Source organism: Homo sapiens, chromosome 6, assembly GCF_000001405.40.
Source record: "Homo sapiens chromosome 6, GRCh38.p14 Primary Assembly".
NCBI lineage: Eukaryota > Metazoa > Chordata > Mammalia > Primates > Hominidae > Homo > Homo sapiens.
The window spans coordinates 52,822,485-53,106,936 of NC_000006.12; the positions used below are offsets into that span (position 1 = coordinate 52,822,485).

General features: G+C 41.6%; 7 protein-coding genes, 1 long non-coding RNA gene, 1 other non-coding gene and 4 pseudogenes across 34 annotated transcripts, besides 24 other annotated features; 5 read left to right on the top strand and 8 right to left on the bottom strand.

Annotated features, from left to right (window-relative positions):
- Nucleotides 8,168-8,337: an enhancer, noted in NCBI's record as "experimental_92146 CRE fragment used in MPRA reporter constructs". NCBI's record gives its function as "activates a minimal promoter by MPRAs in K562 erythroleukemia cells, with activity observed for both the introgressed and non-introgressed 6:52695535 variant alleles {active_cell/tissue: K562}" and the evidence as "EXISTENCE:reporter gene assay evidence [ECO:0000049][PMID:34662402]".
- On the bottom strand, nt 9,208-23,761 carry GSTA5 (glutathione S-transferase alpha 5). 2 transcript variants are annotated; one of them, XM_054328422.1, is made up of 7 exons: nt 23,572-23,761; nt 18,243-18,359; nt 15,074-15,125; nt 13,752-13,884; nt 11,657-11,798; nt 10,375-10,506; nt 9,208-9,486 (listed from the first exon to the last, which is right to left on the bottom strand). In XM_054328422.1, exons 2-7 carry the CDS (start codon nt 18,327-18,329, stop codon nt 9,364-9,366), a joined length of 669 nt encoding a protein of 222 aa, XP_054184397.1. In that variant the 5' UTR covers nt 18,330-18,359; nt 23,572-23,761; the 3' UTR covers nt 9,208-9,363. The 2 variants fall into 2 exon arrangements, with proteins under 2 accessions (XP_054184397.1, NP_714543.1); NM_153699.3 differs by lacking the exon at nt 23,572-23,761 and having other exon boundaries at nt 9,364-9,486; nt 18,243-18,329.
- Nucleotides 12,279-12,448: an enhancer, noted in NCBI's record as "experimental_92147 CRE fragment used in MPRA reporter constructs". NCBI's record gives its function as "activates a minimal promoter by MPRAs in K562 erythroleukemia cells, with activity observed for both the introgressed and non-introgressed 6:52699646 variant alleles {active_cell/tissue: K562}" and the evidence as "EXISTENCE:reporter gene assay evidence [ECO:0000049][PMID:34662402]".
- Nucleotides 21,188-21,357: an enhancer, noted in NCBI's record as "experimental_92148 CRE fragment used in MPRA reporter constructs". NCBI's record gives its function as "activates a minimal promoter by MPRAs in K562 erythroleukemia cells, with activity observed for the introgressed 6:52708555 variant allele {active_cell/tissue: K562}" and the evidence as "EXISTENCE:reporter gene assay evidence [ECO:0000049][PMID:34662402]".
- Nucleotides 23,615-23,784: an enhancer, noted in NCBI's record as "experimental_92149 CRE fragment used in MPRA reporter constructs". NCBI's record gives its function as "activates a minimal promoter by MPRAs in K562 erythroleukemia cells, with activity observed for both the introgressed and non-introgressed 6:52710982 or rs78882075 variant alleles {active_cell/tissue: K562}" and the evidence as "EXISTENCE:reporter gene assay evidence [ECO:0000049][PMID:34662402]".
- Nucleotide 23,700: a transcriptional cis regulatory region, noted in NCBI's record as "Neanderthal adaptively introgressed variant 6:52710982 (GRCh37/hg19 assembly coordinates) or rs78882075 in the experimental_92149 CRE". NCBI's record gives its function as "modulates activity of the experimental_92149 enhancer by MPRAs in K562 erythroleukemia cells {active_cell/tissue: K562}" and the evidence as "EXISTENCE:reporter gene assay evidence [ECO:0000049][PMID:34662402]".
- Nucleotides 23,817-23,986: an enhancer, noted in NCBI's record as "experimental_92150 CRE fragment used in MPRA reporter constructs". NCBI's record gives its function as "activates a minimal promoter by MPRAs in K562 erythroleukemia cells, with activity observed for both the introgressed and non-introgressed 6:52711184 variant alleles {active_cell/tissue: K562}" and the evidence as "EXISTENCE:reporter gene assay evidence [ECO:0000049][PMID:34662402]".
- On the bottom strand, nt 25,268-47,874 carry GSTA11P (glutathione S-transferase alpha 11, pseudogene; annotated as a pseudogene).
- Nucleotides 46,539-46,708: an enhancer, noted in NCBI's record as "experimental_92153 CRE fragment used in MPRA reporter constructs". NCBI's record gives its function as "activates a minimal promoter by MPRAs in K562 erythroleukemia cells, with activity observed for both the introgressed and non-introgressed 6:52733906 variant alleles {active_cell/tissue: K562}" and the evidence as "EXISTENCE:reporter gene assay evidence [ECO:0000049][PMID:34662402]".
- Nucleotides 47,260-47,470: a silencer, noted in NCBI's record as "fragment chr6:52734542-52734752 (GRCh37/hg19 assembly coordinates)". NCBI's record gives its function as "represses an EF-1alpha promoter that drives an FKBP-Casp9 reporter gene in an ReSE screen in phorbol 12-myristate 13-acetate-treated (for megakaryocytic differentiation) K562 erythroleukemia cells {active_cell/tissue: K562(+PMA)}" and the evidence as "EXISTENCE:reporter gene assay evidence [ECO:0000049][PMID:32094911]".
- LOC105375091 (uncharacterized) lies at nt 48,509-83,270 on the top strand. 6 transcript variants are annotated; one of them, XR_001744160.2, is made up of 4 exons: nt 60,181-60,321; nt 71,137-73,383; nt 80,283-80,349; nt 81,997-83,270. It is a non-coding gene; the product is annotated as an uncharacterized LOC105375091 (long non-coding RNA). The 6 variants fall into 6 exon arrangements; XR_926877.2 differs by having other exon boundaries at nt 71,137-71,231; XR_001744164.2 differs by lacking the exon at nt 81,997-83,270 and having other exon boundaries at nt 71,137-71,231; nt 73,330-73,383; nt 80,283-80,888.
- Nucleotides 49,726-49,895: an enhancer, noted in NCBI's record as "experimental_92154 CRE fragment used in MPRA reporter constructs". NCBI's record gives its function as "activates a minimal promoter by MPRAs in K562 erythroleukemia cells, with activity observed for the non-introgressed 6:52737093 variant allele {active_cell/tissue: K562}" and the evidence as "EXISTENCE:reporter gene assay evidence [ECO:0000049][PMID:34662402]".
- On the bottom strand, nt 50,530-68,314 carry GSTA10P (glutathione S-transferase alpha 10, pseudogene; annotated as a pseudogene).
- Nucleotides 74,162-87,214, bottom strand: GSTA3 (glutathione S-transferase alpha 3). 7 transcript variants are annotated; one of them, NM_000847.5, is made up of 7 exons: nt 87,157-87,214; nt 83,264-83,371; nt 81,192-81,243; nt 79,862-79,994; nt 77,450-77,591; nt 75,341-75,472; nt 74,162-74,444 (listed from the first exon to the last, which is right to left on the bottom strand). In NM_000847.5, exons 2-7 carry the CDS (start codon nt 83,348-83,350, stop codon nt 74,322-74,324), a joined length of 669 nt encoding a protein of 222 aa, NP_000838.3. In that variant the 5' UTR covers nt 83,351-83,371; nt 87,157-87,214; the 3' UTR covers nt 74,162-74,321. The 7 variants fall into 7 exon arrangements, 5 of the variants coding, with proteins under 5 accessions (NP_000838.3, NP_001350471.1, XP_006715135.1 ...); XR_926166.3 differs by lacking the exon at nt 74,162-74,444 and adding an exon at nt 75,876-75,993 and having other exon boundaries at nt 75,387-75,472; XR_926167.3 differs by lacking the exon at nt 74,162-74,444 and adding an exon at nt 75,876-75,996 and having other exon boundaries at nt 75,387-75,472.
- Nucleotides 86,718-87,410: an enhancer, noted in NCBI's record as "H3K27ac hESC enhancer chr6:52774000-52774692 (GRCh37/hg19 assembly coordinates)". NCBI's record gives its function as "activates a minimal SCP1, AML or CMV promoter by ChIP-STARR-seq in primed H9 embryonic stem cells {active_cell/tissue: H9 hESC(primed)}" and the evidence as "EXISTENCE:reporter gene assay evidence [ECO:0000049][PMID:30033119]".
- Nucleotides 87,411-88,104: an enhancer, noted in NCBI's record as "H3K27ac hESC enhancer chr6:52774693-52775386 (GRCh37/hg19 assembly coordinates)". NCBI's record gives its function as "activates a minimal SCP1, AML or CMV promoter by ChIP-STARR-seq in primed H9 embryonic stem cells {active_cell/tissue: H9 hESC(primed)}" and the evidence as "EXISTENCE:reporter gene assay evidence [ECO:0000049][PMID:30033119]".
- Nucleotides 100,253-100,912: an enhancer, noted in NCBI's record as "OCT4-NANOG-H3K27ac hESC enhancer chr6:52787535-52788194 (GRCh37/hg19 assembly coordinates)". NCBI's record gives its function as "activates a minimal SCP1, AML or CMV promoter by ChIP-STARR-seq in naive H9 embryonic stem cells {active_cell/tissue: H9 hESC(naive)}" and the evidence as "EXISTENCE:reporter gene assay evidence [ECO:0000049][PMID:30033119]".
- Nucleotides 108,887-109,181: a silencer, noted in NCBI's record as "tiled region #1037; HepG2 Repressive non-DNase unmatched - State 22:ReprW, and K562 Repressive non-DNase unmatched - State 22:ReprW". NCBI's record gives its function as "represses a minimal TATA promoter and a strong SV40 promoter by Sharpr-MPRA in HepG2 and K562 cells {active_cell/tissue: HepG2 | K562}" and the evidence as "EXISTENCE:reporter gene assay evidence [ECO:0000049][PMID:27701403]".
- Nucleotides 117,423-135,038, bottom strand: GSTA9P (glutathione S-transferase alpha 9, pseudogene; annotated as a pseudogene).
- Nucleotides 139,554-139,754: a silencer, noted in NCBI's record as "peak5857 fragment used in MPRA reporter construct". NCBI's record gives its function as "represses an SCP1 promoter by STARR-seq MPRAs in K562 erythroleukemia cells {active_cell/tissue: K562}" and the evidence as "EXISTENCE:reporter gene assay evidence [ECO:0000049][PMID:32103011]".
- Nucleotides 153,719-154,594: an enhancer, noted in NCBI's record as "H3K27ac hESC enhancer chr6:52841001-52841876 (GRCh37/hg19 assembly coordinates)". NCBI's record gives its function as "activates a minimal SCP1, AML or CMV promoter by ChIP-STARR-seq in primed H9 embryonic stem cells {active_cell/tissue: H9 hESC(primed)}" and the evidence as "EXISTENCE:reporter gene assay evidence [ECO:0000049][PMID:30033119]".
- Nucleotides 153,988-154,047: an enhancer, noted in NCBI's record as "active region_24691". NCBI's record gives its function as "activates an Ori minimal core promoter by ATAC-STARR-seq in GM12878 lymphoblastoid cells {active_cell/tissue: GM12878}" and the evidence as "EXISTENCE:reporter gene assay evidence [ECO:0000049][PMID:35858748]".
- Nucleotides 154,158-154,267: an enhancer, noted in NCBI's record as "active region_24692". NCBI's record gives its function as "activates an Ori minimal core promoter by ATAC-STARR-seq in GM12878 lymphoblastoid cells {active_cell/tissue: GM12878}" and the evidence as "EXISTENCE:reporter gene assay evidence [ECO:0000049][PMID:35858748]".
- Nucleotides 154,595-155,468: an enhancer, noted in NCBI's record as "H3K27ac hESC enhancer chr6:52841877-52842750 (GRCh37/hg19 assembly coordinates)". NCBI's record gives its function as "activates a minimal SCP1, AML or CMV promoter by ChIP-STARR-seq in primed H9 embryonic stem cells {active_cell/tissue: H9 hESC(primed)}" and the evidence as "EXISTENCE:reporter gene assay evidence [ECO:0000049][PMID:30033119]".
- On the bottom strand, nt 155,469-172,800 carry GSTA4 (glutathione S-transferase alpha 4). Of its 4 annotated transcripts, none has more exons than NM_001512.4 (7): nt 172,765-172,800; nt 171,673-171,777; nt 164,873-164,924; nt 162,967-163,099; nt 161,980-162,121; nt 160,090-160,221; nt 155,469-156,108 (listed from the first exon to the last, which is right to left on the bottom strand). In NM_001512.4, exons 2-7 carry the CDS (start codon nt 171,757-171,759, stop codon nt 155,986-155,988), a joined length of 669 nt encoding a protein of 222 aa, NP_001503.1. In that variant the 5' UTR covers nt 171,760-171,777; nt 172,765-172,800; the 3' UTR covers nt 155,469-155,985. The 4 variants fall into 4 exon arrangements, with proteins under 4 accessions (NP_001503.1, XP_005249092.1, XP_011512836.1 ...); XM_005249035.5 differs by having other exon boundaries at nt 171,673-171,917; XM_011514534.4 differs by lacking the exon at nt 164,873-164,924.
- Nucleotides 164,193-164,362: an enhancer, noted in NCBI's record as "experimental_92160 CRE fragment used in MPRA reporter constructs". NCBI's record gives its function as "activates a minimal promoter by MPRAs in K562 erythroleukemia cells, with activity observed for the non-introgressed 6:52851560 variant allele {active_cell/tissue: K562}" and the evidence as "EXISTENCE:reporter gene assay evidence [ECO:0000049][PMID:34662402]".
- Nucleotides 172,721-172,952: a silencer, noted in NCBI's record as "fragment chr6:52860003-52860234 (GRCh37/hg19 assembly coordinates)". NCBI's record gives its function as "represses an EF-1alpha promoter that drives an FKBP-Casp9 reporter gene in an ReSE screen in K562 erythroleukemia cells {active_cell/tissue: K562}" and the evidence as "EXISTENCE:reporter gene assay evidence [ECO:0000049][PMID:32094911]".
- Nucleotides 172,904-173,123: an enhancer, noted in NCBI's record as "active region_24693". NCBI's record gives its function as "activates an Ori minimal core promoter by ATAC-STARR-seq in GM12878 lymphoblastoid cells {active_cell/tissue: GM12878}" and the evidence as "EXISTENCE:reporter gene assay evidence [ECO:0000049][PMID:35858748]".
- Nucleotides 173,136-173,467, top strand: RN7SK (RNA component of 7SK nuclear ribonucleoprotein). Its single transcript, NR_001445.2, has one exon. It is a non-coding gene; the product is annotated as an RNA component of 7SK nuclear ribonucleoprotein (small nuclear RNA).
- Nucleotides 173,284-173,373: a silencer, noted in NCBI's record as "silent region_17287". NCBI's record gives its function as "represses an Ori minimal core promoter by ATAC-STARR-seq in GM12878 lymphoblastoid cells {active_cell/tissue: GM12878}" and the evidence as "EXISTENCE:reporter gene assay evidence [ECO:0000049][PMID:35858748]".
- On the bottom strand, nt 178,819-239,340 carry CILK1 (ciliogenesis associated kinase 1). Of its 9 annotated transcripts, NM_001375399.1 has the most exons (16): nt 239,112-239,340; nt 238,452-238,581; nt 223,182-223,305; nt 218,652-218,924; nt 215,455-215,509; nt 210,049-210,170; nt 208,581-208,660; nt 196,743-196,875; nt 195,846-196,017; nt 193,599-193,766; nt 191,178-191,498; nt 189,553-189,743; nt 189,285-189,433; nt 186,955-187,083; nt 183,831-183,953; nt 178,819-182,819 (listed from the first exon to the last, which is right to left on the bottom strand). In NM_001375399.1, exons 4-16 carry the CDS (start codon nt 218,750-218,752, stop codon nt 182,665-182,667), a joined length of 1,899 nt encoding a protein of 632 aa, NP_001362328.1. In that variant the 5' UTR covers nt 218,753-218,924; nt 223,182-223,305; nt 238,452-238,581; nt 239,112-239,340; the 3' UTR covers nt 178,819-182,664. The 9 variants fall into 9 exon arrangements, 8 of the variants coding, with proteins under 8 accessions (NP_001362328.1, NP_001362329.1, NP_057597.2 ...); NR_164684.1 differs by lacking the exons at nt 223,182-223,305; nt 238,452-238,581 and adding an exon at nt 185,005-185,115; NM_001375400.1 differs by lacking the exon at nt 238,452-238,581.
- Nucleotides 218,782-218,901, bottom strand: LOC128092246 (uncharacterized). Its single transcript, NM_001414897.1, has one exon. The coding sequence runs from the start codon at nt 218,899-218,901 to the stop codon at nt 218,782-218,784; it is 120 nt and encodes a 39-aa protein (NP_001401826.1).
- Nucleotides 221,588-222,142: an enhancer, noted in NCBI's record as "H3K27ac hESC enhancer chr6:52908870-52909424 (GRCh37/hg19 assembly coordinates)". NCBI's record gives its function as "activates a minimal SCP1, AML or CMV promoter by ChIP-STARR-seq in primed H9 embryonic stem cells {active_cell/tissue: H9 hESC(primed)}" and the evidence as "EXISTENCE:reporter gene assay evidence [ECO:0000049][PMID:30033119]".
- FBXO9 (F-box protein 9) lies at nt 242,514-278,389 on the top strand. Of its 3 annotated transcripts, none has more exons than NM_033481.3 (13): nt 242,514-242,724; nt 248,573-248,659; nt 250,997-251,155; nt 254,002-254,059; nt 256,315-256,414; nt 258,484-258,614; nt 260,020-260,134; nt 269,945-270,063; nt 270,250-270,340; nt 270,982-271,077; nt 271,401-271,494; nt 273,029-273,180; nt 275,238-278,389. In NM_033481.3, exons 3-13 carry the CDS (start codon nt 251,009-251,011, stop codon nt 275,344-275,346), a joined length of 1,212 nt encoding a protein of 403 aa, NP_258442.2. In that variant the 5' UTR covers nt 242,514-242,724; nt 248,573-248,659; nt 250,997-251,008; the 3' UTR covers nt 275,347-278,389. The 3 variants fall into 3 exon arrangements, with proteins under 3 accessions (NP_258442.2, NP_258441.1, NP_036479.1); NM_033480.3 differs by lacking the exon at nt 242,514-242,724 and adding an exon at nt 242,920-243,308; NM_012347.4 differs by lacking the exon at nt 242,514-242,724 and having other exon boundaries at nt 248,489-248,659.
- Nucleotides 242,843-243,412: a silencer, noted in NCBI's record as "silent region_17288". NCBI's record gives its function as "represses an Ori minimal core promoter by ATAC-STARR-seq in GM12878 lymphoblastoid cells {active_cell/tissue: GM12878}" and the evidence as "EXISTENCE:reporter gene assay evidence [ECO:0000049][PMID:35858748]".
- On the top strand, nt 243,118-243,189 carry LOC128031835 (uncharacterized). The gene has a single exon (NM_001414736.1). It carries the CDS (start codon nt 243,118-243,120, stop codon nt 243,187-243,189), a length of 72 nt encoding a protein of 23 aa, NP_001401665.1.
- RN7SL244P (RNA, 7SL, cytoplasmic 244, pseudogene) lies at nt 268,477-268,773 on the top strand (annotated as a pseudogene).
- Nucleotides 278,390-284,452: the final 6,063 nt, after the last annotated feature.

The following is a 284,452-nucleotide window of genomic DNA, read 5'->3' on the forward strand; positions in this document are numbered from 1 at the left end:
CAGATCTCTAGAACAGAGGCACAATGCCACCAGTCTCTTTGCTAAGGCATAGCAAGAGTGACTTTCACTCCCATTCCCAAAAAGTTTCTCATCTCCATCTGAGACCTCCGCTGGACTTCACTGTCCAAATCACTATCAGCATTTTGATAACAACCATTCAACTAGTTTCTAGGAAGTTCCAAACTTACCCTCATTTTCCTGCCTTCTTCTGAGCCCTCCAAACTGTTCCAGCCTCTGCTCCTTACCCAATTTTAAAGCTGCTTCCACATTTTCAGGTATCTTCATAGGAATGTCCCACTTTTCTGGTACCAGTTTCTTGTAGTAGTCCATTTTCACACTGCTATAAAGACATACCTGAAACTGGGTAATTGATAAAGAAAAGAGGTTTAATCAGCTCACAGTTCTGCAGGCTGTACAGGCGTCTGCTTCTGTGGAGGCCTTAGGAAACTTATATTTATGGTGGAAGGCGAAGGGGAAGCAAGCACGTATTTACATGGCTGGCAGGGGAGAAAGAGAGTGAACAGGAAGGTGCTACACACTCTCAAACAACTATATCTCATGAAAACTCTATGAGAAGACAGCACTAGGGTGATGATGAGAAACCATTAGAAAACACCCCATGGTCCAATCACCTCCCACCAGGCCCCACCTCCAACACTGGGGATGACAATTCAGCATGAGATTTGGGTGGGGACACAGAGCCAAACTATATCAGGTGTCATATTTTTTTCCTGTGAATTATTTTATAGCCTGGACAGGTCTTACATCTGGATCCAAAAGGAGGACATCACTGAAGCTCCTAATCTTTCCTTTACATTTTTCCCCACTATTAAACATTTATTCCAGGACATTGTTGACTTATATTCTAATGGCACCATATATATTAACTGGGTTCCTTTAGGTGCATTTTAAAAACTGGTTATAAGGGCTGGGTATGGTCACTCACACCTGTAATCCCAGCACTTTGGGAGACAGCGGTGGGAGGACTACTTGAGCCAGGAGCTTAAGTGCAGCATGAGCAACATAGCAGACCATGTCTCTACAAAAAAAAAACAAATTACATCAGGTGCAATAGCGTGCACCTGTGGTCCCAGCTACTCAGTAGACTGAGCTGGGAGGATTGATTGAGCCCAGGAGGTGGTGATTGCAGTGAGCCATGATTGTGCCACTGCCCTCCAGCCTGGGCCATGGAGAAAGACCCTGTCTCTAAATCAAAGCAAAACAAAGCTAGTTATATGCTGCAGTAATTATTTAGTTATTCTATCAGCTTCTGAATTTTAATACTTGAGAAGTCATGTAGTCTGCAGATTCCAAACCACAAAATATTTTGCTCCCATAACCCAGAGGACATTCAGAATATCTGGAGTCATTCTTGGTTGTCACATCAAGGCAGAAGGTGGTGGGTAGTGCTTCAACATAGGTAGGTGGAGGCCGGTGATGCCTTGGAACATCCTATCATGAACAGGACAGCCCCTGCACCCAAAGAATTACCCATCCCAAGGAGTGCCAAGGGTAAGATGAGAGACTTTTCCTTAGCCATTTTCAAGGTTTGCTGTGAGTTGGTTGAACCCTAGAGAATGTGACTTGTCATCTAGCTAATTAGTGGGAAAGAATGAATCAGAGTCTAGTTTTCCTGACATTCAGAAACTAATTTATTCCTATTATAAATCAACCTTAATTTTGAATTTTCACAGCTATAAAGTATTACAGTTACTTATATACACATTGTGTCCCTACTAAATTGTGAGGTTCCGAAAGAGCAGAGAGGTCTCACAGTATGTTTAACACAGTGTATTGCACATGGTAGTATTACAATATCACTGATACTTGGATAGATCACACAGCAATGCTAGACATTTTAGCAGTCACAGAGATTTCTATAATTTCATCTTTTGAACTTACTTGAGAAAATCAAATGATATAGAAAAAATTAAATACAAAAATTAAATAATAGATTCAAGATAATGGATCAGCCAATCCTGATTATCAGACTCAATTTTCTACAATTTCACAGAATAAATAAAGATATGGGTGTGGCTCACTGAGTAGACCCAGAAGGACTAAGGAAGGAGGAATTTGGAAAAAGCAAGGTTATCAGGCAAGTGTTCAACTGGGCAAAGGACAAGGATTAACAGATATTTGTTGAATCAGGAAACTGAAAATTCACAATAAGGGCCATTATTGTTTTTGATTTTGTTAGTCACTAATCTAGGTCATCTTGCTTTGTAGAACTAATAGTTCCTCTCCCTCTCCCTCTCCCTCTCTTTGGTCTCCCTCTGTTGCCAATACTGCCGTGATCTCAGCTTGCTGCAACCTCCCTGCCTTGGGGTCCTGTGATTCTCCTGCCTTGGTCTGCCGAGTGCCTGGGATTGCAGGCGCGCACCGCCACGCCTGACTGGTTTTTGTATTTTTGGTGGAGACGGGGTTTTTCCGTGTTGACTGGGCTGGTCTCCAGCTCTTGACCTTGAGTGATCTGCCCACCTCGGCCTCCCAAGGTGCTGGGATTGCAGACAGAGTCTCGCTCACTCAATGCTCAATGTTGCCCAGGCTGGAGTGCAGTGGCGTGATCTCGGCTCGCTACAACCTCCACCTCCCAGCTGCCTGCCTTGGCCTCCAAAAGTGCTAAGATTACAGCCTCTGCCTGGCTGCCACCTCGTCCAGGAAGTGAGGAGTGTCTCTGCCTGGCCACTCATCGTCTGGGATGTGAGGAGCGCCTATGCCTGGCCACCCCGTCTGGGAAGAAGTGAGGAGTGCCTCTGCCCGGCTGCCACCCCGTCTGGGAGATGAGGAGCGCCTCTGCCCGGCCGCCCATCATCTGGGAAGTGAGGAGCGCCTCTGCCCGGCCGCCCATCGTCTGGGAAGTGAGGAGTGCCTCTGCCCGGCTGCCCTGTCTGGGAAGTGAGGAGTGCCTCTACCTGGCCGTCCCATCTGGGAAGTGAGGAGTGCCTCTGCCCGGCCGCCACCCCATCTGGGAAGTGGGGAGCGCCTCTGCCAAGCTGCCCCATCTGGGATGTGAGGAGCACCTCTGCCCAGCCACCCCGTCTGGGAACTGAGGAGCGCCTCTGCCCGGCTGCCCCATCTGAGAAGTGAGAAGTGCCTCTGCCTGGCAGCTGCCCCATCTGGGAAGTGACGAGCATCTCTGCCCAGCCGCCCCATCTGGGAAGTGGGGAGCACCTCTGCCCGGCCATCCCGTCTGGGAAGTGGGGAGCTCCTCTGCCCGGTTGCCCCATCTGGGAAGTGAGGAGTGCCTCTGCCCGGCCACCCCATCTGGGAGGTGAGGAGCGCCTCTGCCCGGCCGCCCATCGTCTGGGATGTGAGGAGTGCCTTTGCCCAGCTGCCTCGTCTGGGAGGTGTACCCAACATCTCCAAAGAGACAGAGACCATCGAGAACAGGCCATGATGACGATGGTGGTTTTGTCAAAAAGAAAAGGGGGAAATGTGGGGAAAAGAAAGAGAGATCAGATTGTTACTGTGTCTGTGTAGAAAGAAGTAGACATAGGAGACTCCATTTTGTTCTGTACTAAGAAAAATTCTTCTGCCTTGGGATGCTGTTAATCTATAACCTTACCCCCAACCCCGTGCTCTCTGAAACATGTTCTGTGTCAACTCAGGGTTAAATGGATTAAGGGCGGTGCAAGATGTGCTTTGTTAAACAGATGCTTGAAGGCAGCATGCTCATTAAGAGTCATCACCACTCCCTAATCTCAAGTACCCAGGGACACAAACACTGCGGAAGGCCACAGGGACCTCTGCCTAGGAAAACCAGAGACCTTTGTTCTCCTGTTTATCTGCTGACCTTCTCTCCACTATTATCCTATGACCCTGTCACATCCCCCTCTCCGAGAAACACCCAAGAATGGTCAATAAATACTAAAAAAAAAAAAAAAAAAAAAAAGAACTAAAAGTTCTAAAGACTTAGATTCACCTGTAAGTTCTAGGAAATTGCTCTCAAAACATTCTGCCTAGCTTTGGAGCATAACAACCTTAAAGAAATATTGAAAAGCCAATGGCATCAACACTTGACAACAAATCAGAAAGCACTTCCTGAAGGAAGCATTAATGTGTGATATCTACCATCAAGTTGTAAATCAGAATTGTGTTTGGCAGGTGTTGGTATCTCTTTGCTCAGCAGGAGATGGAGGTTTGGAGAAGCAACTGCAGACATGGAACTGTCTGCAACCTTGAACAAAGGCCATTGCAATCTTAGAATACTTCTGTTAGGGCATTTGCCCATCAACTGCCTGTTTAAACTTGGCCTGGCATTACCCTTGTTATTAATATTTGTAGTGAAAGATAAGTATTTCAAAACGTTTATTTAATCCTTATTTTTTCCTATAAAAACCTTTGTCTTCCTTAACTTCCCTGAATACATACATAATTTACTATGACAAACATATACCCATTACAACACTTAATTCTCAAATAAATATCTTTTATTTGAAAGGGTCTCTGTTTATTATTTAAGTTGAAACAATGTATCCAAAAGCAGGTGAATGCAGAACTTTTAAACTGTCATCCAAGCACACAGAGAAGGCATTAATATGAGTATAAAACAGATTTTTCTTGTGCCAAGGACATATTTTAAAGTATTTTTCTAGTGACCTAGATGGGAGGTCATGAGGTAATACAGGGAGATTTCTAACATTGGTATTTACTTTGTTAAAGGCTGTCACCCTTGGGGCTCAACAACTTAAGGTCCTAATGTGGTTTATAAACTACATGTTCATTTCAATAACTCCCTCCCATTGAAAGGAATAGAGTCAAGTTAAAAACAGCCACTCCCACATGTTTCAGGGCCACAGGACTGCCTACTAGATCCTAAGAAAAATGGCAAGTCATCATCTTATCACAAGGTAACTGGTTAATATGTTCCTTTTCAAGGTTGGCAATAAAAGTCTAACCAAAAATTTCAACAGATTTTGCTCTCTTTACAGCAAGTCAGTAGAAACTGGCTTTTTGAAGACGCTCATTTTTAATGACTTGGATGTAAGGACTAAGGCAGATGAGAAATCTCTGCTGGGAGCATAGCTGGCAGGGGATGTCTGTGAAGGGCAGGCTGATGGCACTCTGGAAGTCTTCTCTTACTGGGTTGCCACACAAAATACAGGGCACCAAGGTAAATATGAATTCCAGGCAAAGGATCAGTCATTTGTTAGTGTAAGTATGTCCCAAACACTGTAGGAAACATGTTTATACTAATACAGTATTGATTACCTATCTAAAAATTTACATTTATTTGGGTGTCCTGTATCTTATCCACCAAATCTGGCCACCCTGTTTTTATAGTGTTTCCTCTCTGCATTGCTCAAATCACCCTTCCTGGCCTCTGGGCCTTTGCACATGGTATTTGTCCTGACTGGAATATTCTACTTTCAGCTCCTACTGTATTTTCTCTATTGCGTCTTTCCCTACGTTAATTTGACATGAAGTATTCTATATCACATTTCTCCCTAGACCTTGAGCTCCTGAGAGCAGAGCCGCCTTCTTATTTGAGTCCAGTCCTTATTGTCTGGGACAAAACCTGGACATTGTAAGAACTCCTAGAATAAGATAGTTTTAAAATTTACATGGAAAAATTCTAGCAAATACTAAAGTAGAGAAAGTAATATAACAAGCCTGAAGGTACCCATGACCTGGATTCATCAATTGCCAGCAATATTTCTTCATCTATACAAGGTAGTGGATTAAGTTATGTTGGCTCCCAAGCAAGGTATGTTCATGTCCAAATCCTTGAGTCCTTTAAATGCGACCTTATTTGGAAAAAGGTTCTTTGCAGATGAAGTTAAGGAACTTGAGATGAGATAATCCCAATATATCCAGATATGCCCTACGTCCAATGACAAGTATCCCTGTGTGTCCGGAATTGGTGGGTTCATGGTGTCGCTGACTTCAATAATGAAGCCGCAGACCATCGTGGGAGAGTGTTACAGCTCTTAAAGATGGTGTGTCTGGGATTTACTCCTTCAGATGTTCAGATGTGTCCAGAGTTTCTTCCTTCTGGTGGGTTCGTGGTCTCACTGGCTTCAGGAGTGAAGCTGCATACCTCCTCGTTGAGTGTCACAAGACAGCATGTCTGGAGTTGTTTGTTCCTCTCGGTGGGTTCAAGGTCTCACTAGCTTCAGGAATGAAGCTGCAGATCTTCATAGTGAGTGTTACAGCTCATGAAGGCAGTGCAGACCCAAAGAATAATCAGCAACATTTACTGCAAGCAGCTAAAAAAACGAAGCTTTCAAACCATGGAAAGAAACCCCAGCTGGCTTGCAGTTCCCGGCTGGGCAGCCTGCTTTTATTCCCTTCTCTGACCCCACCCACATCCTGCTGATTGGTCCATTTTACAGAGAGCTGATTGGTCCGTTTTGACAGAGTGCTGATTGGTGCGTTTACAAACCTTGAGCTAGAGACAGAATGCTGATTGGTGCATTTACAATCCTTTAGCTAGACATAAAACTTCTCCAAGTCCCCACCAGATTAGCTAAATACAGAGTGCTGATGGGTGCATCCACAAACCTTGAGCTAGACAGTGCTGATTGGTGCATATACAATCCTCCAGCTAGACATAGAAGTTCTCCAAGTCCCCTAGCTAGACATAAAAGTTCTCCAAGTCCCCACACGACTCAGGAGCCCAGCTGGCTTCCCCTAGTGAATCCTGCGCTGGGGCCATGGGCAGAGCTGCCCGCCAGTCCCGCGCCCCATGCCCGCACTCCTCAGCCCTTGGGCAGTCGATGTGACTGGGAGCCACGGAGCAGGGGGCGGTGCCCATCAGGGAGGCTCCGGTGGGTGGGAGCCCGTGGGGGCAGGGGGCCGGGGGAGGGGGGTTCAGAAATGGCGGGCTGCACGTCCCGAGCCCTGCCCTGCAGGGAGGTGGCTGAGGCCCGGCCAGAAATCGAGCGCGGCACGGGCGGGCCGGCACTGTTGGGGGACCTGGCGCACCCTCTGCAGCTGCTGGCCAAGGTGCTGTGCCCCTCACTGCCCAGGGCCAGGCGGCCCACTCTGAGTGTGGGGCCTGCCGAGCCTGCCCCCACCCAGAACTCGGGTTGGCCTGTGAGCGTTATGTGCAGCCCTGGTTTCCACCTGCGCCTCCCCCTCCACACCTCCCCTCAAGCAGAGGGAGCCGGCTCCGGCCTTGGCCAGCCCAGGGAGGGGCTCCTACAGTACAGCGGTAGGCTGAAGAGCTCCTCAAGGGTGGCCAGAGTGGACGCCGAGGCCGAAGAGGCACTGAGAGCAAGCGAGGGCTGCTAGCACGTTGTCACCTCTCACCTGCAACATAGAGAACAGAAGACACAGACACGCAGAGGGTGAGGTGCTGGAAGCCCTAGGCAGAAAGTAGAGTGATGTGGCCACGATCCATGAAAGTCCAGAAATGCCAAGAGCCCCCGGAAGTTATAGGAGGCAGGGAAGGATTGTTCCCTAGAACTTTCAAGGCAATGCGGCCCTACTCTCACCCTGACTTCAGACTTCTGGACTTCAGAATTGTAAGAAAATGCATTTCTGTTGTTTCAAGCCACCCAGTTTGTAGCTTGTAGGAATCTGCGAGAAGAGCCACAAGAAAATGATGCAAACTCCCATGTACTCCCTCCACTACCAGGGGATTCTTTTCAAGCAAATCCCAGATAGCATATCATTTCATCTGTAAATACTAGTATTCTTCTCTAGCAAGGAAGAATTTCCTTTCTAAACACAAGCGCACTATGATTATGTTTATTATGATAATCTTTTATCAAATTAAAATTCTATAATTTCTTAATTTCATCAAAGTTTCAGCATTCTAGTTCATGTGTCCCATAAAAATTTCTTAGCACTTTGTTTATTTTGGTCAGCATCCAAGCAAGGTCCTTACAAAGCATTTGAGGGATATGAGTCCAGTTTTTTAGAAATTAATGAAAGAATAGAGACAGTCAGGTAGAGTGTGTGGAGGTTTGTGAGTTCTCAAAGCCCAGTCTCATATACCCAGGTTCTGGAGGTGCATAGAGCTGTGTATGGGTCTGTGCAGATGTCATTGTCCATTGGTGATGAAGCACTGGGGACCCAGCAGGCCAAGCCCCACACCACCAGCTCACAGTACAGGGGAGCAGACACAGTGGCCCTCAGGTGTTATTAGAGGCTCACTGGGGCCCGGTGGAGGGCAGAGGACAGCCCGGCGTTCCTGGGAAGCAATGAGGTAGTGTTAAGTGTGTCCACGGGGAAGGAGCTTGCCAGGCAGGGCTAGCAAATGCATCTAGGCAGGAAGGCAAGAGGCCCCACCATGCTCAGAGGGTGGATTGGGCTGGAGATCAAGGAGTGAGGACGGGTGTGAGGATACCTTATATATGCAGTCAGGACTCACTGCAGAATTCTGTGATTTTTTTTTCCAATTTGTATTTTAGAAAAGCTACGCTGGGTGTAAGTGGAGAAGAGACTAGAGCAAAGTGAAGCTGCAGGTAGGAAGCCTGTGTCTGTCTGCTCCCTCAACCACCTCTGCCAGTTGTGGGGAAGCTCATTCTAACAGGAGAGCTGAAATTGCAGAAGCCCAGGTGTCCTAGGGGAGATTAACATTATAGGCCCAGTATGTGGGTGGAGCTAGAAAGCACTCCTCATCTAAGCACTCTGGCACAATGACACACCACGGAAAAATGATTTTGCATATAGTAGTTATTTATACGTAATTCACATATACCATCTGTATCTTGGCAGCCCAGGCCTGAGTGGCACTGAGGGAACTGAGGGAATGTTCATGACGGTGGCCCCCACAGAGCCTTAAGGAGCAGAGTGAGGATGAGCCAGGAGCACACGCACTGTAAGGGACAACAGGGTGGCCTGAGAGCAGAGGGTGGGTCTGTTTGCTCTTCAATATTTCCTCACCTCCTAGAAAACTGAGGAATCCACAGCACACAGAATCGTTGTTTTGTAAATGGATAAGGAAGAACGCTTTTATCAGAAATAAAATGACTGTCCAGGAAAAGAAGAAAATGTCTTTATGCCATTACCCAGGATGGTAACTCTTCTCCTGTGCATACCTGAGAATGTCAGAGTGCATTTCTACATTGACATTTTAATAGATTGTATGACAAATGTTACAGGACAATTCTTGGAAAAGTCAAACAAACCACATAATCTATAGTTTCTTCTTTTTTACCAAATTTTTAATTCCAAGAAAGTGGTAGGTTAGGAGGAGATTAGAAATCTGAATTCATATCAGATACTAATGAAAACAAATCAATTTTAGCTAAGTTGACAGATAAGAGTTATTTATTATTTAATTAGCATGTAATTGGAAAGAGTTTATTAGCTTTACAAGAGGCACAATCCACACTTAGGTAAAGCACTTCATTGTTGCAAACTGTAGAATATTGGTCTGGCATGTTCTTGGCCTCCATAGCTGCTTTATTAAAACCTGAAAATCTTCCTTGCTTCTTCTAAAGATTTCTCATCCATGGGAGGCTTTCTCTGGCTGCCAGGCTGCAGAAACTTCTTCACCGTGGGCAGGTTGCTGATTCTGGTTTTCAGGGCCTGTAATCCACAAAGCACAGCCTCAGAGTGAAGCCAAGGCCGGCCACCATCATTAAGATGACCCAGGGAATGTGAGCCCCTCATGCCAAAGACCAAGCGAGTCCCCTCCATGAGTACCAGCATGGAGGCAGAAACAGACACCCAGTGAGAAATGAAGATAAGAGGAATAACATGTAGCTCACTTTATTTTCCCCAAAGATGTCTTGAAGTTTTAATCAGTTCAGTCATCCCTATCTTTCTCCTTACATATTAATCCTGTAGATTTGTGGCTCTTGTATAAGACAAGAAAAATCAATATGCCTGTGAGATATCAACACAGATCAGTCTCTAAGCAGAAGTAAAACTATGGGGAAATGAGTTGGAAAGGAAAATGTTATAGAAAACATTAAACACAAACCATGGGACCACCTTTTCTCAGTGACAGATACAGTGTCAGGGGCAGAGTGCTGGGAGAGCTGTGCAGAGAGGACCACAATGTCTGACAAAAGGAGCCAGAGCCCAGGGAGGAAACCAGATGGAAAGGGCTCTGCTCAGACCAATTCAATGCGGGAAGACAAGGGCACATGTGGGATAAAGGACATCACAGAGAACTCAGGAACAGAAACCACATTGAAATAGAGGGATGGGAAGAGCTGCTGGGCACTGGGTCCTTTCCATGATAAAAGGCAAAATACTCTTCATGGGTTAGCATGCACCACAAATTTCCTTTCCAGAACAAAAGTGTTTTCATTCTTCAAAATTGGAGCCTGGAAGCTCATTTTGGAGACCTTGGGGGCACTGAAGGGCTGGAGAAGGGTGGGGTCAAAACATGGTCAGTCCCGGGGCCCAGATATGAGATCCCAATATAAGAGATGTGGGGCTGTCTCTCTGGGCTGTGAAATGGGTCACCTTCAGCAGAGGGAAGCTGGAGATAAGACTCGAGTCAAGCTCTTCCACGTAGTAGAAAAGTTCCACCAGGTGAATGTCAGCCCAGCTCAGCTTGTTGCCAACAAGGTAGTCTTGTCTGTGGCTCTTTAAGACCTGGAGAATTGGAGGAATCAGATCAGGAACACATGCACACCCAGGCTGGGACCCCTGCTTCTTTCAGAGCCTCTCCACCCTGACTTTTCCCACCTCTGTTGCCTTATTGCATGGGTGCAGAAATCCCAAGCTTTCTCCACATTATCTGAATGAATGAGAGAGTAAGAACTATAACTCTGCTCACTGCTTGGTTGGAGGCCAGGCTACCATTTTCTCTTCTCATCCACATCACTGTGGTGTCTACACAACCCACCCAGCTTGCTTCTTCCACATGCGCCAAGGACTTAGCACCTGCCTCCATGTGTTCTGTCTGCCCCAGGCCCTACAGCGTGGAGCCCTCACATTCAGGATGTGGCTCTACATTCTGCTCCCTCCCTCTCCAATCTCCCTTGGGCAGTGACTCCACCTTCATGACAACACTTTTCCCCTAGAAGGAGACTATTTCAGAGTCCTCATTTGTCCTTGTCTGCCCTCCTCATTCCCTGCTCTATCTCCCTGGGTTCTGAAGTAAACCTGGGTGAACCTGAATTCATCATGTTTCTTACAGCATCGACTCTGGTTCCTAACCGGCACTCTGTTATAATTTGCAAGCTGAAGTGTTTAGGGGTGGACTGCACTGATGTCTGCAACTTACTATAAAATGCATTTTAAAGAATCTTCCTCTGCATCCCACAGTCACTCTCCTTTTAAAAAATACTGATCCCTGAAACACTGCAATATTCTCTGGTTGGGCAATTGGTTTCCTGTCTTCCTACACAGGATGCCAGAATATTTTCTGATGGATCACTTTCATCATGTTCTTCTTCCATCAAAGTCCATGGGGTTCCATAGACTCAACAGCAACCTCCAGTGTGATCCAGAGCCCTCCACAGCCCACGTTCTACTTATGAATATGAAATTTTGTTGAACAGAGAATTTAATGTTGGGGTCTGTAAATTAAAATTTTACTGGAAAATCATAGCTTGGGTATAAGTGGTACAATTGTTCCTCCAAGTCTATTTGCATAAGAGGCCTTGAGAGTCAGAGTGCTGCCTTGGTGTTCATGAAGTCTCACTGAAAGTGAAGGTCAGTGGCCCCAGGAATGCCCAGCCACTATTTTTCTACTGGTGTCTAAACTCAGTTCCCCTAAACATTGAACAGCTTCACTTACTTTTTCAAAGGCAGGGAAGTAGCGATTTTTTATTTTCTCTTTGACCAAGGCAGTCTTGGCATCTCTTTCCTCTGGTTGACATATGAGCAGAAGAAGGATCATTTCAGTCAAATCTACTATACCTTCTGTGTACATATCAATCCTGAAAGACAAAAACAACCAAACCATCAAATGCCTTTTGCCTTAGATTTTATAGGTTTATAAAAACCTAAGAAAATAGAGGGTCAGATGGTGGCAAAGTAATTCACCTCCAGTTAGTGCCTTTTATACGCTAGTCATTATGCTCTGAGTTTTACAGGTATATAGTCATTATGTTCTGATTTTTACAGGTATATTAACATTTATTTCCTAAAACAACCTATCAAGGTAGATAGATCTCAAAATTTTGTTACACACATGACCTAATACAGGAAAAAGAGCATCGGTGGTCACAGTCATGAGAGAAATTGGTGGAATCACTGCCAATACCCACTGATGCTGTGCCAGGATTTATCATCTCAATTGTGGCTTGTTCTGTGCATGAACTTAGTGTGAGTCAAATGGCCAAAGAGCTGCCCTCTAAGTAATCCTAAAAGAATCCCTGGCACAGCCATCTCAGCCATATTTCTTGTCCTCTCTCATCATTTTACAGCTCCCAGGGCTCCTGTGCCCCATATTAGCAGTTCTTCCAATTACACCCATGAAACACATTTCCACAGCCCTCTCCATGTGCTGTTGCCTAACTCTAGCCATGTGTGCCTTTCCTGAGACCCCACCTAAGAATCCCCTTCCCCGGTGAAATTCTCTATACAATTACAACCAGTGCAAACTTTTCTTCTTTTGTGTCAAACTAGAGTTTCACAATACTTTTTAAAACAAGACCTTTATTGACGTATGTTCACGTACTGTAATTGCAACCTGTTAAATTACACTATTGAGTGGTTTTTGGTGGATTCACAGAATTCTGTAAAAATCATCACAGTCTAATTCCAGAATTATTCTTATCACCCTGATAAGGACATCTGTACCATTAGCGGTATTCTTCATTTATCTCCAAGCCCCACTCCTTTACCTCCAGGCAACCACTAATCTACTTGCTACCTCTATGGATTTGAATATCTGGACATTTCATACAAAAAGAATCCTATAATACTTGGCCTTCTGTGTCTTGTGTATTTTATGTAACATGTCTTTATTGTTTAACCATCTTGTAGCATGCATTGGTACTTCATTCCTTTTCATGACCAAATATCTTTCCATTGCATGGCTAAGGCATTTTTTCTCCTCCATTTATTGATTGATGGATATTTGGGTTGTTTCCACTTTTTGAATACTATGAATATTGTTATTTGCATTGTTCATTTCTGTAAAAAATTTAGTGTGGATGTATTTTTGATTGTTTGGGGATATGCCTACTAGAGCAACTGCTGGGTCATTGGTAATACTATGTTAAAGTTTTTGTGGAGCTGCCAACAGTTCCATTCAGGATTTATTTGTAATTATGCAGTCTCATCACAACAGAGAGGAGACCCCTTGGCTTTGTTGGTATTGAATCAATCTGGCTGTTTCAGCCTTCTATCCATGTGTCAAGGTAACCCCAGCATCCTGGGCACCAGCCTCTACTAGCCCTGCTCAAGTGTTCTGGCCCATATAATTGGTTGGTAATTTAGGTTCCTGGTCATGATTCTTGGAATTACTGGGACCTGAGATTCAGCTTGTTTACAGCCTTCCCTCCCCAGGCCTTCATCTACAGACTCTCAGACATTCTATGCCTTGCCCTACGCTGTTGGCTGGAGTCTAGCCTCTGAAGTTCTGAGTACCTGAATCATGATTCCCCATCCTCCTCAGTTCATAGGGTTTATGAGTGTCTGGAAACCTCAGTCAGGTTGCAGGATCCATGGACTGCATCCTCTTTTAGAATCACCCTTGCCTGAACCCTCCCCATGTTCACTGTTCCCTCATCTCCATGGGACTCTGCAATACTGGACCTCAGCGTGCATCCTCAAGACCCAGCCTGCTGCTGGTCATGATGCCCTGCCATGGTCCCACCCACTCAAAGAAGGACTTAAATCACTCTGTGTTCTCTGTGGATGGAAGAACAGAAAATATACCATACAGGGCTCTCTCCTTCATGTCTTTCCCATAAAGGTTGTATTTGCTGGCAATGTAGTTAAGAATGGCTCTGGTCTGCACCAGCTTCATCCCGTCAATCTCAACCATTGGTACTTGCTGGAACAGCAAACTCCCATCTTAGAAAGAAGAAAAAAAAAGGAGTATGAAGTGTCTATGAAACCCACCCTTTTGGGATGAAAAAAATGGTTATGGAAATGACTAAATTTGTGAAATGAAAAAGAAATTATTGCCTGTTAAGTTTTCACTTGAAACAACTTTTTTCCTTGTTTTGTTTTTTGAGACAGAGTCTCACTCTGTCACCCAGGCTGGAGTGCAGTGGGACGATCTCAGCTCACTGTAACCTCTGCCTCCTGGGTTCAAGCAATTCTCCTACCTCAGCCTCCTGAGTAGCTGGGATTACAGGCATGTGCCAACATACCCAGCTAATTTTTGTATTTTTAGTAGAGACGTGATCTCATCATGTTGGCCAAACTGGTCTCGAACTCCTGACCTCAAATGATCCACCCGCCTCAGCCTCTCGAAGAGCTGGGATTACAGGTGTGAGCCACCATACCCGGCCCAAACAACATTTTTTAAAAGTTTCCTGTAGTTCTTCTTTTTCTTAAGCAGCTTCCTTCTACTTTTTATCCTGTTACTTCATTTTTGTTTTTATTTCCCCTCCAGATACATAGCAGGACTCTTGTATTTTTTGTGTTGATTTATCTTCATGGATGTTTTAGGAAGAGGTTGGGACAAGTTACAATAGGACTGGCAACAGGTGCCATTTAAAATGGGAAGTTCTCAGGGTAAGTCTCATGGTGTTTGCGACATCTAAGGCAGGTTCTGAGAGGTTTTTAATATAAGGGTCCCCTTTTCTGCTCTTCAAAGCCTGCAATAGTGCCACAGTGTTACTTTGTCACGCCCCCCCATGAAAGAAAAACCTCAAGGCAATGGCCACGTCGATTTTTCCTCCTTTCATCTAGCGCATGTTCTTGCGTGTGCTTGGATGGGGAGGGCTCTATGGGATCCTGTGCTGATAACCACAGCTCACTGACGGTCCCCCAAGCATGAAAACAGAAAAAGGGCTTTCCCCGGGGGCGGGATATCATTCCTCTAACAAATACTCTGAGAGGTCTGGTCCTTTTAGCTTGGAGAGAGTTGCCAGACCTGATCAAGGAGCCACATCCCTTCCATTTTAACCACTTTCTCCCTCTCCACCGTGACTAAATATCACCCCCCACACACATAGGTATTCCTGGCTGCTCAACGTTCCTCTGTACCTTCTACTAGAAACTCTCATCAGAGTTACTTAGAGATTGATCTTACCATTTCTTAACTTGTCCAAATCTTCTGCAGATTCTAGAAATTTCTCTTCCAACTGGAAGCAGAAACAGTAAATGGGTTCTTCTTAGTTAATTCTATTATAGACTTGTGATGTTGAATGGCCCCTATCTGGTGCATGATTTGGAGAATATAAGATTTCTGAGTTTCGCAGGATATACAGAGGGGGCTGGTAATGGCCATTTGGAAGTTTAGACCTAATTCATTGAGAAAAGTGCATGGGTCACAGCACATAGCTGCTCAATCTTTTAGTTCACTGCCACCCTGTTCTGATGAATGTCTATGATTAGGTCATATTTTGAGAGGGGACATCACTGGAAAGAAGGCACTGAGCAGTTCTCCTAGTTATGGTGTTGTCATATCTTAGTAAAGCCCGTGTCTCCAGGAGAGATCAGACCACAACCTTGTGTGTCCCCAGTGTGGGGTATGCCATGGGCTAATGGCCATCAAATATTCTGCCACCAAGGAGCCTCTGCTATAATTTATATCACCCCACTTTTCAGGAACCCTGCTAAGGGTGAAATAAGTTGCAGCTGTTGCACAGCTTTCACACTTGCAACTATAATTTTCTCTTCTGAAGTACATGGGACCCAATAGGGTAAAATTCTCAATTTAATAAAGGAATTAGAGTCCCACACTAACATTATTTTTCATGAAAACCTCTGGTTTCTGATGTGGTTTTGTGGGTTCAATATCACCATTTTCATGTACTGTCTTCTTGACTTTGGACATGTTACCGAAACTCTCTGTGTCTGAGTATGCTAATCTATGAAATGGGTATACTTACGGCACCTATGGTATAGGCTGATATCAAGATTAAATTACAAGGTCATGCAAAGCACTTAGAAAAGTAGCAGGTGTATAGTAACTGCTCGTTAAATATAAGTTATGTTTAGAATTTTGAAACTATACTTAGTTCTTGATCTACATCCAGTAACTTAAACATTGGAGTAAATTCCACCTCATCCTGAGACAAGTCACTTTGGTGGAAATAGCAGCCAGCAACAAGGCTGTCTCAATCTGACCAGAAGCTATGAGTGGTTGCAGGTATTTAATACAGATATGAAATTCAGTTATTACATAATGATGCAGTTGACTTAAATAGGCAGAATCTATCAAACCAAAAGTCTAAGCAAAAGTTATCAAGGTTTTCTGGATTTCAATGTTGTTATGATCTGGTTCCAATCTTGACTCTGCCTCAAAATAGCTGTGTGATCTAGGAATTATTGCTTAAAATCTTCAAGCCTTAGATTCTTAATCTGCAAAATGGGAATATAATATTTTCTTAAATGGAATTTTGTAATGTTTCAAAATGCATGATACAGGGCCTGACCCACATACATCAAGTAATAAATAGTAGCGGTGTTTCCAGTGGCTAATTATACTTTAATGGAGTTCTTTATGGTGAAAGATCAGGAATTTGGGGGTTTCTGGCTTGCTCCATGGAACAGAATTTGTTGTGGATCTATGATCACACAGGACCAGGATCTAGAGGTCATGGGGGTGTGTGCCAGCAATTAATAAGGCATCCAGTTCAGGACAAACCTAAGGAACGGTGGGTGGTCCAGGAAGGAGGGTAGACAAGGTGGGGTGGGGTTGGCAAGTGGGATGTGAGGACTGGGTTGTGATCATCAGCCTTAGGGCGCTGAGACCCCAGAAGCCTGAGCAAGGTCTGCAGTCAGCCCTGCCCCCGCCTTCAGTCAGGCTGGATGGAGACCTGGGAACCTGGGTTCCTCCCAGCCTTGCCCCTCCCTCCCTCCTGCTGAACTCTTCCTACCCGGGCTCTGAACACATCCCTGAGCTGCAGAGCTGATGTCTGCGTGACAGTGAAACAGGGTATTCATTTGTACAAAGGAAACAACCTAGAATGATAGTGTTTGGATTTCTTATGTGCTTATTTCTTCATAGAACTGAGAAAGGGTGAGGCTAAAGTCCCAAGCCTTCGTGAAGCAACGCACAAAGTACCGTTCCGAGGCTCAGGTCCACACGGCGCTGTGAGGCTGAAGGGGCGCGCTAGAAGTTCCCTTCACAGGACGCCACCTCACCTGAAACCCCCCTTTTCTGCTGCCACCCGAGGGACAAGATCTCCTGAGTTTGTCCATGACTCACTTCCCAGGAAAACCCTCAGGCAGTCGCTGAAGGACTCTGGTCTGGACTGGGAAGTGTTTTTCTCAGTGACACCTCTAGAGGGCAGCACTCAGCGGAGTCCCACAGACACCTCCAGGCATTTCCTACTCAAACACTGGGAGGATGACCTGGTAACACTGGGGAATGCTTGGGTGTTCTAGAAGCCTCCACGCCTCATTTTAACCACGTGTTTACTTGTCTGCATCCTCATAGACATGTAGGCCGCCCCAGGGCAGGGACTGTGTCTGTCTTGTTCACTGTCTATCTCCATGACCTAGTACAGAACCTGGAATTAATAAGTGCTCAACAAATAATTGCTGTGAATGTAGTCAATCTTTAATAGGTAGTTTGTTACAATCCACTCCCTTACACCTCTCATTTATAGTTTGCATTTTACCTCTAACTACAGCCATTTTTAAATATTACGTATTTTCATTTTTTTGTTGTGGAAATTATGAACATGAATAAAAATAAACAGAAAAGCATAAAAATTCTCCTTATATTTCTCACCTAGAATCAATAATTATCAACCAAAACCAATGTGAAGTTATATTTATGCCCACCTACTTCTCCTTTTGTAATAATTCCAAAGAAATCCCAGATCCATATGATTAATCCTTAAATACTTCAATGTGTTTTCCTAAAACACATAAACTGTTCTAAAGATAACCATAGTACATTATCACACATGAAATATTAACAATAATTATTTCATGTCATCAAATATTCAGTCAATATCCAAGTTTCTAATGCCATAAATTATTTTTTACAGTTTGTTTAAATTCTAATCCACTTAAGTTCTACACTTTTTGATTAGTTTCTTAATTGTATTTTAATATGTATGCTCTTAGATAAGAAGAAATTTTAACAATTTTTAGGTCAAATCTATTCATCTTTTTCTTAATTACAGTCCATTTTTATTTAAGGCACAATGCTTCAGTAAGTAATCATTGCATAGTTTCTGTGGGAAAAGTATGTGATAACGCAATTTTAAATCCAACTTAAGATGACCTTACTCAGAACCTACCTCTACTCCAGCTGCAGCCAGGAGCCACCGAATGGACTCCATACTGCCCCGTGCATTGGAGTAGTGGAGCTTGGGCTTCTCTGCCATGATAGCAGTCTCCTGGAGGTTTCTCTAAGCCTGAATGAATGAATGAATAATTGAAACGATAGAATCAAAAATGTACTTTAGGATGTGTGGTTGAAAACCACAAACAATGCTGAAGAAGAACCTGCCTTCTTCATGACTGGGTTGAAGGAGTTCCTGGAATGTTTTCTTGGCTCAAATTGTTACCCAGCAGTGGCCACCCTCAAACCAGTCTCAAGTCTTCATTGTTTACCTGTGACTTTTCTTGGCAGCCTAAGAGGTGAGAGTATGTGGTAATAATACATGTACAGGAGTTAATGGAAGGGGAAGAATTCAAGAACTAATATTTATTGAAAACTTCCTCATGATCCTTCCTCAATGCTAGTCCCTTTCAATATTTTATATCTTTAACCCTCCTTATAGTCTCATTAAATGGTTGTTTTCTCCAATTTTTAGTTAATGAAATCGAACATCAGAGAAATACAATGTTCACAGTCACACTCTGGTTGGTGATGGACATGAATATCTACACCAAGGACTAAAATGAAGTCACGCCTGGAAGACATCTGGGTGAAGGCCCTGGGAACCCATGAACTGGTTGTGAAACCAGAGGATGTCACTGACAGGGAGGACCGGCAGGGAGCTAAGTCACTCTTCAGCTCTCTGGCTGTGAGACTGCATTTGATCAAAACCAGAAATTAGGCTTCAGACTTGTTTTACTGTAGCTAGAAGATCCAAAGTCTTTCAACAGAGAATGCTAATACCTTGCTTCTTTTGGTGTTCTATATTTTAACTCTGTGGGGGGCATTTTGTTTTATAACCTGGCAAAAGAGATGTTGCTGCATTAACTTTGCAGGATATGGAAGGAGCTAGCATTTGTTCAACGTCAGTCATACACTGGCCATTCTTCTAAACTTCTCTCATTTTGTCCTACAAAAATCACCTAAGGTGAAAGGCTGTTGCTATTCTCATTTTACAGTTGAGGATACTGAGGTTTTTAAAGTAACTTACCCAGATTAAGTGGTGGATCTGGGATGCAGACTCACTGCTATTAAAAACTAAAGACTGAGTCTTATTTTCTATGTTAATGTTTCTCAAATATGCATGGTAATCTTTCAGTAGATTGTGAAACCCCAGTACTTTTTAAAATAAAATAGAAAAGAATAAAAATATCAGTGAGCATGACATGTTGAAGGGTAAGTAATGTTTCATGAGTTGTTAGTTTCAGTTATTTGTATATTGTGTGTATGGATGTTTGCATGTGTGCACGCTCACCTGCTTGTTGTAAATGGTTAGAGAGAAATTGACTGGGCTCATCAGTGAAGTTTGATAGCCCTTGCTCTATCCCAGGCTGTTTGGGAGGTGGAACATAGCAGAGTATCAGAGAATGAAAACCAATGGCTGCAAGGACAGATGCAACTAATTGTATCATGAATGTGAATGGAAGGACACAGGACTCATTGAAAGCAGGAGTTCCAGTGCCAGGACTTAGGAACAGTTGCATATTCTCTCCAAACCCCCAGCTCTGTGATTAAACATTAAGATTCTTCTTGCAAAGTTTTGTGGTTGTTGAGTTTAGAAGAAAAATATACTTGCCTTTAACAACTAATGTATTTCTTTTTTTTTTTTTTTTGAGATGGAGTTTTACTGTTTTTTTCCCAGGCTAGAGTGCTATGGTGCAATCTCAGCTCATGCAACTTTAGCCTCCCAGTTTCAAGTGATTCTCCTGCCTCAGCCTCCCAAGTAGCTTGGATTACCAGCACATGCCACCACACCTGGCTAATTTTGTATTTTTTGTAGAGACAGGGCTTCAGCATGTTGGCCAGGCTGGTCTCAAACACCTGACCTCAGGAGATCCACTTGCCTCAGCCTTCCAAAGTGCTGGAATTACAGGCGTGAGCCACTGCACCCGCCGTCAACTAATGTACTTCTACAAAAGTATGTATGACTTAAATTTAGACATCAAAATCTTTTTTTTATACTTTAAATTCTGGGGTACATGTGCAAAACATGCAGGTTTGTTACATAGGTATGCACATGCCATGCTGGTTTGCTGCACCTTTCAACCCGTCATCTATATTAGGTATTTCTCCTAATGCTATCCCTTCCCTAGGCCCCCACCCCACTATAGGTCCCGGTGTGTGATGTTACCCTCCCTGTGACCATGTGTTCTCCTTGGTCAACTCCCACTTATGAGTGAGAACATGTGGTGTTTTGTTTTCTGTTCTTGTGATAGCTTACTGAGAATGATGGTTTCCAGCATCATCCATGTCCCTGCAAAGGACATGAACTCATCCTTTTTTATGGCAGCATAGTATTCCATGGTGTATATGTGGCACATTTTCTTTATCCAGTCTATCATTGATGGGCATTTGGGTTGGTTCCAAGTCTTTGCTATTGTGAACAGGGCCGCAGTAAACATACATGTGCATGTGTCTTTGTGGTAGAATGATTTATAATCCTTTGGGTATATACCCAGTAATGGGATTGCTGGGTCAAATAGTATTTCTAGTTCTAGATCCTTGAGGAATTGCCATACTGTCTTCCACAATGGTTGAACTAATTTACACTCCCACCAACAGTGTAAAAGTGTTGCTATTTCTCCACATCCTCTCCAGCATCTGTTGTTTCTGACTTTTTAATGATCGCCATTCTAACTGGCATGAGATGGTATCTCATTGTGATTTTGATTTGCATTTCTCTAATGACCAGTGATGATGAGCTTTTTTTATATGTTTGTTGGCTGCATAAATAGACATCAAAATCTTTTAAATGTCTACATTTTAAAATGTGGGAGTCAATAGTTTAGCCTTTGGAAAGTAAAGAATTCTTTGAAATCATACTGAATCAACTTACCTGTTCTGTGATTAGATATTTTGATGTTGTACTTTCCTAACTTGGGAAATGCAAATAGCATTATTCAGCAGAAAGAAAGGGAGAGTGAAGTTCACACAAAAGTGTGGGGCGCGGTTGTTTAATTGTTATGGACTAGAGTTCACAGTGTCATGATTCCAATCCCCACACTAAGCTCCCTTAGCCATTGATTGAGAATCATGTTTCAAAAGGAAATGAATTTTTATCTTATATAATATTTTATCACAACACTCCTGCTGATAACTAACATATCGCCTCTCAATATGAGGTTTCCAAGGGTCAGGCTAAGACTGGGGCAGAGGTTACCGTTGAGCTTTGTTCAGTCAACACAAAATGAGAACCTGAGAGCTCAAGGATTTGCCATGGGTCACACACACATGCTCCTCATTCATGGTCAATATCTAGGGAGTGTGTCTACCTTCTGCAACAACCCTGGGAAATGGCTCCTAATAGCCATTCAATGGGTACATTGAGTTTCAGAAAGCTAAAGCACCTATCTCATGCTGCACACTTGGTGAGTGTTGGGTCAGCCTGAACTCCTTCTGATTGCAGGACCAGAGCTTTTCCACTCCACCTCATAATCTGGCTCTCTGCTCCTGTCTGATTATGTTGTTTTATATTTTTCTATTCATAGTATATTAGCCAACTAAATGTTGGAAGGAGAGGGTGAGAGGGGAACATCTAATTCATGAGTTCTTACTCTTAGCAACTTTTCAGGGGCTTGCTTGGAAGGAAAAAGTAATGAAAGTGTGTCTTTCTCTACTTTGACAACCTAAAATCCAGAGTGAGTTGAAGACTAGTATAACTGTATTTACATCAATTAAAAATGGGCTTAATTTGAAAGGAATATAAGCTATGGTAATTCCAGGAGTAAATTAAAAGAATTACATCTCTGAGGTGGTCCCAATGACACTGTTTCTTATCGGAGAGAAGGGAGAATGAGATAAACCATGACTCCTCCCATTACAAGGTTCATAAAAGCTGTAGGTTGTTTAGTCTCTGAGCCTCAATTTTCTCTTCTTAGAGTAGAGGTAGTTATTTCTACTTTTGAGGGTTGTTGAGAAAGTTAAATGAGATAACGTACAAAAAATTCATAGTAGGAACTCAGCAATGGGTGTTTGCTCTTGTCCCAGTGCTTGGAAGATGGGTGAGTCTCTGGACACATTGAGTAGCCCATGGATCTTCTTTCTTTGATCTATCTATCCATTAATTATTTTACCTACCAACAATCTATGTATATGTATCTATTTATAATCCTTATCTGTCTACCCATCCAAGTATGTATTATTTTATCTATCAATCGTTCTATGCATTTGTCTGTAATCTGTCTGTCTCTTCATCATCTATTATCTATCTATCCATATCTCTAGATCTCTATATTTTGTCCATGGAACTCTAGTAGGAATAAATTTTTATATGAATCCAGACATATCAAATCTGTCATATGGTGGCTCTCTGTTTCTCTCTCTCTTTCCTTTTTAGCTTCTGTACAGAGGTTAATGATATTCACTAATCAGTCCACCTGGATTAACAGGAAGTTTCCAGTGAATGTCCAAGCAGTGGGGCACATTGGTAACATAGCCTTGCTTAGCCCCATGAATTCATGTAGTCCCATGGTTCTCAACTGGGGAGATTTTGCTCCTCTGCTCCAGAGGACATTGAGCAAGGTCTAGAGACATTTTGGGTTGTCACATCTGCGGGGAGGGAGAGGGCGCTACAAATCAGATAGGTAAAGGGCAGGGACGCTTAGAAACCTCCTAGAGTGGGCCGGACAGATCTCCATTCAAAGAATTACACAGTTCAAAGGGCATCAACAGTCAGAGCCTCTTTCTTAGCTATCCTGTAGATTGGCCGTGAGTTGGTAGTACTCCAGAGACAGAATATGACTTGTCGTCAAGCTAATTAGTGGCAGAGGCTCAACTAGAATCTAGTCCTCCTGACATTCAAACTAATTTATTCTAATTATAATAAACCTTAGTTTTGAATTTTCACAGCCAATATAGTATTACAGGATCACAACTTACAACAATTATGTTTTGACTACTTATATAGAGAAAGAAATTTTTGCATACATTGCCACTTCTTCCAGCACTGATTATTCTCAGATTGTTTAAAATGCTACCATTTCTTTTTTCTCCTCATGTCATTGTTTCCCATACCATTAAATGCTGAGGCCCTGGTTTTCTAAATTCTTCATTTTTACATTTCTGTAAAGATGTATCCAACAGAAAAGAAATAAACAATTCTTGAACTGTCACCCAAACACACCAAGATGGCACGATATGAGTAAAAACAGACTTTTCCTTGTGCTAAGGACACATATTAGCATATTTTTCTGGGAGGCTAGAGAGGAGCATGTGAGGCAATGTAGAGGGATTTATAAGATCAGTACTTAGTTTGTTAAACTCTGTCACTGTCGTGGCTGGGCAACTGAATTCCAGGTCTTAATGTATTTATAAGCTCTTTGTTCCTTTCAATAGTTCCCTCCCACTGAAAGGAGAAAGGTCAAGTTAGGGAAAACCCACTCCCACACATTTCATGGCCAAGGGGCCACCTACTGGATTCTAAGACATGAGGCAAGTGATCTGCTTATCAGAAGACACTGGTTAATATGTTCCTTTTCAAGGTTGGCAATTAGTTTAAACAATACATTTCACCTAGATTTTGCTCTCTTTTCAAGTCAGCAGAAACTGGCTTTTTAAAGATGCTTTTTTTTGTGAGTTGGATGCAAGGACTAGGGCAACTGAAAAATCTCTATTGTGAGCATAGCTGGGAAGGGATGTCTGTGAAGGGCAAGTTGATGGCACCCTTTTCTTACTGGGTTGCCAAATAAAATATAAGACATCCATGTAAATGTGAATTTCAGGCAAACAATCAATAATTTTTTAGTTATACCTATGTTCCAAACACGGTATGAAACCAGATTATACTGAAATATTATTTACTGTTTATCTGAAATTCACATTTAGGTGGGTGTCCTGTATTTTATCTGACAAATCCGGGAACCCTATCTGCATATGCTTTCCTCTTTGCGTCACTCAAATTGCCCATAATATAACAAATCTGAAAGCATCCATCACCTGGATTCATCAATTGCAAATAATCTTTCTTCATCTATACCATATAGGGGGTTATGTTGGCCCCCTAGAAAGACAGGTCCATATAGAAATCCCTAGATCCTGTGAACGTGATCTTATTTGGAAAAAGGCTCTTTGCAGATGTAATGAAGTAAAAGAATTTGAGATGAGATCATCTTGGTATATCTGGAAAGGCCCTGAATCCAATGACAATTGTCCTCACTGCAGAGAGAAGAGAAGTCACAACACACAGAGGGTGAGGTGCAGGAAGACAGAGGCAGAAATTAGAGTGGTGTGGTCACGATCCATGAAAGTCCAGAAAGGCCAAGAGCCCCCAGAAGCTAGAAGATGCAGGGAAGGATTCCTGGAAATCACTCCTAATCCAAGCACAATGGCACAATGACACACCAGGGAAAAATAATTTTGCATATACTTACTTATATGTAATTCGCATATACCATTTGTATCTTGGCAGCCCAGGCCTGAGTGGCACTGAAGGAACTGAGGGAAGGCTCATGCCTGGGGCCTCACAGAGCCTTAAGGAGGCAGAGTGAGGATGAGCCAGGAGCACACACACTGTAAGGGAAAACAGGGTGGCCTGAGAGCAGAGGATGGGTCTGTTTGCTCTTCAATATTTCCTCACCTCCTAGAAAACTGAGGAATCCACAGCAGAAAGAATGGTTGTCTTGTAAATGGATAAGGAAGAATGCTTTTATCAGAAATAAAATGATGGTCCAAGAAAAGAAGAAAATGTCTTTATGTCATTACCCAGAATGGTAACTCTTCTCCTGTGCATACCTGAAAATGTCAGAAGTATATTTCTACACTGACATTTTAATAGATTGTATGACAAATTGAATGTTGCAGGGCAATTCTTGGAAAAGTCAAACAAACCACATAATCTACATTATTTTTTTACTAAGCTTTTAATTCCAAGAAAGTGGTAGGTTAGGAGGAGATTGGAAATCTGAATTCATATCAGATCCTAAGGAAAAGAAATTAATTTTAACCAAGTCGACAAATAGGAGATTTATTATTTAATTAGTATGTAATTGGAAAGAGTTCATTAGCTTCACAACAGGCACAATCAACACTTAGGTAAAGTACTTTATTGTTGCAAAACTTTAGAATATTGGTCTTGCATGTTCTTGGCCTCCATGGCTGCTTTATTAAAATCTGAAAATCTTCCTTGCTTCTTCTAAAGATTTCTCATCCATGAGAGACTTCCTTGGGCTGCCAGGCTGTAGAAATTTCTTCACCATGGGCAGGTTGCTGATTCTGGTTTTCAGGGCCTGTAATTCACAATGCACAGCCTCAGAGTGAAGCCAAGGCCTGCCACCACCGTTTATACCACCCAGAAAATCTGAGACCCTTCTACACAAAGACCAAGCAAGTCTGTGCCATCAGCACCAGCATGGAGGCAGAAACAGACACTGAGCGAGAAATGAAGATGAGAGGAATAACATGTAGCTCACTTATATTTTCCCCAAAGATGTCTTTCAGATTTTAATCAGTTCAGCCATCCCTTTCTTCTTACATATTAATCCTGTAGATTAGTGACTCTTGTATAAGACAAGAAAAAACAATGTGCCGTGAGATTTCAACACAGATCAGTCTCTAAGCAGAAGTGAAAATATGGGGAAATGAGTTGGAAAGGAAAATGTTATAGAAAATATTAAACACAAATAATGGGACCACTTTTGTCAGTGAGAGATACAGTGTAGGGGGCCAGTGTGCTGGAGAGCTGTGCAGAGAGGAACACAGTGTCAGACAGCAGGAGTCAGAGCCTAGGGAGGAAACCAGATGGAGAGGGCTCTGCTCAGACTGACTCAATGCGGGAAGACAAGGGCACATATGGGATAAAGGACATCCCAGAGAACTCAGGAACAGAAACCACATTGAAATAGAGTGATGGGGAGACATGCTGGGCCCTGGGTCCTTTCCATGATAAAAGGCAAAATACTCTTCATGGGGTAGCATGCACCACAAATTTCCTTTCCATAACAAAAGTGTTTTCATTCCTCAAAATTGGAGCCTGGAAGCTCATTTTGGAGACTTTGGGGCACTGAAGGCCTGGTGAACATTGGGGTCAAAACATACTCAGTCCCAGGTCCCAGATACAAGATCCCAAGATGGGAGATATGGGTCTGCCTCTCTGAGAACTGTGAAATGGGTCACCTTCAGCAGAGGGAAGCTGAAGATAAGGCTAGAGTCAAGCTCTTCCATGTAGTAGAGAAGTTCCACCAAGTGAATGTCAGCCCAGCTCAGCTTGTTGCCAACAAGGTAGTCTTGTCCATTGCTCTTTAAGACGTCGAGAATTGGAGGAATCAAATCAGGATCACATGGGCAGTAAGGCTGGGACCCCTGGTTCTCCATCACATGTGCAGTAAGGCTGGGACCCCTGCTTCTCCCTGAGTCTCTCCAGTCTGACTCTCCCATTTCTGCTGCCTCACTGCATAGGTGCAGAGATCCAGACCTTTCTCCACATTCCCTGTTTCACTGAGGGAGTAAGAAGTGTAGCCCTGCTCACTCCTTGGTTGGAGCTCAAGCTCTCATTTTCTCTTCTCATCCACATCACTGTGGCATCTACACCACCCGCCCAGCTTGCTTCTTCCACATGGGCCAGGGGCTTAGCACCTGCTGCCACATGTTCTGTCTGCCCCAGGCCCTACAGCATGGAGCCTTCACATTTAGGACGTGGCTCTACATTCTTCTCTCTCCGTCTCCAATCTCCCTTGGGCAGCGACTCCACCTTCATGACAACACTCTTCCCCCAGGAGGAGACTATTTCAGAGTCCTCATTTCTCCTTCTCTGCTCTCCTCATTCCCTGCTCTATCTCCCTCGGATCTGAAGTAAACCTGGGTGAACCTGAATTCATCATCTTTCTTACAACATTGACTCTGACTCCTAACCAGCACTATGTTATAATTTGCAAGCTGAAGCGTTTAAGGGTGAACTGCACTGATGTCTGCAACTTATTATAAAATACAAAATCTTCCTCTGCATCCCACAGTCACTCTCCTTTTAATAAATACCCATCCCTGAAACACTACAATATTCTCTGGTTGGGCAATTGGTCTTGTGTCTTCCTACACAGGGTGCCAGAATATTTTCTGATGGGTCACTTTCATCATGTTCATCTTCAATAAAAGTCCATGGGGTTCCGTAGACTCAACAGCAACCTCTAGTGTGGTCCAGAGCCTTCCACAGCCCACGTTCTACTTATGAACATGAAATTTTGTTCAACAGAGAATTTAATGTTGGGGTCTAGTAAGTTAAAATTTTATTGGAAAATTATAACTTGTGTATAAGTGTTACAATTGTTCCTCCAAGTCTATTTGCATAAAATGCCTTGAGAGTCAGAGTGCTGCCTTGGTGTTCATGAAGTCTCACTGAAAGTGAAGGTCAGTGCCCCAGGAATGCCCAGCCACTGTTTTTCTACTGGTCTCTAAACTGAGTGATGCAAAACGCTGAACAGCTTCACTTATTTTTCAAAGGCAGGGAAATAGCGATTTTTTGTTCTCTGTTGGTTCAAGGCAAGCTTGGTGTCTTTATCCTCAGGTTGTCATATGGGCAGAGGAAGGATCATTTCACCCAAATCTGCTATACCTTCTGTGTACATATCAATCCTGAAAGACAAAAACAACCAAACCGTCAAATGTCTTTTGCCTTAGATTTTATAGGTTTATAAAAACCTAAGAGAATAGAGTGTCAGGTGGTGGCAAAGTAATTCACCTCCAGTGGGTGCCTTTTATATTCTAGTCATTATGCTCTGATTTTTACAGGTATATTAACATTTATTTCTTAAAACAACCTATCAAGGTAGATAGATCTCTAAATTTTGTTACACACATGACCAATACAGGTACCAAGAGCATCGGTGGTCACAGTCATGAGAGAAATTGGTGGAATCACTGCCAGTACCCAATGGTGCTGTGCCAGGACTGATCATCTCTATTGTGGTTTGCTCTGTGCATGAACTTAGTGTGAGTCAAATGGCCAAAGACCTACCTCCTACAATTTTAAAAGAGTCGCTGCTATAGCCATCTCAGCCATGTTCCTCATCCTCTCTCATCATTTTAAAGCTCCCAGGGCTGCTTCTATGCCTCATATTAGCAGTTCCTCCAATTACATCCATGAAACACGTTTCCACAGCCCTCTCCATGTGCTGTTACCCAACTCTAGCCATGTGTGACTTTCTTGAGACCCCACCTAAAAGATTGTCTTCCTTGGTGAAATTCTCTACATAGTTACAACCAACGCAAACTTTTCCTCTTTTGTGTCAAACTGGGGTTTCACAATCCTTTACTTTTTATTGTACTTTAAGTCCTAGGGTACATGTGCAGAAAGTGCAGTTTTGTTACATAGGTATACACGTGCCATGGTGGTTTGCTGCACCCATCAACCTGTCATCTACATTAGGTATTTCTCCTAATGCTATCCCTCCCCTAGCCCCCCACCCCCTGACAGGCCCTGGTGTGCGATGTTCCCCTCCCTGTGTCCATGTGTTCTCCTTGTTCAGCTCCCAGTTATGAATGAGAACATGTGGTGTTTGGTTTTCTGTTCTTGCATTAGTTTGCTGAGAATGATGGTTTCCGGCTTCATCCATGTCCCTGCAAAGGACATGAACTCATATTTTATGGCTGCATAGTATTCCATGGTGTATATGTGCCACATTTTCTTTATCCAGTCTATCATTGTTGGACATTTGGGTTGGTTCCAAGTCTTTGCTATTGTGAACAGTGCCACAATAAACATACGTGTGCATGAGTCTTCATAGTAGAATAATTTATAATCCTTTGGGTATATACCCAGTAATGGGATTGCCGGGTCAAATGATATTTCTAGTTCTAGATCCTTGAGGAATCACCACACTGTCTTCCACAATGGTTGAACTAATTTACACTCCCACCAACAGTGTATAAGCATTCCTATTTCTCCACATCCTCTCCAGCATCTATTGTTTCCTGACTTTTTAATGATCACCATTCTAACTGGCTTGAGATGGTATCTCAATGTGGTTTTGATTTGCATTTCTCTAATGGCCAGTGATGATAAGGTTTTTTTCATATGTTTTTTGGCTGTATAAATGTCTTCTTTTGAGAAGTGTCTGTTCATATCCTTCACTCACTTTTTGATGGGTTTTTTTTTCTTGTAAATTTGTTTAAGTTCTTTGTAGATTCTGGATATTAGCCCTTTGTCAGCTGGATAGATTGCAAAAATTTTCTCCCATTCTGTAGGTTGCCTGTTCACTCTGATGACAGTTTCTTCTGCTGTGCAGAAGCTCTTTATTTTAATTAGATCCCATTTGTCAATTTTAACTTCTGTTGCCATTGCTTTTGGTGTTTTAGTCATGAAGTCTTTGTCCATACCTATGTCCTGAATGGTATTGCCAAGGTTTCCTTCTAGGGTTTTTACGGTTTTAGGTCTTACATTTAAGTCTTTAATCCATCTTGAGTTAATTTTTGTAGAAAGTGTAAGGAAGGGATCCAGTTTCAGCTTTCTGCATATGGCTAGCCAGTTTTCCCAACACCATTTATTAAATAGGGAATCGTTTCCCCATTGCTTGTTTTTGTTGGGTTTACCAAAGATCAGATGGTGTAGATGTGTGGTGTTATTTCTGAGGCCTCTGTTCTGTTCCATTGGTCTTTATATCTGTTTTGGTACCAGTAACATGCTGTTTTGGTTACTGTAGACTTGTAGTATATTTTGAAGTCAGGTAGCGTGATGCCTCCAGTTTTGTTCTTTTTGCTTAGGATTGTCTTGGCTATGCAGGCTCTTTATTGGTTCCATATAAAATGTAAAGTAGTTTTCTCCAATTCTGTGAAGAAAGTCAGTGGTAGCTTGATGGGGATAGCATTGAATCTATAAATTACTTTGGGCAGTATGGCCATTTTTATGATATTGATTCTTCCTATCCATGAGCGTGGAATGTTTTTCCATTTGTTTGTGTCCTCTCTTATTTCCTTAAGCAGTGGTTTGTAGTTCTCCTTGAAGAGGTCTTTCACATCCCTTGTAAGTTGTATTCCTATTTATTTTATGCTCTTTGTAGCAATTGTGAATGGTAGCTCACTCATGATTTGGCTCTCTGTTTGTCTGTTACTGGTATATAGGAATGCTTGTGATTTCTGCACATCAGTTTTGTATCCTGAGGCTGCTGAAGCTGCTTATCAGCTTAAGGAGATTTGGGGCTGAAACGATGGGGTTTTCTAAATATACAACCATGTCATCTGCAAACAGACAATTTGACTTCCTCTTTTCCTAATTGAACATTCTTTATTTCTTTCTCTTGCCTTATTGCCCTGGCCAGAACCCCCAATACTATGGGAGTGGTGAGCAAGGGCATCCATGTCTTGTGCTGATTTTCCAAGGGAATGCTTCCAGTTTTGCCCATTCAGTATGATATTGGCTATGAGTATGCCATAAATTGCTTATTATTTTGAGATAGGTCTCATCAATACCTAGTTTATTTAATTAAGAGTTTTTATCACGAAGGGGTGTTGAATTTAGTCAAAGGCCTTTTCTGCATCTATTGAGATAATCACGTGGTTTTTTCATTGGTTCTGTTTATGTGATGGATTACATTTATTGATTTGCATGGGTTGAACCAGCCTTGCATCCCAGGGATGAAAGCCACTTGATTGTGGTGGATAAGCTTTTTGATGTGCTGCTGGATTCGGTTTACTAGTATTTTATTGAGTATTTTTGCATTGATGTTCATCAGGGCTATTGGTTTGAAATTTTCTTTTTTTGTTGTGTCTCTGCCAGACTTTAGTATCAGGATGATATTGGCCTCATAAAATGAGTTAGGGAGTATTCCCTCTTTTTCTATTGATTGGAATAGTTTCAGAAGGAATGGTACCGGCTCCTCTTTGTACCTCTGGTAGAATTTGGCTGTGAATCCATCTGGTCCTGGACTTTTTTTGGTTGGTAGGCTATTAATTATTGCCTCAATTTCAGAACTTGTTCTTAGTCTATTTGGGGATTCGACTTTTTCCTGTTTTGGTTTTGGAAGGGTGTATGTGTCCAGGAATTTATCCATTTCTTCCAGATTTTCTAGTTTATTTGTGTAGAGATGTTTATAGTATTCTCTGATGGTAGATGGTATTTCTGTGGGATTGGTAGTGATATCCCCTTTATCATATTTTATTGCATCTTTTTTATTCTTCTCTCTTTTCTTCTTTATTCGTCTGGCTAGTGGTCTATCCATTTTGTTGATCTTTCCCAAAAAAACCAGCTCCTGGATTCATTGATTTTTTGAAGGGTTTTTCGTGTCTCTATCTCCTTCAGATCTGCTCTGATCTTAGTTATTTCTTGTCTTCAGCTCGCTTTTGAGTTTGTTTCCTCTTGCTTCTCTAGTTCTTTGAATTGTGATATCAAGGTGTCGATTTTAGATCTTTCCTGCTTTCTCTTGTGGGCATTTAGTGCTATAAATTTCCCTCTACACACTGCTTTAAATGTGTTGTAGAGATTCTGGTACATTGTGTCTTTGTTCTTATTGGTTTCAAAGAGCATCTTTATTTCTGCCTTCATTTCATTACTTACCCAGTTGTCATTCAGGAGCAGGTTGTCCAGTTTCCATGTAGTTGTGCAGTTTTTGCGTGAGTTTCTTAATTCTGAGTTCTAATTTGATTGCACTGTGGTCTAACAGACTGTTTCTTATGATTTCTGTTCTTTTGCATTTGCTGAGGAGTGTTTTACTTCCAATTATGTGGTCAATTTTAGAATAAGTGTGATGTGGTGCTGAGAAGAATGTATATTCTGTTGATTTGGGGTGGAGAGTTCTGTAAATGTCTATTAGGTCCACTTGGTACAGAGCTGAGTTCAAGTCCTGGATATCCTTGTTAATTTTCTGTCTTGTTGATCTGTCTAATATTGACAATGGGGTTTTAAAGTCTCCCACTATTATTGTATGGGAGTCTAAGTCTCTTTGTAGGTCTCTAAGAACTTGCTTTATGAATCTGGGTGCTCCTGTGTTGGGTGCATATATATTTAGGATAGTTAGGTCTTATTGCATTGATCCCTTTACCATTATGTAATGGCCTTCTTTGTCTCTTTTGATCTTTGTTGGTTTAAAGTCTGTTTTATCAGAAACTGGGATTGCAACCCCTGCTTTTTTTTGCTTTCCATTTTGCTTGGTAAATATTCCTCCATGCCTTTATTTTGAGCCTATGTGTGTCTTTGCATGTGAGATGGGACTTCTGAATACAGCACAGCAATGGGTCTTGACTCTTTATCCAATTTGCCAGTCTGTGTCTTTTAATTGGGGCATTTAGCCCATTTACATTTAAGGTTAATATTGTTATGTGTGAATTTGATCCTGTCATTATGATGCTAGCTGGTTATTTTGCCCATTAGTTGAGGCAGTTTCTTCATAGCATCGATGGTCTTTGCAATTTGGTATGTTTTTGCAGTGGCTGGTACCAGTCACTTTCAAATACACCAATCAAATGCAGATTTGGTCTTTTCACATAGTCCCATATGTCTTGGAGGCTTTGTTCATTTCTTTTCACTCTTATTTCCCTAATCTTGTCTTCTCACTTTATTTCATTGAGTTGATCTTCAATCTCTGATGTCCTTTAATCTGCTTGATTGATTCGGCTATTGTTAATTGTATATGCTTCATGAAGTTCTCATTCTGTTTTTCAGCTCCATCAGGTCATTTATGTTCTTCTTTAAACTGGTTATTCTAGTTAACAATTCGTCTAACCTTTTTTCAAGGTTCTTAGCTTCCTTGCATTGGGTTAGAACATGCTCCTTTAGCTCAGAGGAGTTTGTTATTACCCACCTTCTGAACCCTACTTCTGTCAATTTGTCAAACTCATTCTCTGTCCGGTTTTGTTTGCTTGCTGGTGAGGAGTTGTGATCCTTTGGAGGAGAGGAGGTGCTCTGGTTTTTGGAATTTTCAGCCTTTTTCACTGTGTTCTTTCCATCTTCGTGGATTTATCTATCTTTCGTCTTTGATGTTGGTGACCTTCTGATAGGGTCTCTGAGTGGACATCCTTTTCGTTGATGCTGATACTACTCCTTTCTGTTTGTTAGTTTTCCTTCTATCAATCAGGCCCCTCTGCTGCAGGTCTGCTGGAGTTTGCTGGAGGTCCACTCCAGAACCTCTTTGCCTGGGTATCACCAGTGGAGGCTGCAGAACAGCAAAGATTGCTGCCTGTTCCTTCCTCTGGAAGCTTCATCCCAGAGGGACCCCCAATGGATGCCAGCCAGAGCTCTCCTGTATAAGGTGTCTGTCGGCCCCTACTGGGAGGTGTCTCCCAGTCAGGATACATGGGGATCATGGACCCACTTGAGGAGGCAGTCTGTCCCTTATCAGAGCTTGAACGCTGTGCTGGGAGAACCACTGCTCTCTTCAGAGCTGTCAGGCTGGGACATTTAAGTCTGCTGAAGCTGTGCCCATAGCCACTCCTTCCCCCAGGTGCTCTGTCTCAGGAAGATGGGGGTTTTATCTATAAGTCCCTGGCTGAGGCTGCTGCCTTTTTTTTCAGAGATGCCCTGCCCAGAGAGGAGGAGTCTAGAAAGGCAGTCTGGCCACAGAGGCCTTGCTGAGCTGCAGTGGGCTCTGCCCAGTTCGAACTTCCTGGTGGCTTTGTTTACACTGTGAGGGGAAAACCGCCTACTCAAGCCTCAGCAATGGCAGATGCCCCTCCCCCCACCAAACCCAAGCATCCCAGGTCGAGCTCAGACTGCTGTGCTGGCAGCAAGAATTTCAAGCCAGTGGATCTTAGCTTGCTGGGCTCCATGGGGGTGGGACCTGCCAAGCCAGACTACTTGGCTCCCTGGCTTCAGGCCCCTTTCCAGGGGAGTGAACAATTCTGTCTCGCTGGCATTCCAGGTGCCACTAGGGTATGAAAAAAAAAAAAACTCCTGTAGCTAGTTCAGTGTCTGCCCAAATGGGTGCCAAGGTTTGTGCTTGAAACACAGGGCCCTGGTGGGGTAGGCACCGGAGGGAATCTCCTGGTCTGCCGGTTGCGAAGACCATGGGAAAAGTGCAGTATCTGGGCCAGTGTGCACCGTTCCTCCCAATACAGTCTGTCATGGCTTCCCTTGGCTAGGGGAGATAATTCCCTGACCCCCTGTGCTTCCCGGGTGAGGTGACACCCCACCCTGCTTCGGCTCACCCTCCAAGGGCTGCACCCACTGTCCAACCAGTCCCAATGAGATGAACTGGGTACCTCTGTTGGAAATGCAGAAATCACCCACATTCTGCGTCAACCTCGCTGAGAGCTGCAGACTGGAGCTGTTCCTATTTGGCCATCTTGCAAGTCTCCCCACAATACTTTTTAAAACAACAGCTTTATTGACATATAGTCACATACTATAATTGTGACTTGTTAAATTATACTATTGAGTGGTTTTTAGTGCATTCAAAGATTTCTGCAAAAATCATGGCAGTCTAATTCCAGAATATTTTTTATCACTCTGATAAGGACATCTGTACCTTTAGTGGTATTCCTCATTTTTCCACAAGCCCCACTCCTTTACCTCCAGGCAACCTCTAATCTACTCTCTGCCTCTATAGATTTGCATGTTCTGGACATTTCATATGGAAAGGATCCTATAATACGTGGCTTTCTGTGTCTTGTTTCTTTTATGTAACATGTCTTTATGGTTTAACCATCTTGTAGCATGCATCAGTACTTCATTCCTTTTCATGACCAAATATCATTCCATTGCATGGCTAAGGTGCATTTTTCTCCTCCATTTATTGACTGATGGATATTTGGGTTGCTTCCACTTTTTGAATACTATGAATATTGTTATTTGCATGGTTCATTTATGTAAAAGATTTAGTGTGGATATATTTTTGATTATTTGGGGATACAGCTATTAGAGGAACTGTGGGGTCATTGGTAATACTATATTAAACTTTTTGAGGAGTTGCCAACAGTTCCATTCAGGATTTATTTGGAATCATGCAGTCTCATCACAACAGCAAGGAGACCCCTTGGCTTTGCTGGTATTGAATAAATCTGGCTGCTTCAGCCTTGTATCCATGTGTCAAGGTAACCCCAGCATCCTTGGTGCCAGCCTCTACAGGCACTGCTCAGGTGTTCCAGTCCATATAATTGGTTGGTAATTTAGGTTTCTGGTCATCATTCTTGGAATTACTGGGACCTGAGATTCAGCTTCTTTGCCACCTTCCGTCCCAAGTCCTTCATCTGCAGACTCTCAAACATTCTATGCCTGTCCTAAGCTATAGGCTGGAATCCAGTGTCTGAAATCCTTAGCACCTGGAATCATGATTCGCCATCATCCTGAGTTCATGGTTCATCAGTGTTTGGAAACCTCTGTCAGGGTGCTGAATCCATGGACTGCATCGTCTTCTAGAATCACCCTCGCCTGAACCCTCCCCATGGTCACTATTCCTTCATCTATGTGGAATTCTGCAATGCTGGACCTCAGCGTACATGCCCAAGGCCCAGCCTGCTGCTGGTCATGATGTTCCTGCCATGGTCCCACCCACTCAAGGAGGGACCTAAATCACTCCGTGTTATCTGTTGATGGAAGAACAGAAAATATACTGTACAGGACTCTCTCCTTTATGTCTTTCCGATAGAGATTGTATTTGCTGGCAACGTAGTTGAGAATGGCTCTGGTCTGAACCAGCTTCATCCCATCAATCTCAACCATTGGCACTTGTTGGAACATAAAACTCCCATCTTTAGAAAGAAGGAAAAAAGGAGAGTGAAATGTCTATGGAACCCACTCTTTCCGTATGAAAAAAATGGTATGGAAATTACTAAATTTGTGAAATGAAAAAGAAATTATGGCCTGGTAAGATTTCACTTGAAACAACTTTTTGTTTTGTTTTGTTTTGTTTTTGAGACAGAGTTGCACTTTGTCACCCAGGCTGGAGTTCAGTGGCGTGATTTCGGCTCACTGTAACCTCTGCCTCCTGGGTTGAAGCAATTCTTGTACCTCAACCTCCTGAGTAGCTGGGATTACAGGTGTGCACCAACATGCCTGGCTAATTTTTATATTTTTAGTAGAGATGGGGTCTCACCATGTTGCCCTAACTGGTCTCATACTCCCGATCTCAAATGATCCACCCACCTCAGCCTCCCAAAGTGCTGGGATTAGGCGTAAGCGACTGCACCTGGCCCAAACAAGATTTTTAAAAAGCTTCCCGTAGTTCTTCTTTTTCTTAAGAAGCTTCCTTTTACTTTTTATCGATTTATTTCATTCATGTTTTTATTTCCCCTCCAGATACATAGTAGGACTCTTGTATTTTTGTGTTGATTTATCTTCATGGATATTTTAGGAAGAGGTTGGGACAAGTTACAATAGGACTGGCAACAAGATGCCATTTAAAATGGGAAGTTCCCAAAGTAAGTCTCATGGTGTTTGTGACATTTAAGGCAATTTCTGAGAGGTTTTTATGTAAGGGTCCCTTTCTCTGCTCTTCAAAGCCTACAATGTTTGTGCAGTGCTGCAGTGTTACCTTGTCATGCCCCCGCATGAAAGAAAAAACTCAAGACTGTGGCCACATCGATTTCTCCTCCTTTAGTCTAATGCATGTTCTTGCGTGTCCTTGGATGGGGAGAGCTGTGTGGGATCCTGAGCTGATGACCACAGCTCATTCACGGAGCCCCAATCATGAAAACAAAGAAAGGGTTTTCTCAGGGCATGGGAGATGATTCCTCTAGCAAATAGTCTGAGAGGTCTGGTCCTTTTAGTCTGGAGAGAGTTGCCAGACTTGATCACGGAGCCACATCCCTTCCATTTTAACCACTTTCTCCCTCTGCACCATGTACAAATACCACGCCCCACACACATAGGCATTGCCGGCTGGTCAAACCTCCCCGTGTACCTTCTACTCGATACTATCATCAGAGGCACTTAGAGATTGATCTTACCTTTTTTTTTTTTTTTTTTGAGACTGAGTCTTGCTCTGTCACCCAGGCTGGAGTGCAGTGGTGCGATCTTGGCTCACTGCAACATCCGCCTCTAGGGCTCAAGCGATTCTACCGCCTCAGCCTACTGAGTAGCTGGGATTACAGGCACACACCATCATGCCTGGCTAATTTTTTTATTTTTAGTAGAGAAGGGTTTTCACCACATTGGTCAGGCTGGTCTCGAACTCCTGACCTCATGATCAGCCCGCCTTGGCTTCCCAAAGTGCTGGGATTACAGGCAGGAGCCACTTCACCTGGCCGATCTTACCATTTCTTAACTTTTCCAAATCTTCTGCAGATTCTAGAAATTTCTCTTCAAAATGCAAGCAGAAACAGTATATGAGTTCTTGTTAGTTTATTCTATTATAGACTTGTGATGTGGAATGGCCCCTATCTGGTGCATGGTTTGGAGAATATAAGATTTCTGAGTTTGGCAGGGTACACAGAGGGGGCTGGTCATGGCCATTTGTAAATTTAGACCTAATTTATTGAGAAAAGTGCGTGGGTCACAGCACATAGCTGCTCAATCTTCTAGTTCACTTCACCTCCAGCCTGATCTCATGAATGTCTATGATTAGGTCATATTTTGAGAGCAGACATCACTGGAGAAAAGGCACTGAGCAGTTCTTCTACTTATGGTGTTGTCATATCTTAGGAAAGCCTGTGTCTCCAGGTGAGATCAGACCACAACCTTGTGTGTCCCCAGTGTGGGGTATGCCATGGGCTAATGGCCATCAAATATTCTGCCACCAAGGAGTCTCTGCTATAATTTATATCACCCCACTTCTCAGAAACTCTGCTAAGGGTGAAATAGGTTGCAGCTGTTGCACAGCTTTCACACTTGCAACTGTAATTTTCTCTTCTGAAGTACATGGGACCAATAGGGTAAAATTCTCAATTTAATAAAGGAATTAGAGCCCCACGCTAACATTATTTTTCATGAAAACCTCTGGTTTCTGATGTGGTTTTGTGGGTTCATTATCACCATTTTCATGTACTGGCTTCTTGACTTTGGACATGTTACCGAAACTCTCTGTGTCTGAGTATGCTAATCTATGAAATGGGTAAACTTATGGAACTTATGGTATAGGTTGATATCAAGATTTAATTACAAGGTCACACAAAGCACTTAGAAAAGTAGCAAGTGATAGTAACTGCTCATTAAATATAAATTTTGGGGGGTGGAGCCAAGATGGCCAAATAGGAACAACTCCAGTCTAGAGCTCCCAGCGTGAGCGACGCAGAAGACAGGTGATTTCTGCATTTCCAACTGAGGTACCGGGTTCATCTCACTGGGGAGTGTCAGATACTGGGTGCAGGACAGTGGGTGCAGCACACCGAGTGTGAGCCAAAGCAGGGCGAGGCATTGCCTCACCTGGGAAGCACAAGGGGTCAGGTAATTCCCTTTCCTAGTCAAAGAAGGGGGTGACAGACGGCACCTGGAAAATCGGGTCACTCCCACCCTAATACTGTGCTTTTCCAACAGTCTTAGCAAACAGCACACCAGGAGATTATAACCCGGGCCTGCCTCAGAGGGTCCTACGCCCACAGAGCCTCTCGCTCATTGCTAGCACAGCAGTCTGAGATCAAACTGCAAGGCGGCAGCGAGGCTTGGGGAGGGGCGCCCACCATTGCCAAGGCTTGAGTAGGTAAACAAACTGGCCTGGAAGCTCAAACTGGGTGGAGCCTACCTCAGTTCAAGGAGGCCTGCCTGCCTCTATAGTCTCCACCTCTGGGGGCAGGTCATAACGGAACAAAAGGCAGCAGAAACCTCTGCAGACTTAAATGTCCCTGTCTGACAGCTTTGAAGAGAGTAGTGGTTCTCCCAGCATGTAGCTTGAGATCTGAGAACAGACAGACTGCCTCCTCAAGTGGGTCCCTTACCCCTGAGTAGCCTAACTGGGAGGCAGCCCACCATAGGGGCAGTCTGACACCTCACACGGCTGGGTACTACTCTGAGACAAAACTTCCAGAGGAACAATCAGACAGCAACATTTGCTGTTCACCAATATCCACTGTTCTGCAGCCTCCGCTGCTGATACTCAGGCAAACAGGGTCTGGAGTAGACCTCTAGCAAACTCCAACAGACCTGCAGCTGAGGGCCCTGACTGTTAGAAGGTAAACTAACAAACAGAAAGGACATCCACACCAAAACCCCATCTGTACGTCACCATCATCAAAGACCAAAGGTAGATAAAACCACAAAGATGGGGAAAAAACAGAGCAGAAAAACTGGAAACTCTAAAAATCAGAGCGCCTCTCCTCCTCCAAAGGGGCGCAGCTCTGCACCAGCAACAAAGCTGGACAGAAAACGACTTTGACGAGTTGAGAGAAGAAGGCTTCAGATGATCAAACTACTCTGAGCTAAAGGAGGAAGTTTGAACCCATGGCAAAGAAGTTAAACACCTTGAAAAAATATTAGACGAATGGCTAACTAGAATAACCATGCACAGAAGTCCTTAAAGGACCTGATGGAGCTGAAAACCACGGCACAAGAACTACATGACAAATGCACAAGCCTCAGTAGTCGATTTGATCAACTGGAAGAAAGGGTATCAGTGATGGAAGATGAAATGAATGAAATGAAGTGAGAAGAAAGTTTAGAGAAAAAAGAATAAAAAGAAATGAACAAAGCCTCCAAGAAATATGGGACTATGTGAAAAGACCAAATCTACATCTGATTGGTGTGCCTGAAAGTGACGGGGAGAATGGAACCAAGTTGGAAAACACTCTGCAGGATATTATCCAGGAGAACTTCCCCAATCTAGCAAGGCAGGCCAACATTCAGATTCAGGAAATACAGAGAACGCCACAAAGATACTCCTTGAGAAGAGCAACTCCAAGACACATAATTGTCAGATTCACCAAAGTTGAAATGAAGGAAAAAATATTAAGGGCAGCCAGAGAGAAAGGTTGGGTTATCCACAAAGGGAAGCCCATCAGACTAACAGCTGATCTCTCTGCAGAAACTCTACAAGCCAGAAGAGAGTGGGGGCCAATATTCAACATTTTTTTTTTTTTTTTTGAGACGGAGTCTCGCTCTGTCACCCAGGCTGGACTGCAGTGGTGGGATCTCGGCTCACTGCAAGCTCCTCCTCCTGGGTTCACGCCATTCTCCTGCCTCAGCCTCCCAAGTAGCTGGGACTACAGGCGCCCGCCACTACGCCCGGCTAATTTTTTGTATTTTTAGTAGAGATGGGGTTTCACCGTTTTAGCCGGGATGGTCTCTATCTCCTGACCTCGTGATCCGCCCCCCAAGGCCTCCCAAAGTGCTGGGATTACAGGCGTGAGCCACCGCGCCCGGCTAATATTCAACATTCTTAAAGAAAAGAACTTTCAACCCAGAATTTCATATCCAGCCACACTAAGCTTCATAAGTGAAGGAGAAATAAAATCCTTCACAGAAAAACATATGCTGAGAGATTTTGTCACCACCAGGCCTGCCCTACAAGAGCTCCTGAAGGAAGCACTAAACATGGAAAGGAACAACCGGTACCAGCCACTGCAAAATCATGCCAAATTATAAAGATCATCGAGGCTAGGAAGAAAATGCATCAACTAATGAGCAAAATAACCAGCTAACATAATGACAGGATCAAATTCACACATAATAATATTAACCTTAAATGTAAATGGGCTAAATGCTCCAATTAAAAGACACAGACTGGCAAACTGGATAGAGTCAAGACCCATCAGTGTGCTGTATTCAGGAAACCCATCTCATCTGCAGAGACACACATAGGCTCAAAATAAAGGAATGGAGGAAGATCTACCAAGCAAATAGAAAACAAAAAAGGCAGGAGTTGCAATCCTAGTCTCTGATAAAACAGATTTTAAACCAACAAAGATCAAAAGAGACAAAGAAGGCCATTACATAGTGGTAAAGGAATCAATTCAACAAGAAGAGCTAACTATCCTAAATATATATGCACCTAATTCAGGAGCACCCAGATTCATAAAGCAAGTCCTTAGAGACCTACAAAGAGACTTAGACTCCCATACAATAATAATGGGAGACTTTAACACCCCACTGTCAACATTAGACAGATCAGTGAGACAGAAAGTTAATGAGGATATCCAGGAATTGAACTCAGCTCTGCACCAAGCAGACCTAATAGACATTTACAGAACTCTCCACCCCAAATCAACAGAATATACATTCTTTTCAGCACCACACCACACTTATTCCAAAATTGACCACATAGTTGGAAGTAAAGCACTCCTCAGCAAATGTAAAAGAACAGAAATTATAACAAACTGTCTCTCAGACCACAGTGCAATCAAACTAGAACTCAGGATTAAGAAACTCACTCAAAACCGCTTAACTACATGGAAACTGAACAACCTGCTCCTGAATGACTACTGGGTACATAATGAAATGAAGGCAGAAATAAAGATGTTCTTTGAAACCAATGAGAACAAAGACACAACATACCAGAATCTCTGGGACACATTCAAAGCAGTGTGTAGAGGGAAATTTATAGCACTAAATGCCCACAAGAGAAAGCAGGAAAGATCTAAAATTGACACCCTATTATCACAATTAAAAGAACTAGAGAAGCAAGAGCAAACACATTCAAAAGCTAGCAGAAGGCAAGAAATAACTAAGATCAGAGCAGAACTGAAGGAAATAGAGACACAAAAATCCCTTCAAAAAATCAATGAATCCAGGAGCTGGTTTTTTGAAAAGATCAACAAAATTGATAGACTGCCACCAAGACTAATAAAGAAGAAAAGAGAGAAGAATCAAATAGATGCAATAAAAAATGATAAAGGGGATATCAACACCAATCCCACAGAAATACAAACTACCATCAGAGAATACTATAAACACCTCTATGTAAATAAACTAGAAAATCTAGAAGAAATGGATATATTCCTTGACACATACACTCTCCCAAGACTAAACCAGGAAGAAGTTGAATATCTGAATAGTCCAATAACAGGCTCTGAAATTGAGGCAATAATTAATAGCTTACCAACCAAAAAAAGTCCAAGACCAGATGAATTTACAGCCGAATTCTACCAGAGGTACAAGGAGGAGCTGGTACCATTCCTTCTGAAACTATTCCAATCAATAGAAAAAGAGGGAATCCTCCCTAACTCATTTTATGAGGCCAGCATCATCCTGATACCAAAGCCTGGCAGAGACACAACCAAAAAAGAGAATTTTAGACCAATATCCTTGATGAACATCAATGCAAAAATCCTCAATAAAATACTGGCAAACCAAATCCAACAGCACATCAAAAAACTTATCCACGATGATCAAGTGGGCTTCATCCCATGCAAGGCTGGTTCAACATATGCAAATCAATAAACGTAATCCAGCATATAAACAGAACCAATGACAAAAACCACATGATTTTCTCAATAGATGCAGAAAAGGCCTTTGACAAAATTCAACAACACTTCATGCTAAAAACTCTCAGTAAATTAGGTATTGATGGGACATATCTCAAAATAATAAGAGCTATCTATGACAAACCCACAGCCAATATCATACAGAATGGGCAAATACTGGAAGCATTCCCTTTGAAAACCTGCACAAGACAGGGATGCCCTCTCTCACCACTCCTATTCAACATAGTGTTGGAAGTTCTGGCCAGGACAATCAAGCAGGAGAAGGAAATAAAGGGCATTCAATTAGGAAAAGAGGAAGTCAAATTGTCCCTGTTTGCAGATGACATGATTGTATATCCAGAAAACCCCGTCGCCTCAGCCCAAAATCTCCTTAAGCTGATAAGGAACTTCAGCAGTCTCAGGATACAAAATCAATGTGCAAAAATCACAAGCATTCTTATACACCAATAACAGACAAACAGAGAGCCAAATCATGAGTGAATTCCCATTCACAATTGCTTCAAAGAGAATAAAAGACCTACGAATCCAACTTACAAGGGATATGAAGGACCTCTTCAAGGAGAACTACAAATCGCTACTCAATGAAATAAAAGAGGATACAAACAAATGGAAGAATATTCCATGCTCATGGTTAGGAAGAATCAATATCGTGAAAATGGCCATACTGCCCAAGGTAATTTATAGATTCAATGCCATCCCCATCAAGCTACCAATGACTTTCTTCACAGAATGGGAAAAAACTACCTTAAAGTTCATATGGAAGCAAAAAAGAGCCCACAATGCCAAGTCAATCCTAAGCCAAAAGAACAAAGCTGGAGGCATCACGCTACCTGACTTCAAACTATACTACAAGGCTACAGTAACCAAAATAGTATGGTACTGGTACCAAAACAGAGATATAGACCAATGGAACAGAACAGAGCCCTCAGAAATAATGCCGCATATCTACAATTATCTGATCTTTGACAAACCTGAAAAAAATAAGCAATGGGGAAAGGATTCCCTATTTAATAAATGGTGCTGGGAAAACTGGCTAGCCATATGTAGAAAGCTGAAACTGGATCCCTTCCTTACACCTTATACAAAAATCAATTCAAGATGGATTAAAGACTTAAACGTTAGACCTAAAACCATAAAAACCCTAGAAGAAAACCTAGGCAATACCATTCAGGACATAGGCATGGGCAAGGACTTCATGTTTAAAACACCAAAAGCAATGGCAACAAAAGCCAAAATTGACAAATGGGATCTAATTAAACTAAAGAGCTTCTGCACAGCAAAAGAAACTACCATCAGAGTGAACAGGCAACCTACAAAATGGGAGAAAATTTTCGCAACCTACTCATCTGACAAAGGGCTAATATCCAGAATCTACAATGAACTCAAACAAATTTACAAGAAAAAAACAAACAACCCCATCAAAAAGTGGGCAAAGGATATGAACAGACACTTCTCAAAAGAAGACATTTATGCAGCCAAAAGACACATGAAAAAATGTTCATCATCACTGGCCATTAGAGAAATGCAAATCAAAACCACAATGAGATACCATCTCACACTGGTTAGAATGGCAATCATTAAAAAGTCAGGAAACAACAGGTGCTGGAGAGGATGTGGAGAAATAGGAAGACTTTTACACTGTTGGTGGGACTGTAAACTAGTTCATCCATTGTGGAAGTCAGTGTGGTGATTCCTCAGGGATCTAGAACTAGAAATACCATTTGACCCAGCCATCCTATTACTGGGTATATACCCAAAGGACTATAAATCATGCTGCTATAAAGACACATGCACACGTATGTTTATTGTGGCACTATTCACAATAGCAAAGACTTGGAACCAACCCAAATGTCCAACAGTGATAGACTGGATTAAGAAAATGTGGCACATATACACCATGGAATACTATGCAGCCATAAAAAATGACGAGTTCATGTCCTTTGTAGTGACATGGGTGAAATTGGAAATCATCATTCTCAGTAAACTATCGCAAGGACAAAAAACCAAACACCATATGTTCTCACTCATAGATGGGAATTGAACAGTGAGAACACATGGACACAGGAAGGGGAACATCACACTCTGGGGACTGTTGTGGGGTGGGGGGAGGGCGGGAAGGATAGCATTAGGAGATATACCTAATGCTAAATGATGAGTTAATGGGTGCAGCACACCAGCATGGCACATGTATACATATGTAACTAACCTGCACATTGTGCACATGTACCCTAAAACTTAAAGTATAATAATAATAAAAAAAAAAGAAAAAAGAAAGAAAATGTGGCACATATACACCATGGAATGCTATGCCACCATAAAAAAATGATGAGTTCATGTCCTTTGTAGGGACATGAATGAAGCTGGAAATCATCATTCTCAGCAAACTATCACAAGGACAAAAAACCAAACACCGCATGTTCTCACTCATAGGTGGGAACTGAACAATGAGAACACATGGACACAGGAAGGAGAACATCACTCACCGGGGACTGTTGTGGGGTGGGGGTAAGGGGGAGGGATAGCATTAGGAGTTATACCCAATGCTAAATGACGAGTTAATGGGTGCAGCACACCAACATGGCACATGTATACATATGTGACAAACCTGCATGTTGTGCACATGTACCCTAAAACTTAAAGTATAATTTTAAAAAATCAAATATATAGAAAAAAATACACACCAGATTTTGAATACTTAGTATGAAAAACAATAATTTTAATATATTGACTACATAGTAAAATAACATTTTAGATATAATGAGTTAAATATATTATTAAAGTTAATTTCATCTGTTTCTTTTTACTTTTTAAAATGTGGCTACTTAGAAACTTTAAAATTACATACAGGGTTGTGGCCCCCAGCATATCTCTGTCAGGTACCCTGGGCTATTAAACTCCAAATTACCTAACTGCCTTTGTTCTAATTCAGTGCTTACCAACGAACCTTCTGATTACTTATCTAAGCTTATAAGTATACCTCAGTAACAAAAAAAGGAGTATCATACGTAAGAGACTTATGTATTCTGGACCCTTTAAGATATCTCCTCTACCAAATGTAAAATAATAAATACCATTCTGGTTTCCCTTAAAAAAAAGATATCCAACCAAATGATTTTTATTAAATATGCATTAAAACTCAAAATAAATAAATAAATAAATAAATATAAATTATCTTTAGAATTTTGAGATATAGCTGGCTATTTCATCATATCATCCTTTAAAAAATTTAAATCAATCTAAAATTGATGAAAATATACTTTGATCTTGATCTACAACCAGTAATTTAAACCTTGGAGTAAATTACACCTTGTCCTGAGACAAGTCACTTTGGTGGAAATGGCAGCCAGCAACAAAGCTGTCTCAGTCTGATCAGAAGCTATGAGTGGTTGCAGGTATTTAATACTGATATGAAATTCAGTTATTACGTAATGATGAAGTTGACTTACATAGGCAGAATCTGTCAAACCAAAAGTCTAAGCAAAAGTTATCAAGATTCTCTGGATTTCACTGTTGATATGATCTGGTTCCAATCTTGACTCTGCCTCATAATAGCTGTGTGATCTGGGAATCATCACTTAACATCTTCAAGCCTTAGTTTCCTCATCTGCAAAATGGGGAAAGAATATTTCCTTAATCAGAATTTTGTAATGTTTCAAAATGCATGATACAGGGCCTGACCCACATACATCAAGTAATAAATGGTAGTTGTGTTTCCAGTGGCTAATTACACTTTAATGGAGTTCTTTATGGTGAAAATTCAGGAATTTAGGGATTTCTAGCTTGCTCCGTGGAACAGAGTTTGTTGTGGATCTATGATCACATAGGACCAGGATCTAGAGGTTACGGGGGGTGTGTGCCAGCAATTAATATAGCATCCAGTTCAGGACAAACCTAAGGAACGATGTGTGGTCCTGGCAGGAGGGTGACCGAGATGGGGTGGGATTGGCAAGTGGGATGTTGCTTGTGAGGCTGAGGACTGGGTTGTGATCATCAGCCTTAGGGCACTGAGACCCCAGAAGCCTGAGCAAGGTCTGCAGTCAGCCCTGCCCCCGCCTTCAGTCAGGCTAGATGGAGACCAGGGAGCCTGTGTTCCTCCCAGCCTTGCCCCTCCCCTCCCTCCTGCTGAACTCTTCCTACCCGGGCTCTGAACACATCCCTGAGCTGCAGAGCTGATGTCTGGGTGACAGGGTATTCATTTGTACAAAGAAAACAACCTGGAATGGCAGTGTTTGGATTTCTTATGTGCTTGTTTCCTCGTAGGATTGAGAAAGGATGAGGCTAAGGTCCCAAGCCCTCGTGAAACAATGCACAAAGTACCGTTCCGAGGTTCAGGTCCACGCGGCGCTGTGAGGCTGAAGGGGCGCGCTAGAAGTTCCCTTCACAGGACGCCACCTCACCTGAAATCCTCCTTTTCTGCTGCCACCCGAGGGACAAGATATGTCCACCTACTTGTAATAATTCCAAGGAAATCCCAGATCCATAAGATTAATCCTTAAATACTTCAATGTGTTTTCCTAAAACATACTATTCTAAAGATAGAACTAGTACATTATCACACATGAAATATTAACAATAATTCTTTCATGTCATCAAATATTCAGTCAATATTCATGTTTCTAATTGTATAAATACCAAAATAATTATTATTATCATTTTATTTTTATTTTTTGAGACAGAGTTTCACTCTTGTTGCCCAGGCTGGAGTGCAATGGCATGATCTCAGCTCACTGCAACCTCCGCCTCCCAGGTTTGAGTGATTCTCCTGCCTCGGCCTCCTGAGTAGCTGGGATCACAGGCATGCACCACCACACCTGGCTAATTTTGTATTTCTAATAGAGACGGCTTTTCCCCATGTTGGTTAGGCTGGTGTCGAACTCCTGATCTCAGGTGATCCGCCCGCCTCGACCCCCCAAAGTGCTGGGATTACAGGCGTGAGCCACTACACCTGGTCAATGCCATAATTATTGTTTACAGTTTGTTTAAATTCTAATCCACTTAAGTTCTACACTTTGTGATTAGTTTTTTAAATATATTTTAATATTGAGGCTCTTAGATGATAAGAAATTTTAACAATTATTAGGTCAAATCTGTTCATCTTTTTCTTAATTATAGTCCATTTTTATTTAAGGCACAATGCTTCAGTTAGTAATCATCTCATAGTTTCTGTGGGAAAAGTATGTGATAACACAATTTTAAATCCAACTTAAGATGACCTAACTCAGAACCTACCTCTACTCCGGCTGCAGCCAGGAGCCACCAGGTGGACTCCATTCTGCCCTGTGCATTGGAGTAGTGGAGCTTGGGCTTCTCTGCCATGGTAGCAGTCTCCTGGAGGTTTCTCTAAGCCTGAATGAATGAATGAAAGAATGAATGAATGAATGAATAATTTAAGCCATAGAATCAAAAATGTACTTTAGGATGTATGGTTGAAAACCACAAACAATGCTGAAGAAGAACCTGCATTCTTCATGACGGTGTTGGAGGAGTTCCCAGAATGTTTTCTTGGCCCAAATTGTTACCCATCAGTGGGCACCCTCAGATTCCAGCAAACCAGTCTCAAGTCTTCATTGGCTAACTGTGACTTTTCTTGGCAGCCTAAGAAGTGAGAGTATGTGGTAATAATACATGTATAGGAGTTAATGGGAAGAGGAAGAATTCAAGAACTAATATTTATTGAAAACTTCCTAATGATCCTTCTTCAGTCTAGTCCCTTTCAATATTTTATATCTTTAACCCTCCTTATAGTCCCATGAAATGGTTTTTTCCTCCATTTTTTAGTTAATGAAATGGAACATCAGAAAAATGCAGGGTTCACAGTCACACCCTGGCTGGTGACAGACATGAATATCTACACCAAGGACTAAAATGAAGTCATGCCTGGAAGCCACCCAGTGAAGGCCCTGGGAACCCATGAACTGGCCATGAAACCAGAGGATGTCACTGACAGGGAGGACCGGCAGGGAGCTAAGTCACTCTTCAAAACAAAAAGCAAAAATCAGGCCTCAGAGTTGTATAACTGTAGTTAGAAGACCAAATTCTTTCAAAGACAGAGAATGCTAATCCCTTGCTTCTTTCGGCATTCTATATTCTAACTCTATGGGGTGCATTTTATTTCATAACCTGGAAAAAAAGATGTTGTTGCATTAACTTTGCAAGATATGGAAGGAGCTAGCATTTGTTCAACGTCAGTTACACAACTGGTTATTTTTCTAAACTTCTCCTCATTTTATCCTACAAAAATCACCTAAGGTGAATGAGGTTGTTATTCTTATTTTTTACAGTTGGGGATACGAGGTTTTTTAAAGTAACTTGCCCAGATTAAGTGGTGGATCTGGGATTCAGACTCACTGCTATTAAAAACTAAAGACTGAGTCTTATTTTCTATGTTAGTGTTTCTCAAATATGCATGGTAAGAGTTCAGCAGATTGTGAAACCTCACTACTTTTTAAAATAAAATAGAAAAGAAGAGAAAATATCAGCAAGCATGACATGTTGAAGGGTAAGTAATGTTTCATGAGTTGTTAGTTTCAGTTATTTGTATATTGTGTGTATGGATGTTTGCATGTGTGCACGCGCACTTGCTCATTGTAAATGGTTAGAGATAAATTGACTGGGCTCATCAGTGAAGTTTGATAGCCCTTGCTCTATCCCAGGCTGTTTGGGAGATGGAACATAGCAGAGTATCAGAGAATGAAAACCAATGGCTGCAGGGACAGATGCAACTAATCGTATCATGAATGTGAATGGAAGGACACAGGACTCATTGAAAGCAGGAGTTCCAGTGCCAGGATTTAGGGACAGTTGCATTTTCTCTCCAAACACTCAGCTCTGTCATTAAACATTAAGATTCTTCTTGGAAAGTTTTGTGGTTGTTGAGTTTGGAACAAAAATGTACTTGTCTTTGCCAACTAATGTATTTCTTAAAAAGTTTGTATGCTTGAATTTAGACGTCAAAATCTTTTAAATGTCTACGTTTTAAAATGTGGGAGTCAAGAGTTTAACCTTTGGAAAGTAAAGAATTTTTAGAAACCATACTGAATCAACTCACCTGTTTTGTAATTAGAAATTTTGACACTGCACTTTTCTGTCTTGGGAAATGGAAATAGCATTATTCAGCAGAAAGAAAGGGAGAGTGAAGTTCACACGAAAGTGTGGGGTGTGGTTGTTTAATTGCTATGGATTAGAGTTCACAGTGTCATAATTCTAATCCCCACACTAAGCTCCCTTAGCCATTGATTGAGGATCATGTTTCAACAGGAAAGAAATGTTTATCTTACATAACGTTTTATCACAACACTACTGCTGGTAACTAACATGTCAGCTTCTCAATATGAGGTTTCCTAAGGTCCAGCTAAGACTGGGACGAAGGTTACCGTTGAGCTTTATTGGGTCAACAGAAAATGAGAACCAGAGAGCTCAAGGATTTGCCATGGGTCGCACATATATGCTCCTCATTCATGATCAATATCTAGGGAGTGTGTCTACCTTCTGCAACAACCGTGGGAAATGGCTTCTAATATCCTAATTATAGATGGGCACACTGAGGTTCAGAGAGCTAAAGTGACTGGCCCACGCTGCACACTTGGTGAGTGTTGGGTCAGCCTGAACTCCTTCTGATTGCAGGTCCAGAGCTGTCCAGAGCTTTTCCCCTCCACCCTGTAACCTGGCTCTCAGCTCCTGTCTGAGAAGTTGTTTTATATTTTCCTATTCAGAGTCCATTAGCCAACTAAATGGTGGAAGGCAAGGGCAAGAGGGGAACATCTAATCCTTGAGTTCTTTCTGTTAGCAACTTTTCAGGGGACTTTCAGAAAGTCTGCCTTTCTCTACTTTGACAAACTAAAAACCAGAGTGAGTTGAGGACTAGTATAACTGTATTTATATCAATTAAAAAAATGGGTTTAACATCACAAAAGCCACAATTAACATTTAGGTAAAGCACTTCATTGTGTAAAACGTTAGAATATTGGTCTTGCAAGTTCTTGGCCTCCATGGCTGCTTTATCAAATCTTCAAAATCTCTCTTGCTTCTTCTAAAAGTTTTGCCTTTTTGGGAGGCTTCCTCTGGCTGCCAGGCTGCAGAAACTTCTTCACCGTGGGCAGTTTGCTGATTCTGGTTTTCAGGACCTGCAATGCACAAAGCACAGCCTCAGAGTGAAGCCAAGGACTGACACCACCATTAATACCACCCAGGGAATCTGAGCCTCTCCTACACAAAGACCAAATGAGGCCCCTCCATCAGCACCAGTATGAAGGCTGGGAAACAGACTCTGAGCGAGAAATAAGAGATAAGAGGAATATGAGAGAAAGAAGAGAAAAAAGATAAGAGAAAGAATATAAGAGGGAGAACAAGAAGCTCACTAGCATTCTCCCAAAGATGTATTTTAGATTTTATTTAGTTCAGTCTCCCTACTCTCTTCTTTATACATCAATCCTGAGGATTCGTGGCTTTTGTGTAAGTCAAGAAAAAATAATGTGCCTGTGAGATATCAACACAGATCAGCCTCTAGGCAGAAATGAAAATATGGGAAAATTGAGTTAGAAATGAAAATAGAAAATGTTAAAGACAAACCATGGGGCCACTCCCACTGAGGTATACAGGGCTGGGGGCAGTGTACTCGGAGAGCTGTGCAGAGAGAAACGCAATCAATGTCTGACAGCAGGAGCCAGAGCCCAGGGAAGGAAACCAGACAGAAAGGGCCCTGCTCAGACAGACTTGGTGTGGGAAGACAAGGGCACATATGGGATAAAGGACATCACAGAGAATTCAGGAACAGAAACCACGTTGAAATAGAAGGATGGGGAGAGATGCTGGGCCCTGGATCCTTTCCATGATAAAAGGCAAATGCTCTTCATGAGGTAGCCACACATTTCACTGACATAACAAGAATCTTTCCCTGATTGTGAGGAATCAGGGCCTGGAAGCTCACTTTGGAGACCTGAGGGCACTGAAGGCCTGGAGAAGGCTGGTGTCAGAACATGGCTAGTCCCAGGACCCAGATCCGAGATCCCAAGATGGGAGATGTGGGGCTGCCTCTCCGGGCTACGAAATGGGTCACCTTCAGCAGAGGGAAGCTGGAGATAAGGCTGGAGTCAAGCTCTTCCACATAGTAGAGAATTTCCACCAGGTGAATGTCAGCCCGGCTCAGCTTGTTGCCAACAAGGTAATCTTGTCCGCGGCTCTTTCACACCTGGATAATTGGGGGAATCGGACCAGGAACACATGTGCAATCAGGCTGGGGCCCCTGCTTCTTCCTGAGTTTCTCCAGCCTGACATTCCCACCTCTGCTGCCTCACTGCATGGGTGCAGAGACCCGGATCTTTCTCCATGTTCCCTGACTCATTGAGAGAGTAAGAAGTGTGGCTCTTCTAATTCCTTGGTTGGAGCCCAGGCTCTCATTTTCTCTTCTCATTCCACCTCACTGCGGTGTCCACACCACCCACTCGGCTTGCATCTTCCACATGGGCCAGGGGCTTAGCACCTGCTACAACATGTTCTGTCTTCCCCAGACCCTACAGCGTGCAGCCCTGATGTTCAGGGCATGATTCTACACTCTGCTATCTCTCTCCAATCTCTCTTGGGAAGTGACTCCACCTTCATGACAGCACTCTTCTCCCAGGAGGAGACTATATCAGAGTCCTCATTTCTCCTTGTATGCACTCCTTATTTCCTGCTCTAGGATCTGAAGTAAACCTGGGTGAACTTGAATTCATCCCCTTTCTTGCAACGTTGGCGCTTACTGATTTCACTGTGTTATAATCTGCATGCCACAGTATCCAGGGTGAGCTGCACTGATGTCTGCAATTTACTTTGAAATGCAAAAAAAAAAAAAAAAAAAAAAAATGTGTTTGACTGAGGGAGACAGGAGTGGAGTGACTGACACGTGTGGTAAAGCCCAGATGAGGAGATGTTAATTTTGCTGTCTAGGTGGTTGGTGTATATATGTTCATAAAATATTTCTTTCAACTATTGTGAATGTATAAAATGTTTCATAACAAAATTTTTAGTGATATGTGGTATTTATTAAAATATTATAGCACATTCACACCATAAATAATAAAATGAGAAAACACACAGCATCACTGATTTAAGGTAATATTTTGGCAAATACCCTTTCAGACTGTGTATACATATGTAAGTGTAAATAATTACTTGGTACATAAAGAAAATGCAACATTGAATGCTATATTGTAGCATACATAGTTCAAATTCATGTATCATGGGACTCTTTGGTAGAACTGGTGAAATTCTTCCTCACAGTCTATTTTTATACCATGCCTTGAGAGTCAAGAGCTCAATTAACATCAAGGAAGCCTTTTTGGACCTGAAGGTCAATGCCCCAAAAATGCACAGGCACTATTTTTCTGTTGCCTTATGTTATGGATTGAATGTTTAAGTTTCCCCAAAATTCATATGTTGGGATCCTGACCCCCATGTGATGCTGTTAGTAGGTGAGGCTTCCAGGAGACGATCAAGTCATGGGGGTGGATATCTCATGAATGACATTAGTCCCCTTATAAAAGGAACCTTAGAGAACTCCCTTGGCATGTTTGCCATGTGAGGACACAGCCAGAGATTGGCTGTCTATGAATCAAGGAACAGGAGCTCCCCAGATATGAAATCTGCTGGCACATTGATCTTGTACTTCCCAGCCTACAGAGCTGTGAGATAGAAACATCTGTTCTTTAAGCTACCCAGTCTATGGTATTTTTGTTATAGCAGCCAAACTACAAAGAAACCCTCTAAACTCTTAGTGTCCTTATAGACTAAACAGCTTCTATCATGACCTTTACAACAGTGAAATATGCCAGCATTTGGTCAATAACTGCCAGCTTTCCTAATTTTTGCCTCCACTTTCAGTTTATGACCAAACACAGAAAGTAAAATATTGATCTCTGAACAATCACATAGAAATTCACACTTCCAGCTAGCCAGCTTACAGCATCTTCATGCCAACAACATGCAATCAGGGCATAACTTTTTCCACCATAAATCTCTCAGACTTTCCCGCCTGCCTCTGAATCTCTGGCAAACGCAAGTGATGGTGCCTGACTTCCTTACTATAGCAAGCTCGAAATAAACACCTTTTGCTTATTCTCATTTGGGTTGTCTTCATTCACTTTCACAGTTTTTCCAGAGGTTGCAACAAGACATGGTCTATGTTGCCCATTGCCGTGGACCCCAGCCGTCAGCCAGGTGCAGTATCCACAAAGGTTCCTTGTGCCTTGTGGCAAGTCCGCACCTGGGCTGAACTCTTTTCTCTTTGCTTTGAGCTCTTTCACTTTTTATTCTCAGTTTGGACCTCGGTTTTGTATTGGTTCCCATCTGCTTAGCATCCTTAATAGAACCAGGCCTTTTTTGCCTGTTTGTTTCTTTTCAGTCTTTTGTGGTACTGCTTTGTGCCATGCTATCGAGAAGTGTTTGTCATTAAAAAAAAAAAAAAAAAAAAAGAGGCAGCATATAGGCATAGGCCCAAAAGCCTGTTTTTCAAGACAGCCTCACAGTACACTGAGTTTGAGGTTATCATGGGATCTCTGTCCATGTTTACAAACTTTGCTGTGGGTCATCCCTGAAACTAAATGAAATCCTTCACTCTTGGTTTTTGTTCTTGTTGTTCTTTAAACTTGGCAGTGATCCAGGCAGATTACAGCTTCCACCTGGGGCACAGCAGTGACTGTGACTTTAGGTTTTCTTTATCCCATTAGGTGGTAATCCATATAGTTGGGTGAAAAAAATCTCTTTCGTAGTTTGGAGGCTCAAATCATGTAGCCACTGAAAAGATAAAGACATGCCTAGGGCAAGATATGGGGAAGGGGCATGGCGCTTCCATGCCTTCCCTGGACGTGCCACCCTCCAAGAAGCTCCATGCATGTGTTCAGGTATACAGAAGCTCCCAGGTACAGTTTCAAAGACAGGAAAATAATGGCTTCTTGTTCCCCCTTTGATCAGGGCAAGCTTTGCATCTTTTTCCTTAGGTGGAGGTAGTGCATAATGAAGAATCTTTTCACTCAAAATTTCCTACCTTCTACATATATCCTTCTACATTCATCCTGAAAGACAAAAAGAACCAAACTGTCAAAATGCCTTCTGCCTTAGATTTTATGGTTTAAACACCTGAGACAGTAGAGCCTCAGATGGTGACAAAGTAATTCAGCTCCAGTGGGTGCCTTTTATATGCCAGTCATGCTCTTAGTTATACATACATATTACATTTATTTCTCAGAACATGCTACAGGGGTAGATATATGTCCAAAATGTTTGTCCTACACGTGACCAAATACAGGTACAGAGAATATCAACATCTGTGACCTGTCTAGAGTCACAGTCATGAGAGGAATTAGTGGAATCACTGCAAGTAACCACTGATGCTAAAAATAGGGTTTGCTATCTCAGCTGTGGTTTGCTTTGTGGATGAGCTTAGCATGATTCATATAGCCAAAGACCTACCATTTAAGTAATCCCAAGGCAGAGTCCCTGGAACAGCCATCTCGAACATTTCTGTCTCCTTTTCTCACCATACTACATATCTCAGGCTCATTTTTATGCTCAATGTTCGAAGTTCTAAAAAAATTAAAAATAACAATAAATAAATAGGAAATAAAGCATATCTCTAAAAGCTATCTCTAAAGATATATACTTTCAAGCAAGCTAGTAATTTTCAACAACAACAAAAAAAGAAGATCTCCCAATTATTTTCTAATCACCTGGGAAAGCAGTAGCACTTTGGCAGCCACTCCCCTTAGCCCCCTCCATCCAGCCCCTTGCAACAACTGATTTACTTTCTAGATTCGAATGGTCTGGATAGTTCATACAAAAGAAATCATGTAACATGTGGCCTTTGGTGTCTGGTTTCTTTTATGGAACATGTTTTCAAGGTTCACCCATGTTGTAGCATGCATCAGTACTTTGACCCTTTTCATAGTCCAAGAATATTCCATTGTCTGCCACAGCACGTCTTGTTCCTCCATTCATCCATGGGTGGACATTTGGGTAGTTTCCACCTTTTGCATATCATGAATAGTTCTCCTATGAACATTTCTGTGCATGGATTAGTGAGGCTGTGTTTTCCTTTATCCTGGTTGTAGACCTGGTAGTGGAATTGTTAGGTCATTGGTAACTCTATATTGGACTTTTCAAGGAACTGCCAACAGGGGAGGAGACCCCTCCTCCCAGCTTTGCTGGTGCAAAATCAGTGTGGCTGCTTAGGTCTGTATCAAATGCTTCACTTTAGGTAATCCTGGTATCTTGGGCACCAGCCTCTGCTAACCTGAGTCAAGTTGACCAGTTCATATAATTAGTTGCTAACGTAGGTTCCTGGTCATCATTCTTGGAGTTATTGGAACCTGAGATTCAGCTTCTTTAGAGCCTTCTCTCCCCAGGCCTTCATCTACCGACTCTCAAACATTCTATGACTTGTCCTAAGCTGTTGTTGGCGCCCAGTCTCTGAAGGCCTGAGCACCTGGAATCATGATTTGCCATCCTCCTGAGTTCATGGTTCATCAGTGTTTGGAAACCTCTGTCAGGGTGCTCGATCCATGGACTGCATCCTTTTCTAGAATCACCCTCACCTGAACCCACCCCATGTTCACTGTTTCCTCATCTCCATGGGACTCTGCAATACTGCAACTCAGCATACACACCCAAGGTCCAGCCTGATGCTGACGATAATGCCCCTGCCACGGTCCCGCCCACTCAAGGAAGGACCTAAATCACTCTGTATTCTCTGTTAATGGAAGAACAGAAAATATACCATACAGGACTCTCTCCTTTATGTCTTTCTCATAGAGACTGTATTTGCTGGCAATGTAGTTGAGAACGGCTCTGGTCTGCACCAGCTTCATCCCATCAATCTCAACTATTGGCACTTGCTGGAACATCAAACTCCCATCTTTAGAAAGAAGGAAAAAAAGGAGAGTCAGATGTCTATGAATCCCAGTCTTTCAGCATGAAAAAATGTTTGCTGAAATGACTAAATTTATAAAATAGAAAAGAAATTATTGCCTGGTATAACCTCTCAAAGGAAATAGAAATTTGTTTTTAGCTTCCTTAGTCCTTCTTTTTCCTATCAAGCTTCCTCTTACCTTGTAGCCTCTTATTTCATTTATGTTTTTGTTCCTCATCCAGATACATAATAGGTCCCTTGTATTTTTTGTGTTGATATATCTTCATGGATATTTTAGGAAGAAGTTGGGAGAGGCTGCTGCAGGCCCACTAGCCACATGCCAATTAACATGGGAATATCTCAAAGTAAATCTCATGGTGTGAAGACATTAAAGACAGTTCTGAGAAAAGTTTCTATGTAGGTCCTTTGTATAGTCTTCAATACCCCCACTGGACAGTGTGTGCAGGGTGGGTGCTGTGTTCCTCACTCTACTGCTGCTACCCTGGCTCATGTCCCTCCTCACCCTCTGACCTGGACTTCCAACCAATTCAACACTATCTCATTATCTAAGCCTACAGTTGCAAGAATATCACCTTGTCAAATTCATAAGAGAAATGAATTCAAGATGGACCTATTTCAACTCCTTCCCTCTGATGAATGTCCGCGCGTGTCCTTGGATGGGGAGGGCTGTATGGGATCCCGAACCAACCACAGCTTATTCACAGTGTTGAAAGAATGAAAGCAAGGAAAGGCCATTCTCAGGGTGCTGGGGATGGCTCCTCTAGCAAATACTCTAAGAGGTCTGGCCCTTTTAGCCTGGAGAGAGTTGACAGAACTGCTCAAGGAGCCCCACCCTTTCTACTTTAACCACTTTTTTCCCTCTCCACCACCCCAACTACCACCCTTCGCACACATAGACACGGCCTGGTATTAAAACCTGCAAGTGTACCTTCTACTAGATACCTTCCTCAGAGACACGTAGAGACTCGATCTTACCATTTCTTAACTTTTCCAAATCTTCTGCAGATTCTAGAAATTTCTCTTCAAACCGAAAGCAGAATCAGTGAATGGGCTCCTGATAGGTCATTCCATAGCATTATAGACTTTTAACCTTGAATGGCTACTGTCTGATACATAATTTGGAGAATATAAGATTTCTGAGTTTGGCAGTGCACACAGAGGGGTCTGGTCATGGCCACTTGGAAATTTAGACTAGATTCATCAAGAGAAAAGCATGGATCACAGCACATAGCACTCAATCTTTTAGTTCACTTCATCCACACCCTGATCTCTCCCATGTCCATGATTAGGTCATGATTTGGGAGGGGATGTCACTGGCGTTAAGGTATCAAGCAGTTCTTCTAGTTATGTTGTTGTCGTATCATAGGAAAGCATGTGTCTCCAGGTGAGATCAGACCGCAGGCTTTGTGTCCCTAGTGTGGGGTATGCAATGGGCTAATGACCAAAAAAGATTCTTCCACCGAGGAACCTCTGCTGTAATTTATATCACCCCACTTGTTAGGAGCCCTACTGTGCATGAGATAGGTCCTGCTATTGCACAGCTTTAACTCTTGCAACGATAATTTCCCCTCCTGGAGTAAATGGAACATGACAGAGTAGAATTCTCAATTTGAGGAAGGAATTAGGGTCCCCAGACTAATGTTATTTTTAATAAAAATCTGTGGTTTATGATATGGCTGTGTGGGTTTAATATCACTATTTTCAAGTCCTGGCTTCTTGATTTTGGACACATTGTTGAATCTCTCTGTGTCTCAGTATCCTAACCTGTGAAATGGATATACTTATGAAGCTTTTTTTAAAGATTGGTATGAAAGGCCGGGCGCAGTGGCTCACGCCTGTAATCCCAGCACTTTGGTAGGCCGAGGCAGGCGGATCCTCTAAGGTCGGGAGTTCAAGACCAGCCTGTCCAACATGGAGAAACCCCATCTCTACTAAAAATACAAAAATTAGCCAGGTGTGGTGGCGCATGCCTGTAATCCCAGCTACTCAGGAAGCTGAGACAGGAGAATGGCTTGAACCTGGGAGGTGGAGGTTGCGGTGAGCCAAGATTGCACCACTACACTCCAGCCTGGGAGACAGGGTGAGACTCTGCCTCAACAAAAAAAAAAAAAAAAAAAAAAAAAAAAAAAGATTGGTATGAAAATTAAATTTCAAAGTCATGCAAAGCACTTGGAAAAGTAGCAGGTATATAATAAATGCTCGTTAAATATATGTTTTGGGACTCTGAGAGATGGCTGCTATTTCATAGCATCCTTTTCAAAAAATTTAAATCAATCTAAAATCACTGAATGTATAGTCTCTTGTTGACCTATATCCAGTAATTTAAACTTTGAAATAAATTACACCTTGTCCTGAGAGTAGTTGGAATGGCAGCCAGCAAGGTTGTCTAAATCTGATCAGAAACTCTGAGTAGATGCAGGTATTTAATATAAATATGAAAATCAGTTATTACATAATGATGCAGTTGACTTAATAGGCAGAATCTATAAAAATAAAAGTTAAAGCAGACTCTTACAAAGATTTTCAGGATTTCACTGTTAATATGATCTGGTTCCAATCTTGGCTCTGCCTCATAATAGCTGTGTGATCTGGGAATCATCACTTAACGTCTTTAAGCATTAGTTCCCTCATCTGCAAAATGGGCATAGAACATTTTCTTAACAGAATGTTTTAATGTTTTCAAAATGCATCATACAGGGCCTGACCCACATAAATCAAGTAATAAACAGTAGCGGTGTTTGCAGTGGCTAAGTATACTTTAATAGAGTTCTTTATAGTCAAATGTCAGGAATTTGGGGGTTTCTAGCTTGCTCCATGGAACAGAGTTTGTTGTGGATCTATGATCACACAGGACCAGGATCTAGAGATCATGGTTGGGGGGTGGGGGAGGCGGGGGCAGGAAGGGTGTGCCAGAAATTAATACTGTGTCCGGTTCAGGACAAACCTAAGGAACGGTGTGTGGTCCTGGCAGGAGGGTGACCGAGGTGGTGGGACTGGCAAGTGGGATGTGCTTGTGAGGCTGAGGACTTGGTTGTGATCATCAGCCTTAGGGCACTGAGACCCCAGAAGCCTGAGCAAGGTCTGCAGTCAGCCCTGCCCCCGCCTTCAGTCAGGCTGGATGGAGGCCAGGGAGCCTGGGTTCCTCCCAGCCTTGCCCCTCCCTCCCTCCTGCTGAACTCTTCCTACCCGGGCTCTGAACACATCCCTGAGCTGCAGAGCTGACGTCTGGGTGACAGTGAAACGGGGTATTCATTTGTACCAAAACAAACAAACAAACAAACAAAACCTGGAATGACGGTGTGTGGATTTCTTGTGTGCTTATTCGTAGGATTGAGAAAGGGTGAGGCTAAGGTCCCGAGCCTTCGTGAAGCAATGGAGAAAGTGCCGTCCCAAGGCTCAGTTCCACACGGCGCTGTGAGGCTGAAGGGGCTCACTGGAAGTTCCCCTCACAGGACGCCACCTCACCTGAAACCCTCTTTTTCTGCTACCATCCAAGGGACAAGATCTCCTGAGTTGTCGAAGACTCACTCCGGAAGAAAACCCTCTCAGGCAGTTACTGAGGGACTGTGGTCTGGACTAGAACGTGTTTTTCTCAGTGACACCTCTAGAGGGCAGCACTCAACGGAGTCCCACAGACACCTCCCTGCATTTCCTCCTCAGACACTGGGTGGATGATATGGTAACACTGGGGAATGCTTGGGTGTTCTCCTGGAAGCTCCTTATTTTAATCACCTGTTTACTTGTCTCCATTCTTATAGATATGTAGGCTACCCGAGGGCAGAGACTGAGTCTGTCTTGTTCACTGTCTACCTCCAGAACCTCACACAGAATCTGGCACTTAGTAGGTGCACAACAAAATAATCATTGAATTAGTATACTGAGTCTTTAACAGGTGAGTACGCAGTTCCACTTTACATTCACTTTCTAATATTATGCCTTTTTATCCTCTTATTGTATAAATTTCTAACATGTATAAAAATAACACAAAAGTATAATGACCTTTCTTGTATTCCTCATATAGAATCAATAATTACCAATATTAGGGAAAAGAGTGAAACGCTGTAAAATATTTGAAGAGATTTATTCTGAGCCAAATGTGAGTGACCAATGGCCTGTGATACAGCCCTCAGGAGATTCTGGGAACGTGTGCTTAAGGTGGTTGGGATATAGTTTAATTTTAGGGAGACATGAGACATCAATCAAATATATAGAGATGTACATTTGTTCAGTCCAGAAAGGCAGGACAACTGGAAGTGTGGACTTCCAGATTTTGTGTAGATTATAAAATTTTCCAATTGGCAGTTGATTGAAAGAGTTATGATCTAAAGACCTGGGTGCAGGGAAAAGAAAGAGAGATCAGACTGTTACTGTGTCTATGTAGAAAGGGAAGACATAAGAGACTCCATTTTGAAAAAGACCTGTACTTTAAACAATTGCTTGCTGAGATGTTGTTAATTTGTAGCTTTGCCCCAGACACTTTGACCCAACCTGGAGCTCACAAAAACATGTGTTGTATGAAATCAAGGTTTAAGGGATCCAGGGCTGTGCAGGATGTGCCTTGTTAACAAAATGTTTACAAGCAGTATAGTTGGTAAAAGTCATCGCCATTCTCTAGTCTCAATAAACCAGAGGCACAATGTACTGTGGAAAGCCGCAGGGACCTCTGCCCTTGAAAGCGGGGTATTGTCCAAGGTTTCTCCCCACGTGATAGTCTGAAATATGGCCTCGTGGGATGAGAAAGACCTGACCGTCCCCCAGCCCGACACCCGTAAAGGGTCTGTGCTGAGGTGGATCAGTAAAAGAGGAAAGCCTCTTGCAGTTGAGATAGAGGAAGGCCACTGTCTCCTGCCTGCCCCTGGGAACTGAATGTCTCCGTATAAAACCCGATTGTACATTTGTTCAATTCTGAGATAGGAGAAAAACCGCCCTATGGTGGGAGGCAAGACATGTTTGCAGTAATGCTGCTTTGTTATTCTTTACTCCACTGAGATGTTTGGGTGGAGAGAAACATAAATCTGGCTTACGTGCACGTCCAGTCATAGTACCTTCCCTTGAACTTAATTATGACATAGATTCTTTTGCTCACATGTTTTTTGCTGACCTTCTCCTTATTATCACCCTGCTCTCCTGCTACATTCCTTTTTTGCTGAAATAATGAAAATAATAATCAATAAAAACTGAGGGAACTCAGAGGCCGGTGCCGGTGCAGGTCCTTGGTGTGCTGAGTGCCGGTCCCCTGGGCCCACTGTCGTTTCTCTATACTTTGTCTCTGTGTCTTATTTCTTTTCTCAGTCTCTCGTCCCACCCGACTAGAAATACCCACAGGTGTGGAGGAGCAGGCCACCCCTTCACCTGGGATCAATAGAAAGGAATATCTGGGTTAGGGTAATAAGGGGGTGTGGAGACCAAAGTTTTATCATGCAGATGAAGCATCCAGGTAGCAGGCTTCAGAGAAAATAAATTGTATTAGGTTGGTACAAAAGTAATTGTGGTTTTTGCCATTGAAAGTAATGTTTCTTATCAGACTTAGAGTCTGTTCTATCAGTAATTCCAAAAGAGAGGAGGGCATGTCCAACTTCCCACTTCCCATCATGGCCTAAATTGGTTTTTCAGGTTAGCTTAGTAATGCCCTTGCTGAGAAGAGGGTCCATTCAGATGGTCGGGGCTGGGTAAGAGGCTTAGAATTTTATATTTGGTTTATACCAGCTAAAGCCAATGTGTTTTCATCTACATGCCCACCCACTTTCTTCTTGTAATAATGTGAGGAAATCCCAGATATCATATATTTTATTCTTAGATACCTCAATGTGTTTCCCTAAAACAGAAGAACGATTTTAAATATAGCCATAGTACATTATCACACATGAAACATTAACAATAATTTTTTCATGACATCAAATATTCAATCAATATGTATGCTTCTAACTGTTATACAAATGCCATAAATTATTTTTTAGAGTTTGTTTAAATCCAAGTTCAGTTAAAGTCCACACATTCTGATTAGTTTGTTTCTTAAATGTACCTTAATGTTTATGCCCTTAGATGAGAAGATATTTTAACAATTTATTAGATCAAATTCATCATCTCTTTCTTAATAACTGCCAATTTTCTTTAAGGTACAACACTTGACAAGTCATTTAGTAAGAAACATCTCATAGTTTCTGAGGGAAAAGTATCTGGTAAGGTCAATTTTAGATCCAACTTAAGATGACCTCTCAGGACCTACCCGTACTCCAGATGCAGCTAGGAGCGACTGGATGGACTCCATTCTGCCCTGTCCATTGTGGTAGTAGAGCTTGGGTTTCCCACCATGATAGCAGACTCCTGGAGTTTTCTCTAAGCATGAATGAAAGAATGAATGAATGAACAAATAATTGAAGCCATAGAATCAAAAATGTTCATTAGGATGTATTGTTGAAAACCACCAACAATACTGAAGAAGAATCTGCCTTCTTCATGACTGGGTTGGAGGAGTTCCTGGAATGTTTTCTTGGCCCAAATTGTTATCCATCGGTGGCCACCCTCAGATTCTAGCAAACCAGTCTCACGTGCCCATTGGTTAAATGTAACCATTCTCGCCATGTTAAGAAGTGAGAGTTTGTGGTAATAATGCACATATGGAAGGTAGTGGGAAGAGGAAGAATTCAAGAACCAATATTTATTAAAAACATCCTGGTGACACTTCCCCAATGCTAGTCCCTTTTAATATGTTATATCTTTAATCCTCCAAAGTCCCATGAAATGACTATTATTATTATTATTTTATTTTTATTTATTTTTTTGAGATGGAGTCTCGCCCTGTCACCCAGGCTGTGGTAGCACAATCTCAGCTCACAGCAAGCTCTGCCTCCTGGGTTCAAGCCATTCTCCTGCCTCACCCTCCCAAGTAGCTGGGACTATAGGCACCCGCCACCACGCCCAGCTAATTTTTTGTATTTTTAGTAGAGATGGGGTTTCACCATGTTAGCCAGGATGGTCTCGATCTCATGACCTACTGATCCGCCCGCCTCGGCCTCCCAAAGTGCTGGGATTACAGGCATGAGCCACTGTGCTCGGCCGAAATGCCTATTATTATCTCCATTTTTTGGTTAATGAAATGGAACATCAGAGAAGTGAAATGCAATGTCCACAATCACACTCTAGGTGGTGATGAACATGAAAATCCACACCCAAGACTAAAATGAAGGCAGGCCTGGAACCCACCTAGGTGAAGGCCCTGGGAATCCAGTAAGTGACCAAGAAACCAGAGTATGTCATGACAGGGAGGACCAGGAAGGAGCAGAGCCACTCTTCAGCTCTTTGGCTATTAGGCTACTGATACGGTTTGGCTCTTTGTCCCCACCTAAATCTCATCTCGAATTGTAATCCCCATAATCCCCACATGTTGAGGGATGGACCTGGTGGGAGATGATTGGATCATGGAGGTGGTTTCCCCCATGCTGTTCTCCTGACAGTGAGTTCTCACGAGATCTGATGGTTTTATAAAGGACAGTTCCCCCTTCTCTCTCTTTCCCTCTGCTGCTGCCTTGTGAAGAAAATGCCTGCTTCCCCTTCACCTTCCACCATGACTATAAGTTTCCTGAAACCTCCCCAGCCATATGGAACTGTGAGTCAGTTAAAATTCTTTCCTTTATAAATTACTCAGGCTCAGGGAAGTTCTTTATAGCAGTGTGAAAATGAACTAATACAACTACGTTTGATCAAAGGGAGAAATAGGGCCTCAGACTTGTTTAACTAGCTACGAGATCCAAATTCTTTAAACAGATAGAGAATCATAATTTCTTGATTCTCTTGGAATTCTATTTTCTACCTCTGTAGGGTGCATTTTGTTTTATAACCTGGAAAAATAGATGCTGCATTAATTTTGCAGGGAACCGAAAGTGCTATCATTTGTTCAATGTCAGTCACACACTGATCATTCCTCCAAATTTATCTTCATTTTATTCTACAAAAATCACCTAAGTGAGTGCTGTTGTTAATCTCATTTTACAGTTGAGAATACTGAGATTTTTTGAGTAACTTGCCCATAGTAAGTGGTGGATCTGGGATTCAAACCCACTGCTATTCAAAACAAAGACTGGCTGGCGCAGTGGCTCACACCTGTAATCCCAACACTTTGGGAGGCCAAGGCGGGTGGATCACCTGAAGTCAGGAGTTCAAGACCAGCCTAGCCACATTGGTGAAACCTCATCTCTACTAAAAATACCAAAAAATTATCCAGGCTTGGTGGTGCATGCCTGTAATCCCAGCTACTAGGGAGGCTGAGGCAGAAGAACTGCTTGAACCCAGGAGGTAGTGGTTGCAGTGAGCCAAGATCGCACTGCTGTAGTCCAGCCTGGGCAACAGAGCGAGACTCTGTCTCAAAAACAAAAACAAAAACAAAAAACAAAGACTGGGCCTTATGTTTTATGTTAATGTTTCTCAAATACGCATGGTAATCTTTCAGCAGACTGTGAAACCCAATACTTTAAAAATAAGATATAAAAGAATAAAAAATACCAGAGAGCATGACATGCTGGAGAATAAGTAATGTTTCATGAGTTTTTAGTTTCAGTTATATGTGTGTTATGTGTATGGATGTTTGCATGGGTACACGCTCATTTGGCCATTGCAAATTGTTAGAGATAAATTGATTGGGGCTCATCAAGGAAATATGATAGCCTTTGCTCTATCCCAGCCTGCTTGGGAGGTGGAACGTAGCAGAGTATCAGAGAATGAAAACCAAGTCTACAAGGACAAACCATAAATAATTGTATCCTGAGTTTGAATGGAAACACACAAGACTCATTGAAAGCAGGCATTCCAGTGCCAGGATCTAGGAACAGTGGCATTTTCTCTCCAAACCCCCAGCTCTGTTATAAAATATTAAGATTCTTCCTGCAAAATTTTGTAGTCGTCGAGGTTGGTATATTGGTACAAAAATATACTTGTCTTTACCAACAGATGTATTTCTAGAAAAGTATGTGACTTGAATTTAGAAATCAAAATCTCTTAAATATCTACATTTTAAAATGTGGAACTCAATAGTCTAACTTTTAGAAAGTAAAGAATTCTTTGAACATACCTAATCAACTCATCTGTCTTGTAATTAGAGACTTTGCGCATTGCACTTTCCTCTCATTGGAAATGGAAATAGCATGATTCAGAAGGAAAGGGAGAGTGAACCTCACAGACAGTGGGTGTGCTTGTTTAATTGTTATCAACTAGAGTTCACAGAGTGATTCAAATCACACATTTGCACCCTTAGCCATTACTGAAGATCATGTTTCAAAGGGAAATGAATTGTTATCTTACATAGCATTTTATCATAATGCTCTCTCTTGTAAGTAACATATCACCTTCACAATATGAGGTTTCCAAAGGCCAGACCAAGACTGGGACAAAGTTTACCACAGAGCTTTGCTGGGTTAAGAGAATTTGAGAACCAGAGAGCTCAAAGATTTGCCATGAGTCACACATACATGCTCGTCATTCATGGTCAATATCTAGGGAGTGTGTCTACCTTCTGCAACAACACTGGGAAATGGCTCCTAATAGCCTAATTAAAGATGGGCACACAGAGGTTCAGAGAGCTAAAGCGACTGGCCCATGCTGCACACTTGGTGAATGTTGGGTCAGCCTGAACTCCTTCTGATTGCAGGTCCAGAGATTTTCCACTCCACCCTATAAGATGCCTCTGCTTCTGTCTGAGAAATCGTTTCATATTTTCCCATTCAGACTCCATTAGCCAGCTAAAGGTTTAAAGATGAGGGCAAGAGGCGAACATCTGAATCTTGAGTTCCTTTCTGTTAGCAGCTTTTCAGGAGCTTGATTAGAAGAAAAAATTAATAAAAGTTTGCCTTTCTCTTATTTGATAACCTAAAAACCTGAGTGAGTTGAGGACTAGTATATTTACCTCAATTAGAAAATGAGCTTGTATTGAAAGGAATATAACCTATGATAATCCCAGTAGTAAATTAAAAGAGTTAGGTCTCTGAGTGGTCCTAATTACACTGTTTCTTATCAGAGAGAAGGGAGACTGAGATAAATCACAACTCCTTCCATTATGAGGTTCATAAACTCAGGCTCTCTAAATTCTGAGCTCAATTTTCTCTTTTCAAAATAGGGATTGTTGGCCAGGTGTGGTGGCTCATGCCTGTAATCCCAGCACTTTGGGAGGCCGAGATGGGCAGATCATTTGAGATCAGGAGTTCGAGACCAGCCCAGCCAACATGGCGAAACCAAGTCTCTACTAAAAATTAAAAAATCAGCCAGATGTGGTGGTGGGCGCCTGTAGTCCCAGCTACTAGGGAGGCTGAGGCAGGTGAATTTCTTGAACCCAGGAGATGGAGGTTACAGTGAGCTGAGATCACACCACTGCACTCCAACCTGGATGACACAGAGAGATTCTGTCTAAAATAAACAAACCAAAAATAGGGATTTCCATACCTACTTTTGAGGGCTGTTGAGAAAGTTAAATGAAATAATTGATCTGGTTAGGCTCTGTGTCCCCACCCAAATCTCATCTCAAATTATAATCTCTATAATCCCCTCATGTTGAGGAAGAGACCTGGTGGAGGTGGTTGGATCATGGGGGCAGTTTCCCCCAAGCTGATCTCACGATAGTGAGTGAGTTCTCATGAGATCTGGTGGTTTTATAAGCGGTAGTTTCTCCTGCTCTCTCCTTTTCCTGCTGCGTTGTGAAGAAGGTACTTCCTTCTCCTTCACTTTCTACCATGATTGTTAAGTTTCCTTAGGCCTCCCCAGCCATGCAGAAAAGTGGTGCAGAATTAAACCACTTTTCTTTATAAATTACCCAGTCTCGGGTATTTTTTTATAGCAGTGTGAAAACAGACTAATAAAATAATGTACATAAAATTCATAATAGGAACTGAGTAATGAGAGTGTCCTCCGACCCCCACTTCTTGGGATGTGGATGAGTCTCTCTGAACACATTGGGTAGTACATGGGTCTCCTGTCTCTCTCTCTCTCTCTCTCTCTCTCTCTTAACCCATCAAGCTCTGGTAAAAATAAGATTTTATATATATCCAGATTTTTTTTTTCAGAGAAGTCATACAGTGGGTCTTTTCTATAAAGCTCCTGTGCAGAGGTTAATGATATTCACTAATCCAGTCAACCTGGGTGATATGGTTTGGCTGTATCTCCATCCAAATTTCATCTTGAATTGTAGCTCTTATAATTCCCACGTGTCACAGGAGGGACCCAGGGAGAGGTAATTGAATCATGAGGGTGGGTCTTTCCATGCTGTTCTTCTGATAGTGAGTAAGCCTCACGAGATCTGTAGGTTTTATAAAGGGGAGTTCCCCTGTACACACTCTCTTGCCTGCCACCATGTAAGAGGTCCCTTTGCTCTTCTGTCATCTTCTGCCATGATTGTGAGGCCTCCCCAGCCACGTGAAACTATGAGTCCATTAAACCTTTTTTACATTATAAGTTACTCAGTCTCAGGTATGTCTTTATTAGCAGCATGAGAACAGACTAATACACTGGATTAACAGGAAGTTTTCAGTGAAGGTTCAGGGAGGCCTGATCCATCGTTAACACAGTCTTGCTTAACTCCTAGACTGCAGCAGATCCCTGGTTCCCAGGTTGTTTTATAACCTCGAAAAAGAGATGATTTCTATCCCAGAAAAAGGCTCCCATACACTGCATCTTGTGGGCCTTTCTCCTGAGACCAGACCCAGCTACCACTCACCCCCTGCTCAGGGCAGTCTGAGCCTTTCCTATTGCCAGGCCCCCTTTGCATGAACTCCAGCCATGCATGTGGGAGCCCCACTGCCTCTCTCCAGCCATTCATAGCTCTTGGGCAGGGTCTCACTCTTAACACTTGATGAAAACAGTCACTTCTCTACACCATCCTGTTACTTACCTGAAAATGCAGACATTTTGCTGATCCTTCCTCAATTCCTTGTTTCTGGAGTGTTCGCCTCTTAAAAACAGTTTCGGTGTCTCAAGCAATGATGATGGCTTGTAGCAAAAAATATTTGGTATGTTTTGGTCCTCGCTCTAAAGGGTTTAAATCTAGTCAGAAAAATAGCCTTGTGGGGCCGGGTGTGGTGGCTCATGCCTCTAATCCCAGCACTTTCAGAGGCCGAGACAGGTGATCACTTGAGCCCAGGAGTTCGAGACCAGCCTGGGCAACATGGTGAAACCTCATCTCTACCAAAAATGCCAAAAAAAAAAAATTACCTGGCATGGTGGCATGTGCCTGTAGTCCCAGCTACTAGGGAGGGTGAAGTGGGAGAATCACTTGAATCCAGGAGGTGGAGATTAAAGTGAGCCTAGATCATGCCACTGTACCGCACCCTGGGTGACAGAGCAAGACTCTGTCACCAAAAAAAAAAAAAAAAGAAAGAAAGAAAGAAAAGAAAAGAAAAAAAAGAGAAAAGAAAAAAGAAAAACAGGCTTGTGGACAACTAACAGAGCAGAATGTGCTCAGCAGTGACTTCACTTTAATGGGTTCTTGGAAATTCCAACCCAAGAATCATAATTCTCTTAGCCAAGCAAATCAGAGCAAGGGGAGAAGGCTGCCAGACTCAGAAAAAGCTGAGGACCCTGTCTCTTCTGCCCAGGTGGGCTCCTTTTTTCCACAGTAGCATCTCAATCTGCAGGTTCAGTGGATTTTGTACTCCCAAATGTGTGCTTTCCTACCCTTCAAAGTAGGATCGCTCATCTGTATTTAAACATTGCTCTCTGTAATCTCTTGCAACTCTCATTTCAGTATCTTCTCACATGGCTGCTATATTTCTTTCCTGTGAATTCTTTTATAGCTTGCATAGCTCTCAGATCTGGATCCAAAAAGAGGATCTCACTGAAACTCCTGGTCTTCCTTTTATAACATCTCCCGCCCCTCAATATTAAACATTTATTCCAGGCCATCGTCGACTCTTATACTCTAATGACATCATACATTCTAGTCAGATGCTTCTTAAAAACTAGTTGTATGCTCGAATGACTGTGTAGTTCTCCTATCAGGACTTTTGACTTTTAACACTTTGAGAAGTCATGTAGTCAAGTGATTCTCAACCAGGAGAGATTTTACTCCCCTAACCCATTCAGCAATGTCTGCAGACATTTTTGGTTTTCACAGCTTAGGGGTACGTAGTGCTACAAGATCAGGTAGGTAGAGGCCAGTGATGCCTTGAAATGCCCTCTCATGAACAAGGCAGCCCCTGCACACAAATAATTCCCCAACCCAAGGGGTGCTAAGGGTGAGACACTTTTTCTTAGCTATTTTCTAGGTTTGTCATGAGTTGGTTGAATCCCAGAGAGAGAATGTGACTTGTCATCCAGCTAATTAGTAGCAAAGACTAAATTAGATTCTAGTTTTCCTGACATTCAGAGACTAATTTATTCTAATAGGAATAGTGCTGCTATACGTTTTAGTGGTCACAGAGATTTCTCCAATTTCTACTTTTGAGCTTGCTTGATGTGAAAATTAAATAATATAGAAAAAAATTACATAGAAAAATTAAATAATAGAATCACAACAATGGGTCAACCAATCCTGATTATCAGACTCAATTTTCTGCAGTTTAAGCAGAATTAATAAAGAAATGAGACTGTTCCACTAAGTGAAAAAGAAGGAGTAAGGAAGGAGGAATTTGGAAAGAGCAGGGTTTTCAGACAAATGTTCAATTGGGCAAAGGACAAGGATTAACAAATAATCATTGAATCAGGAATGTAAAAATTTACAAGAAGGGCATTCTTGTTCTTAATTTTTTTATCATAAATCTAGGTCATCTTGCTTTATAAAACTAAAAGTTCTACAGACTTAGATTAACCTGCAAGTTCTACACAGTGGCTCACAAAAGATTTTGCCTGCCCTTTGGAGCATAACAACCTTAAAGTAATATTGAAAAGTCAGTGGCATCAACACTTGGCAACAAATCACAAAGCACTTCCTGAAGGAAGCACGAATGTGTGTGATATCTACCATCAAGCTGTAAATTAGAATTGTGTTTGCTAGGTATTGGTGGCTCTTTCCTCAGCAGGAGATGGAGGTTTGGAGAAACAACTGCAGACATGGAACTGTGCAGATATACGTCCCTTTCATTGGTCATCAGGAATCCCAAGTCTGTGATCTTGCCAAATTTTCATTCACAACAATTGTATATTGACTACTTGTCTAGAGAAAACAACTTTGGCACAAACACCTATGTTTCCTCTGGCACTGCTCGTATTCTCAGATTATCTAAAATGGCACCATCACTTTTTTTTTTTACCTTAGATCATTAACTTTTTTCCTATTATTATATATCATGCCCTAGTTTTATAAATTCTTCCTTTTTACATTTCTGTAATGATTGTGAATGTTATCAGAAAAAAAATGAAGTTACTAATGTTGAGAAAACCTTGACAAACGGAGCTGGAAAACCATGAAGAGAAGGTTTTCATTCTTTTATGTCAGATAAGAAAAAAAGTTACAAAAAACATAAACTTGCACAAAGGTTATCACAACATTATACAAAAAACTTCTGCAAGGACATCTGACCAGCAACTGCCAGTTCATACTTGGCCTGACGTCACCCTTGTTATTGATGTTTGTAGTGAGTTATAAGTATTTTAAAAATTTATTTAATGCTTTTCATTTTTTTCTTAAAAAACCTTTGTCTTCCTTTATCTCCCTAAGCACATACGTGGTTTAATATGGTACACGCATACCCATTACAAAACTTTATTCCCAAATAAATATCTTTTATTTTAGAGTCTCTTTCTGTTTATTGAGTTGACACGATGTATCCAAAAGCAGCTGAATGCACAACTCAAACTGTCATCCAAGCACACAAAGAAGGCATTGATGTGAGTATTAAACAGATTTGTTTTTATTGTGTTAAGGATACATTTAAAAGTATTTTTCTAGTGACCTAGATGAGAGGGTATGAGGCAGTATGAGAAGATTTACAAGATCACTGCTTAGTTTGTTAAAGACTGTCATGCTCGTGGTTCAACAACTTAATTTAAGGTCCTAATGCGTTTATAAGCTACATGGTCCTTTCCATAGCTCCTTCCCATTGAAAGAGGTACAGTCAATTTAGCAAAAAGCCACCCCCACATGTTTCAGGGCCACAAGACTGCCTACTAGATTCTAAGAAAAATGGCAAGTCATCCTCTTATCACAGGGTAACTGGTTAATATGTTCCTTTTCAAGGTTGGCATTAAAAGTTTAACAAAATATTTCAGCAGATTTTGCTCTCTTTACAAGTCAGTAGAAACTGGCTTTTTGAAGACACTCACTTTTCATGACTTGGATGTAAGGACTAAAGCAGATGAGAAATCTCTGCTGGGAGCATAGCTGGGAGGGGATGTCTGTGAAGGGCAGGCTGATGGCACTATGGAAAGCTTCTATTACTGGGTTGCCACATAAAATGCAGGGAACCCAGGAAAATGTGCAGTTCAGGCAAAGAATCAATATCTTTTTAGTATAAGTATGTCCCAAGCACTGTAGGTAACATGATTATACAAAAAAAGTATTGATTGTTCATCTGAATTTCATATTTACTTGGGTGTCTTGTATTTTATCTGCCAAATCTAGCCACCGTATTTGCATACTTTTTCCTCTCTGCGTCACTCAGGTTGCCCTTCTTGACCTCTGGGCCTTTGCACATGGTAATTGTCCTGACTGGAATGCACTACTTTCACCTACCATGGTATTTTCTCTACTATGTCTTCTTTCCCTACACTGTTTTGACATGATGTATTCAATATCAGCTTCCCCACTAGACCCTGAGTTCCTGAGGGGAAAGCCTTCTTCTTGTTTGATTCCAGTCCTCATTGTCTGGCACAAAACCTGGTCATTGTAGGAGCTCCTAAAATAAGATAGTTTTTAAATTTACATGGAAGAATTCTAGCAAATACAAAAGTAGACAGAATAATATAACTAAGTTGAAAGTACCCATGACCTGGATTCACCGATTGACAAAAGCCTTTCTTCATCTACACCATGCAGTGGGTTATGTTGGCCCCCACAGAAGATAGGTCCATATCCAAACCCCTGGATCCTGTAAATGTGACCTTATTTGGAAAAAAGCTCTTTGCAGATGAAGTTAAGGAACTTGAGATGAGACCATCCTGGTATATTTAAATAGGCCCTAAATCCAGTGAGAAGTGTACCCACAACAGAGAAGACACAGACACAAAGAGGGTGAGGTGCTGGAAGCCCCATGCAGAAAGTAGAGTGATGTGGCCAAGATCCAAGGAAGTCCAGAAATGCCAAGAGCCCCCAGAAGCTGTAGGATGCAGGAAAGGATTGTTCTCTAGAGCTTCCAGGGGAATGTGGACCTCACAACTTGACTTCTGGCCTTCAGAATTTCTATTGTTTCAAGCCACCATGTTTGTAGGAATCTGTGACAGAAGCCACAAGAAAACAGTACAAACTTCTACTCCCCCCACTACCAAGGGATTTTTTTGAAACAAATTCCAGACAGCATATCATTTCTTCTGTACATACTACTGTTTATCTCTAGAAAGGAAGAACTACCTGTTGAAACATAATCACACTATTCTCTTATCATATTAAAATTCTATAATTCCTTAGTTTCATCAAAGCTTCAGCATTCTAGTTCATGTAAGTGTCCCATACCCGTAATCACAGCACAGGGGAGCAGACACAGTGGCCCTCAGGTGTTCTTAGAGGCTCACTGGGGCTCTGAGGAGGGCACAGAGGACAGCCCAATGCTCCGGAGAAGCAATAGGGTAGATTTAATTGTGATCACTGGGAAGGAGCTTGCCAGGCAGGGCTAGCAAATGCACCCAGGCAGGAAGGCAAGAGGCTCCACCATGCTCAGAGGGTTGATTGGGCTGGAGATCAAGGAGTGAGGACGGGTGTGAGGATACCTTCTATATGCAGTCAGGACTCACTGCAGAATTCTGTGATTTTTTTTTCCAATTTGTATTTTAGAAAAGCTATGCTGGTTGTAAGTGGAGAAGAGACTAGAGCAAAGTGAAGCTGCAGGTAGGAAGCCTGTGTCTGTCTGCTCCCTCAACCACCTCTGCCAACTGTGGGGAAGCTCATTCTAACAGGAGAGCTCAAATTGCAGAAGCCCAGGTGTCCGAGGGGAGATTAACACTATAGGCCCAGTATGTGGGTGGAGCTAGAAAGCACTCCTCATCTAAGAACTCTGGCACAATGACACACCACGGAAAAATGATTTTGCATATAGTAGTTACTTATATGTAATTCAAATATACCATCTGTATCTTGGCAGCCCAGGCCTGAGTGGCACTGAGGGAACTGAGGGAATGTTCATGACGGTGGCCCCCACAGAGCCTTAAGGAGCAGAGTGAGGATGAGCCAGGAGCACATGCACTGTAAGGGACAACAGGGTGGCCTGAGAGCAGAGGGTGGGTCTGTTTGCTCTTCAATATTTCCTCACCTCCTAGAAAACTGAGGAATCCACAGCAGACAGAATCATTGTTTTGAAAATACAGGAGAAAGAACGCTTTTATCTGAAACAAAATGACTGTCCAGGAAAAGAAGAAAATGTCTTTATGCCATTACCCAGAATGGTAACTCTTCTCCTGTGCATACCTGAAAATGTCAGGAGCGCATTTCTACATTGACATTTTAATAGATTGTATGACAAATGTTACAGGATAATTCTTGGTAAAAGTCAAACCATATAACCTACATTTCCCATTTTTACTAAATTTTTAATTTCAAGAAAGAGGTTAGGAGGAGATTAGAAATCTGAATTCATATCAGATCCTAATGAAAAGGCTTAAATTTTAACTAAGTTAGCAAATAGGAGTTTTTATTATTTAATTAGCATATAATTGGAAAGGGTTCATTAGCTTTACAACAGGCACAATCAACACTTAAGTAAAGCACTTCATTGTTGCAAAACTTTAGAATATTGGTCTTGCATGTTCTTAGCCTCCATGGCTGCTTTATTAAAACCTGAAAATCTTTCTGGCTTCTTCTAAAGCTTTTGCATCTGCGGGAGGCTTCCTTGGGCTGCCAGGCTGTAGAAACTTCTTCACCGTGGGCAGGTTGCTGATTCTGGTTTTCAGGGCCTGTAATTCACAAAGCACAGCCTCAGAGTGAAGCCAAGGTCTGCCACCACCATTAATACCACCCAGGGAATTTGACCCCTCCTGCCAGAGACCAAGTGAGTCCCCTCCATCAGCACCAGCATGGAGGCAGAAACAGACACCCAGTGATAAATGAAGATAAGAGGAAGAACATGTAGCTCACTTTATTTTCCGCAAAGATGTCTTAAAGTTTTAATCAATTCAGTCATCCCTATCTTTCTCCTTACATATCAATCCTGTAGATTAGTGACTCTTGTATAAGACAAGAAAAAATAATGTGCCTGTGAGATATCAACACAGGTCAGTCTCTAAGCAGAAGTGAAAATATGGAGAAATGAGTTGGAAAGGAAAATGTTATAGAAAATATTAAAGTCAAACCATGGGACCACGTTTTCTCAGTGAGAGATACAGGGTTGGGGGCAGTGTGTTGGGTGTGCTGTGCACAGAGGAACACAACTATCTGACAGCTCCTGCTGCCCACCCTGGCCAGAGCCTAAGGAAGGAACCAGATGGAAAGGGCCCTGCTCAGACCAATTCAGTGTGGGAACACAAGGACAGTCTTGGGATAAAGGGAATCACAGAACTCAGGAACAGACCACAGAGGAATGGGGGAGGAAGGAAGATGCTGGGCCCTGGGTCCTTTCCGTGATAAAAGGCAAAATACTTTTCATGGGGTAGCATGACCACAAATTTCCTTTCCAGAACAAGAGTCTTTTCATGCCTCAAAATTGGGGTCTGGAAGCTCATTTTGGAGACCTGGGGGTACTGAAGGCCTGAAAAAGGCTGGGGTCAGAACATGGCCAGTCCAAGGGCCCAGATACTAGATCCCAAGATGGGACATGTGGGGCTGTCTCTCTGAGGGCTGTGAAATGGGTCACCTTCAGCAGAGGGAAGTTGGAGATAAGGCTGGAGTCAAGCTCTTCCACATAGTAGAGAAGTTCCACCAGGCTAATGTCAGCCCGGCTCAGCTTGTTGCCAACAAGGTAGTCTTGTCCATGGCTCTGTAACACCTGGAGAATTTGAGGAATCAGATCAGGAATACATGCGCACCCAGGATGGGACCCCTGCTTCTCCCTGAGTCTTTCCAGCCTGACATTCCCACCTGTGTTGCCTAACTGGATGGTGTGAAGGTCCAGGCCTTTGTTTATGTTCCCTGATTGAGTGAGGGAGCAAGAATGTGGCTCTGCTCACTCCTCAGTTGGAGCTCAGGCTCCCATTTTCTCTTCTCATTCCACATCACTGTGGCATCCACACCATCCACCTGCTTGCATTTTCCACATGGGCCAGGGGTTTAGCACCTGCTACTGCATGTTCTGTCTGCCCCAGGCCCTACAGCGTGTAGCCTTGACATTCAGGATGTGGCTCTACAATCTGCTCTCTCCCTCTCCAATCTCCCTTGGGCAGTGACTCCACCTTCATGACAGCACTCTTCCTCCAGGAGTAGACTATTTCAGAGTCTTCATTTCTCCATATGTTCCATAGACTCAACAGCAACCTCTAGTGTGATTCAGAGCCTTCCACAGCCCACGTTCTACTTAAAAACATAAAATTTTGTTGAATAGAGAATTCTATATTGGGGTCTAGTAAATTGAAATTTTGCTGGAAAATTATAACTTGGGTATAAGTGGTATCATTGTTCCTCCAAGTCTATCTTCATAAAATGCCTTGTCTGCTTTCCTCATTTCCTGTTCTATCTCCCTGGGATCTGAAGTAAACCTGGGTTGTTATATATAAAGTTTCAGTGACGCAAAAAGAATAGTACTTGAATATAAAATTTTCTTTTTAATTCTCAGCAAGGCAAGGTACTTCTATATAGAAGGGTGCGCTCTCACAGATGGAACAACGGTGAGCGCACACTTGGACAAAGGAGGGGAAGGGTTTCTTATCCCTGACGCACGTGGCCCCTGCTGCTGTGTCTTTCCCCCTGCTGCTGTGTCGTTCCCCTATTGGCTAGGGTTAGACTGCACTGGCTAAACTAATTCTGATTGGCTAATTTAAAGAGAATGACGGGGTGAGTGCTTTGGCAGGAGTCAGGGCAGAGCAGGTAGCCGGCAATCGGAATGAGTTAGGAGGAGAAGGTAATCGGAATGAGTTTGGGTAGAGCAGGTAATCAGAATGAGTCAGGGTAGAGCAGGTAATCGGAATGAGTTAGGGTAGAGCAGGTAATCGGAATGGGTCAGGGTGGAGCAGGTGATCGGAATGAGTTAGGGTGGAGCAGGTGATCGGAATGAGTCAGGGTGGAGTAGGTAATCGAAAAAGATTGCTTTACGAGGTAGTTAAGTTTAAAAGTAGAAGGCAAAAAATTGAATATACTGACATGTTAATTCTTTGAAAAGAAATTTAGAACTCCTATCTAACAGGGTGAACTTGAATTCATCATCTTTCTTGCAATATCGGCTCTGACTCCTAACCTGCGCTGTTATAATCTGCAAGCTGAAGTGTCTAGGAGTGAACTGCACTGACGTCTGCAACTTACTTTAAAATGAGTTTTAAAAAATCTTCCTCTCCACCCCACTGTCACTATCCTTTTAAGAAATATCCATCTCTGAAACACTACAATATTCTCTGGTTGGGAAATTGGTCTCCTGTCTTCCTACACATGGTGCCAGAATAGTTTCTAATGGATCGCTTTCATCATGTTCATCTTCAGACAAAGCCTGTGTTCCACAGACTCAACAGCAACCTCTAGTGTGGTTCAGAGCCTTCCACAGCCCATGTTCTACTTATGAACATAAAATTGTTGAATAGAGAATTCTATACTGGGGTCTAGTAAATTGAAATTTTGCTGGAAAATTATAACTTGGGGATAAGTGGTATCACTGTTCCTCTAAGTCAATTTTCATAAAATGCCTTGAGAGTCAGAGAGCTGAATTGGTGTTCAGGAAGTCTCACTGAAAGTGAAGGTCAGTGCCCCAGGAATGCCCAGCCACTATTTTTCTACTGGCCTCTAAACTCAGTGCCCCAAAATGCTGAACAGCTTCACCTACTTTTTCGAAGGCAGGGAAATAGCGACTTTTTGTTTTCTCTTTGATCAAGGCAATCTTGGCATCTTTTTCCTCAGGTCGACATAAGGGCAGAAGAAGGATCATTTCATTCAAATCTGCCATACCTTCTGTATACATATCAATTCTGAAAGACAAAAACAGCCAAAGCATCAAATGCCTCTTGCCTTAGATTTTGTAGGTTTATAAAAACCTAAGAGAATAGAGGGTCAGATGGTGGTAAGGTAATTCATCTCCATTGGGTGCCTTTTATATTCTAGTCATTATGCTCTGATTTTTGCATGTATGTTGACGTTTCCTTCTTTCTTTCTTTTTCTTTTTTTTTTTTTTTTGAGATGGAGTTTCCCTCATTCTCCCAAGCCAGAGTGAGGTTATACAATCTTGGCTCACTGCCACCTTCGCCTCCAGGGTTCAAGTGATTCTCCTGCCTCAGCCTCCAGAGTAGCTGGGATTACAGACGCCTGCCAATATGCCCAGATAATTTTTGTATTTTTAGTAGAGATAGGATTTCTCCATGTTGGCCAGGCTGGTCTCAAACCCCTGACCTCACGTGATCCACCCGCCTTGGCCTCCCAAAGTGCTAGGATATAGGGGTGAGCCACCATGCCTGGCTGCCTTTTATTTCTTAAAACAACTTATCGAGGTAGATATATCTCTAAAATCTTTGTTATGCACATGACCAAATACAGGTACAAAGAGCATCGGTGACCTGTCTACAGTCACAGTCATGAGAGAAATTGGTGGAATCACTGCCAGTACCCACCGATGCTGTGCCAGGATTTATCATCTCCATTGTGGTTTGTTCTGTGCATAAACTTCGTGTGAGTCAAATGGCCAAAGACTTTTCTCCTAAGTAATCCCAAGAGAGTCCCTGGCACAGCCATCTCAGTCATGTTCCTTGTCCTGTCTCATCATTTACATCTCCCAGGCCCACTTCTATGCCCAATATTAGCAGTTTTTCCAATTACTCCCATGAAACATAATTCTACAGCCCTATCCATGTGCTATTGCCCAACTCTAGCCATGTGTGCCTTACTTGAGACCCCACCTAAAAGATCCCCTTCCTTGGTGAAATTCTATACACAGTTACAACCAGGACATATTTTAGGAAACCTTTTTTTCTTTTGTGTTTAATTAGGTTTTCCACAGTACTTTTTAAAACAACAGTTTCATTGATGTATAGTCACACATTATCGTTGTCACCCATTAAATTATAGTATTCAGTCACTTTTAGTACATTTACAGAATTCTGCAAATATCATCACACTCTAATTCTAGAATATTTTTATCACCCTGATAAGGACATCTGTACCCATTGAGTATTCATTTTCCCCAAACCCCAAACCTTTTAGCTTCAGGCAACCACTAGTCTACTTGCTGCCTCTATGGGTTTGAATATTCTAGACATTTCATACACACAATCCTACAATATGTGGACTTCTGTGCCTAATTTCTTTTACATAACATGTCTTTAAGGTTCAACTTTCTTGTAGCATGCATCAGTACTTCATTTCTTTTCATGAGTAAATATTGTTCCATTGCATGGCTAAGGCACACTTTGTTCCTCCATTTATTGGTTGATGGATATTTGGGTTATTTCTACGTTTTGAATACCATGAAAATTGCCGTTATTTGCACTGTACGTTTATGTACAAGATTTGGTGTGGAAGTATTTTGATTCTTTTGGTATATACCTAGTAGAGGAATTGCTGGGTCATTGGTAACTCTACACTAAACTTTTTGAAGAACTGCCAACAGTTTCACATAGGATGTTATTTAGAATCAGGCAGCCCTATTGCAACAGTGAGGAGACCCCATGGCTTTGCTGGTATTCGATAAATCTAGCTGCTTCAGCCTTGAATCCATGTTTCCAGGCAACCCCAGAGTTCTGGGTGCCAGCCTCTACTAGCCCTGCTCAAGTTGACCAGTCCATATAATTGGCTGGTAACTTGGGTTCCTGGGCATCATTCTTGGAATTACTGGGACCTGAGATTCAGCTTCTTTGCAGTCTTCCCTCCCCAGGCCTTCATCTACAGACTCTCAAACATTCTATGCCTGTCCTAAGCTGTTGGCTGGAGTCCAGCCTCTGAAGGCTTGAGCACCTGGAATCATTATTCCCCATCCTCCTGAGTTCATGGTTCATCAGTGTTTGGAAACCTCTGTCAGGGTGCTGGATCCATGGAATGCATCCTCTTCTAGAATCACACTCACCTGAACCCTCCTCACGTTCACTGTTTCCTCATCCCCATGGGACTCTGCAATACTGGACCTCAGTATACACGCCCAAGGCCCAGCCTGCTCCTGGTCATGATGCCCTGTCATGGTCTCACCCACTCAAGGAAGGACCTAAATCACTCTGTGTTCTCTGTGGATGGAAGAACACAAAATATACCGTACAGGGCTCTCTCCTTTATGTCTTTCCCGTAGAGGTTGTATTTGCTGGCAATGTAGTTGAGAATGGCTCTGGTCTGTACCAACTTCATCCCATCAATCTCAACCATTGGTACTTGCTGGAACATCAAACTCCCATCTTTAGAAAGAAGGAAAAAAAAGGAACATGAAATTTCTATGAATCCCACTATTTCAGGAAGAAAAATGATGGTTGAAATGACTGAGGTTATAAAATGAAAAAGAAATTATTGCCTGCTAACCTCAAAAACGAAATAGTATTTTGATTTTAGCTGCCTGTAGTTCTTTTTCTGACCTGATTCCTTTGACCTTTTAGCCTGTTATTTCATTTATGTTTTTATTCCCCATCCAGGTACATAGTAGGTCCCTTGTATTTTACTTGCGTTGATTTATCGTCATGATATTTTAGGAAAAAGCTGAGACAGGTTACAACGGGAGTGCCAGAGAGATGTCACTTAAAATGAGAACTTCTCAGGGTAAGTCTCATGGTGTTCATGGCCTTTAAAGTAGGTTCTGAGACACAATTTTATGCAGAGGTCCCTTTCTGTGTTCTTCCAAGCCTACAGTATTACTACAATATGACCTTATCACATGACCCATGAAAGAAAACAACTCAAGGTAATGGCCACATCTATTTCTATTCTTTTCGTCTTATTCATGTTCTTGTGTGTCCTTGGATGGGGAAGGCTGTGTGGGATCCTGAGCTGATGACCTCAGCTCATTCACGGTGCCCCAAGCATGAAAACAAGGAAAGGGCATTCTCAGGGCACTGGGGATGGTTCCTCTAGCAGATACTCTGAGAGGTCTGGCCTTTTAGCCTGGAGATAGTTGCCAGACCTGTTCAGGGAGCCACATCCCTTCCACTTTAACCACCTTCTCCCTCTCCACCACCACAGCTACCACCCCACACACACATAGGCATCGCCTGGTGTTAAAATCTTCAACTGTGGCCGGGCACGGTGGCTCACACCTGTAATCCCAGCACTTTGGGAGGCCGAGGCGGGCGGATCACGAGGTCAGGAGATCGAGACCATCCTGGCTAACACGATGAAACCCCGTCTCTACTAAAAATACAAAAAAAAAAAAAAAACTAGCCTGGTGTGGTGTCTGGCGCCTGTAGTCCCAGCTACTCGGGAGGCTGAGGCAGGAGAATGGCATGAACCTGGGAGGCGGAGCTTGCAGTAAGCCGAGATCATGCCACTGCACTCCAGCCTGGGCAACACAGCGAGACTCCGTCAAAAAAAAAAAAAAATCAATCTTCAGCGGTACCTTCTCTACTAGATACCCTCATCAGAGGCACTTAGAGACTTGATCTTACCATTTCTTAACTTTCCCAAATCTTCTGCAGATCCTATAAATTTCTCTTCAAACTGGAAGCAGAAACAGTAAATGGGTTCTTGTTAGTTCGTTCCATAGCATTACAGACTTGTGACCTTGAATGGCCTCCATCTGGTACATAATTTGGAGAACATAAGATTTCTGAGTTTGGCAGGGGACACAGAAGAAGCTGGTCATGGCCGCTTGGAAATTTAGATTTTATCCCTCAAGAAACAGGCATGGGTCAGACCATGCTCATGCTCATGGGTCTGACAATGGGTCAGAACTGCTCAATCTTCTTTTTTATTTTATTTATTTATTTATTTTTTTGAGACAGAGTCTCACTTTGTCGCCCAGGCTTAAGTACAGTGGTATGATCATGGCTCATTGCAGCCTTGATCTACCAGGCCCAAGTGACCCTCCCACCTCAGCCACCTGAGTAGCTGGGACTATAGGCATGCACCATCACATCCAGCTAATTTTTTATTTCTATTTTGTAGTGCTGGGGTCTCGCTGTGTTGCCTAGACTCATCTTGAACTCCTGGGCTCAAGCAATCCTCCCCTATCGGCCTCCCAAAGTGCTGGGATTAAAGGTGTGACCCACTGCTCCTGGCCTGCTCCGTCTTTTACTTCACCTCCCCACGATCTCACAAATGTCCATGATTAGGGAGGGAACGTCACTGGAGGAAAGGCACTGAGCTGCAGAGCTGATGTCTGGGTGACAATGAAACAGGGTATTCATTTGTACACAGAAAACAACCTGGAATGGAAGTGTGTGGATTTCTTGTGTGCTTATTTCCTCATAGGTTTGAGAAAGGTGAGTCCCAAGCCCTCGTGAAGCATTGGAGAAAGTGCCGCCCCGAGGTTCAGGTCCACACAGCGCTGTGAGGCTGAAGGGGCGCGCTAGAAGTTCCTTTCACAGGACGCCACCTCACCTGAAACCCTCCTTTTCTGCTGACACCCGAGGGACAAGATCTTCTGAGTTTTTCCATTACTTACTCTGGAGGAAAACCCTCAGGCAGTTAGTTACTGAGGGACTCTGGTCTGGACTGGGAAGTGTTTTTCTCAGTGACACCTCTAGAAGGCAGCACTTAGCGGAGTCCCACAGACACCTCCCAGCATTTCCTGCTCAAACACTGGGAGGATGGCCTGGTAACACTGGGGAATGCCTGGGTGTTCTAGAAGCCCCCACCCCTGATTTTAACCACGTGTTTTCTTATCTGAGTCCTTGTAGACATGTATGTAGTCTGCCTTAGGGCAGGAATTGTGTCTACCTTGTTCACTGCCAATCCTCAGGACAGAACCTGGCACTTAATAGGTGCACAACAAAATAACCACTGGCTGAATATACTCAGTATTTAACAGGCAGTTTGTCACAATCCACTCCCTCCCTGACCTCATTGTGGTTTATAGTTTATGTTTAATGACATTTAGTTTCCATGTACTTAGCATTTTATTGTATAAATTTCTCATATATATAAAAAATACACATAAAATACAATGGTCCTCTTTGTTTCAATCATCTAGCTGCAGTAATCACCAACCCAAGCCTGTCTTTCATTTGTATGCCCAGCTTCTCTCCTCCTCTGTCATAATATGAAACAAATCTGAGGTATCATATTATCTCATCCTAAATACTTCAGTGTGTATCTCTGAAACATAACAGAAACATCATACCTAACATCACAAAATGACACTAAAAAATTTAACAGTAATTCTTTAATATTATCTAACATTCAATCAATATTCAGGTTTCTAATTTTTATGTGTCATAAGTTATATTTTATAGTTTGTTTAAATCCTAATGCAAATAAGGTCCACTCATTGTGATTAGTTAATTCTTTTCAAAATATATTTTAATTGTTCATGTGTTCTTTTTCATGTGCTCTTTAATGGACAGATTTTTAAATTTTCATTTGGTAAAATTTGTCCATTTTAAAAAAATAACTGGGGATGCTTTTATTTGAGGCCAAAATATTCACAGGTCATCTAGTATGGAAGTCTCTTGGCTTACTAAAATATTTTGATACAGTCAATTAGGTCCAACTTAAGATGACCTAACTTAGAACATACCTCCACTCCAGCTGCAGCCAAGAGCCACCGGATGGGCTCCATTCTGCCCCGTCCATTGAAGTAGTGAAGCTTGGGCTTCCCTGCCATGGTAACAGTCTCTTGGTTTCTCTAAAATGAATGAATGAATGCATGAATGGATGAATGAATGAGTCTAGAGAAGCAAAATGCACGCTAGTATATGAATGGTTGAACAACAGGAGTGTCTTCCTTCCTCATAGCAGGATTGTTTCCACCTCTGAATTCTGTTTGCACTAGACAGGTCCAACACCAATGTGACTTCACAGGGTCCCTCTGAGATTCTGAGGCTTTCCTGTGTAAGACCTTTGTTTTCATTTATTTATTTTTATGTTGGTAATTATTCCAGGCACTACTGACTTGCATTATGTTCCAACCTAGTTGGTGACTTCATGTGCCTTATAAAAACTATATGTTCTATTGATATATCTAGTTCTCCCCTCAAGAGTTCCCAAATTATTGAGCTAGAAGGGATCTAGCTAGCCCTTCCTCCAGGTTTGTAATGAATATGTTGAACCCCAAAGAAAGTATGTGCAATTTGCCAACTAGCTAGTTAGTGTCAAAGTCTGGATTAGAACCTAGGTCTTCTGACATTCAGACTAGTTTCTTCCTGTTATGCCTCATTATTGACTATTTACAGCCTGCAGACGTTACCATTTTTAGCTACCAATGACTTTCTTCACAGAATTGGAAAAAACTTCTTTAAAGTTCATATGGAACAAAAAAGAGCCCGCATCATCAAGTCAATCCTAAGCCAAAAGAACAAAGCTGGAGGCATCACACTATCTCACTTCAAACTATACTACAAGGCTACAGTAACCAAAACAGCATGGTACTGGTACCAAAACAGAGATATAGATCAATGGAACAGAACAGAGCCCTTAGAAATAACGCCGCATATCTACAACTATCTGATCTTTGACAAACCTGACAAAAACAAGCAATGGGGAAAGGATTCCCTATTTAATAAATGGTGCTGGGAAAACTGGCTAGCCATATGTAGAAAGCTGAAACTGGATCCCTTCCTTACACCTTATACAAAAATCAATTCAAGATGGATTAAAGACTTAAACGTTAGACCTAAAACCATAAAAACCCTAGAAGAAAACCTAGGCAATACCACTCAGGACATAGGCATGGGCAAGGACTTCATGTCTAAAACACCAAAAGCAATGGCAACAAAAGCCAAAATTGACAAATGGGATCTAATTAAACTAAAGAGCTTCTGCACAGCAAAAGAAACTACCATCAGAGTGAACAGGCAACCTACAAAATGGGAGAAAATTTTCGCAACCTACTTATCTGACAAAAGGCTAATATCCAGAATCTACAATGAACTCAAACAAATTTACAAGAAAAAAACAAACAACCCCATCAAAAAGTGGGCGAAGGACATGAACAGACACTTCTCAAAAGAAGACATTTATGCAGCCATTAAGAGCATTTATGACATGAAAAAATGCTCACCATCACTGGCCATCAGAGAAATGCAAATCAAAACCACAATGAGATACCATCTCACACCAGTTAGAATGGCAATCATTAAAAAGTCAGGAAACAACAGGTGCTGGAGAGGATGTGGAGAAATAGGAACACTTTTACACTGTTGGTGGGACTGTAAACTAGTTCAACCATTGTGGAAGTCAGTGTGGCGATTCCTCAGGGATCTAGAACTAGAAATACCATTTGACCCAGCCATCCCATTACTGGGTATATACCGAAAGGACTATAAATCATGCTGCTATAAAGACACATGCACACGTATGTTTATTGTGGCACTATTCACAATAGCAAAGACTTGGAACCAACCCAAATGTCCAACAATGACAGACTGGATTAAGAAAATGTGGCACATATACACCATGGAATACTATGCAGCCATAAAAAATGATGAGTTCATGTCCTTTGTAGGGACATGGATGAAGCTGGAAACTATCATTCTCAGCAAACTATCGCAAGGACAAAAAAACCAAACACCGCATGTTCTCACTCATAGGTGGGAATTGAACAATGAGAACACTTGGACACAGGAAGGGGAATATCACACTCTGGGGACTGTTGTGGGGTGGGGGGAGGGGGGAGGGATAGCATTGGGAGATATACCTAGTGCTGGATGATGAGTTGGTGGGTGCAGCACACCAGCATGGCACATGTATGCATATGTAACGAACCTGCACATTGTGCACATGTACCCTACAACTTAAAGTATAATAATAATAAATAAATAAATTAAAAAAAAAAGAAGTTACCATTTTTATGTCCCCCACCCCTCAAACTGTGAGCTCCCGGGAAGCAGAGAAGTTGTCATAGTCTTTAAGCACAGTGTAGTGCATTGCTCAAAGTTCAGTCCGTGCTTTATAGGATATAACATGGCTAGATATCTCAAGAGCAATCTTTTTTTTTTTTTTTTTGCCATTTGCCTATAGCGCTCACTGTTTTAGACTACAGTAGCATAGAGTAATTAAAAAACAAACTAGGGCTGGGCATGGTGGCTCATACTTATAATCCCAGCACTTCGGAAGGCTGAGGAGGGAAGATTGCTTGAGCTCAGGAGTTCAGGACTGGCCTGGGCAATTAAATAAAGTCTCTATTTAAAAAAAAAATTAGCCAGGATTGGTGTCCCACACCTGTAGTCCCAGATACCCAGGAGGCTGAGGCAGGAAGATCACTTGAGCCCAAGATGTTAAGGCTGCAGTGAAACATGGCCACATCACTGCATTCCAGCCTGGGTGACAGAATGAGACTGTCTCAAAACAAACAAAAAGCATGAAAAAAGCCAAGCTAGGATTATGGCAATAAAATAACCAATCCTAATTATGAAACCCACCAATCTGCTGTTTAAAAAGAATTATCAAAGCAACCAAACTCTCCCACATAGTAGAAACATCGTGACTACACAAAAAATATTTTTTTTTAATTGGATAAGTGCTTTGGCAGGGTAGCCCAGGGTAATATTTCATTTGGCAAATAGAAAGAACTTGCATATAGAAGGAATGTGCATGTTCTGTTGGACAGGGAATATAACAGCTTAAGAGGGGGTTATTATTATTCTTAGATCTACTTGCCTACTACCCTAAAAGTCCTATATATTTAGATTCACTTGCAATTTTGAGACTTTAAACCCTGCTCACCCTTTGGTCCCAGATACTTCGAACAAGAAGGAGGAGGAGGAAGAAGAGGCAGAAGAGGAAAAAGAGGAGGAGGAAGAAGAAAGAGGGCAAAGAGAACAAAGAGAAGGAGGGAAGAAGGAGGAGAAGAAGAAGGAAAAATAGCATGCTGCTTGGTGCTCAATCACAAAGTCACTTATATAAGCAGTAAACTAATCTGTGTAAAATCAATGATGGAAGTGTAAATTTAGATCCTGATTGTCAAGCATTGGTGATTGGTTTCCCATTTGGAAGTGCCAGCTCTAGAGGAATACGACCATCCAGATGTATTTTCTTTTCATTGATCAAGTGGTGCTCCCAAATGTGTGACCCTGCCAGCTTTAAATCTAGTATAATTGTGTGTTGACTCCTGTGAATCACAGGAATGAATCACACGAATACATGTTTTTAATAAACAGCTTTTCCATAAGCAACCTTTGGCATGTGGCCTGGCACTGATGTGGTTGTATTTTCAGATTGCCCACAATGATACCACTCTTACTTTTCTCATATCATCAAATTCTTTGCCCTTGTTTTCTAAATTGTTGAATATTATTTTTCTTTACCGACCTGTCCTTCAGGAACTAACAAACAATGCTTAAATTGTCTCCTAAGCACACAGAAAAACAGCAAGAACATAAAGTACTCACACAAACTAACACATTTAAATTTGTTTTTCTTAGTGAAGTAGACATGAGAACATTTATGAAGATGTTTAAGGTCAATACTAACTTGAGTAAAGTCTAGCCGGTCTCCGCTCAGCTTCTCAAGGCCACCTCCTGATGTGTATGTTAGCTGTTTTAATACTATGACAACTCCTGCCTTCTGAAGGGGGTGGAGTCTAGTTGGGAGCAGCCACTCCCACACCACTTTAGTCTCCAGAGTTCCATGATCTGCTAGGAAGAAAATGACAGCAATTAATTTCAAGGCTATCCATAAATGCACAAAAAGATTTCATATCTATTTGGCTGCCTCAGAAGGTCACTGGGGACCAAGTATCCTGTGAACACTGCTTAAGGAGGATCTTGTTAAATAGGCTGCAGATTTATGACAGATGAGAAAACATTGTGGGGAGAGGAGGAAAGTGTCATAGGAGAGTCATAGGAGATGTCAGGAAAGGGGACTTGATAAAGAGCATAGGGAGATTGCCTTCTAAATTTGTTTAAAAAGACTAAATTACAAATAATGTCACAAAATTTTATAGGCCCAAAGAATCTGGCTGAGTTGTCCTTGCCCTGGGCAGACAAAAGACCTCAGCTGCATTCCCCGAGGTCATTTGCAGATTTTTCTCTGTGACTTACCAGTTAGCCTTTCTCCCTAGCCCAAGGCTCTGCATGCTGTTTCTCCTATTTGGAGCACTCTTTTCTCCCCTGCTCCAAGGCATCCTGTGCTTCCTCTATCACATCACTCTTTCTACATTCCGTGCATCATGTCTGCTTTCCCCCTGTTGAGTATGAGCTCCTTGAGGCAGGGCCTCAAGTCCTGGTGGTTAACCAAGTCCCCGTGGCTAACCACAGTGCCTGGACATAGAAAGGGCTTAATACACGTATATGTAATTTCTACTTTTCTAAAGGAAATTGTCTGATATACATAAATCTGGAAAGAACACTACAAAGCCTTGATGTACCCATCACCTTGCTTCAAAAATTATTGACAATATTTGAAGCAAATCTCAGACTTAGTTTTTTTCCTCTATAATCTAATCTGTATCTTTTAAACTTGTGGGTGGGGGAGTTATTTATGTAACAGAAAAATTGCAAAACTAGTACAAGTTTCCCAAATACCCCTCACCCAGCATCCGCTAATGTTAACATCTTATGTAACCATAGTACAATGATTGAATCCAGGAATTTAATGTTGATACACTATTGACTAAACTCCAGGCCTTACTTGAATTTCACCAGTTTTTCAATCAGTATCTTTTTTCTAACCCAGGATCCCATCCAGGACCCCAGCACTGCATTTCGTTGTCACATCTCCTTAGTTACCTCCAAACTATGGCAGTTCCTCAGTCTTTTCTTGTCTTTCATGATGGTGGCATTTTTGAAGAGTAATGGTCAATTATTTTGTGGAATGTACCTCAATTTGGGTCTATCTGATGTTTTCTCATGACTCGATTGACGACATACATTTTTTGCAAAATGTCACAGCAGTTGTTCCAGTCTCAGCTGATCATTTCCACCCATAATTTCATATCCGAGACATGGTATGTCTTATTAATTTTGATCTTAACCTTAATCCCTTGATTAAAGTAGCGTCTGCCAGGTTCATCAACCGTAATATTACTATTTATCCCTTTGGAATTCATAAATATCTTGTGGAAGATACTTTGTGACTATAAAAATAGTCAGTTTCAAAATAAGCTTCTGCTCACTAACTTTAGCATCCATTATGGATCTTGCCTGCAGCAAATATTACTGTAGTGTTTGTCTAATAGTGACTTTCTATTTCCCTCATTCCATCTACATTTAATAATTCGAATTCTTCTGTAAAGAAAAGCTGTCTCTTCTCCTTTATTTATCCTTCCATTCATTCAATTATTTTCTTAGTACAGATTTATAGATATTTTATTCTAAAGGTTACAATCTAATACCATCGATATCTATTTTATTGCTCAAATTGATCCACCTTTAGCCTGTGGGAGCTCCTTCAGATTGGCTTCTGTGTCTTTTATGGCAAACCTCCTCTCTTATTGTGAGCATTTCCAGATACTTTCTGTGCCAAAGATGTTCCAGGCTTATCTTGTCTTGTCTGTGTCCCAGCCTTGAAGTCAACCATTTCTCCAAAGATCCTTGTTTCCTTTTATTGGGGAAGGTATTTGAAAACTAGGATCTCGGAACTATGTGTACTCATTGCTTCTGGGTTTTCAATGCTTCTAGGCTCTCCCCAGTGGGAAATATATGTATGTATATTAACCCACACATACATACACTTCTGTATGTATTTATATAGCTATCTGTATAAATATGATAAAAAACCATGAGTTCATACAGATACCTACTATTTCAATTCAATAGATTCATTTAGCCGTGTCCTTTCATTTCTAACCTCTCTGACAAGTGAGAAACCTGGCTATGATTATCTAAAATATACAATATTTGCATATTTGTTTAATCCTAGTACAAGTAAAATAGTTGCAGAATTGCCAATGCATACCTCTGTGAAAAACAAATCTACTAACAAGAGTACAGTATTTTTCTTTCCTTCTTTTTTTTTTTTTTTTTTTTTTGGTCTTAAGCCTTACAATATCCAGTCAAAATTGTGGTTTTCTGTGGTTATTTAGGTCAGTTCTTTTCCCCCCCACCTCCTTCAGTTTGGTAATCTATTCATTTGAAATGCTGTTAGGTTGTTAGTGTTTGTATATTCCACTTTGCGGTTTCCTTACATCCTGGTTGGTTTTAATTAATTACTTAGTTTTCTGGTATGCAAAACTTTACCATGATTCTAAGAGCCAGAGTTATATGAAAAAGTGTCTTTGGAGACACTGTCTCTCTCTGTCCCTAATTCCCATTCCTAGTCCCTCTTTTTCCCACCCATTTCTCACTCATCCCCCTGTAGACAACAAATCTCACTAATTTCTAACTTTCCCCTTTTGTTTTTCTTTTGCTCAAGTACATATTTCCTTACAACCCCTTCTTTCTTACATAAAGGGCAGCATACCATAATACTTTTTTGCTCTTTGTTTTGTGTGGTTGTTGGTTCCCCCACCCTTCACTTAATGATAGGTCCTAGAAATCACCACCATCTAAGTTCATAGATGTCTTCCTTTATTTGCTACAGCTGCAAAATACTCCATCGTATGAATGCATCATAGTTTATGCAAGCACTCTTTATTTATTTATTCATTTTTTTGAGACAAAGTCTCACTCTGTCACCCAGGCTGGAGTCCAGTGGCATGACCTCGGCTGTCGGCAACCTCTGCCTCCCAGATTCAAGTGATTCTTCTGCCTCAGCCTCCCAAGTAGCTGGGACTATGGACTACAGGTGCGCACCACCACGTCTGGCTAATTTTTGTATTTTTATTAGAGACAGAGTTTCACCATATTTGGCCAGGCTGGTCTTGAACACCTGACCGCATGATCGGCCCACCTCGGCCCCCCAAAGTGCTGGGATTACAGATGTGAGCCACCATGCCTGGCCTGCAAGCACTCTTGTATGTGTGGACATTTAGGTTGTTTCTAATGTTTTGGAATTACAAACAATGCTGCAATGAATAACACTGCATATGCATTTTAGTATTGCTGGAGGTATACTTTAGTATGTTTCTTTAAAATGTAAGTGCTTTTTTTCTGGACATCACCATTCTATTCTAACACTAAAAATTTATGTTTCTTAATTTTGTCAAATAACTGCATGCACACTTCCTCAATTGTCTCATAAAAATTTCTTTGCCATTGGTTTATTTTTGTCAGGACCCACGAAGTCCATACATAGAATTTGAGGGACATTTGTCAGTATGTTTTGCAGAAATGGATGAGATACAGAGTAGGGCAGAGGGTGTGGGGATTTGTGAGATCTCAAAGCCCAGCCTCATATCCTCAGTTCCTCAAAATATGCGTGGAGCTGTGCAGGTGTTATTGTTCATTGGTGGTGCAGGAATGGGGATCCAGCAGGCCATGCCCCACACCAGGAGGTCACAGGACTATTGTGCAGACACAGTGTCCCTCAGGTGTTATTAGAGGCTCACCAGGACTCTGGGAGGGCACAGAGGAGAGGCCAAAGCTCCCAGAAAGCAATGAGATAGGAGTTAGATGTGGCCAGTGGGAAGGAGCTTGCCAGGTAGGGCTAGCAAATGCACCCAGGCAGGGAGAAAGGAGGCCTTGCTGTTCCCAAGGGGCTTATTGAGCTGGAGATGACAGAGTGAGGACTGTGGTGAGGATGCATCCTGCATGACATGGAGACTCACTGAAGAATTTAAAGAAAGACAGTGATATTCAGATTTGTGTTTGAGCAAACCTACTCTGGTTGTAAGTGAAGAAGAGACTAGAGCGAAGTGAAGCTGCCAGCAAGGAGACCCACTGGGAGGACCCTGGGGTGGTGGAGATGAGAAACCATGAGGCTCTGACCCACACAGTGGAAGGAGATGGGACAAGGAAAGAGATATGTGAGGTAGTTAGGAGGTAGAGTTGACACGGCTTGTGTCCCATTCTGTGGGGGGTGTGAGGAGAGAGAGTGGAGAGTGTGTCCCGGTCACTGGTTAGGACTCCTATAACACAGGCACATCCCATTCATGGAGTGAGACAGGATGGTGTCAACTTCCATACCTGGAGCCAGCCCTGGGAAGAGCCACTCTGATCCGTTTTCCCCTGGGACAGCAATCCCTCCCACGTCTCTCTGAGATAGAGAAAGGTCTGGGCAACTCTAGTTGGGCACATTAACTCCGTTAGGTGTGGCCAGAAGAGTTTAGTGAAATCAGCAACTGAACTGCAGGGCAGGTTTCTGGGAAGATACTCTGCACAGACCTTTTTCCTGGGCATCAGACCCCCGATCCTGTACATCTGCCTTCTGGCATGTTCACCTACCCACCCCTCAGGCAACTCCAACTGACCCTGTCCCAAACTGAAATCAGGTTTCAAATCTCAGAGATTAAAGCTCCACACTGTTGGTCCACCCAGTTGCCCAGGCTGGAAATCTGCCATCAACCCTTACTCCCCCATCTCCCTGTGTGTCCTACCATTTCCTTCTCAATCTCTGTCCAGTCAGCAGGTTGCCCTCTCTTCTGGCCCCAGTGCTGCAGTGTTCTGCACACTGGACTTGGTGTTCTTGGGCCTTCTGCATGATTTTCTGGCTCAAAACCTTCAGTGAGCCATTAATGCCCTCAGGGTGAAATCCAAACTCAACAGAGTTTACAAAGCCCTGCATAACCCACCTTCTTTATTTGTCCAGCCTCATGTTGGCCACTCTTCCTCCCTCACCTAGCCATGCTCACTTTCAGACTTTCTAGCCCTCTTGCCCTCACTGCCTTTACTTTACTACCTGATTGGTTGGGTGTGAGCTAAGTTGCAAGCCCCGTGTTTAAAGGTGCATACACTCAACTTCCCAGCTAGGCTTAGGGATTCTTAGTCGGCCTAGGAAATCCAGCCAGTCCTGTCTCTCAGTACCCCTTCTCAACAGGAAAACCCAAGTGCTGTTGGGGAGGTTGGCTGATGACTGCTCTAACTGCTTCCTGCTGAATTGGGGCATACTAGGGGTTGTGCAGTTGAGATTTCTTCAAGAGGGGTGCCTTCAATGTCATTAACATCGAAGCATGGGCTAGCAGGCCAGTCCAGAGGTCTGCGGTAGATCTTAGCCATGGATTGCATCTGGGGCTCCATTTGAAGAACAATTTTTAGGTTTACAGCTTCGATTCTGGAAGAGACAAACTTAACAAGGCGGTTAAAGATATAGGGATTGAAATGTATGGCCTGCAGTGCAGGGGATTATTTCTTTGGCACACTTCACAGGCCCTGACTATCTGCTTGATAGTTTTGAAAAGGCCTGGTCCAGTAAATAATAATTTGGCCATCTGATGGGTGCTATCAATGCCTAAGTGAAAGGTTTGGTGAAGGGTTTTAAGTAATTTCTGTTGGTTAGCTGCAGGCAAAAGTATTTTTCCTTCTTCAGTGGCTAGCCATCCTGAGGGGAGGAAACTATGTCCTTGTGAGGTTCCCCATTCTATTTCTTCTTCTGAGTACTGGGGCTTCATTTCCCAGAAGGGATTACCCCATACTAGAAGTCTTTCTATAAGCATTTCTAATGGAGAGTCCTGCCTTGCAGCTCTTTTGGCTTCAATATCTGCTTGGCGGTTCCCTTCTATTTCTCTTTCCTTTCCAATGACCCTGGCAGTGTAAGACTGCCACCTGTTTAGGTTTCTGTACAGCCAATAATAATCTCCTAATGGCTTCCTGATGTTTGATAGGTGTTCCCTCGGAAGTTAGGAATTCCCTTTCTCTCCATATTGCTGTGTGGGCATGGAGGACTAGGTAAGCATACTTAGATCCTGTATATATGTTTACCCTTTCTCCTTCTTCTAATGCTAGTGCCCAAGTGAGGGCTATTAGTTCTGCCAGCTGAGCACTAGTTCCTGGAGTGAGGGGATTACTTTGAAGTATTCCATTATCACTGACCACTGCATACCCCGCTTTTTGAAGTCCTTTTTTCTACAAAGGAACTTCCATCAGTATACAAGTTGAGGTCAGGATCAGTCAAGGGAACCTCTAAAAGGTCCCCTCAAGTGGCGTATATTTGAGCAATTACTTGTTGACAGTTATGTTCTATCTTTTCTTCATTGTCTGGGAGAAATGTGGCTGGGTTAAGAGTTGCACAAGTGCACAGTCACAGCACTGGCCCTACAAGTAATAGAGCCTGATATTTAAGTAAATGGTTGTCTGACAGCCACAAGTCTCCTTTAGCAGTGAGTATGCCATTCACATCATGAGATGTCCACACAGTAAGATCTCTTCCCTGTATTATTTTAACTTCTTCAGGTACTAAGACTGCTACTGCTGCCACTACCCATAAACAATGAGGCCAACCCTTGGCCACTACATCAATTTCCTTACTCAGGTATGCCACAGGTTGCAAGCTCATCCTTCAGACCGGTGTAAGGCCTCCTAGAGCTATTCCTGTTTTTTCTGTGACATATAAAGAAAAGTCTTGCCCCATTGGCAAACTTAACTGGGGCTTGGTTTAGGGCCTTCTTTAGGGCCTGGAAAGCCACTTCTGCTTCAGGTGTCCATCTTACTAAATGGGCATTGGCTTTCTGAGTTTTCCTAATTAGTGTATATAATGACCTGGCTATTTCACTGTACCTGGGAATCCATATTCGGCAGAAGCCTGTTATGCCAAGGAACGCTCTTAGTTGCTTTAGTGTTTTGGGATAAGGATAAGCCAGTATAGGCTGGATACATTTCTCACTGAGGGCCCTGGTGCCTTTGGACAATTTTAGCCCTAAGTATTTAACCTGCTGTGAGCAGAGCTGAGCCTTTGGTTTGGAAACCTTGTAGCCACAGGTGGCGAGGAAATTTAAGAGCACTTGGGTGGCACTGGGCACGGTGGCTCATGCCTGTAATCCCAGCACTTTGGGACGCCAAGGCAGGCAGATCACAAGGTCAGGAGATCAAGACCATCCTGGCTAACATGGTGAAAACCCGTGTCTACTAAAAATACAAAAAATTAGCCAGATGTGGTGGTGGATGCCTGCAGTCCCAGCTAATTGGGAGGCTGAGGCAGGACAATGGCATGAATCCAGGAGGTGGAGGTGGCAGTGAGACGAGATCGCACCACTGCACTCCAGCCTGGGTGACAGAGCGAGACTCTGTCTCAAAAAAAAAAAAAAAAAAAGAGCGCTTGGGTGGCCTGATGGCACAAGGTTTCTGAATGGGCAGCTAAAAGTAAATCATTCATGTACTGAAGGGCAAGAGTGTCCAGGTATGAGAACTGGCTCAAGTCTTGGGCTAATGCCTGGCCAAATAGATGGGGGATACCCCTGAACCCTTGGGGTAAAACAGTACAGGTGAGTTGAGATGTTGGGTTCAAAAGATCTTCAAAGGCAAACAAGAATTGAGAGTCAGGATGTACAGGGATGCAGAAAAAGTCATCCTTAAGGTCCAGGACTGTAAACCACTCTGCTTCCTCTGGTATTTGGGAAAGCAGAGAGTATAAGGGTTAGGTACAGCTGGTTACAGAGGGACAACAGACTCATTGATAATCCTGAGATCTTGCACTAACCTTCACCGTCCGTTGGGTTTCGGTACTCCTAAAATTGATGTACTGCAGGGGCTATTGCATGGTTTTACTAGGCCTTGGGCTTTTACGTCCTTAACAATCCTTTGGAGTCCTTGTTGGGCCTTGAGTCTAAGGGGGTACTGCCTTTGGTAGGGAAAGGAGGTGGAATCCTTCAGTTTAACTTGAACAGGATGGGCATTCTTTGCTCATCCATAGTGTCCTTCTGTTGCCCAGACTTCAGGATTAATTCCTTCCTCAAGCAGGGAACAACAAACAGGTGTTCCTTCTCCTATGTTCAGGTGTATAATGGCCCCTGCTTTTGCTAGAATGTCTCTCCCTAACAAGGGAGTGGGGCTTTCAGGCATAATTAGAAAAGCATGTGAAAAGAGTGAAGTTCCCCAGTCACAACTTAGTTGCTGGGAGAAGTATCTAGTGACTGCCTGTCCTAGGACCCCTCGGATAGTGACAGATCTGGAGGACAGTTGTCCGGAACAGGAGAGTAAGACTGAGAAGGCCGCGCCAGTGTCCAGGAGACAGTTAACCTCCTGGCCCTCAATGGTCACACATACCCGGGGCTCTGTGAGGGTGATGGCATGGGCTGGCACTTGCCCCAGGCACCCTCAGTCTTGCTGCTGGATCTTCTGGTTAGTGGCTTCTGACTCAGAGGACCTTCATCCCCTGGGGCAGTAGGCCTTCCAGTGATTCCCTTGACATAAGGGGCATGGACAAGGGGGTAGCTTATTTCTACTTGGACAATCTTCTTTAAAGTGCCCTTGTAGATCACACTGGAAGCAAGCCCTATTAGGCATTTGATTTGCCCTTTCCAGAGCCTCCAAAGTCCGCTTGCCTGAGGGCTATGACTAAAGAAGTGGCCTTTTGTTTATCCCGTTTGTCCAATCCGCCTGCTCCTCCTGATCTCTATTATAAACAACTGAGGTTGCCAAGTTCAATAGTGTTTCTAAATTTTGCTCCAGGCCTAAGGCGGACTTTTGAAGTTTTTTTTCTAATGTGTGCAGCTGACTTAAAGGATAAACTTATCCTTTAAGATTAGTTGGCCTTCAAGAGAGTCAGGTGACAGAGAGGTATGCTTCCTCAATGTCTCCCTTAGTCTCTCCAGAAAGGCCGTAGGATTTTCTTCCTTTCCCTGTGTTATAGTGGACATCATTGAATAATTCATAGGCTTCTTCCTAGTTTTCCTTAGTCCTTCTAGCATGCAAGGTAGCAAATGTCTGTGGCACCAATCTCCATGTTCTGAATCTGTGTCCCAGTGTGGGTCTACACTGGAAACTGCCTGCTGGCCTGTGGGGAATTGTTCTCTTTCCTCTGTTGTCATCCTGTCATTGACCTGACGGAGATACCAGAGATTGCCACACTCTTGGGCTGCAGTTTTGGTGGCACTTCTCTCATTTGGGGTTAGTGTTTGATCTAGCAGTAACATTATATGTCTCCATGTCAGATCAAAAGATTGTCCTAACCCTTGTAAAACATTAATATAGCCATCAGGGTTATCTGAGAATTTACCTAGGTCTATTTTAATTTGCTTCAACTGTGAGAGGGAAAAAGGTGCATACACTCTGACTGGGCTGAATTCTCCACAATACATCTTAGGGGTGTTTTTGCCTTGGGGGAAACGTTTCCCATCTGAAAAAAGAACATAAGGATGCCAGCACCCCAGTAATTTTCCAATGAGCATTAGTCATAGAGCATCCTCTATGGTCCTAATGCTTATTACTTTCCAGGGTGCGTAACCACCCATGGACCTCTGCTTATTGGATTAGTTAAGCTCACTGATGTGGCAGTCCTGCCCCTGTTTTCCCACCTTTCTTGACCACAAAGAAATGGGTCTGGGCTGCTGGATTCTAGTGGTCCTTTACCAGTGTGTCCAACATTGCCTTTGTGCTCAGGGGTGAGTCCTAGAGCTGGGCTGGGTTCCTGAATATTTCATAACAACCCAGCTGCCCCATCAAGATGCATTCCCATAAACAACAGTTCTTATGCAAATTCATTTCAGAGAACGTGTAGGTAACTTTTTGAGTCAGGATTGAGTAAGTACTTGATTCTGTAAGTACTTTAAGGCTTGGCTGAGTGCAAACAGCTTGCATGTTTGAGCAGAGCAATTATTAGGCAATTTTTCTAACTCTGCTTCCACAAGAATCTCCCTGTCAGTTACTGAATACCCATTGTATCCTCAATCACCTGAGAGGAACCATCTATCTTCCTGTCCTGAAGGGAGTTCCTCCTAGGTCTGGTTGGACCTTTGTATGGTAATTAAGATTTAAATCCCCTGTTAGGAAATCTGCTGGGTTAAGGGAATTATCAGTGGTTGGAGTTACATTACCTTTTTCTAACAGAATAGCCCCCATACTTTAAGATTTTTGAGTTAGTAACCTTTTTGCTTTTTTGACTTAGAATAACTCTGAACTGGTGAGGTGTGCTCACAATGAGGTTTCCTCTAAAGGTTACTTTTCTACTTTCTTCTGTTAGCAAAGCAGTTGCCGCTACAGATTGAATGCATCCATGGGTTACTGGGTTAAGGATTTTTGATAGGAAAGCTACTGGTTTTCTGTGGTCTCAGTGTTTTCAGGCTACGCCCTTGTTTACACTGACAACAAGGTAGTATTGGAGTGTTATAGGGTCACGGAGAGGACCTTCAATTATCAATTATAGGTTTTAAATTTACGCTGGCTTTTAAAGGAGTACAGCGTACTTTTTTTTTTTTTTACTATTTCTTTCTTTTTGACTCCCTCTGTCTCTCTCTCTCTCCTCAGTGTCTCTCTCTCCTCCATCTCTCTGTCTCTCCCCTCCGTCTCTATCTCCTCCATCCTCTCTCTCTCCTTCTCTTAGCCATTACAAACTTGGGGCCCTGGCAAGAGTGGGGGGAACAGGTCCCTCATAACTGCCCATGTTGAAAGCTGTATACCTAAATCGGGAGGGACACCAGGGATAAGACTCCCTGGGTTTATAGCCTAGATGCCTAAGGATGCAGCATAGAGCTTCCTTAGACCCCTTTGGAGATACAACTTGCTAGAGGAAATGAAAGTCTGAACCTTTGTACCTAGGAGGCAGGGATCAGAGGAAGTAGATTCAGAGGTAAGGAGAATTTTGGGGCTACTCTTTCAAGAAAGTCTTGGTCAGGACCCAGAAAGTGTGGGTCAGAAGGAAAGGTAGGGGTGCACACATGGGCGACTGTTGAATAGAGACTTCTGGCTGCACCATGATCTCAACCAGCTAAAGCCGGGAGTTCAGGACGTCAGCTTTCTGCCTCTAGTCAGCCCTTGGCTTCCCCAAGAAAATGGAAAGCGGAAACTGGTTCTAGGCAAGCGAATGTTCCCAACCCAGAAGGGTTGGATGTTGTTAGAAAGATCTTCCTTCCTGAGACGGCCTCACACCTGAGTCTTAAATCTGGTGGCCATGTTAATCATTTTTAACTGGCCGACAGGTACCTGGTATTTTCCTCCAATTCTAAGGAAGGATAGGACAGAATAGCAAGGGAAAGTGTTCCAATATTGCCACTTTGGAGGTCCCATCTGGGTCGCCAAATGTTACCGGGGGGTCCTTGCTCCCAGAGCTCCCAAGATGGTGGCAAGCTGCTTCCAAGATGGTGGCAAGCCTTGTGTTCTCTGACCTGGGGTTCTTGGCCTCACGGAATCCAAGGAATGGAATCTTGGGCCATGCGGTGAGTGTTATAGCTCTATTAGAAGCGGTGGGTCATGGAAGAGAACTGTGGAACCCAGTGACTAGTGTTCAGCTTGATTAGGATGAAGCCGGGCACTTGGCCGTGCAGGAACAATGGCAAGACTTTAGCCAAATTGGGAGGGGCAATGGGCCCCTCACTGGATCAGGAGCACAGCGGACACCCTGCTGGATCCAGAGGTATGGAAGTCAGTGGCGGGTCTGTGACAGCGGCAAACAGCAGTGGTGGATGGCGAGCGAAAGCTCAGTTCGAGCCGTAACAAACACGGAATGGAAGAGTGTGCAGGTGCAAGATTTAATAGAGTGAAGACAGAGCTCCCATAAAATGGGAGGGAACCTAAAGGGGGTTACCGGTGGGGGCTCGAATGCCTGGGTTTATATGCCGATCATTGTCCCTCCTGCTGTGCTCTCAGGCAATAGATGATTGGCTATTTCTTTACCTCCCGTTTTTGCCTAATTAGCATCTTAGTGAGCTCTCTTTACTACCTGATTGGTAGAGCGTGAGCTAATTTGCAAGCCCCATGTTTAAAGGTGGATGCAGTCACCTTTCCAGCTAGGCTTAGGGATTCTTAGTCGGCCTAGGAAATCCAGCTAGTCCTGTCTCTCAGTGACAGGGGTCGGAGGACAGCCAGTGTACCTGGATCAAATTCTTTTATATTGACTCATGGTTAAATATAATATAGACAAAGCCAGCATAAATTTAGTCCTGTTTAACAGCTTATTGCAAAAAAGCCTGAAGTAAAAGTACGAGCAGCTTCGCCAGCAGACATAGAGTTAAAAAGGGAGTCCAAGAAACAGCAAGAGAAGCCAGTTTTGCAGGAGCCAACAGAGATAATAGAAATTCTTTTATGTCCCAGCCTACGCCACTTTACCGAGGCCAACAGCCCCCTCAGAAACCAGATTCAGGAGCTAATACGCCCCAGGTCTCACCTCGAAGGGGAGGATTGGAGCCTCAATAGGCCAAGGAAGGAAGTCAAGATAGTCAAGTGGGCCCTCTCAGGTCTGGTCTTGCTGGAGCTATGCAAATGCCTCAGGGAGATGTGAGGACCTGTCTATTATAATGACCAGGCCCACATCCGGGGCGGGGGCAACAGACTATCATCTATCAGCCCTTTTCAACCATCGATCTACTAAACTGGAAACACCCTGAACCCGCCACCTTGCTCCCGGCAGCTAGAGCCCTGTTGAGCATAACTGTGTAGAGGTGTTGGACTCAGTTTACTCTAGCAGACCTGACCTCCGGGACCAGCCTTGAGCATCACTAGACTGGGAGCTATACTTGAACGGAAGCAGCTTCATCAACCCACAAGGAGAGACATGTGCAGGATATGCGGTGATAACCCTGGACTCTGTCGTTAAGCTGAGCTCATTGTGTGGGGAAAAGCAAGAGAGATCAGATTGTTACTGTGTCTGTGTAGAAAGAAGTAGACATAGGAGACTCCATTTTCTTATGTACTAAGAAAAATTCTTCTGCCTTGAGATTCTGTGACCTTACCCCCAACCCCGTGCTCTCTGAAACATGTGCTGTGTCAACTCAGAGTTGAATGGATTAAGGGCGGTGCAAGATGTGCTTTGTTAAACAGATGCTTGAAGGCAGCATGCTCCTTAAGAGTCATCACCACTCCCTAATCTCAAGTACCCAGGGACACAAAAACTGCGGAAGGCCGCAGGGACCTCTGCCTAGGAAAGCCAGGTATTGTCCAAGGTTTCTCCCCATGTGATAGTCTGAAATATGGCCTCGTGGGAAGGGAAAGACCTGACCGTCCCCCAGCCCGACACCCGTAAAGGGTCTGTGCTGAGGAGGATTAGTAAAAGAGGAAGGAATGCCTCTTGGCAGTTGAGACAAGAGGAAGGCATCTGTCTCCTGCCTGTCCCTGGGCAATGGAATGTCTCGGTATAAAACCCGATTGTATGCTCCATCTACTGAGATAGGGAAAAACCGCCTTAGGGCTGGAGGTGGGACCTGCGGGCAGCAATACTGCTTTGTAAAGCATTGAGATGTTTATGTGTATGCATATCTAAAAGCACAGCACTTAATCCTTTACATTGTCTATGATGCAAAGACCTTTGTTCACGTGTTTGTCTGCTGACCCTCTCCCCGCAATTGTCTTGTGACCCTGACACATCCCCCTCTTCGAGAAACACCCACAAATGATCAATAAATACTAAGGGAACTCAGAGGCTGGCGGGATCCTCCATATGCTGAACGCTGGTTCCCCAGGTCCCCTTATTTCTTTCTCTATACTTTGTCTCTGTGTCTTTTTCTTTTCCAAATCTCTCGTCCCACCTTACGAGAAACACCCACAGGTGTGGAGGGGCAACCCACCCCTACATCATTGCTTTAATTTAGGCCTTAGAACTCAGTGAAGGTAAGACTGTAAACATTTACACTGACTCTCGGTAGGCCTGTTTAACCCTCCAAGTGCATGGAGAATTATATAAAGAAAAGGGCCTGTTAAACTTTAGGAAAAAGAGGAAAAAGACCCAGAGAATGCAACTCAGCTTCAGCGTTTTCAGAGGTACCAAGAGGCACTTCTGCAGAGGCTAAGAGTTAGTAGAAAAAAAGCAATTAATATAAAAAAGATTTCAGAAGTGCTTCAAGGAGCTGACAAGAGCCTAAGTCAGTTTTATAAGAGACTCTATAAAGCATTCTGACTTTACACCCCATTTAACCCTGAGGCTGCTGAAAATCAGTATACAGTGAATACTTCATTTGTAAAGCAAGCCCAGGGTAACATCAAGCAGAAGCTGCAGGCATGAATACCACCTAGTCTTTAAAAGGTGTATGTTAACTGTGACCAAGGAACAAAACTGGAAAGAGCAAAAGCAACAAGCATGGAAGCTAGGCACGCCAAGGATTAAGTCCCTCTCCCCAGCCTGGCTCTAAAAAAGGAGCCAGGGACTGGAGCTGGGAAAAGAGCAAAAGAAAAAGAAAGACTAAGAGTAAGTGTGAAAAAGAGAATCAGCAGAAAACAGGAGAGACAGACAGCAGTACGCGGGGGCAGGGCCCGTGCCATTGCCCGGCCCTGCCAGCTGGCTGTAGGATCAGGGAGGAAAAAAAATTAATTAAAGTTTAAGGAAAAAAAAAAAAAGGCAATCTGTTGGCAACAGCTCTTACAAAAAGAGAGATTAGCAATGTGAGGGATGTGGATGTGGATGTAGATGTGGAAGAAGTCAAGTTAGGCAAGGATTCAAGAGCCAGACAAGGCTAGAGAGAGATTAATGTGTGAGATGCAAAAAGAAAGGACACTAGAAAGATAAATGTTCAGAAGACAATGAGGAAAGTGGCCAAGGCCGCAAGACAAAGAGGCCATCGGCCAAGGACTGCCGCACATTGGAGGAACCAAATACTGATCTGATCAGGCTGGCAGGAGCTGAAGAATGTAAAGACTAGATCAGGCCAGGCATGGTGGCTCACGCCTGTAATCCCAGCACTTTGGGAGGCCGAGGTGGGCGGATCACGAGGTCAGGAGATCGAGACCATCCTGGCTAACACGGTGAAACCCCATCTCTACAAAAACACAAAAAATTAGCTGGGCGTGGTGGCGGGCGCCTGTAGTCCCAGCTACTTGGGAGGCTGAGGCAGGAGAATGGCGTGGACCTGGGAAGCGGAGCTTGAAGCGAGCCAAGATCATGCCACTGCACTCCAGCCTGGGCGACAGAGCGAGACTCTGTATCAAAAAAAAAAAAAAAAAAAAAAAAAAAGACTAGATCAGACCAGACGGACCAGACACATTCTCATTAGGCTCCCAGGAGTCCATGGTCATGTTAAAAGTTAAAAGCAGCAAGATTCTACCATATCTAGATTCCAATTTCTCAATGATGGCTAAGCCACTAGATAGAGTTACAAAGCGGGGGAAGAAAAAGAACCCCTCCTGTAAGAAACTTAAACAGGAGGAAGAGTCATACCTTGTGAAAACTTGCTTATAGATATTACAGAACTGCCCCATGCCGGAGGCTATTGGTACATGCTAGTGCTTGTTTGCACCTTTTCAGGGTCAGTTAAAGCTTTCCCCACCAGGACAGAAAAAGTACAAGAAGTAATTAAAGTACTTTCAAAAGACATTATCCCCAGGTTTAGACTGCCTCTAACTTTAAAGTCAGACAATAGGCCAGCATTTGTAGCTAAAACAGTGCAAGATTTAACAAGACTGTTAAAAATAAAATAGAAGTTACACACAGCCTATCGGCCACAAAGTTCAAGAAAAGCTGGAAAGCATGAACCAGACACTCAAGCAGCTACTGAAGAAATATTGCCAGGAAATTCATTTAAGATAAAATCAGGTTTTTGCCTATGGTCCTCCTCCGAGTCAGGTGCACCTCCACCAAACAAATTAGGTATTTGCCCTATACGATTTTGTTCAGTCGGCCACCCCCAAATCATAGGTCAAATTAAAGATGACCTCCAGGAACTAAAGGAATTAACTTTAAGAAAGCAAATGCAGGCTTTAGAAATAGCCATACAAAGTGTTCATAATTAAATAAATAAAAATGCCTATAAGCCTGACACCCCTTTAAATCTAGTAACTCTGTTTTAAGTTAAAAAGTAAAATCTAATTTTTCTAGGACCCATATAGGATGGGCCCTTTACTGTAATCTTGTCCACTCCCACTGCTGTTAAAGTTGCAGGTGTTGTGTCTTAGATCCATCACAGTCAGCTAACACTGGCAGCTCAGGACAAGTAGACCAGCCAGCAGGACACAGATCATCCAACCCAGCTGATCCTGAGACGAGACCAAGCTGCTGCTGAGGACGACAGCCCTGCTCTGGTCACTCTGGAGGCTGACCAGTCTATTCACGGCTGAAGCTTGAAGAAACAACAAGCCCTGCTCTAGTCACACACCGGCAGCTGACTAGTCTATGCACAGCCAAAGTTTGAAGACTCATCAAGCAAGTAAATGTAGTTTAAAATCTTAAGATTAATAGTTTTCCTGTAATACTGACTGCTTTCCTATTGTTCTGTTGCTGTATTCAACCTTTTTCCCGGGCAAGGACCTCTTTTTTCCTTGCTGGATATGAATATACTGTATATTGTTTTGTTGTTGTTACCCCCCATAACCGTGCTAGAAGAAAGACCTATATAAGGTTTCCCCACCGTACACATACTACTTAGTCAGGAAACCCAGACCCGTCTGGCCCAGTAACAATTTCGAGTCTTTAAGTCATTCTTTAAACATATAAACCAGAAGTTACCAGAGCCTCCTCCTTTAGCAAAAAACAAACAAACAAACAAACAAACAAACAAACAATAAAACCTATTTGCTCAGCTGGCTGAAAACATTGCTGGCAGCCTAGTCATTTCCTCATGTTATGTTTATTAAAAGGCTAACATGAGAAACCAATGGTCTTGAGAAGCAAAAGAGTTAATGCCTCAAGATAACTTTGCTTTAACAGACTCTTTCCCTAAACAGACACCCACAAGTTCAAGCATCTGGCTCTTAAAAACTTCTATTATTAAAAAATACTGTGTTGCTCACTAGGAAAAAAGCTTTTAAGACCCAGTAAAAGAACTAACCTGCTTAGGACATGACAAAGTTGGCACATGTGCCTGTACAGGTTTAGTGCAGGTTTAATCCTAGGTCTTTATTTAGAAAATAGTTTCCAGCTATAAGATAATTTAAAACCCTCATTGTAAGTATATTACTAGTAATAGACGCTTGCTGCTCCCCTGTGTATTACACTTGCTCCTTCAAATGATAAAAGGTTTTGTAGCTACCATTGTTTGTCAGAAAACTTCAGCATAAGTGTATTACATAAAACACTATCACTCTGTCTCAGAAAGAGACTCAGAAAGTAAAAATAAAAGTGAGAACTCCCACTAATTAGTGAAATTCTCAAAGGCGGGGATAAGGAAGGAGACCGCTACTACTCCTGCTGCCCTCCTCCCCCAACCTTGCCTAGTTCACAAGACAGGAGGAAAGAGAGAAAGAAAAAGTTGGAAAAAAACAAAAGTAAGATAAATAGCCAGACAATCTTGGCACCACCACCTGGCCCTAGGAGTTAAAAAACTAATAATAATAATAATAACATCAACCGCTGACCTAAACTACTTGTGTTGTCTGTAAATTCCAGACATTGTATGAAAAAGCATTGCAAACTTTCTGTTCTGTTAGCTGATACATGTAGCCCCCAGTCACATTCCCCACGCTTGCTCGATTTATCACGACCTTTTCACATGGACCCCTTAGAGTTGTAAGCCTTTAAAAAGGCCAAGAATTTCTTTTTCAGAGAGCTCGGCTCTTAAGACACAAGTCTGCTGATGCTCCCGGCTGAATAAATCTCTTCCTTCTTTAATCCAGCGTCTGAGGAGTTTTGTCTGCAGCTCGTCCTGCTATAGTTCTACTTTGAAAATGCACCATATTAAACTCTTTAATGATTAAGTTAGTATCTCTATTAAGGCCAGCTCCCAGACGGCTTTATGTTGAGACTAACTGTCTGAGCTCTCCCACACCAGATCTGAAACATCAGAGAGAAACTCTCTCTCCTTAGAGCAAAATGTTTAGAATTACACAGGGTGAAATAGACCTATCAACCCTAAAGGAATGAATTAGTGAAGATTAGGAATACACACCCCTGGATAAAAAATATCTATGTTGATAATCAAAAAAAGCAAGCTAAAAAGCAAAACATCTTGGCTGAGAAAATGCAAGCAGATGTAATTTTTAATCCAAGCTGTTCATTCTTATTATTTTAAAATATTGTTTCTTTAACTGGAACCTTGACCTCTAAACTGTATGTGCAGCATTAGCGGTTGGTACTGGGACTTGCTGATAATTCAATTTTAAAATCAAATGAAGGCCAGGTGCAGTGGCTCATGCCTGTAATCCCAGCACTTTGGGAGGCCAAGGTGTGTGGATCATGAGGTCGGGAGATCAAGACCATCCTACCCAACATGGTGAAACCCCTGTCTCTACTAAAAATACAAAAATTATCTGGGCATGGTGGCAGGCACATGTAGTCCCAGCTACTTGGGAGGCTGAGGCAGGAGAATCACTTGAACCCAGGAAGCAGAGGTTGCAGTGAGCCGAGATCGCATCACTGCACTCCAGCCTGGGCAACAAGAGCAAAAACTTCTCGAAAAAAAAAAAATCAAATGAAACCTTTAAAAAACCATACTTCAAAATGGACACTTCACTTCTTTAACGTTTTTACTATTCAACTATTATCAAATATGTAGCTTGTATAATATACCTAGTTAGAACGAAGATTTGATGTATAAATCAGTTTCAGCTTTTTTTTTTCACCATTTGGAAAAAATAAGATACTCCAGAAAAATTCAACTTTCCCTCCCACTGAGTTACCAAAGGGGGGAAAAATTGATTAGAATGTGTCTTCTTTGCTTCTGCTGACCTCTAATGGCATCAGAAACAGTGTTTTTGTTTTTTTATTATTTTTTAAAATTTATTTATTTTGAGATAGAGTCTCACTCTGTCACCAAGGTTGGTGTGATCTCGGCTCACTGCAACCTCTACCTCCCGAGTTCAAGCGATTCTCCTGCCTCAGCCTCCCAAGTTGCTGGGATTATGGGTGCCCACCATCACTCTTGGCTAATTTTTGTATTTTTAGTAGAGACGAGGTTTCACTATGTTGGCCAGGCTGGTCTTGAATTCCTGATCTTGATTGATCCTCCAACCTTGGCCTCTCAAAATTCTGGGATTACAGGTGTGAGCCATCGTGCCTAGCCAGGAACAGTGTCTTTAAAAGAAGCAAAGAAAACAAGTAAAATGCAAGAAGGAAAAAACAAAAGTACCCGCTCTTTGTAGAATGAATATAATTCATAGTACCCCAAACATGTTTTAATTAAAAATGAATTTTTATACCACCAAAACTGTAACTTTTTGAATGGTGATAAAAATGTACCGTATCCTCTCAAACAAAAGGTTGCTATAATTGCAAAAATAATAACCATATTTTGTTTGGAAACAATTTGAGTAAAAGATCTCATCCTAAATTTGCAAACTGGGAACTGCCCAAATCAGAGCTGAATTCATGGCAGACCAGGAAGAAGTGCTGTTCACATCCAGTTCTCTGGAGCCACTAATGGAGAGGGGTATGGGCCCAAGGATAACAAGGCCATCCCTGCCAGGGCTGCTCAAGATCTGATTATCAAGAGATGGCCAAGGGCCAGCCATGTAGCCAGGAAGGCTGAGCAAGCAGATGAGTCATGTGCCAGGCAATATCTATACAATGTGGAGAGTACTAATGTCTTCATTTTAGAAATGAGGGTCACACAGATAAAAACTTGCTTAGTCATCCATCTGGTAAGTGAAAGAGCCAGATCCCACATCTTTCCAGTGTCAAAGTCCATGCTTTTTTTGTTATATCATATGCCTCTCCCCCAGAGTAAAAGGGAAGAAGCAAATTGTGATCTTGGGCTTGAAGAGAACATGAACAAAAGACACCATTCCCGGAAGTGAGTGAGGGTCTCAAATCTGAAGCAGACAGAGATGGGGGGTAAGGATCCTTACGTACAGAGAGCAAACAGGGGATGCAAGATCATAGAACATTCTCACATCTGGAGAGAACCCGAGACTGTGTTTGGAAAGATGAATGATAACACAAGGCAGTGTTGCAAACTTTAATGGGTACACAAGTCACCTGGGGATCTTGCCAAAATGCAGATGCTGATTCAGTAAGGCTGGGGTGGGACCTGAAACTGCATTTCTAACAAGTTCCCAGGTGCTGCCCATGCTGCTGGTCCAGGGCCACACTGTGAGTAATGAGTGTAAACAATGTAAGCCAAATGGGCGGTTCAGACACAAGCGCTCTCTGCAGGTGAAGCCCTCCACACCAGGTGGGGGACAGAAGGCGCTTATGGACAGCAGCTGAGAAATCACAGCCATCAGTGCTTCAGACACAAAGGCCTGCAGAATGCCTGTGATTTTTTGTTGCTGATATAGTTCAACTGTGGTTCGTACTGTTTTACTTCGCAAAAGGCATACAATGGTACCTTTGACCAGAATTGTTGACCTGGGAGTGTTATCTCTTTTCTATTGGCTGAAATGTTTTAAAATTTCCAATCGTGGTTAAACTACCCATGAGGCTTCAGAGTGTTTATTTACTTGTAGGCATTTGTGTTAAAGGATGGAGAGGCTCTCACTCTGCCTCTCCTTCTCCAGAGTAAAGGAACTCTTTCCCCACAATTCCACTTTTCAAAGCTTAATTCTTGGTGAAGTACAAGCAGCAGGACTGAACTGTGGGACCAGACATGGAGGGGCTGGTAAGAAGCAAATCCCAACTGGACCAGGCCTGAGCACATATTCAGGAGGAGGGAGGCTTTCCTGCCCAGGACCAGCAATGAGGCTTCTATTGAATGTACCTCTGTTCCTGATTTGAAGGACTTCGACGTCCTATTTGATGGCTCAGAGGCAGATACAGTCTTCCGGCCTGCCAGTAAAAGTCTCTGCTCCTCCTTTCTAGGTTTGGAAAGAAAGGGGAAGAACTGCAATTTATTGAAGGTCTGCTGTGTGCCAGGCATTGTGTCTAATCCATCACTTGATTAACAGACACACACACACACACGCACACAAGTACATGTCGAAGAAAGAGTCAGAAAGCAGCCTCTGGTTTTTCATTTTGGTTGAACTCATTTCATTTGTGGGCATCAATGTCTGTCCTTAGAGTCTACAGATAAACCAGACCCTTCAAGGACATCTTTTTGTCTTTTTTGATGTGGATGCCCTGATTAAACTGGAGATGATTTTGGAAATAGCTCATGAAAATTTACTTGAAGAGGCTTTGCAATTTCATTCCCAGAAGAGGCTGAGGGTTGCACCCCCCTTCACCAGAGGTATCTCCACTGTGTCTCCAGGGTATCACCTGATTTGATGAGCTCTGGCTTCCCTTCCAGTCCTGGGGCTCCCCTGTCTGTATGTTTTACACTTCACAGGGCACTTTATCACTACACAGAGGTACTCTCTATGATGCCTTCTGAGAAGAAGAAATGTAACTAAATTATAGTTTTAAATTCATCCACAAAGACCTGAAAAGAAAATGTAATTAACTAGATTATTGGATTCTTTTGCAATTGTAAAGGGAAATGGGGGCATTTAGAATTCTGGGAAATAGCAACTACTTTTAAGTGTACATTACAGCTCTATGAACAGGTAACATGGCTTAAGTAACACTTGAGAATTCTCCACATCCCCCCTCCCATTTGTACTGGCATCTTTGTTATGCACAGTCTAGTAACAATGCAGATCCTTCCCTGACCTTCCTCTGCTAGAGTAATTGACAAGAGGCACCTGGAGTCAGGACGGCCTGTGCTCAAACTGTCTTTCAAGCACATACTGGATCTATGATTGTGGAAAGTTACTTAACATCTTTGGGACCTACTTATAAGGTACTTGTGAAGATTAAGTAAGAGGTAAAATCTGCTTAGTGCAAACCTAGGCACAGATCAGGCCCTCAAAAACCGTGGCCATGAGGCTTATTGTTTCATTAACAATGGAAGAGGCTGTGGAAAGAGAATTTAAGAGTACACACTGAAGAGTGGAAATGGAAAGTGTGAAAAAGATAAACATGAAAGTCAAAATTTTAAATTAGAATTCTTTTTATATGTATTTTCAAAAAATTTAAATGAGATCACTTAAATATAGCTAACATCTCAAATTTTAATTTTTGAAAAGTTAACTAAACCTTACTATATTTTTAAATTTCTATTTATTTATTTAAATTCTTTGCATGAAAATACATTCAGCTTTTGTGTGTTTGGAATACAATTAATTTTTTTTTTTTTAATGAGACAGAGTTTCGCTCTTGTCACCCAGGCTGGAGTGCAAAGGCACGATCTCGGCTCACTACAACCTCTGCCTCCTGGGTTCAAGTGATTCTCCTGCCTCAGCCTCCCAAGTAGCTGGGATTACAGGCACCCACCACCACACCCAGCTAATTTTTGTATTTTTAGTAAAGATGGGATTTCACCATGTTTGCCATGCTGGTCTCGAACTCCTGACCTCAGGTGATCCACCCACCTCGGCCTCCCAAAGTGCTGGCATTATAGGCTTGAGCCACCACGGCCGGCCTCAATTAGATTTTTAATGCTTTAGATGATCACTATAAACAGGACCCAAATTATTTGAAAATAAGGTAATTAATTATTTTTGCTGAAGTTAGAATAAATTTTGTGGAATGAAAAAAAGAAAGAGACAACTAATGTGTTAATTTGGTTAATAAATATTGTTAAAATAAATTAAAAAACAAGGTAATCTAAGTTTAAAAAATGAAATATAATAAAGATTTTTATACTTAAAAAAAAGAAAATAGAAAGTATGGATGAGAGAGGTGCGTGGGTTGCCTCCACAGACCGTGGATAGCTACTGTCTCAGAAGTTTAGAAGTCTGGCCAGGAAGCCAGCCTAAATGCACCTGGCAGATCCTGGGGATGCTGTGAGGGAGAATGGGGCCACACAAGCAGATCTACCACCTGAGGACTCTTGAAGTTATCCACCACCACTACCTGGAAAGCAAACTGCTCCTCTGGCCCCTTTCTGGGCTGCTGGCCTGGTGGCCCTGGCTGGTTAGAATGCTCTCACCTGGGCTGAGCCAAGCAGGGAGGTCCTTGCAGGACTGGATTCTTGAATGTTATTGGAGGCCATGCTGGGAAACAAGGTGAAATACTCTCTCTCCTCAGCTGGCATCTGGATCTTTCTAAAGTCTTGTGCTTTACAGATGAGATCGGGCATGTTCAGGGTGGTATGGCTGTAGACAAAGCCTTGTGCTTTACAAAGATTTGCTCTTACCCCTTGAAGAGAAAGCTGCCTGGGGCCTGGCATGAGTAGGCCTGGCTTCTCACCCTAGTCATGGTCACGTCTCTGGGAACCTAGGTCCCCAGCTTCTCAGGGCCTCAATTTCCTCACCTGTACAAACTATAATGATCACATGTCTCTTGGAGGGTTATTGAAAGGATTAAATTATATAATGGATATAGAGTACCTAGAAGAGAGCCTGGACTATAGAAAGTGCCCAATAAATATTACTTTTCTCCATGATATTTGTCTAAAGCAATCTCTATGTGGTGTAATTAAAGCATGAAGGACCCTTTATTCCTGATACAACCATACCTATTTCCTGGTACCTGAAATTCCTTTTAGAAAAGACAAAGTTGTTTTTTGTTTTTTTGTTTTTTTTTTACAAGTAAATATGAAGTACAAAGAACAAATTGTTCAGAGAGGTTCCATAAATCTGAGAACTAATCATGAAGGGGAAGAGCATTGCAGTTAAAGAAGCCAGAAAGAACAGACTCCCAAATAGCATCTCAGGCAAAGACGGCCACATCCTGTTGGGCCGTCAAGTTCAGGGACTGTGTGTCAGCTCTGCAGGTCCTGAAACACAATGGGACAAAGTGCTTCTGGGGGTAACACAACAGGAGGAAACTTACTTCCATTAAAAACACCCAAAACAGCCTTAAAGAGGAATACAATTCTATTACATGCCACAACATGGATGAACCTTGAAAACATGCCGAGTGAAATAAGCCAGAGACAAAAGGACAAATATTGTATGATTCCACTTACACGAGCTACCTACAATAGGCAAATTCACAGAGATCACAACTAGTCCCTGGTCCCCACCAGGGGCTGTGGGGAGGAGAAAATGGGGAGCCATTGTTTAATGGGTAGAGAGTTTTAATCTGATGTGATGAAATAGTTCTGGAGATGGATGGGAATGGTGGTGATAATTGCACAATAATGTCAATGTACTTAATACCACTTACTGTACACTTGAAAATGGTTAAAATGGTAAATTTTATGTTATGTGTATTTTATCACAATCACATACATACATACACACTAGGTATATACAAATAGCAATATCAGTTGTTTAACAAGAAGAGCATAATTGCCCAGAAAATAAGAGCGCACCTGAGGACCAGCTAACACACTCTCAACCCTGGAGAAAACTCTACAAGTGAGGCTGTGATAAGTACAGAATCCAAACTAGGAAAGTGGCAGGATGTTGAGAGCTGGCTTGACTCATGAAATGATAAACTCGGGGCCCACCATCAGCCCTGCAAGAGCAAATTCCCAACCTTTCACAAATTGGCAGAGACAAGAAATGGTAATATGTGTAAGTCCTGGGTGTAAACCCGGAGGCTGCTCCAGCTTCCCCAAGGGCTGAGATGATTGATACCTTGGCCCTCTGCAACCCTTCCAGGGCACACGAGTTCTGTGGTAGGAGCCCAGAATATTCATTATGTGCAAGTGCTAGAACAGTCTGCAAATTCCTGCCCTTTAGCCCCTTTTCGTGGCACACTGCTGTACAAAACTGTTAATTGAAGTATAGCTTACTTTTGCATTAAATCCTGTTTTCTTGAGATCATACCTCAGAGTACTTAACTGATCTAGGAGTCTCTGAAATCTTTTCCACAGCACCTTGGTGATATGGTTTAGAGCTGTGTCCCCACCAAATCTCATGTTGAATCATAACCTCCATTGTTGGAGGTGGGGTCTGGTGGGAGGTGAATGGATCATGGGGGTGGATTTCTCATGAATGGTTTAGCACCATTCCCTTGGTTCTGTCCTTACCATGGTGAGGGAGTTCTCAAGAGATCTGGTCATTTAACGGTGTGTGGCACCTCCCCGCTCCCTTTCTTGGTCCTGCTTTGGCCATATGAGGTGGACCCCCTTCGTCTTCTACCATGATCGTAAGTTTCCTAAGGCCTCCCCAGAAACCAAGCAGATGCCATCATGCTTCCCATACAGCCTGCAGGTAGGAATGTGAGCCAATTAAACCATTTTTTCTTTATAGATTACCCAGTATCAGGTATTTCTTTATAGCAATGTGAGAACAGACTAATACACTTGGTGAACTCTGTTTGGCTGGTGATGTCTGTGATGCCTTGTTTCATTTGCTGGTGAGAGATGGAGCTACAGGGTTAGGAGGGAAATTCTGCTGGACCTTCCTGATTCAGGAAGAAAGAGCCACAAGAAGAAGGCCCAGGAGCACTGTCTTGGCATTGTGGGCTCAAGCCAGTGCTACTGTGCAGAAGTAAAATAGACCAGGACCAGAAGATCAGTGACTGCCTGGGGCCAGGGGTGGGAGCAGCATTTGGCAAGAACAAGGACACTTTGGTTGGGGTGAGGAGACTGTTCCAAAACTGGAGTGAAGAGATGGTTGCACAAATATATACATTTACTAAAAATCATGAAACACTATAATAAATAAATAAATTGTACCTCAAAAATGCTGTTTAAAAAATAGACATGTGGTCGGGTGTGGTGGCTCATGCCTGTAGTCCTAGCACTTTGGGAGGCTGAGGTGGAAGGATCCCTTGAGCCTAGGAAGTTGAGACCAGCCTGGGCAACCTAGGGAGGCCCTCTCTCTACAAATAAAAAAGAAAATTAGCCAGGCATGGTGGCGCATGCTTGTGGTCCCAGCTACTTCGGAGGTTGAGATGGGAGGAGCACATGAGCTGGGAAAGTTAAGGTTGCAGTGAGCCACAATCGAGACATTGCACTCCAGCCTGGGCAACAGAGCAAGATCCTGAAAAAAAAAAAAAAAAGAAAGAAAGAAAGAAAGAAGACATTTGTAAAAACAAAAACAACATTGAGCTATAAACTTAAGATGTGTCCCCTTTACTGTATGTTTATTTTACTTTGACGAAAAATTTGTCAAAAAAATGCATAAGTTCCAAAGGTGTTATAATTTGAAAGAAAAAAAATTCTATTCCTTGTAAGGTTTTTTGTTTTGTTTTGTTTTGTTTTGAGACAGGGTCTTGCTCTGTTGTCCAGGCTGGAGAGCAGTAGCGCAATCACACCATGCCCCAGGCTCAAGCAATCTCCCCACCTTAGCCTCCCAAGTAGCTGGGATTACAGGCATGTGTCACCATGCCTGGTTAATTTTTGTATTTTTTGGTAGAGATGGGGTTTCACCAGGTTGCCCAGGCTGGTCTCAGACTCCTGAGCTCAAGCAAGCCTCCCAAAGTGCTGGGATTACAGGAAATGGGCTTAGGGGAAAAATAGATATACAATAAATCATAGCATTAAAATGGCTGCAATAGCCAGGTGCAGTGGCTCACCCCTGTAACCCCAGCACTTTGGGAGGCCAAGGCGGGCAGATCACTTGAGGTCAGGACTTTGTGACCAGCCTGGCCAACATAGTGAAACCTCGTCTCTACTAAAAATACAAAAATTAACCAGGCATGGTGGTGTGCGCCTGTAATCCCAGCTACTCAGGAAGCTGAGGCAGGAGAATTGCTTGAACCCAGGAGGTGGAGGTTGCAGTGAGCTGAGAACGTGCCACTGTGCCACTGTGCTCTAGCCTGGGCAACAGAGAGAGACTCCATCTCAAAACAAAACAAAACAAACAAACAAACAAAAATGGCTGCAAGGACTCTGAGTGGAAACACCATTTTCATATTTGCCACCCCTTAGAAACAGGAGAGATCTATTTCCTAGCTATTTCAAGTCTCCCAAGCTAAACAACAGGTTGCTGCCATATATATTTTAAAACCTTGAGTCCTGACTTCTAGATCCAGGCTCTGGCTCAGCCACTCATTAACTTATGATCCTAGGCAAATTTGCCTTCTTCCTTTTGGTCTAAATTTTCCCTTCCCTAAGAATGTGATGCCTGCTGGCAACACCATACAGTAGGATCATGGCTCATATGGTAAGGCACTCGCTGAGCCTCACTTTCCTAACTGGAAACTGAGGAGACAGTAGACCTTTGTGGTTCTGTTGGCCCCTCCTCTCTCCTCCTCTTCCTCTGGTAATACCAGCCCCACTCTTTTGAGGAACTTCTCCTGCCTCCTCCACTTGGTTACTTTTGGCTGCATCAGGACCTCCATGGCAGCAGCAGGGGCACCAAGGAAGAGGTGAGCCAACAACCGAACCACAAAAGGATGTGAGGCCAACACAGATGTCAGAATGAGTTTTGGGCCATCCTGACTGTCTGAATGTCCCTGAATTCACACTCATCTTTCCATATGTGTGTATTAATAAACCCCCTTCTTTGCTTGAAAGTAATAACTACAACTCCCCTCTGACCCCCGCACTCCTGATAAAGAAAATCAAAGACCAAAATCAAAGCCAAACTTCTTTCTATCAATTTTGCTCAGGGCCGGCAGTCAATGGAAGCAAACCGTCTCTGGCTTGGTCTTAACCCCTCCCTCTAGCCCTGTGCCAAGAAACTCATGCAGCAATCACACATTTAAAGCTTACAGAGGAGTCTAAAAGAAGGAGTAATTACCAACATCAAGGGGTCATTATGGGGGCCACTGCTTAGGTTTGAATTATTTGTACACTGATGTCCAAACAATGACAAAAATAGGCTTTCATTGAAACAGGAGAGATTTATAGCCACCAAGAAAAGAAAATAAATTTTCACTTGCCAGAGTGCTAAATGGAGGACTAAGACTAGTAGTAGTGTTTCTATCCCAGTATCTTCTGGAATAAAGGATCAAGGCCCTTTTAAGCCCCCAGCCCTCCATTTTGATGAGTATGTTGAGCTAGATGCTTTCACTTGCCTTTCTCTCTCTGCCCAAAAGTAAGGCTCTCTGGTGATGGGGGGCATCATAGTGGGGCCTTGAATGTTTGCTGTGTGCTATTGGGGTCTCTGAGGCTCACTTTTCCTCGGGCACCCATGGTTACCTCTACTAGTTTGGGTGAGACCCCAACCAAGAAGCTAGGGAACAGGCCCAAATAAAACCACACAGGGAAGAATGAAGAGATGAAGACTATTACAAGAAAGACATCAACTTGTACTTACGAGATGACTAGACAATGAAACATGCTTCTGGCACTGACCGGCTGGCTGGCTGTGTCTGTGGTGACTTTGGGGAATTCTGTGAGAGCATGCCAGCATGCCAGGCAGAGGTCAGGCCTAAGGGCTTGTTTTCAAAACCTATGAAGTAGAACCAAAGGAAAAGTGGCTTGGAGCACCAGGAACTCAATCACACAGCACTTGGAAACCCAAGGGAGGCATTAGAGTAAGGAGTAAAGGCCCAGAAGTGGTTGTTTTGAAAGCAATTCAGAGAAAGAAGGATTTCCTTTTTCACTGTATAGCCTTTTATACTGTCTGAATTATTAACCAAGGCCATGTAATTATAACAAAAAGAAATTGGTTTACAGTTTTGAATTATTAAAAATGAATTTTTCTTTTCCACTCAATTCCTACAAGTTCAGATCCTTGGCTTTGCTGGAGGTCAGGGGGAAAAGTCATCCCACACGGGAAGCAGGTGCAGGGTTTCCAGTGAAAAGCCTCTTCTCCCAATCCATATTACTCTGTCTTTTTCATCATCTGGTAGCTGGCTGGCAATGGCTTGCTCAGGGTGGGGAATGAGGTGGGACGACAAGCTGAATACTAATCTCCAGGTTGGGATTTGACCACTCTGGGAGCTGGAGCTCAGGTCTACATGGACTGGCTTGGGGGGATGCTGAATGGCCTGGGTTATCAGAAAAAACCCTGTTGCTCAGTCCATCATCTGAAGAGAAGAAGAAGAATGAATGGGGCAGAAGGTAATGTAGGGAATGGTTATGCCGTGTAGTGGCCCTGAGGAAATGGCATGAAGTCTGGTGGTAATTAAGTCATTTCACAAGGAAGGACATATACCTGGATACACACTCAGCTGTTAATAAAGTGTGCAACCCGGGATGGAATGTCCCAGCAGGAGTTGGAAGCTGATAGAGTTGTGTGCCCCAAACCACTGGCAGATCAGAGACCTTGCTTCAGACCAGAGACCACCAGGAACTACAATTATGCCTACAACATCATCCTGAATATATGCTCTGCGACAAAGTCAGCTCTTCTGCCTCCCATCAAACAAGCCCCAACATGAGGCTGAGTTTCAAATTTTACAGTTTAGAACATAATAGGTACCCTTAAAGAAAGAGTTCAAGGTTGCAGAGAGCTATGATTGCACCACTGCACTCCAGCCTGGGTGACAGAGGACCCTGTATCTTAAAAAAAAAAAAATGTATCAAGGCTGGGGAGTCTTTTGTTCAGCTTGTATAAGTAGTATTTGTCAGTTATATTATTATATCTTAATCTCAGTGCTACTTGGAATTGTTTCATCATAGCAAAATTCAGTCTTGGGTGGCTCTGTTAGGTGGAAAAGTGTTGTCTAAATATCCAACTTTTTTTCAGGGTTTCAGAATGAACATTCTCTGTTCCCCACACATCCCTGTAAGATTTACTAGCATCAGCCAATGTCTAACTCTTAATTTGTCATTTGCCACTTTTTTTCTTACCCCAAGTACTCAGCAATTATGGTGGGTGTTGGAGAGATCCTTCCCTGCAAATTGCTGGTCCCTGTTCCCTCAATGGTCCCAATCTTGATGCAGACAGAAGAACAGGGTTATATGTGGGCCCCTGCCCTACATATATCTGGCTCCTATTTATTTATACAGAACATTTATTTCATAAAAGTTGTAGACTATCATCCACAACTGACAGACTTTAAAAAGCCACACACATCTGAATGATTTTATACTACATTTAATCAGCGTTGCTGTTAATGGCAGCATGGTTTTGTTCTTTTCAGACACTTTGCTCCTGGGATCTACAGTTTGCTTCTATTATCCTCTGCAGACAGCACATGCTGGTGCTGTGACTGGATCATCATGTTTGTCATCACGCAACCTGCTGCCATTAGAGCAGCACTATCTTCCTGGCAAGTTCAACATAGTGGGTATCGGGGGTGGCTTCCTCTGACTCCCAGGCTGCAGGAACTTCTTAATTGTAGGGATGTTGCTGATTCTTATTTTAAATGCCTGAAATAAGAAAGAGTAAAATCAGGGCCTCAATAGCAGTCACAACCTTTAAGAAAAATCTCAACTTTGTCATGAATGAAGGGTGCTTAGACCTCAGTTTATGGAGTACAGTGTACTGAATCTGCTTAATCCCTCAACAAGTGTTTGCTGGGTATTTCTGGGATGGATAATAATACAACTGCTGACAAGTTTAGCATGAGTTATATTATCTATTAAAAAGTCACAATCAGGCAGTGCATACCCCTAAAATATTCATATTCTTTTTTTTTTTTTTGAGATGGAGTCTCACTCTGTTGCCCAGGCTAGCATGCAGTGGCACAATCTCAGCTCACTGCAACTTCCACCTCCTGAGTTCAAGCAATTCTCCCACCTCAGCCTTCCAAGTAGCTGGGATTACAGGCATGCATCACCACACCTGGCTAATTTTTGTATTTTTAGTAGAGACAGGGTCTCACCATGTTAGCCAAGCTAGTCTTGAACTCCTGACCTCTAGTGATCCACCTGCCTCAGCCTCCCAAAATGCTAGGATTACAGACACGAGCCACCACATCTGGTCACATTCATATTCTTGACCTATCAATTCTTGTTTTAGGAATTATTATAAAGGAATAAGTAAGGGTGTGAGCAAAGAAATAGCTATAAGAGGCCAAGTGTGGTGGCTCACACCTGTAATCCTGGTACTTTGGGCGGCTGAGGTGGGAGAATTGTTTGAGCTCAGTAGTTCAAGACCAGCCCAACAACAGAGTGAGACCCCCATCTCTACAAAACTTTTTTTTAAGAAAGAAATAGCTATAAGAATGTTAACAGGGGCTAGGCGTGGTGGCTTTCACCTGTAATCCCAGCACTTTGGGAGGCTAAGATAGATGGATCATGAGGTCATGAGTTTGAGACCAGCCTGGCCAATATGGTGAAACCCTGTCTCTACTAAAAATACAAAAATTAGCCGGGCATGGTGGCATGAGCCTCTAATCCCAGCTACTCAGCAAGCTGAGGCAGGAGAATCGCTTGAACCCAGGACGCAGAGGTTGCAGTGAGCCGAGATCGTGCCACTGCACTCTAGCCCAGGCAACAGAGCAAGACTCTGTCCCCCACCAAAAAATAAAAAAAAAGGATGTTAACATGCTAAAAATTGGAAAGAACCTATGTTTCTAGGAAAAGGAGACTGGTTATGTAAATTATGGTACTTCTCTACAAGGAGTATAAACTAGTAATTTAAAATGCTCTTATGTAACAGGAAAGAGGAAGGTCCTTGTATTGACAAGGAAGGATCTCTAAAATGCATTAATAATAATAATAATAAAAAGCCCGGGGCAGAACAGAATATACACTATTTTCTATTTTGTGCAAGAAACTTGAGAGTGGCAAAGAATACAACTATATATTCCGATTTGCTTTTATCAGCATAAATAGGAACACTGGAAGTATACATAGAATGCCAATAAAGTGATTATGGGAGCAGAAAGGTGGCGGGGAAGGGGTGGGAATGAGAATTCTGAATTTATGCTCTTTTAATATAGCTCTCAATTTTTTTTTTTTAGATGAAGTCTCACTCTGTCGCCTAGGCTGGAGTACAATGGCGTGATCTTGGCTCACTACAATCTCCACCTCCCGGGTGCAAGTGATTCTCCTGCCTCAGCCTCCTGAGTAGCTGGGATTACAGGTGAAAACCACCACACCTGGCTAATTTTTTATATTTTTAGTAGAGACAGGTTCTCAGTATGTTGGCCAGGCTGGTCTCAAACTCCTGACCTCTAGTGATCTGCCTGCTTCAGCCTCCAAAAGTGCTGGGATTATAGGCGTGCACCATCACACCCGGCCATAGCTCTGATTTTTTAAAGAAGATGTGATTCTATTGATTAATGAAAATAAAATAGCATACTGTTTCAAAAGAATATTTGTTGACCTGTAAATATACTCATGATAATTGAAAAGAATGTTAAATGCAGGCCACAAAACAATCTTTAGTATGACCCTATTTGGAGGGAAAATGCAAAATAATAGGTCAGAAAATCTCATGCAGATAACATTTGGCTGGTGAGATTATAGGTCTTTTTTCTTTTCTTTTTTGAGACAGAGTCTTGCTCTGTAGCCCAAGCTGGAGTGCAGTGGTGTGATCTTGGCTCAGTGAAACCTCCACCTCCCGGATTCAAGCAATTCTCCTGCCTCAGCCTCCCGAATAGCTGGGATTACAGGCATGCCCCACCACGCCCAGCTAATTTTTGTATTTTTAGTAGAGATAGGGTTTCACTATGTTGGCCAGACTGGTCTTGGACTCCTGACCTGAGGTGATCTGCCTGTCTCACCCTCCTAAAATGCTGGGATTACAGGCATGAGCCACCGCACCCAGCCAGTCTTTTTTCTTTTCGTCTTTTGGTTTACACAAATGTCTAATGTAACTACATGAACTTGCATTTCTTTTGTAATAAGAAAAACTGCTAATTCTTAAACCACAAGACCCGTGGTTACCTATTAGATAAAATGTTTCTCAGGAACTGGAACAGAGGCCAGGTAAGGTCTGGCAGGAGTGGAATTCTGTCTGAGGGCTGGGGCAGTGCAACAGGAGGCTGACAGTGTCCCCTAAGCAGATGCTCTGAACAATGCAGGAACTATGTGGGGCCCCAAAATCAGGGGGACTAAAAGCAGGCAGGGTTGTCTGGTAGGACCTAGAGGGAGAAGCAACGAAGACAGACTTGTCAGCTTTGTTTTGTCAGGAAGAAAATTTTAAAAGCACTAAAAACAGGAAAGTACTAAATGTTCATGCTAGACATCAAAATAATCAATTCTTTTCCCCCTTCATAAAGTTTTATTTCCTAACAGATCCTGTAGATAAGCAAAAGAAAAATAACCAAAATGAAGAAAAGAATGATTGTTTATTTAGTTTTTTTTTCTTGAGAAGAGTCTCGCTCTGTTGCCAGGCTGGAGTGCGGTGGCACAATCTCAGCTCACTGCAACCTCCACCTCCCAGGTTCAAGTGATTCTCCTGCCTCAGCTTCCCGAGTAGCTGGGATTACAGGGGCAGGCTGCCACGCTTAGCTAATTTTTGTATTTTTAGTAGAGACAGGGTTACAGCGTGAGGTGTGAGCCACTGCGCCAGGCCAAGAATGGTTTTTTTTTTTTTTTTGAGACGGAGTCACTATGTCACCAGGCTGGAGTGCAGTGGTGCTATCCCGGCGCACTGCAACCTCCGCCTCCTGGGTTCAAGTGATTCTCCCGCCTCACCCTCCCGAGTAGCTGGGATTACAGGCATGCGCCACCATGCCCAGCTAATTTTTGTATTGTTAGTAGAGACGGGTTTTCACCATGTTGGCCAGGATGGTCTCGATCTCCTGACCTCGTGATCCACCCACCTCAGCCTCCCCAAGTGCTGGGATTACAGGCATGAGCCACCGCGCCCAGCCAGAATGATTTTTAAAACAGTGTTCTTGGGCCAGGCATGGTGGCTTATGCCTGTAATCCCAACACTTTGGTGGGCCAAGGCCAGGGGACTGCTTGAGGCCAGGTGTTTGAGGCCACCCTGGGTAACATAGAGAAACCCCCATCTCTACAAAAAAAAAAAAAAAAATAGCCAGGTGTGGTGGCACACACCTTTGGTCCCAGCTGCTTTGGAGGATGAGGTGGGAGGATCGCTTGAGGCCAAGAGGTCAAGTCTGCAGTGAGCCATGATCATGCCACTGCACTCCAACCTAGGCAACAGAGTGAAACCTTGTCTCAAAAAAACAAACAACAACAACAAAACCCCACCACACACACACACACACACACACACACACACACACACCCCCCAATGTTCTTAAGTTTCTTTTGAGATTGGCCTAAAGGCACATTTTGCTTCAGTCTTTGTTCATTTTTTTCTGGGCTTTGTGTGGATGTTAATACACTACCTTTAGCAGAGTTGCGGGAAGTCAGGGACCCCAAATGGAGGGATCGGCTGAAGCCATGGCAGAAGAACATGGATTGTGAAGATTTCATGGACATTTATTAGTTCCCCAAATTAATACTTTTATAATTTCTTATGCCTGCCTTTACTGCAATCTCTAAACATAAATTGTGAAGATTTCATGGACACTTATCACTTCCCCAGTCAATACCCTTGTGATTTCCTATGCCTGTCTTTACTTTAATCTCTTAATCCTGTCAGCTGAGGAGGATGTATGTCGCCTCAGACCATGTGATAATTGCCTTAACTGCACAAATTGTACAGCATGTGTGTTTGAGCAATATGAAATCTGGGTACCTTGAAAAAAGAACAAGATAACAGCAATTGTTCAGGGAATAAGAGAGAGAACCTTAAACTCTGACCGCCAGTGACCCGGATGGAACAGAGCCATATTTCTCTTCCTTCAAAAGCAAATGGGAGAAATATCACTGAATTCTTTTTCTCAGCAAGGAACATCCCTGGGAAAGAGAATACACGCCTGGAGGTATAGGCCTATAAATGGCCCCCCCAGGTGTGCCTGTCTTTTATGGTCGAGACTGCAGGGGTGAAATAGACCCCAGTCTCCCATAGTGCTCCCAGGCTTATTAGGAAGAGGAAATTCCCACCTAATAAATTTTGGTCAGACAAGTTGATCTCAAAACCCTGTCTTCTGATAAGATGTTATCAATGACAATGGTGCCCAAAACTTCATTAGCAATTTTAATTTCGCCTCGGTCCTGTGGTCCTGTGATCTCTCCCTGCCTCCACTTGCCTTGTGATATTCTATTACCTTGTAAAGTACTTGATGTCTGTGACCCACACCTATTCGCACACTCCCTCCCCTTTTGAAAATCCCTAATAAAAACTTGCTGGTTTTTGCGGTTTGTGGGGCATCATGGAACCTACCGACATGTGATGTCTCCCCCGGATGCCCAGCTTTAAAATTTCTCTCTTTTGTACTCTGTCCCTTTATTTCTCAAGCTGGCCAATGCTTAAGGAAAATAGAAAAGAACCTAAGTGACTATCGGGGCAGGTTCCCTGATTAAAAAAATAGCCAGGTGTGGTGGCACTCACCTGTGGTCCCAGCTACTCTGGAGGATGAGGTGGGAGGATCGCTTGAGGCCAAGAGGTCAAGTCTGCAGTGAGCCATGATCATGCCACTGCACTCGAACCTAGGCAACAGAGTGAAACCTTGTCTCAAAAAAACCAAACAACAACAACAAAACCCCACCACACACACACACACACACACACACACATACACACACACACACACACACACACATACACACACACACACCCCAATGTTCTTAAGTTTCTTTTGAGATTGGCCTAAAGGCACATTTTGCTTCAGTCTTTGTTCATTTTTTTCTGGGCTTTGTGTGGATGTTAATACACTACCTTTAGCAGAGGGAAGTCAGAAAGAACAGAAGCTTTGAGTTCTTCCACCATTAAAATAGCTTCTAACAGCTGTATGTCTGCCCAGCTGAATTTGTTGCCAACAAGAAAATCCTCTCCATGGTCTTTCAAAATCTACAGAAAGAAAAATAATAAAGAATATCAAATGAGAGTAAAAACCATTTTGCATGGCTAAATACTTAACAAGAGCATGAAGCCTTTGTACTGATTAGATTTAATAAAGAATCTTAACAACAACAACAACAACAAATCTCCAGTGCTGGTAAGAATAGGATGAAACCAACACTCTAACACATGCTGTAAACTGGCACAATTTTTTTGGGGAAGTTTTTGCCAGTGATTATCGAGTCCTTTTGGGTGGTGAAATGCTAGTACTGGGCTCCTATTATAAACCTGGAGGTGGCTAAGCAAAATTGTATCCACCAGTGTAGAGAGACACAAAAGTTACAACTAGCTTAAACCTGCTGGCTATACCACCAGTAGAAACAAGTGACCAATGTGATCCCACAAGTCCAAACCAGAGCCACATAGAAAGCTAATTTTTCACTATCCAGTGAAGAGTGAATATTTAGAAATCTCTCAGGTGCATCTTTATGCACCAGATGCATATGGGTATACTTGATAAATAATGAGCAAAGGTAAATTCAAGTGCTATGTATCTTCTCGTAATATATGCAAGAATAAAAATAAATGTTAGTGTGGATGGGGAAAAATCGCCAGAATCAGTGAATTCTATAGTATAAACACTTGATGGGCTATATCAAATAAATGAAATAGGACTCCTGCTAAAGACAAACTCACAGCTAAAAATTACACAGCATATAAGGAAACCCAAAGTCATCTATGAGACAGAGGTAACAGACTGATGAAAAAGGAGAATTTTGAACCACAGAGCCAAAAATAAGAGTTGATTCTGTAAAGGGTTAAAAATGTTTTCAAATGTTCAAAGAGATGATAAAAAGGTGTTGTGGGTGAGTAACGACCATCTGGGCTGGTGGCACGGGGGTAAAAGAATTTACCAAGATAGTTGTAAAGAAAGGCAGATTTGTTCAAGAAAGTAGGAAACTTTGTTGTGAGGAGGCAATGGGCAGGATCTGCAGAAGAGAAGCTGACTGCAAAGAAACAAAGGCTTGCTGGAGATTTTATAGATAGTGTCTATGCTGTCTGCAAAAGGGGACTTTGTGCAGTACTGATAACGCCGTGATTGAAGTGAGCTGACTTGCAGGTGTCTGGTGATAGTTGGGAACGGGAAGATTGTGAGTTATTTGCACAGGAGTATTATGTGTCTTGGACCATGAAGAAAGACAGACTTGTAGCTTACTGCTTTCTCTTTTTGCTTTTCCCTGCTCCCACTTTTCCCTAAGTAGTACTCCACAAAAGGCATATAGAAAGAAAGAGCATATGGATTTGAAGAAGATACAAATAAAGTTTTGAAATGAAAAATATAAACATTAATATAATAAAAACTCCATGGAGAAAGTGAAAAAAATCAGTAATTTGACAAACACATCTAAGGAGGCAGAGATCAAAAATATGAAAGAAGGTAAGAGACAAGTAACACAGAATGAAGCTTCAACATAAAGCTAACAGGAGCCCAGAGGGACAAAATAGAATAGGAAAGTGGTGATTTTCAATGCTATTTGTTAGAGAATTTTCCAGAACAAAAAAAGAAGGGAGAATCCTCAGATTGAAAAAGGAACACTAAGCAGATAAGCACAAACCTAGAAGTAAACACACAGTGTTGAATGTGTATCAGACAGCCTGGGCAACATGGCAAAACCCCATCTTTACAACACACACACACAAAATAGGTTGGTGTGGTGACTCACACCTGTAATCCCAGAACACTGGGAGGCCCAGGTGGGTGAATCTTTTGAGCCTAGGAGTGTGAGACAAGCCTGGGCAACATGGAGAAACCCCATCTACACACACACACACACACACACACACACACACACAAAATCGCTTGGTGTGGTGACTCACACCTGTAATCCCAGAACACTGGGAGGCCCAGGTGGGCGAATCTTTTGAGCCCAGGAGTTTGAGACCAGCCTGGGCAACATGGAGAGACCCCATCTATGCACACACACACACACACACACACACACACACACACTCTCTCAGCCTGGCTCAGCGGCATGCGCCTTAGTCCCAGTTACTCAGGAGGCTGAGGTGGATTGTTAGGTCCAAGAGGTCGAGGCTAAAGTGAGCTATGATCACTCCAGCCTGGGCAACAGAGTGAGACCGTGTGTGTGTGTGTGTGTGTGTGTGTGTGTGTGTGTATGTGTGTGTGTGTGTCTGTGTGAGAGAGAGAGAGAGAGAAAGGGAGGGAGAGAGGGACGAAGGTGAAGGGGTGGCCTGCCCCTCCACACCTGTGGGTATTTCTAGTCAGGTGGGATGAGATACTGAGAAAAGAAATAAGACACAGAGACAAAGTATAGAGAAACAACAGTGGGCCCAGGGGACCAGCGCTTAGCATACCAAGGACCTGCACCGGGACCGGTCTCTGAGTTCCCTCAGTTTTTATTGATTATTATTGTCATTATTTCAGCAAAAAGGAATGTAGTAGGAGGGCAGGGTGATAATAAGGAGAAGGTCAGCAACAAACATGTGAGCAATAGAATCTACGTCATAATTAAGTTCAAGGGAAGGTACTATGACTGGACGCGCTCGTAAGCCAGATTTATGTTTCTTTCCACCCAAACATCTCAGTGGGGTAAAGAATAACAAGGCAGCATTGCTGCAAACATGTCTTACTTCCCACCATAGGGCAGTTTTTCTCTCATCTCAGAATTGAACAAATGTACAATCGGGTTTTATACGGAGACATTCAGTTCCCAGGAGCAGGCAGGAGACAGTGGCCTTCCTCTATCTCAACTGCAAGAGGCTTTCCTCTTCTACTAATCCACCTCAGCACAGACCCTTTACGGGTTTCGGGCAGGGGGACGGTCAAGTCTTTCTCATCCCACGAGGCCACATTTCAGACTATCACATGGGGAGAAACCTTGGACAATACCCCGCTTTTAATGGCAGAGGTCCCTGTGGCTTTCCACAATGCATTGAGCCCCTGGTTTATTGAGACTAGAGAATGGCGATGACTTTTACCAACTATACTGCTTGTAAACATTTTGTTAACAAGGCACGTCCTGCACAGCCCTGGATCCCTTAAAACTTGACTTCATACAACACATGTTTTTGTGAGCTCCAGGTTGGGTCAAAGTGGCTGGGGCAAAGCTACAAATTAACAACATCTCAGCAAAGCAATTGTTCAAAGTATGGGTATTTTTCAAAATGGAGTCTTTTATGTCTTCCCTTTCTACACAGACACAGTAACAGTCTGATCTCTCTTTCTTTTCCCTACAGGAAGAGAGGGAAGGAAGGAAGGAAAAGAAAGAAAAGGAAAGAAAGGAAAGAAAGAAAGAAGAAAGTATACTATATACCAGACAAGGAGAAAATCTAAAATGAGAAAAAAGATAAATATAATGCCATCAGAAGAAAAATAACCACACTAATGGAAGACTTCTAAAAAGCAAAAATCTAGGCCAGAAGAAATAATAATATCTTCGGAGTGTTGAAGTAAAATAATTATTAATCTAGAATTCTATAACCATCTAAATAATTATTTTAGTGTAAAGGTAAAAATAAAGATATTTTCTAGCAAAGACTGAAAGAGTTAACCACTTACAGACCTTTCCTGAAAGAACTCCAAAAAAAATGTTCTTCCCTTAGAAGGAAAAAGCACCCAGAAGAAAGGCATGAGAAGCAAGGAGCAATGGTGAGCCAAGGAATCAGTTAAATGTGTTGATAAATATACATAAGTAGTGGCTTAAAAAAAAATTAGAAGAAGTTTAAAAACACGTTGGATCTAAACTATTATTTAACAAAAACAGAAACAGAAAGAAAAGTTTGGAAAAAAGTTGAATCTTTGTCCTATCAAGAGAAGGATAAATATTAATAGTTTCAGAAAGAAATGTTTACCTTCTGAACCATAGAAGAAAAGTTGGGAATAAAGAAAACCAGATCATCTACCAGGATCTAGAAAAACAGAGGAAAACTCAAAGAAAAGTTTTGTTTTTGTAAATAGAATAAATAAAATAAAGCGAAAGGGGTAAATACAAATGTATTAGCAATGACAAGATATTTGCCTATAAGGCTCAAAAACATAAAGTTGGTTGATAAAAACAAGTAGTAGAATAAACTTATAGTATGATGCTATGTACATAAAAATATTTTAAGATCCACACTGTAAACACTTTTAAAACAGCTCAAAGCCAGGTCTCAATTTTTAAAAATGAAGAGAAAGAACTTACATCAAATTTCTGATAGTGGTTGCCTCTGAGAAGGGAGAGAGGAAGGGTATAATGTTTGAGTACAGTTCAAAGGAGGATTTAGCTATCTATACACATTTGTTTTAAGGAGAAAGTAAAGTTCCTAAGCAAGAAAATAAAAGTACTGACATTTGTTACTGCCAAGTAGTAGGTACATAGCAGTTCTGCTTCTGAAAATATTTTAAATACAGTTGACCTTTGAACAACACAGGTTTGAACTATACAGGTCCACTTATACATGAATTTTCTTCCACTTCTGCCACCCCTGAGACAGCAAGACCAACCCCTCCTCTTTCTCCTCCTCAGCCTACTCAATGTGAAGATGATGAGGATGAAGACCTTTATGATGATCCATTTCCACTTAATGAATAGTAAATATATTTTCTCTTCTTTATGATTTTCTTAATAAAGTTTTTTCTTTAGCTTACTTTGAATACAGTACTTAATACATATAGCTACAAAATATGTTAATCCACTGTTTATGTTATCAGTAAGGCTTCCATTCAACAGTAGGCTATTCATAGTTTTTGAGAAGTCAAAATTATATGCCCCAACTCCCATGTTGATCAGGGGTTAATTGTAATGGAATACCAGGCAAAATTATCTTCTATATAATCATAATTATCTAAAAGTCCAAAAAACAAATAAAAATGTATTTATAGGGGAAAGACTAGGAGGAACCATATAAAAATAATACTGAGATTTATCTTTGGGTGGTGAGGATAGTAGTGGTTTCTTTCTACATTCTACAGTTCTGTCCTAATTTTTTATATAATGAACATCTACTTATAAAATAATTTTTAAAACTCACCTCATTTTCAGAAATAAAATTTGACATCTAAATACAAAAACTTGGACTTAATATATTTCAAAATACAGCATCTACATTATTGAATTGAAGTATTATGTTGAAGTACAGTATTCTTTGATTTGGAAAAAGCAGTTTAGTTATCTAGTAATAGGTGAATCAGAGAAGCAGGGTTTGTTTTCTGCTCAGTATCATTCTCTTTCACACAGAGAAAAGGTCTATCCCAAAGCCCCAGAGAGAATGCTTTGTTTGAAACAGCAGCCTCCAGGATATATTCTCTTGATCAGAAGGAATATCATGAAAAGATGGTTTGGCAACTAAAAAAATAACACAAGCCCAAGTCTCAATGGCAAGGGAGGGTGATATCACATTTTGAATAGTTCCCAGTTCTTTGACTCAACATAAGGAAATTAGTAAGTTTGTATTTAAATCCAAAACACAATCAAAATTATTTAGTACATTGTGTCTTACAGAATAGAAGTAACATAGCCCTGGCCAAAGACTACACCCAAGTATTTAGCATCTACTTATTTCAGAAATAACAACTATGATATAAATGAATCATATAGTTCCACCTTCTTAAAAGATTCTCTGGGAACAAACTATAATAGACACTAAGGTACATTTTCAAAAACTATTATATCCAACTCCAAGTTAAATAAAATAGTCTTATAAATGAGTGTTCTTTTAAATAATCCAACATCCGATTAAGGAGGGTTATTTGGGCCAGAATGCACTACCCAGGTGCCACACTTCACTGCTGTGTGTCAATAACAGAGAATTGTTTTTTTTTTTTTTTTTTTTGAGACGGAGTCTCGCTCTGTCATGCAGGCTGGAGTGCAATGGTGCGATCTCAGCTCACTGCAACCCCCACCTCCCGGGTTCAAGTGATTCTCCTGCCTCAGCCTTCTGAGTAACTGGGATTACAGGAGCCTGTCAACACACCCATCTAATTTTTTGTATTTTTGGTAGAGACGGGGTTTCACCATGTTGGCCAGGCTGGTCTCAAACTCCTGACCTCAGGTGACCCACCTGCCTTGGCCTCCCAAAGTGCTGGGATTACAGGTGTGAGCCACGGCACCTGGCCAATAAGAGAATATTTGAAGAGCAAGCTCTTGAGGTTGTCAAAAGAGGCTTGGAGTGATGGAGCCCCCAAAGCAGTCTCTTCCAGCTGCCAGCTGCTTTGCCTGTCTGTGCCAACACCATACAAATATCATAATTCTCTAGGACTACTATGGCATGAAAAAGTTAAACATAAAAGGAACCAGAGCTCCTTAAAAAAATGGCTGATTTCCTGGTGCAGTGGCTCACGCCTGTAATGCCAGCACTTTGGGAGGCTGAGGCGAGCGGATCATCTGAGGTCAGGAGTTTGAGACCAGGAGTTCGAGACCAAGGCCAACATGGTGAAACCGTGTCTCTGCTAAAAATACAAAAATTAGCTAGGCATGGTGGCACACGCCTGTAGTCCCAGCTACTCGGGAGGCTGAGGCAGGAGAATCGCTTGAACTGGGGAGGCAGAGGTTGCAGTGAGCCGAGATCACGCCACTGCACTCCAGCCTGGGTGACAGAGTGAGACTCTGTCTTAAAAAAAAAAAAAAAAAAGGAGAGAGAGAGACTTTATCTTTTGATTGAGGCATGATTAGCCTCTAGTATTAGACCTAAAAAAATACCTGACAGTATTCAAGGTGGTCACATCTTGGTCTGATGTCTTAATTTAAAAGACAGAACAGAAATGCTGTATACTTTCATTGTACTTGGTATATTCCAACTCTATTTTGTTGGAGTTTCCATAATTTTACCTGTAATTTGTTCTGGAATCCTTTTTAAAGTTTTGATCCAAAAGCAGTAAAGCTCTAACATGGCCTCTGTGTGTCTTTTCAGATATTCACTCTTGAAATATTCTCAGAAACAGAAAAGGTAAAAGCCCTGGATCCCTGAAGCCTACCTTTTCAAAGGCAGGCAAGTACTGAGTTTTAGCTTTCTACATGATGGAAGCAAGGGTCTCCTGTTTTTCCTCAGGGGATTTGAAGGGGGCCACAATTATCATCATCGTCAGGTCCAGGGTGCCATCAACTTACATGTTGATCCTGACAAAACAACCATTTGACCCTCAGGTGGAGAGCTTTTGAGTACAGGGTTCTTAATCCAACACTTCTCTAGTACAAATAGATGCAGGAAAAAATAATTTTTATTTTTCCTCTTAAGCTTCCACTCTCATGAATGATTTCTAGCTCCAGAACCAGCCAAGTGCCCAGGATATAGTAGAGTCTCTGGAAATACTTATTGAATAAAAGGATGTATGAAAGAATTCATGAATGCCCTTAAGTTGAAATCTGCCGTAAACAAATAATTGATTATTATGGCTTTAAAAACTAAACTCAATGAAGTTTATTAAAACTACAAAACAATTAGTACCAGAACATTTTCACTTACTTAGAGAAGACAGATAATTTAACAGGTCTTCTGTTGACCTGGCAACTGAGAAAGAAAAGTTTAATTTCCTAGTCAGGTCAAACTGTTGTATTTCCTTCCCTTTAAAGTTTTCCTTTCATTGCCAAGCACTAAATAAATCAATAAACAAACAAACCATAGTATCTATATTTCCATTATTTACTGGCCTATTAGTACATTCATGCTGTGCTGGTTATGTCTTCAAGAGTGTCTTTGTATTCCCCATTATATGCTAATTGCTTAATGAATTTGTTTTAATGGTCTTCTGTAGTCTTTTTCTTTTTAACAGCATAAAAGAATAATGGAGCCAGGCTTAATGGTACATCTATGGCCCAGCTATGCGGGAGGCTGAGATGGGAGGATTGCTTGAGCCCAGCAGTTTGAGTCTGGCCTGGGCAACATACTGAGATGCCATCTCTTAAAAATTAAAAAAAAAAAAAAAAGGCCTGGCATGGTAGCTCACACTGTAATCTCAGTGCTTTGGGAGGCCAAGGTGGGTGGATCACTTGAGGACAGGAGTTTGAGACCAGCCTGGCCAAAATGGTGAAACCTGTCTCTACTGAAAATACAAAAGTCAGCAGGGCGTGGTGGCACATGCATGTGGTCTCAGCTGCTTGGGAGGCTGAGGCAGGAGAATCACTTGAACTCAGGAGGCAGAGGTTGCAGTGAGCCAAGATCATGCTGGTACACTGCAGCCTGGGCAACAGAGCATGACTCTGTCTCAAAAAAAAAAAAAAAAAAAGAAAGAAAGAAAGAAAAAGAAAAAGAAAAAATTGAGTAATATACTTTCATTGTCCTATTTGAATTACAAATAATTTTTCTTTCATGTTAGTGTCACCTAGCCCACTTGCTTTAGTTTACTACAATTTATGGCTAACCCAAAGAAAAAGAATATTAACAACACCATCTATACCTTAGCATGTCTTAGAAAAAAACCAAGGAGATTTTTAAAGACCAATTAAAAACTTTGCATCAAAACAATAAGAAACAGACTGTGTTTGCATATTTGTACTTATTTACAAAAGTACCATGTTCACATACTGTTTGACATTGCTTCTCTTGCCATATACCTTCAGAATTACAGGTTGGAATGACTAAGCCTGTTTTAAAGATGAAGATATGGGAAAGTTGGCATGGGCTGCTACTTTTTATGGACGTTGCTCATTCCTATGTTATGTTCTTTCTCCTTTTTCTGAACAATTGAGCCCTGGGCTTTCTCCCTCAGCGTCTTCTGTGCATACTGACCACCCACACTGTGTCCGTGCTCATAGTGATGACTGTTTAGGGACCTCTGAAAAGGCCCCAGGACCCCAAATCCCGGTAAGAGTTTATAGTTGCAAGTATTTGTTTTGTCTTAAGTCTAGTTATTTCTTATGAAACTAAACTATCCCCGTGAATAATTACCCAATCATTTTCTGACAGGCCTAGGACAGTGCCCAGTGTAGCATAGATGTTTGTGGTATACAGAGGTCAAAAAAAGGCCAAAAACTTCACCTTCTTGTATTTGTGATGAAACTTGGCAGCTCCTCCCATCAATAGATGGGGTCTATTTCCCAGTCTATTTGTGGCTTCCTTTAATGAGTGTAATGAGGTAGAAATGATGAGGTGCCAATTCTGAACCCAGAACTTAGGAGGCCAGTGTGCTTTCACTCTCACTCTCAGAACTCTGCCTTGCTGCCATGAGAACAAGCTCAGGATGAGAGGATGAGAGATAAATGGTCTATTCATATCCCAATTGATAGCCAACACCCACGACCAGAGCTATCTAGCTAACTATAGACATGAGTGAGTGCAGCCTAGCTAAGTCAAGCTTGATCCAGATGGGCCACTCAGATACTTGCTCACCCATAGACAGGTGAGCAATAACAAATGCTTGCTGATTTAAGTCACTGTGTTTCAAGGTGATATGTTTTAGAGCATTATTTATAGTCAACAGATCATTGATACAATGCTCAGTATGTGTGTGATGAATCAGTCATTTCTACCTTCATGTAGAATAGCTTACCAGTTTATTTTCTAAGAACATATTTTGTTAGGAGTGGGGAGAGAATAGGAGAATGTTGAATGCAGCATTCAGTGCACTATGAGTAGTACACAGAAAAGGGGGATGTGGAGTACTTATTAAGAGTAAGTACAAGGTGGCCGGGCATGGTGGCTCATGCCTATAAACCTAGCACTTTGGGAGACCAAAGCAGGTGGATCACTTGAGGCCAGGAGTTTGAAACCAGCCTGGCCAACGTGGCATAACCCTGTCTCTACTAAAAATACAAGATTTAGCTGGGCATGGTGGCACATGCCTGTGGTCCCAGCTACTCAGGAGGCTGAGGCATGAGAATTGCTTGAACCCAGGAGGTGGTAGTTGCAGTGAGCTGAGATCACACCACTGCAATCCAGCCTGGCAACAGAGCGAGACCTGTCTCAAAAGAAAAAAAAAAGAATAAGTACAAGGCATGCCAGGTCTAGCAAGTCATTTCCCCTTTGTCCCATTTGTCTTTTTTGTCTCAATCCAGATTGAAAGGTACACCTGAACCAGGTCTCAGTTGGTGGAGAAGTGAAGAAGCTTGTCTAAGAATCAAGTAGAGTAATGAACACTATGGTACCTGACTTTTTCCCTCAGGTCCTTCCCATAGAAGTTGTACTTCTCAGCAAGATAGTTGAGGATGGCTCTAGTCTGCGTCAGCACCATTCCATCCATTTCAACCAAAGACACTTGGCCGAAAAGCAAGCATCCATCTGTGGTTTGAGCAAAGAGAGGTTAAGATACCCTTGTTCAGTGGTTGCAGTAAATCTAAGGATGGTTCACTTCTAATTTCTATCTGTGATTTTTAGGTTCTATCCAAAGTGATGAATTAAAGACCCTAGTTGTTTAGGAAATGGCTATCATTTGCTTCATGTTAAATCTGAGATTCGTTTGGTAGTCTCATGCACTTTTGTGTGTTGGTTAACATGATTATTTAAGATTTTCTACATTTACTGTAACTATGTTATAGTATAAGCGCTTCTGATTCTCAAAGTTTAGGGTGTTGACTGGGTGTAGTGGCTCACGCCTGTAATCGCAGCACTTTGGGAGGCTGAGGTGGGCGGATCACTTGAGGTCAGGAGTTTGAGACGAGCCTGGCTAACATGGCGGGGATTAGGCGGGTGCAGGGGTGTGGGGATTCTTAAAGGATTCTTCAGTGAGATGGGAAGAATTAAACCAATTAGCTCTGACACATATGAGTTTCATTCTATCCTCTTAACCAAAGTCACCATCATGACCTACTTGATAAGAGTTTCTGAAGGCTAACTGGTGTGGCCTTTGCTGATGCAAATTAAGCTGTGTGTCAGGAACATGATGAACAGCCGATCAATGTTAGCAGTCATGCTATGTGTTTGCCTTTTCTAGCAGTAGCCATTCTAGAGCTCTGTCTCTTTTATCAAAACAAATACTTCCCAAAGCAGGTTTTCCATTTTTCTCTAATAAGATAATATTGAACAAATCTAGGCTTACCCTTCTGCAACTTTTCATATTATTCTCGTTTCAAGAAATTCTTCTTCAAACTAAATAAAAGATAAAGAGACATTATTCCAACTTTAAAGTCCTCAAGAAAACAAAGAGATTTTGTTTTTTGTTGATTTTTTTATTTTTGCTCCCATTCCTCTTTTTCCTTTTCTTCACCTAAGTTCTTCCTTCTTTCCAAACTTATGTCCTTTCTCCAACTTCCCCAATGATTTTTCCTCTTCTCTTTCTTCTTCCTCCTCTGTTATTTTCCCTTCATATAAAGACAAGTTAAATTTCTCTTTAATGCTCATATGTTCAATGAAAGGAATCCAGAGATCTTTAATCAGGTGAGATTATCATGATTTGTTGATGATGTTTCTAAAGCTTTTGTGAGAAAGATTGATTTTTTTGGTCCCCCCAAACCTTGAGATGTGGGTAAGCAGTTTAAGTGGAGATGTCCCTAAAAGGGAATAGAGAAAAACAAACAAAGTAATGAGTCCTTGCTCTAGAGAAGTTGGCATTCAGATAGGGAAAAGGAAGCCTACATCTGTATAAAATAATTCCAAGGCACTTGTGAAAATCTATGGAAAAGTCAGTGTGGAGGGAATTCAGAGTTAAGGAAAGATCCCATGAGGTAGATCTTTCAGGGAGGAGTTAAGGGGGAGGCCAGACTGCAGCTAGGCCTAACATTCCAGCAGCCATGAGTACTACATGACTGGGGTGCTGAGGCAGAGCTGAAAGACCCCAGAAAAACAGCTGGTCCCAATGAAGAGAACGAGACAGATGTGGGTCTCCTCTCTCTTCTTTGTCTTGTGATCCACAAAAATCTTTTTAGCCCCTATGAAGCTTCTAGAACATGACCTCACCCGACAGCTCCCCCAATCCTCCCTAATCCTCCATCATCCTGTGATCCCTCCCTCACCTCTTACAAAGGAAGACAATTGGAAAGGAAAAGAATAGATACAGCCTGTAGGCACCATTCCAAAGCTTGAAGCAGAAAGGAGGCCACTTCATTCCCACCCAAATTACCATCCTTCCCAATCCCAGTCAGGAACCAGCCTCCCCTCCAGCTGCAGCCAGCAGCCAGGGGGATGGACTCCATCTTGCCCCTGCCATGAAAGTAGTAGAGCTTGGGTCTGGCTGCCATGATTCCTGGCTCAAAGTTTTCTAAAGGATATTTAAAAAAATTAAACAATATACTGACCAGCTGTATGGTATTTCTTCCCCATTTATAGCAATTCCAAAACGGGTAAAACAAAACTAGTGTTGAGGGATGCATACATAGGAGGTGAAACTATGAAGAAAAGCAAGAAAATAATCACCAAGGAAGCAGGATAATCGTTACTTCTAGTGAGGAGAATGGGGTTGTTATTGGGGAGGAGCATTTAAGGTTTCCGGGATGCCAACAATGTTCTATTTCTTAAGCAGAATTAGTGGTCTTTATTAGTCTTAAAATTGCACATAAATGCATTTGCACCCTACCCTATAAATGCTCTAGCTCATAATTTAAGAAAAAAGAAAGAACAAATTATGTATATTATTTCAAAAAAAACCTCACACCATATTTTTCCTCTGCTGGAAACACAAAAACAATCAACACAGAAGAGTTCTGTGACCCCAAAATATGTGGGGATTTCTCCCCACCGGCAAGCAAGCAATTAATTCTGCAGCAGACACCAGCTGAGTGTCCTCCTATTTAATTCTGACACTATCCACCCGGAGACAGCATCAGATCCCAGAGAGTGAGGGCTCTGTCCCCAAACTGCCTCCCTTTCAGACACCAGTCATAAGTCCAGGCCTCCAGAACTTCTGACCAATCAGCTTCAAGTTGGGATTCCCACAACCCCCTCTTTGGGTTTAATTAATTTGCTGGAGCAGCTCACAGAACTCAAAAAAACACTGAAGTTTACCAGTTTACTATAAAGGGTATTACCAAGGATATAGATGAAGAGAGGCATAGGGTGAGTTGTGGGGAAGAGGCATGCAGTTTCCATATACTCCCTAGGCCTGTCACCCTCCAGGAACCTTTACTTGTTCAGCTCTCCTCAAACTCCAGGAATCCAGTCCTGGGTTTTTATTGGGCTTCATTATGTAACCATGATTCATTAAGCCATTGGCCCTCTTCGCTACATAGAGGTTGGGGTTTGGGGCTGAAAGTCCCAACCCTTTAACCATGTCTTTGTCCTTCCAATTGAACAGCCCCATCCTGCAGCTATCAGTCAACATTAGCATACAAAAGACAGCACTGTAGAGATTCCACGAATTTAGGAGTTGTATGCCAGAAAAGCAGAGGAAGACCAAATATGTATTTCACAATAGCACAGGCTACCCTCCCCCACCTTTGAACACCAAGGTGTTTGAACATTAAAAGGACATACAACTTAAAAAGTACTGCCACATTACTAGAATCCATTTAATCAGTAATAATTAGTCCAGTCCATCATATTGTATTAATGTGTCCAGAATTGGTGGGTTCTTGGTCTCACTGAGGCAGTGCACCGTTGTCCTCTGGGGCAGTGCACCTTCCAGTGATTGCTTCGGCATAGTGGACATGGACGAGAGGGCAGCTTGTTTCTTATTGGACAATCTTTTTTAAAGTGTCCTAGTAAACCACACTGTAACGAGCCCTACCGGGTGATTGGCCTGCTCTGTTTTCTGTCCTCTCTGAACCACCAAGGTTTGTTTGCCTGAGGGCCGTGACTAAGGCTGTGGCCTTTCTCTGATCTCGCTTTTCCTTTTTGGGCCTGTTCCTCTTGGTCCCTATTATAGAACACTGAGGTTGCCAGGTTTAATAATGCCTCCAAATTTTCTTCAGGGCCCAGGGCTTGCTTTTGGAGCTTTCTCCTGATATCTGCGGCTGTGGCTGATTGGGTAATAAACTTATCTTTTAGAATCAATTGACCCTCGAGTGATTCGGCTGACAGGGGAGTATATTTTCTTAAGGCCTCCCATAGCTGCTCGAGGAAGGCAGAAGGATTTTCTTCCTTTCCCTGAGTTATGGTGGACATCATTGAATAATTCATGGGCTTTTTTCTAATTCTCCTTAGTCCTTCTAGAACACAGGTCAACAAATGTTTACAACTCCAGTCCCCATGATCTGAGTAAAGGTCCCAGTGGGGATCCATACTGGGGATGGCTTGCTGACCGGTAGGGAATTTGTCCCTTTCTTCAGCTGTCATTCTGTCATTTACTTGACTAAGATACCAGGTATCTCCAAACTCTCGGGCTACAGCTAAAGCTGCATTATTTTCATTAAAGGCCAGGGTTGGATCTAACAGTAGCATGACATCTCTCCAAGTGAGGTCGAAGGTTTGCCCTAGACCTTGTAGGACATCTCTGTACCTATCAGGATCATCTGAAAACTTCCCCAGGTCTGCCTTGATCTGTTTTAAGTCAGAGAGGGAGAAGGGGACATGTACCCGGGTTGGGCCAAATTCCCCTCCCCCTACAGCTTGAAGGGGACATAACCAGTAGCCTGGGGGCATTTGTGGTCCTTTGGAGATTTCTTTACTTATTTCCTTCTGGGCAGGGGAGATTAGAGGAGGATTATCATTAATGGGAAGGGGAGCTATAGGGAGGCTATGATATGGGGGTAAGTTGAGCGGTCCTCCTGTGGGATGTAAATTGTAAGCTTTGCATTGTTGTGTATTCTCTGTCAATGAAAAGAAAGCTTGGACATAAGGTATTTCACTCCATTTGCCTTCCCTCTTACAGAAAAGGTCAAACTGCAGGATAGTATTGTAATTTGTACTTCCCTTCAGGTGGCCATTTTTCCCCATCAGAGAGAGAATATTGGGGCCAGGCTGTAGTGTAGAAAAAAATGAGCCACCTCTTTTTCGGGGTTTGTGGGTCAAATTGGTCCCAATGGCTTAGGATGCATTTCAAGGGTGAACCTGTTGATGCCTGAGTGTTTCCCATCTGAAAGACAAAACTGCCTGCGGTTTTGGTTTGTTTTGTTTCTCCCCCTGCCCAAGAACCCGTGACAGTCCCTGAACCCTGCTGATCGGAATAGTTGTGCTCACTGATGCAGCAACAGAAACAACCCCTACCCAAGAACCCGCAATGGTCCCTGGACCCTGCTGATCAGAACAGTTGCGCTCACTGACGCAGCAGCAGAAACATTAATTTTCCTCCCAGACCACATGGAGGACCAAGGAAGGTCGGATTTAGTGGCCCTTACTGATGCATTCTCGAAAACCTGCACCCTTGCCTGTCCTCCTAGACCACAAGGAGGGCTGAGAAAAATCGGATTTAGTGACACTTACCAACGCATTCTTGAAAACCTGTTAGAGTCCTAAGCATTCACCTGTTAGTATTGGGACCTTACCCATGTCCTATAAAGATGTTATGCCCCAAAAATGAAGTGGAGGGCCATACCCTGAGGGAGGGAAGGGATCTCCAGGGTTGGAATAGTGACACCTTTTGTCCTCACTTATATGAATAGGAAGGATACAATTTCTGGGGCTCCCCATATCCTAGCTTCAGGAATAGCTTTTGTTAGGCCTGTTAGTCTGAGGAGGGATCCTAAAATTCCAGGTAGTCCCCCCTACAACAGGGCTTTGGGCAATAATTATGTCTTTCTGATTGGTGAGCCAGGGTGCCTAAAGAAGTTAACAGAGTCTTGGAGTTTATACTAGAAGTCATTCTTATAGGAGAAACTAGAAAAGCCCCAGAGACAGGGAGCGATTTTTAGAAGTGGGACTAATCTCGGAGAAGAGAGGAAGTTTGTCTGGCAGGCATTAGGACCCAGGGGGCAAGGGTCAGGATAGACAGGATAGATGGGCGAGTCTCGCTTAGGTGACACGCCTTTGAGAGTTCCGCTCATGACCGCAGGGTCAGCCAACTTGTTGTCAGGACCCCGGAGCTGAATGGCTTTCCTCTCTCTTGACTCTCAGCTCAGCCCAGAAGTACAGGAAAAGCAGAAGCCGGTTCCAGGCAAACCAACGCTCCCAACTCTGAAGAGTCAGGGGTTGTTAGAGAGCCCTTTCCCAGAAAGCCTGACACCTGTGTCTTTAGGCCGGCGGCCGCGCTAGTCACCTTTAACTGGCCAACAGGTGCCCGGTATTTAGCCCCCAAATTCTAAGGAAAAATAGGACAGAATAGCAAGCAAAAGGGGTCCAATGGTACTCACTGCTTGCCAATAGGTGACAGTCTTACCGCTTAACAATAGGCAATGGTCTCACCACTTGGTGATAGTCTTACTGCTTGGTGATAGGCAATAATCCCTTCTGGGTCACCAAAATGTGTCCGGAATTGGTGGGTTCTTGGTCTCACTGACTTCAAGAATGAAGCCACAGACACCTGCAGTGAGCGTTACAGTTCTTAAAGATGGCGTGTCTGGAGTTTGTTCCTTCTGATATTTGGACGTGTTTGGAGTTTGTTCCTTCTGGTGGGCTCATGGTCTCGCTGGCTTCAGGAGTGAAGCTGCAGACCTTCGTGGTGAGTGTTACAGCTCTTAAGGCAGCACGTCTGGAGTTGTTCGTTCCTCCTGTCTGGAGTTGTTCATTTCTCCTGGTGGGGTCGTGGTCTCGCTGGCCTCAGGAGTGAAGCTGCAGGCCTTCACAGTGAGTGTTACAGCTCATAAAGGTAGTGTGGAGCCAAAGAGTGAGCAGCAGCAAGATTTATTGCAAAGAGTGAAAGAACAAAGCTTCCACAGTGTGGAAGGGGACCTGAGCAGGTGGCCACTGCTGGCTGGGGCAGCCTGCTTTTATTCCCTTATCTGGCCCCACCCACATTCTGCTGATTGGTCCATTTTACAGGGAGCTGATTGGCCAATTTTGACAGGGTGCTGATTGGTGTGTTTACAAACCTTTAGCTAGACACAAAAGTTCTCCAAGTCCCCACTAGATGAGCTAGACACAGAGCACTGACTGGTGCATTTACAAACCTTGAGCTAGACACAGGGTGCTGATTGGTGCATTTACAAACTTGAGCTAGACACAGAGCACTGACTGGTGCATTCACAATCCTTTAGCTAGACATAAAAGTCCTCCAAGTCTCCACCAGATTATCTAGATACAGAGTGCTGATTAGTGCATCCACGAACCCCGAGCTAGACACAGAGTGCTGATTGGTGCGTATACAATCCTCTGGCTAGACATAAACATTCTCCAAGTCCCCAGCAGATTCAGGAGCCCAGCTGGCTTCACCCAGTGGATCCTGCACTGAGGCCACGTGGGTGGAGGTGCCTGCCAATCCTGCACCACGCACCTGCACCCCTCAGCCCTTAGGCGGTCAATGGGACCAGGCACCGCGGAGCAGGGGGCAGCACCCATCAGGGAGGCTCGGGCAGCACAGGAGCCCATGGGGTGGGGGGGGGGGGGCAGGGAGCCCGCACCCACCCAGAATTCATGCTGGCCAGTGAGCACCACGCAGCCCTGGTTCCCATCCATGCCTCTCCCTCCACACCTCCCCACAAGCAGAGGGAGCCAGCTCCAGCCTCGGCCAGCCCAGAGAGGTGCTCCCACAGTGCAGCAGCAGGCTGAAAGGCTCCTCAAGCATGGCCAGAGTGTGCGCAGAAGGCACTGAGAGTGAGCAAGGGCTGCCAGCACGCTGTCACCTCTCATTAATGTCTTCAGAGGGAGGTCACTCAGGTTTGCAGATTTCCTTTCAATCAGTTCCAAAAGCAGGAGCAAACATATAGCTGCACCCTTTCAGACATCTGTTATAATTGAGCTAAGAGACATGTCATCTCTTGCTCTGAGCCCCTTTCAAGGTGTTAATGTAATGTTGGATTTCCCTTCATTTATAACCCATTTATTCATTCCTTTACACTCAGCTACTTCTCCCCTGCTCCATTAATACCTAAACTTTTTCACCTTTGGGAAGAACATTAGAACCGCCACTGTGCTGGTCTAGATTGCAGGCAGCAATACTAGTCTAGCAAGTACCTCCTCCTCAGTCCACTGCCATTCAGGTGGGGTACAGTTCCATAGGTGGAGAACTAGTGAGCTATTTCTATCACCAGGCAATATAGCTGCATTCATTCAGCCCCACTTTTGCTAGACAGGATGAAGGCACAATCCTTCCCCAACAGGCCCTTAGGAATTCTGACACAAGGTCTGAAAAACACTGACAGTTTCTTGCTTAGAAATCCCTGCTTCCAGCACTTCTAGTTGCAGCCCCAGTCCTAGGACCATTGCATCATGTTGGCAATAGGCCCCCAAAATCTGGCCATAAACTGGCCCCAAAACTGGCCATAAGCAAAATCTCTGCAGCACTGTGACATGTTCATGATGGCCATGATGCCCACACTGGAAGGTTGTGGGCTTACTGGAATGAGGGCAAGGAACACCTGGCCCACCCAGGGCAGAAAACCACTTAAAGGCATTCTTAAACCACAAACAATAGCATGAGCGATCTGTGCCTGTTCTAATGTTCCTCCAAAAGGTGAAAAAGTTTAGGTATTAATGGAGCAGTGGAGAAGTAGCTGATTGTAAAGGAGCTGCAGATAACTAGCCCAACCCATCCCTTTATTTTGGCCCATCCTTTTGTTTCCTGTAAGGAATACTTTTAGTTAATCTATAATCCATAGAAACAATGCTTATCACTGGCTTGCTGTCAATAAACATGTGGGTAAATCTCTGTTCAAGGCTCTCAGCTCTGAAGGCTGTGAGACCTCTGATTTTCCACTCCACACCTCTATATTTTTGTGTGTGTGTTTTTAATTCCTCTAGCGCTGCTGGGTTAGGGTCTCCCTGACTGAGCTGGTCTTGGCAGCATCAGGTAGGTTAGAAGAAAAACGTTTTTGAGGTGATTTGGGAAAGACAGAAAAAATTATAGTCGTTATACAAGTGTACTCTTCCCTTGGCAAAAATTGCATAGTCGTGTCACTGAAATGTGGGTTAGTTGCCACATGTAGAGTCCAATTAACAAGAGCAAGGTCTGATACCAAGAAAGTTAACTTAGCCCTTTCTTGCCACAGTCTTTTCACCCTCTGGGCACCATCTGTATTGAGTTGCTATTAAAATTCAGTCCTTTTACATTGACTCTTGAGCTATTGCATGTTGAAAATTGCAGGAACTTCCTAAAAATTTATCACTTTACTGTCTTGGGAGACACCATGATAAAAAGGCACTTTGTTAACCCACATGCCCTGATGAGAGAAATCACGTGGTGGTTCAGTGACTCAATCCTAACAAACCTTAACATGAACCTTACAATAAAATGAATGTGGAGAAAACATGAGGAGAGGGAGAGGAGAGACTGTGCCTTGTTAATCTCTCCTTAACAAGAGAACTCATCAATTCCCTGGCCCCCACCAGGGACCCAAGCAGGATGCTAAAGGAGTTACCACACTTTTAGAGGTCAAAAGTGGGGTGGCTAAGGAGTTCACAGACATGCCAAAAGCACCACGGGACAGCATACCCAGTGGCTTCTGGCATGGGCAAAGTCACCTTGTAAATGGGCCATGTTCCAGGTACTGACCAGGTGACAGGCAACCAGCAAATCAAAAGTCACTGGACCATTGACAAGCAATGCCTCACTCAAAGGACCCCCACTCCCCAACCCGGTCTCCACCTGGCTGCCTTCTGAGAAAGATAAAGCAGCACTGGGCCCAGCGCAGTGGCTCATGCCTGTAATCCCAGCACTTTGGGAGGCCGAGGCGGGCAGATCACCTGAGGTCAGGAGTTCGAGACCTGGCCAACATGGTGAAACCCAGTCTCTACTAATAACAAAATTAGCTGGGCGTGGTGGCGTGTGCCTGTAATCCCAGCTACTCGGCAGGCTGAGGCAGGAGAATCGCTTGAACCCAGTAGGCTGAGGTTGCAGTGAGCCAAGATCACGCTACTGCAATCCAGCCTGGACAACAAGAGTGAAACTCCATCTCAAACAAAACAAAACAAAAAAGATAAAGCAGCACTGTTGAAGTTCAGTATCGGGGCACACTTGGGAAGTGCCATCTCTCCACTGTCCTTTTAGTGCACAGAGCTCTGATCCATTTGACCCCTCTCCACCTGCTCTGAGAGACGGGATAAAGCTGTAAAGCTGGTGGGGGGGCTGGTCTGGTTAACTCCTGTGGTTCTGTCTCACTAAAACCTTTATCAGACCAAATTGTATTTGAAACTAATCCTGGGTGAAAGAACATGGGCACAGGAACTACTGTTAAAACCCTTTATACAATGGTTCTATTCTGCTCCCCCAGTTAGACATGCTGACTGTTACCTTTTGGTTTGTCCTGTGAATCCAGATAAGGTCACTTCTAGTAGGCGCCAGAAAGCTGTTTTTTTTTTTTTTTTTTGAGGCAGAGTCTCACTCTGTTGCCCAGGCTGGAGTGCAGTGGTGTGATCTCGGCTCACTGCAACCACCGCCTCCCAGGCTCAAGCAATTCTCCTGCCTCAGCCTACAAGTAGCTGGGATTACAGGAGCGTGCCACCATGCCTGGCTAATTTTTGGTATTTTAGTAGAGACGGGGTTTCACCATGTTGCCTGGGGTGGTCTCAAACTCCTGAGCTCAGGCAGTCCGCCCACCTCAGCCTCCCAGAGTGCTGGGATTACAGGTGTAAGCCTCCACTCCCAGTCTGAAAGCTGTTTCTAGGCAGTGGTCACTTAAAATGCAGGCTGGCTGGTCCTTCTTCTGTCTAGTTATTCTCTTAGTAATGAAAACTCAGCTCTGGGCTGCCCACAGGAGACGGGTCCCTAATGTAACACTGAGTGTCATGATTCTCTGGCTCTAGGTATTATGTCTTTCCCAGAGACCTGGTCAAGAAGGTGAGATAGCAATGGCTGTACCTCGTGCCAATGACAGTAAAATCTCCCAGATGATAGGAGCGGCAGCAAAATGCCATTCTCAAATGAGAAAAATAGGGCAAGCTTCTTGCTGGCATTGCAGAGCCAACATTCAAAGAGATGCAGAGATATGGGCCCTTGGATATGCTGGAATAAAGCAGTGGGGTCGGGCAATATCAGACAAGTGGACACCAGTCTGGGTACTAGAGATGGGATGCAGTTTTTCCTTTGGGAGAGCTGGAGTCACAGGGTGAAAGGGGAAACCTCTGCTCCTTGGAACATAATCTTCTGGATGTGGGCTAACAGCTGTTCTGACCTCACCAAGGGAATGAACACTGAGAAACCCAGGTGTGGATCCACTCCTGTTCATCTGCTCCATGCAAGTACAGGACCATGTTCTGTACAATTCTCAAATGGAAGTGATAAGTGAGTGTTAATATCCCCTTCTTTCAAAGGCAGGGGTCTCTGGGGCCTCAGGGGCACGAGTCCTCACTATAGTGACAAAAGCTTATTCCATCTAAGCCTCAGTCTCCTAATCCTTAAAATGGGGGGTGGTGGTTGAACTACCCACCTTAAAGGGTTATTGTGGGGCCTGAGGATGGAAGCAAGCAATAGATAAAATACGTGCTGCACTCTGTGACCTATATCAAGTAGAGTCCTCCATGCCTCTTTAAAGGAATTACAAACCGATTTAGTGTTTTCTAGAGTATCTTTTACTAAGATTAGCTTGTCTGTTAGTTCTCCATGTCTTTTGAAAAATGTTTGTTGTAAATGCAATTGATATTTTGTAAAAGAAAGCTAAAACTATTGTAAATTTGACTCAGTATTGCAATAAAAGGTGTGTTAAAAGAAAGATGTGGAGTGGCTTTTGCCTTCATTTTGTGATTTATGAGCATAATTGGAGAATTTTCATTGTTTGGTGCTTTGTGGTAGTGAATTTGGAATTTCGTGTGACGCCTTTGGGCCAGCATAGTTTTCCCCACTTCACTCCTGCCTGCCCCCTGCATGTTCTCAAGGCACGTGGGAGATAGAAGGATGTAACTTTGAAGGCCAGCACCTCAAATGATAAGCAGTTACCACTTCTTGTAAAAATCTCAGCAAATGTTTGCATGCCCCATAAATAGCTGGCTCTGGCCAAGTAGTCACCGTACCTGGTCTCTCAGCCTCGGCTCCATGGGATTCTAAATTAGGCTCTCAGATTGCTTGAACCCGGAAGGCAGAGGTTGCAGTGAGCCGAGATCGCGCCACTGCACTCCAGCCTGGGTGATGGAGGCAGACTCTGTCTCAAAATAAATAAATAAAAATAAATAAACTAGGCTTTCAGGAGGCATGATGAATGGACTGAACTAGAGGGTGTCCAAAAAGCCTCAGCAGGACTCCATTCCCCACCCCAAGCTCCTCCCAGGAGGAGCTCTTCCTTGTAGAACAGCTGAGTGCAGAGAAGGGGCCCCATACATCTTACAATCTCACGCCCAGCCAAAAGCCAGCTTCTGTCCCTGGATTCTACACTGCAAAATTCTGAGGAGGTGGTAAACTCCTGGAAGGCAGGGTCAGGTCATGTTTCATCCATCCCCCTGTGTTATACTGCACATCGGCTGTGCAATATATGTAGTGGATACTGTCAATGTACTATTTTAGGATACCAGTTTCTAAACTTGATAATATTCCTGCGTTCAGTCTTTTATTCTTTCTTTCAACATCAACATTTATTAAGCTCCTTTTATTTATTTACTTCTTTTTTTTTTTTTTTTTTTGAAATGGAGTACCACTCTGTCACCCAGGCTGGAGTGCAGTGGCACGATCTTGGCTCACTGCAACTTCCGCCTCCTGGGTTCAGTGATTCTTGTGCCGCAGCCTCCTAAGTAGCTGGGATTACAGGCGTGTACCACCACGATTGGCTAATTTTTGTATTTTTAGTAGAGATGGGGTTTTGCCATGTTGGCTAGGCTGGTCTCAAACTCCTGGCCTCAAGCAATCGGCCCACCTCAGCCTTGCAAAGTGCTGGGATTATAGGCATGAGCCACCGCCCCTGGCTGAGCTATGGATAAAGTGCTAGGTTAGGTACTCTGGGCACTGAAAGATAAATAAGATGTAGTTCCTGCCATCAAAAACATCCAGACTACTATACGGTAAGTCAGAATGAAATAAGTGTTTAATAAAAGTACAATATGGTATTAAGAATTGAACAGACCCTTTCTGAATGAGTACAAATAGATATGTTTGTTTGTCTGACCTCTCATCCTTCTCTTCCTTATGACATTATAAGTTCAGGGCCTAAACCAGGTCCTTTAATCCTTTTTCCTTGACCTCTAAGGAGTTTCAACAAAGATTAGGCTAAATCACAGCTTAGTAATATAGAAGACCAAGTTTGTTTATACTTCAAAAAGTAAACCCAGTTATTCTGATTGTTTAAAAGTATACTGTCAAAGCTTAAAAGAACAGGTGCAATGGAAATATATACCCCATCTGTGGGAAATGAAGAAGCAGGGAACGAAGGAGCAGTGCTTTCTGGATTTCACCCAAAATGCAAACACTCTGAGAACTCCGCTGCTGGAAGGTCCAGAACCTTAGAAGCTAAGATGAGCAGGCACTCAAGCCCATCTCCTCAGCTCTGGTTTTTCTGATGCTGATATTGGCCAACAGGTGTGTCCTCACATGGGTCTTATAACATTGGAAATTAAGTCCTATCTCTCAGGGCTTGAAAACTTCACCTGTGTGCAGCTTCACCTGAGATGAGCCAGCCGTGGGGATGCATTCCCCCACCCACAGCCCCGAGTACATATCTAAGGTGGGCTGAGCAGAAAGGAGTGAAGACAGCATGATGACCTTTGGCTAGTTGGAGAATAGCCTTTGATTTAAAAAAAAAAAAAAAAAAAAAAAAAAAAAAAAAGCCCGCAGCTGGGCGCAGTGGCTCACGCCTGTAATCCCAACACTTTAGGAGGCCAAGGAGGGTGGATCACCTGAAGTCGGGAGTTTGAGACCAGCCTGACCAACAATGGAGAAACCCCGTCTCTACTAAAAACACAAAATTAGCCGGGCTTGGTGGCACATGACTATAACCCCAGCTACTTGGGAGGCTGAAGGAGGAGAACCGCTTGAACCCAGGAGGCAGAGGTTGTGGTGAGCCAAGATCTTTTAGAAAATGTAGAAGAACACATTTACCCAAACACATTAATCTGAGTTAGGCTCTGGGTACTGAAAAAAAGACCCAGGTTCAAATCTCAGCTCTCTCTCTCTCACATGAACAGGTTTCTTAATCTCTCTGAGCTTCAGTTTCCTTATTTGCACAATGAGGCTAATAGTGCTTAATTCATTTGGTTATGAGGTTGAAATGAGATAATGTGTGCAAACTGTTGAACATAGCAAGGACTCAAAAAATGCCACATACACACACATGCATCTCCAGATTGCAGCAACATTCACAAGTAAGAAAAGCAGTCAAACTTGCTTCTGATAGAAGTGCAGGCCATTCTCTGGAAGTGTGATTTTGGACCAGCGGCAGTGGTGCCTGGGAGCCTTTTAGAAATACAGGATCTCAGTCCCTGAGCCAGGCCTACTGAGTCAGAGCCTGCATTTTTAACACCATCTGCTAGAGATTCATACGTATAAGAAAATTAAATTTAAGAAGCTGGGCTAGAGTGAAAACCATTAACCTGCCTCTGGGGCTCAGTGTGTGGCCCTGGGTTGTTCTCCCCAGGGACTGCTGGGCAGGCATACATTGCAGGACATGATGTTTAAAACAGGGGCTGAATAAAGTGCTGGAGTTGTATGTGGCTATGGATAGAGAAAGGAGAGGGAAGACTAGAGAATTATAAGTAAATTCCTCATGTTAGATCATCTGCATTAACCCTCTTTTAAGATCAGAACTCCTAGAATTCAAGGCCCCCCTTCTTTTTTTCCCTACCTTGAGAAACAAGGGTTTGTGTTTATTAACCAACGGGAGGGAAGTCAGAGCAGTGCAGCCTACTAACCAGCCCCTCTTGTAGTCTACCCACCTAGGCCAGCTGGACAAGGAAGGATTGGAAAAAGCAATAGATAGGCCCCCTCCTCCCTGCCCCAACCCAAGGTGAGTTCCCAGGGAGCCAGAGCCTGGTGAGTAAGGAGGAGGAAGTCAGCAAAGGTCAGAGGCCAAGGAAGGAAGGAAGAAAAGCCACCAGGGAGACAGCCTTGGGGAGATCCCTTGGGCCTTCACTCTCAGTGGGCAGGGGCAAAGCACCCCAAATGCAGCCCCACAAGAGGAACTAAGCAGAGGTACATTCATGTCAAAAACCTTGTATGTGGGGATGGGGGAGTGAGGATGTCCAAAGTCAAGAACAGCTCCCTCCAGGGTCAGTCCTTGCCCAAGGATGCTGGTTCAGCCTCCAAGGCTTTGTCTCCATACCAAGTTTACACCAGGGAGCAGCCTCTGACATGCCCAAATCCAGGGAATGGATACAAGAGAGGACAAGGGGCCAATTGCTTCTTTAAGATCTGTCCTGTGGCAAATTCCGAGTCCAGTGGAAGTCCAGCCTTCAGCTGCTGGGGTCTCCCGTGTCTTCCTTAATTCATACAACCACTTGATCATGGGTGTGTTGCACTCCACCACCAACATGCCACAGGGGACATGCTCCTGGGCCCGCTCCCCAGCAGTAGCCAAACTGAGGTGGGAGCAGCTTCCCTTGGAGTTGCCCCCACCCAGCACTGGGCCCAGCCAGGGACATGATGTCCAAGTTGGCAAGGCCCCCCTTTGATTCCCAAATTTAACAACGTGCCAGATGTGTGGGTTCCAGCCCTGAGGCAGGGTCACAAAGAGATGTCAGTTTCCTCAACTATAAAATGAGGAATTGGTTTAGAATCAGATCGTCTCCTTAGTTTCTTCCAGTTTTAACCACCCCCCCCCACTGCCTTTTTTTTTTTTCTTCTTGAGACAGGGTCTTGCTCTGTTGCCCAGGCTGCAGTGCAATGGTGTGATCATGGCTTACTGGGCCCTTGACCTCTTGGGTTCAAGGGATCCTCCCATCTCAGCCTCCCAAGTAGCTGGGACCACAGGTGCATGTCACCACACCAGGTTAATTTTTCTATTTTTTGTAAAGATAGGGTCTCCCTGTCTTGCTCAGACTGGTCTTGAACTCCTGGGCTCAAGCCATCCTCCCACCTTGGCCTCCCAAAGTGCTGGGATTACAGGTGTGAGCCATCACACCTAGCCTTCAAGGGTCTTTATAATCTTGTTTCTCCTCCGATGCATTCATCCTTTGCCCTATGGTCTTATCTGCTGAATACACCTTGTAAAGGGAGCCAGTCTCTTTGCAGTGACATTCTACTGACAATGTTAACAGTCACTCTGGATCGTTGAGGCAAAACAAGCACGTTTTTCTCAATTACTTGAATTGTTAGGCAAAAGCAGGGTTTTAGTGAGTTTTCTGGATAATAAAAATTATAAGGAGCGAATTTAGGAGACCGCCAGTTTTAGGGATGTTTTGGGCCAGAATATAAGATGTCAATTCTAAATATATTATCAATAGAAATATCCTTAACATTTACCTTAGCTTCACTAATGGATCAGAATGGCCTATCTTTATTACAACCAGCAGATAAGAATGTGTCACTGGAACTAAAAACTCTCCTGGCTAGCCCTGAATTTTGATTTGCTAGTTTAGAAAGATGTAGCATCACTTTTGCTTTAAGTGTATAATACAACAGAGAAAGAATATTTTAAAGTTGGAAGATAACAATGATAATAACACAACCAAGGGTTCCAGTAGAGCTTTAAAGTATAGCCTTATTGTAGCTTCAGTAAAACTTTAAATTTATAGTGATTGATTATAAATTATTTCTCTCTACTTTTCTAACATATGACATGTTAACAAAAGACTGAATTAGTTGGGTTTGACATGCTACCAGCAAACATGGTCTCCTACATGGAACAAGCCCTTCCAAAAAAGATCTCAAGTATTTACATGGCACTTTTAGTACACAACCAACCAAACAATATTACTGTGGAGGAGGTGATGGTCACTTACTTTGTAAAATGATTAAGGAGGGAGGTCTATTGCAAGCTTGTATAAAAAGCATCTTCTCCAGAGAGCACTATATTTCATTTTCGGAAACTAAATTTCCTTTCAACTAGGGCCTAATGGATTGATTCATGTTTCCAAAACTCACAAGAGATTGACTTATACCTCCAAGGCTTACAAACATATTTACATGAAAAATATATCTGAGTCAAGAAAGAGACTTTTATCTACCCAGGTTTTTGAGACTTCTTGGAGAATAAATAAAGTGAGCCATCACATGGCTCATTGCTGTCGAAAGACTGGGGCGAGTCCTAGAAAAATTTGTGTGAGAATTTTTGAGTTCTCATCTTGGCATAGTTCCCTGGGGGTGTAGAACCCTGAAGGAAGACCCCAGGGTCAGATCATTTGAATTAAATCTTCCAAGCATACATGGAGTAGATCTGTAGGTGCAGGAAGACTTAGTTTACCCGTTAGACACCATGGCACAATGTGGCTGGGGCCTATGTCCTTTTCAACTGGGTACAAAATTATCTGACATTTGCTTGAGATGGAAAAAATGTAATGGTCCAAATAGTAAGTATTTTTAAATTCTACTAAGCGTATTATGTCAACCAATCAACTGAAACACCACTTAACTCTTAAATACTTATTTTTAAAATTACATGTAATGTGTGATGCAGGTATGGGGATATTTTAATACGTCTGATAGTATGTATATTATGCATAGACAATAAAAACCTTCAAAAGGTCTTGTCTACACGTACATTGGCTGTTTTTCGTTTACATTATCTACTCTGCAGAAAACAGTATCTGTTTATTTGATAGACTCAGGCTTGGAAATACTAAGCATTAAATTAACCACAAAGTTAAAACAGTTGCTGAGTATAAGTAGAAAATTGGGCAGTAAAATATTATAACTATCCAACCAGGCCCCCAAAAGAGTATATAAGAACTTCACCACTCACCTTCTCTCTTAGGCTCTTATCTCCAGGGTGCTGAGGGGAGATTAAGTGAGGGTTTATAACCCTCTCCTTTCCTATTGAAAGCTCTGCCTGCTCAAAGTATCAACCAACAGTCATTCCAGTTTGGGCCACACCTCTGGGGTTTCACTTTACATTCATTTTTAAAAAAATATTTTATAGCACATTGAGCTAACTAAGAAGAAAGTAACATTCCACTGGCTCATTCAACAATTGTTTGCTGAATACCCTTTTCTGCCAGACATTGTTTTAAGATTTGGCTCTATAAAGGTAGGTGTGACAGCATTTCTGCACCTGTGGTGCTTACATTCTAGAGGAGGACAAGCAGTACATATATATTTTTTAATGTGGTTTGTTCAAAATAATAGCAACAATGTATTGGATGATTATAACTTGTGTATGAGTTAATGTATGAAAGCAAAGTTACAAAGAATGGGAAGGGGCAATTAGGAGCACTGTGTTATGAGGTAGCTGCACTATTTGAGAAGTGATATAGTGTTACTTGAAAGTGGTCAAGATTAGTTGTTAATATATACTAGGGCAAATTCTAGGGCAACCACTAAAAATATGTTTTAAAAAAGTATAATTGATTTGCCAAGAGAGGAGAGAAAATGGAATCATATAAATAATATAACCATATGTGATGGTTAATACTGAGTGTCAACTTAATTGTATTGAAGGATGCAAAGTATTAATCCTGGATGTGTCTGTGAGGGTGTTACCAAAGAAGATTAACATTTGAGTCAGTGGGCTGGAAAAGCCAGACCCACCCTTAATCTGGGTGGGCACATCTAATCAGCTGCCAGTGCAGCTAGAATATAAAACAGGCAGAAAAATGTGAAAAGACCAGACTAGCCTAGCCTCCCAGCCTACATCTTTCTCCCACACTAGATGCTTCCTGCTCTCAAACATCAGACTCCAAGTTCTTCAGTTTTGGTGCTCGGACTGGCTCTTCTTGCTCCTCAGCTTGCAGATGGCCTATTGTGGGACCTTGAGATCATGTGAGTTAATACTTAATATTAACTACCCTTTATATATATATATATATCCTATTAGTTCTGTCCCTCTAGACTAATACACCATACAAATGGAAGAAAAAAAAGAAATAAAGGAGCAACAATAGGAAACAGCTACAAACATGGTAGGTATACATCCAACTACATCAATAATTACTTCAAGTGTGAATGGTCTTAAATACACCAATTAAAAGACAAAGACTATCATGAGTAGATTAAAAAAAAAAAAACAAGACTCAACTGTGCATATACAAGGAAGCCATTTCATATATAGAGACACAGATTGATTAAACAAATAAGCATGCCAGAGGGTGCTGAGTGCTATGAAGAAAATAAGAGGATAAGAAAGGGGTTATGTGGGGGCTGGGCGCAGTGGCTCACTCCTGTAATCCCAGCACTTTGTGAGACTGAGGCGGGCAGATCACTTGAGATCAGGAGTTCAAGACCAGCCTGGCCAACTTGGTGAAACCCCGTGCCTACTTAAAATACAAAATTGGCTAGGCGTGGTGGTGCATGCCTGTAATTCCAGTTACTCAGGAGACTGAGACACAAGAATGGCTTGAACCTGGGAGGCGGAGGTTGCAGTGAGCCAAGATCGCACCATTGCACTCCAGTTTGGGTGACAGAGTGAGACTCTATCTCAAAAAGAGAGAGAGAGAGAGAGGTATATTGGTGTATGGGGATGGGGGGCGGGGAAGCTCTGTAGATCTTATGGTCAGAAAAGGATCCCCTCACGTGGGGATATTAACACTAAAGGAATAAGAGCCTGCCATGCAATGTTCTGAGGCTTGTTATTTGGGTTAAAGGAATAAAATGCACATTCAGCCATGAGGGAACAACAGCAAATACAAAAGCCCCTACTGGTTATTGTCTGTTGCAGCCCCTGTCCCGAGGGATTCACTTTCTGCTCTGTTCCATCCCCTAGGGAGGTTGGCCCCTGCAGAACTGCTTCGGCCAGGTGAGGACAGGAGGAGAGTCAGAGTCAAGTGTTTCTTCAAGCACTCAATCTGCCAAAACCTCTCTGAAAGTGTGGCTTTATTCTGGGTCCCTTGGCACTTCTGTCCTAGACACCAGGGTCCCAAGCTGTCCATTTTTCCTCTTTTGTTCCTGACACTGAAGCCTCTGCAACTGCCCCATTTAGGCATGGCTGTGCACTTTAACCCCGTTGGTTCACGTGTCGTGGCTTTTACTCAGTGAACCTCTTGTCTTCCTTCTGCTCTTTCTTGCACCCTGTCTCACTCATGCTGACTTTGGGTTTAGCCTTGAATGCTCAGCATGTTGATATTTTTTGAGGATAAACGATCCTGTCCCTGACTTCCTACTCTATTATCAAAGTCTCATAACTCATGAAAATTGTGGGGGGTAATGGTGATGGTGGTGGTTGGAGGTTTGAGACTAAAGGGTGGGAGCCTGCACCAAAAAAGGAAATGATGAAACTGGGGTAATGCCACCTGAGGCAGAACAGGGTAGGAGGGTGCTGGTTTCCAATATGGAAAGCGAATTGCACAATTTAAGGTCATGCAACCATGAACACGAGAAACATGGGAACCTCTTTTTGTTGGAGAGGGCCTGGTCTCTTGTTTTTATTTCTCTAATCCTTTAATTCAATGCAGAAGCCAAACTTCCTCCCTGGTTTTTTCCTCAAAGAACCAGATTCAGGGGCCCTCTTGTGTCTAAGAGAATTAAAACCCAAGCAGCAAGTACTTGCAAAATGGTTTAAGGTCTATATAGCCAGCCCTTGATTAAAAGTATCAGGCAGTGGCACTGGGTAGTAAAAATAGCAACACAGTAATATAAACTAGCCCAAATTTGCTGCCATCCCACAAAACTCAGTACAGGTTGAGTATCCCTTATCCGAAATGCTTGGGACCAGAAGTGTTTCTGACTTCAGAACATTTTTGGACTTTGGAATATTTGCATTATATTTACTGGCTGAGTATCCCAAACCAAAAAATCCCAAATCCAAAATACTCCAATGAAGATTTCCTTTGAGCTCCATGTCGGCACTCAGTTTCGGATTTTAAAGCATTTTGAATTTCTGAGCATTTCGGATTTCAGATTTGGGCTGCTCCACCTGTAATACAGACCCCTGAGGATTGTCAAGTCAACTGTTTGTTCTCATGTATAGTCTCTAAATGTGTGTAAAATGTTTATCTTCCCTGAAGAGTTTAGAGGGAAGTTTGAGGGGAACCACCCTTAGGTTGGATGATTCATGATTCATTCGAAGGACAATACCCATGGTGTATTGTCAACTGGAGAAGTTTACCCAAGCCTTGGAGCCTAGGTTTTTTACTGGGGGGTCCATCAGGTAGGCCTGGCTGACTGCCCAACAGGTGATCTGTTTTCACTCCCTCCAGAGTTGAGCTGATACCACGTGAACCAGAGCTCTCACCCAGTATCACATTGCTGGTGTGGCTCAAAGCTCTCACCCTAAATCACATTGTTACTAGCTGGGTGGCCCAAGACCCCCAGGCAAACAAAGACACTCCTGTCAGGTCTAGCATTCAAAGGACTTAGAGACTGCCTTCCAGAAGCAAAGGCCACACCTCTGTTGGGGCAGGGTGAAAGTCTTTACTACACACTTCCCATTTTCTTTTTTTATTATTGGCTACTGCACTCAGGGGCCTGGCCAGGGCTGGGCCTCTTTCTCAGAACAGCAGCCTAGGTCAGCACTGTTCCTCAGGCCTGCCTCGGGGCTGCCCCTGCCACCAGGCTTTTGCTCTTGCAGGAATTTTAAATATCAGGGTGATAACAGAGTGCTCACATTATGTAAATATGAAGGCAAATCACTGCCTTGATGTTTGCGCTTGATTTTCCTCTGACGAAAACAGTATTGATTGCATCAGACAATGATCACCTCCCACTTGTCTTTTCTTCTTTTGTTTCCACTGAGCAAAAAATCCCTTCTGTAGCGAGATAAATGAGTGAGACTCTCATCAAAAACTTGCCTTTCCTTAGTTTTAAAATTTCTGAGTAGTAGATACTCCAAAAGCGGCAATTCTTTCCTTTTTAAAATTACTTCTGCTGTTTACATGTGTGTCTCCCCCTACCCTATGCTGAATTCTTCTAAAGCAGGGGCTTTGCTCTACGATTCTGCCTCCTGGCAGTCTGCCTGGCATGTAATAGGTGCTTGATTAGTATTTTTTTTTTTTTTTTGAGATAAGGTCTCAATCTGTCGCCCAGGCTGGAGTGCAGTGGCATGATCTCAGCTCACTGCAGCCTCCGCCTCCCAGGTTCAAGCAATTCTCCCACCTCAGGCTCCCAAGTAGCTGGGATTACAGGGGTGCGCCACCACGCCGAGCTACTTTTTGCAGTTTTAGTAGAGATGAGGTTTCACCATTTTGGCCAGGCTGGTCTCAAACTCCTGACCTCAGGTGATCTACAACTCCTGACCTCAGGTGATCTACCCACCTTGGCCTCCTAAAGTGCTGGGAGACCCTGAGCCCAGTTGATGCTTGATGAGTATTTGAGACGTGAATCAACACCAGTTTAACAGCAGCATTATATTAACAGACCATACTTTTAGTTCTGAAATGCAAAAAATTAGAAGCCTACAAATAACCATTTTGGGTAGTAAGAAGATAAAAATAATATATATTTGCATTTTCTTATACATGTGTCAGATGTAACTGGAAGGGTACACAAATAGTAACTGCATTTGCCTGTGAGAAGCAGGATTCGGTTGCGGGGAAGCAGGGTTGAAAAGACTTCCAAGACTGTAGACCCTTTTATACTTTTTTGATTTTTGAACCGTGCAAATGTATTCTATATTTGAAAAAAACTAATTAAAAAATTCTCACAACAAGACAATGAGCAATGACTCATAAATTCTTTATTTTGGCTAATACTGATTGCATTCATTACTACCATTTTATTTATTACAGCTCAGAGGAGAGTCATTTACTAGACATTCGGTTGTTATTAAACACTAAAAATTAGGCAGAGACTGGAGGGGATAAGGATAAGAGAACAGGATAAGGAGAGCAGAAAGACGCTCAGGAGAGTAGAAAGACACTCAGGAGAGAACAAGAGATCCTGCCCATTCTTATTATGAGGATGAACTGGCTACAGGACATGAGTAGCCCAATCAGATCTAACTTAAATACCAGCCTCTCCAAAAAAGTTTTCCAATAAAGATCCCCTAACAATTATTTACTGGACAAAAAAGGTTGATATTTCTAGAAGAGATGATCTCGTTGACACAAAAGACCCAACTTAGGACCCAACTTAATACATAGATAGCACCATGACAGAGCTGGGATCCATTAAGACATGACTGTAGACAATACCATCTCTAGGAACACACTGTCACTCACACATGGATGTGTTGTTTTATGGCCTAAAGATGTTGTAGACGGTTCTCACATAAATTTCATCAGGGGGAGGCTTCTTCTTGCTGCCAGGTTCAAGGAATCTCTTAATTGTAGGGATATTACTTAGTTTCACTGTGTATTCCTGAAAAAGGAAAACCAAAACTTTAAGGCTAACAAAAAAGGTATTAGATACTACGAAGATATGGTTATGCAAAATGGCCCACCAAAATTTGTTCAATAAATACTTGTTGAAGAGTTCCAAGCAGAAATGAAATTTAGCATTTGTTTAGCAGGGGTGTCCAATCTTTTGGCTTCACTGGGCCACACATAAAATACACTAACACTAAAGGTAGCTAATGAGCTGAAAAAAAAACCTCAAAATATCTCATAATGTTATAAGAAAGTTTATGAATTTATGTTAGGCCACATTCAAAGTTGTCCTGAGCCACATGCAGCCCGCGGGCTGTGGGTTGGACAAGGCTAGGTTAAGATCTGATCTCTATGATTATTTACAATCTCTGTCATCAATCACCGGTATCAAGATCAGAGTTTACACAAATCTCCAGGTTCACAAAAAGGTAAGCACTCTTTACAGAAATGGCAAAAGTAAAAACATACTCAAAATAGAATTATGACACTTAAGGTGAAAAAAAAGGAAGGGGAAAACTCACTGAAAACACCTCCAGTGTATTGTTTTGTATTGTTTTTTAACAGTAGTCAATTTGAAGCAGTGGGAGTGGGGAAGGAACAAAGAAATCTGTAACTGGTTGTGATCAATTAGCTGTAAACACCACTCGGACTAGCCACCTGAAGTGCACTGATCTGCTGGGAGAAAATGCATGAGCCACTTAAGTAAAGGTGCTTTAAAAAGTCACTAGATGGTACAATTTATATCTTAAGATTCAGCTTCTTCAGAGTTTTTACTCCTATCAGTAAGTGAATCCTCTTTCTGGCTATGTGCAGGAAATAGCCAGTTGCATTTTTTTCATAGCCTCTGGCTCAGATACCAGATATTTATATAAACTGGAATGGAAGAAAAACATTGTATTTTTCATTCACAGAATCAAATCTTACCAATTCTCAGTAACTGAGAAGAAAAGCCCATTTGATCTAATGAAAAATCTGAACTATATGAAGAAGCATATGCTCATCATATATAATTATTCTAATAAAACCTTTTAAAGATATTTAAATAAAACCATTTATTTAAAAGTGAAGAGGTCATTTTAAATAGCTACTATTTATTAATTGCCTATTATGTGCAAGGCACAGCCTTAATTAAGCACACACACAAACATACATACGTCACTAATAGTAACAAAAACCCTAATAATGATGCCAATTAATTATATATAAATATGACAATTTTCTCTTTTCATTACGTACTTAAGCTCTACTTGTATGATTTTAAATATTATACCAAAATTTAGAATCTTGTTCCAAATGATGTATTGTTTCAAGATTTATCTGGGGTTCATAGTTATCAAAGTATAGTAAAATTTTTGTGACTTTTTAAATCCATTAATCAACACAGGAATAACCCTTTAAATTCAACACAGATCTGGTGTCCGATTCTGAAGTTTTAAAATATTGATGCTCAATCTGATCACAGATTAAAACTGTATTTACGCAGATAATGCTTGGGGCTTAAAAAAGGGTTGTTATTATAGTATCATCAATGTAAAATACCAATAGGTCCTGGTGCTACAGTTTACCAAAAAACCTTGATCTCTATCATTTACCCTAGACTTTTAAAATCTTTTGTGTCCATTCAATGAAAAGTACTTTACTGCCTGTGAGGTGTGTGTCTATGTGTACACAAGCATGTATATATATGCATGCCTGGAAAGATTTCACTTTGTTTTTTTTTTTGAGACACAGTTTTGCTCTGTCACCCAGGCTGCAGTGCAGTGGCATGATCTCGGCTCACTGCAACCTCCACCTCCCCAGTTCAAGTGATTCTCCTGCCTCAGCCTCCGAGTAGCTGGGATTACAGGCACATGCCACCATGCTCAGCTAATTGTTTTATTTTTAGTAGAGATGGGGTTTCACCATGTTGGCCAGACTGGTCTTGAACTCCTGACCTTAAGTGATCCACCCACTTCAGCCACCCAAAGTGCTGGGATTACAGGTGTGAGCCACTGCGCCCGGCCTAGATTTCACCTTTAATAAGCTTAGCATTCTACCTACTTCTGGGTTCAGCATCCCACCTATTTGGGGCCAAAGGTACTTCTAGTACTTCTAAATGTGTTTCTCAGAAACCACACAGTCTAGTGGAAAGAGTACAGACTTAGATCCCTGACTCCCCTGTGGCTCCCAACTCAGTCATCCACAGTCTTGCAACTATGCAGAATGTAATGTTTCCAAGCTGGTAATTTTCATCTGTAAAATGGAGATAGTGAAGCCCATCTCCTAGGGTTATTGGGGTGGGGTTGACGGGACAGATGAGCAAATGCATGTAAGTGCCTAGCAGACTGACTGGAATGAAGCTGGCACTCAACAAGTTGCAGATCCCTTCCTCTAATTTCCCTTCTCTGCTAAACAAGTAACTTTTTTAACAGTGCAAAAGAATACTTCAGGTGAAAAGTATCCTAAGTTCTGAATGAATAAAATCAAATTAAGGAAAGTCAATCTCTGTGTCTGCAAAAGTAAATGAAAAAAAAATTGAAAAAAAAATATAAACTATAACATAAATGATATGGTGGTTTATTGCCTTGTTGAAGATTTTTATTCTCATTTTCTGGGTGTACTTATTGAACTGGTGGTAATTGCTCTCATTAGTATATCAAAATATTTAATAGACTTGGCAAAAAATTGTTTTAAGTATGTGTGTTACTCTTTGGAGAGTTAGTGTATCTCTCTTGGCTTTTGATAACTTGGTCAAACATATAGCAATTTGGTCTGTATCCAGGCTGTTTCAGGGATTGGCAAGCTTTTTCCATAAAGGACCAGTCAGCAAATATTTTAAGTTCTGCAGGCCATATGGTCTCTATCAGATCTACTCAACTCTGCTGTAGAAAAACAAAAGTAACCTTGACATTGTGTAAATGAGTGGGCATGGCTTTGTACCAATGAAATTTATGAATACTAGAATTTGAATTTCATATAATTTTTATGTGTCATGAAATATTATTCCACAGATTTTTTTCAACCATTTAAAAATGTAAAAATTATTCTTAACTCACAAGCTGTATAAAAACAGGTGGCAGGCCAGGTTTGGCCCAGGAGTTACAGTCTGCACATTAGACTTGGAGATAAAAGGCTAAGGTTCTAGATAAAACTCAAGCATCCACTGCCTAAGCCAGCTTGGCTGCTGATTTCTTTATTCTGGGTCTCTACTTCCTCAAGTGAATATTGAAGTCATTAAATGAGTTTTTTTTTAAAGGCCCTTCTCTCCTTTAAAGTTCTATGATCAATCCTGCCAGAATAACCCTGAGGGATAATTTGAACCACACAAGTCTTTCCTTGGAATTCTCAGAAGGAGAATGGTAGGAATCCTTTGGGGTGATGTTTAGGGTGCTAACATCTCTCATTTGCTCTCAGAGCTCAGGCTTAGAATTTCCTAACTTGAGACCATACTATTTCTGAGAAAGGGAGTCATAGCCTGATGAATGAGACTGTTTTGATGTTTATCTCGCCCACTATTCCATCAGTAGATACATGTGAGTGTGAGACCACCTCATCTCTATGGTTATTTCTATGGAAAGTCCCCTGAGGCAAACTCCCTGTGCATGGAGTTTTTTCCAGGAGTGCAGTTATGGAACAAAATTAAGATGAAAATTTCTGAGCTGGGTGTGCTGGCACATGCCTATAGTCCCTGCTACTCAGGAGACTGAGGTGGGAGGATCTCTTGAGCCCAGGAGTTCAAGACCATTCTGGGCAACATAGTAAGATCCCACCTTAAAAAAAAAAAATTTTACACTTCAATGATCTTTCAACTTGAAGGATTTAAGGACCAGAAAAATAACTTTGGGTCCTTACTTTCATTTCATTTGCCAAACTAGAATCTTAAAAATATTACACATACACACACACACACACTCCCCAAAGCCAACCAAACAATAGACACTGAAGGAAGGCCCAAGAGTTCTAGGCCAATCTTCTAATACATAGTTTTATTTACCTGGAGGAAAGGAAATGCAGACAGGATATTAGGAATTTTCTCTTCTAGAGCTAAAATGGTTTGGAGTAAAATCACATCTGCAAGGCTCAGCTGATTACCAACAAGAAAGCTTTGTCCGTGACCCCTTAAAATCTGTAGGGAAATGGTGTGCATCAGTTACAATATTCCACATGGAGAGAGTGATGAGGCTATTGAATCAGTGCAGTATCTGAGAAGAGGTGAAACTATGACCTTGTCATTTCATGCTTTCATAAATAACATCAATTAAGAGAACGCACCCTATATCTGACAGAGAGAGTGAGAGAGAGGGGGAGAGAGAGAGAGAGAGAGCGAGAGAGAGAGAGAGAAAGTACAAAAAAGGTGTGGAAATGAAAGCATCCTTAAATATCTGCTGTGGATCTGAATGAGACATTGAAGTGGGGAAGGGAAAATTCCTTATTTCTGGATTTAGCATCTGGTGTTTTGAAAGGATATATCTACTCCAAAAATGTATCTACAGAAATGCATGCAGGAGGCTTGGGGAGGGGCAGGGTGATTTAAGAAATCTAAGTGATAGATCATCTTCAAGGGGCCCACTCTTATTTCCCAGTTCTGCTGCTAGAACATCAAGAGGTGTAGTCATAAACTCAACCCAATTATAAAATTAGACTTCCTCTTACATGTCCCAAAACAGAGAAAATGAAAAGCTTGAGTTCATCTTGACTCCCATTCTGAGGGTAACGTATAGGTGTGGGGCTTATAAGAATAGATTGTGATTAGGGAGAGGCAAGAAGCAGTAGTAGCAAAGGGGAGATCCCCTTCACAGTCAACTCTTGGATGCCCATGGGTGTCTGCATGTGCACAAGTGTGTGTGTCACAGGGACTCCGAACACAATTCCAGGTCAAATATAGCTACTGGAGCCAGAGTGGCATAGTACAATGCATCCTGAATTTGTAGTCAGAGGCCAGAGTTCCAACCCTGCTCTCCATTTTCTGGCCATGTTACCTTGGACAGGTCACTGAATCTCTTCATGACTTCATTTCATTATGTGTAAAAGGGACAACGGTTCTCACCTCATAGGCGTGTTGCAAGAAACCCTGACACAGTCTGGGCCCTTGGGACCTAAGAATGAGCAGTGAACCTTTGCCAAAGCACCAGGTCCTCTGTGCCCGTTCCAGACCACATTTCTTCATTATCCTATTTTACATTCACAAAGTGCCTGTGGGAAAGATACCATAAAACCTAGCTACAGAAACCCCAGAAAATACCTCTCCTTTTTCCTAAATCTAGTTCCATAAAGATGGTCAGAGGAAGCTTGCCAAATAGGTCTTCCCATATTTTCACACCCTCTTCTTTAGTGTTTGCATTGAAACACTAAAAAAGTTCCTCCCAGTTCAGGAATAAAGAATTTGAAGCTCAGAAAAGCAGATATAACAAGAAGAGAAAAACAACAAAACCAAAAACAAAAAGAGCAAAGGGAAGATAAATAAAATGGAAATGGTTCTTCTACTCATATCGAATTATCAGGGAGGATGTCAGCTGAGACAGCTGTTCGACAACTTTTGTTGAATGAATGAATGAGGTAGTTTTTGTTTTCTGTATCTTCTGAAGTTTCTGCTGTATCCACACAAGGTGGGAACTTGGTGAATGCAAGGAACAATAAGGAACAAAGGCAGGGAGCCCATACTTTTTCTAGACTTCTGAATCATGTGGTCCTAGCAGAGTCCAAGGGGCTCTAAGACACCAGCTTTGTGCTGTGGCTACTATTCGCTCTTAGGAGTCCATTAGCGCTTAGGTTAGTTCAACTGGGCTCAGTTTTAAAATCCTTGGACAGAAAAGGGTGTTTGTGGCAGCTTCTTTGTGGTTTGTGGTTTGGTTGCTCTGTGTATGTAGGCATCTCTGCCACCTACCTTTTCAAACACAGGAAAGTATCTAATTATAGCCTTCTGGGCCATGTTAACCACTTCCTTTTGCTGATCATCTGGTTTTAAGAAAGGATGCATGATAAGCAGTTCCAGCAGATCCAGTGTCCCCTCCACGTACATGTCAATCCTTAAAACAAAAAAGCAGTTGTCTCAGTTTCTCCTCTCTTTGAAGCCATCAGTTTCCACAACTAAGAATTCAGAGTGCTTTTTTTTTTTTTTTTAAAGATGCTGCAACTTAAGTCCCTAGAAGCATTTACCTATACCTGTCTCTTAAGAGCAAAGATATAAGGTCAATTCTAGTTGTAACTCAGAAAAATCTGTCACAGATCAGACAGCTTGACAGTCATGAGTGCTCTCTCTCCTGGCATCCTACTCCTCCACTTTTACCCCAGCATCCATGTTTTGGTCTCTTCGTATGGGTCAAACTTCAACTTTATAAAAATAGTGAATACCACTTATTGAGTGCTTAGAGTGTACCAGGCATGGTGCTAAACACTCTCTATCCATTATCTCATTAAATCACATGACACTATGAGAAATGTACTATTCTTATACCCACGTTGCCCAGGGTCATACATCTAAGGGGTGCAAGGACCAGGCTTTGATTTCAAATTATAATCTAATGCTCACTCTCCCAGGCCTTGAATGTCACAGCAGCTCCTCATTCCTAATACTTAACAATAGTGAATGTGCAAGAAAGGGAAAAAGCAGTATCAAAGCATTTAAAAATGTTGAAATCTGAAACAATGACACCCTAGATATAATATTCAATATCTGAATCCTATTCTTTTGTTTTACTCAGACTCTCTCTACTGAAGTTCCAACTGGTCTTCGTGACCTTCTTGGGTTTTTGTTCCCTGATCTCACTAACTATGTAAGACATAAAGTAAATGTGGTGTGCTACAGAGGTTGCTAATCAGCTAAGGCATCAGTAAGCTGACAAGTGACAACACTCGAGAGGGGCCACAGTACAGGGTTCTCTCCTTGAGGTTCTTGCCAAAGAGATTGTGCTTGTCTGCTATGTAGTGGAGAATGCTTCGGGTCTGTACCAACTTCATCCCGTCAATTTCAACCATGGGCACTTGTTGGAACAGCAGGTGGTTACCTGAGAATGGAAGCCCAGAGTTAGAAGTGATCTTTTCTTCTCTGTCCCCCAACCCCTAAAAAATGCTCTGTGGAATGAAAAGAAACGGTGGAATCATGGCCTTAGGAAATAGTGTAAAGCTTCCAGATGACAGATAACCTTAACTTCATTCAGGAGAGCAGATTTAGCCACAAAAGAAGCCTGAAGGGGCCAGGCGTGGTGGCTCAAGCCTGTAATCCCAGCACTTTGGGAGGCCAAGGCAGGCGGATCATGAGGTCAGGAGTTCAAGACCAGCCTGGCCAACATAGTGAAACCCCGCCTCTACTAGATATACAAAAATTAGCCGGGTGTGGTAGCAGATGCCTGTTGTCCCAGCTACTTGGGAGGCTGAGACAGGAGAATTGCTTGAACCCGGGAGGCGGAGGTTGCAATGAGCCAAGATCGCGCCATTGCACGCCTGGGCAACAGAGCAAGACTCTACCTCGAAAAAAAAAAGAAGGCTGAAAACTAGCATTGTTATAAACGTTCCCTTTTCATTTTCACCCCAGGAAAAATACCTATCCACAGTGATAAGGGATTGAGGGGAATGTAGTGAAGATATTTCTTCAGTGCTACACTGGCCAATACAGCAGTCACCAGCTACACGCAGCTATGTAAATCTAAATTTAAATTAATTACAATTTTTAAAACTTAAAATTCAGTCCCTAAGTTGCACTAGACATATTTCATGTGCTCAACAGTCACATTTGCCTAGTGGCTACCATATTGGACAATGCAGAATAGAACGATTCCTTCACTGTAGAATGTTCTGCTGGACAGCACTGTTTTTAGAGAATCTGATCATGAAACCTAAGTAACTAGCTGAGACTCATGTATACTCTTTGGCTCATGTATACTCTATGGCTACTCTGTAGCCACAGAACAGACCGTTTACTACCAAGTTTGCTGTCACTAGTTAAAAAAACAACCCATTGTTTTATTTAACAAACCTGAATCCAACACTTTCCACATACCAAACCCTGGGGAGAGATGCCGGTATAGGGTACAGCTTGGCCTTGAGGGTTTGAGCATTCGGAGCAGGTGAGGGGAGAGGCAAGAGGAGTACTTAGCACATGCCTAGTGGCTTCCAGCCACCGTCACACACAAAAGGTGGCCTTACAGCCCTGGAGAGCCGGTACCACACAGGGGAGCCTCCAGCTGGGCCTGAGGACCCTGCTGTTGGCTGGGAGGGAGGCTGCTCACAGGGTTGATGGGCGCATTCTTTATGGGTCTGCTGGTGGCTCCTGCTATAATGGATGGGCAAGGAGGGAGCAGGGCTGACCAGGAATTAAAGGTGAAGGGAGGGGGCAGTTCGTTGATTTCACTTCTGTGTAGTATTTACTTCAGAAAGTACCCCATGTAAATGGGGATATTTATTTGCATACTTCAAGCAGGCCAGGATGCCTCAGATAGTGTGAAGGAAGTAGGGAAAGATGAGAAGGAGGGAAGGGGCAAGGGAGAGAAAGAAAGGGGGAGGAAGAGATTGGAGGGGAGAGGGGAGAAGAAAGGGATGGAGAGGAGCTGTTCACCGGGATGTGGAAGGAACTGCTCACCCCCTTCGGCCAGCTTTTATGGAACTATTGAATAAGAAGTGATTTCCTGGCAATTTCAACTATTTATTCCCTCTTGCTTTTTTTGGTTTTAGGATACTGTTCTGAATGTTCAGTGTCATTGAATACTTTTGCCCTTCCACATAAACAGCAGCTCTTAAAGGAAAATCAGTATTAGAGGCAGTTGTTTCATTTTCATACTCACCATCCTGCAACTTGTACAACTGTTCTTTTGTTTCCAGAAATTCTTCATCAAACTAAATTTTTAAAAAAGAAACGTATATATACATAGTGGAATATTATTCAGCCATTAAGAAAACAAAATCCTGTCATTTTCAGCAACACCAACAGAAACAGAGGTCATTACGTTAAGTGAAATAAGCCAGGCACAGAAAGACAAAGACTGCATGTTCTGATTCATATGTGGGAGCTAAAAAAGTGGATCTCATGGAAATAGAAAGTTGATTGGTGCTTACTAGAGGCTGGGAAGTGTAGAGAGGAATGGGATGTGAAAAGAGGTTGGTTAATGGTACATAAATACAGCTAGACAGAAGAAATAAAATCTAGTGTTCGATAGTACAGTAGGCTATAGTTAACAATAACGTATTACACAGTTCAAAATGGCTAGAAGAGAATTGGAATGTTCCGCCATAAAGGAAAGATAAATGTTTGAGGTGGGTGATGGATATCCTAATTACCCTGATTTGATCACTACACATGATACACATGTATCAAAATATCAAATGTATTCCCCAAATATGTACATTATGCATCAATTTTTTAAAAAGATATCCTCACCCTCCAAAAGGAGGTAAATATCATACAGGCTCAGGACAAAAAATGCCAAGTTAAACAGTCTTAAGAAGCAGAGAGAAAGAGCAGACTTAGCATCCACATCTTGGTTTCTAAATATCACTGCCCCCTAAAAGGAACTAGGGGTCCTATAAGAGAAGGTTGATTTTGTTATGCCAGAAAGCAAGGAAGTGCTCAAATGTGAAAGAGAAAGGCATGGAGGGCCCTGTAAGGGGAATCCCTACCAAATCTGGGAAAATTTAAGCATCAAAAAGAATGATGTCAATTATGGATTATAACACCCAACAATAAAATCTCTATGTCCATAAATGATGATGCTAAAAAAAAAAAAAGGTAGGAGGAAGGAAAAGCTCTTTTTTACAGAAGACTTAATTAAGTTACTTAATTATGATAAAGGGAAAGTGTCGATTTATAATGGAGAGATCGGGAGATCTCTCACCCTCTGTCTAACCAAACAATCAAACTTGGCTCCCCAGTGGAGAACACTCTGACATCCTGAGGCTTCTGTTGTTAACAAAGTGAGAAGGGCACAGTCACACCTGCTAAAACAACACCAAAAATATTTACCCTGAATCTACACACAAGGTGAAAATCAGGTATATTCAGGATGTGGGACCTTACGAACATAATGGCCTGGACTTCTCAAGAGTCGAAGGCATGAAAAAAAAGTCAGGTCCTGTTGATGAAAATCAACTAGAGACTTAACAACCAAATTGGAAGTAGATTTCAGAGGAGAGGAAACTGTTATAACTGCTAAACAGACGTGTAACCATTATATAGACATTTGGGGGAAAACGGAAAATTTGAATATGGATTGCATATTAGATGTTGTGAAGGCAGTGTTAATTTTCTTGGTGGTGACAATGGTATTGTGGTTATTAGGACAATTATTTATTTTGCCTTGGTGTCAGAGGCGTGTGAACCAGAGCAACTCCATCTTGAACAGGAGCTGGGTAAAATGAGGCTGAGACCTACTGGGGGGCTGTATTCCCAGACAGTTAAGGCATTGTAAGCCACTGGATGAGACAGGAGGTCAGCAAAAGATACAGGTCATAAAGACCTTGCTGATAAAACAGGTTGCATTAAAGAAGCCAGCTAAATCCCACCAAAACCAAGATGGTGATGAGAGTGACCTCTGGTCGTCCTCATTGCCACACTCCCAAACAGCACCATGACAGTTTACAAAGGCTATGGCAATGTCAGGAAGTTACCCTATATGATCTAGAAAGGGGAGGCATGAATAATTTACCCCATTGTTTAGCATATTATCAAGAAATAACTATAAAAATGGGCAACCAGCAGCCCTTGGGACTGCTCTATAGAGTAGCCATTCTTTTATTCCTTTACTTTCCTAATAAACTTGCTTTTGCTTTGCACTGCAGACTCGCCTGAAATTCTTTCTTCTGCAAGATCCAAGAACCCTCGGTTGGGGTCTGGATCAGGACCCCTTTCCTGTAACATTGGGAGGAAGACACATGCTGATGTCTGCAACTACTTTGAAACAATTCAGAAAAAAAAGGAAGGGAGAAAGCAAATGTAGCAAAATGTTAACAATTGGTGAATTTAGTTGAAAAACATTCAACTTGGAGGGGTGGGGCAGAATCAGGATCATAGGCTTGGCTTCTGCTACTTGCCAGAGTGGGTGCTCATGGTGTGAGGAAAGGAGCCTCAATGCTCCCAGAGGATCTCCATCTAATGCTCATGAACAGTATCCTTGGGGCAACAATGCTCGAAGCCTAGATGGTCAGATGTAGTGCAGGCAGTACTCCTGGATCAATTGACAATTTGTCTCTCAGATAGATTCAGTTGAGGAATTTGTCCCTGGATATTTGTACTACAACATACTAAAATCAAAAGTCAAAACATCATATTAGTTAACAGAAAGGGTTATTTATTTATTTTTTCTTAGAGGTCTGTCACACAGGCTGGAGTGCAGTGGCTCAATCACAGTTCACTGCAGCCTCAACCTCCTGGGCTCAAGGGATCCTGCCACCCTCAGCCTCCCAAGAAGCTGAGATTATAGGCTCAAGCCACCACATTTAGCTCAGAAAGTTTATATGATATATGCAGGGACAAGGTGCTCAACTGATGCTCCCAGTTAATGGTAGAAATGGTGTAAATCCTCCACGTCTCAAAGGGGATTTGCCTGGGTTTTAAGGGGTCTTCGGGCAAGTAAAGTTCCAAGCATGGAAGAAACAACCAACATAGAGCAATGTCAATGATGACTCAAATTAAGTGACTGACCAGCATTGAGAACTCCCTGAATTAGAAAAGGCTGTTTTTCAGTAGGTTTTAGTGACCTAGTTACTCAGATGTGTGTGCTTCAACTTTAGGTTCAACCCAATCGTGGGATATTGAGAATCATGGACTTGTCTGGTGGCTGCCAGCTGGTCCCTCCCGACTGTCTCAGATCTATGTGAGCACAAACTTAGCTGGCAAAGAGACGGGGAGGGCCCCTCCCCACCACCTTGTAAACCATGTGGTCACCCTGGGAGAGAGACCAATCTAGCTTCATCCAGTCTGGTCTGAGGAGTGGGCTCATTACTCTACCTGATCAGCCTGTTCCTGTGATTGGACTGGGGTAGGTGGGTCAGATGACTCATGTTCTTTTTTTGTTTAACTTATTTAGGGTTGAGTTTTTATTACTGTAACTAAAAATGTTGACTCATAGGTGAGTAGGAGGGGCAGGGTAGAATGAAGAGAGAAGATTTGACAAAGGGTTATATTGCATACATATATAAGACATCCATTCAAAACCTATGAAATAAATCAAGAATTACAAACTCAGAAGCCTATGGGGGTTAGAAAAATGACAGACACAAGTGAAGTTGAGCAGGTTCAGGGGACCATGAATGTTTTTCACTTTCCTCTTAACAGTTAGCAAACACACCCTGAAACAAGAGGGCGAGGTGGGGCAGTCCTTATTCAGATCCAACAATTGCTGCCCTGTGAAAATGAGCTCAGGATCACCACATCTTCCAATTTCTAAAGACAAGTCAGAAATCAGAATTTGCATATGAAAATGATGTCAACTCATTTAGAAAATTGTAAAACACCATGTGGCAAGTTGTCATAGGCAAAAAATAAAAACAAAGAACAAACACAAAACGCATAACCCAACAACTCACATTTGCATCTTTGGAGGTTGCTAGGGCAACAACGCATTATTGTGAAAATTTATAATCAAGCATTTACCTCGCCTTTCCTATATGAAGCATATTTTAAAGTAATTAAATAGTTAATGAGTGACAAGTACTCTCTTAGAAGAGAATCACAGTTCATAAACATAGGTGAAATGATGGAAATTGAAAGAATTGCCATTTTGTAATCCCTAACAATGATGATGATCAATAGCTAGTAAAACCACAAGTTGAAAAGAATATGGGAGAAACTATAATGTGTGGATTGGGGTTGATATCACAGGAACACACCGATGAAGGTCGGCATCACTGAAAACGAGACAACCCCTGATGTGATACAATAGAAGTGTGTTCACAGTATCTCTTCTGACATAGTCTGGCAGGGAAAAAAAAAGTTAAAGAGAAAGAAAAAAGGAGCCTGAAGTGATCATGCCTCTGGGTCCAGCTAGTAATTTATGGGAAGTACAGAGAATAGAGGAGCATGTTAAAATAAAGGTATCCTCACTTTACCATGTTACCTCAAGGCAACACCTGGAGGGTAAGTAAACCAAATCCAGAATAGGGAAAATTCTACAGGGCAGTTTCTTCCAAAAATAAATGGCACTAGAAACAAACGTAGACATCTAGCACCCAGATCTTGGCTATTAATACCTTTTTTTTTTTTTTTTTTTGAGATGGAGTCTCGTTCTGTTGTCCAGGCTGGAATGCAGTGGGGCAATCTCGGCTCACTGCAACCCCCGCCTCCCAGTTCAAGCGATTCTCCTGCTTCAGCCTCCTGAGTAGCTGGGACGACAGGCACATGCCACCACACCCAGCTAATTTTTGTATTTTTGGGAGAGACGGGGTTTCACCATGTTGGTCAGGCTGGTCTCGAACTCCTGACCTCATGATTTGCCCACCTCGGCCTCCCAAAGTACTGGGATTACAGGTGTGAGCCACCGTGCCGGCTGGTTAATACCATTTTTCTATTGAAGAAATTCCTGATTCTAGGGCTAGGGAAGGGAAAATATTAATACAAGATGAGCACAGAGCATTTTATACTGTCAGAAAGTGCTGAGAACAAAAAAGAGGCCAATCTGAAATAAAAAAAGGTAAACCTGAAAGAGCACCAGTGGCTAAAGCTGAAACAATTTAGGCAATTTAAGTCATCAGACTATAATCTAAAATATAAAATCAATATACTTAGGTCTATAGTGACACAAAGAATTGAATAACTGAAGAAATGAGTGGAGATAAATCTTCCTTATATAAAAATTCCAAATGTAGATACTCCCTCACCCAGGAGGTAGAGCTTAATTCTCATCATTTTGAATGTGGGCTGGACTTCATGATCTGCTTCAGAAGAATACAAGGAAACATAGTAACTTTAAAATGCAGCAACCTGGCAGAGACTACCTTAACCATGTGATCCAGGTTAATACTGCCAGTGACAACTCATGTTGATACGTAACCCCTAATATGATGACGTGAACATACTTCACCTCTGTGGCATTCTTTCCCCAAACCCATAACCTCAGTCTAATCATGAAAAAAACAAGATAAACCCAATTTGTAGAGGATTCTACAAAAATATCTGACCAGTGCTTTTCAAAACCGTCAAGATGGTAAAATGAAGGAAACGACTGGGAAATTGTCATGGATTGTTGGCAACTATGGAAACAGGATGAATAAATATAATGTTGGATCGCGGGATAGTAAAAGGACATTAGCAAAGGGCCGGGCGTGGTGGTTCACACCTGTAATCCCAGTACTTTGAGAGGCCCAGGTGGGTGCATCACTTGAGGTCTGGAGCTCAAGATCAGCCTGGCCAACATGGAGAAACCCTGTCTCTACTAAAAAAATACAAAAATTAGCTGGTCGTGGTGGTGTGCACCTGTAGTCCCAGCTACTAGGTAGGCTGAGGCAGGGGAATTGCTTGATCCTGGGAGGCGGAGGTTGCAGTGAGCCGAGATCACACCACTGCACTCCAGCCTGGGCTACAGAGCCAGCCTCCGTCAAAAAAAAACCCAGAACATTAGTAGAAAAAACAGTGAAATCTGAATAAAGTCTGTAGTTTAGTTAGTCATGCACCAATGTTAATTTCGTAATATGACATGGTGATGTAAGATGTTATCATTAAGGGAGACTGAATGAGGGACTGTATTATTTTACAACTTTTCTATAAATCTGAAAATATTCCCAAATATAAATTTGTAAAAAATGAAGAGGAAACTTACAGGTTTTTAAAATACCGAAAGAAACATAACCATTTTAAATGTAATGCGTAGACCAATGTCTAGATCCAAACTAAAACAAACTATAAAAACAAACAAACAAACAAAATGCCTGTTTGAGACAATCAGACTGAAGGTTAGATGACAAAGAATTGCTAATTTTGTTGGATGTGATAATAATATTGTTACATTTTAAAATCCTCATCTGTTAGAGGAAAATGTTGAGGAACTCCCAGATGAAATGTTATGATGTTTGGATTTTGCTTTAAAATACTCCCACAAAACAAGGGAAGGGAGGTGATAGATGAAACAAGATTAGCATAGAGCTGATGATTGCTGAAGTCGGGTGATGAGTACATAGAATTCATGGCAATGTTCTCTCTACATTTATTGGTATTTGAAAATTTCCATACTAAGAAGCTAAAAGAACAGAACGAAAACAAAAACAGACACACACACATATGTAAGCAAGATACCAAGGCTGCCAGTTTGAAGCCACTGAAGAAAACAAGAAATTTACCCTGAGAATGCATAATTAATAAGAGCTCAGAGTAACTGACAATTTTCAGGTAAATTTCCTTTCTTCTTATTAATAAATATTCACTGGTGCTAGATCAGAAGCCAATAATTAAGTAAAAGTCAAAAGGAAAATAGAATTCCATCAACTACGTTCTAATTATAAAGAAAAATCCCTTCAGGGATGGTATCTGACTCAGTGAAGCGTGCCTGTGATTTTGGTGGACGAGAACTAGAACTGAACGGTGCTTCAAAACGTATTTTTCTTTCAAAGGTCTCAAAAGCTGTATGACAAATCCGTGAAGAAACAGCATATAAGGTACCTCGACTCCGGCGGCAGCTAAAACCCATCTCACGGACTCCATCCGGCCTCTTCCGTTGGGATAGTGGAGCTTGGGCCTTGCTGCCATGATAGCTTTTCAGGCTTTCTGAAATACAAATGCAGCAGCTCGTCGCAGACCAACAGTCCCAATTTCGCGTCTTCAACCCAGTGCTCAGGGGCGAAATGAATATTCAGGATTTTGGCACGGGAAACTGTTCTTTATTTTTGTTGCTGCATTTTCCCTCACTCAAGAAAAAAAAACCACCATTTTAAAACATGGAGAAAAAAACCTTGGCTTTTATATGATTTCTATTTATGACTTCTTATCCTGGATCTTGGGAAGCTGGGGCCATTTGTTGTAAAAACATATGTGCTAGCAGTACGGGATTTCACAAATTCAGAATATTATATATTTTGACCTCGAGAATCTCAGATTTTCCAAATTCAGCTGGGGGATAGGGGGTGGCAGGCGTTGAAGAGGGTAGCGAAGGAAAATCGCACAGCCACTGGAAGCTCTTCAAGTATTCATGCTTTTACATACATCATCATATTTTATTATCACGGCAACTGGAAGGTGAACAGGCCGAGTACTACTACTGTCTGCAAAATGTGCGTCCACCGTCACGCATGCGGTGGCTGCGCCCCCCGGGTCCCGCGTGTCCACCACCCCTACAGGGAGATGAGCCCCCGGCCTTGTAAAACGAGCCGGGGGCCAGGGCTTGGCCATCTGAGATCGCACTCTCCCATGCTCGTCTTCCCCGCTCAGCCCATGCAGGGGCGTAGCGGCAGCCCAGCCAGGCCCGGGGACGATCCGAGCCCACCTTCCACCAATGCATTCAGACTCCGCAGAAGGGGTTTAAAAAAAAATACGCACACTGAGCCAAGAAGGACCCCAGCTCCAGCCAAGGGGCCCACCTCTGCCCAGACTGGATGGAGCAGGAGGACAAAGGACAAGAGGAAGAAAAGACAAGAGAAGGACTGAACTGGGGGAGTGAGGGAAGAATGCGAGAGTGAGACTCAGAGAGTAAAGGGGAGGGAAAAAAAAGAAGAGAGAAAGGGCGAGGAAGGGGGCGACCGCAGGAGGGAGACAGACCTGGAGTCCACTCGGAGGCCTGGAGCCGCACAAAGCGCCAGGTCAGCGGTCCCGGCTGGGTGAGACCAGCAGGCGGCTCTAGCGCGCGGGAGCTGGGCGAGGCTCCGGGACGACCTCACCAATGGAGACTGCAGTATTTAGCATGCCCCACCCATCTGCAAGGCATTCTGGATAGTGTCAAAACAGCCGGAAATCAAGTCCGTTTATCTCAAACTTTAGCATTTTGGGAATAAATGATATTTGCTATGCTGGTTAAATTAGATTTTAGTTAAATTTCCTGCTGAAGCTCTAGTACGATAAGCAACTTGACCTAAGTGTAAAGTTGAGACTTCCTTCAGGTTTATATAGCTTGTGCGCCGCTTGGGTACCTCGGATGTGAGGGCGATCTGGCTGCGACATCTGTCACCCCATTGATCGCCAGGGTTGATTCGGCTGATCTGGCTGGCTAGGCGGGTGTCCCCTTCCTCCCTCACCGCTCCATGTGCGTCCCTCCCGAAGCTGCGCGCTCGGTCGAAGAGGACGACCATCCCCGATAGAGGAGGACCGGTCTTCGGTCAAGGGTATACGAGTAGCTGCGCTCCCCTGCTAGAACCTCCAAACAAGCTCTCAAGGTCCATTTGTAGGAGAACGTAGGGTAGTCAAGCTTCCAAGACTCCAGACACATCCAAATGAGGCGCTGCATGTGGCAGTCTGCCTTTCTTTTGACCCATTACCCATCTAAGTTAGATGCTTTTTTAAATGTTTTTTAATTTTTAAATTTTTAATTTTTTTCATTATTTATTTTTTATTTTTGAGACGGATCTCGGCTCACTGTAACCTCCACCTCCCGGGTTCAAGCGATTCTCCTGACTCAGCCTCCCGAGTAGCTGGGATTACAGGCGCGCGCCACCATGCCCGGCTAATTTTTCTATTTTTAGTAAAGACGGGGTTTCGCCATGTTGACCAGGGTGGTCTTGAACTCCTGACGTCAGGTGATCCTCCTGCCTCGTGCTGGGATTGCAGGCGTGAGCCACCGCTCCCGGCCCTTAGATGCTTTTTAATCAGCAAGTACGCAATGCTTTCCTGACAGGAATGTCAAGTCCGTCAGGAAATCCACATAAGGGTGTTAAGCAGGCAAAGTACCACATACAGATTAAAATCAAAAGCACTGTCAACGCTTATTTAATTTATACAGTAGACCCTAACTTTTCTAATTTTGTGTATACATATATATACATGTATACATGTATACAAACATACATATTTTCTTCTTTCTTTCTTCATCTCAGTGGGACATCTTGAGATTTCTCTTCATTTTGTACATTTTAGAGACAAGTGCTCTATAGTCACGGTCTCAAGTCAGCACCTGTTTGGAAGGGGGTCTTTGGAGTTGGGGGTGGTGCTAAAAGAATAATTTGGCTGGCAAGTTAGTTAAAACATTAAAAATATATTAAAACTATCAGGGCTATATTATGGAACAATTGCAAAATTCACATGGATTTCAAAGTTTGAAATATATGCCTTCGAAAATAAATTTTGTTTTTAGAGGCAGCTTCTGCTATTTCTCAGGCTATAGATGTTGTTATTTTCTTCACCCACGGGGGCGCTCGAGAGTACCTTGCTTGACAAGCCTGGGTGCTGAACAATTGCAGCCGCTAACATGATCAGATTTTATTTTCAATAGGTTTCTCTGGCCAAAGTGAGGCGAATGAATTGGGGTAGTAGGGGTAGAGAAAGAAACCTCTTGTGTCTGTGTAAATTAAAGTAGCACCATGAGTTTGAAGAATATGAGTAAGAAAAGGTGAAATACTAAGGAGGTAGGTGGTAAAGCAATTGCTAATCAGATCAAAGGGAAGGGAGGAGGAAGAAAAGTCTAGAATGATGCCCTGTCCAACACACACACACACACACACACACACACACACACACACACACACACACACACACACTTCTTGTCTTTTTTTTAATAACATGTATTGTCATCTAACAGGACTTTTTTATTTATTTGTCTGTAGATTCCTAGAATGTAAATTCCACGAGATCGAGGATTTTTGCGCTTTTGGTTTTCCTTTTGTACATCCTGGTTAGTATAGAGTAGGTATTCAGAGAACACTTGTTGAATGAATGAATGAGCAATGCTTTGGTTTCTAGTTCCATAAAGAGCGGAGAAGGAAGACAAAGTTTGGGGAAAATGGGTTGACTTGTCTTTTGTTGCTATGAACCATCCAGCTGGAAATACCCACTAGACAGTTGAAAAAGCCATTGAGGGCTGGGCGCAGTGGCTCACGCCTGTAATCCCAGCACTTTGAGAGGCTGAGGCGGGCGGATCACCTGAGGTCAGGAGTTCAAGACCAGCGTGGCCAACATGGTGAAACCCTGTTTCCACTAAAAATACAAAATTAGTCGGGCGTGGTGGCCTGTTCCTGTAGTCCCAGCTATTCAGGAGGCTGAGGCGGGAGAATCGCTTGAACCTGGAAGGCGGAGGTTGCAGTGAGCCGTGATCACGCCCCTGCAGTACAAGCTGGGCGAGAAAGTAAGACTCCCTATAAAAAAAAAACCGAAAAGACAAAAACCAACCCAGTGAGGACTCAGTAGAGAGAACTGAAATCGGTTGAATTGGTGGCAAAAGAATGAGCTCATCCAGAGAAGGTATGCAGGGTAAGAAGAGAGGTAAGTCAAGGACCACTGGGCACCCCAAAAGTCAGAAAAGTCGTTTTCAAAAAAGACTTAACAGTGTATATCCAATCATATTTCTAGTTCTGATTTAACAGCAATTACTCAGTTTAACATGAGTAGGAAGCCATATTTTCCAGCCTTGCTGAAAGTGGTCATTCTTTTTTTCTTGCTTTTAGTTTATAATTAAGGAAGGTTTATTGAACATCTGTGCTGAGGTCTACTGGATTTACTGAGACATAAAAAATAAATTATAAAATCCAGTTCTTGCCCTCAAGGAGCTTATTTTTTAATTGACAAATAAAATTGTATATTTTTACTGTGTACAACATGATATTTTAAAGTACAGTCATCCCTCAGTATCTGTGGGGGATTGGTTTCAGAACCCCCTCAGCTACCAAAATCAGACCATGCTCCAGTCCCTTATATAAAACGGTGTAGTATTTGCATGTAACTTAACACACATCCTTTGGTTTACTTTAAATCATCTCTAGATTTTTTATGTTAACCTAAATAACAAACAGAAAGAGGCTCTTTAAAAATATTTATTTGGAAATTGAATTTTGCAATAGGAATATGCATGCCATAGTAAATTATGTGTGTATTCAGGGAGGTAAAATAAAACAAAGATTTTTAAAGGACAAAAATGACGATGGCATAATTGTTTTAAAATAAGTATCCTTTGCTGCAAAGATGAATAACAAGGGCAATAATCCCAGTATTTTTTTGTGTAAGACTGCAATGGCCATTGTGGAAGGTTGTGGTTCTTATAGTCTTTTGTGATCGTGTGTTGTTGTTGTTGTTGTTGTTGTTGTTGTTTGTTTGTCTTTTGGAGACAGGGTCTTGCTGTATTGCCCAGGCTGGAATGCAATGGTGCGATCAGGGCTCACTACAGCTTCGAGGCTCAAGTGATCCTCCCACCTCAGCCTCCTGAGTAGCTGAGACTACAGGCGCATGACACTACTGGCTAATTTTTAGTTTTTGTAGAGAAGGGGTCTAACTATGCTGCCCAGGCTGGTCTCAAACTCCTAGGCTCAAGTGATCCTCCCACCTCTGCCTCTTAAAGTGCTGTGATTACAGGCATGTACCTCTGCACCTGGCTTTTGTGATTGCTTTTATTAGACATTTAAGCCAAGCACTTGTCTCCATTTGCTTAGTTCCAACTGGTTGAATTATACCAAATTGCTAATATCTTACTGTTTTTAACCTTCAAAAATGGCAGTTTCAGATGTCCAATCTTATAAAATAGAGGCAACATCATCCTAGAGTTAGGGAAACAGGAGTGTAGGAGAGCCAGGGTGACAGCATTTTAAAATCAACTCCATCTTACAATGAGAACACATAGACACAGGGAGGGGAACAACACACACCAGGGCCAGTCGGGGGGTGGGGGAGTGAGGGGAGGGGGAGCATTAGGACAAATATCTAATACATACCGGGCTTAAAACCTAGATGATGGGTTAATAGGTGCAGCAAACCACCATGGCACACTACACCATGGCACAACTACACGTTGTGCGCTTGTATTCTGGAACTTAAACTAGATTAAAAAACAAAAAAATCAGCTCCATCTTAAGATGTCTACAGCTGAGGAAATAGCTTAATAATACCTGGAAGGACAAATTCCTATGACAGTAGAATGTCCAGATGTTCCAATATTGCATAATGCTAAACACCTTTAAGGTAATTATAGTCATGCTTTCACGTATTTACGCATGAAAATGCCAAGGATACCTTTCTTTAAATTAACAAAGTACTAATTTTTTTCATTCTGTTAGCCCACTCGCACGTAGACATTGCTTAGCTTACCTTTTACAGAGATAAGACCCCTATCGAATAAAAACAAAGAAGAGGCATTCCTCCTCTTGCTTTCTGAGAATGCTCTACTCTGTAACTGAGTAGCTTTCAATAAAATGTTACTTCTCATGGCACTGGGTGACTCGCCTTACATTCCTTCCTGTGCGAGATCCAAGAACCCTCTTTTAGGATCTGGATCAGGACACCTTTTTTGGGTAACACTCAGCCTTGTTCACCTGAAAGTGTAACTAAGGTAGCAGCATGACTGCTATTACACAGGCTTGGGGAGAAATGAAAACTCCTGTTATAATAGTTCTGGCACTCTATGACAGGTACCCCAAAGGCATTTTATTCCTTTGAAGCCCCTGACATCATCAACCTACTTGTTCTTGAAGACCCTTAGAGTTGCCCTCATCCTGAGACAGTCTTACTCATTTTATCTATCTATTCTACCTACCTACCTACCCACCTACCTACCTGATACATTTTCAGAGGCCCTGAGAAGTCTTCTTAGCCTCAACCCTTCACTCATCTGCTCAGTAGTAGGTAAAATTGCTTGCACAGAAGTCAAGAGCTTCAAATCTCAGTTTAAGAGCTTTGTATACTCCCAGAAGAGGGAAACATTTGACTTAAATTCAGCCTTAGCTATAAGCGATTGGTGTAAGACCCTATTCTAACAAGTGGGTTTTCTTATCAGGAAAGATGGTTGAGAGCTTGAAATGGCTTCTTCAGGGTTTCTGAAGGGGCAACATGGGCCCAACGTGATGCCAAAAAGACAAATGCCCATGACTACACAGTAAAGTCACTGTTCTGATGGCGAGAGGCACACTTAGGGATTCACCAATGCAAGTTTGATTGGTAGATCATGTTCCTAGAAAATCCTGTCAAGGAGTCAAAGAATGTTTAGAAAATGAATTTCCTGTGACATTCTTTATGTAGTTCATGAAGTTATGAACTTCTTTTGAAGGTTTATATTGTATATGAGAATGTGCTGTGAAAAGCTAAAAGACATACAAGGCAGGTTAAAATGATGAAATCAGGAACAAGAAACTGTTTCCACCTGCTTTTGCTTTTTTTTTTTTTTTTTTTTTTTTTTTGAGACAGGGCCTCACTCTGTTGCCCAGGCTGGGGTGGAGGGGGGTGATCTGGGCTCACTATAACCTCTGTCTCCTGGGCTCAAGTGATTCCCCTGCCTCAGCCCCCCAAGTAACTGGGACCACAGGTGCACACCACCACATCCGGCTAAATTTTGTAATTTTGGTAGAGACAGGTCTTGCCATGTTGCCCAGGCTGGTCTCGAACTCCTAGGTTCCAGGGATCCTCACGCCTCCACCTCCCAGAGTGCCGGGATTACAGGTATGAGCCACCACTCCCAGACGCCTAACTTTCTAAAAGCTGAACTTTAACAAAACCTCCACATTGCAGGATAACTCTTCATTCTGCTGCTCTAAGTGCATGCATCTAATTTCATAGCAGTAGCACGATAGATACTAAGCATTCAGGAGAAGTTAGAAAACATCGAAGTTCCAAATGGACTAACTAAGGACAAAAATTAGAAAATACTAATGGAAGAACATGAAAACAAAAACAGAACACTCAAATCAATTTTTCTTAAACTTCAACTTTATTTGGACCAGGAAATTTTTCCTTACATAAGGTTGACATGTTTTAAACACCTTAGGACAAACTATTTAAAAAGCAACATTTTTTATTTCAGAAGGGTCTTGCTTAAGTGGTTTTCTGAATTCTTCTCGTTATTATGAATATGTGCTTTATAAATAAATATATTGTCGGTTACTCCATTGTAATCAAATCAGCTGACTAATTGCTATCTGTACTGAGTTATCTGAGATCAGAAGACTTGATGCAGGTCATTTAAAATTCACATTAGCACAGTGTCTATGAGAAATTGATAATACAGATTAATGTGATATTTACCTCTAGTTTGTTTTCCTAATGGCTTCCATGAGAAGGTCCTCACAATAAATTATATAACAGTACAGTACATTTGTTTGGAAATCGTAAAAATAATTCTACAAATTAGCTCCATATATTATGTTGCTACAGTATGGTTTAAATGATATAAAATAATTAGTATGTCAAACATCTTCTTATAAACATATTGCTTTTGGTCATACACTGAACTGAAATGTACAGCATAAATTCCTTTTTTTCCTCTCCTGAATGGCACAAAACAATGGCTTGATGGTAGGGAAATGCTACTTCATGAGAAAGCATGGTGCCCATCAACTCCAACAGTACCTGTATTTGCACTCAAAAATAAAATAATTCTTGTGTTGTCTTGATTGTATACAATTTTTGATAACTCCAGAAGATGACACAGTGTTACTTTATTAGATGTATATAGTCCTTTAGGCAAGAGATACATTTAAAAAATTATTTGAAAATCAAGTTTCTTCCTACATAAATCCTATCACACATGGGCTGGGTGAGGGCTTGGTAATTAATGGAATTTTTTTGTAAAATGAACAATCATGTCAAGAGTAGTTTTTATGCAAATGCAGTTTTCCCTACTCTGCTGGCACTACCTGGGGCACATCAATACCCCTACAACGCACCTTCGTCACTGAATTTCTGTCTCATTTCGGCACGAAATGAGAACCAACCCTGTATCATTTCCTGACATCCCAGTAAGCTTTCTGACTGTAAATGAGGTATAGTCCTGATAGGTACAGTTACAGGTATATCATTTCTGTTGGTGTCTTACATTACATTTCATAATTGTATAGTAACAAAAAATAGAGGTAACAAGTAGCATTTTGTTTTCATGTAACAAGAAATGGCTGCAGGTTCTCAGTCAGAACAGAAACAGAGAGACAAAAGAAATGGTTACTATTCCCTTCTATAGTGCATAGGTTTTTTTACACAATTTGTCCTTTACCCATTTCAGAGAAGGGGAGGAAGAGTAATTCACAGCATTTGCTAGTTAAAATTTGTTTTTTCAGTCCTCTAGTTTTCTCAACTGCACATCAGCTACTTGATTTTTTTTATGAATATGTGTTTGGCTTCCCCAGGGAAGTTGCTTGCTGGTAAACAAACGAAAGCATAAAAAGAAAAAAGCGAAGTATTTTCTGAAGTTGGGCCCTATAAAGTATTAGAAAAACAATTTTATAATGTGCAATAATCAGGTAACTAGGTTTTTCAGTTAAAAAATGTAATGACCTTATATAAGCTAGATTACTGAGACTATGGTATTAAACAATCCATTTGCTCCTCTAAGGAATATTTACAATTTAAAACCTGCTTTCCAGCAAGCTGGGCCAGGTTTCACATTAATTTACTTTTCATATATAATACAGAAAATGAAAATAAATATTAACCTTATAGTAAAGGACTCATCTCTGAAAACACATGTTCTGATGCTTTAGATAACGAGTTGAGAATATAATACAGAAATGAATTCAGCTTCAAGTTGTGCTTGCATATATATTTTCTGAAGCTTTGCTGCCAGCTTGTTAACAGGAAAAGACCACCTATCACATCCACATCCATTATGTGCTTTTCTCATGCCCCTAGGGATCATGGTGCTTGGTCAAGTATATATTTGAGTCAAATTCTCCAAAGCATAAATTACTCTCCGATTTTAGGTTAGGGCCCTTTGGAAGCCATGGTTATTTGTTCAGAATGCAACATATTATTAATACACCAAGGCAATAATTTACCAAGTCATTAGGTTGAACCATATGAAAGTGTCTATATTCATTTCACCTATCATTTTAACCTATAAAAATGATCACTTGGCTGGGTGCAGTGGCTCATGCCTGTAATCCCAGTACTTTGGGAGGTGGAGGAGGGTGGATCACGAGGTCAGGAGATCGAGGCCGTCCTGGCTAACACAGTGAAACCCCGTCTCTACTAAAAATACAAAAAATTAGCTGGGCGTGGTGGCGGGCGCCTGTAGTCCCAGTTACTCAGGAGGCTTGAACCTGGGAGGCAGAGGTTGCAGAGAGCTAAGATCGCGCCACTGCACTCCAGCCTGGGTGACAGAGTGAGACTCTGTCTCAAAAAAAAAATAAAAAATAAAAGATTACTTACATATGGTTCAATTTGTCATTATCCTGGAACCAATAGAGAGTAGTTTGAGCCCTAGGAGAATATGAATCAATACACTGTTGAGATTGCATTGCGTTCACTGATGGTGACCTTCCCTCTTGCCTTTAAGGCAACCATAAGTGAGGCAAATGTACCATATAGAGATGGATGAGACTGGACCTTTTGTCTTTTTCTGTCTCCAAACTGACTTTGTCATTTTTGAAACTGCTGTAAACATTCCTCTCAATGGAACAGCCTCTGCCCAACAAATAAAGTTCTCACTCTTGAAAGAAACTACACCAGGGTTAGGAGATCAAATGTGGCATGTGACTGTGACTTTGTAGATGAGTGGAACCTCTGCCATAACTCTTTCTGCTCCCCAAATTGTCCTGAGAATTTGGCTAGGACAGAACATTAGTCATTGACTGCTCCTAGCCAGATCTGGAGAACTGAGCTAGGCACAAAATTCCATCTCAGTTACTATAATCAAAAACCTTCTGCTGCTTTGATACTTAGTTTTTTGGCCATGCATCTTGGCAGGAATGTAAGTTTGATTGACTGTGTTAACCTTCATGTTGAGAGCCTTTTGAAGCAGAAATCTCTTTTATTGGTACACATACAACTTGATTTCAAAAATGGAATAAATTAGAATATAATGGCATAGTATAATTAAGCTTGGTTTCATCTGAGATCTGCAACCACATTAAAGGGTGTCAGAAAAATTTTTTAAAATGTATTTACTTAGAGTTCTTTCATCTGGGGAACAAAAGTAAAACAAAGTGAATTATATAATATAATAGTCCTTTTAGAACAGCAGAGTGGTATCCAAAAATCAAACCAATGACCTACTAAGAAAAGCAGAGGATCACTTTTCTAACAACAGTCCAAGAAGGCCTGAAGTACCTAGTGAGCCACACTTGAAATTTCACCACTTCATAAATATCTGCACACACTGAGTAAATAACCCTCTATCACATAGCCTTAAATTGCACCCCTGTTGCAATACTGCATTAATATTATTACATTTTTCAAAATCTGTAGAAAATATTATCTGGAACCCCAAAGGAAAATCAATTAATTTTTAAAAAGTTCATTACAAAGTTGACTGTATAAAATGCTAAAACATAATCCATATATACAAAATGCTGTTGTTTAAGAAAATAATGGGACCCAGTTTTAGAATAAAATAATTTTATACAAAAAAGCCTACTGCATTCAAATCAATATTTTAAAAAAAAACTTTAAAAAAGAATATTGACATGTCTTAGTTCAGAAGAATAACTATAAAGTGTTGATTTGCTTTTATGCCCTCTGCACATCTTGCAGGTAGAACACCAGTCAGCTGAGGGAAAGTATCCTGCTTCTCCCTAGGAAGAGATTCATCACCAAGGCAGACAGTCATCGCCGAGATGCGTACTTGGAAGCCCAGTCTGTCCGGCCATGCACTGGCTGGGCGGCTGGAGGCCGTGGTATCAACCCAGGAGTGCTTCTAGGCTGGGTGTGGAAGAATGGTCGCCCAGGATGAGGTCTCATGGCCTTCAGGGAGGAATAACCTGCAATGAAAGAAAAAGGCCGGCATGACTGATATGGGGCCAATGTAAGCAAAGTACAAATAAATGCATTTTGGTGACAAAAACATGAGAAAATAAGGAGTTCAAGAGGAGCATCTTGTCTCCTACTTATAATCTTCTCTACTGCAGTTAAAGACATCGTTTTAAAGTTGTCAGGCCAAAAATAATGGCATCATTCTTGACCCCTCTTTTTTTCATATACCACATATAATTTGTCAGGATATCCTATTAGTTCTACCTTCCAAATATTTACAGAACCTGGCAACTTTTTACCAACTGAACTACTACCACGCTGGCCCAAGCTAGCATCATTTCTTACCTGGATAATTTCAACATCCTCCTAATTGGATTCCCTGCTTCCTACCTTGCCCCTACTTCAGTCTCATGACAACAGCAGCTTGAGGGAGCCTGTGGAGATGGCTGTCAGATCACCTCACTTATGGACTCAAAGCCCTCCAGGGACTCCACGTCACTCAGAATCCATGACAATGTGCTTACAGGCATCGTATCACCCCTGACCTCATCTTGCTACTCCCCCTCTCACTCCTGTCACTCCCACACTCTGGCCTCCTTGCTGCTCCTTGAATTTGCCAGGCCAGTTCTGCCTGAAAGCTCAAGCACAGAACAATCTCCTGTCTGGAAAAGCCTCACTCATACTGTATGCTTGCTCAATCACCTCCTCCAGGTCTCTACTCAACAACTCCTTTGCAGTGAGCTCTTCTTTAGCTACTCTATCTAAAATTGTAACCTGTACCCCACACTCCAACCCCCACAATCCCTACCTCCTGTCTGCTGTATTTTTCTCCTTAGCACTAAGTCAGTAAGCATCTGACTTACTATATGTTATATAGCACTTATTTAGCTTACTTATTGTCTGTAGAGTGCAAGTTTCATTTATTGGTGGATCCCAGGCCTAAAACATGCCTGGCACAAAGCAGTTGTTGAGTAACCATTTGTTGAGTAAATTCATGAATAATTTAAAATACAACTCACCAGGGGAAGGGTCTGGAATAGGTGCTAGGTGTACCCTCTGCATAGCAGAACCGATTTCTTTTTTCAGAAAGGAAGGGACATAGTTTCCAGTCAGTCCACTAGAACTTGTAGAGCTGGAACCAACTGATTTGCAAAAGCAAAAAGCTCATTATTACAAAGACATGTACCCAGGACACCAACAAGGTTAAATGACAGCACTGCAGAGCAATAACAAACTAAGTTTTTACTTTTAGGGAAAAGAGCAAATCATGATAAAAATGAGTTCAGAGCCAAGCATCCCACCATACTACCCTGTCAGAAAGACTGCGGGGGCCAAAGACAGTGCTGCTCCTGTGAGGGGCAACCAAATAGAGGGTGGGTTGGTTGTGAAATTTTTTTAAAAAAGGGAAATATGACATTTGTTCTTTATTTTCTTTTGTAAAAGTAGATTTAGACTATTCTAAAATTTGCTTTTTTCACTCCATAATATAGAATAGTTATCCTTCCATGTGAGTACATATAAATTCTAGAGTATGGCTAAACCATAATCCATTTAACCATTTTCTTATTGATCAACACACAGGTTATATTAAATTATTTAGCTGTGACAAGTAATTACACACTAAATATTCTTATCCACATCAGAAAAATTAACCATTTTTTACAATGTGAAATACCTTAACTTTTTATGTCATTTCCACTTGGGAGTGCTTTAAGGGCAGGGACTGTATGCTACTCGTCTTGGTATTCTGGGGAGGATAACAGAATGCCTTGCATATAGCAGATAATCAATTAATTTTGGATGGGTGAATGAATATAATTCTTATTATTTAGGCTTAAAGGTACACATGGAATAATGAAGACTGTTATTATTGCCCGTTATAGAAATGGAAATTCTAACCATTAAGAAAAGTCAGTAAGTAGTAGAGTTGCTCTGTTTTCACAACACAGAGCTTTTTCAGCAATTGTTTAAGGCAGAGTGGAAACACAGTCTAGAATGCCTGCGTGAGGAGTTGCGTTGGTCAGCTGGGGTGTATTTTGTACTTTGGTGAATGAAGAAACATGAAGAAAAATGGGAAGAGAATTTGAACAGGTAAGTCACAAAAGAGAAAAAACTTATAGTCAATAAACACAAGAAAAGATGATGAACCTCATTAGTAAATAGGACATGCAAGTTTAAACCACAATAGGATACCATTTCTCACTCATCAGATTAGCACAAATTTTAGTCTTGACAGTACCAAGTGGCATCAAGGATGCAGAGCAACTCCCATATCCCGCTGGAGAGCAAGTAGTTTGGCAATATCTGTGAAGTTGAAGATGAGCACACCCTTTAACCTAAAATGTTGACTCTGGCTGGGCATGGTGGCTCACACTTGTAATCCCAGCACAATGGGAGACCCAGGCGGGTGGATCACCTGAGGTCAGGAGTTCGAGACCAGCCTGGCCAACATGGTGAAACCCTGTTTCTACTAAAAATACAAAAAAAAAAAAAAATTAGCTGGGTGTGGTGGCACATGCCTGTAATCCTAGCTACTTGGGAGGCTGAGGCAGGAGAATTGCTTGAACCAGGGAGGCAGAGGTTGCAGTGAGCCGAGATCATGCCACTGCACTCCAGCCTGGGCAACAGAGCAAGACTGCGTCTTAAAATAAATAAATAAATAAAAATAAATAAATAAAATAAAATAAAATAAAATAAAATGTTGACTCCTAGTTCTCGTACCCAGAGGAATCCTCACACATGTGCATAACAATAGGGGTACAATAATCATCTCAGCACTCTTTCTAATAGCAAAAATTGCAATCAACTTATGTATTTATCAAGAAGAGAAGGCATACATAAATTATGGTCCACATAAATAATAAGTTATGGTGTTGTATAGATATATATTGTATATGTTATATAATATATGATATATATCTCTATAATTGCTACACATATATTTATTAAAATGCATGAAGCAGTGATCCAAGATTATCTTCACATAAATTTTAAAACCTGCAAAACCACACTATGAAGTTTATACAAACCTAAATAAACACTCGATCAGGCTGGCATGGGGGGAGGTAAGGGGAAGCAGGGAGGCGGGAAAGGCACAGACACTGGGCTTCATGTGTATTTGCCAAGTTCAACTTTTTTTTTTTTTTTTGAGACAGAATCTCACTCTATCACCCAGGTTGGAGTGCAGTGGCGCAATCTTGGCTCACTGCAACCTCCGCCTCCCAGGTTCAAGTGATATCCTGCCTCAGCCTCCTGAGTAGCTGGGATTACAGGCCTGCTGCCACCATGCCTGGCTAATTTTTATATTTTAGGTAGAGACAGGGTTTTACCATGTTGGCCAGGCTGGTCTCAAACTCCTGACCTCAAGTGATTCACCTGCCTCAGCCTCAGCCTCCCAAAGTGCTGGGATTACAGGCATGAGCCACCACACCTGGCCAAAGTTTGACTTCTTAAGCTGGGTGATGGCTACACAGGTGTTGCTATATTATCTCTTTCTTTTTTATTTTCCTTAAATTAAACAAACACCTAATGGATGAAGGCAGTGCACTTGGCAGTGCAGAGGGGAAAGCAGCACATGGCAGGGGCTGCCTGCATCAGGGAAAAATGATGCAGGAAACGTCTCTACTGTGAACAGGGTTTGTCAGCCTTGGGACTCAGTAAATTCATTCATCCGTTTAACAAAAAAAGTGGGGAGGGTCTTCCAAACTGTCCACCTTCCAACTAGAAGGGATCTTGATACTCTGGGCCTGCAGCTGGGTCATCAGAAGGAGGGGACAGGCTGGAACAAGGCAGACACAGCCAAGGGTGACTTCCACCTCAAGAGGAGGGTGCCTGCTGCAGCCAGGGCTTTAGCCATCAGGCCTAGTAAGAGTCTGTAAAGGTATTTTTGTTTTTCCCTTGAGCCAGGGATGACTATGCTCTACTCCCCAGCTACCCTGGAAGGCAGACTCCCCTGGGAGCTGGCTGAGTCCCAAGGGACTGCTGCCGAGAAAGAGAGGAGGATAGGGCTGGAAAAGAGGCCTGAGCTTTCAGATGACAAAGGCCCCTGTGCTTCCAAAGCCCGTCCCATGACTCCTTGTGCCCACCTTCCTGCATCCAGGGAATTTGCTTTTTGCCATTTAGGGGTTAATGATCATTACTCACCTGAATTTACTTTGCTGATTACTGACATTGTCCCTGAAGATTTTCCAGACAAGCCAGAACTAGACCATGGATTAGGTGGAATAAATTCCTTGCCTGGATTCGAGAGTATGCCATTTCTTATACTGATCCCTGATAGAGAAGAAATGATTTTAAAATGCAAAATACACAATGAATCTTACACTAGACTACAAAGATAAAATTAATGCAGAACTCAATTTGTCAAAAACTCTCTATGATACAATAATCAAAGCAAAAACTGACTGTGATGATGTCATCTGACAGATGTCCGAGGAAAGATATCTCACTGGTTGGTGGCCCGAGAGAGGCCTCTTATGCTTCTAAGATCCAATGGATCTGTCCCACCTCTTGGCCCTCTGGTGCCATCCTGGGCTTCACTGCTGCTGGACATGCTGTTCTTCCCCTTCACAGACTACTTCCTTTCAGTCACCTTTTCAGTTTCTTCTCCATCCCCCACCCATGGCCTCCAACTCTGCAGCCCTCTGCTCTCCTCTCTCTGTCTTGTCTCCAGAGTTCCATCTTCTCACCCGACCTGGACCATTACTCCCATTCCCACAGGCACTGCAGCTTTTTTTCAGAACTGAAAGTTTAAATTCCCCCTTTATCCTTCTCCTTCTTCCCCTACAACCAAAAAGAAATAAAATAGCTCTCTGATTCACTCCCTGCTCCTTTTTGCCTGTGGTCACTGTAATTCGAGGCTTGGCCACTCATACTGGATCACTCTATACCTGTCATCTGGATCTCTCTTCTTCCAGATCATCCTGGGGCCTGTCAGGCCAATCTTCTAAGAACAAAATGTCAATCCTGATGAAGTCTAGCAATATTTAGAAGCCACATTCCAAACCAGAGGGTGAGGAATTTCATGCATCAAGAGGGCCTGCCATTCTCACCCCATTCCTCCCTTCTGACTCCAGCTCAGCCTGTGCCGCCATCTCCCTCACCTGGATGACAGCTACAGCTTGCTGGCCCCTCCCCTACTCAGCACACAGGTGTTGATACAACCACATCACTCCTTCAGTTAAAACCCTTCAGGGACTTCTCATCGCTCATGAAGCAAAATCCAAATTTCTTACAAGGCCCCAAAAATGCCTCATACTACACATTACGTCACCTCCTTTCTCACTATGCTCTGGCCACACTGGCTTCTGCCATTCCTCTCACAGGACAAGCCCTCTCCTGCCTCTAGACCTTTGCACTTGCTGTTTCCTCTCTCCCTGGTGTGCTCTGCCCTCAGCTCTCTGCACATTTGGTTCCTTCTCATTCTTTGGGGCCCAGTCAAGTTGCTTATTCAGAGAGGCCTTACCTGACCATTCTTTTACAATCTGTGATTACTATTTGTCTATTTGTTAAAGTCTCTCTCCCACCACTAGCAGATAAGCTGTGTGAGGGTGAGGATGTTGTTTGCAAAGCTGCTGTATAAAGCTGCTGTATAAAGCCACTGTGTAGACTACAGTGTGAAGGAATTCCCCAGGGTTGTGTGACCCAGTGGCCCTGCCTGGCTGTTTTGTTCACAATAATATTCGCAGTGCTTGGCATGCAGTAGATGCTTGATACATATGTACTGAATGAATGATTCACTAATGCTGTAAGTTTGGAATATAGAAAATCAGGAGAGAGGCTTGGATACCCACCAAACTATAGCATTGACATTTAACCCCCATAGTACTGCCAGGACAGTGTGACTAAGCTCCTACCCTGGTTTCCCTATTGGCCATTTCCCCTAAACCTGGTCTGGTAGAGGGGCCTCAGACATGCCGCCCAGCTTTTGCCAGTTCCTCCCTCCCTGGAGGCTGGACCCAGTTTCCTATACCATATTTCTTATCTTGGGTGACTATAAAAGATAAAAATGTGAGGCCTGGGCCCAGGCACGGTGGCTCATGCCTGTAATTCCAGCACTTTGGGAGGCCGAGGCTGGTGGATCATTTGAGATCAGGAGTTCAAGACCAGCCTGGCCAATATGGTGAAACCCTGTCTCTACTAAAAAATACAAAAATTAGCCAGGCATGGTGGTGGGCACCTGTAGTCCCAGCTACTCAGAAGGCTGAGTCAGGAGAATCGCTTGAACCCAGGAGGTGGAGGCTACAGTGAGCCAAGATGGCGCCATTGCACTCCAGCCTGGGTGGCAGAGAGAGACTCCAACTCAAAAAAAAAGTGAGGCTTGGGCTTCAGCAAATATTTCTATGATGTTCCCCTCAGTTCTGAAGGGAAGCCCCCTAGTATCTGCCTTCTAAAACAGAACCTTTGTGAATATGTGATTCCAAGGACAGGGTTTCTTATTAATAATCAAAGTAAAGCCAAGTCATTTATATTACCAGGCAAGTATCGAGAGTGCTTCAAATAGTGCTGCTTGGCTGCAGATCTCAGGGTGGGCGTGTCTCGCCGCTGATATGACGTCTGGGTGGGGGCACTGTTTCCTGTGCCCACAGGCTCAGAGGGCTTCAGGTCCAAAACACTCTCAAACCTGAATGAAGAGAGCATGGCTTGGGTCAGCACGAGAGACAGTATGTATTCTCGGATATGTACCCATAATCTCATGAATTCCAGATTCAGTCTGTTTACAAATGTGAGCAGCACACTTGCCTGCAGAGAGTGTCATCACTCTGTCTTTTCTTGTTTTTCAGGTCAATCCTGCTGAGGGATGGACTGAAATCCAAGTCATCCAAGTCAGCCCAATCATCTGAATCCTTTGTTGACCTGGAAATAAGACCCCACCTTCTCCTACTCTTTGGCTTTATCTCACCATTTTTGTGCTCCAGGCCAGCTGTGATTTTCTGTGTAAACAAACGGGGTGGGGGAAAGCAATACTTGGCATTAACAGAACTCATCCATGAGTAATCTCCATCTGAACTTTCTCTGCTATGCAAAGGAGGCTCCTGGGGCATAACATTGCTTATCTGAAGGGGCAACTGTAGAAAACACATTCCCAATCTTTCTGTCTCACTCATCCTTCACAGATTGTATCAGCTGCCATCCATTGATGATGTTAAAGTTGTATAAAATAAGGATAAAAAAATTTTTAAGATACTTCTTACACACCAGGAAGATGGCTAAATTCATACTCAGTCTCATCCTAGATGAGTTAATATGATCTCTGTTATAAATATGGATGTAAGAAATTAAGGCTAAGATGTCAGTTAGCCTGTCCTTTTACAGAAATCAATGCAAATAATGCTTTTTTTTGCCTTCTCAGTATATATAGTTACTATCTCTTAGCTATAAAGAATTAGCTACAACAGGACATTTCCATACACATACCACTTCTAAATTGTGTGCTGCAATAAAGTGACTAGGCCAGAGATACCACCCTTGCATCTCACATTGTGGTGGTTGGGAGCCAGCAGTCAGCAAATACTAACTGACACAGAAAGTGCCACTTTTTCATAAAGGATAGACAGTTGGCCTCTTCAGACAGCACTGCAAAGCTAATAAAAAATAGAACCCCTTGTCAGGTTATTATTTTACTAAATCTAACACTCATTTTTTTCTTTTGAAAAGCAGCCAAAGAGGAGCAGAAAGATCTGGGCTCAGTTAATAGCCCAGCATTAACATATTGAATAACAGCAGTAATGTGGATAACAATCTACAAATATTAACACAGCGCTTTATGCTTTTCAAAATATCTTAAAAACATCATGGCCTTTGATCCTCATGAACAACCCTGTCTGGTAGGTAAGACATGCACTATAATCTTCCTTTGATAAATGAGGAAACTGAATCCATAGGGATTAATAACAATTACTGACCTTTACAGAGTTGTAACTAGGTGCCAGGTATTATTCTAAATTCTTTTCAAGTATTAACTCATTAGTCCTCAAAGCAATTGTATCAGGTAAGTACTATTATTATCCTTATTTTACAGATGAGGAAAATGAGGAGCAGAGAAGCCAGATAACTTGCATAGGTATCAAGCTACTAAACAGCAGAGCTGAGATTTGAGCCCCTGGCAGTCTGGCTGCAGAGGCCAGCTCCCAGCCACTACCCTATAGCTGCCTCCATTAGTGACAACGGTTTTAACAGGCACAGCCAGAACTTGAATTTAGATCTTTCACTCCAAAGCCAAGGGTCTTTACAATTCCATGCTGTTGCAAACATAAATCTACCATAACTGGACCCTGTATACTGAAAAAGAAAATATTTCACACAATAATGGGGTCAGAAGAGGAATAAACAGACACGAAGCTCACTGGTGAATCTGGGCTGCTCACCGACTGTGGATGCTTGTTGTGGAGGGATGGGAAAAGCAACGGGCTTGGCTTGTCCTCCTGGAGATGGCTTGGGTGATCTGTCCTGGAGACCTCTGCTTTGTAGGGGTACGTGAGATGCAGAGGGGGCTGGCTGGCTTGATGCTGTCGTGAAGAAATTCGTGTGTGTGGCTTGGCTGGTGGCTGGGCAGGTGGGACTGGCTTAATATAAGGAGGTGGGCCTGCCTTTTCCAGGATGCCTTTCTGTGGTTTTTCTGAATCCTGAAGGTTTTGTGTGGTGCTGCCTAGTGGGTGTCCAACTTGGAAGTAAGGATATCGAAGTGCCTGGAATGACAAATAAGGCTTTAGGAGAAAAGTCTAGCCAGGAAAGTTACCACTGTCTTGATTACTGGGCTATATTTCATTGTGACCAGTTTACTACTGTTTCTTAGCCCAATTAGAAAACAGTACCTTGAATTTTTAACACCCCTTGTGATTTTTCTTATCTAAGATACCATAAAATATATGTAATGATTGCAACACAAAGTTATTTATATATAGTAGCCAGTTACACTGCTGTTACCCTGGCTACTTCTAAAAAGCATTCTGGATCAACACAGATCCTGGTTTTGTAACTTATTTGCTATGTGTCTTAAATAGAGTATTTCATCCTTCCAAGCCTATTTCCTCATTCCACAGAAGAAGAAAAAAATAATACAAAACTGAAAGAGCCAAACATAATGATCCTGGAAGACTCTGAAGAATTGAGTACAAAATAAGCAGGCACATATGCTTTTATCCCAAAAGTGCCAAGAGTGTAATACATGATATAGTTAACCCTTCCCTATCAAGAACAAAACCGTGTCAGTTGTTCTGGATAACTGAGTTTTCTGGATAGCCAAGAGATAACTTAAAGTTTAGGGGGTTACAATTCTTTCTGAAATATTTCCTATATTCTCTTGTCTTTCTGAATGAAAGTTATTAAGCATAACATAATCTTTCTGAGTAGGCCTGGGACAGTTATAAACATCTGTAATGATTATATGCAAGTGTAGATACAGAGGCAATTAATGGGAATAGCCTGGTAGAGGTCCCAGACTCTAGCATCTATTATAACTTGAAAGCCTTCTCTGTAGTCACAGACATTTTTGCAAGTCTTAACTGATTTGGGGGGTATTTTTAGCTTTTCACACTATTCTTAAAAGCATACATTCCTCTCTTGCTTCCTTGTTACAGAATCTTTTTCTTTCCATTTCTTACATGCATCTGTTAAAAAACTGGGTTCATCCAAAAGCTTCTTTTCTGCCCTGCAGCCATTTGTGAATTTCACCACCAGAACTGCATTCCTGAGAGCTTTCCAGCCCTTGAGCCATCCAAAGTCTTACGGCACCAAATTGTAGTTCTTTTTTCCTTGAGCTTTCAGAAAATTGCTTTTCTACACTCCTTAATTATTCCTCCAACTATCATCTCCCCAGCTATCACAAATTCTACCACCACATTGGCACTTTTCTTCAAATATCCTCATCACTCTTCTTCTGAACATCTTCTCTGATTAGAATTGGTCACTTATATGATCCTCTGAGCAATGTAATTGTCAGTGAGACAAGTTGAGAAGGGGCCAGATGTAACTACCACAAAAGGAGGCTTGCAAGATGCCTGTGAGTGATAAGAGCCCCCAGCGTTACCATACCTCTTTTGGGTATATTTCATTATTTAAGTCTAAGTGGCCCATGGGAGGATGGATTGGGAAAGGAGCTATGAAACCAGTGGACCTGACTTCATACTTCCGGTCAGTTGGTTGAATTGTAGTTAGTTGCACTATTTGAACTAATTAATGGATGAGTGATTAGAGCAAATTGCTTAAACTTTCCAAGATTGAGTTTTCTCACTCACAGAATTGAAAACAATAATGCCTGTCTCATGGAGTCTTTATTGGATTAAAAATCATATAAAATATATTCAAGCATTTGCACACTGTAAAGTGCTATGAAATACTAAGTGCAGTTACTATCCTAGGTCTATCTCATCTGTCAATCTCTTCAGGTTATGAGTCAGTTGGACTTTTACATAATATGAAGTTGCCTTTCAACAACCAGTACCGGCTTATAAACAAACTACTATATAATTGTAACTCATAGAGAATAGATTTGAAAACATTCTCCAAAGACAGATAAATATATGTTTATTTCCATTTCCATATAAATGGTGATATATCATGTGAATTACATGCCAATTTTCAAAGCAACTATATTGTTTACATTGTAACTACTTTATACCCAGTAAGTTTCAAACTATTTTAAGTTCTCATACCTTATATAGTACACCATTAGTGGTATTCTGTACTATTTCTCACCCATAATACTAAATACTAAATATTTCCTGTGCAATTCATAGAAATTATTCAGAGTTAGATATGAACGTTATAACAAGAAAATGGAAGAAAACCTGACTAGCTGTTGGTCGTTTCTTGGGATCCCACTGAAGCATGTCTCTCAGGAGCTGGACTGCTTCACTGCTAGCATTGGGAATCAAGGTCTTTAAGTTATTGGGTACACACTGTGGCCAACGGAAGTTCATTGCACTTGAAAGTTGATAGCCTTCAGGCCAGTCAGTCTGAAAGAAGGAAAAGATAGAAAATCTTGCTCAGCCAATTGCTGTGATATAAGTTTGTATTCTGGCATGTGTGCCCCAAATGGAAAGGCAACCATGTCATTACCCACCCACATTCATTAACCACCCACATTCACTACTGTGGCACTGTATGGAATGAGACATAGATTTAGATTAATAGAGAGACCACCAAGACCATGAAATCTGGGGGAATAGTGGAAAAGACACTGGATTTGCCAACTTAATTATCTTTACATAAGAGATTCTCTTGAGATTTTGGGATTGAAACAAATTAATATTTCCCCAACTGTGTTCCATGAGACAGAGGTTCTGAAAACTGCCAATGAGATATTCTTTTGGGGAAAACAAAATAAAACAAAACATTTTGTTCCTGGACAAATAAATTTGTGAAACTCTACCTACAGTATCTTCAACTTGGTGATTGAAAGTATACATGTGGAGAAAACCAGCAGTAAAGAAAGGTGTTTCACCCAGTCTCAAGCTTTCCACTTTTTCATGCATCATTTCTATGGGACACTAAATGCTGGAGGGAATGATGGAAAATGCTAAAGAAATGGTCTTTAAGGTTCCTTCTAGTTCTAACACTCTACTATTTTATAACATACAGCCTAAGGTAATTGTTCCTCCACTCCTTTTTAAAGCCAAGTGGCAATACATATAGCTTTTATCGTTCATTCACTTGACAGTTCTGGAATGCCTACTATATGCTTAGTGTTGTTGGAGATCCAAAAATGATCCAATATAAATCCTGCGCTTAAGAGTATTACTGTTCTTAAAAGAGAAAAGAGCATTTATTTAAAAATGGTATAATGCAGAGTAAAAACTGACAAAAGCTGCAAGAGATGTGCAGGTACAGATATGCAGAGGAGAAAGATTCCAGCATTGGACTCAGGAAACTTTCTTGAAGAGGTGGCATTAATAATTCATTCAAATGATTAAAAAATTTTTTTGAGGATCTAGTTTGCACCAGCAATGGTGCTGGGACCTGGGAAAATAAACATACAGCAAATCCTTGTCCTGAGTGAGCTTATGGTCTAGGAAACAACTATGTACGCAAATAATAATATTAATAACATAGGACACAGCTGAAGATGGGGAGGAGATTAGAGAAACAGTGAGGAGGGGGATTACTGACGGCCATGTGACAGATATCACTCAGGCAGAGGGTGTTATGTGCAGAGCACAGAAGCAGGGAAATTTCAGGGCATGCAGCTGTTAGGTGTATAGGTATGAAGTGAGCGATAGGAATAGGAGTTATGAGGCTGGGCAATGGGGAGTCAACCAATACTTTTATGAGGGGAAGTCAGTACCAGAGCTGTTCTTTAGGAAGCTGAATCTGGCCACAGACTGAACAAGAAGCCAGAGTGAAAATACTTCAAGGCAGAAAGATGGGGAAGATGACATTAGACACAGGGGGGTGACTGTGGTCCAGTCTGTAATGGCAGCAGTGGACTTGAAGGAACAAGAGCCATGTGGCAATATTCAACAGGATTTACCCACCAACCGCTTAGATGAAGGGAAAGGGGAGCAAGAGAAAGACAGAAGGTAAAGCTGAAATTCAGCCTCAAGGTGGGGGCTCTGGGATTATGATCAGACCACAAATGAAAATGGAGAATGAAAGAAGGAAGCTAGTAGGGTGTTAAACAAAAGGCAATGATGAGTTTGAGGTGATGGTGAGGGAGTCAGGAGAAAATCCCATAGAGCGTTGTAAACATGTGAGTGTAGTAATAATGGAGGGAGGCAGCGGCTAAGGATTACATTCAGGAGACTTCTGAACAGGCGTAGGAGTTGTAGCAATGAGAACTGAGAAGTTCTGCAAGGGAGGTGAGATGATACAGAGAGGAAGGCAGAAGGAGCCATGACAGATGTCATACTTAAGAACAGGAGGAGGAAGAGAAGCCGACCGTATCTGAGAACGTGGGCAGTGGAGAATGACTGAGGTCAAGAGAAAGAGCCTAGAATGGGCAGGTGCTCAATCATGCCAGTGCTGAACAGGGCTGAGCGGAGGAAGCATGGGAAGCTGTTGGCTTTGGCCCACTGGCCTTTGTTTTGTATCATTACCTTTTTTGGTGTCCCCAGCACTTGGCAAATTTTGAATATTGTGTCAATTTCACTGGCTCCAGGGAAGAGTGGCCTGAGGGTGTAAACTTCTGCCATGATGCAGCCCACCGCCCAGACGTCAATGGGGGAGCTGTAGTTGGTAGACCTCAGGAGTACTTCTGGAGCCCTGTACCTGGAGGAACAAAGGTTAACTGCTAGCTATTGCTTCCACCACTCAGACATTAAATTAAATAACAATCAGTTCTCAGTGAGGGGGTGTATATGTTCCTATTTTCTCTCTAGTTCACTGTGGTGTAATGGAATTGTGAGAACTTGGCAACTGCCGTGGGCTGCTGTTGACAAGTAGTGCTTCTCTAGTTCACAATATTTTCTACTGAGCATTTCTCTACAGGAGACTTCTCTATGGCATCTTTGAGAAACACAGAGAAAGTAAGAATTAGGAAAAAAGAGAGAAAAGAGAAAGTGGAAGGGAAAAACTAAGAGAGAAAGGAAGAGGGAGGAAAAAACCTACAACTTGTGTGTAGACTACTTGGTCATGGCAAACTGCTTAAATCAAATTCCCAGTGTCTCAAAGTTTTCACAATAGCAATTAGATGGTTCTCAGACAGGTCTTTGCAGAATATTTTACATAATTCTTTTGTTAAGCTGTCCTCAGGAAGGCCTATATATAAAATTTTATTTACATTATAGAAAAGCATAATAGGTTTTCTTTTAACATGATTTAGAACACAAGATTTTTAACCTTGTACATTACCAACATATCTATAAATATATGTTTCAGACTGCACTGTTTCTCTTAGTGAAAAGTTAACATTTGTGACTTTAATATTATCCTTAGCATAATGATATCTTTTTAAAGAAGTGCAATTAAATAATTTTGAGAAAAATGGTATTCACCATCTGGTAGATACATAATCTGTATATGGAGGTTTTGATCGTATTTCTCGGGCCAAACCAAAGTCTGCAATTTTCACAAGTTCTGGTCCCATGCAGAGGAGGTTCTCAGGCTTTAAGTCTCGATGAAAGAAGCCTATAGAGACAGTAGAGGAGAAGAAATCCAAATGCAAGTTTGCTTCGTATTATTCTTTGCAATTGTATTGCTCTCTGCAAAATAGTTATAATTTAAAAAGTAGTCTGGCATGGCACCAAAGGCTTTATGCATTCATCCCACAGATAATGTAGAGTCCTTCGAACTTCTCATAGGATTACTACATTCATTTCCCTTTGCAAATCATTCAAAGGTGTTCTTCATAATTTTTTTTAACTAGAGAGAAAATTTCTTTTAAAATATCAAACTGGATTATAGGCTGAGATAACTTTGCAAAAATAAACTGTCACTCAAGGGAAAAATATCACTGACGGCATCTCATTCTATTGCCTAGGTTGGAGTGCAGTGGCACAATCATAGTTCGCTGCAGTCTGGGCTCAAGTGATCCTCCTGTCTCAGCCTTCCAAGTAGCTGGGACTACTGGCACAAACCATGGTGCCTGGCTAGTTTTTTTGTTTTTTTTTTTTTTGTTTTTGTAAAGATAGGGTCTTGCTCTGTTGCCCAGGCTTGTCTTGAACTCTTGGCTTCAAGCTATCCTCCTGCCTCAGCCTCCCAAAGTATTGGGATTATAAGTGTGAGCCACCATGCCCGGCCCAGATAACTGTCTGATGGGAATTGAGAGTTTATACCACAGCAGAAACACAATTATAATTTTTGTTTAAGAAATAATTTATGAATATGACCTACTCATATCTGAGATTGTGGTGTATGTTGCAACATATGTTTAAATGTTAAGTACTTATTACTTTGCCTAGTGAGGAAGTACAATGGTACATTTGCAGCTCACATGAAAGGCAAAGATAACTCATTACGTAGGAAGCCTGTCTCAGCTATAGCAGAGCTCTGGAGGTACAGGCAGGAGATAGTCAACATGGCAATCTTCCAAGCTCACTCAAACGCCCAGTGAATTGCAATATATGTCTCTGAAAACCCCAAACCTCCCACTTCCTGAGAGTATCACCAACCTAGACATCATTTAATGTGGCTCCAAATCTCAATGGGACACCAATACTGGAAATACAACTCAGCTGCTGCTGATGCTATTATTTGTTACACATTATCATTGCTATCATTACAGGCTGAGTATTCCCTACTCTGAAAATTCAAAATCTGAGATGCTCCAAAACCTGAAACTTTTTGAGCACCAACCTGACACATAAAGAAATTGCTTACTGCAGCATTTTGGATTTCGGATTTTTGGGTTAGGGATGTTCAACTGGTAAAATATAATGTAAATATTCCAAAATCTGAAAAAATCCAAATTCAGAAACACTGCTGGACCCAAGCATTTCAAGTAAGAGATACTCAATCTGTATCAATGTTGTGAAAGCTGGATTCTAACTAGCACATTATGGGAGAAATTAATAGCCATCACTGAAGATCTACACGATTCCTTGACAACCTGTATGTTGACAACGCTCAAGTCTACATTTCTAATGTGCCTTCTCTACCCTTCTGAAGACATAAATCTCTATTTGGACAGCAACTGGATGTCACTATCATCCCTATGTTAACTTATCCAAAACCACTTTTGTCCTCTCCCAAATCATCTCCCCTTCCTAACCTTTGGATAAGATTTCTAGGTACCTTGCAGTTATGTTGGATCCATCCTTACCCAGTTATGAGATTGTGTCGTATTTTCTATCAAAACATCTCATATCAGCTAGGCGCGGTGGCTCACGCCTGTAATCCCAACACTTTGGGAGGCCGAGGCGGGCGGATCACTTGAAGGTCAGGAGTTCGAGACCAGCCTGGCCAATATGGTGAAACACCATCTCTACTAAAAATATTTTAAAAATTAGCCGGGCGTGGTGGCACATGCCTGTAATTCCAGCTACTCGGGAGGCTGAGGTGGGAGAATTGCTTGAACCTGCGAGGTGGAGGTTGCAGTGAGCTGAGATCACACCACTGCACTCCAGCCCAGGCAACAAAGCAAGACTTCGTTTTGGAGCGGCGCGGGGGGGTTGGGGGGGTAAATCTCATATCTGTCTCTTTCTACTTTCTCACTGCCTATGCCTGCATTGCCACTTTCTTGCAGACCTTCCTTGCTCCAGCTTCTCTCCTATAATCCTGACCACTTAAACACTATCTTTCCCTTGTCACTCTCTCATTCACCCACAAAAACCATCCATGACTCCTTTTTATATTAAACAGGGCTGAACTCCTTTCACTCTACCTAAAGAGAGAAACTTATTTTCCAACACTTATCAATACATGTAAAGTGTGCTCCAATCAGGTGCAACTCCTCATTCTTTGTAAGTTCACTGTACAGTCATGCACTGCATAACGAAGTTTCAATTAATGATGGACTGCATATATGATGGTGGTCTTATTATAATGAAGCTGAAAAATCCTTATCTAGTATTCACTATACTATACTTTTAATCATTATTTTAGAATTGTACTCCTTCTACTTACTAAAAAAAAAAAAAAAGTTAACTGTAAAACAGCCTGAGGCAGGTCCTTCAGGAGGTACCTAGAAGGCTTTGTTATCATGGGAGATGACAGCTCCCTGCGTATTATTGCACCTCAAAACCTTCCAGTGGGACAAGATGTGGAGGTGGAAGGCAATGATACTCATGATCCTAACCCTGTGTAGGCCTAGGCTAATGTGTGTATTTGTGTCTTAGTTTTTAGCAAAAAAGTTAAAAAAGTAATAATAATAATTTAAGAACAGTAAAAGCTTATAGAATAGGGATATAAAGAAAATATTTTTGTATAGCCATATGTGTTAAGCCAAATGTTATTATAAAAGAGTCAAAAAGTTAAAAAAAGTATAAGTTTATGAAATAAAAAGTTTCAGCAAGCTAAGATTAATTATTGAAGAAAGAAATTTTAAAAATTTAGTGTATCCTTGGTGTACAGTGTTTATAAAGTGTCCTAGACCTTCATACTCACTCACTGATTCACCCAGAGCCATTTCCTGCAAGCTCCATTCACAGTAAGTGCCCTATACAGGTGTACCATTTTTAAAAAAATTTTTTATACTATATTTTTACTGTACCTTTTCTATGTTTAGATACACAAATACTTACCATTGTGTTACAATTGCCTATAGTATTCAGTACAGTAACATGCTGTAGAGGCTTACAGTCTAGGAACAACAGGCTATACCATATAGTCCAGCTATGTAATAGGCTATACCATCTAGGTGTGTCTAAGTAAGTGTACTCTATGATGTTTGCACAACAACAAAATTGTCTAACAACACATTTCTCAGAACATATCCAGTCATCAAGTGATATGTAACTGTACTTATTTCCATTAATAATGTGCCCTTTACTCCTTTTTGTCTACATCAATCCCAACTTTTGCCATCCTCCAACACCTGTTTTGAGTTTCGCTTCTTCCATTATGCCATTCTAACATGGTAGCCTTCATTCATTCATTCATTCATTCTACCAACACATTTTCACTGAGCATCTGCTCCATGCCAGGCAACAGATTAGGTTCTAAGGATTCAGAAACAATGCAATGGACATGACTCTTGCCCTCATGGACATAATAGGCCCTCCCCTCTAACTCCAGTTGAGCTCTATCAACTTCAGGTATGTTAACCATTTTTTTTTTTTTTGAGACGGAGTCTTGCTCTGTTGCCCAGGCTAGAGTGCAGTGGCACAATCTCAGCTCACTGCCAGCTCTGCCTCCTGGGTTCACGCCATTCTCCTGCCTCAGCCTCCTGAGTAGCTAGGACTACAGGCGCCTGCCACCACACCCTGCTAATTTTTTGTATTTTTAGTAGAGGCGGGGTTTCACCATATTAGCCAGGGTGGTCTCGATCCCCTGACCTCATGATCCACCCACCTCAGCCTCCCAAAGTGCTGGGATTACAGGTGTAAGCCACCGCACCTGGCTAACCATTTTTTATGAATTAGACAGAAGCACTTTAAGGGCAGAGGCCACATTTATATTTCTTATGAATGCCTGGCACAGTGGCAGGAGCACTGTGGTCTCATAATATACTCTTGCTGATTGAACAAAGGACTTTCGTCTGTAGGGAACATTAAACAGCTTAATGTTAACACATCTACCTGAGCCAAGCACCAGGGTCAACTAGAGAGCAAACCAGAGCTGTGAGGAGGATGGGAGGGAGGAAACCCATGAGACAGCACTGAGAACTGAGAGAGAACAATGACCCAGTAGTGCAGGGGACAATGAGGGCTCAGAGCTGGTTGTCCTTGTGACAGAGGGAGTTGTATTAGTTGAATGAATGAATGAAGGCAGGAACTCTAGTAGGACTAAATCTATTAGTCAAGGTTGTTTTCCAAAGACTGTCACTGCCCTAGAGCAAAGGGAGGGTGATTGTGATGTGGTTATATGTGAAAATACACTAATTGCCATTATCATGGAAAGGAACAATATTTTAGTAATAGGACAATCCTCTCTGTTCATCATTCTAAAGACAACAGTACTTAATACTGGGTCAAGTTCCAAATGGATAGTATTATACTATGGCATAATGGCGGATCTGTAGGAGAAGTAGCTGGCATAGATGGACAAAGTGAATGTAATTACAGAGCCTAGAACCCAGTAAATACAGAAGGGGATGAAGGTATAGAAGTGATCAGATACATTCAAGAGGGCATAAGTGAGAGGAGGAAGTACTTCCTTCCCACCACGGGGTTGCTTTTATTTTCCACAATCCAAGGCATTGATGAGATCAAAAAAGTTTGACATGGGTTAAACCAGAGACAGGCACAGCAAGTTTGCTATTTTATAGCACATGCATACACGGGTTTGTATGTATATTGTGAAATATTTATGAATATATATTCCACTGCTCATTCTTTATCCTGCCATTGTACTGGTACACACCTAATGGCCTTCCTCATACAATTCCTTGAAATATCCTAGTGAACTTAATAGTAAAATAAACCAAAATTATACATAAGAACCAAACTTGAGGTTGTCAACTCAACAAATGCAAAGAGCATTCAGTATCAGTCAAGAATGGCCTTTAAAATGAATGAAAAGATTTCTGATATGGACACATTTAGATGCTTATGATCAGCCTAATTAAAGATTTATTCATGCCCACCACAGTGGGTGACATCTCTAAGACTTAGCATAACTGAGTCATTGTGTTTGGACCCTCTGTTCTTCAGAGCACCCTCCAGCTTGCAGAAGGCCTGATTGTGTGTTTCCATTTTGGAACTGGCTTAAGAATGTGTAAGGATACAAGCAGTGATTACAGTGATCTTTGGTCAACGCACCTGTGACCTCTGAAAATAGATGAATTGTGAGACCATGGTTTGTCTTCCTAAAAACTCAGAGTGTTCAAAACATTCCAGTGAAAAAAAGGAATGGCAAGCATCATTTTCTTACTCCACAGATGGGAAAACTGAATCATGGTGGCAGGGGGCGGTAGATGAATTACTCCCAATTCCACCAAGAAATGTGTCATAGCTATTATAGTGTCCAGCTCTACTCTCCCTTTCAATCCATATAGCTAAATCTTTTTTTTTTTTTTTTGTAAGACAGAGTCTTGCTGGTCGCCCAGGCTGGAGTGAAGTGGCACCATCTTAGCTCAATGCAACCTCCACCTCCCGGGTTCAAGCAATTCTCATGCCTCAGGCTCCCAAGTAGCTGGGATTACAGGCCTGCACCACCATGCCCGGCTAATTTTTGTATTTTTAGTAGAGACAGGATTTTGCCATGCTGGTCAAGCTGGTCTCCAACTCCTGGCCTCAAGTGATTCACCCGTCTCAGCCTCCCAAAGTGCTAGGATTACAGGCGTGAGCCACTGTGCCCGGCCCATATAGCTAAATCTTGATTTGTTGTTTTGATCCTCTCAAGTCTAGATTAATGCTATTTCCCCTCATAGACTCCCTTTTTCTCATTTAGTTGGGGTAATTATTATTTCCAAACTTATGTGGCAGTTCCGTTATAATGGGTCCTTTGTTCTGCAGCCCCTACCCACTATGGCAACTCCCTCTGGCATCATCTAGAACACCCACCACAACAAACTTGTGTCTTCTCTCTGCTCAGTTCTTCCTATCATCAATTCATACTCAGATGCAAGTATCGTGCTCACACTCCAGACCTCGTTCTTTGTTTCCACTGTAGTCATGCTCCTGTAAACACTGGCCACTCCTCCCATCAGCCAAGCTTTATCCTCTCCCTCACTGCTAACTCCTCTTTAATCATATACTTCCACAGAGGACATGCACACTAATGAAATGAGGGGAAGGAAGATTCCGATTCCCCACATATCCCTTTAAGCAGCTTCTCTTTTTATGGGCCCTACTTCAGGCTCAAAACAAGCAAGGGAAAATGGCTGGGAAAGAAAATTAATTGCTAACAGACTATAAAAATGACTGATGAAAAACTGTATCTGTCAGTTGACATATGCTGTATTTGTTATATTGACTTCAAGTAGAAGTCAATATAACAAATTTGTGAATATATCTGTAGACTATCTAGCCCTCTGTTAAGTACTGAATAATGTAACAATGGGCTGTTATTAGCCTTATACACATGAGATCTATTCCTGGTAATTAAAAGTATAAGATCCTTATGTCATATACAGGTGCTTTTCATGTCTATTTTAACATGACATTACTATTTCCTTATGAGCGGCAATGCCACATAGCGGGTAGGTGTGCAGACCAGCCAAGTTGCCTGATTTCAAATCATAATTCTGTTACTCACTGGCTGAAAAGTACTTATCCTTCCTGTGCCTTAGTTTTCTTATCTGTAAAATGGGGAAATAATAGCATCTACCTAATAGGGTTGTTCTGCAGGATTAAATGTGTTATATTTGTAAAGCTTTTTTGTTTGTTTGTTTTTTGTTTTGTTTTGTTTTGAGACAGAGTCTCACTCTGTCACCCAGGCTGGAGTACAGTGGTGCCATCTCGGCTCACTGCAACCTTTGCCTCCTGGGTTCAAGCTATTCTCCTGCCTTAGCCTCCCAAGTAGCTGGGATTATGACCAGCTAATTTTTGTATTTTTAGTAGAGACGGGGTTTCGCCATGTTGGTCAGGCTGGTCTCGAACTCCTGACCTTAGATGATCCGTCCACCTCGGCTTCCCAAAGTGCTGGGATTACAGGCATGAGCCACTGCGCCCAGCCTATAAAGCTTTTTGAGCAGTGCTTGCACATTAATACCTTGCAAGAGCTGGTCATTAACAGTACTACTATTAACACATTCTCTCATTTGACTCTCCCACATACCTGTTGAAGTAGGGAGGCAGACATGGCTCCATTTTTTGCTAATAAGAATTACATCTGACATGCTCCATCGGTGAGGAGGTGGTAATAAAACTCTGATTCGTAGCAGGGTTCCAGTTCTGCTGGTGTGTGCAATGTGACCTATAACAATAAGCCTACTTCTTCCTTTGGGCTTCTGATTCACAATGGAAACCCTTTTAGTTGTGGTCATTCAGAGATCACGCAACAGCAAAGTTCTATTATGATAAGAACCTTCCTGTTCAAAACTGTTTGACTTCCAGAAGACAGGAACAGACCTTCAATTTAATTTCACCCCTATATGCCAGCTGAATAACAGAGGGATTTTCTTTCATCCTGGCAGAAAATGTGTGTGCTTACTTTTTCATTAATAACCCTTGGGCAAGGAAAACATCAAGCCACAAAGAAGGCTTTCTCCCCTCTACCACATTTTGTTATTGATGAATCAGATATGAATATATGGAAATAACCAGAGAATCTTCAAACACTATGAATTTATACAGGACACTTTCCTGCTGTGGAAACTTTAATTTCCCAGATATTATTAAATTCAAACCTACAATGTTTTTATCAAGAAGGCTAGAACGACAGCAATGCATAGAAAGGCAATGGACTATCTCAAGGTCATGCACAGCAAGACAGTGAGGAAACACAGAGGCAGAGAACCATCTCTTGGTGCAAAACATTGTCCTTCAGACTGCCCAATGCATTTCTATTTCTGGCACGGATAAGTGTGACCTGGATATCTGTAAGGTCAAGTCAGAGTTGAAACAGACCATTTGCATTAATTATTTAATTCCTGCAAAGGACATATGCTTTGGCATTGCTCAATCAGTACCAAGTAGAGCTGTGTTTTCATTCCCTGTAGGAAGGAAATAGTGACACGAAGTATGGCCGTACTAACTACCTGCAGCACTGTTCTCCCCTCTCAGAGAAGTCTACCCCCCAGAGGCAGAATGCACCTCCTCACAGTGAGAATGGGCTACCAGAGAAAAGCCTGAAATTTACATGACTAATCTTTGAAGTGCTTTAAGTACTTTTTTTCCATTGCTGAAGGAAAGGAATATAGAGGTACACGTGCACTTAACCAAAGTCAATACCATACAAAAACCATTAGACAATTTCTAAAAATCATTTAGCAGTGAAAATGGGATAGGGGCTGGGTGCAGTGGCTCACTCCTGTAATCCTGGCACTTTGGGAGGCCAAGATGGGTGGATCACTTGACAGCAGGAGTTGGAGACCAGGCTGGCCAACATGGTGAAAACCCCATCTCTACTAAAAACACAAAAATTAGCCGGGCGCCGGGCACAGTGGCTCATGCCTGTAATCCCAGCACTTTGGGAGGCCGAGGCGGGTGGATCACGAGGTCAGGAGATCGAGAACATCCTGGCTAACATGGTGAAACCCGTCTCTACTAAAAAATACAAAAAATTAGCCGGGTGTGGTGGCATGCGCCTGTAGTCCCAGCTACTCAGGAGGCTGAGGCGGGAGAATGGCGTGAACCTGGGAGGCGGAACTTGCAGTAAGCTGAGATCGCGCCACTGCACTCCAGCCTGGGTGACATAGCGAGACTCCGTCTCAAAAAAAAAAAAAAAAAAAATTAGCCGGGCGTGGTGGCATGCACCTGTAGTCCCAGCTACTCAGGTGGCCGAGGCATGAGGATCGCTAGAACCTGGGAGGCAGAGGTTGCAGTGAGCCGAGACTGCGTGACTGCACTCCAGCCTGGGTGACAGGGTGAAACTGAAATTAGTCTCTATACCACTTACAATGATTATTATTTTCTTCACCTCTTATTCTCTTGTTCTCGCTGAGCACAGGCAGGTTTTTCTAATCAAGCATGGCAAACAGGCATAGGCTATCTGAACTAATCTCCACTCAACCACTTTATTGCAATGGGACCTTTCACAGGTGTTTGAACTTCTCTGAACCTTAGTTTCCTCTTTTTTGTAAAGACTAGATAACACCTATTCGTTCTACCTGATAAATTGGCAAGGAAATAAGGTAACAGATAAAATGTTAAGCTCAAACTGGAACTGGGCACTTAATTGCTGAGGAAAAGTGTCAACAAGAATCTCTGGTAATGGCAATGGTGTTGAGGCTATAAAAGCCAAGGTCCAACCTTCTCCATAAACTGAGCCTTCCCTGGTACCTTGTGGTCTGAGTGTCTAGTGCATGGAGGGAAACACAGTGCAGAGTTCCAACAAACTGTTTTGACACAGTAATATATGGATGCTAAATTATGTACTACAGATGAGTGTGTGTGTGTGTGTGTGTGTGTAAGATGAATGTATATGTAGGCATATATGCATGTGGGTATGTGTACATGTAGATGTTTGCATGTGTCTGCATGTGTCTTGGGGTGCTTATGTGTGGTCTATGTGTTTGTGTGTGTGTGTATATATATATATGCATACATTTGATTAGGTAGAGGCCTGGACAGAAGGCTACTTTCTGGCAACAAGTATCTGGGTCTAAAGAATAGCAACAAAAATGAGAAAGAAGAAAAAACCAAAGAATATTAACTTTTGTTTAAGTCTACCACTCAGTTCCCAGTACTGAGAAAATAGCCTGAAAAACTGAGACACTATGACTGGTCTCTATCTGAAAATGTGTTATCTCTTTTGAGAATCCCATTGAATTCTCATTATTTCTTTTCCCTGAGCTCTTAATCTAATAAGTGACCTTTCTCCTATTTGTCCCTAAGATACCATGCCAGAAGTTTTTAATGTTTTGCAAATTCACACCATCTCTTGTGAATTCTTGTGAATAAAGGCCCAAGTACTAGTTCCACAAATGTCAGTGGAATCAGAGAAAACTTGTACTAGAAACTTTTGACTAGAACTGGTTCACAATTTGACTCAGTCTTGCATAGTACATGCTGATTACTCAGTATGTGCCTGAGGCAGACTAGGATTTGCAGATAGCCTAGGTTTGTCTGTGTTTCATTTAGTCTCTAATTGTAAGCAGCTACCTCAGAAGTAAAGGACAGGCTGGTAATGATCCCAGATGCACTATGCCACCTTCTTCAGCACAAGGTCTTTTCTACTCACTGTTAATTTACATCAAATCTAAACTAGCTACTCAGGAGGCTAAGGCAGGAGGATCGCTAGAGCCCAGGAGTCCAAGGCCAGCCTGGGCAGCATATTGAGACCTTCTCTTAAAAAAAGTTTAAAAATCTGAACTGACTATATTATCAAAGGGCTTCCACCCAGTCTCCTTGAGTAATAAAACTTATTTGTTGGTGCAATATTTACAATGGCAACAACATCCTTGGACTGAGAGTAAATGGATTTCTACCTATGCAAAATCAGCTTCGCCCATCTGTCTGTATATTACAATGACCTCAAATGACCTCCTGAGAAGACTTCTGGCCCACCTGTGGATACGTCCATCTGGTGGCTCTGTGCTCACAAGAAGTATTGATCCAACCCCAGCTGGGTCTGTGTCTAGTTAGTAACAACAAGCAGCAATACTCCAGGTAGTTGCTGGAAAATAGAACCTCAAACTCTTTGCTGCTTAATACCTTTCAAAAGCTCAGCTAAGAACAACAGTGATGGGGGATTTCCAGAATGGTATGTGGTCATCGTTCCTTTGGATATTCTAAATTTCTCCCCAGCCTAACCAGACCATCTGTAGAACAACTCAGACTGGCCCCCGTAGAAATGTTTTCTCTGATTAGGTGATGTAATTGGCCTCCATTGAGGGATATGACAAAAAACTGCCCTCTAAAACCCATCACTGTGTTTATGATAAAGTCATGTTACATACCGTCCTCTCTAAAGGGTCCATGAAAAAAGCTTCTCTCTGGTCTTGGTATCAAGAATAGTTCTGCTTTTCTTGGGTAACTGGTCTCTTTTTACCTATGTGTGTTGTAACTGGTAATATTTCACATTTTGCATGGTCTGACAACGAGCTCACAATCAAATCTTAGCCTGCTTCTTCTATTGAAATAAAACTTGCTGGCATGCATTTTGAGGACTAACCTCACCTCTGGCTATATCCACATCTTGTTTTGCCTTTGTCTCTTTTTTTAGTTTGCTAATTTTTAATTTATTCTATTTTCCTGTGTCGCATACATTTTGTTAGACTACTTTTAAACTCGCTTGAAACAAGTTGAAATATAAATACATTAGAAAAATGAGAAGTAACAGTGAAGCACTGTTAGTGGACCAAACATAATACATGAAACTGCTCAGAATTCTAATTGTAGGTTTCTCATTTAACATACTACTCAATGGTCAGAAACAATATTTAGATCTATAACCAACAAGCTTAATGTTAAAGCCTACAGAATAAAAACATGCAGACACAATAAGTAATGAGGGAAATTCAGAGATCAAGTTATAAAAGTTAATATATTTTAAAATCCATTGTCAGCCTCTCAACTCTTCAACCTTTTCTGGGAGTCAGCTACAAAAAATATTAATGTTTCCTACAACTTCTACTTGATAACAACATTTCACTGCTCTTCAAAAGCACAACACTCCGAATCACCTACCGTGTTTGTGAATAAATGCGAGTCCTTGTAATATCTGATACATGATATTCCTTATAGCAGACTCAGGAAACAACTTATTTCTGTATGAGGCAGAGGAAAACAAAGTTATAAATCAAAGGCCAGATCCTTTGATAATAAATACTAAAGAATACCATTTGTCCATACAGGGGAGCTACCTTATAAACACCAAATATAGTCACATGTTACAAAAACAAAAAGATTAAACATTTGATAGTAAGCCAAAAAAAAGTTTTTCCTCCAACATAGCATATAAATATCAAAAAATCTCCTCTTTCCATGATACAAACTAAAACTTTAAAAATTTTTGGTGGGGAAAATTTGAGGTCTTCCAGATGAAGCCCTTATGCAATGCAATGGCTAACATTTTCCTCCTGGCTGGGCAAAACACACAGCACACTGCCGTCATTGTCAATAAAGATGATATTTGTTCATTCAGATCACTCAGAGGAGTACTGTGAATGGCATTCATTTTGCCACAAAAAATGTGCCCAAGAGGCTCCATACGGTTCACCTTTGAAGTTCAAAATTACCGTCGCAGGTAAATTTCTTATTAGCCTCCTCTTGCCAGCATGCAATTACCTGAGTACTGCAGCAAGAGAGGAACTGAAATAAACCTAGAACTTTTCAACAGAGGTCTCAAAATCCAGGAAGCTGTGTCCACCCTTGACTTCTAGTTGCTCTGCCCATATGTCCTAGTGATAATGGAAAACTGCAATGTCTATTAAGTCTGAGCTTCTTTGGATGAATAACTCTTCTTTTTTTTTTGAGATGGAGTTTCGCCGTTGTTGACCAGGCTGGAGTGCAATGGTGCGATGTCCGCTCACCCCAACCTCTGCCTCCCATGTTCAAGTGATTCTCCTGCCTCAGTATCCCTAGTAACTGGGATTACAGGCATGCCCCACCATGCCCGGCTAATTTTGTATTTTTAGTAGAGACAGGGTTTCCCCATGTTGATGAGGCTGGTCGTGACCTCCTGACCTCAGGTGATCGCCCGCCTTGGCCTCCCAAAGTGCTGGGATTACAGGCGTCAGCCACTGTGCCCAACCTGGATGAATAACTCTAAAATAAGAAAATGACTGCATTGAGAACAGCTTCTCTGAAGCTATCAGAGGGCCTCTAAAGTAGAAATATGGGTGGGCCCCACACCTAACTGGCAGCTTTCAACATGAAAGCCCAGTAGCGTGAATGTTAAAGGATTGGAGAAAAAATCAGAATAATGCAATAAGAAAAGAAAAGCACACCAGCATGGCACATGTATACATATGCAACTAACCTACACATTGTGCACATGTACCCTAAAACTTAAAGTATAATAATAATAAAATAAAATAAAAAATAAAAAATAAAAAAAGAAAAAAAGGAGAGAAAGAAAACACAAAAGCAGAAAGAAAACACATCTGCTTTGCCTATTTATTTCTATAATAAGATAATGATGACCAAACTGTACCTCTCTTTAATGAGCTGGTAAAGATTTTCCTTCATGTACTCGAAGATAAAATAAAGATGATCATTTTCCCTGATAACTTCTTTTAATTTGACTACATTGGCATGGTTGAGCTTCTTTAAAGACTAAAAGGCAAGGAATAAACACAAAACAAAACAAATATTAGAGAAAATCTGTTGTTGAAAAAGAAAAGTAATCCTATGTATACTTGGAAAGAAACAACTAATTTTAGAACCTCAGAAATGTGCTAAATTATATTTTATTGACAGTTTAATAGTATACCTCTGAAATTTATAATAACTTTACATAGAAAAACTACTTCAATGAACTGAGTAGAAGGTATGTATTCGACCAGTAACTGGTATTTCTGGCTGCCCCCAGCACCAGGCAATGTACCAAGGCTATTTTGGGCCCACCCCCTCCAGATGATGGAATTCAGGCTGTGGAAGAAGCCAGAGGGGAATCAATAAAAGAAGCTTAGATTTTTCTAGCACTGGAGAATTTGCAGCTGCAGTGGGCTGAGATCACCAGCTAACAGTTTGCAGACACTCTGAATAGGAAATTGTTCAAAACGACGAAGGGTTGATGGCCTGCTTCTCTTGACTTTTGTCTGACTCATGTATGTCCATGAGGCATAGAGCACTCCTTCTTACAATGTGAGTTTGAGTTACAGAGGACCAGAAGGAGACGGAAGGACCCTGAAGTAAGACAAGAGAAATCCCTCTGTTTCCAAGAACAACGAAGGCAAAAAGTCAGGCAGTGGATGAGGAATGAGAGGGTGGCTCAGAAAATGGTGCGTGGCCTTATATGTGTGAAGATTACTCATCTTCACACATATGTACCTTTCCTCTTCCTGGAACATGTGCGTACATGTGAGTATAGCCATGTGCACACTGTTTTCTGTTTGTATTGCTAGTTCTGTTGATAGTGAACAAATCAATTTTGTATTAGTAAGCAGCATCCCTCTTCTTGTACAGCAGACATACCTAAAACTGTTGGTTTGGATAATCAGAATCTGATAAGACTGTCTCCTTCATGAAAGCCTCCAAGTGTCACTTTGGCCAGTGAGATGAATCCTTTAATTAAAATAGCCCTTTCCTCATACATAGAGAAGAGAGTCCAATATTAAGTTATCTTTGAATTTCACTAAAAAGAACATCCTTTTTATAAAACAAAGAAAACATGTGAAGAGGAAAGTGTTAAAACAAATATCCTCATCTAGAAGAAAACTCAGTGATAAAGTACCCAGGGTTCAAAGCTTGGGAATGTGTAATATAATCAGTTACTTCAAGCAGCTGGCGAGAGAGAGGAAATATGGTCAGCAAAAGAGAACAAAATAAGACTCTCTGGAGCTTCCTCCCCAGAAGAATAGTTCCTGCCAACATACTTCTCTGGCAGGGAATCCTCAGCTGTTTTGGCCAATTGTTTTGCTAGATCCTTCTAGTATGGACCAAAGGGGCTGATTACTTCTTTCGGTCGGGTTGGATTCCTGGTTCTCCATGAGTAACAAATATAAACATTGCTTAACTTGTAAGTATTCACTAAACTCTCAGTGATCACAGCTATCTTTTATGCCTGTTTGCTTAAAACGCATCACAAGCAATGGCTGAGGTAGCTAGTGGATGAGCAGCCTTGGGGAAAATTCATTCAGCAGAAAATGAAGTGGTTTTAAAGCTTTCCTGGGAGAGAATTCTAGGCAAGGAGTGGGGTGCCTCCAGCTCTTAGCCTGAAGTGTGTTTGGAGCCATGAATTACTGGCCAACTCTATGGCAGCTCACAGCTTTTGTTTCTAGGTGAGTCTCATGAACAAGAAAGTCCCTAGTAGTTTAATATAAAAAGAATTAATTTTGTGTGGGGGACGTCAAGTGACTGGCTTTATGAAGATGTATTTCCAGAAAGAGGCATCTTATTTTGGCTCAGGAAAGGATTCCAAAGCAGAGATAGAGGCAGGTCAGTTGTGTCAGAGTGGAGAAGCAGAAGTAGCAAATTAAGCCCAATCAACAGTCCAAATGTGGACTGTTTATCCTCATGGATGAAGCTTTCAGTTGGATATTACCAATGTTGTCCACATCAGGGACTGAGAAACACTTTCTAACTATTAAAACAACAATGTACTGGGCCCCCAGGGTATCCTGGGGCTTAAGATGCAGTGCTTGCTCTTAAGAGGCAAACAACCTAATTGGAAAGTCAGGACATGGATACAAAATACATCTAATAAAATAAAGAAGATCATACTAAGTGTCAAGGGAATGACAGAAACAAGGACCATCAGAGATGTGTCAAGGAGTAATCAGCAAACCCTGAGTGGTCAGTGGGAGCATCACCAAGATGTGACTTGAAGGAAGAGTGACACCTGGATGAGCTTGCTGGGAGGGAGCGGGCATGTCAGGAGGGAAGCCCGCTGCAGGTAAGGCATGGAAACTGAGTGGAGGACTCTGTGTCTGGGGGACGAAGGATGAGAATCAACCTAGTTTGGTTCTGAGGGAGACTCATCTGTAAGACTTTGGCTGGAGAAGTGGGCAGGGCGCAAACCATTTGGATGCCACGTATATACCTGCTGAGTTCTTCTGGTGAATCTGCTGCCTTAAGTAGAGTTGCAGAGGGAGATGCCTGACTTGATGAGGTTGAAAAGTAAATGGCGTGTGGGAAAGCTGCACTGAAGAAAGAAGTTTGGAAGGTAATGTAAGAAAAGGAAAGAGGTAGAAACTCAAGGGGAGAAGGGCTTGGGACTTTTTTGGGTTAGAGAGAATGGTGGGCACATTTATAGACTAAAAAGAATGAGCAGGTGGAAAAAAAAAGAGTTTAATGATATGGGAAGGAGGGGGAAATTGTTGCAGCAAGAACCTACAGATATAAAAAATTAAGATGGTTAAAAAAAACCAAAACAGCAAAGGAACACGGTAGGCAGAATATAGGCAGCCTATGGTTTCAAGATGGTGTCTAGAACAGCATAGTGCCATGTAAGACTATGCTTCTAAGAAAAATAGCACCAGGTGCCATTCCCCGCATGACATCATGGGAGCAGGGATTCCCCTCCCTGCCATGGCCGTGAGGTGCAGAATATCCCTGAAGTCCACAGGGTCTTCATGGGCAGACATGCAAATGTACAGGCAGGCAGCAATGAGGAGAAAGGAAGAAGGAACAGTGGCGTGGTGAGTACCCAGGATTTCCCTTCAGTTCCCTTTGCTGCTGGAATGAAGCAGCTGGCAGGACATGAGAAACGACAGTGATAAGAGGCCTTCAGTGACCTTCCTTTCCCTTCCCCTTCTGAGTCAGCAGGCACAAAAGAAGGACCTCATCAAGGAGGAAGGGATGAGGAATCTTGTAAGGTGCGCCTCCTTTCTACCTGCTTCTGCCTTCCCTCCCCTCTGTGTTCAGGGTTAGGCTGTGGCCCAGTGCTGCTAAGTCTGTGTGAGGCCCAACAAGCGCGTGGGTGTGGGGGTGGGGAGGATCCCAGTTGGCAGCCGATGTGGCATCTGTGCAGGCAAGGAAAGAGTGGGAGTTGTCTGGTGGTCATCAGCTAGAGGAGCAGTTTCTTCAACTATCTTGCCGAGGCAGTCACTTGCTTCCTAAGACACTATGTGCCCATAGTTTTTCTAAACTGTATATATGAGTAATCTCTTTTGCATTAGAACTAATACACAATTAGCTGTCTGGAAAAATAAAGGTTTAACATCCAAGCCATGGATACCTCTCAGAACTTCATGTCACAGAGAAAATGTCCTTGGATTATCTTTGTTTTTTATCTCTGATGTTTGTTTTTTTATATCTGATGTTTTCGGATCATCTCAAACTTTTATTTTCTAGAACAGAGGTTGGCAAACTATGTCCCATGGGTGAAATCCAGCCCACCACATGTTTTTGTATAGTCCACAAGCTAAGAATATTTTTGTTTTTGTTTTTTTAAGACTGAGTCTTGCTCTGTCACCCAGGCTGCAGTACAGTGGCACAATCTCAGCTCACTGCAACCTCCACTTCCCGGGTTCCAGCGATTCTCCTGCTTCGGCTTCCTGAGTAGCTGGGATTACAAGCACCCACCACAACACCTGGCTAATTTTTGTATTTTTAGTAGAGAAGGGCTTTCACCATGTTGGCCAGGCTGGTCTCGAACTCCTGACCTCAAGTGATCCACCAGCCTCAGCCTCCCAAAGTGCTGGGATTACAGGTGTGAGCCACCACACCCAGCCCAAAAAAGATAAAAAAGAATACTTTTATAAATGAACGGTTGCAATCAGTTTGATGACAGGGAACACTAACTTTGAACTCCAATTAAGTTAAATATTATGTCCCCTCAAAAAGAATATCATTCTTCTCACTGGAAGACCTCTAATACAGAAAATTATACTAAATTATTATTACATTTTATATTTTATAAATAAAAATTTTATGGAAATTTGTTTTTGCTCTTGTTACACATGTATCTATATAACATCTTCAATATGACCTTTTAGTCCTAGAAGCATAAAAGACTGACTATCTGGCCCTTTACAGAAAACGTTTGCTGATCCCTGCTTTAGACTTGTAACCTCACTTCCATGTACAGGACCCCTTTGGAGAAAAAGAAAGGGTGTTTTTCAGTATTCTATTAGGTGTTTCAAACAGGGCTGGGTGAGAGGACTAAAATTAGATGAAGCACCACTCCACTGCACAAGGAAGAGAATTATGCATGTAAAACTCAATGTGATCAATCTACTCTGACAGAGAGAAAAATTGGAACAAAATCAATAGAAGAAGGGGCAGGGGGAAAGGAGGAGAATAATGAATCCCAGGGGCAGGGGGAAAGGAGGAGAATAATGAATCCAGTCAGAAGGCTGAATAAAAGTAAAGATCGGTGCTCCACAATGCTTGACATGGCACAAAAGAAGGACCTCAGCAAGGAGGAACGGATGAGGAATCTTGTAAGGTGCCTCCTTTCTACCCGCTTCTGCCTTCCCTCCCCTCTGTGTTCAGGGTTAGGCTGTGGCCCAGTGCTGGTAAGTCTGTGTGAGGCTCAACAAGCGCAAGGGTGTGGGGGTCAATGAATTTCCTCACAGAAAGTGGAGTGCAAATTATTAGAGCAAGAAACTGAAGTAAGTACTGCTATTATGTCTAGGAAAAACACTCAACAAGTGATTTTCCTTTACGTTAATAATTAAGAAAATAGGCAATAATAATTCACTAAATCAACACATTCAACTTCTTTATATTGAAATATATTGATATAAGTGATCCATTAAAGATGAAAGCTTTCTAATAACAGTATATACAATTATACCATAATCTTCTGCTTCAGCTGTAATGTTATCATTTGCCTCCCTTTCCAGCATTAGTGAAAAAATTCAAATGAAATGACTATATCAACTATAAATCTAAGCATGTACAAAGCTATTTTAATCATCCATAAATTATTCCTTGGTATATTAATATATACCTTAACCTCCCGAAGGTTCATGCATTCCTCCCAGGAATAAAATTTTCTTTTCATTCTAGAAGAGAAGAAAGAAACAAACAGCACACTTATTCTCAGTAATAGGTTAAACTTTGCTTTTAGAAAAATGCTTCCATTCTGATCCTAATTAACAGTACTTAAAGTGGGTTTAAATTTCTACCCAGTATTATACTATCCCAAACCAGCACTTATTTTCAAACAGCAGTGCAATAATCCTAAGTCACAAATTTTGCCAGTAGCAGTGGTGTGGTGCAGTCCAAAGAGGCCTGGACTGCTGTCTTACTCTATACTAACTAACTAACCTTGCTCTGGAAGGAAATTGCTCAGGCTTATTCTATTTAGACCAGAGCTGTCCAGCAGAACTTTCTATATTGGTGAAACTGCTCTGTGCTGTCCAGGATGGTAGCCACTAGACACATGTGGCTACCGAGCACTTTGGCATGTGGCTAGCACAATGTGGGAACTGAATTTTAATTTTAATTAAATTTAAATTTAAATGCCACATATGGTTACTTGCTATCATACTAGACAGCAGAGTTCTAGACCCTCTAGTGCAGGAGTCAGCAAACTATGACCCATGGGCCAAAACCTCACCACCATCTGTTTCTGTACAGCCCACGAGCTAAGAATGGCATTTACCTTTTTAAATTGGGGGACAAGTCAAAAGAAGAATAATATTTCACAATGTGAAAATTTTGTGCAATTCAAATTCCAGTTTCTATAAGTGAAATTTTATTGGAACACAACCATACTCATTCATTTATATACTGCCTGTGGCTGCTTTCAAACTACAACAGCAGAACTGAGTAGTTGCAAGAGACCATATGGCCTGTGAAGCTTAAAATATTTACAGCCTGGCCCTTCATAGAGAAAGTTTGCCAACCCCTGGTCTAGAGCCTCAATGGAGAAAAGAAAACTCCAGAGTTAATCAGAAATTCAACTTTCAAGGTTATATTTTTCAGTGCATTTCAATCACATTGTCTCATTTGTCTTATAGCAGTCCTGTGAAACAGATAGGACAGCTGAGGAAACAGAAACAGAGAAGGTACACGACTTTCCCGAGGTCTTACTGCTGGCCAATAACAAACTTCCCATCTCTCCAGCTCACTCTGTCCTTGTCACACTGTCTCCCGGTAGAGTGATCAAATCCTTTATTCATGCCCGAAATATTATTTAGCCCCTGCTATGTAGTACAGTAGGTGCCTTGTCAGGCACTGGAGAGACAATGATGAGAAAGACATCCCTCATGAAACTGACATCATGGCAGGAAGGTAGAAAATAATTTTCTGTACCAAGTGCTGTGAAGAAAGGAAAAGGGCCTATAAAAGTGAACCTGACGGGAGCAGTGGCTCAGCCAAATGATGCAGCAATTTGTAGGTCACATAAACATTTGGGGCTTCATCCTAAAACTGCCAGGAAGACATTGGAAGCTGTCTTGGTTTGGATTCCTCCAAAAGCAGGGCCTGGGCAAGAACTTGGGTGCAGGTAGTTTATTTGGGAGGTGATTCCAGGAAGCCAGGGCAAGGAGCAGGAGACTGAGAAAAGAGAGGTAGGGAACCCAATAATGGGTGTATGAGTAAGCCAATAACAGGGTTGGCAACTGGCTCAGGCAGGCTGGGGACCTTTTAAGGAGCTGGACAGAATGCACCTTGGTTGAAAGTCTCCCACATGCACTTGGGATGGGGTGCTGGCATGGGCATAGAGCTGTGCGCTACAGCTGCACTGACATCAGGTGGGAGCAAGGGATGTGTTCATGGAACACAAAGAACATTTGGTCAAGTAGTTTTAGATGATTGAAGTTGTATGTTTAAAATAATCCCTTTGGTCTGATATGAATAGGGGGAAAAAAGCCAGGAGCCCTAGTGGCGGAGGACCTCATGGTGGAGGTGGCAAATGGTAATGGGTTGAATGGAGGTTAGCAGTGGGAATATACAGAAGTAGGTGGATGACATAAATATTACGTAAAATTGACAGTACTAGATGACTAAAGGTGAGGCATAATGGGGAGGGAAGGCAGGAGGACTCCCAGGTTTTGAGGGTATAGTACCAATTATTGAAATAGGAAACACTGAAGAAGAAACAAATTTGGGGTAAGAGAGAATATGCTAAATATGAGTGTAGTTTTGGGCATGGTGAGTGTGAAATGTCTGCAGGGCATTCAAATATAGATGCTGACAAGTCAACTGGATAGAGATAGTTGTGGCAGTCTCCAATGTGGTTCCCAGAGACTCCCACCTCCTGCTACCCAGGGCCTTTTAGAACCCCCTCTCCTTCAACGACTTGCTTCTAACCAACAGAATATAGCAATTTGACAAGGATGTCACTTCTGTGATTAATTTACAAAAGCAAGATATGACTTCCATCTCAGTACAAGTCTCTCATTGCCTTCTTGACTCCCAAGTTTTGATGAAGCAAATTGCCATGTTGTAAGCTGCTTTTTAGATGCCCACATGGCAAGGAACTGAGGGCAGCCTCCCACCAACAGCCGGCAGGGAACTGAGGCCCTCAGGCCAACAACCCATAGATCAACTCACAATCACAAAATGAGCTCAGAAGTGGATTCTTCCCCAGTCCAATCTTTGGATGAGACCCCAGCTTTGGCCAACACCTTGACTACAGCCTCATGAGAGATACTGAGGCAAAGAACTTAGCTAAGTTGTGTCCAGACTCCTGACCCAGAGAAACTGTGAGATAATAAATGTGTGTTGTTTTAAACAACTAAGTCTTGGAGTAAATTGTTACACAATAACAGATAACTAATACAATGTGTCTGGACTCAGGTTGTGAAGGGCAAGGGGGTGCAGAGGGAACAAGACAGCAGTCACCAGACCACCATACGCATGTAGATGGCCCAAATGAAGTCATCTTATTTCTTAGAGTTTCAGTTTCCTCTCATGTAAAATGATGTTTATTAACCTGCTTGTTACTACCTCACAATAAGAGAAAACACACTTTGATAACAAGTACTTTTACTATGTGCAAAGTAGTAAATCTAAAGTGGAAATGTTTTCAGACCTCTAACATGAGTGTTACAGAGTCAATAATCATCTAACCCACAGCAATCATTATCTAAGGTTCTTCTCTAGGCATCCTACCCACTCCCCTTTAGAACTGTTACAAAGACGGGTAATGGTGAGGGTAGAGTTAAAATTATCATGGCAGTGAAGGATCAAACTTACTTTTTAATAGCGATCAGCTCCCCAGACTCAATGCTTCTTCCCAGCAGGACGGAACCGTAGGTTCCATCCCCGAGCTGCCTGATTGTTGTGTATCTATTCATGGTGTGCCTGCTCAGGCCGGACACTCATCTCACGGCCGAAGTGGTTCAGTTCTGCAGTGGTAGCAGTCCTCCCCAGAGTGTAACCAGATTTTTCGATGGCAGCACCAGCACAAGGTATTCAATAGGACGTGACTGTCTCCCAAATACATATTTCCAAAAATCAGTCTTCTGCCTGCAGAGAAAAATGAGAGACAAGGATAAATGTTAATATACATTTTGAGTATACGTGTTTTTGTAAGTCTAAATCTGTGTTTTATTGGAACACAGTCATACCCACATACTTGCATACCATTCATGACTACAACAGCAGAGCTGAATAGTTGTGTGACGCTGTAGAGCCTGCAAAGCCCAAAGTACAGCAGGTTTTGGAATAATGTTGTTTCATTATAATGTTGATGAGGGACAAAAACTTGATTCCCGGCTGGGGCTGCTGTCCATGTGGAGTTTGCACATTCTCCCTGTGTCTGTGTGGGTTTTCTCCAGGTGCACACTAGGTGAACTGGCATGTCTACACTGTCTCAGGCTTGAGTGAGTGTAGGGTGGGTGTGTGAATGTGCCCTGCAATTGGTGCCTGTCTAGGGTTGGTTCCCACTCTGGGCCCTAAGCTGCTGGGATAGGCTCTGACCACCCACGATCGTAAACTGGATTAAGTAGGTAAATAATTACCTTACCTTTTTTTTTTAATCTTTCTTAAATGTATTTATAGCTCACATCCATTCCAATGTTTAATATTCAAAGTGTTTTAGTCTTTATTTGGAAGTTTGGTGATGTTTTTATGACCAGAAATATGCTGTAGGAACTTAACTCTTGTTTATATCAATTAGCCTATGGCAAAATTGGTTTTGTTATATGTTGTTTGGCATAAAGTCACAGTTTCCAAAGAACCTATTGATAAGTTAAATGAGGACTTAGTGTATTGACTATGTTGCCCTTTACACCGTTCACTAACCCTTGGTCTAAATAATGCTCTTTTCTAATTTCTTATACAACTAGAGATATTATGCTTGGAAAGTAAATTTGTCACTGACTCAGAAATGAATCAGCTCCAATTCAATGCTTTTCTGCTGACTAACCATTCTGGGCAAACACTGAGAGATAACTGTGGTCGATGAAAATTGCCAAGCTATGAAAATTTCGCTAAATATACTGTGTTCTATACACTTGAGCTACAATTAACAATGTAAACATACAAAAGCTAAGAAATGCTAAAGTTCTCCTGATGCAGAACTTAAGTGTGCTCCATGAACTACGTGTGGCTAAGCATCAATGGTATTATTATCACTACTAGACATTCAGAAGCTAAACAAAGAACTAGGAATTCAAGGCCTATGTGCAGGGTATGCTCCTTTTAAAGTCATTCAGTTTGTGTCTTAAAAATAATGTCATTGATTTTTCATTTATATAATTCAGTCTGCCTATAATAAAGAAACTGTAGTAATAATGTAAAGTGACTAGTATTCCTACAAAGTGTCCAGATCACAAAAGACAAGGACAGACTAAGGAACTGTCACAGATTGGAGGCAATTAAGCAGACATGCCAAATAAATGCAATGTGGGATCCTTCACAGGACCCTGGAATAGAAAAGGACACTAGTGAAAAAGTTGGTAAAATCTAAGTAAGATCTGTTGTTAGTAGTATTGTGCCAATGCTAATTTCCTGGTTTTGATCATTGTTCTATGGTTATGTAAGATATTAATATTAGGGAAAGTGGGGTGAAGGGTTTCTAGGAACTCTGTACTATTTTTGCAAGTTTTCTGTAAGTCTAAAATTAGTTCAAGATTAAAAATTTAAAAATAGGCCAGGCGCAGTGGCTCATGACTGTAATCCCAGCACTCTGGGAGGCTGAGGCAAGTGGATCACCTAAGGTCAGGAATTTGAGACCAGCCTGGCCAACATGGTGAAACCCCGTCTCTACTAAAAACACAAAAATTAGCTGGGTGTGGTGGCATGTGCCTGTAGTCCCAACTACTCGGGAGGCTGGGGCAGGAGAATCGCTTGAACCCGGGAGGCACAGGCTGCAGTGAGCCGAGATCACGCCACTGCACGCCAGCCTGGGTAACAGAGTGAGACTTGGTCTCAAAAATATATATATATATATTAAAAAATAAAATAAATAAATAAATCCAGACTGTGTTCTCCTGAAAGCCGTGTGTGAGCTTGAAAAATCTTAAGACATATAAAACTCCTGCCTGATTTTACCATGCTTTATCACAGAATCAAACAAGCTTTTAGAGATCAAGCCCCACTCTACCCACCCTCAGCTCATTCCCTTTCCCCTAGAACCACTGTAAGGCCTCTGGTTGGAGGGGCATTTTCCTTCTTGAAACTCTTCAGGATCAGACTCCCTACAACCTCCTTCAGTAGCTCTTTAGGGTGATGTATTCCATTGATGACTAATAAATATTTATAAAGCACCTTCTGTGTGACAGATCCTATCTTTAAGCTCTGAGGATATAGAGACCAATAAAATATGGTCCCTTCTTTTAAAGAGCTTAGAGTCTCCTGGCAGGGGATGGGGGTGTGGATGGGAGGGGGGAAGCAGATATGTACCACTCATGAATACAAACTAAGATATTTCAAGTATGTGGAGGGGAATTAAGGAGAAAGCCCTCTTGGTTTCCAGCTGGGTTAATTCCATCTGGGCTTAGGGAGGGCAGGAAAAATCTTCATAAAAGATTGTCTTAAAAAAGAGAAAAGTAGGTGTTTTGTAGGGCAAATGGGGTTCTAGCACTCCAAGAAGCAGAAACTAAGAGGCAGGGCTTGAAATTAGGGGGTGGGAAAGGGGGAACTTGTGGAAAGAGTTGGCAGAGTTTTGTTTATGGAGGAACCCAGATGCCATTTTTTAAAATACAGGTTTTGACTGGATTCTGTACTGGAGAAGAAAATGCAATAAAGCAGGGGTCCCCAAACCCAGGGCTGTAAACCAGTCTGTGGCCTGTTAGGAGCTGGGCCACACAGCAGGAGGAGAGCAGTGGGTGAGTGAGCATTACTGCCTGAGCTCCACCTCCTGTCAGATCAGCAGCGGCGGCATTAGATTCTCACAGAAGCACGAACCCTACTGTGAACTGCCCATGGGAGGGATCTAGGTTGCGTGCTCCTTAGGAGACTAATGCCTGATGATCTGAGGTGGAGCAGTTTCATCCTGAAACCATGGACAGTAGATTAGATAAAAATATTTATCTGTGTTAAAGTTATTGTAGTTGTAGTTACTGTCCTGTGATTCAGTAAGAATATAGTTTCATTCTTGGGAAATATACTCTGAAGGGTTTACAGGTAAAGGGCCATGATGTATGCAATTTATTCTCAAGTGGGTAGAACAAAAATTTTGTGTGCATTGCGAGGAAAACAAATGGGGTAAAATGTTAACAACAGGTAAATCTGGGTAAAGAGTATGCTATGGACTGAATGATATCCCTCCTCCAAATTCACATGTTAAAGCCCTAACCTCCAATGAGATTGTATCTGGAGACAGACCTATGGAAAGGTAATTAGGCTACAGAGGTCGTAAGGGTAGGGGTCTGATACAATAGGGCTAGTGTCTTTTACCTCTCCCCCACACACCCTAGCAAATGACGACACAGGAAAAACGCAGCCATCTAAAAGCCAGGAAGACAGCCCTCACCAGAAACCAAACCATTTGATCTTGGACTCTCCAGCCTCCAGAACTGTGAAAAAAATAAATTTCTGTTAAGACACCCAGTCTATGTTACTATGTTATGTATGGTAGCCCAGGCAGACTAAGATAGGATCTATGGGTATTCTTTTGGTATTCTTGCAATTTATGTAAATTTAAAATTATTATAGATTAAAAATTTCAATTATCCCTAAAATGGTAGAAGAAGGGAAATTTTTTAAAGATACAGGCATCTTAAATGTTTTATCTTAGATCAAAACATACAAATGCAGACTTATTTAATACAACTTGTTGAGAAGACAGAACACTATCATATACCATGGTTCCTCCACTTCATGATTACTGTATTATGGAATAGATTGGATTCAGGCTGTGCCTTAACCCAAAAAGTATATTTGGACCACAGCACAAGCAATTTTGGCTCTGCATTTGTTTTCCCCTTTTTCTTCTTTATCTTCAACTATTTTTTTCCTATAGCATACACACAGTCCTCAACTTTTGATGGTTTGACTTACGATATTTTGACTTTGTACAATGGCGCCAAAGCTACATGCATTTAGTAGAAATCGTATTTCGAGCACCCATACTATTCTGTTTTTCACTTTCAGTGCAGTATTCATTATATACATGAGATATTCAACACTTTATTATAAAATGGGCTTTGTGTTAGATAATTTGCCCAACTATAGGCCAATGTAAGTGTTCTGAACATGTTTAAGATAGGCTAGGCTTACAATGATGCTCAGTAGGTTAGGTGTATTAAATGTATTTTTGACAATGATTTTTTAACTTACAATGGGTTTATAGGGATGTAACCCCACTCTAAGTTGAGACACATCTGTGTATGAATCCTCCATCATTCATTATTTCACTTTCCAACAAATTAAGACTCCCAAACCATCGTTGTATGTCATCTTCCTAAAAAAAAAAAAAAAAAATTCCTGGAAGCTTGATTTGTCAAAAAAAAAAAAAAATCAGCCAACTAATAAACAATGTCTTTATTTTTATTTTTTAAAGAAGGCTTTGCCCTATAGACAATGGGAAGTCAATTAAAGTTTTGTAACTAGGGACTAACATGATCAGATCTGCATTTTGTAATCCAGTTAGAATATTTTTCTTCATGTCCAACCAAAACTTGCATATTCTAACTTAAGCAAATTTCTTCTGCCTAGTTTTCTGTGGATATAACGAAGCTATGTCATAAAAATGTCTATGCACATGAAATGAGTAATCAAGCATGTGTCTCTCAGCCTTCTCCTGCCTTAATTACATGACCTTTTCTCAGAGGAAGCATTTTCCACTCCTTTAATTACCTTTGGCATTCATCTCTGAATCCTCACACATTTCTCCATCTCCTTGATGAACTATGGTGACCAAAACTTAATAGTAACCTATATTACAGTAGCATGTGGGCTTCCCTCATGCTTTTTGCAATGGCATTATACTACTGATTTATATCAGTTATTAATAATAAAGCCTTTTTTGGATAATTAATGTCCCTTCCTCATCCACTTAAATTGTACAATTGGAACAATGGTTCCTAGATTATCACTGGGAAAGCTATCTGTGAAAGAATTAAGAGCTTCATTGAAATCCAGATAGAGTGGGTCATTCATTCAATGCACAGTCACCCCAACAATTCCTCCTTGTTATAGTCTGTCATATTATCAAGGAACAAAATCTAATTACTGTGGCAAGATATGACTCTCACCATACCATGGCAGTTACTTTCTAATTTCTAATGCTACTTCAGGTAATTACCTAACAACTATACAATGGATCAGACTAGTGTCTCTTCAAGCATTGATGGCACATGGTATAATTTTAATTAAACTTTAATAAGATGCTAAGCATTATGCAAGGCTCTTGGGCACATTATGGATAAGGCTAGGGTCTCTCCTTTAAATCACTCACAACTGACAGATACACAAAAAATGTAGAAACTGCTATGAGAATGCAGTAGACAGCAACCAACTCTTGGGAGGAGGAGAGAGATCTGACAATCCTTCAGAGAAGAGGTAGTATTGAGATATTAAAAAATGAAAAAGGTTTTCTTACACAGAAAAGGAGAGAAAGAAATTATAAGTGGAGGAAACTGTAAAAATGTTGGCGAATACAAGAGCTTGGTGTGTTCACAAGAGGGCAGGCACAGCCTAATGTTTCTCACCCTGGTTGAATACAGAATCACCTAGAGAACCTTTAACATTTACTCATGCCTAGCCCCAGCCCCAAGAAGCAGGTCAGGATGGGGGCTGAGCTTTGAGAGTTCTGAAAGTTTTCCAGGTCTAATGTGCAACCAGGGCTGGGTACGAGGCTAGAGCGTAAAACCAATTCAATGGAGGGCGATGGGGCAAATTGCAGGAAATAGCTAGAAAGTTAGGGTGGGCCCAATTATGAACGAGTATGTGTGTCATGCAGGAGTTTTTTGTTTTTGCTTTTGTTATTTTTTTGAGACAGGGTCTCACTCTGTCACCCAGGCTGGAGTACAGTGGTGAAAATCACAGCTCACTGTGGCCTCAACCTCCTAGGCCCAAGTAATCCTCCCACCTCAGCCTCCCAAGTAGCTGGGAGTACTTGGTGTACACTACCAGGCTTTTTTTTTTTTTTTTTTTTTAAGAGATGAGGTCTCTTTTTTTTTTTTTTTTCCCAGGTTGGTCTTGAACTTTTGGGCTCAAGCAATTCTCCCACTTTGGCTTCCCAAAGTGCTAGGATTACAGGCGTGAGTACACCTGGCCTCACGCAGGAGTTTGATTTTTATCCTACAGAAGGGAGTTCCTCAGAGTTTTTAAAGCAGAGAAACAGCATGAATAAAATCCCTCTGGAGACTACATAGATGTTAGAATAGAGATCAGAGGCAGAGACTAATTAGGAGGTTACTCCAATAGCCCAGGTGAAATATGATGAAAGCCCAAACAAAGGCACTGGACTGGGTGAGTCTTAGATACAACAGGAGACTATGGGTTTGAGATAGGGAATGTGTGTTTTTGTGTTATTTGGACAATGTACAGAGATGTGGGTTCTGTTTTCTCGGGGGCTGAATTTGAGGTATGTACAAAACCTCTCACTGGAGATGCTCAATAAGCAAATAGCTCTAAGGTTGTTTTATTTTTCCCCAAAGATAGAGTATTATTGGAGTTCTTATTGGGAACACAGCATTCAGACAAGGCTGATACACTGTGTAACTCCAGGGTACTCCATTCACATAGAACACAACGTGAAAGGTGCCCACTGGAGTTGTTAAATAAGGCAGCCTGTGTTCAGAATAAGGAATGCAATAGTCCCATCACATCCTTGGTTTACTGCTCCAGAGGCCAAACTTCAAGAGAAATATTAAAGAACATAGTGAGGCATCTAAATGAAAGTACAAGAAGGGTAGATGAAGAAACACCGGATGCTGGAAGCAAAGGAGACTTGGAAAGCCATGATAATTGTTCCAAGTGTACAAAGGATATCAGAGAGAAGGGTTAGTTACACTAGGTATGGTTCCAGAGAACAAGAACCATGACCACTCTTTGAGCTTTCTATTATTCACATTAGTGAATTATTTCCCATACTGAAAAAAAGTGAATGGTATTAGCCAAAATAGCATTAGACAAGAAGCACCAGTCAGCTCACAGTCCAATCTGAGCATATCCTAGCAGGATGTGGTTAAATACATTTGAGAATGGTATTGTTCAGCTATTCATCCTTTTTGTGGTGGCCCAAATATGATGAGTCACCTCATAATCTGAAAGTAAAGAACAAAAACTTACTGTTGCGCTGGGAAAATAGGGCGATGGACAATGCACTAGAAAAAAGAAGGGACCATGGTAGGCGCCTTCGCTGCTCTACTCCATAGCAATGCTTCTCTTCTTGCTTAGTTTACAGAACCTGATTTTACTCAGGATTCGACATACTCAGGCACAGCAGCCACCCCAGGGCATGAACTATGATAGATCTAAGCCAAGCAAAGGAATTCTACTTCCTTACTAAAATCTGTTTAGGAGTGGTGCCATGGCTCGGACTTACGAGAATGAAAGGGAAGTGAGCTGGTGAGGAAGAAGAGCTTCTGAGAAGGAATCTACTCCCTAATAAAGACAGTTGACAAAGAAGCGGCATTGAACATGGCTGTGTAAAGTGTGATATTTAGGGCTGAGGCAGAGACGGCTATGAGACATCAGCTCTAAAGATGAGAATCCCAGCTGCAGAGGGTGTATTCATAGAAAGAGGTTGAGTCCTTGATGACATCAGTGAGCTGCTGCTTGAACCCTGAAAATATATGCCTTTGGGCTTATTGTTCTACAACCTAATTGAAGGTCTCTGTTGAAGAAGTCACTGTTAATCTATCCACTACAGCTGAAAGCATTCCTGATACTATGGGCTACACCCACTTACAGTGGGCTATACTAACTTTTGTATTTTAGGTGACAAAATACAAAATTCTCTACAGGAGGTGACAGATAGACCTTTATGGTTAGCATAGTTTTGAAGACTGAAAGAGGTGTACAGCTGGAGACAAATTAGAAGTAACTATTAGCCTAATGTTCATTTGCTTTCCATTATCTGCTTCCATTTTGAAAGAAAATAAGATGCAAGTAAGATACAAACCTATTGTGGTAAAAGAATGTCCAAAAACGGCCCTCAGTATCACTCCAGGTTGCTTGGACAACTAGCTAGCTGAAGCTTTGTGACCTTGTGCAATCCAGTCATGTGCCTGTAACATGGCAGGTGGGAAACATGAAAGGATTCCACTTTGCATGACAAGTGGGGCCCAACATGGGGACCACTCTGCATGCCATCCATAGTGACATTTACTACAGATAACCACAGAGCTTCAGTCAAAGGCAACCAAGGCAAACACAGAACTCTCAAGCTGAGTTCTTTTTTCTTTTTGTGAGACAGGGTCTTGCTCTGTCTCCCAGCTGGAGTGCAGCTGTGTGATCATGGCTCACTGCAGCCTCATGGGCTCAGACAATCCTCCCACCTCAGCCTCCTGATTGGCTGGGACTATAGGCATGCACCACCAGGCCTGGTTAATTTTTGTATTTTTCGTAGAGACGGGGTCTTGCTATGTTGCCCAGGTTGGTCTTGAACTCCTGAGTTCAAGCACTCTGCCCACCTCAGCCTCCCAAAGTGTTGGGGTTACAGGTGGGAGCCCCTGTGCCCAGCCTCAATTGGAGTTCTAACAGGAAAAAAGGTTTCAGCACTCTAATGACTATTTTTAGTGTATTAATGTTAATACATCCTTCTTTGATACTTAATGGGAGACATCTACATCTACAGAGTCAGTGCTTCAAAGAAAGAAGCAGGCAAATATCAAAAATTTGATACTTGACAAGACATCACAATTCCAGCCTGAAATCTCTGAGTATATGACATTAGCATACAAAGATTTCACACTGTGTAGACCAGAGACCACATACTGGCAGCATAATATTTCACCCGTAAGTCACTCCATTGAGACCTCACTCCACAAGTAGAAGACCGTTTCTACTGCTGGGTTCTTTACAATTTGTTAAAAAAAAGAAGCCAACTATTATCTTTTCTATGGTTGTGAGGTTTACTTGCATTTGTGTGTGTGTGTGTATATATATATACACATTTCACATACATATAATATTCATATATTATAAATACATTATATATAAGTATATATGTAAATATGTGACATATTTATTTTATAAAATTATATAGGCTGGGCGTGGTCGCTCACACCTGTAATCCTAGCACTTTGGGAGGCCCAGGTGAGCATGTTGCTTAAGTCCAGGAGTTCAAGACCAGCCTGGGCAACAGGGCAAAACCCCATCTCTACAAAATACAAAAATTAGCTGGGCTTGGTGGTGCATTCCTGTAGTTAGTCCTAGCTACTTATGGGGCTGAGGTGGGAGGATTGCTGGAGTCTGGGAGGCGGAGGTTGCAGTGAGCCTAGGTCACACCACTGCACTCCAGCCTGGGCAACAGAGCGAGACCCTGTCTCAAAAAAAAATTTTTTTTAATTTAAAAAAGCATATAAATATGCATTTTTGATATACAGCAATATCTGAAATACGCTTAAGACACTTAAGTGTCAACAAAGCATCACTCAAGTGAAAAATTAACTATAAGGCCCTACGTTCAGTACTGAGATATAAGATCCACAGAGCTGTGGGTGGCAGATCTGGCCTCTGGGGACTTCTCACGCAGTTGGAGAGGTGGGAAATACACAAATGACCAGAAGACATGGACACTGGATTAAGTTCCTACATGGAGTGGAGATGAGAGTGCTACCAGTGCACAAGGAAGGAGTCACTTTGTGGATCACTGGCTAGGAATCTCAAGGAAGGCTCTGGGCCACCAATTTCTAAACTACAGCTAATTTTTCTTGTTAAGGACATGTCACTTATCCATATTTTAATCCAGGTATAAATAACAAAAAAAATTTTTTAAACTATACAAAGTTTTCCTTGTCAGTTATATTAATTTCCCACAGCTGCTCCAAAAATTTTCACAAAGTTGGTGGCTGAAAATAGCAGAAATTTATTCTCTCAGGTTTCTGGAGGTCAGAAGTCTGAAACCAGTATTCCTGAGTTGAAGCAAAGGTGCTGGCACTTCCTCCAGAGGCTCTAGAGGGAATCCATTCTTTGTCTCTTCCAGCTTCTGGTGGTTGCAAGCACTCCTTGGCTTGTGACCACATCACCCCAGTCTCTGCCTCTATGATCACATTTTCTTGTCTTCTGTTTTTAAATCTTCCTCTGTCTCTAGCTTATAAGGACTTGTGTTTTCATTTAAGGCCTACCAAGATACTGCAGGATAATCTCTCCATTTCCGATTTTTTGATTCAATCACATCTGCAAGGTCCATTGTGTCATATAAAGTAACACTCACAGGTTCCAAGGATTAGAACCTGGTATCTTTGCAGGCTATTATTTAGCCTATCACTCCCTAGCAAAACATCCCAAAGACTTATACAATCATCTAAATTACACAGCAGCAGTGTTATTCATTCAAAGTTGGGTGTTTTAGAAATGAAATCAGAAATCTGTGCTTACTTACCCAGCGAACAAGGACATTCTGTTTTAAAATATAGAATGTACTTATCTCTTTTATTTTACTTTAAGTTCCGGAATTCATGTGCAGAATGTGCAGGTTTGTTACATAGGTATACGTATGCCATGGAGGTTTGCTGCACCTATTGACCCGTCCTGTAAGTTCCCTCCCCTCGTCCCACCTACCCCACAACAGGCCCTGGTGTGTGTTGTTCCCCTCCCTGTGTCCATGTATTCTCATTGTTCAACTCCTGCTTATGAGTGAGAACATGCAGTGTTTGGTTTTCTGTTCCTGTGTTAGTTTGCTGAGGATGATGGCTTCCAGCTTCATCCATGTCCCTGCAAAGGACATGATCTCATACCATTTTATAGCGGCAAAGTATTCCATGGTGTATATGTACATTTTCTTTATCCAAGCATACTTCTAACTTTGCATAGTGAACAAGACTTGACAATTCTAGCCTGAAATCTCTGAGTATATGACATTAGCATATGGAGATTCCATGCTGTGTAGACCAGAGATGGCACACTGGCACTCTGGGGGCTGAATCCCAGATTTAAAAATAGGGAATTTCGGCAGGGCACAGTGGCTCACACCTGTAATCCCAACACTTTGGGAGGCCAAGGGCAGCAGATCACAAGGTCAGGAGTTCGAGATCAGCCTGGCCAACATGGTGAAACCCTGTCTCTACTAAAAATACAAAAATTAACCAGGCGTGGTGGTGTATGCCTGTAATCCCAGTTACTCAGAAGGCTGAGGCAGGAGAATTGCTTGAACCCAGGAGGCGGAGGTTGCAGTGAGCAGAGATCGCACCACTGTACTCCACCCTGGGACAGAGTGAGATTCTGTCTCAAAAAAAAAAAAATCAATAAATAAAAAATAGGGAATTTCCTATATAAATCCCTATTTGGAGCTTCTCTGGAAACACTGAAGGTCTAACCACCTGGGGTCCTTAGCCCTTCACGGTAATAAGAAGTGGAAGAAATGTCCGTACCTCTTCAGGCTGGGCGTGTGCTCTGCAGCTCACCACAGTCCCCATTTTTTGCCTGTTGCCACTTGCCATTTTTTTTTTTTAGCTGTCATTTTTTTGTGTGCCTTCATAGCCACTTGTTTTACTGGATGAAAAATATTTCTCTGTTCCTATGCCTATAACAAAAGTGACAAAGTAAAAGCCTGAAAAAAAAAAAAACCTTATACTTAAAGAAAAATTGGAAGAGAAGAAAAATTGTTCTTTTTTAGAAGAGAAGAGCAATTTCTTACTGTTTGACAAGCACACACCCAGCTTCCTTGAGTCTTTTATTTTCCTCCTCTGCCCTGACAGCATTTAAATTCAGCTTCTGGTACAGATAGTTAACACTGCTTGAGAAGTGAATGGAATGTAGCAGCCTGTCCATTACCTTGAGAATTAGCATGTATTTCTAACTCGCAGTATTTCTAAATTCTGCTTTGACTCCAAGAATTAACTTGGATAAATCATTCACTACAACGAATCTACACTTAGCACCCTCATATATCAAATATGCCCAAAACATGATAATTTTAGTACTTAGTATGTGCATAGTACTATTATAAGTGCTTATGCATATATTAGTACATTTAACCCTCATAATTCTACCAGGCAGGTACTATTACAATTATCCCTATTTTACAGAGAAGGAAACTGAGACACAAGTTACATGTCTAGATTATACGACTAATGTGGCAGAAATGAGACAGGAACCCAGGCTGACTGTACCAAACTTAAGGGAAAGCTTTCAAAAGATCATGAAATCTTTGGAGGATCTGAAAATGACAGGAACAGAAGTAGTACTTTGTATCTCAAAGCCCAAATATGAAAATGAATGATATGGCTATGTTCTAATTGTCTTCATTCTGCAATCAAATATCAGCGAATCCTCTGGAGCCATTGGCAGCACCAACATGCCCACAGTGGAGGCAAAGTGAGGGACTGGTTCCAGTTTCCACTCAGCACTGATCTGCTGTGCCTCGGGGCATCTCTTGGTCCTTGAGTTTACTTTTGGTGGAATTAGGGCATGGGACTTGCTCTAAGGTGGTTTCTTCCTCTAAAGCTGTGTGATTCTGTGACTCTGTATCAGGAATTGAGCTAGCATTTGTCTAAGAAAAAAAAAAGGATAAATGTTTCTGCTTTTTGCATCACATGAACAAAGGTTAGCGGAGAAGACAGTGCCACCGAAGGACCCTGTATGCTACACACCTTTCTTTCAAGAGATGCACAAGTGCCCCAGTGCCTCAGCCAGGCCCCAGTAAACATTAAACATCGATTCCTTCTCTTTCGAGCTCACATGTCACCTCTTCCAAGCCTCCTGCCCCAACCTACACATATAGACCCGAGAATGGTCCTCTCCCTTGATGCCATAGTGCCTTGTCCTCACCTCACTGCCAGCCCCTTCCCCGTGGCAATGACCTGCAGGTGTACCCTCTGCTTCAGCCTCGACACTCTCCAAGACTGCTTCATCTTTGTCTTCTCACTCCACTTGCAGTAGCAAGTCCTCAAAGATTGTTTGAAGGGCCCAAATGTGAGTTTTAGTCTTTGCTATTATTTTCTGTACCACCTTGGCTAAGTACCTCAAAATTCTCAGTGCTTCTATTTTGTCATACACAAAACAAAGATAAACTGTTGGGCCCAACTAAAAGTTCTGAAGTTCTGAAGTGGAAGAACAGTGAATACCACAGAATAGCTGGGGCAGGCAGGCAGCCTGGGCCCTCCCACAACAATGCCAAGATGACTGAGTCTCAGAGGATCACAGAAAGTCCCCCTCCATGCGGTCAGATCAGGCCTTTGGCCTTTGGGTAAGGCTGTACTCAACTACCAAAGAAAGACAGCTTTATCTCTCTTTCAAAGAGTTCCAGCAAACCTTTGAAGTCAATGTTATGATGTTCCTGGCTAGGTGACATTGGGGAAAAGCTTCCTGTGATTTGCCCCAATTCCCTCCCCTCAGCGTCAATCCTCGGTGGAGGCAAAGAACATTTGCTCATGGCCAGCAGCTCACATCAGGTGCCTTGCTCATTCACAGCCTAAAAAATGGAGGCGAGGGGCAGGGAAAATTGTAGTTCATTCTTTATTTTGAAACCTTAATCAATGAATTAATGCCATCATTACACATTTTCTAAGACAGGAGACAAAAAGTTACAGCAAACTTGGGGTTCTCTGGGAGTTGTGGTTTACCAGGCCCACTGACACCATTCAGTTCCTTAGAAGGAGCTTGTCTCCCTTTGCATTAATTATCTTACATTGAAAAGATTCTGTTACTTTCATTTATCCTCCTAGGAAAAGTGGATTATATGCAAAATCATTAGATGACCCTTCTCATGGTAATTCTGAGTTCCATTTTACCTTTACAGGTTTATAATTAGACTTCGTATTCTAGGTTTGAATGTGTCCTAACTTTACAAAAGTCAGTGAATACTGTTAATTTCTTTTAAAAAGGTACTAGAAATAGTATATCCGGGTTTATGTTTTTCTCCTGGACCTAATTCTTCTGCCTCTGTACATTTTAGCAAGCAAACCTTTTAAGCATTTTGCCTCTTGGACTACTGCTTTTTTTCTGCATAAGGAATAGCAGTTACAAAGCCAAAAGGACCTTCTTTACATGGATCTTGCTTTGTCTTTACCTTGACAGAGGAGTGAATTAAAGATGCATTCAGCTATTGCATCAACTGGATGTTAACAAGAGAAGATAATCCGTTACATGATGTGCCTTCTTCTGTGCCCCAGAAACTTCTTCATACCTTTACCATCCCTCTCCTCTTTCAATCCCAGCTTCTGAAAAAAGAACTCGTCCTGCACTAGGTCCTTAATCCCATGAGAAGCTTCCATAACTCCCTGTCGCTTCTCTTACAATATAAAAGGTGCTCACGCCTTGAACCTTAAAAAAGTTCTTCAATCACTTGCAGATGATTTTTAAACTAGGACACATAGTTGGCTTTGGTGGACTGTAAAGAACTGAAGTAAAGGCGAAATGTTAAAAAAAATAAAAAATAAAAAAACAGCCAGAAAAACAAACCTTTACCCTGCCATGTGTGAAACTGTAGATGAGCTAGAACGAGAGTCCCCAGCTTAATGAAAACTGCCGAGGGTGGCAATAGTCCTGCTTGCCTGTGTTTCAGGGGTGGGCAAGATAAGGGATAGTGAAGATAGGGGAGTGACTAAGAGCATATCACAAGTTCATGTAGATAGTAACTTTCATGATACTGGCAAATAAGTAGCTGGACGTTACACAATAATACTTTACCTTTCTGGTTCTAACGCATTATCTTTTACGGTAGTTACAAGGACAGCCACATGTTATCAGTATTTATATGCTATTACAACACATTTGACTAAGGAGCTGATCTCAGTGTAAGATGCTTTGCTAGCATGTATACAAAAAATCAAAATGAATTAAAGGAAGTAAAGGCTTAATGTAAAAATAAAATAGGGCAGGGATAAGCACGTTTTTTCTGTGAAGGGTCAGTAAACAGGATAGGCTTTGCAGGCTCTCCATCTCCGTCACAACTCCACTCTGCCATTGTAGCATGAAAGCAGTCAAAGACAATATGTAAATACATGGGCATGGCTGTGTTCCAGTACAAATTTATTTACAAAAACAGGCAGCAGGAAGGACTGGCACACAAGCCATAGTTTGTCAAGCCCTGAAGATGAGGAAATCCCCCAAATAAGCAGAAGCACTTTAGTACTCTCCATAGAGCCCTCACTTACCCCTAGGTTACAGGGCTACATACAAGCTGTGTTTAACCTTAGAATATAAGCTCTGTGAGGTCAGAAACGTTGCAATATTCACAACTGTATTCCCAGTACTCAGTTCCCAGAGAACTGGCATAGTTGGCACAAGTACGGACTCACAATAAAGACATGTTCAATGAATTAACTAATGAATGAACAACTTATGGAGCTTTAAAAGGCAATCCTGACCATAGATGATTTTCCTATACTACCACGTCCACCCTCACTGTCATCCCGTCACGCCCCACTTCTTTGCAAACTGGACAACTGTACTGGGACTAGGGTACCAAAATTATGACTCCTTCTAAAAACTTTTACACTAATTTAGGAAAAAACTTGCTTTTCAACAGCTAAGATCACATGAAGGCATGTATATCTTACATTTTTCTTACTCCCCTTTGTCTTAGTTAAATCATTCTCTAGTAAATTCTCTTTCAAAGCAAAGGCAATGTCCAAGAGGGCAAAACCATTAATAACTATCTTTTGGGAACCACAAGTTCATGCAGATAGTAACTTTCATGATATTGCCAAATACGTATTTGGGCATTATACAATAGTACTTTCCTTTCCGGTTCTCAGGCATTATCTTTTATGGTAGTCAAAAGAGCAGTCACATGTTATCAATACTTTATCACAGGTCATGCTTCACCTATAGAAAGGTAAAAAATAACTCACACTGATCTCTCCTAAAAAAACGTGTGGTTCTCATAAGCTCTGGGCCATCGTTATACATTTATTAAGTGGCTACTAAGGGTTCTTGACATGGTGGGAAAAGCACCAAATGAAAAGCAAGGCACTATTGTGGCCCTTTCATTTCAAAAAAAGTGAGTTAGGATGACAATCATCTGCTAGGAACTACAAGTTCACGCAGATAGTTACTTTCATGATATTGTCAAATATAGTTGGACATCACACTTATAATACTTTATCTTTTGGTTCAGAGGCATTATCTTTTATAGCAGCCATGATGAGCTTATTTAAAGATAAAATATAACTGAATGCTAATTAACATAGATTTGAATGCTAAATTCATTAGGAACTATGTTCAAAGCCTAATGTTGAACAAACTTCAGACAATAGAGTTAAGAATTTTTTTTTTCTGTAAAGGACCTTAATGATCACTTGACATTCTCACTCTACAGATGAGATCCAACTAAGAAGAACAGAATACTTGCTATCTTCAGAGTAGAATATTTTGAAATGTGTGAGTATAATACATGTTTTATAGCCAACTAAAGATGTATCAAATGTTCCCCACGTGCTCCTTGGTAAAAAGCATATGAATATTTTGCTAATCCTGAGCCCATATAGTTTAAAAAAAGGGGGGAGCAGATGTTTGAAGATGTGCTATCCTCAAACTCAAACATGACTTCACATGTCAACATATGTTGGATTTGATTTCAGCCTGCTCAGGTAAGTCCCACGACAAGACACTCTTCCTACCCAGGAAGACTTCAACTTTCAAAGCACAGAGAGTCAGGTACTTAATGTGCAAAGATAGTTCAGTTTCCTTGGAAGAAAATCAGGAATAGAAGCCTTCTGTTTGGGTTGAGTGTTTCCCTAAAACCTGTTGAGTAGTAGTTTTTCCTAATATTGGACAGCAGTTAACTAGGAGCAGACAGATTGAATGAAGATGCCCATATCAACCTTGGTTACCACCTTGAGGTAGGCCTGAGCTGCTGCTTTTACTTCTTTGGCTGCAATCAAAGGCATCTCTGATTTTCTTCCTGCCACAACATTTCCTTAGCATTTTAATGCAATTTGCCCCAGAAAATGATTTGTTTCACCAAATTCTTTTTACTAGGTAATTTTCTAGAACACATGTGCTTTTATAAGGAAGTTAAAACTGTATTTCAAAGGTAAGCACAACCACAAACTAAGACACAATTACACTGTAATCCCAAAACGTGTATAAGTCATCCGGCACACACACACCTCTGTTTGCGCATTCTCCCTGATTCAACCACATCAACCATAAACACTGAGGTTCACAGATAGGAGAGTTCTAATACTCTAAACATAGGCCCTTCTCAGAAAGCCACAGTCATCAAAGACCACAGGTGAAAGACAACAGTTAAATGAGATACTATTCACAGGCTTTCAGATCAACATACACAGAGAGGTCATTATATCCAGAATTCTCCCAAGGAACCACCAGGCAAATACACACACTCACATAGATCCCACAAGCAGAAAAATGCATTTTATAAGGGCAGACATCAATAGAACGGCTAGGTACCACTCCAACTCTGCAAGATCCTACAAAATGAAATGGAGGAGACTGCTGCAAGAGGAGCAGTATAAAAAAAAAAAATTAAGCAGTAGTGTTCCTGGCAAGGTTCAGATGGAAAAACAGCAACAGATCCCAGAAGCAGAGCTGCAGCCAGGAATAACCTAAGCTCAAGCCATTTTAAGTAAGGGCAGGATAATACTTACTAAGGATTCACTGCATGGTTACCCTGGTTCTCTAGGCCTCCAGGCTGAGTGTTCAGGAATTGGACTCTGTTAAGTTACTGTCAAGGGATAAGCAGACCTTTATCATGTATATGCCAGTTATGGGTAGGCACTATAGACCATCTTCACACCACAACTCGGGGGTGAAACTGGGGGGGAGCATTTTCCCTATTTTGCACATGAGATTAATAGTAGGAGAATTACAGAAGGCCACACAACTAATAAGTGGAGTCAGGCCCTTGCCCCAATTCTGCTGTACTTCAAAGCCCACAATACCACATTACCATGCATAACATATGGCTCCGGCCCTAAAGAGGCTTAAACTAACCTAAACCAATTGGAGATCAATACAGCCAGTATAATGAAGGGCTAACAAGCAAGTATCTTGAGAAATAGAAAGAGGAAATATTATAAGAGAAGTAGACTTAGGCTCCTCTGAGGACAGGTAGGAGTCGCACAGGAGAGTAAAGAGAAGGGAGGTAGTTTCTAGGGAAAGCACTATGAGCAGTGACACTGCAGTGGCAAGAAGCCTGGCACCATTAGCAGGACAGCAAGAAGACCAGACTGCTTAGAGTGCAGAGATGCATGCTGAAATGAAAAGAGGATTTTAGATAGGAAGGGAAAGGCTGATTATGATAGGCCTTGAGAAGTCAGGCATATTATTTTAGACTTGAGATAGTACATAATGGAGAGAAACTGAAGGTTGCACGTCCAGAATAGATATGATGAAGTGATCATTTTAAAGATTAGACAGGCAATAGAACACTGAAAAGACCAGAGGGATGCTTCTCATTCATTCATTCATTCAGCAACCATTTAATGAGAGCTTACTAAGAGTCAGGCTTGGGAGGCTGTTGCAGTACTGCAGGAGTGGAAGAGTGAGGACTAGATTAGAATATAGAAGGAGGGATCCATATAAAACATATTTCAAAGGTCTTGATGACTCATTGATACAGAGGATGAAGGAAATGAAGGAAAAGATGGTTAAAGATAATTCCAATGTTTCAAGATTAACATAATTTCCACTGTACTAGGAACCTCAAAAAGCAATGAGAATAACAAACAATAAAGTATAAAAAGGGCTCTGATGATGTTGAACAGTCAATAAATAAAACTGCTAAATGGCTTGTTTGATATCCTAGTAGTTCATTTACACTTAGTCTGTGGAGAAGAAACTTCAGTGAAAAGGCCTTTTCTTTGTGATTAAATGCTGAGTTCCCTTGGCAAGGACAGCAGGGGTCTACCTAATCAGACAGGCTCCAATAACCCTCCAGCACACCCCTCCACCATCTGAACCTAGATTGGTTTCATTAGGAAATGTGACGGCCTCCCTGCTGCCTGGCCACCAGTTTTGACTTTGGAGAAGGGGATAAGGCAAAGCAGAAAGGGAGAAATAAAAAGTGGGCAGAGTCACTTAGAGAATGGGGAATGGTACCGGATGTCATTTTAAATAAAGGATCCCAGTACTGCTTTCCTTTCTACATCTACTTCTAGTGTTTTACAAGTCCTGGTCCTCAAGTAGACAGGAAAGCCTTAAAGAGTCTTTACCAAATTGTAGCGCATTGTTCAGAAACTATTTTAAATGTGCATATTTATGCATATATTAACTCCCAGCACAGTTCAGCAAATGATTGAGACACAAATTCTTCTTAATAATTTATATGTTGACTACAGAAATTTAAAGCTCATTTAAACTTTATATTCGGCAATGGTGCCATTCACTATTGAAGCACACCCTGAAACTCCACTCACTGGGAAATGTGAGAAATGAAAACTGTAACTATCAAACTTCTGTTACTACAAAGAGTTCTACCGGCCAAACAAACAAACAAAAAAATTCAAACCCCACAAGCGCCCATACCTTAGAGAAATCCATCCCGCTTGTAAAATTCAGTGTGGAATTCCCTCAGCCTAGCACAGCTCCAGCAAAAGCAGGTCTTATTTAGTTGTAAGTGGAAAGGAATACTCTTCTCTGCAGAATGATGCATTAGCTATATTACATATAAGTCCTTAATGTTAGTGTCAAAGTCAAACTTTAAAAGGTTAACATTACAAAAGAATCAGTTGTTCTGGAATATCCGTCAATATCCTTCTCATAACAGCTACTCAGATTAGTAAGAAAGAAATCAGAACAGAAAGAAATCCAGTAAAAAATGGTTGCAAATAAGTACTCGAGGATTTTTGCTCAGACCCCTTGTGGGACAGCCAAGGGCCTAGTCAGGGAAATTCCGAAAGCAAGTCCTCAACGTGCCCCGCAACGAGGCTTCAAATTAGCTAGGGTCTTCCCCCTCCTTAAGACTAAAAGATAAACACCCGTCAAAATCCTCCAGGCTCCGAGTTTTCATACCAGGAAGGAGAGATCCACAGGATCGCGGAAAGAAACTATAACCCATTAGCCTCTTCCTGCGCCTCCGATCCGTCGCGGGGCCACGGCCAGGGGTCTCCCCGCCGCCCCATCCCAGCAGCTACTACAGTGACAGGTCGCCCGGCAGAAGCCCCTAAATCCCGGAGCCCCACTTACTGGCGCCGCGAACGCAGGCGGGGGCCCGCCCCTGAGGTGAGCGCAGCTCCTCGACGAGCGGGGCGCAGCCGCCCGCTCCGGAGCTGGAAATGGGGACAATCCCTGCTAGGACCGGCCGAGGGCTCCGTACAGGGACGCCCGCGAGGTCCGGCGAGTCGCACGGGCCGCACGGCGCATGGTAGTGCAGCAGGAACCCGGCCGTTTTCCAGCCTCCGGCAGGAAAACAAACAAAAGGCTGGGTGGCTTCTACTGGGGACGACCGGCCGCTTTCCCTGGGAAAAGTTACCCTGCAGCTCCCCTCGCTGGCCCTGCGCGTCCCTGCACTGCGTCCTGTTCGCCCTGGCTCGCGCGGCCGAGCCGCCAGGCGCAGCTCTGGGCCGAGGGCAGCACAGCGCCCAGGGACCCCTAACCCCCGCTGACCGCAAGGCGATCTCCGACTCCGAACGAACGCCTCGTTGCAGATCGGCTCGATCAACCATCAAGACTTAGAAATGGAGGCTGTCGATGGACGTTCTGAGCACATTAAATTAAAGATAATCGTTGTGAAAACATTTTTCTGATTTGAAAAAACGTAGTTGAGGTGGCACGACATTGTGAAAGTAATCAATGCCACTGAATTGTATTCAAAGTGGTTAAACAGCAAATTTCATGTTACCTTTACAGAAAAATAAAATGAAAACGCAACTGATTGCCTGTTAGCATTCCTTTGAACTCTTAAGAGTTTTTATGTTGTTAGCAAGTAGTTGTAAAGACTGGACTCTTAACCCAGATGGGAAACTGACTCTAGTCAGATATCCTCTACACAACAATCGTCCTCTGTAACTAGTTATAGGGAATCTGACACTAACACGTAATTTTATAACACATTGATTTATGTCATAAGTGATATTGTAGACATTACCTTAAATCATCCTTATAAGGCTAGAGCGGTTTGAATAAAGAAGTTGCTTCCAGGTCCCTGATTTTAAATTTACATAATTGTTCTAAGCCAACAGTTCTTAAACATTAGCGGGAAGCATCAGAACCACCTGGAGGACTTGTTAAAACAAACTCCTGGGCTGCACTCTCAGAGTTTCTGGTGCTAATGTTGCTGGGTCACACTGCTGTAAGCAACACAAATTTAATTAATAAAGCAGTAACCCTTTGACACTTTGTGGACTGTTCTCTGAGTTTACAATTCCCAGCTGATCATATCAGTTTTTTTCTCACTATTTTTATTTTTGAATTCTACAGACTGAAGATTGTTTTTTACTGAAAAAATCTATACCAAGACCTGAATCCTTCTCTCCTCTTGATCTTGTGGAAGAAACATGCAAGATATAAGACAGTCAAGCTTCTTTAGATTTCCTCTCCCAAATGGAAAAAGGTCATCTGGCCACTTGACATATGTATAACATTGATATCTACCTTTGTGTTTACCTATTTAACAGCCAGCCCATATGGCAAATGAAAACTGAAAATCATTATCAGTGAAAAGATAGAGACACGACAAGGAATCTAACAAGTCATATACTACTCCCATGAAAAGCAATTTCTAAAGTAAAATGATCAGTTTTAGTCAAATTGTCCAAGCAGGTCTACCTGGCAAACAAAGGTACTGTCTTGGTCTACCTTTTAGCAAGAGTCTGCTAGGCTAGTAAGTAGCCTAGATCAGTAGTTTTGGCCTCAGGAAATTATAATCCTGTAAATATAATATGAGAATATAACCTTGTAATGAGGTCTAGTGGATACTGTGGAACTGACTGAAAATAGAAAATTAGTAGCTATGAAGCATAACAGTATTTTAATGCTCAATTTATCTTTACAAATATTATTTTATTAAGCTTTAATTACTTGCTAGAATAAAAGAAACCATCTGTGTAATTGACCAGGCTATTTTAAACTAGCACTCAACATTTTAAATGAAACAGATTTGTTCCCAAACTATTTCAATACTTCATTCTCAGTATGTAAGAGTCACATTTATCATTTTATTCTATTATAAATCTTAGATTTAACCTTTCCCCCCAATTTAAATTTCAAAATTCAATTTTAAGGAGTTCATTGGGAGGAAATTTATCCTTAAAAAGACTTAAGCCCTAGAGTCTCCTTTAAAACAAAAAATTTAAATTTTTGGCCTCTTTTAAACAGTAAGGCATTTTTTATAGGTAGCTGACTTAGGGTGCAAATAAAAACACACGCATCCGAAGGGTGGATCCCAATATTAAAACATGGCAGGCCGGGCGCAGTGGCTCACGCCTGTAATCCCAGCACTTTGGGAGGCCGAGGCGGGCGGATCACGAGGTCAGGAGTTCGAGACCAGCCTCACCAACATGGTGAAACCCCGTCTGTACTAAAAATACAAGAATTAGCTGGGCTTGGGGGCGCTCGCTGTAATCCCAGTTACTCAGGAGGCTGAGGCAGGAGAATTCCTTGAACCCGGGAGGCGGAGGTTACAGTTAGCCGAGATGGCGCCACTGCAATCCAGCCTGGGCTACAGCGAGACTCTGTCTCAGCAAAACAAAACACGGCATTTGGACTTCCTTATTGTAGCTCGTTCTCTCTCCCCTTCACTCTCTCGCTCTCTCCCCTCCCTCAGCACTTTCACCTCCATTTCTGTGCCAAAGATGTACTACAATTTTTTTTTTTTTTGAGACGGAGTCTCACTCTGTCGCCCACGCTGTAGTGCAGTGGCGCGAACACTGCAACCTCTGCCTCCCGGTTTCAAGCGATTCTCCTGCCTCAGCCTCCTGAGTAACTGGTATTACAGGAGCGCGCCACCAAGCCCAACTAATTTTTGTATTCTTAGTAGAGACGGGGTTTCACCATGTTGGTGAGGCTGGTCTCGAACTCTTGACCTCGTGAGCCACCCGCCTCGGCCTCCCAAAGTGTTGGGATTACAGGCGTGGGCCACCGCGCCCAGCGGATATACTGCATTTTTAATCTCTCCAGAATAGAATGGATTAGAAATTTAAACTCTGTAAACTCGTTGAATGTTTGGAAGCCTATTAGTCCCTGGCACCACTAGAAACTTTAAAAACTCAGTAAATGTTTGCTAAATTAAAGTTATAGGCTATGAAGCCTATCAGTTTTCACAAAACAGGCAAACCCGTAGTTAAAAAGATTTAAATTGTGTAAAAGCAAAGTATCACCTTATGAACAAGTACATTCACTCAAGAAGAAATCAGGTAGTTTGGGCTTTAAGAGGTGGGGCCGAGGACCAAGTGTAAGTTCCGGTGCTCAAACCTGAGCGGCCGACTACAAATCCCAGAGTGCCTCGCGGGCGCCGTCTCCACGGCACTTGGGTTTCAGGGCCATGGAATCGCAAGCCCTTTTCGCACTGCATTATGGGATCTGTAGTGAGACATGCCTTGCGTTGGCTCTTTCCTCCTGCTGGGCGCCAAAGCGCGTCTTTTCCTCAATCTCCAGTCTGTCTGTGCTCTCAAAAACTTTAGTCGTTATAACAACTGTGACTGTTGAGAAATTTCACTGTTTTCCTGCATTCCTGGCGCGGGACTCTAGCCAGAGGCTCCGAGGACTTTGTAGCGACTGTCCCAAGCGTCCAGTTCGATGCTTCTCAGGGCGGCTTGCTTTAAGGGCCCACCCCTAAATTTGGGTTGTAAAAATTTTTGAGGTAATGCTTGTTCAAGTTCGCTTAAGTGTTCACTCAGCCCAACACGCGGGTTGGGCTTGAGGTTCGGCACCCGGGCAGCCTCACCCCCCGCGTCAGGCGCGCGCACACAGTAGGTCCGCGACCCTTAGCCCTCCACTAGGCAGCCCGCGGGGATGGGTGGCCGGGCCGCCCACACGGGCAGCACCGGCACTGCGCATGCTCGGCGCGTCGGCGCAGGTTTCCGCAGCTGAGGGGGCAGCTCCGCGGCGGCGTCCGGGGTCTCCAGTAGGGCTGACGCTCCGGTGCTCGCACAATCCCCCGCCTCGGCTGGCAACGGGCGTCCCTCCACTCCCCGAGTCCCCGGCAGCCGCCGCCACCCCAGCGCGCCCCGATCTGGCCCCCTGCCCCGCGAAGATGGCTGCCGTACGCCGGGCCCGCAGTTATTGCCGCTGCCTGGTGCGCTTCTCCGACCGAGAACTCTGCTAAGCTCCGCTGCAGAGACAGGCAGGAGTAGACACCCGGACACCCAGCACCCCTCCTCCGGGGGGCGGTGCAGAGGGGGCACGGAGAGCCCCTCGAGCGCAGCAGGCCGCCCCGCCAGCATGGTAACCTGGCCAGGGGGCTCGAGGGTGGACGCCGCGGGGCGGGAGCGTGGTGTGCAGAGGGGCCGGGCCTAGGGCTGGGGGTCGGCGGGGACTCTGGGGAGGAGTGGGAGCTTCACGGCTGCCACCCGTTAGAGGGCCCTGGCCTGAGAAGGAGTGCGTCGGGGGGCGGGGGGTGCCAACCCTGGCTTCTCCCCAGGATTCCTTCCTGCTGAGCCTCCCCAACCCCCGCCGAGCTCGATGTGAGGAGGAGGGTTTGCAGGACAGCCGGGGAAAATGTCCCTTCTCGGCTCACTGAGTATATTGAACCAGTCTCGGTCCTCTCAAGGGATTTTATCAGAAGCATTGAGCATAGATTGAGGTAAGCTGTCACAGCGCCTGAATTCGGGAGGGAGCTCTGGCAAGAGGAGACACTTGTTGATTGCTCTTCTGCGGAAAAGCCAGGCCCACCGACAGTCCCTGCCGGCACCTTGAGGAGCCCTGGGTGTAGGACGCATCTGCCCCGCGAGGCGTCATTCCCTGGGAGGATGTTGGCAGGCGGTCCTGGCGGAGTGGGGTTGGAGGGTTCGTCTCCGCGGCGTCGGTGCCGTCCAAATGAGAGACTGAGCTAAGTTGCAGAGCTTGACAGTGCAGATTCCATGAGACTGTTCCATATTGGAATACGTAGTCTCTGCCCTATGCCTTTCTTTGGTTTAGAATAAATTGTTCATCTGAGAAACTAATCTCTGGCTGGGGCTTAAAGAATCAGGGATGCAATAATTCCAAACGATTTAATTTATAGTGGACTCAAATATTTATTGCATAAATGAATGGCTGAATTTATTTTTATTAAATTAATCTGGAGGATAGAAAAGGCAATTGCCCCTGCCCCTAAACTTTCAGAAGTAGTTCTCTGACCGGGATTAAGTACTTAGCCTTTATAATTTATTAATCGCACCTGTGAAACAGGAGTAACATGATGAAGACATGGACTACTCATACACATGAGCTATTCAAGTGAAGGTGATATTTAGGTCAAACTCGATTATGAAAAATAAAAGGAAAACCTCCAGGTGGCATCTGAGGCCCTACTTATTTCAAGTAGTAGTTGAATTGACCAAATGTCAACTCAGCCGATCCCAGATATAATAGTTTGTTTTTGTGATCATACTGTCAAAATCAAAGTAAGAATGGTTTAGAGCTCCACTGTAACACAGGGGAGAAGAAAGATGCTGTCTATATTACACTTCTCCCATTTCCTTTCCTCATCCTTCAGATACACATTATCCAGATGGCATTTTATTTGTCGATTCAGCCAATATTTTTGAGTACCTATTAGCCTGGCATAGTGTGAGACTCTGGTACAATACTAGATCTTCAATATAACCAAACCTGCAAGGTGATTTATGATAAACTTTTAATCACAGAATGTCACATGAAAAGGGACCTCAGTAGATCACCATACCTCTTTATAGATGTCCCATAGACATGACAGCTGAGGCCTAGACAGGCCTTTACTACAAATCAAGCAATGTGTTTGACCTTATGGTTACAGAGGTAACTGAGATGTGTTCCTGTCCTGGATGCCTTAAATCTAGTAAATGAAACAGCCAACCTCAGTACAAATGTTGTGATAAAAGTAAGCACAAGTGTTATGGGAACACAAAAATGTTGAAAAATGCTTCTGACTAAGATGAACCCTGAGCTGAATCTTGAAGAATGAGTAGAAATAGCTAAGTGAGGAAGAAGGCATTCCAGATAGAGCAAGCAGCGTATGCAAGCCAACTGGACAGAGCAGGGGAAGCTCTTGAAGTCAGTTTAGAATGACTGCTAGGCAAGAGTTAGAAAACTAAATTACAAAGGATACCCCACAGAACTCAGGTCCCCTCGCATTACCTGTACTTAGAGTTTGCAATAATAAAGCAGACTCTTGAGAAGAGAGAGAAATACACTTCTCAGTGGGATTTATACGCTCAGTCTTTCATTACATATTTTCCTACTAATGGTGTTCTTAGTAGGAAAAGCTCCCAACTTAAAGAAACTAAAAAATAATGTATTTGACAATACATTAATCCTTAAATTTTCCATTTTTCTAGAAATTCATCTGAGTTCTTGATCTCATTTATTTCTTCACAGATGTGTGCTTTACAGTGTGCCCAGCATTTTACCATATACTAACTGGTTCAAGTCTGAAAGGCACCTCTGCTTTGAGTCTGCTTGCCAGAGATAAGATAGGAGGCAAGGCTAATTTATGTTCTGTAATATAGTGCAAGTATATCTGGTAGCTGTGTTAAAGATGTGTGTTAATATAAACATTACCCTCCCCCCCCTGGCCGCCCTGAAATAACATATGACTAAAATTTGCAATTGTAAAACTTACCATCTTTGGAACCAGTAAAATTAAATGGGTTTTATTATTATCTAGCTTACCTTGAAGGCCATTTCCCTGATTGCCACATTTCTTTACAGTAAGTGTTGAGCAAGTTTCATTTCCTAATAAATCTATTAGCTAACAGACTGAACTGAGGCAACATGCCATTTTCACTGGAAGGTAGGATTTAGTTTAATTTAGCAAACATTTATTGAGAATAAAAGGATAAAATTAAAGTCATCTGATTGAAACCTTTATTAGGCTCCAAGTCACACACAGTAATTCCAGTCTAGCTTTATTCCACTGAAGCCGATCCAATATATAAAAATTGGATTTATAGACAGATAAAATAGAAGGGGTTTCTTTACAAAAGCATTTACTATTAAAAGTCTTTGACTAAGCTTTCCTAGTACATATAAAATACACAGAAGTCATATTTTCATAGAACACATTTAATAACATGCTAGCTGTATAAAAGAAGTGACATCATCTTACGGAATATATATATATATGTGTTTTTTTTTTTTTTTTGAGACAGGGTCTCTCTCTGTCTCCTGGGTTGGAGAGCAGTGGTGCAGTCTCGGCTCACTGCAACCTGCATCTCCCAGGCTCAAGCAATCCTCTCACCTCAGCCTCCCGAGTAGCTGGGGCTACTGTGTACCACCACCCCCTGGTAATTTTTGTATTTTTTGTAGAGACGGGGTCTTGCCATGTTGCCCAGCCTTGTCTCAAACTCCTGGGCTCAAGCAGTCCTTCCACCTCAGCCTTCCAAAGTGTTGGGATTACAGGCATGAGCCACCACACCCTGCCTGGACTGTATTCTCTTAAGTGATCCATGAAGCAAAAACTATCTGCTACAGCCAGGTATGGCTGCACAAGCCTGTAGTCTCAGCTACTCAAGAGGTGGAGCAGAAGGATCTTTGGAGCTCAGGAGTTTGAGGCCATCCTGGGCTGCATAAGGAGACTCTGTCCCAAGAAAGCAATAACTATTTGCTGAACTCCATAGGACAACTAAATGTTACTATTTTCTGAAACAAAGTTGTTATTTTTAGCCACCTAACAATACATTTTAACCTAGAACCCAGTGGATTTGTTTATTCTACAGTATCAAAAAAAATTCAAGTATCAAGTTATATCTGATTGGTATCATTAAACTTACCTGTGAAGAAGATAACTATAAAGAAGCAATGTTGTATTTCATTAACATGAAACATTAGAGTATTTTCTGTTTTGGGACTTGTAGAAGTTTATGGACACTAAAATTATTTGGGCTTTTTGCCTTAGACTCAATTATGTTTGGAACATCTGTCACAGCACCTTGTCAACTGCATTCTAGAACATTTCTCCTCCTGATGGAAAATACAACATGACCTATGAGGCAGTCTTGCAAAAGAAAAAAGAAATAGCAGAATCTAATCTAGCCTTTCAAGATCCTGCCACAATTTATAGGAAATAAGAGTAAGAGGTCAAAGGAACATATTTATTGACACCTCAGCAAAATCTAGCTTCTACAGAAAAACGACCCAGTTTCATCCCAAATAAATTACAAGAAAAAAGAGTGAGGATTACAAAAGACTTGAGACATATCAAGCAATTACAATGTGGACTTTATTTGAATCTTGATTTCACAAACTGTGAAATATATGTATTTTACATATGACATCTTGAGAAATATGAATACTGTGACTTGATATTTGATCTAAGGAATTACATTGATAATTATTGAAGTTGGGTCATGAGTACTTAGGGATTAATTCTCTTTAAGTGTTTTTCTCATAAAAAGTTTTAAAGTCTTGTAGAACTAAAAAAATACCAAAGATGTTCTAATTTTATTTCATTTTTTTCTAAGAAGAATAATATTTTTCTTTTCTTTTTTCCTTTTTTTTTTTTTTTTTTTTTTTATGATGGGGTCTCTGTCATCCAGGCTGGAGTGCAATGGTGCAGTCTCGGCTCACTGCAACCTCCATCTCTCAGGCTCAAGCAACCCTCCCACCTCAGCCTCCCAATTAGCTGGGACCACAGGCGTGTACCACCACGCCTGGCTGATTTTTTGTATTTTTAGTAGAGATGGGGTTTCACTATGTTGGCTAGGCTGGTCTTGAACTCCTGACCTCAAGTGATGCTCCTGCCTCAGCCTCACAAAGTGTGGGGATTACAGGTGTGAGCCACCGCACCTGGCCAGAAAAAGAGAAAATAATTTTTATTATAGATTATCAGTAGTTATGTATATTAATGAAGAATTTGGCTTCATTTACCTAATTAGATTAATCATAAATCATTTATGAATAGTAATAGACTTGAATTGTTACTTTATATTACACAGTTGGCCCTCTGTACCTGCAGGTTCTGCATCCTGGGATTCAACTGTGGATCAAAAATATTTGGGGGAAAAAAAGCAATACAACAATAAAAAATAATACAAATTAGGAAAAATATACTACAAGAACTATTTACATGGCATTTACATTATAAGTAACCTAGAGATGACTTAAAGTATATGAGAAGATGTGCATAGGTTATATGCAAATATGCCATATGAGGGACTGGAAAACCCAGGGATTTTGGTGTCCTGGGGGCTCCTGGAACTAATCACCTGTGGATACTGAGGGACAACTGTAATTAAATTGATTTTTGGATGGATGCAACTGATGTTAAATTTGGCGGGGGGGAAATGTTAGGATTCACAATAACGTGAGTACTGTGGGTTGGAGTAGAGAATATGCTTTTCAGACTCATTTTCCTTTGGAAATTAATAGTAAGGTCTCAAGTGCCCCCTACAGCCTTGCTACTCAAAGTGGGTTCCACAAAGTGTTGACAGTATGGTACTAAATAGAAAGTGGCTGAATGAGAAATGTAGATTGCAGAGGGCAACTGGTGTGTTTATATGCCTGACATTATTTGGGTTTTCCCCCCTCAGGCAGAAGCTGAGGAAGATTGTCATTCTGATACTGTCAGAGCAGATGATGATGAAGAAAATGAAAGTCCTGCTGAAACAGATCTGCAGGCATGTTTCTTCAATTGTGTCTTTGATTTTTATTCCATTGTTCCCATACATATGCAGAAATTGATCATAATCATGGGTATTTGTAGGTTATTACTGTTTGCATGGAATTTAACTGTTTCCATACTGGTTTATAGAATACTTAAAACTATGTTATGGCTTTCTTTGTGAAAAGAAATATCAATAATGGTTGCTTGTAGTTTAACATGGGTTTAAAGTATTCAAACTAAGGCTTACGCATGACTCAAAACCCATAATCTTAAAAAGATTGATGGGTTTGACCACCTAAAAGTTTAAAACCTGTGTATAAGAAAAGGCATCATAAATAAAGTTAAGAGAAATAGCCAGCTGGAAAAACTGTTTATTATATATGGGCAGAGGATTCATCTCATTACATAGAGCACTCATATATTTGGAAGAACAGAGGATAAAAAGATATGAGTGGACTGTTAATGGCAAAATAATACAAATGGCCATTAAATATTTGAAGAGATAATTAGCCTCATTAATAATTTAATCAGATTGGTGAATAATGTGCATCGCTGTCCAAGCTGTGAGAACACTCATGCAGTGTACATGAAAATGTAAATTGGTACAGCTTTCTGGAGGGCAGACTGGTGATATGGATCAAAATGAAAAACATGCATTCCCTTGATACAGCAATTCTACTTCCAGGAAATTAATTTTAAGGAAATAGTGGGGAAAGTAAATATGCAACTATAAAGATGTTTAGTATAGCATTGTTTATCTGGAAAAACATCATACAACTTAAATATTCATTACCTGTTATTAAGTAATGATGCATCCATACAGTGAAAACACTACAGCCATTTAAAAGGATGAAGTAAATCTTTATACATTAAAAGAGAAAAAAAGTTGCTGTAACTAGTTAAGTGTGTCTCACTGCACTTGTAAGGTTAATAATAATTATTTGGAACAGCTCATCTAGTAGACATTGAATGCTGCTAAAGATTCTGCAGGTCAGAGATCTATGTGTAACAGGTTAAAAGCGTAGCAACAAAGCAGTGTACAGAATATAGAGAAAAATTAATTTAAAACATTCTAGATACGTCTTTTTTTAAAAAAAAAAAAGGAAGCCAGGAATAACATATGCATCCCTGTTAGCAATGGCTGCCTTTGGGCAGAACGTGTAACCCAGTTTGGGTTCCCCAGGAAGCAGACTAGGTGAAGATTGCTGTGCAGGAAGTTTATTAAGGAGTATTCTTGGGATCAACACCTATGGAAGGGAGAGAGGGAAACAAATGGGCAGGGAGAAGACCAGCTGCAATGCAGTCTTAATGGACTGCTTAGCCATCCTCGAGGGAGTTCTGAAGATGAAATACCCTTTCAGAGATGACCTGAGTTGCAAAGAGCCAAGACTTTATTAGCCGTTGATCAGTCATTGGGTGGGGATTGAGAGGACAGTGTGATTTTGCTGAGGCAATACCCAAAAGGGCTGACAACTCAAGTGTTTTCAGATAGAACTCTCAGCAGTTTGGGTAACAAGTTCTTTATTTCTGAAAGGGAATCTGGGCAACACACCAGAGTCTACCTTATAGGGTTCACTTTTTATGTGCTTTTAATTTTTTTTTTTTTTGAGATGGAGTCTCGCTCCATTGCCCAGGCTGGAGTGCAGTAGCACGATCTCTGCTGACTGCCAACCTCTGCCACCCGAGTTCAAGCAATTCTCATGGCTCAGCCTCCCAAGTAGCTGGGATTACAGGTGCCCGCCACCACACCTGGCTAATTTGTTTGTATTTTTAGTAGAGACAGGGTTTCACCATGTTGGCCGGGCTGTTCTCGAACTCCTGACCTCAGGTGATCCGTCTGCCTCGGCCTCCCAAAGTGCTGGGATTATAGGCATGAGCCTCTGTGCCTGGCCTTTACATTTTTGAAATAACAAATATTTGAAAAAACATTTTCTTTTTGAAATACAGAATGTTAATAGATTTTGGGCTTACCTACAGAATTTTTGGCAGCATTCTTAATGTCTACTAGATGATATAGTCATTAAAAAATTATTGGAAGCTTATAACTTCAGTCTGTAAGTGATGGCTTATATTTTCAATTCTAATTAAAATTTGGTTTTCCAATATAATTTGACTTTTGGTGTACTGACATGTATTTTATGCTAATTTTCTTGATTCTTTAAGTTTTGAGCAGAAAATTATTTTAAAAGATGTATTTAATGGATATTTAATAATTCAGAAGACAGTGATTTCTGGACTTAGAGTAATAAGTATATACGTGGAAGTAGATAGATGTTGGACATATTGATACATTGTTCCAGAGTTGAGCTACCCTTCCTTGATGAGTCCTAAAATGCTGTTCTCCCCATAGGCACAACTCCAGATGTTCCGAGCTCAGTGGATGTTTGAACTTGCTCCAGGTGTAAGCTCTAGCAATTTAGAAAATCGACCTTGCAGAGCAGCAAGAGGCTCTCTCCAGAAAACATCGGCAGATACCAAAGGAAAACAAGAACAGGCAAAAGAAGAAAAGTTAAGTATTATAGATATTGTAACAAATTACATTTTTTTTTTTTTGGCACATGGAAATTTTCACTGACACAGTAAGTAGGCATTATAACCAGACTTTCGGGACATAAACACATATCTTGTAAAATAAAAATTTTGACTAGTATACTAGTTTATATATTTCTCACAATTTCTTCTAGGTACTTTGGATGGTACCACTACTCCTGCATGGCTTTTTTCTCTGTGGGTACACTGTCTTCATTGAGCTGTCTTTTGTTAATTTATAGACCTCTGGGATTCATGTGGTTCCTAAAAGATTGGTGTCTCTGAATTTATTAACAGAACCAAAAAGAAAAAACAGAATTTTCTAAATTTATTAATAGAACCAAAAAGATTGCTCACATGTTAATGTCTTTCCAGAGGTCTTAATTTCATGCAGTATTTTGTTATATTTTGAATTGATCAGCTTACAATAATGCATTAATCATTTCCTTATTCTGGAAAATTTTGAAATATTTTCACACTGAAAATATTTTGAATGCTGTCTAACATTCATATCTCTTCTGGTACTTACTCACACAGAGTAGGCACAGCATACCATTTCATTTCTTATTCTTCTTCCATAGAGGCTGCCATCTTTTTACCATCAGATCCAAGTTTGTGTTTATAATTAGTCATCAAATAATTGGCATTACCATGATGACTTACCTTCTATCTCCTCTTAATTTTTATTTTGAAATAATTACAGGTCCACAGGTATAGGGAAGTCCTGTGTGCCCTTTAACCTCCTCCGATGGTAACAACTTGCATAACTATAGTACAATATCAAAAACGAGGAAATAGACATTGGAACAATCCACAGTTTACTTGGATTTCCTGAGTTTACAAGCACTTGTCTGTGTGTATGTGTATAAATAGTTGTTTGCAGTTTTATTACAAGGTAGCTTCATGTAACCACCACCACAATCAAGATACAGAACTGTTTTATAGTTATATACTCCCTTTCCCTAGCCATTCGTAACCACTGGCAACCACTAGTCTGTTCTCCATTTTGTAATTTTGATATTCCAAGAATGTTGTATAAGTGGAATCATCCAGTATGTAACCTTTTGAGATTGGCTTTTTTCACTAAGTATAATTCCCTCAAGATCAGTCCAAGTTACTATGTATCAGTAGTTTGTTCCTTTTTATTGCAGAATAGTATTGCATGGTATGGATGTACCCCAGTTTAACCATTTATTGGTTGAAGGACATTTGAGTTGTTTCCAATATTTGGCTGTTATGAATGGAGCTATGGAAATATGTGTGTAGGTTTTCTCATGAACATAATTTTCACTTCTCTGGGATGAAACCCCAAGAGTACAATTGCTAAGTTCTATAGTAAGTACATGTTTGATTTTAAAAGAAACTGCCAAAGTGTTTTCTAGAGTATCTTATATTAAGTTCCCACCAGCAATGTATGAGTGATCCAGTTCATCCTCATCAGCATTTAGTGTTGCTACTTTTTAATTTAATTTAATTAATTTATTTATTTATTTTAAGACAGAGTCTCACTTTGTCGCCCAGGCTGGAGTGCAGTGGTGTGATTCCAGCTCACTGCAACCTCTGCCTCCCGGGTTCAAGCGATTCTCGTGCCTTGGCCTCCCAAATAGCTGGGATTACAGGCCCCGTCAGTAACGCTGGGCTAATTTTTGTATTTTTACAAATTTGTATTTTGTATCTAGAATGCAAAAAGAACTTCCAAAACACAATATTAAAAATATTAGCAATCTAGCTGGGTGCGGTGGCTCACTTCTGTAATCCCAGCACTTTGGGAGCCTGGGGTTTCACCATGTTGGTCAGGCTTGTCTCGAACTCCTGACCTCAAGCAGTCTACCTGCTTCAGCCTCCCAAAGTGCTGGGATTACAGGAGTGAGCCACTGCACCTGGCCTTTAATTTTATTAATAGCCATTCTGATAGGTATGTAGTGGTATCTCATTGTCATTTTAATTTGCATTTCTCTAATGGCTTGTGATGTTGAACATCTTTTCATGTGCTTATTTTTCATCTATTAATATATATTCTCTCTCTGAAATATCTGTTGATGTCTTTTCTAATTGGATTACATATATATATATAATTATTTTTTTTTTTTTTTTTTTTTTTGAGATGGAGTGTCACTGTGTCACCCCAGGCTGGAGTGCTGTGGCACGATCTCAGCTCACAGCAAGCTCTGCCTCCCAGGTTCAACTGATTCTCCTGCCTCAGCCTCCAGAGTAGCTGAGACTGTAGACGTGTGCCACCACAACCGGCTAATTTTTGTATTTTTAGTACAGATGGGGTTTCATCTTGTTGGCCAGGCCAGTGTCGAACTCCTGGCCTCAGGTGATCTGCCGACCTCAGCCTCCCAAAGTGCTGGGATTACAGGCGTGAGCCACCGCGCCCAGCCAGATGCTAATATTTTTGATGTTGTGTTTTGGAAGTTCTTTATTCTAGATGCAAGTCTTTTATTGAATATGTGGCTTGTAAATATTTTCATCCTCTTAACAGGGCATTTCACAGAGCAAAAATTTTTAATTTTGACAAGGTCCAGTTTATCAGTTTTTCCTTTTGTGAATGGTGCTTTTGGTGTCAAGAACTCTTTGCCTAGTCCTAGGTCTCCAAGATTTTCTTTGTTTTCTTTTCTTCTAAAAGGTTTATGGATTTTACATTTAAGTCCATGATCCAGTCAAGTTAATTTTTATGTAAAGTATGAGGTTTAGGTCAAGGTTCATTAATTTGCCTATGAATATCCAGTTATTTTGCACAATTTATTAAAAAGGCTCTCCTTCTGCCATCCATACTAATTTTTAATGCAGGTTTTCAAAAATTTTTACTTTATATTTTTATAGGCTCGAGAACTCTTCCTAAAAGCAGTAGAAGAAGAACAAAATGGAGCTCTCTATGAAGGTAAAAATTCAGAGCCCAGGTTCATATCATAACATTTCTGAATAATGACTCTGTTATTAACCATATTTTTTTTTCTATAACTTATTTGGTATAGAACATCACTTTTCTTAATACATTCTTCCTTCAGTACTCATTGGAAATTGGTTCCAGGACCCTTTGTAGATACCAAAATGCTCAAGTCCTTTATATGAATGGTGTAATATTTACATATAACTTACTTATTATGTAAATAGTTATTATACTGTATTTTTTTTTTAAATTTGTATTTATTTTAAATATTTTTGATCTGTAGTTGGTTGAATCAGAGAATGTGAAACCCATGAATACAGAGGGCCAGCTATATTTGAAATTGTTTTTTAAAAAATAAAAAATAGAAATTGTTTTTCTATATAACCTGTCTTTTTGCAAAAAAATATTGCTGGGAAACATCATCATGTTGGTAGGATGAGCAAAATAACTTTTTTTTACATTTAGCTTTAGTTATTCTTCATTAATAAAGTATTTAAAAATTATTCATTTTAAAATATGCTCTTTTTATAGGTGAAAATTGCTTCAGAGGATGGGAATATAAAGGATAAATTGAGGAAAAAATACATGTTTTTCTTTCTAAGTTCCAATTTACATATTACCAACAGAAATATGTGGTAATGGCCGGGCGCGGTGGCTCACGCCTGTAATCCCAGCACTTTGGGAGGCCGAGGCGGGCGGATCACGAGGTCAGGAGATCGAGACCATCCCGGCTAAAACGGTGAAACCCCGTCTCTACTAAAAATACAAAAAATTAGCCGGCGTAGTGGCGGGCGCCTGTAGTCCCAGCTACTTGGGAGGCTGAGGCAGGAGAATGGCGTGAACCCGGGAGGCGGAGCTTGCAGTGAGCCGAGATCCCGCCACTGCACTCCAGCCTGGGCGACAGAGCGAGACTCCGTCTCAAAAAAAAAAAAAAAAAAAAAAAAAAAAGAAATATGTGGTAATATATGTGTCAGCTTTGTGTCTTTTATTAACCCAATAGAAATGTGTAAATAAAGTGATAGGACTATTTGCCATATTAGGTTTGTAATTATGCTTTCCTTTTGTGATAGTAAAGATAATAATTGATGCATAGGAAAAATCCTTGTGCTTGAATCGTTTGAAAATGCCCCAAAACTAACATCATTCAGAGTTACTGCATTTATATGCAAGTTTCTTCTAGTGATATTTTTCTTTAGATTTTTAGAAAGGCCCAGTTGATCAAGTCCCTGTGCAGCCTTCATTGGTTTGTGAAATTCGCATCTCCACTTAGTGTATGGTGTAATTCATCCAGAATAATAGAACATGGCAGAATATATTGAATCATAAACTCCTTTGTAGGGAAAAAGAACTAGTCAGCCTCTACAGCTCCAAGTTCTACTGGTGTATCTCTGTGGGGAGAGTTATTGAATATTACAGCTCTAAACTACCTGTCTAGGAAATTTGTAAAAAATAAGTTTTGAAGATTACTTAGGTAAATAAGAGGCAGCTGGGCTAAAAGAAGTTAAATTTAAAGGATAATTTAAAAACAAAAACAAAAACTATTCTTTATTCCACCCAGTAGGAAGCATTTAATTTTCCTCAACTCTGTGTCTTAGAAAAGTTTGCTTAGAAGTGTTTTTGGCCAGGCATGGTAGCTGACACCTCTAATCTCAGCACTTTGGCAGGCTGAGGCGGGAGGATCGCTTGAACCCAGGAGTTCAAGACCAGCCTGGGCAATATAGCAAGATGTTGTCTCTACAAAAAATTTAAAAATTAGCTGAGTGTGCTGGCTGGGGCATGCCTGTAGCCCCAGCTACTCAGGAGACTGAGGTGGGAGAATCACTTGGACCTGGGAGGTGGAGTCTGCAGTGAGCCAAGATCGTGCCAACTGCACTCCAACCTGGACAACAGAGTGAGACCTTGTCTTAAAAAAGAGAGAAGTATTTTTGTTGGCTATAGCAATTGCATCTTCAGAGCCCAAAGAAAGACAACTATTTAAAAATCATGATACGTAAGAGGGTGAGGAAAAATATGGGAAGGGCTAATATATAAGAGTAAAATACAACATCTTAAGTTTAGGGAAAAGTTTCTTTCTGAGCATTAAGGTTTGGAAATAGTTTTGTGTCACTGAACTGCTGTTGCATGTAGAAAAACAGAATTTGGCCGTTTGTAAAGAAAGTTACCAAATTAAACCACAGTTAAGGGTAATCAAAGGAAATGACAAAAATGTGTGGTCACAGCTAATTTAGCTTTATTTCTTCTTTTAGCCATCAAGTTTTATCGTAGGGCTATGCAACTTGTACCTGATATAGAGTTCAAGATTACTTATACCCGGTCTCCAGATGGTGATGGCGTTGGAAACAGCTAGTGCGTATATAATTTGATAGATAGTAATGCATAGAGTTTGTTAAAGTTAAGCATCTTTGCCCTGTTGACTCTTAAGATGGTGCTAATTCTGTTGAGCTCTATACTCTTTAGTATATCTTTGTTTATAAAGTTGTAGAAATTTTTTAATTAGGGAAATTGCAAGATAACACATAGAAATGCACCTTTTAAACAGATACAAAAATAAACAGATACAAAAATAAACAGATACAAAAAAACGGTTTAAAAAAATAAAAGCAGTAGTTACTGAAAGGAGTAAATTAAAGGACACATTTCAACTTTCTGAAACCTATTTGAAGTAGAAAGTTTTAAAATGTAATTAGGCTAAATTTGGCAAAATATTAATAATGGTTAAAATTGAGTGATGGGTACATGGGAGTTTATTACACTAGTTTCCTTACGTATATGTTTGAAATTTTACATTTTAAAAAAGGCTTCTAATTAGGAAAATGCTGAACTATAAAAGATGTTATTATTCTCTTAATGTTTTTAGTAAAACATTAAAACTCTAACATTTATTTAAAAGCACAGGTGCAGAATATATTCCTAAAAGAAATCATGTTTGAATTGTATAGTTGCCACTGCATCAAAGCCATGAAGTAGCATTGGTTTTATATGGATAAAGATCAAGAAAACTTATTTTTAAGGCAATACTTTTGCAAGACAATTATAAAATTGTTTTGGCTTAATTGCACTATCTCCCAAAACTCAATTTGCTGATATTAGAAGAGAAGGGAGTCTGTACCCATGAGAGAATGTCAGGTTAAAAATAGACAGTACAGAGAAAAAAGTTTTGGTAATGAAATATTATATTAGCTATTATATTAATATATTCCCTCTGTCATGAAATAATTGTCACCTTTATTGATAACATATGCTTATTGCCAATGTTTTTTAACTGCATATGGTATTAACACTTAAGCTTTGGATAAGTCATATTAAAAACATTCCCAACAAGGTCAATATTAATAGCCTGTTTAAATTTTCAGCTAATAATATTGTTCACCAAATTAGAGTTAACAGTATGAGGTAGTTCATACTTAAAATGAATCACTTGGGTTTTTTCTAAACCTTCTTTAAATTTGGGTAGAGTCGTTTAGACTCAGCTCTTAGCCAGTTTTATAAATATGTGCCAGATGCTGTTAAGAAAGATTGTATTAAAATATTAAAGAGGCATTTCTTTTCTTTCCCATTTTTTATACAAACCCAGACGCTATGAAAGTTCTTTAAGGATTCATCTTTTTTTTTTAAATAAGATCTGATAAGCCCTAAAAGTTTGCCTTTTTTTTTCTTTCCTGTAACATGTTTGTAGAATAGCCATTGAGTCCATCTAGCCTCAACCACACTTATATTTTGTTGTATTACAAAATGCCCTTCCTGGTTTTTTTTTTTGTTTTTTTGTTTTTTTTAAGTCTACATCACTTGAAACTTCCTGGTTTTCTAACTTCGCCTTCATCCAATCCTCTTTGTAAGTCTGATCATCTTTAAGGTTTACTTCAGTAAAAATAGAAAGCTCATTTTTCTAGCACCATTCACTACACATTTGTGTATACTGGTAGATGATTTGTGAACCCTAAGATGTTTTCAAAGTAGGTATTTTCCTCTCTAAAGGTAGGCTGATAAGGCAAATCTGTTAGAAAACCCTTGGTAAGTAAGTACCTCAGATGACGTCTGTAGATTTGGTTTTTATCCAGTTAGAATAAATTAAGGTTAAAGAACATACTACGTTAAGATTTTTGAAACCATTTGAAAGCTTGCAGTAACTCATAAAATCTCTACTTTACAATAAAATTAGTTAAATCTCAACACCTGTATCCAAAAATTCTAATTCTTTCTGGATGATAATTACTGAAGCTTTTTTCTTTGAAAAACTTGATACAGTATTCCTTTGCAAGACAGGATAAATTCATCACATTTAAAAATGTATCACATGTTGAATAAGCTTTAGGTGACTTTTTGTAAAGCAAATTTGAAAATGCTATGAAAAATCAGTTTCTAAACTGTACGCTTGTAGACTGAGGCACTTAATTTATTCACCTCCCTTTTTTCAGCATTGAAGATAATGATGATGACAGCAAAATGGCAGATCTCTTGTCCTACTTCCAGCAGCAACTCACATTTCAGGAGTCTGTGCTTAAACTGTGTCAGCCTGAGCTTGAGAGCAGTCAGATTCACATATCAGGTGTGAATACTTGTTTTTCATAACTCAGTGAGAAATATCTTAACCTTAAAGATTTCCAAATTTATAAGGTCAGATAATTTGCCAGATAACTGCTGCTTTAGTTCAGAATATGGTGGAAGATCTAGTTATAATTATCATTTGCATATACTATTAAGCTGTTTTGTGTTTTGTTTTGTCTTGTTTTGTTTTTTGAAATGGAGACGTGCCCTGTCACCCAGGCTGGAGTGCAGTGGTGCAATCTCGGCTCACTGCAACCTCTGCCTCCTGGGTTCAAGCAATTCTGCTGCCTCAGCCTCCCAAGTGGCTGGGATTACAGGCGTGTGCCACCACACCCAGCTAAATTTTTGTATCTTCAGTAAAGACAGAGTTTCACCATGTTGGCCAGGCTGGTCTCGAACTCCTGACTTCATGATCTGCCCACCTTGGCCTCCCAAAGTGCTGGGATTACAGGCCTCTGAGGCACTGCGCCCAGCCCAGTAGTAAGCTGCTTTACAATCTGAAGCAGAACAGTTTGTAGTGCTGTTGTTTAAGGATGCCATACCTTTTTCAGTAAAGATCTAACAGGGTAAGTCTGAGTTGTTGAGGTAGCCCTAAGAAAACTGGAGGAATACTGGTATCATGAAGCATTTCAGCCATGTTGGACAATTGTCCTGAGACAGACTGAATGTTTAGGAATTAATGGATTTTTGTTCGGGCATGGTGGCTCACGCCTGCAATCTCAGCATTTTGGGAGGCTGAGTTGGGAGGATCACTTGAGGCCAGGAGTTCAAGATAAGCCTGGCCAACATGGTGAAACCCCACCTCTACTAAAAATACAAAAATTAGCTGGGCGTCGTGGCGCATGACTGTAGTCCCACCTACTTGGGAGGCTGAGGCACGAGAATTACTTGAACCCAGGAGGCAGAGGCTGCAGTGAGCTGAGATTGTATCACTGCACTCCAGCCTGGGCAACAGAGCAAGAACCTGTCACAAAAAAAAAAGAAATTCATGTATTTTTAATATGTTAAATATTGTTTGGTTCGGGGCTTTTTCAGAGGAGGACAATTAAAAGTTTTCAAGGAGATGAAAATAACTTTAGTGTTAATAGATGCAATATGGATCACACACACATAGATTATTTTCCTAAAACATTTATTTTAATATGTCTGGCAAAATAATCTTATGAGGGAAAAGAGTGCTTTATAAAAAGTAGCTTCAGATCTATACTGAAAAAACAAAGATATTTATGTCTTGATGTTAAGAACCATTATTATTATTGAGTAGCTAAATACATTCATGCTTTAGCTCTGAGCAATACAGAGGGTGTGATTATAAATTTCTAGGAAGGTATAAATGTACTGGGAATGTAGTTGTGACAATAGAATGACATAGAGGAGAGTCACTGAAGGATGATTTTCTTTTGCAGTGCTGCCAATGGAGGTCCTGATGTACATCTTCCGATGGGTGGTGTCTAGTGACTTGGACCTCAGATCATTGGAGCAGTTGTCGCTGGTGTGCAGAGGATTCTACATCTGTGCCAGGTACTAAGTTTTTGTTTTTGTTTTTTAAACAACTGAGGCAATGGTGAAAAGAAAGATGGTCCTTTGCCAATCCTGATAAAATTACTTGATTGGTGTTCTGAGTTAAAGCTTAGAATAAACAAGTTTTGCTAAGCTGTACTTAACTTTCTCAAATAACTTAGAATTTAAAGGCTAGAATATGCTAGGTTTCTAGGGTATAGAATAATATGTAGGACAGATGTAGTAACCCATACTACTACCATAGAGTTTACATGCTAGCTTAACTGATTTGGGAAAAAGAGTTATATTAGAAAAATATATTCAAGTCATTTTTACACTAACTGTAAACTCATTGTGGTAATGGTTTAGATTAAAACAGCACTAGCATTTTCTTATGGCTCATTAAAAGTTATTCTATATTTTGAAAATTTTGCTATGTGTGGGAAAGGACTCTATTCAATAAATGGTGCTGAGATAAGCGGCTAGCCATGTGCAGAAGATGGAAACTGGATCCTTTCCTTACACGACACACAAAAATCAAATCAAGATGGATTAAAGACTTAAATGTAAAACCTAAAACTATATACTTAGTCCTTATATAGAATTTTTAAAAACAACTTGTTCTTAAAATTCAGATGCATTATTTTTAAATTAATTCCATTTGGAATCTTGTAGTTTTCATAAAATATTTGAATTTCTTGAAGACTCTTTTTCACAATTCTGTGTGCTAGTATATTTAACAAGTACCTATTAAACACCTAGTGGATTGCCACTAGAGTCTCTAGCACTGTTATGTCAACCTAAATAATAAGCAGATAGACTCTCTAAAAGACATTTATTTGAGAATAATACATTGCAATGGGAATACACATGCCATAGTAAACTATTCAGGGAAACAAAAGTTTTTAAAGGAAAAAATGAGGATTACATAATTGTTTTGAAATACTTAATCCTTGACTACAAAGATCAGTAACAAGGGGGACGCCAGTCTGAGATTGGACAGACAGTTTCTTGGGCAGATGTCCTTGCAGCAAAAATATTTTTTGTATAAGGCTGTGATGGCCTTTGTGCAGAGCTGTGTTTTTTATAGTCTTTTTTGTTAACCAGTCATAGAAGCCTGAGAACCTTCTCTTCATGGCCTTCCTCAGCTCTCTTTGTCAGGGTTTTCTTAACATTAGTGGCTCCATTTTTATTTTAACAACTTTCACATTTTCCCCTTTTGATCAGTATCTTTCTCTGATCAGTCATCCTGTAGTTAGGTTTTGACATCCCATAGTACCAGCATAGACCAGTCCTGGTTTCTAGTCTCATCCCATGTTGGGGAGAATGATTAGCAACTAGGAGTCCGTGTCAAAATGCTTTTAAGCCACATTTGGGCAAGAAGGGACGTCTGAAGGGAATGACTCTCAGGCTGTGTCTACCTGGATTCCATTATTAAGTTTGATTTTTGTCTATTCCATAGTCTTTGTTACTCAAAATGCTGGGCCAGCGTTATTGTTAGGTGTGGTACTTCTGCAGAAATTTAACAAGTAACAAAGTTAATAGTAATATGACAATTCCAATTTGCATAATGGTTTTGAGCCATGAACCTAGGCTTAAGAACAACTAATTGAGTAGACCAGTGACCACAGGGAATTAGGTGAGACCATGTAATCATGCTACCTGTTTTCTTATTTTGTGTACATGGGTCTCAACTTTATCAGAGGGATTTATCTAGGTACAGCATGTAGTACTAGCAATAGCACAGATATTTTCTTTTTTAACCAATGAATACTAAAGGATTTCTTGGGTTAGGTTCTGTTAAGTTACCAGCAGAAGCTATTGATTATGAAATTTCAATTACACCATTATCCTGTCAAGTGAAAAAAGTAGCATTAAGTGGGGGTAAAAGTCTTATGATATGGTTCTGATGTCATGGGAAAAGCTGTCTACAGCTTTCACAAAAACATCAGATTCTCCTCCTGATTTATGTTTGAATGTCTCTGGTCATGATATTGTTGTGTGGCTCATATATCAGGCATGAGACTTGTTTCTTAAAATTTGAATAGTTTCAGCTTAAAGGGCTTTACGAACAGAAGCTTTTGTTTTTAGTTGGCGTGTTGTAGTCCAATCCTGGAGGAAACTAGGAGAATTCATCAAACAGTCCGGTGTACGTGTGGATAACAACAGGTGTATTGCAGTTTTTTTTTTAAGAAACGTTTTTTTCCTACATTGATCATATAGGAATTTCAGATTTAAAAATCTCTTGAGGCTAGGAAGTCAAAGAGAGGTAGACTTTAGGCTTCACTTAGGGTCTTAAGGTTCTTGGGCCTGCTAGGAAGTGACAGGTTTTACTCACGATAAGGCTGAGAACTCTTAAAGCCGGATGTTTTATGCACATTCTTAAATATGACATTTTCAGTCAAAGCCTTGGTAATATAACTAATGTTTCTAATTGTATCCTCATATAAAGGGATTAGATTTTTATTGAACTTATATAAATAAAAATAATATGAATAGTTTCTGAATTTTGGAGAAATCAAGTAGGGAGAAAAAGCAAATGGTTCCACCTTGGTTCACAAAAGTCTTCTAACGTCATAAAGACATTCTCTTCATCATTTACATCAATTTTATGTAATTTTTTATTATGCTTGATCTTTATTAGCAGTTCAATGAACCCATGAATTTATTAGAGTTCTGGAAATTTTTATTTAGTCCATTGATCTTAAAGTTAGCAAAAATCTTTGTTCAAGAGTACTGCTAGAGTCTTTTCCATAAACAGCAGTTTTGGACTGTAGCTGATTGCAAATGTTTTTAGAGAATTCAAAATAATAATTGTGATGACAAAAACTTAGAATAGCCATGTAAAATCTGATGAAAGTTCTCAGTTGATGAGGGAATTTAGTTATTTCTAGTACATGTAGCATTTTAAGATAACCAGAATCATGACTGACACTGTCACATCAGGACTATCAGACTTTTATATAAATTTCATCTAGTCTTTAGAATACTCACATTAATAACATCTATACAAATATAACTTTAGAAAATATTTGACATAATAGAAATTTATAACTAATAGCATACTAGATTTTTATGAGTTTACATAGTTTTGGAACATTTATATCAATAATATACCCATAAATGTAACTGAAAGAGGATCTAATACTTATTATTTAACAGTGCCTCCCATACAGTTTACCAAGTGAGGTTAATCATTTGATATATCTACAGGATGAGAGATACGTTCTTTGAGGCTTTCCAGGAGCCCAACTAGAAAATCCCAAAGTTGGCTGGGTGTGGTGGCTCACGCCTGTAATCCCAGCACTTTGGGAGGATGAGGCGGGTGGATTACCTGAGGCCAGGAGTTCGAGAGCAGCCTGACCAACATGGAGAAACCCCGTCGCTACTAAAAATACAAAATTAGCCGGGCGTGGTGGCTCATGCCTATAATCCCAGATACTTGGGAGGCTGAGGCAGGAGAATCGCTTGAACCCGGTAGGCGGAGGTTGCGGTGAGCTAAGATCGCACCATTGCGCTCCAGCCTGAGCAACAAGAGTGAAACTACATCTCAAAAAAAAAGAAAAAGAAAATCTCAAAGTTAATTTTAGATTGGAAAGCCTTAATTTAGGATCTTGACTCTGGGGAAACCTGCCAGAGATGTCAAAGGTTCAAAACATTTGATCAAAACAAAATTGCTGGCCACTGTGAAGTTACTTATTTAACCATACTGATAATCAAAAGATCTTAAAAGCAATGCAGAAAGTTACATGGATGTAAAAGCCTTAATCCTTTTAAAGCTCAGTTTTCGTAAGTAACCAAAAACCTAATAAAGCACAGGCGTTATATTGATAAAACAATAAATTTTTTTTTTAGGCCAGTTGCCAAAAAGATAAAGAAATACCTTTTATAGGGTATTTGCTTCTCCATGTGGGAAACCTGTTTAGATAACTTGTAAGTTAAACCTGATTAAAAGGGTACTTGAATTTACTTAGGGACAGGAAGTATCCAGGGTTATATGTCTACATTAGAGAGGAATATAAACAAGAAAACTAGTAACTTGAGCAGGAGAATACATGGCTCTTAAATAGCATAGGAAGTTTCCTGGTTACATGGAGTAATTCAGATGTCACATAAAGCCAAGAGTACAGAATCAAGTTATATTGGAGGAAAACATTGCTCTTCTAGACCTTTAAACTAAACATTTCAGGCCGGACATGGTCACTCATGCCTGTAATCCCAGCATTTTGGGAGGCCAAGGTAGGAGGATTGCTTGAGGTCAGGAGTTCAAGACCAGCCTGGACAACATCTCTACTAAAAAAGCAAAAAAATTAGCTGGGTGTGGTGGTGCACGCCTAGCTACTTGGGAGGCTAAGGCAGGAAGATGGCTGAAGCCTGGCTGCAGTGAGCTATGATCATGCCACACCAGCCTGAGTGATGGAATGAGACCCTGTCTCAAAAACAACAACAACAACAACAACAAACACAGGTGCAGTGCCTCACACCTATAATCCTAGCACTTTGGGAGGCTGATGTGGATTGATGGGTTGGACCCAGGAGTTCGAGACCAGCCTGAGCAACATGACGAAACCCCGTCTCTATGATAAAATAGAAAAATTAGTTGGACGTAGTGTGTGTACCTGTGGTCCCAGCTACTCAGGAGGCTGAGGCAGGAGGATCACCCGAGCCCAGGAGTTCAAGGCCATAATAAACCGTGATCATGCCACTGCACTCCAGCCAAGATGACAGAGTAAGATCCTATCTCAAAAAAAAAAAAAAAAAAAAAAGAGATAAACATTTCAGTGTCAGGCTATTAACAGCAGAGCTAGAACTGGAGGGAAAAAATTAAGAGGAGTTGACAAAAAGGTTGAAAGAGAGAGTTATCACCCTAGCCAAGCAAAAAGATACACTCTTTCAAGGGGAGAGAGAACAGAAGGCAATGGTGTATGACCTGCAAATCATGTGCAGGAGTGGTACAGCAAAAGTTGAACTTCTGATATAAATCTGAGAAGCTTCAGAAAGAAAAATTTTACCTTGAGAAGTGAAATTACCATTCTGAGTGAAAAAGACAGCATTTCCAACCTGGAACTAGGGAAATTAATTAGATCCCAGGAAGAAATAGAAACTGTAGTTTTGCAGATGGCTGTTCAACAGATTTTAGAATTTAAAATCAAAACCTCTTATAGTTTTATTAATACTAAGAGCAAATTAATACTTTAAGAAAACTTCATTGTTCTAACAGAGGACCAAGTTTTTTAGTTTTGTATTAGTGTATTTCTTATAGCAAAGCTCAATCTTTAGAAAGACTTATAAACAATTCTCTTCAATTATAGCCAACTTGACCACACACAAAATCTTTTATGAACCTTATCACAACTTATATTGATGACATGCTTGGACTTTCTGCTCTGTTGTATACCTTCCTCTTTCTTAACCAGTCATTTTACTTTAGGACAAAAATCTACCATACAAGATTCTTTTTTATACAAAATTATTCTCTTTTTCATCTTTTTTTAACCAAAAATATATCCTTGTAACTTTCTTCACATCTCTGTCTCCTACTTACTGATTTGTTTCTTATGCCATATTTTGAAATAAACTTTAAATAACTTCCAAATTACACAAAATTCTTCATTATTTAATCTTGGTTCACATGTCATAAGCAGTGAGTTTTATCTCAACATGAATGGAAAAGTCAGCAGATTCAAAGTGTGAAGAAAAAAAATAGAGAACTTAGACTATATATATTCTATAGTTGCAGGTTTTTGAATGATGATAATTTGAGCTGTAAATTTTTCTTGATGTAATTTTGCCCATCAGTTTAAAAATGTGCACAACAATAGGCTATAAGATGTAGTCAGCTGGAATCCCAGAAAACCTGGCATGTTTTAACATTTGAGAATCCCATTCTGTTTCTTACTACTCTCTCCAGAGGAAAGAAAATTCTGCAAATCCTGTCAGAGAAAGTCAGGAGTTTAGACCTGTGTTTTAGGTGGTGGTGACTGACCTAGTGGTTTGTCTTTTTTTTTTTTTTTCCTTTTGAGGACAGTCTCACTCTGTCGCCCAGGCTGCAGTACAGTGGCACGATCTTGGCTAATTGCAACCTCCGCCTTGCGGGTTCAGGCGATTCTCCTGCCTCAGTCTCCCGAGTAGCCGAGATTACAGGCATGCACCACCACCGCCTGGCTAATTTTTGTATTTCTAGTAGAGACGGGGTTTCACCATTTTGGCTGGCCTGGCCTCTAACTCCCAACCGCAGGTGATCCGCCCACCTCAGTCTCCTAAAGTGCAGGAATTACAGGCGTGAGCCACCGCACCTGGCCCTAGTGGTTTTTTTCTTTCTTTCTTTGTTTTTTTTTTTTTGAGACAGAGTCTCGCTCTGTCGCCCAGGCTGGAGTGCAGTGGCGCAATCTCGGCTCACTGCAAGCTCCGCCTCTGGGTTCACACCATTCTCCTGCCTCAGCCTCTGTAGCCCTAGTGGGGTTTTTTTTTGTTTGTTTTTGTTTTTTTTTTTCCAGGCGGAGTGTCGCTCTGCCGCCCAGGCTGCAGGTGCAGTGGTGCCATCTTGGCTCACTGCAAGCTCTGCCTCCCGGGTTCACACCATTCTCCTGCCTCAGCCTCCCCAGTAGCTGGGACTACAGGCGCCCGCCACCAGGCCCGGCTAATTTTTTGTATTTTTTAGTAGAGATGGGGTTTCACCATGTTAGCCAGGATGGTCTCGATCTCCTGACCTCGTGATCCGCCTGCCTCGGCCTCCCAAAGTGCTGGGATTACAGACGTGAGCCACCGTGCCCGGCCAGCCCTAGTGGTTTTTAATTAGCCATCTTCTGCCCACCATTCAGAATCTTTATTTTTGCTTATGGAAGATTTTCAGAAGAAGCAAGGGAAAAGAGTCAAACCAAATCAAAAACCAAAATAAGAACATTCACAAATATTTTATCCCAGGCATGCAGATCAAACAAAATATTAAACTGAATGCACAGACCAAATCAAAAGTAAATTCACCAGAAGACGTGAACAGAATGTAAATGCTGTAGAAACCAAGAATACCCAATCTAAAAAGACACTTTTCTTTACACCAGAAAGGACTTACCAGGAAAGACAAAAAGTTTATCATCTCAAAAGGGATGTATGGTCCTTTATTAAGGTGACCTTATCCAAACCAGATCCCAAATGATATCAAGAAGCCTCTACCAAAAGGAAGGAGGCTCAGCCTGAAAGAAGATTCACCAGGGCAGAAAAGGCAAGCCGTGGAAGTAGAGTGCTCAGAGCACTCAAGTAAGTACTGCACACTGGTTCCAAGAATCTCTGATTCCTTCAGTTAATGATCTTTTCAGATCCCGCTTCTGACACTTCTGTATTTCAACCTAAATAACAAATGCCCAAAAGTTATTTGGGATTAGAGCATCACAATGGGAATACACATGCCATAGTAAACCATGTGCTTATTCAGGGAGGTAAAGGCAGGCAGGTTTTTAAAGGAAAAAATGAGGATTACATAATTGTTTTGGAAATAATTATCCTTGGCTACAAAGATCATTAACAAGGGTAATGCCAGTTCAAGTTTGCACAGGCAGTTTGCTGGGCAGATGTCCTTGTAGAAGTATTTTTTGTATAAGGTTTAATGGCCTTTGTGCAGGGTTGTGTTTTTTGTAGTCTTTTTTGTTATCAGGCATACAAGCATGAGAACCTTATTTTCATGGCCTTTCCCAGCTCTGTCAGGATTTTCTTCACATTCATGATTTAATTTTGATTTTGACAACTTTCATAGTTATTCCATTAACTTGTAATTGTATGTGAGAAAATACTATAAAGAAGGAATTGGGCTGGTCTGAGTGCAGTGGTCGTTTACATCTAATTGATCACAACCAGTTACAGATTTCTTTGTTCCTTCCCCACTCCCACTGCTTAATTTGCCTAGCTTAAAAACAAAAACAAAGAAAGAAAGAATTGGTTAAGCAAATATTCAGGAATAAAACTTCATGTGTCATCATAAAAGTAACTTTAAAAGCAAACATTTTAAATATACATTTTAACATAAGTTTGAGGGGACTTATCTTTTTCAATCTGACACCGATCTAAATAGTTTTTGCTTCATTTACTTATTTATGAATGAATGAACAAGACAAGGTCTTGTTCTGTCGCCCAGGCTGGAGTGCACTGACACCATCATGGCTCACTGCAGCCTCAAACTCCTGGCCTCAAGCCACCCTCTTGCCTCAGCCTCCTGAGTAACTGGAACTACAGGCATGTGTCACCATGCCTGGTTAATTTTTTTTTTCATTTTGTATTTTTGCCTAGTTAATTAAAAAAAATTTTTTTAAGAGACAGGGTCTTGCTATATTGCCCAGGCTAGTTTTTACATCTTTAAAACTGAATACTTAGCTGGGTGTGGTGGTGCACATGCCTGTAGTCCTAGCTGTTCAAAAGGTTAAGGCAGGAAGATTATTTGAGCCTAGGAGTTCTGGGCTCTAGTGCACTATGCTGACTGGGTGTCCACATTAAGTTCAGCATCAGTGTAGTAAACTCCAAGGAGCTGGGAGCCACCAGGTTACCCAGGGAGGGGTGAACTAGCCCAGGTTAGAAATGGAGCAGGTCAAAACTCCCATGCTGATCAGTAGTGGGATCATACCTGTGAATAGTCTCTGCACTCCAGCGTGGACAACATAGTGAGACCTCATCACTTTAAGAAAAACAAACCCTGAATATTTTAAGTTAGAGATGGAGTTAGAAATACTTTTAGTTATAGCAGAATCATGTCAATTTTTAGTACATCTTTTACTTAGCTTTTTGCACACTTTTTTTTTTTTGAGACGGAGTCTCGCCCTGTCCCCTAGGCTGGAGTGCAGTGGCACAGTCTTGGCTCGCCGCAACCTCCGTCTCCCAGGTTCAAGCAATTCTCCTGCCTCGGCCTCCTGAGTAGCTGGGACTATAGGCACCCACCACCATGCACAGCTAATTTTTGTATTTTTAGTAGAGACAGGGTTTCACTATGTTGGCCAGGCTGGTCTCGACCTCCTGACCTCGTGATCTGCCTGCCTTGGCCTCCCAAAGTGCTGGGATTACAGGCGTGAGCCACCATGCCCAGCCCCTGCACTAATTTTTTAAACAAAGTCCTGTTGGTGCTCCCTTCAAAATTTATCTCCAGTCTGACCATTTTACCACTTCTGCAACAACCCTTCTGACTCAGCCACTGTTCTGTTTGGTTTGGGTTACATAGTGGCATCCTACCTGGTCTTCCTGTTTCCACTCTTATACCACTAGACCATATTCTCCATAAACCACCAGAGTGATCTTTTAAAATAAAAGCATAAATTATGTTCAAAACCCTCCAGTGGCATCCATCTCATGTAAATAACCACTCCTTCCTACAAGATGCCACCTCACCTGCCCCGACTGCCTCATCATAGTTTCCTCTGCACAATGCCCACTTTGCCACAGCTGTGTGCTCCTGCTGGCTCTTGGATGAGCCCACCAGTCACACTTCTGCCTGAGGGCCTTGCACATGCTCTGGTTGCTGCCTGAGATACTTATCCCCATCACTATGATCACCTTCCCAGAGAGGCATTTCCTGGCCTCCCTATTTCCTCACCACCATCATTTCTGTCTGCTGACTCTACTTTGTCTGTTGGTTGATTTTTGCACTAAGCGTACTACCAGAAGCTTTCCTCTCAATTTGCTTTCCCACAGTAAAAGAGCAGGGCCTTTGCCTTGTCCATTAGTTTCTCCTCAGAACAGTGCCTCCCAGGTGTTCAACAAATACTTGCTAAATAAAAGATGGCTGATAGCAAAAATATTTATGTCTATGTATAGGGACTTAGTTTTTATTGACATTGTGCTTTTATTCCCTAGAGACCCTGAAATATGGCGTCTGGCCTGCTTGAAAGTTTGGGGCAGAAGCTGTATTAAACTTGTTCCGTACACGTCCTGGAGAGAGATGTTTTTAGAACGGCCTCGTGTTCGGTTTGATGGTAAGTTGGATTCTGTAGAACTCAGCAGAAATACTGATCTATAATGCTGATTTTTATAAATACGCCGTTTAAATTTTCTGTGATGAATGTGAGTACTGTAAGCATGTTTAAAGGAAACCACAGTAAATATAATGCTGGGAATATCTGAATATTATAATTTTTAACTTTTTAAAATTATTTTCATAGGCGTGTATATCAGTAAAACCACATATATTCGTCAAGGGGAACAGTCTCTTGATGGTTTCTATAGAGCCTGGCACCAAGTGGAATATTACAGGTACAACTGTAGTACACTGAGTGAGTGGAAAATTCTCTCTCTCCATGTATTAGTTAAATGGACATCTGTTCTTTGTTGCTTTTGATTGACCCGCAAAATGGCCCTCAGTATTTTTATCTAGTACTCAATGTAGGAATTGCACTAAAAAAAAAAATAGGCTAATATAAATTACAGAATTTCTTCTGGCCTCTTTTAGATTTCTTCTTGTCTTTTGCCCTGGGTGTATTTACTTGCCTTTTCAAATAGCTTGTGCTTTTATTCCACCTTATTGCTTGCCAAATATTATTGTCATTTAGAAAAAAATAGACATGTTAACCGTTGTGTGTGGCTCTCACTTTGTTTGAAATTGTTGCTTTGGGAAAAACACAGAACTTTAATAAAACAATATTTGACTTTTATTCAGTGAGTAAAACTTAAAAGTTCAACAGTTTCCCCTGAGGAAGATAAAATATCTTTGGTTCTTTGTTGCTGGACTAACAGGTAGTCAGTAATATTTGTTTTAATGTTTTAGCAGTTCTTTAGCCCGTGGTATTTCAGTGTTGGTTTCATAGCTATGAATAGGCATAGGTACTAATAGATAAGGACATATTTTATACTTTGTGTGGGGGGTGTGTTTTGGTCTTCCTTTTCTTATTACATAGGTACATAAGATTCTTTCCTGATGGCCATGTGATGATGTTGACAACCCCTGAAGAGCCTCAGTCCATTGTTCCACGTTTAAGAACTAGGAATACCAGGTAGCATTTGTTTTTTAAATGGCTTTCCATCCAGTCTATGTTTTATATGGTTCCTTGCAGGTTAAAGTAATCCAGTGCTTCTTTCACTTAATACTGGATGATTTTAAAAGCAATCATTCAGGGTCTTAGGAAAAATACCAATTTCTGGGCTTTTCCTTAGAAAATCTACTTCAGCAGGTCTTTGGAGCCTTGGAATTGAGTTTTACTCAATCCTAGCTGATTCTTTTCAAGCAAGAGTAAACACTGTTGTAATTTGTTACTTCTTAGATTACTTAAATCCACTTAATAACTGATTTAGATTCAATTTGTTTTTTTTTTTTAAGGACTGATGCAATTCTACTGGGTCACTATCGCTTGTCACAAGACACAGACAATCAGACCAAAGTATTTGCTGTAATAACTAAGAAAAAAGAAGAAGTGAGTATACGAGGTGTAATTAATAGTTTTCTTATCTTAATAGCCTATTCATCCAAGCAGTCTCGATTAGAACAACAACAAAAAAAACCCTTTCTGATTATTTATACTGTTATATAAAATGTATATTAACTTCTAGCAATCACTGAAGAAAGCTGGAGAGTTTTCTAAAATGTTGTTATTTTTTATTGGATCAGCTTTTTTGTTTTTTACCAGATAGTTTGTTTTTTATATATGAAAATGTAAAGCTGAAATCTCTTGTGAAATAACTAGTAAAATTATACCTGAATATGTTTTTGGCTCTGCTCATGTCGAATCACAGGGGATTTTTTTTCCTAAATTAGCTCATATAGATAATTCTTTCCATAAGGATATTGTTAGAACTTCAGTTTCTACTGGAAATAACCTAACTTCAGATAATTTTCTTCTTCCTGTTCTTAAAAAAGGAAAAAAATGCCAAGCAAATATGATTACTGACATTATTACATTCTAGAGTGCTTTAAATTGTCCTAACAGATTGGTAGCCTAATTTTTTCACCTTTCTCCATATGCACGTTTTCAATCCTGGTTAAAAATTGTTATATGTACCCAAGAAGCCAGTTGTATGGTATTTGGAATAAATATTAATATTTACTTGTTGCCTTTATAATTAATACAGCTTTTGAAGGATATTTCTCTTGTATGAAATTCCCCCTTCTCTAACATCATATGTCCAGACAGGGCAGAGTTTCATCTGCGAGTCCTATCACCTTGTGGCCACCTGTTGCTGGCGTCTCCACTTCCCTCTGATGGGCTCCTGGAGCCTGGGCAGCAGCAGCCTGAGAGACAGAGAGAGTTGCTTTGACTGTGACTGCAGGTTTCCTGAGGTCAAAATTGGGAATTTGGAAGGCCTTAGTTGCTCAGGTTTTATCTAATTAAAAGAGTTTAGGAACTCCCATGTAGAATGTCAATTTTCTCTTCAGAATATGATGAAATATTCATAGTGTTTACATTTTTTTGTTTTTAGCAGCAGTATTTGCAGAAGTGTAATTCTAATGAACCTTGTCACAGCTGTTTGCTCATTTATTTTACTGTTATTGCAAAAGATAAGTTATACTCTGTGCTTTTTCAGCATCCTTCACCAATTTATCACTTTCCCTCTTAAAAAATGTCCAAGTGTTTTCCAGTAGAAGGAAATACTAGGCTTAGAGATAGGAGATAATAATTTTACATCCCATCTATGTAATGTTGGTTACATAGTAGTTTTACCTCCCTGGATCTTCATTTTTTAAGCTAGTAAATAGAAATAATGCAATCATATTTAACACATGAGGTTATTATGATGATTAACTGAGATGATGATGATGGGGAAAAAAATCTGATATTTTTAGAGTATTTAACAGTTTTTAAAGCACTCATACATTCTTGTGATAGTCAAAACGACTCTTTACTGCATGCAAATATTATGTTACTTTTAGTGTCACTGTTGCATACTATTTCTGTAAACATAGAAGTGAGGTAAGGTTTCATTATAACTTATGCATCTTTTCTTTTGCAGAAACCACTTGACTATAAATACAGATATTTTCGTCGTGTCCCTGTACAAGAAGCAGATCAGAGTTTTCATGTGGGGCTACAGCTATGTTCCAGTGGTCACCAGAGGTTCAACAAACTCATCTGGATACATCATTCTTGTCACATTACTTACAAGTAGGTGAATGCAATAAAAATAACAAGGTTACACTATAAATGTATACTTCGTATCCAGCTTAAGAATTTCAGATATGTTTCTAATTTCTCAGAGTTAACACTACATTACAAACTAAAACCAGTACTACTACAAACTACTACAAACCAAGAAAATGGCCCAAACGAAAAAGACTAAGCATGCTTGAGGAAGCAGAGCATCTGGAACACTCATATAGTACCCATTGGAATGTGAATTGGTACCACCACCACTTTGGAAATGAAAGTAGCATTCCATGGGAAGAATGGTACTTAGTCAGCTGTGAGCTGTCCATGTATGACTTAAAGCCATTTTAAAATACCAGATCATTTTTCTTTTCCCACAGTTACCATTTTTTGCTTTATTTCCATTTGTTTTATCCTCAGGGATTATACACTGATTTAATAAAATTGTAGTTAGGAAAGTAAGTCTACTAAAAAAATAAGAGGTATTCCAAAGCCAAATTTGTTAGGTGATTCCTATTTAAAACTCTTTGTTCTATGCAGTAGCATTTACCTGTACATCATAATCAGTGAACTGAAGAGGGGAGGTATGAGAAAGGAGCCATACAGAAATATATAAAACTTAAAAAGGAACCAGGGAAGTGAAATATCAAGTCCTGTGGCAATTAAGGTTAGCTCTTGTTCAATTTGAAAGAATATTGGTACATGACTGAAGGCTCTTCGTTCTGCTTGAATCTAAAATTCCGAGAGAGAAGTTTTGAGGTCAGCTTCCATTGCCTCTTTGCAACCTTAACCACATTGTTGAAAACTGTGTCACATTTCCACTTTACCGATAACTTTTCCCTGCTCATTTGGAAGGTCCTGACAACAGAACGTTTTTCTTTCTCATCTTTGCCTACAAATTCTACTATATCTCCTTTTTGCTTCTCTCTCTAATGCTGTGGGATTTTTTTTTTCTACTTTTCAAAGAAAGAAACCTGAGCAGGTGTGGAGGCTTATGCCTATAATCCCAGGACTTTGGGGGGCCAAGGCAAGAGGATCACTTGAGGCCAAGAGTTTGAGACCAGCCTGGGCAAAACTGGGTGACCCCATCTCTACAAAAAATAAAAATATTTGCCGGGCATGGTGGTATGCATCTTGAAGTCCCAGCTAATTTGGAGGTTGAGGTGGGAATATCATTTGAGCCCAGGAGTTCAAGGCTGCGGTGAGCTATGATCACACCACTGCACTCCAGCCTCGGTGATAGAGCAAGACCTTGTATCAAAAAGAAAAAAAGAAACCAAACCCTGAAGTAGAGCCAAGCAAATGAACAATGGATGGTTATAGTTTATACTTGACCCATTAGAAAAACATTGTTTATTTAGGAGAAAAAAGGACATTACCAGAGGCATTATTTGTAGCTGCTAATTATCACATTGACTTCCTTGTAATATTTATAAAATCACTTGAATTCTCTGCTTTCGTTTGTCTCTCTCAGTGGTAGCATAACTTACCACCTACTTTCCCTCCCCCCTGCCTATAATTATGCTGTTGATCATGCAATTATTAAATAATCAAATTATATTCTAGGAATATAGTTATTTCTGAAACATTTTAAGAAGAACCTAATGTCTATAGCTTCTGACTTAAAAATTCTATCTTAGGAATCTCTGAAGGACATCAAAATCACATAATTTTTAATTGAGAAATAGTAGACACAACCTAAATCTCCAATTAAGTAAACTGTGGTACAAGCAGACAGTGAAATATCATCCTGCCACTAAAAATGGTTTCTGAAAAATAATGATGTGGGAAAATACAAATAATTAAATGAAATAAAAAGAATTACTAAGTTTGATCTCAAGAAACACTAGAAAATATCCTTCATATGGCTCTGAGTGTTGGAATTGTGGTGATGTTTCTGTATACATTTCTAAATTTTTCGAGTTTTCTACAATATGCCTATATTATATAGAATTTCCTAAGATGAATTAAAAATAAAAAAGGCTAAAGCATAGAATAACCTTCCCCAAACACACAAGGATTTTAAATGAATTGAAATTTCCTCATACTAGTAATTTTGTGCTTTTTTTTTACAGATCAACTGGTGAGACTGCAGTCAGTGCTTTTGAGATTGACAAGATGTACACCCCCTTGTTCTTCGCCAGAGTAAGGAGCTACACAGCTTTCTCAGAAAGGCCTCTGTAGAGCCTCAAGTCCAGTCCTCTATCACTTTTGCATGAATTAAAGTATATAGCGCAAAAGAGCACCTAAGTTATAAATGTGTGTGTGTGCGTGTGTGTGTATATATATATATATATATATATATATATATATATATATATATATATATGGAATTGGAACTTATTTTAAATTGTTGGAGTTCTTTTAAGAAGAATATAAATTGATTATTTTTTTTATTTAAAGGGATAGTTGATTCCTGGGGTGTTTTGAAATTAAGTTGGAATTAAGTTGCTTAAGCATATTTATGTTGTGAGAAACCTTAATATGAGGTTTATCATGCCCTTTTTCAAGCAGATTTATGAGCAGATTTCTGTCACATAAGTCGTCTTCTGCTTGAGTATCCTAATATTTCAATGCATCAGGGGAGCGCTCCACTGGATAAGCATTTTATTTCCCGCATGGCATAATGTTTTTGCACTAAAGGCTCAAAGTGTGAGAACCTGTTCTGGATTTGTTTGAAATTATTTCACCAATAAAGATCATAAATAAATGTTTCTTTCAAGAAAATATATTTGGATGGCCTTTTTAAAGTAACAGGATATTTAATAAGAGTCCTAGATAGCCAGCGGAGACTTTAAGAATCATTGCCTCTAGCTGGGTGTGGTGGCATGCACCTGTAGTCCCAGCTATTTGGGAGGCTGATGCAGGAGAATAGCTTAAGCCCAGGAATTTGAGTCTGGGAGTTTGAGTCCAGCATGGGCAACATAACAAGACCCCATCCCTTATTAAAAGAAAAAAAAATAATTCCTCATTTCATCATTGGTCTTTATATGTAGCCACAAACACTGACCTCATGTAGGCACCTTACCAATATATGACATTAAGTGAGAGTGAATCCCTTAGGACTGGAACACTTCAAGCTCAACCAACTGACTCAGTTGTCATTCTTCACAAAAGAATAGTAGAGGATCATGTAAACCTGAGCCTAACTCTTGTTCCAGTATGAAAGTTGGGGGAGAGCACCAGCCACCTAGGAAAACTGTATGTTACCTTTTTACTCAAAGGAGTCCCCCCTGCCCAGTAACAGTCCTATTAGTGTTTAATTTCAGAGTTTGTGTCTGGTAGACCTCTACCTGATTCAGATTTGGTTTTGTTGTTTCAACCATAGTTAGAGACAAATTCTCATGTACTTTCAGAAATCAATATCTGCAGCCACTGTTACTTTTAATTGACATTAAGAGACACTTCATAGGTTCCCACAATTCAGTATGGGATAGGCTTTTTAAAAAGCACATACAGACCAGGCGTGGTGGCTCATGCCTATAATCCCAGCACTTTGGGAGGCTAAGACAGGCAGATCACCTGAGCTCAGGAGTCCAAGACCAGCCTGGGCAACATGGCAAAACACCGTCTCTACAAAAAAAAAAAAAAAAAAAATTAGCCAAGTACAGTGGGGCACACCTATAGTCGCAGCTACTTGGGAGGCTGGGGCAGGAGAATTGCCTGAGCCTGGGAAGTGGAAGTTGCAGTGAGCCAAGATCGTGCCATTCCACTCCAGCCTGAGCAACACAGTGAGACCCTATCTCAAAAAAATAATGATGATAGTACACGTTATGTTAAAGGTGAAATGTGCATACAGAAGGAAGAGAGTTGGCCAGGTGTGGTGACTCACACCTATAATCCCAATACTTTGGGAGGCCAAGGCAGGAGGATTGCTTGAGGTCAGGAGTTTTAGACCAGCCTGGACAACATAGCAAGACCTCATCTCTTCTAAAAATTAAAAAAAAAAAAAATAGGCATGGTGGTACACACCTGTGGTCCCAGCTAGTTGGGAGGCTAAGGCAGGAGGATCACTTAGCCAGGAGGCTGAGGCTACAGTGAGCCAAGATTGCACCACTGTGCTCCAGCCTGGGTGAGAAAGCGAGACCCTGTCTCAAAAAAGAAAAAAAAGAGAGGTTGGCCTTTTGTAGCAATCTGAGAAGTGTGTTTTTCAAGTTGGAAAGGAAGGAGAAAAGCAACTTGCCTAAGATAAGGTAGCTCTTCATGATATGACTGTTATTTCTGATATACAAATAAATAGAACATGATTAGGACATAGTCAAATATAGCTAGAAAAATATATTCCTAAGGAAAGTGAGATTTGAGGAGTCCCTGTTGTTCTGCAACATCCCTAGATTGAATGATCTGTTGCAGATGGTGGATACCAAGTTCAAATTTAAAGATTTCTTTGTAAGCAGTAAAGTGACTTTCACTTATTTAACTTAGAACTGGAAAAAGTAACTTTTTTCCAGATTACATTTTCTGTATATTTGTAAAATGCAAAAGCAATATATATTTGTTGTGAGAAAATTAGAATATACAGATAAAATAAAATTTAAAAAAACACCCAAAGATAACCAGAAGAAAATTTTTGCTATGTAACCTTTTTCTTCTGGTCTTTGCAAATCCTGCCGTAGAAACTTTTTAACTTCAGGAGTGTCCTTCCTTTGCTCTATTAGGACATTACAGAAACCAATACTATGAAAAGCTGACAGCAGTATCTGGATTAACTTTTTAAAAACAATGAAAGCATTTTACAGAAATTACATTTCAGATCGTGCTGGAACTGTGTTCAGAAGATATCCTCAGAGGGAATCTGGCCTGAGCACCATCATGTTTAATTGCCTCCTCCTGTCTTGCATTTTCCTCCCAGCCCCCTTCCTACCCCTTAGCAGAGGGCCAGGTGAGGGTGCTTGGGGCCCATGGGGGCTGGGAGTGTAGACTTCAGTTACACCCCCAGCCCCCAGGGGAAAGCATTAGCCTTGAATCCTCAATCCCAGGCCCTCTACTAACCACTCTCAACCTATGGTATTTATCTTTTGATTATTCTGTGCATCTATAAAAATGGGATTATATTGTACAGAATGCTTTGTAAGCTTTCTCTCCCCACATAAGAATGCCCTGTAAGCATTTTGTTAAATATTTTTAATGACTTTAGAGTCCAACTTTATACTCCTCTTTACGCATTTTGGTTTTCTAATTTAATGGTAGTGTAAACGTTTTTGGAATAAACATTCCTGTGGCTAAATCTTTGCATACTTCTTGTATTATTACTTTAAGATGTTTCTAAGAAGTAGAATGACTGAATCAAAGAGTGAACATTTTAAAATATCTTAAAATATACATTTGGTAAATAATGTATACACTGTAGAAAAACTGGAAAATAGATGAGCAGACAGAATAAAATGTAAATTACCTGTAGTCACCTCATCCATTATTCACTTTTTGATTTTAATCATCCTGGCCTTTCACATGTATGTGTGATTTTTCAGTCATACAGTGAAACACTTCCAGTTCTGTCTCCTTTATCTGATGCTTTCATGCTCTGGATCTTAAAACCTGGCCAGTCATTTCCCCAGTGATGGATGCTGAGTGTCAGCAACAGCTCTAGGTAAGTTGGCAACCATGACATGTATGGGCTAAGGCTTGCAAGGCTTCTCTGGCCACACAGAATCCAATTGCAGTCAGAGCAGAAACAGAAGCCAAGGCGATGCAGTGGGATCCCAGTTTCACAGTGACCATCCATTGGTCACTGTGACCAGTCACGATAGCCTCCACATCCAAAAAGTGATTTCAGTCTTTGGTTATGTATAGTGAACAACACCTGCACATTTATCTCCACTGTCTCCTGAAACTCCACTAAAATAGTAGTAAAGAAATAGGGCTGGGTGTGGTGGCTCATGCCTGTAATCCCAGCACTTTGGGAGGCTGAGACCAGGGGATCACTTGAGTGAGGGCAACATAGGGAGTTTGAGGGTAACATAGGGAGACCACTGTCTTTCAAAAAAAAAAAAAAAAAAAGAAAAGACTTAAGTCCTTCAAGACAGGGAGGACAGGAGAGGTGCTGAAAGCAGACAGGACAGGTTAGAATTTGGAAAATAGAAAGCAGGTGGGCAAGTGGTAAAGTGGCATTAAGCATGGGCTGTGTGTTGAAGTGCTAGATCCACGACTGAGTTCGAGCAAGTTAGTTAACTCTCCATGTCATGATAAATTAGAGGAAATATTATCATAATACCTACCCACAGAGTTGAAAGGAGTAACAGATAACACTCCACGTTAATTGCATAGGACAATGCCTGACTGAGTTGGTGCTCAGTAAATAGCAGCCATTATATGTATTATAACTGTTGCTGTTCCAGAGAGATCTGAGACCTCAGCCAGAAGCAGGGGAAGCTAAAAAGTGCAAATCAACTCAACTGGCCTCCCATGGAAGGTAAGGTACCACATGGAAACAGCAAGACCCTGCGGGAAGTATCCCCAGCCAACTCCCAGAACTCAAGTTGTCAGGCTCACACCATCAGGCAGGAAAGTGGAGGCTTCCCCTCTAGGAAAAGACCCCTTCCCACAAAAAAAAGACCTACGGATACTGACATTTAGGAATCAACAGAATAGGTCCTCTCCCACGCCTCTCAGTCAGCAAGTACCACCTACCCACGTAGTTTCTAGTTAACATCGTAGTGGCTCCTTCTTGGCTATCAATGGACAAGCAAGGAACACCAAGTATTTGAAGACAAAGTCTAAATGAGTGACAGAGAATCAGACTTTTTAAATAAGCAGAGAAAGGGGACATGATGGAAATAAAAAAATGCAGGTAGTAGAAGAAATCTGAAAAACAAAATTCTATTTCTTCAAAGACATGGAAGAAGAAACAAGAACAAAAGGCTATGAGGAAACATTGGAAGTCAGAGCCTTTGAATAATACTTAATGTGATAGTGAAATATGTTTAAATGTCAGATGACACATAGAATGTCAAAGCTGGAAGTTTCCCTAGAAGTCACTTACTGACCAACTATCCCCATGTGGAGGTGAGGAAATGGGGGCTCATGAAGGGTGAAGTTGTTTGCCTCAGGTGGTATAACCAGGACCCTCACAAATTAAAGGCGTGTATTCATGCAGAGGGCCTGGCAGTTGTAAGCACTCAGTAAATTCTAGTCTTAATAATGTTTATTAAGAACTTAGATGTTACTGCATGATCTTACTTATTTGTAAAATCTAAAAAAGTCAAACTGATAGAAGAGAGTAGAGTGGTGGTTACCAGGGGCTGGAGGGAAGGGTGGATGGGGAAAGCAGAGATATTAGTTCAAGGGTATGTAAAGTTTCAGCTAGGAGGAATACATTCTAGTGATCTGTGGCATAACATGGTCACTGTAGTTATTAACAATGCATATGTTTAAATGGCCAAAAGAGCATATTTTAAATGTTCTCACCACAAAGAAAGGATAAGTATATGAGGTGATAGATACGTTAATTAGTCTGATTTGCTCATTTTGCAATGTGTACATGTATCAAAACATCACATTGTACTCCACAAACATGTACCATTATTTGTTAATTTAAAAATGCAGAGAATCAAGAACTTATATGTTCAACCTGGGCAACATAGACCTCATCTCTAGAAAAAATAAAAACAAAATTGGCCAGGCATGGTGGTACGTGCCTGGAGTCCCAGCTATTCAGAAGCCCGAGAAGTGGAGGCTGCAGCGAGCCAAGATCACGCCACTGCACTCTAGCCTGGGTGACAGAGTAAACCCTGTTTTCAAAAGAAAGAAAGAAAGAAATTATATGCAAGTAATAATAAAGTTGTTTAAAAACTTTGAGAGATTATGTGTTAAGTATGGGGCAGAAGGCCTTCTTTTATATGGATTATCTCATTTGTGCTCACAACACACAGGTATTATTGTTCCTATTTTATAAATAAGAAATTTCAGGTTAAGAGAGTTTAAATAAACTTGTCAAGCTCATCCTGGTTACTGAGTAGTGGAGCAAGGCTAACTCCAGAATGCTTTCTCATAGCCAGAGCCAGGAGTAGAGTCCAGTTCTAAAGAAATAACATCAAAACTCCAATATGTTACAATTCCCACTGGAGCTTAGACCAGCGCTGCCCACTAGAAATATAATTTGAACCACATATGTAATTTTTAAGTTTCTAGAGCCATTTTTTTATTAAAAAGGTGAAGTTAATTTTAATAATTTATTTTAATCCAGTACTATCCAAAACAGTATCATTTTGACACGTACTCAATATAAAAATTACTAATGGGATTTTTTTACACTTTAAAAAATTCTAAATCTTTGGAATCTGGAGTGTAATTTACACTTCCAGCACACTTCTACTGGCTTAGCCATGTTCCAAGTGCTCATAGCCACATGTGACCAGTGACTACTGTAATGGACAGCGCAGCCATCAACCAAGGGGTACATCATAAGAAAGAGAGTCAATGGATGGTGTGTGTCAAGTTCAACCTCACAGTTTCTCTCCTTGTGTAATTGGCATAGGGATAGGTAAGCCGAGCAGGGAGCTAATACCCAATTAATTGTTAGGCTCAGTACCTATGTATACTTCTCCTGATTCCACCAGAAGGTGTCCCTTGTCTGTCTCCAAAATATTCCACATTGCCTCTATCCCAGCAGTTATCACATTCCATTTTAATTCTGTTTTTACATGCGAATGCCCTCCATCAAACTGTGGTTGAGGACAGGGTCCATTTCTTTTAAATCTCTGATTCCAAAGCACCTCTCTGTTGTGAACATGAGATAAAAGGATCCCTATAAAGCACTGGACACATTTCATGGGCTCTTGATGCTCTATTGGAAGAAACTAACAAAAGCATCCTTTTGTCACTAGGTGACACTCTTGTCCCAGCCTTTTTGTTTTTGCTCTTATTCTTCATAGTGTTAGGGGGAGCTGATTTTCACATTCACAAGAAAATAGGAACACCCCAGATCTTTCTGACTGACTTTCAAAGCTGCAAGTGACAGGATCTAAGATTTAAGGTGTATATTCAAACAGAAATGCCATTTTTGTGACAGTGCCCTAACTCCTGCCATGCCAACTCTTCAGCAAGTAGCCCAGAAATCTCAGTTTTCTTGGCCATTGTTTTTTTTTTTTTTTTTTTTTTTTAATCTGGCCAGTTTGTCCTGGCTGCATGAGGAAATTGAATATCCTGATTTGGAATGAATAGGAAAGGGATCCTGGGATAGTATCTGAGGTTGGGGTTGTTGAGATCCAGAAGAGGGGCCAACCTGTCCCCATTTGACAAGCAAGTGGCCTGATTTGTGACTCTCTTGAGAGGCCCACAGCCCCTCTTGCTGTGGTCTAATGCTCAGTGCAGAGTTTTTGGGGGATCACTGTTAAATCCACTCAAGGCTTCCATATTTGCACCTTCTTCTTATGAATCCAGTAAATATCTAGCAGCAGAATTGAGATTCAGAAAACTGTGCAAGACTATCCTAAGAATGCTGGCCAATTCTGGACATGGTGTGCATGTGTGTGTATGGTAGATTGAAGAAGGATAGTGTGGAGATTGCATAAGCAGCATAGGCTTCTTTTGCTGAAATGGCTTTTCTGTGCAGACTAACTTTTCCTCAAGTCCTGGAAATACATCCAGCCCAATTTATTGTATTCAGGCCAAAGGAGCAGTAAGTTGAAACCTGCTCTATAAGTAGGGTGATCAAATAGTCAATTTATTGTCAAAATCAGGACACTTTTTAGAGGAAAGAGTAGTGTTTTTTTTGTAATTGCACTGGAACAGCAAGCATAAATCGGGAGGCTCCTGAGCGAACTGGGATGGATGGTCACTATACTCAAGGCATGGCCAGTGCCCTACATTTGGCTTTTTGTCAGATGTAACTCAGAATGAAGGTTATCCATTCTTTTCTGGCTATTTTTCTTCCTCTATAGAAGAGAAGAAAATACCAGCGGTGTTTCCTAGTGTGTGACGAGTAGAGTGACGATTAGACCTCACTAATTTCCATGATTTTACCAGGAAAACCACTTTGCAGAAGGGTCCAATGTATCTGTTGCCCTGCACTGGATTCTGAAGTCCCTCGGAATGCTCACTGACTTCTGCATTTGGCTAACAGAGGCTTTAGTACCAGGAATTCCCAACAGCTTAAAAAAGTGAATCCATATCAGATAACAGTTTCTACTTTTCTCATGATCTGTTCTTTATTCCCATCTGATTTCTTTAATGACTAGCTAATTTCCTCCAGGCCTGGACCTATAATCCCAAATTAATGTGGACAGTTGCAGAGAGATATCTTTCTTTGCCTTATAGTTTGTATGTCTTTGAAGTGTGTAGCTAAAAGCAAAGTCTCCTCTCTTTGCTTGTTCCTTCATCCCCAACAGGGGTGTGTACCTCTGCACTATCTCCTAGAGGAGTGGATGTATTTTGAGCACTGCGATATAAAGAGCCAACTGCATGGTGTGGTGCAAAGACCACAAACTGGGTCAGAAGACATGAGCTCAGTGAACCTAGCACAGATCCTGACCCTAGCAGATACTCAGTAAATGTGAGCTGATTCCCAATCAGATCATTATAGTTAACCATTGCAGTGGAGGGAAGACTTCTGTGGCTTCTACCAACACTGTGTCAGAGGAGTTCTTTGCCTGGGTGCCCCCAATTCAAACCTAGTAGATGCTAGGACCATTCAGAGCAAGTGAGAACTACCAACACTGAGGCCTCTACAGATCTTTCAGCTTTGGATCTTTCAGCTTTGGAGCCTTTAAATCTTAAACATGATTCCTTTAGGTCCCTGGGGACCTGAATAAGAAAGAATCATATTCTACCCAGACATGAACGAGTAAGGCCTTCCTCTAACTCAGAATTTGACAGGAGAAGTAGGGAAGTATCATAAAACAGTGGACAGAATCCGGACTTTGGGGTTAGATAGCCCTGGGTTTTTAGTTGTTTTTGTTTGTTTTTTTTGGAGATGGGGTCTCACCCTGTCGCCCAGGCTGGAATGCAGTGGCGTGGCCTCCTGAGTTGAAGGGATTCTCTTGCCTCAGCTCCTGAGTAGCTGGGACTAGAGGGGCACCATGCCCCGCTAATTTTTTGGTATTTTTAGTAGAGATGCGGTTTCACCATATTGGCCAGGCTGGTCTTGAACTCCTGACCTCAGGTGATCTGCCTGCCTCAGCCTCCCAAAGTGCTGGGATTACAGGCATGAGCCACTATGCCTAGCCAGCCCTGAGTTTGAACACCCACCCTTACCAGCATCTACTTAGTCAAAGTCACTTACCACCTGGAGCCTCATTTGTAAACTGGGGATAATGAAAACTACCTGCAGGGTTGCTATGGCAATAAATAC

What these genes read in the sequence shown, in the direction of transcription:
- LOC128092246 (NM_001414897.1), bottom strand. Translation starts at nt 218,901, where the DNA reads ATGTATTTGGGAGACAGTCACGTCCTATTGAATACCTTGTGCTGGTGC.
- CILK1 (NM_001375397.1), bottom strand. Translation starts at nt 218,752, where the DNA reads ATGAATAGATACACAACAATCAGGCAGCTCGGGGATGGAACCTACGGT. An exon ending in TACCAGCTCATTAAAGAGAG is followed by an intron (nt 208,661 to 210,048) that starts GTACAGTTTGGT and finishes TGCCTCATACAG; the next exon opens with AAATAAGTTGTTTCCTGAGT. An exon ending in GATTATGTATCTACCAGATG is followed by an intron (nt 196,018 to 196,742) that starts GTGAATACCATT and finishes TTGTTCCTCCAG; the next exon opens with GTACAGGGCTCCAGAAGTAC.
- GSTA3 (NM_000847.5), bottom strand. Translation starts at nt 83,350, where the DNA reads ATGGCAGGGAAGCCCAAGCTTCACTACTTCAATGGACGGGGCAGAATG. An exon ending in TGGCTGCAGCTGGAGTGGAG is followed by an intron (nt 81,244 to 83,263) that starts GTATGTTCTAAG and finishes TTCTGCTTCCAG; the next exon opens with TTTGAAGAGAAATTTATAGG. An exon ending in CCAACTTCCCTCTGCTGAAG is followed by an intron (nt 74,445 to 75,340) that starts GTGACCCATTTC and finishes TGTGAATTACAG; the next exon opens with GCCCTGAAAACCAGAATCAG.
- FBXO9 (NM_012347.4), top strand. Translation starts at nt 248,540, where the DNA reads ATGCCTGACATTATTTGGGTTTTCCCCCCTCAGGCAGAAGCTGAGGAA. An exon ending in AAATGGAGCTCTCTATGAAG is followed by an intron (nt 254,060 to 256,314) that starts GTAAAAATTCAG and finishes TTCTTCTTTTAG; the next exon opens with CCATCAAGTTTTATCGTAGG. An exon ending in TTAAGAACTAGGAATACCAG is followed by an intron (nt 271,078 to 271,400) that starts GTAGCATTTGTT and finishes TTTTTTTTTAAG; the next exon opens with GACTGATGCAATTCTACTGG.
- GSTA4 (NM_001512.4), bottom strand. Translation starts at nt 171,759, where the DNA reads ATGGCAGCAAGGCCCAAGCTCCACTATCCCAACGGAAGAGGCCGGATG. An exon ending in TAGCTGCCGCCGGAGTCGAG is followed by an intron (nt 164,925 to 171,672) that starts GTACCTTATATG and finishes TTAAAAATTTAG; the next exon opens with TTTGATGAAGAATTTCTGGA. An exon ending in CTGCATTTCCTTTCCTCCAG is followed by an intron (nt 156,109 to 160,089) that starts GTAAATAAAACT and finishes TTCCTTTTTCAG; the next exon opens with GAATACACAGTGAAACTAAG.
- GSTA5 (XM_054328422.1), bottom strand. Translation starts at nt 18,329, where the DNA reads ATGGCAGAGAAGCCCAAGCTCCACTACTCCAATGCACGGGGCAGTATG. An exon ending in TTTGGACAAGTTAAGAAATG is followed by an intron (nt 13,885 to 15,073) that starts GTAAGATCAATC and finishes CTTCTTTCTAAG; the next exon opens with ATGGGAGTTTGCTGTTCCAG. An exon ending in CCAGCTTCCCTCTGCTGAAG is followed by an intron (nt 9,487 to 10,374) that starts GTGACCCATTTC and finishes TGTGGATTACAG; the next exon opens with GCCCTGAAAACCAGAATCAG.